Source organism: Psittacula echo (assembly GCF_963264785.1).
Source record: "Psittacula echo genome assembly, chromosome: 11".
Lineage (NCBI taxonomy): Eukaryota > Metazoa > Chordata > Aves > Psittaciformes > Psittacidae > Psittacula > Psittacula echo.
In genome coordinates, this window is record NC_137746.1 from 1,643,032 (window position 1) to 1,846,801 (window position 203,770).

At 48.8% G+C, this 203,770-nt stretch overlaps 6 protein-coding genes across 10 annotated transcripts; 4 read left to right on the plus strand and 2 right to left on the minus strand.

Annotated features, from left to right (window-relative positions):
* Positions 1–21,706: 21,706 nt before the first annotated feature.
* On the plus strand, positions 21,707–30,745 carry SHROOM1 (shroom family member 1; the record flags this gene model as incomplete). The annotated part of the gene is given in 8 exon segments (XM_080627350.1): positions 21,707–24,424; positions 25,188–25,246; positions 26,401–26,973; positions 27,321–27,468; positions 28,380–28,385; positions 28,387–28,434; positions 28,643–28,915; positions 30,491–30,745. Coding segments are annotated over 8 exon segments (4,080 nt in total).
* Positions 30,746–40,207: 9,462 nt separating this feature from the next.
* SOWAHA (sosondowah ankyrin repeat domain family member A) lies at positions 40,208–41,539 on the minus strand (the record flags this gene model as incomplete). Its single annotated transcript, XM_080627366.1, has 1 exon — positions 40,208–41,539. The coding sequence occupies one exon, from the start codon at positions 41,537–41,539 to the stop codon at positions 40,208–40,210; it is 1,332 nt and encodes a 443-aa protein (XP_080483492.1).
* A 6,669-nt stretch (positions 41,540–48,208) lies between these two features.
* Positions 48,209–84,995, plus strand: SEPTIN8 (septin 8; the record flags this gene model as incomplete). 3 transcript variants are annotated; one of them, XM_080627264.1, is made up of 10 exons in its annotated part: positions 48,209–48,238; positions 63,699–63,813; positions 65,590–65,785; positions 66,415–66,601; positions 70,944–71,105; positions 72,495–72,591; positions 72,944–73,112; positions 73,362–73,494; positions 74,210–74,400; positions 84,830–84,995. In XM_080627264.1, the coding sequence occupies 10 exons, from the start codon at positions 48,209–48,211 to the stop codon at positions 84,993–84,995; spliced, it is 1,446 nt and encodes a 481-aa protein (XP_080483390.1). The 3 variants fall into 3 exon arrangements, with proteins under 3 accessions (XP_080483390.1, XP_080483391.1, XP_080483392.1); XM_080627265.1 differs by lacking the exon at positions 84,830–84,995 and adding an exon at positions 81,202–81,256; XM_080627266.1 differs by lacking the exon at positions 84,830–84,995 and having other exon boundaries at positions 66,421–66,601; positions 74,210–74,404.
* Positions 84,996–90,571: 5,576 nt separating this feature from the next.
* KIF3A (kinesin family member 3A) lies at positions 90,572–111,442 on the plus strand. Of its 2 annotated transcripts, XR_013957780.1 has the most exons (19): positions 90,572–90,616; positions 91,991–92,273; positions 93,849–93,993; positions 94,235–94,319; positions 94,455–94,560; positions 95,275–95,414; positions 96,288–96,485; positions 96,842–97,016; positions 97,932–98,033; positions 102,656–102,812; positions 103,377–103,557; positions 103,849–103,959; positions 104,701–104,826; positions 105,442–105,495; positions 105,637–105,705; positions 105,897–106,021; positions 106,531–106,611; positions 110,232–110,312; positions 111,394–111,442. XR_013957780.1 is itself a non-coding variant. In XM_080626884.1 (17 exons), the coding sequence occupies exons 1-17, from the start codon at positions 90,611–90,613 to the stop codon at positions 106,577–106,579; spliced, it is 2,112 nt and encodes a 703-aa protein (XP_080483010.1). In that variant the 5' UTR covers positions 90,572–90,610; the 3' UTR covers positions 106,580–109,426. The 2 variants fall into 2 exon arrangements, 1 of the variants encoding a protein (XP_080483010.1); XM_080626884.1 differs by lacking the exons at positions 110,232–110,312; positions 111,394–111,442 and having other exon boundaries at positions 106,531–109,426.
* A 13,943-nt stretch (positions 111,443–125,385) lies between these two features.
* RAD50 (RAD50 double strand break repair protein) lies at positions 125,386–144,883 on the minus strand. The gene is made up of 25 exons (XM_080627248.1): positions 144,750–144,883; positions 144,270–144,353; positions 143,879–144,030; positions 143,063–143,248; positions 142,712–142,916; positions 142,113–142,241; positions 141,097–141,262; positions 140,750–140,943; positions 139,990–140,196; positions 139,343–139,525; positions 138,982–139,139; positions 137,978–138,153; positions 137,343–137,580; positions 135,829–136,018; positions 134,848–134,974; positions 134,482–134,675; positions 134,093–134,203; positions 133,444–133,536; positions 133,250–133,363; positions 132,414–132,541; positions 131,366–131,590; positions 128,490–128,575; positions 127,932–128,074; positions 126,253–126,386; positions 125,386–125,831 (listed from the first exon to the last, which is right to left on the minus strand). Exons 1-25 carry the CDS (start codon positions 144,876–144,878, stop codon positions 125,645–125,647), a joined length of 3,939 nt encoding a protein of 1,312 aa, XP_080483374.1. The 5' UTR covers positions 144,879–144,883; the 3' UTR covers positions 125,386–125,644.
* Positions 144,463–174,686, plus strand: IRF1 (interferon regulatory factor 1). 2 transcript variants are annotated; one of them, XM_080627250.1, is made up of 11 exons: positions 144,463–144,467; positions 168,360–168,453; positions 169,484–169,575; positions 170,427–170,526; positions 170,719–170,895; positions 171,359–171,408; positions 171,534–171,669; positions 171,847–171,972; positions 172,469–172,512; positions 173,066–173,201; positions 173,664–174,686. In XM_080627250.1, the coding sequence occupies exons 3-11, from the start codon at positions 169,489–169,491 to the stop codon at positions 173,768–173,770; spliced, it is 963 nt and encodes a 320-aa protein (XP_080483376.1). In that variant the 5' UTR covers positions 144,463–144,467; positions 168,360–168,453; positions 169,484–169,488; the 3' UTR covers positions 173,771–174,686. The 2 variants fall into 2 exon arrangements, with proteins under 2 accessions (XP_080483376.1, XP_080483375.1); XM_080627249.1 differs by lacking the exon at positions 144,463–144,467 and having other exon boundaries at positions 168,299–168,453.
* The last annotated feature ends 29,084 nt before the right edge of the window (positions 174,687–203,770 follow it).

Below are 203,770 nucleotides of genomic sequence, written 5' to 3' on the forward strand. Positions count from 1 at the left end.
TTCAGTGTCAGTATCTGTGGAGTGTGCTCCAAATAGAGCAATGTTGGTTGTATCAGAAATCCTCATAGACTCTTATAGCTGAGCATAACTAAAAGGATGGCTTCAGTTTTATTTCGTTAGGAATGTGTTTTCATGGCAGTTGTTTTTGATTAGAGCTCTGCTTTCAGTGGTCTCGTGAAATGGCACTCATCATCCAGCTTTCACTTGCTAAGGCTCCTGAGCTGGTTTGAGAGTGTTGTGGCTTAGTCCCGCTTTGTGTTAGTTTCAAACAAGTGTATTTCTGCTGTTCCACGGCAGTTTAAGCTGCCCCCTCACCCTGCCCTTTTCCACACATGCCTTCCTGCTCTCTCCTTTGCACTGAGTTTTGATGTTATTAGATCCCGTGGCGGCTCCAGCCAGGGAGCTGAAATGGTAGGGAAATAATCCAACAAAAAGCAAGTATTTGCTTTACCTTGCTGAAACCACTGGACAAGCTGAGAACAATTAAGCCTATCTTGAAGGATTCAGGGCTCAACAAGACAGGAGTGGTACTTGTGGGTGGATGCTAAAGGCATAGCAAATCCTGAGCTAGTATTCAGTGTGGTGAGTGCCGGAACAGCCTTAGATATTTCTGTATCCACACTGTATTGAAGAGGCAATTGTTAAACATGTAGCTTTTGAAAATGAAGTAGGCTGATAAGTTCATGAGAGGACACAATTTAACTGTAGACTTAAACCCAGCCCTGACCGAGATATCCCTGCATAGTCTAGTGGCCTGGTCATAAAACTCATCCGCATTTATTAGCCGTCTTGTTGGAAACCTAAGCAGAGAAGTCAAAGTCCAAACACTTCCAGCTTGGGCCAATCTATCACGCACCTTTCCCAGCTGTAATGATAGGGAGAAACCAAACACATACTGTGTCATGCTCTGTTGGCCAGGGCTGGGAGCTGCTGTGGTGATGGCTGGGGACCACCAACACAACTGCTCCTCATCTCATTGTCAAGCATAGGGCTTCTTAGTTTATTTTCCCTCATCCTTTTGTCTGACTGGGTTAGATGCTGGAGGGGCTTTCAAAGGATGTTATGGGTAAGGTTTAGTTGGTTGGTCTGGACCTGGGGAAGTGGATCTAGTTGATTTGATTCTGGCGTGTGGGCTGCTCGACCCTTTAGAAAATGGGATCATTTTCAGGGTATAAATAGGAACTGAAATGCTCTGAGAATGGCTGTAGAAACGCGGGGTTTCTCAATGTTAGTAAAGGCTTAAAATCTTCCCATGGATGTATTTGTATTCTTGAGCAGCTTCTAATAAATCAGACTTGCTTTGCTCTGCAGCAGCCTGTAACAGAGAGGGAGAAAGCTGGACTTTATGCTGCCATTGATTGTCTTCCTCTGAAGCCCAGTTCTCCTGGACAGATTTACTGATCCAACACAGCCACAACAACCCCTGTGTGCAGAACTGAAGCCTTGTGACTTGCAGGGGAGCTGGGGAGGGAATGAAGGAGGAAAGAGAGAGCCCTTTAAGCCACAGTCACTGCCAAAGCCAGTTTATCACCCTAACTGTGCCTTTTTACTGGCCTTCAGGTTCCTTGGTGCTTGGACACATTTGCTGGAGAGTTATAAATAGCAGCTATGTTTGAGTGAGGTTCTGGCATACCTACACGTGCCAGATGCATGTGCACAAGCATTTCAGATACTAAAGACCTGTTCAGTAAAACACAATGTCCAAGGAGATTAGTAGATTCATTTCATCAACCTCTTCAAAATCCAGACCATTAAGAGATTGTTTGATAGTCTCATGTTTTAGTTCTCGTAAATATTCATCATTAATCATCAGGTCGTTGCAGTAGAAACTGTTTTTTTCCCTGGGGAAACACTGAGTTTCAAACGAACGCTGATTTTTACACTGCTATAAAGCAGAGGTGAAGAATGTGTAGCTTTGCCCTTAGCTAGCTAATGACATCTGTTTGTTTCCACGAGGCAGCAGGAGCATTAATCACAGCTATAGCTGTTATGCCCCGATAAACACAGTGGTTTCTTTTTGGCCGCTGAGCTGATTCAGTGGACTTTGAAATACCAGAAGCATCAGGTGCTCTCTGCAGGGCCCATTAATAATGGGGCAGAAACTTCACTAACTGCCCATGCAGAGCACGGCTGAGCTGCCTGTCTGCTCCACACATGTGAGCTGGAGCCGTCTCTAGCAGCTTAAGAAGAAGGAATACTTCTGATAGCTTCTTCCTGCCAGAAACCTGAAAGATCCAACACGTATATACATATGTCATTGTTTGACAGGACAGGATCAGAGCCAAAAAACTACCTACCATTGATTTTTATGACTACAGTGTAAAACAGAGATATTTTTTATCACTGACAATAGCAGCCTGTGCTCAAGTCAGCCCATATTTATCTCGTTGGTGATAACATCATCGATACCTTAAACTGATGAGAGCCAGAAGATCAGGCTCTATTTGCACCTCTGTTCCTAACCACTGCCTTCTACCTGTGATTACAGCAGCCTCCGCAGCCTGTGCTGTCCCACTGGCCATTTGAGCTGTTTTCCACAGACACAGGAGATGGGATTCATTCCGATTTATCACACTTGTAATTGTCCCAGGGAAGACTCGCTTTCCAGGCTTAAATGTCAGCCTTCTGGAAGAGCTTGGCAAGGAACTGAAATGTCCTAGACACAGACACAAGCTGGGGCACCGAGGGATGGCTTGTGAATTCCCCTTTTCTTGCAGACTGCTTCTCCCGCTACCCAGGCAGTTTTGCATGTATCACTTCTTTTCCTTATGCTGTAATTTACCATCACTTTATTATCGTTATTTATAGAACCTATAAATTCCCCTGATGGACCACGAGCCCATTTTCCTGTGTGCCGCATAAACGCAGACTAAACTGCCCAGAGAGTCTGTAATCTACACAGAGGACAAGAGAAGGGATTTAGCACACAAACAGTTATCTTTGACAGCGTGATAGAAGAGTAGAGTTTTAGGGACTTAAAGAAGATTACAGGAGATCATTACTGCTGTAGCATTAGGGGCAGCAAGGAGATGATGCTTGCAAATGTAACAGGTTAACAGTGGAAGCTGTGCCCATGAGAAGGGGGAGTACATTGGTATTTCCCCTGTTGTGAAAACAACTGATTAACTGAGAGGCCCACTTGGCCATGGAAAACAAGCCTGGGTTTCCTTGCTGCCAGGCTGCTGGTGGCCATCGGGTATCTTCATCAAACCTCTTCAGTGTTACTGTCAGGATGGTACTTGCTTCTGGAGTGCTTTTTAGAGCTCTCCTGTATCAAGAGTTTAATTTACAACTCATTCATGTGTCACTTTTCATTGTCCATGTGAAGACTGGGGAGGAAGGTAGATATTCAGTGCACTCAATTTCAGCTGCTAAGCAGATACCACCTGGAAAACTAGAAGGTTTCTCCTTGTAATCAGGTATTCCTGAAGAAAATAGAGATAACGAAAAATAACCACCACTGTGGGTGGCAGAGCAAGCCCCTTCCACAGAGCACCCCTCCATTTATTTGGTTTAGGTGGTCCAGCATCTAGTGGCTGTATGGAAAGCTATCCGGGTTAAGGTTTTGGTAGGCACTGTCTACAGATCTGTGCCACTGACTTATTTCATGTAGGTCTTTTAAAAGCCATTAACAGGGCAGGTTTTGTGCAGACTTCCAAATACAATTGCCCGTGTGGAGCCTTGATGAAGTAGTCCTTTAATAGAGTTAATATTTTATGGAAATAAACCCACTGAGGTTAATGGACAGAGCTGTCATTTCTTTGCTGTTGCTGTTACAGGGAGGTGCTGTGGGTGTACATCTGTAAACCATAGCTTTCAGGTCAAATTTGTGACTACATTTAATCCAGGCTGATGGGTGCTGCTGTCAGGGCAGGGCTTTGTCATTCCCTCCTTGCCTTTTGGCCTTTCTCCACGTGTGGGTGAATAGTTTTCACCTGCTCTGTGATGTGATGATCCATTCCCCAGCTGCATGCTCTATATAAAGTGTGGGGCAGCCTGGTTTATGTTCTTTGCTAAGGGGAAAGGCTGGAGGTGGTGACCTGCTGCTTTGAGAACATCTTATAGTTTGCTTCATTTAGGTGCAAGGTGAAGTTATGCATTCCTGCAGTCAGGTATGTATTAGATGCTGCAGGTATCTAGGAAGGCCCAGTGAGAAAATAGGAGTTGGTAGAAATTAGGTGGGCTTTTTGTGTTGGTTGATTTATTCCTCCCACTTTATGACCATGCAGGCAGGATTGTGGTTCTCTCCCTCCTCTTTCATCCAGAAAGGCAGAAAGAATGTATTTGGAACAAAGTGTATTCAAACCAGGAAACTGGGATCTCATACTGGATATTGTGTCTCTTGCTGTGATGTGCTGCTGGGGAGTGGAGTTTGCTAAGCTGCTTGTTATCCTTTCCAGCTTCCCTGGTGCTTTCTCCTGCCTGGGGAGCTCTTGTGTGCAAGCTGGAGAGCAAAGAAAGCCCTGAAGAATCATAACAGTGAGCAACAGAGCCCCTGCTGCTGTTCCCTCAGCTCAGGTAAGGTGCTGCCTGCTGCCTGTGATTCCTTGTTTTACAGAGGTGTTCTGATTGCTCCTAAATCAAATACCAGTTCTGGCTGTTGTCACAGTGTCTCTGCTGTGGGGCTCCATTAGGGCTGGGAAATGATGGTTTTTGGCTTGGGGGTCTTGTTTATTCTATGACTGTCAGCCAGGGTTAAAATGTGAGTCCTTATGTGACCCTGAGTGAGAGAAGTGCTGAAGTACAATTTAGCTTCTTAAAACTGCAGGAAAATAAATCCCAGGATTATATTCTTTTTCCAGTCTCTCTGCTCTTATGCTTCCTATGTGGATGTGCTCCTGGTATGCGGCTGTGTTGAGTTAAAGGTGATGCTCTTAAGGGTTTTTTCCAACTGAAGTGGCTCTGTACTGGGAATAGATCCTGTGCCCTGAAGGCCTTGGCCAGCAGTGAAATCCCATCCAGTCTGTGAGGTGTGGTGAGCTGGGCTGGGATTCCTTTTACTTGGTCCAACAAAACCAGTGGAATGGTGGGTTATGTCTACAAGGGTATTGCCAGCAGAGATAAAGATGTCATTGTCAGGCCACAACTGAAATGTGTGTGCAGTTTTGGTCCTTACTGTGCAAAAAAGATGTGGATGGGCTGAAGTCATGTGGCAAAGATGGGGGTGATGGGCACAAGTTATTCCTGGGGAGATTCCGGTTGGACGTAAGAGGAAATTTCTTCCTAATGAGAACAATCAGCCACGGGGATAATCTCCCGGGGGAACTGGTGAACTCCCCAGCTGGACACTGAAGATCTGGCTGGACAGGGTGCTGGGACATCTCCTCTAGATCGTGCTTTGACTGGGAAAGTTGGACCAGATGGGCTTAGAGGTCCCTTCCAGCGGATGGTTCTGGGATCCTTGCGGGGCTTTTCCCCGCTTCCCCCAGCGCGGGCGCTGGGTTCAGGTTCATTATCCTGACCCCTCCTCCGTGCCTCCCCCTGGGCAGGGCCCTGCCCAGCGCCGTCCCCGGCCACCGGCGGGCTCTGTCCGGGCCACGCTCGGGGACGCGGCGGCGGCTGCGGAGCGCCGGGGAACGCGCACGGTAAGAACGGGGATGAGGGGGATGCTCGGGGCCGGGCAGAGGGAGCTGCAGCCTGGAGCGATGGGATCAGTCCGTGCCTGGTGCTAATGACTGGAAACGGGAGCCTGGGGTGGGGGTTTTGCTCTTAGGTCCCGTGCTTCCAACCTCCTGCACGGCGCGGGAGCGACCGCTGCCTGCCGGGAACAGGGGAGTTTAAAGTGGTTTAATCAGCCCCGATGCATGTTTCAGTGGTTCTTTCGTAGTTCACAATCTGTGGAGCTCCAGAGCCAAGCTCTGTGCTGCGGAACAATGCCCCTTATTTAGGCTGCCTTCAGCAGGAGGGGCTTTAATCTGCCTGGTAAAGACCTCAGCTGCATAATTATTTCCTGCTAAACATCCCGGGGCAGTAACTGCCCAGACCCCTCTTTCCCTGGTGTGCGGAGACCTGTTAACAGGATTCTTCTCTCACAACGAGAGGTCTCCTTAGCAGCGTTTAACGTCAAGAATGAGGCAGCGTCAGGTAGGAACTGAGTGTATTTCAATGGAGAAACGTACTCTAAAGAATTCCAAACTCGAGTGCTCAGAGTTCTGCAAAATATTTGTGATGTACTTAAAAAACAGAAACATCTCCGATGGTGTGCAGGTAGTGGGAAAGTTAATGAGAAAATAGTAAAGTTACAACTGCAAGCAGCCTGAGTGCGTGTTTAGAAGATAGAAATCCAGGTTGAATAAATAGGGGAGGTGACAGAAAGCAAAGGGGTTTTAAGTGTGTGTGGGAGGGAACCACAAAAGCCTTCCCAGCTGTTTACAAACGGAGCGAGAACATGCAAATGGGTTTGGTTATGAGTTTGCCTGGGCGGGTTTGTAGTTTTGTACCTCTGCTGCTGTCTCTCGTGGGGCTTTATGCAGTGCTGAGGTGCAGGTCCCGACGTGCAGAGGGCCCGATTTGTGTGAGTGGGGCTGGGGCTGCCCATGGCAAACTGCATCCAGGCATCCTGAGAACGAGCCTGCAGGAGGTGGCTGGAGATGGGCTGGGACAGGGGTGGCTGCGCTGCCCATCCCAGTGACCTGGGCTGCCCCATCCCTGGCAGTGTTCAAGGCCAGGTTGGACACAGGGGCTTGGAGCAAGCTGCTCCAGTGGAAGGGGTCCCTGCCTGTGGCAGGGGTTGGAACTGGAGGAGCTCTAAAGTCCCTTCAACCCGAACCATTTCATTATTCTATAACTTATACTTTGGGACTGGCACAGACTCAGTCCAACCACAGCTGAGAGCTCCTGAATGTTCCGGTTGAAGACAGAATCTTCAAAATCTAAGCTGCTTAAAAAAAAAAAAAAAAAATCAAAGCATTTTCCAGGCTCATTAATTTCCCAGACTTGGGAAGAATTTGAGAGGGAGCAACAAAGAGCACATCCTGATGCAAATTCATGCAAACCAGAACTGAATTCCCTTCTCCAAGGCGTGGGAAACAAAGTCCTTCAGTGCCAGCTCAGAAGTATTGAAATGAGGCAAGGCATCAGTTTTTCCCTAAGCTGCTGCTTAGGAATATGGGATTCAGTGCATTTTCCGCAAAATTCTGGGCAAATGAGAGTGATGCTTCTGCTGATTCAGCAGGTTTCCTGTCCTATGGTTGTACAATGCACATCAAGCCAGAATGAGAACCAGGCCCAACTAGTCCTGAGAACCACCACAAGTGATGCAGTTCCCAGTCTGGGCTCTGTGGGTGTGCATGGCTGTACACTCTATGGCTCAGAATGAATCTTGAGACCTTTTTTGTATGTAAATTACAGGAGGGCCTGAACTTGCTCTTGTAGAGCTGCATCGTCCTATAAATGTAATGGGGTTTGGGTGCCTTTTTTGGTACCTCCCAGTTTCCTTTCCTGGCTCCTTGCTAGGACACCCTGCTCCCTCATTTCCCCTCTGGCCTCTCAGCCCAGCCTCAACATGCTTTTACTCCTCTATAGGCACCTGAGTCTAACTCTTCACTGAATTTGGTGGTTCCTTTGCTCCACCTGACTGATCTGAGCAGCACAGCAATGGGAGCAGAGCCTGGAGGTTTCCCCAGCTGTGGGTGATGCTGAGCTTCCCAAAGAAATTCCAGGAATAGCCTTGTAAGCTATGGATTGACTGCATGGAAACTTTAATACCCCACGTCTCTACTGAACTGATGCAGAGTGATTGTCCAGGGATTTAAATTCAGCCCCAAATTCAGATCCCTTTGATTTCACAGTGATTCAAAACCAAGTGCTTGGCTGTTCCCTGCCAGGTTTTCAGTGTAAACTCGAATGGACAAGCACTACTGGCTCATAAAGGATTGTCAGAATCTTTTTGAACTTGAGAATAGGATGTGTTACCCTGAGACTTGTCTTTAAACAGCTGGAACACTTCATCCGGCAACCTGAAAAGAGAGCCCCCACATCCCATGAGCAGAGCTCCAGCTCGAATGTTCCAGTCAAATGGATGAGCATTTGTTGCAACAAGTACCTAGAGCAGGAGATGGGAGCACTGCTGATAGGTGTAGGGCCTTTCTAGAACACAAACCTGCCTGGTTTTCGTCCTGAATATGAAATGACATCTCTCTTCTGTGGGAGTTCATCCTTGGTGCAGCATTCCATGCATGGAGCTGTATGAGATTGTTTCTTGGATCATGGGCTTCCTTGCACCTGTCTCTGTTACTGCAGAGGCTTCTGCTTCAGGAATGGGGAAGGAATGTGACTGGAATTTGAGAAGAACGTCTTTTTGCTATTAATCTGTCCAGGAGTAATTGTGCCTTGGGCCTGAGCCTGTGTTTAATGAAACCTCAATCCTGGTTTGAAAGCTTTTAGAGCTGGAAGGGACCTCAAAGCTCCTCCAGCTCCAACCCCTGCCACGGGCAGGGACCCCTTCCACTGGAGCAGCTTGCTCCAAGCCCCTGTGTCCAACCTGGCCTTGAACACTGCCAGGGATGGGGCAGCCACAAGAGAGCTTCCTTTTCTTTTTATGATAATAAACATAAATCAGCAAGAGTTTTGTCTGCTTTTTCTGAAGAAAGTTACTAATCTGAAGTTACAACTAAGTGTGTATTTAAAAATTGTCAACAATCTTCCCACAAGTTGTAAACCAGACGGTTGAGGTGGTAAATTTGCTCTTTGAGCTGAGTTTTGTGGTAACCTTAGAGCCTATAAAACATCAAGGTTTGACGCAAGGGTCTGTTGTACTTCTGTAACCGGTCACTGTAAAGCTAATCTAGGATTTTACTGGTCTGCCTTTTGAGATGCTGTACAGGTTACACTCTGTTCAGTGCCTGCTGACCATGGCCACGCTTTGGGGGTTCTTTGGTGGTTTTGCATGGCCCAAGTACCTTGAAATACGTTGTTTAATTCTGGGTGAAATTGGAACAGTGCATTTGGCACAAACCAACAGCTTTTAAGGGTTTTGTAGACAAGCTGAAGGCGTGATTTTGATGTGAACTGAAGCAATTCAGTTGTCAAACTGAAGATATCTGTGATGGGGCAATGGCAGGAGGCTGCTCCTGGCGCATCTCTGTGGCAAGGATCACGTCTCTGACACTTCTACCCATGTGAAGCTGAGTTTCCAGCCCTAGCCTCATGAGAATTCCCTGCAAACCCTTGGCTGAAATAAGTTGAAATAAGAGAAGAATACGGTTCCCTCCGTAAGCAGCATCTGTTCCTGGGGAAGCTGAGCTTCTGCTCCTGCCATGTGGCGTTTCCCAGCGAGGGCTGCAGAGCCCCGCGTATCAGACAGGTGCCAAACCATATCCGAGCTTAGAATTCCATGGGTGGGAGCGACTCTGGGATGTGTCAGTCCCTCCCTGACCTTCCTTTCATACCAGCTGCTCTCCTTTTCCCTGTGGCAGATCTCATGGGCTAATGTAGAGGAGACGCATAAATCCCTGTTAAGGCCCATGGTAAGTGATGTGGTTTGTAGAATGGCTTCTGTGGTGTTTCAGAGGTGTTTGGGTGGTGGTTCAGGAGGGTCAGTAGAACCAATTCTGGCGTATTTATGAGCTTGCACATGTACTCTTGGGTGCCTTGGGATTAAGGAGCTGAGGCCACAACCTGAACTCACCTCTGAAAATGCACCCACAACGCTTGGCCGATGTGTGGTTATCCAACATGGGAAACCTGGTCCGGTCAGTAGAGTAAGGAACTGGAAAGCAGATTTGTTCTCTTTCCACTTCAGCCATTAACTTACTGCATGAGTGTGGCTAAATTGCTGTGTAGCCCTAAATCTCTCCATTGAATAGCTTCAGTCAGCTCTGCCTGAGAAGTGTTGAGTTCAAAGCCCATCTCTATATCTATATAGGTATGTATTGTAAGTAATTTTGCCCAGATTACATGAAACGGACTGGTAAACCAAGAAAGATTTGCCCATGTTAAAGAAGCCCTTTCCAGGTTTGTGGTATTTGAGCTGTCAGGCGTTAGAACAGGATTTCATGTTGTGTGTCTGAGGAAATGGCTTCTTTTACTAGTTAAAATCAAATTTAAAAAGCCGAGATGAATGGCAGCATCTTGTCTAACCACTTACAGCAATTTCCACAACAGACACCTTCTGTGCTGCCTGTTCTCTGTTAATAACGCCTTACAGCTTTACCACATTAAAGCATCTTGATGTTTGCTCCTGAGCTTTTTCCATAGTGGAAACTCTTGTGATGTGTCCATTGTGCACAGCTTGCAGAATACAGTCCTTATTAGCAGAAGTGGCTCATGGAAAGGAAAACGTGTACTGCTTAACATCCTAATCTTAAACATAAATGGATTTATATGTTATTCTAATGTCCCAATGCCTTCTGAAGTCCAGGGAGGCTCCAAAACTGAAATGATTGACTGGCATTTCCAGACTATAGGCCAAATGAGTGCTTACCAAATGGGATGAATGAGCCAGGTTTGCTTGGAGGCCTCTGAAACTTTTTACTGTTTGGTTATCAGAATAATACTGCTTTTACTTGTGAAAATGTGTGCACAAGTCACCCTGTGAGACAGACTGGGGGTTTTTCAGAAGACATTAGTTCGGTCCTGCTGGGTTTATGCATTTATAAGCTCCATGACAGCAAACAAAGGCATACAAGAAAGACATACCTGTTGCCAGTCATTATTGTGAGCTGAACTGTGCTTAATGCCCAGACTTTTGTGGTCTGTATCTGTTGATCCTGTGTAATTTTTCCCTTACCCCTCACACTGCAGGACCAGGCTGCTGGCAGAGTCCATGGCTTTCCTTGCTGTACATTGGTTTATTTGGGAGCGTAATAATCCTGCTCTGGATCTGGAATTTAATCGTGTAAGGCTCCTTTTCCTTATGACACCTAATGGCTACATTATTTATTTAGCCCCCCAGAACGAAGAACCGGTTGTACTCGAGTGTTGTGAGGGGGAGCAGGGAGCCTTTGCTGTGTAACTGGATCGATGCACCAGCAGGAGCACTCGCTGTGTATGTAAGTGCAGAGAGGGGAGCTCACACTGATGACAGATGCAGGCAGCAGCTGGCACTTTGCTCCTCAGCCTGGTCCCGGGGGAACCATCGCATCCCTCTCTTCTTACTTTACTCACATTTTACAGTGCTTAAACAAATAGATCGCAGTTTCTTTGGGAGTTGTTTATTGCCATCCTGTGCTGCTCTTTAACGCGTAGCTACAAGTGTGATTCCTCAAGTGAAGTGCAGTGATGAGTTGCATTTCAATTCTGTTTTTGTAATTATTTGTGGAAGAAGGCACAGGAGTGACACATTCCTGACACAGAACACCCTGCTTTGTTTTTGAATGCCCTTTCATTTAGCCAGTATAAAGAAAGAGTTTTGCCGTGGATACCCGTGGAATCAGGGTCAGACTCCAAGTGAGTTTCTTGTGAGCCTGTGTTTGCAGGTTGAGTGATAGATGCACCTTCATACTTCGGGCCCTAAAGCTGCTTGTGTTTCACACCCGGACTCAGTTTCATATCGAAGGGAGCTTGGCACAGCCCTAGCACTGACCTGGTTTGGGATGAATTCCTGGGTCACAGCTCGAGCTGTGGTGTGCTGAGACGCCGTGTCCTGCCCAGCAGCACGCTCCGCTCCCCTGGCATCGACTCGGTGTTCACCCTGTTCCTCTGTGAGCTCTTCCAGCTCGATAACCCCTGAACAGCTGCTGCCATGTTAGCAAACGGAATCAAGTCAGCGGAGTCCAGCAGGTACCAGAGTCTCAGCAAGGCCGGTGTTGGGGATGGGAAAGAAGGAAGTGAGAAGGGGAGATGGCAATCACTCCAGTCAGCAGCAACACTGACTCAGCTGCATTTCCATTTAAATGCTTTGAGCAGATTCCATCCCGAGGCCCAGGGGTCACTGATAACCCATGAGCAACACAAAATGAAGTTCAGCTGGTTCAAGAAACAATATTAAACAGTAAAATTAACCCCACTTATCCAGGCTGGTACAACCCCTTGATCCCAAAGCTAAAATGTCTCAGTATTGTGAGATATGGTATCGCCTAAGGATGCTTCTCTGGGTTTGAAGAGCCCAGACCATGGTGGTCTAGATTGAAATGTGCTTACAGCATGGCAGCAGCCGGAACCTTGTTTGGCTGAATGCTGTTTTACTTGTCTAAATGAGGTTTTCAAGTAGTATTTGATTGTTCTCACCTATATATGTAAAGACCATTGTATATTTTACCAGGGACAAACCCTGTAACCTTACTCAGTGAAAGCTCGCGGTGAAGCTTTACAGGACTAACAGCATGGCTGTGCTGCCTGGCAGTGGCACCACTCTCAGGGAATTCTTGGCAGCTGAGCTTTCCCCATCACAGAGCACTTGCCACTGCCCCACACTGCAGCAGAAAATCCTGCTCCTTGCAGCTTCTTATATGGCTGTGCATGGGAAATCCTCCTCCAGAGGAGCATAAGCAGAGGAAAGGTGTGTAAGTGCCTTTGGGTGCAGAAGGTTTTGTACCAAGCAGGGACTGAAGGAACACGGGGACCTGTCTTTGATACCTGCTACATAGGTATGACTTAGAACAATAGTAGTGGCTTTGTGTTGCCTTTCTTCTAGAAATTATTACTAAACAATTAACTATTGAGAAATGATGAAAACCATGAAGTTTGCTGCAATATCGTGCAGAAGGATTTCCTGCTGTAGGAATGACTGGATTCTAGTGACAAAGCAGCGAATGTGTGTCTGTCTCAGGGCTCTGCCCTGCTAGCTGATTGGGTTACTGGGTAGAGCAGCCACATCTGTGAAGCCTGGGGTTGATGGGGAGGTCTCAGAGATGTTATTTTGTCTGTTAGGCTGCTGTTACTTGGTTTTGGTGGGTAAACCCCAGGATGTTTGCTTTATATCTGTGCTCCCATTGACCTAGTTTTGAAAGCCAGTAACCCCGAGCAGCCATCTGTATCCCAGCTGATGCCAAGACATGACAGTAACATCAAAAGGTAACAGCCCACTGGGTGATTGGAGGGGTTTATGGCCAACATTTGTTGTTTGTGTTGCTTCCCCTTTGGGATTTCACTCCCTAACCCCTTGCAGCGTTCAGAAACAACAGGGGTATTGATGGTAACTACTGACATCTTTATCACGAGTGTCATGAGACTTCATGCATCTCTGAAAGCATTGGCTGTAGAGGTTCAAGGCTTCCCTGAAAGCCTTAGCTCTCACTTAGGGGATCTACAGTATATAGCAATATTTCTGGTGGTGAAGAGTTTGCAAACATGATGTAAATGCACTCAAACATTCAGGAACCCAGGGACAAATGAGATGAGCCTCGGCTCTGTTGTTTTTACAAAGCCCTTTGACTGTTTTTCCTCTTGGCCCTGTTTATTGTTGTTACCATGTAAGTTTATAGCTGCCAAACCTAGGCAGCTTTTCCAGGACTTGGACATCTCCTGAGGATACCCTGGCTATTTCCTAGTGATGCTGAATGAATGGCTGCTGTGCTCATGCCTGATATGAGAGTAAGGTTCTGCCTTGGTGCAATCACGTTCTCTGACTCTAGTGTATTGTGGTGGTTTGAATTGCCACAAGCAGCTGTAAATTCTCTCTTTTGGGATCTCTCCATCACATCTCCTTCAGTCCTTACTAGTCCTCAAGCATATTACTGTGGTTCAGCTGGGGCAGGGCCGTGGTTACCCCCATCTCTCAGGGGGTACCTGTTCTGAGCTTGACTCTGGGGATGAAGCAAAGGGCAATTACTCAGCCTGAATCCACAGCGCTTCATGCAAAGGCAGTGGGAAGGTTTGGTTGTTGATGTTTGTATAACATGGATCTCCTGTGGCAGTCAGGACCCCCAGGGAGCTGTCCTGGCTCCCTGTTGGCTCTGCCAGTGTCTCACAGGCTTGTGGTCTCCCCAGGTGAATGTGGCTGTGGTCCTCCCCGAAGGCAGTGCTGCTGGGTCCAGCCTTGGCCCAATTCGCTGTTGTGAGGTACAGATCATTAGAGCTGCAGACCACATGTAACATGTAATAACTTTACAAGGCAACTGGTTTGTAGTTTAGGAGTAGCATCATAGAATGCATAGAACCATAGAATCCCAGCCTGGTTTGTGTTGGGAGGGACCTTAAAGCTCCTCCAGCTCCAACCCCTGCCACGGGCAGGGACCCCTTCCACTGGAGCAGCTTGCTCCAAGCCCCTGTGTCCAACCTGGCCTTGAGCACTGCCAGGGATGGGGCAGCCACAGCTTCTCTGGGCACCCTGTGCCAGCGCCTCAGCACCCTCACAGGCAATGCACGAAGCTCCTGCACAGGGAGGGCACAACCAGCGTTGTGTCACCAGCTCTGTCCCCAAGTGAGAGCCTTGCTCATGGCCTGGCAGGAGGAGCTGCTCAGGTTTGTGCTCTTCCTTCCAAGCTGGTATCACACAGTGTGAGGTATTTTACTTCTCATTTCTCAGGCCTCTGGGAATGATGCCTCTGCCTCCTGCTGCAGAACACTTGGCTCCATCAGATACCAAGTTGCTGCTTTGTGAAAACAGTGTTTAATGGAATGACTCAACACGGAGCTGGTTACTGAGTAACTTCCCGGGAGCCCTTCTCCATACTCGGGCGTTACTGGTCACATCATGTGCTGGAAAGTAAGTTAGGCTTGGGGATGCCCTGTTTGGTACAGGATGGTGAGGAGGAGCTGGGTGTTTGCAGAAGAACCGCAAACATGGGCTGAATGAACCATCAGTGAGCTGTATTCCAGAGGCTCCCGTGTTCCCCCCATGCACAGGGTATGTGGAGTTGAGCTTTTCCCAACAGAATTATCCCCATCCTCTCCTCCTTCCGTGCAGTAAACCAGGGATGGGTTTGGAGCTCTGTGATGGCTTCAGTAGTGCCCGGCTGGGGACCGTGGTGAAGCCAGGCAAGAAGCAGAAGCTGAATCTGTGTCCCAGCATCCCACCATGTACAAACTGCACGTGCCACAAGCGAGCAGGTTACTTTTGCAGGAAATGCGGACAGAATCCCCAGTTTTCCCTTGAGAGATGATGCATAAGAAGAAATCAGAAGCTGTTGCCTGCATGGTGTTATCCAGTTGGGAGCTCAGATTGAGGGGGAAAAATACAGTGGCATAAAATCAGCTTACTTTTTTAATCCCAGCTGGAAGCTAGTGGGAATTCATCTCCCCACGTTAAGGGTCTTAGTATCAGGCTCTATTGCATACAGTTGGAGGCAGGAAATGCTTGGGGATGCTTGAGTTGATTCAGGGTGGCACAGGAGAGATGAAAGCCTCAATCTCTGTGCCTTCTGTGCTGTCTTATGAACAGGACACTTGATAAACCCCACCACAAAGCCTGCAGCACATAAAGCCCAGCTCCAGTGTTTCCTTGGACTGTAACTTTTATGGTACTCTCCTTTTGCTCTCCCCCTCTGAAAGTAGAACTTAGTTTTGTAAAGAGAGCCAAATCTAGTGACTTTGTTGGAGTTAATTTTAGTTGGATTTCATTAGTAGCAATGGTTCTTGGCTGCCTCAGAGCCAGAGCTGGGGGCAGTGAAGGCCGAGGTGCGGCGGAGCAAAGGATGCTGTTCTGGCCATGCTGTCCTGGTGGGACCCATGGGAGGGAGTGTGTTGGGTGCTGGGGGCCTCAGCAGCATCTTTGTGGAGTTTCTGAGTTGTGCCAAATGGGAGTCCTGGCCGCTGCCAACAGCTTGGGCACAAAAAGCACCATTGTTAATAATTGACTGGTGCAACAGTGAAACGGCCGAGCCCGTGGTTTGCTTCCCTCCCTGTGCACTGCAGCACTGGGCACGGCACGGGGCAGTTTCCAGCAGCGAGGCAGAGGGGTGTATATGGAAGTCACTGGTGCAGCTTGATGCTGGTGCTGGGCATGGAGCTGCTTGGACACATCCCTATGATGTGATGGACCAGGTGAGACACGGGAAAAACCACCTCTGAATCTACGTGAGGTGCACTGAAAACACTTCAGGTTCTGGTGTTTGGAAGATCTGTCCTGCAGCCGTGCCTGGAATGTGGAGCCAAAGCATCAGCTTTTGTTTTCTAGAAGGAAAACTGGAGGTAGAAAACTTGTTCCAGCTGTACTGCCCATGGATATGCCTTCAGGTGTCTAGAGGTAACTAACCCAAGCATCATTTCAGAGTGAGTGTGTATATTTGAGATGGCTGTATCTGGTCTATATATTGTCTCTCTGTAATTCAGTAGTTGCTATGATGCCTATCTGGATATTTGCTTTATGCAAGAAAAGAGTGCACATTCTGGTTACTCAGTGTTGCTTGTATCATACTTGCTGTCAGTCTGGTGGGAAGGTGAATCTGCTGGTCCATAGTCTAAGCCACTGCTCCTTCATCTCTGCGTAAGTGTGTGTTTGGGGAGGGAGAGCAGCTCCATGAAACCCTGAGTGCAGACCTCTGAGGGCCACAGTGTCTGTGTCCATGCTGCAGTTCACGTGGTCTCTCCACGCGAGCAAATTTCCCTTCATCTGGGCAGTGGCCATGTCCCAGAGCAGCTGGAGGATCACACCGGTCCTCGCACCAAACAGGGCCACAAAGGCGATGGGACCATTAGGGATGTATTGCAAGAGCACATCCTGACCCAGGCGTGAGCTAGTGGAGGTGGCAGGAGGGAAAGTGTAATGTTGGAAAACAAAGCGTGGACATGTTGTGTCTTCTATTGATCCTTTCTCCCCAGCAAGGGCTCTTGGGTTTCTTCCAGAGCATCTGCTGCCAAAGTCCATCTGCTCCCATCCCTTCTGTAAAGTCAGCAGGAAAACAGATGAAGGAGCAGGATACAGCTTGGAAAATATTAAAACCGCATTTGAAATGTTTAACCTGGGGTCGAAAGCAGCTTTATGCATAGGAGTTCTCTAGGATACAGGATGGTGTATAGCTGATTCTAAAAGCAGCAGTGTCATCAGGCTTTTTCTTTCTGGAGTTTTGACTTTTGAAGCCTGTAATTCTTTAATACTCTTGACTATTTCTGGGTCTGTTCTTGCAGCAGTGTGGATGGTAAATTTATAGCATTAAAGGAACTTGATTAGTCTCTAAAAAGGGAGAAAAATTGTGCTGAAGTAAGAAGGGATGAAATGGAAATGATTGGAGAGGAACGTGCGCACTTGGGCAGAAGCTGTGATTTGGGGCAAAAGTGTGTTTTGAGGCGTGCTTTCAGAGATAGAAACCTAAACAAGTGCTTGGTGCTCAGCAGATGAGGGAGTGATGACGATAGAAGCCAAGAGCAATTTCTGAGGCTGAATAAGGGAAGTCAGGGAATTCAAGGACAATGGGAAGTATGTGGCGGGTGACTGCTCTCGTTAAAAGGTCAGACTCTGCTGATGCTCAGAAAAGGCCTCTCGCAGGGCTGTGATGGATTGCCAAGCCTCATCTTCCTCATTAAACCCTTGGCCAGAGGCAGGACCATGGATCTCTGGTCCAAAAGCTTTACATCGGCCAAGTTTGCGTGTTACTGAAATGCCAACATTCAAGTCCAGCAGTGAGTTGTCATCACTGGGTGGGAAGTGACTCTGGGGAAGGTGGAGATGGACCCATACTGGCACTGTGGCTCAAGCAGAGCTCCTGCACTCGTCAGTAGGAGTCTCTTCCTTCTGTGGAGAGCAAGGCATAGCTGGGTAAGGATATTTAGGAAGATTTATGCCCCCACTGCCACCTTCCCCGCTAGGAAAAGGGGATATTGAGATGCGTTATTATTTTCATCGTCCTTTAAATTACTCAAGACACTTCCATTGCTCCAGAGACCCTCACGTCTGTATCTGTGGCTTTTACTGGAGCAGTTTACATTCCTCAAACTGTGCTGAGATTTACTTCTGTGCACATAAGGCTTAAACCTCATCTAAATCCCATTTAGGGTCTGTTTTGAGAATGTCTGATACTGTGACTTTCCCTGGCTCCTAGTAGCAGGGTAAGTTTCCCACTGGGCCTGTGTAAGCCAAACTTGAAAGCTTGTCTTTGGGTTTAGATGTATGATACCCTTGGCAAGCATTGGCTACTGCATGATAGTGCTGGAAATAGATGAGAAATCTGGGGGTTTGAGTCCTCAGAAATCTTTGCAAGGAAAATGCAGAGCAGCAGAATGTGTTTTCCAGTCATCTGAAGGGGATGTCATCTGATATGTTTGCCTGCCTCTTTGAAACCTGAAGCTGGAAGCCCTAGGAGATAAAATGGTTGATTATAGGCTAGAAAAAACAGTAATAAAGGGAAAAAGAGAGAAACAGGCTTTCAGTCACTGAGCACAGGGATGATGAGCTGCCACGCTTTCCTGGATGTGGTATCCTCACATTTCAGTCATGTGAAAGTGATGGAATTTAAGGACTTCAGACGTTTGTCTGGAATTTCTGGATATTTCATAGTCTGGTCAAAAGAGCAGCTCTTATATCCAGACATCTCGCGTCTCGGAGTCACTGAGAATGCATCCATATGGATGGTCGGGGACTGGAGCACCTCCTGTATGAAGACAGGCTGAGGAAGTTGGGGCTGTTCAGCCTGGAGAAGAGAAGGCTGCGTGGAGACCTCAGAGCAGCCTTCCAGTATCTGAAGGGGGCCTACAAGGATGCTGGGGAGGGACTCTTCATCAGGGACTGTAGTGACAGGACAAGGGGTAACGGGTTCAAACTGAAACAGGGGAAGTTTACATTGGATCTAAGGAAGAAATTCTTTACTGAGAGGGTGGTGAGGCACTGGAATGGGTTGCCCAGGGAGGTTGTGAATGCTCCATCCCTGGTGATGTTCAAGGCCAGGTTGGACAGAGCCTTGGGTGCCATGGTTTAGTGTGAGCTGTCCCTGCCCATGGCAGGGGGTTGGAACTGGATGATCTTGGGGTCCTTTCCAACCCAAACTGTTCTGTGATTCTATATTGTGCATGTGCACAGCTTGATCACCAGCAGATGATTCCATAGGCTCTGCACTTTCTTTCCCAGGATTTCAGACTCTCGAGGCTTCCCGAGGATGGCCTGAGGCTCAGAGGTGATGCTTTGGTAGCGGTTACATCTGCTGGGCTGTGAAGCAGGTGGGTTGGGTGCTCTGGACTGTGCAACTGATTGGAATCTGAGGAATTCTGGCTAATATTTACATCAGGTGTTTGCTCTCTGATAACAAACAGGTCACTCGCAAGCATGTACATGACATAATATGGGGAGGTTGGTCACGGTGTTTGCTTTGCGTTTCACATACCGGCCGCACTCGTTGCTTGGGGAACAGTTGCGTATTGTAGTCGGATGCAGATGAATAGCTGTGGGCTTCCCCTTTAGTTCCAGGGACCCACTTGTTTAAAAATGGCAGTTTTACAGAAATAGGCTAGAAATAGGCAGTGTTGGTGAAGAAAGCTTGGCCTTAAAAGGCAGGTAACTTGGAACTGCAGCTTGGAGTCACAGAGTTTTCTCTGTACGGAGTTAATTTGCCAGAGACTTGAGGCTTTGAACCTACTGAGTTGGTTGCAAGGAATTCAGGGTTGTGCAATACAAACCACCTTTCCCTGCAGCGAGGCGGCTGAGGTGGTGACTGCTCTTGTAACAGCAGTCTGTGAGGGGCTGGAGGCTTCGGCAGGTCACAACATTCATATGTTTCTCTTACCTGACCAAGTTCTCACGTAGCTCTTTAAACACATCGAGATCAACAGTTCTGCTTCCAGGGTTTAGGAAGCATCTTCTCCAAAAGAAATATGTCAGTTTTCCCTTAAGATGTGGTTCAGAACCATCTATTTGCATTTTAGCAGAGGTGTCTGGAGGACGGCTGCTCAGCTGCTGACCTCCCTGTGCGTCACAAAGAGATAGCTTGAAATAAAGGAGGAAAAGAGATGTTGGGGAGCAGCGGTGTAGGAAACCAAGAGAGTACTTTCATTGGCATACCTAAACCAAACCACAACTGTTATGTAGATTCTGTACCTAGCTGTGAAAAGTTAGAGCCAAATTCTCACTGTAAATCTGAGTGGCTCCAGTAACTTGGTGGAACTGTGCCAGCGTATCCCAGACGAAGACTTGGCTCAGTCTATTAATAGCAGCAGAGCAATAGAGCTGCTTGGAGTGGTTCCACTGTAGGAAAATTCAGAGTTAGAAAATGGAGATAAGAACGACCGAGGAATCTGCCTCCTGGCTCTCCTGTGGAATGTGGCTCCCATGGGGTTTGATCCTGTGCGTTCCCAGTATCCTCAAGTACCCTGAGCTCGCACTCACTGTGGTGGTCCAGGCTCGCAGGTGCAGGCTGGTCACTGAGATAACATAGCAGTGTGATAGCAACTGTGGTACAGCCTGATTCTGCATTTGGTGTCCTGCAATCGTTCTCTCTGCTGCTTTTCTGTCTCTGTAGCTTCAGAAAACCCAAGGTTTTCCTTTCCCCTTCATCTAAGGTTTTTATTTCTTTGAATTCTCCACTAGAGACCCTGATGAGAAGGATGCGGATATCGTCATGAGCTGGCGATGCCTCCCGTTCCCTCTGTCACCCTATCATTCAGGGGTAGACAATGACATTTCACAGCTGCCTTTTAGATCATCTCTAAAGAACTTCTCCAGGGCTCCTTGAGTCAGTTGCTTACTGAAATGTCCAAAAAAGCCCAGCAGAAATTCCTTCTGTTTTCCTTTCCCAGAAACCAGTTAAGTTATCTACTGTGTCCCACCAGGCCGAGTTTCCTTTATAGATTAACTTGTGCAGTTTGGCTCCTGTCCATCTCTTCCTTTGGCTCAACATGAATGGTACCAGGACTGTCTTTGAAACAAGGCAGGAATGTGAGGTTTCTGATTAAACAGCAGCATCACCCCTCAAACCTCTCTTTCTGCCAGCTTTGAGGCCCTGCTGCAGAGGTGCAGGTTGGGAATGGGGGGTTCAGGTCTGGTGAGATCAACCTTTTTGGGGAAATCAGATGTGTGTTATCCTGGTAGGATTTGGAGACAGTTCTGTCTCCTCAGGAGCGTGTTACCGGGGCAGTTTGTCACTGAAGGGTTTCAAGGCTTTGCTTTCTTTTTGATCACAGAATCACAGCTGTGTTTGGGTTGGGAGGGACCTTAAAGCTCATCCAGTCCAACCGTGTTTTGATTCTGTCCCTTGGTGTTTGGCAGCCATAATGAGAGGGCATCTCCCAATTGTATGTATAGTCTTTTAGACTTAATAAAGGCCTGGAGAGCTCATGTCATTAGAATCATAGAATAGTTAGGATTGGAAAGGTCCTTAAGATCATCCAGTTCCAACCCCCCTGCCATGGGCAGGGACACCTCAGACTAAACCATGGCACCCAAGGCCTCATCCAACCTGGCCTTGAACACCGCCAGGGATGGAGCATTCACAACCTCCCTGGGCAACCCATTCCAGTGCCTCACCACCCTCTCAGTAAAGAATTTCTTCCTTAGATCCAATCTAAACTTCCCCTGTTTCAGTTTGAACCCATTACCCCTTGTCCTGTCACTACAGCCTCTGATGAGTAGTCCCTCCCCAGCATCCTTGTAGGCCATTGAAGACTTGGTTGCTCCATTTGTGATACAGGAAATGATTATTCCAAGATCCTGGTAATTACTGAAGCCAGAAATATAACTGCTACTCTAAATGCTATTTCCAAGCTCTCATCTGGAGCATGTGTGTGGTGCTGTCTCTGATGTCCCCAGGTGCAACTAGAATCCTCCCACTCAGGTTTTCACATGTTTCTCTTTCTTTTTAGGATCCTCTAGGTATTATTGGAATGTGGATACAGAGGAAAATGTGCTTCTGTGATAACTGTTGTGGATGTTTAACCAGACGTTGATTTCTGGAAATGCTACAACATGACTTCATCTGGGAATGAGATCGAAAGGTGGCCTCAGAGGCAGCGTGGCAGAACTGGAGAGCTGGTAGAGCCTCTGACCTCTCCTGAAAGCAGCCATGGTCTTTCAGCAGTGAAGTCGGTCAGCAGTGCAGAGCATCTCCTGCAGCTCCCTGGAAGAGTGGACTCTGCTTACAGCTCTTTCTCAGGGGGATCAAATGCTCCAGAGTATCCCACCCCATCGTGCTATGGTGAAAACTGCTGTTGGCCTCCGGAGCAGGCACCTTACATGGACTCGGAATATGTAAGAGGTATTTATAATCTCAGTGCAGCAAACTCTGACCACGGGTGCCTGCATCCCTGCAGAGCACCAGACCTGAGCAGCCATAACTCTCACAGCACCGGTCCCACTGAGCGCTCTGGAAGCACTCCTACCCGAGCGACTTCACATCAGGGACCTCCTCCTCCAGCAGCACCTCCACCTTCTCCTCCCTTGCGACTCGATAGCTATAAAGTCACCAGACACTTGGAAAACTCAAGAGGAAGACACAGCTCTGGAAGTCATGGTGACCGTAGTGTGCAGCCAGCTCCTTGCATGCAGGACAGGCAGCTGGTGGATAGGGATGTACCACGGGGCTGGCACAGGGATGAAGTTACGGAGCAAGATATGGTGGCTGCTAAGGAAAAGACTCTGGAAAACAGGGGCCTTGCCTCTGATTCTGCAAATGAGTTATCCATCTCAAAAATTCAGGGGTTAAAGGTGGAGGAAAATGGAGAGTGGAGCCCATCCCAGCAGCCTGTGAGGAGAAGCAATCCACATGTTTTCAGCAGACCTTCTTCTTTCATTTTTCAGGAATATTTAAAGACTGACTCTGTGGCCAATATCCCCAAAATACTTTCTGCTTACAATTCAGTTCATGCTTGTGAAGATCCTGAAGAGAAGAGTTCCAAGTCCTGTCACCCAGTGCATACCCACCCTAACACTGTTAATGATACACAAGAAGACAAACAGTGTCCCTGCAGTGTACGCCAGCTGGCTCTCAGAGGAAGTGTGCAGAGCACAGTGCCAGAGCCCAGCCAAGGAAGAGGATCCTTGCCCTGCCCTCAATGCCCGCTCCATGCCGAGCTGTGTTCAGATGTGGATCAAGGAGGGTTTGAGGACAGTTGTGGCTTAAAGTATATGGAGAATGCTTCCAGGAAGCTGAATGGTTGTAGAGGCAAAAATCAGTGCTGTGCCTCTGAAGGGACACTTGGAAGTGATATCAGGGAACCACTGAATGAGCAAACCAAAATGCAGAGGTCAGCACTGTCCTGCAGTTATGGTCCTGCTGAAGCGGAGCCTCCGCGCTGTGAGGAGTGGGATCAGGGAGATAGGCACTGCCATGGTAATAATGGCCAAATGTCTTTGATCAGACCAAAGGAAGAGCCCACATCTCATTTTTCACATGAAGCCAAGAAAGAAAAAGGGGTCAATACCAGCAGTGCTGACCTCAGCATACAGCTGGCGCAAGAGGAACCTCCTGTTCAGCCTGAATTTCAAAAGCAGCTCTTGAGGCAGCCTTGGGATGATCTTGCTGGTGAGCAAATAACCAGGCAGACAACTCCCATGCTTTACTATCTGTCTGGGGGGAGACCCACCGATATCCTGAGCCACAACGAGCTCACCCACTGTAAAGAGGACTTGAGGACCTCACTGAAGGAATCTCCAGCAAGCAGCTACTCAGCACGGTGTCAAGAGCTGCGAAGGGAAAGCAGCCAAAGGACCAACCACCACCATCAGTGCAGCAATGACCTGCTTGAGACTGAAGATCTCATTCTCATGGATGAGAGTTTCAAGAATGACTATAGAGAGAAACTTAAAGTGGCTCAGAAGAAGGTTCTGAGAGAAACCTCCTTTAAAAGGAAGGACTTGCAGATGAGTTTGCCAGTTAGACTGAGGCATAAACCCTCTAAAAGGCCATCAATTGAACACCTTAGGTCCTTCTCATTATCCAGTTCAAGTGAGGATGCCAAAGCTGTTCCTTGTTCCCCTTCTCATCTAGAATCCTTGGAATGTTTCAATAGAGATGAAGAAATTAAGAAGCCACAAACAGGTCGAATGGGGGGAAGGAAAAGGGTCACCAAAGAGCAGAAGAACCTGTGTTATTCTGAACCTGAGAAACTCAATCAGCTAGCAGATAAGGAAGTGTTGTGGAGTCAAGTCAGGGATGAAATCACTGAGGAAGGTACAGGAGCAGCAAGGGGGAAGACTCTGGAGAGCAGGGGGAGGGCACTTTCCAGTTCAGGGATCTCCAGGACAGAGCTGAAACAGATCCAGCACACTGCACTTATCCAGTACATGGAACGGAAGATTAACCAGAGACCAGGTAGTTCACAGCACCTCCCGCTGCATAAGCCCCCCCTGCAGAAGAGGCTGTCACATCCCAAATGGCCTCCTAGCAAGACTTCCAGTGCCAATGGGAGCAGGAAGATGCAAAATGATGAGCTTTTCTGCCAAGTTCTCTCTAAAGAGAAATCACCGGGCGTTGTTCCTCGTTTGGCCTCTGTTCCCCCGCTGAGTATGAGCAGCAGGTACCATCCCAGCTCTGCTGGTACTGAGACCTCAAAGCTCAGCCCATTGCCCAATGAAGCAGGCAGGGACTACCCCAGCAAATGTGCATTGTCTGAGAGCCTCCCGCAGGAGGGTAATCCAGCTGGGAGAGCTCAGGAGAGGCCAAAATCCACTCCTCCTTCCACACAGGTGAGACAGATGTTAACATAGTCATTATTGTTTGGGAATAAGTTAGGAGCATCCACCTGGTTTAGAGAGCTGTGGGACTACTCACATGAAAAGCTGCTGAACATCATGGAGAAGTGCAGAGGTGAGGGCAGGGGAGATGCACCACATGTCTCTTGAAGGGACGAGGTGTGCATGGGGTCTGGCACTTGACACACGTGTGTGCTGTGTGCGGTTTGATTCTGGTTGTGTTTCAGCTGTCACTGTTGTAACTACGGCAGCTTCATTAGAACAGTGTCCCAGGAAAGGCTTTTATAGAGAGATTTTTATCAATGACCAACCATTCTGGCTCCTGAATTTGAAGGACAGTAGCTGCCAGTGTTGTTGTCAAGGAGAATAAAAAAGATAAAGGGTCAGGAAATAATCTAATGTACTACTCAAATTAGCCAGCTGAAGAGGCTGACAAACTAACCCCAGTTCTGCCTTTTGAACTTTCTGAATTGTTATGGGAGTAGAGCGTATATTTTGTTGCCAGATGTTCTTTGGTTTTCTAGGTAGAAAAGGTGGATGCTACATGGGGAGAGCATAATAGCAATTTCATCAATAAAATCAGATAGACACAACAAAACCCCAAAAAGCCCCATACAAACAGGCACAAAACCTTGGTGAACCTACTCAGAGATCTAGTGTAGGCTTTTGTTCTGGGGATGGCAAACATGGGGGTGAAAGGGAGCAGCTGCCTAGTGTGAAGATGCTCGTTGTCCCAGTGTGTTGTTTTTGCTTCCAGGACACTCATGGACAAGTGGCACCTTCTCGGCGCTGCGAGAGCTCTCTTGGCACCCCCAGGTAAGGCTGTGAAGGCTCTGCCTGGGTAGAGCCCCTGTGCAAGACACAGGAACTCCAGCAGCAGCTGTGGTTGTCTGCTGCTGTCCTTGGGTCTTGGGACCCTACGCGGTCCAAATGGGAATACTCATCCGCTGCACTGTTTGTTTCACTTCGGGACAGTCTTTACAATCATTTCTGCTGTGTGCAGCGAGATGGAGCAGGCAGCCGAGTACCTGAGCTGCGCTCCTGCGGCAGCCACTCGCCTGCACACGCCTGAGATCACAGCTCCCTCATCTGAGCCCCGGCAAACACAGCATCTCCAGTGTGCGAGGCTGGAAAATGTGTGATCAGAGCAGTGTGTGACAGTGGAAAATGTGTGATCAGAGCAGTGTGTGACAGTGGAAAATGTGTGATCAGAGCAGTGTGTGACAGTGGAAAATGTGTGATCAGAGCAGTGTGTGACAGGGGCCTGGAGGGGGGGTTCAAAGGGGAAAAATCCTATGCTGTTTCCACACAGCTGACTCAGGTGGTGTGTGTGTGTGTGTTAACTCTCCATGTTTGTCTTGCTGCTTTGAGCATCAGGAAAGAAAAATATCTGAGCTCCATCTCAACGAGGCAGTGATGCTGATGCTTGTGTAGTCATAGAATTTCCACTGTTTCAGTCATTCAGCAAGATGCTGATGGTTTCTGGAGGCTTGATTATCTTGGAAAAATAGTTGTATTTTCAGTGAGATTTTGAGGTTTATCTTAGATTTCCCAGTTTAGCCGTGAGGCTCAGCGGGTCAGCATGGATGTAACTGAAGTTCTGGACAGAATAGTAACATCAAAACACATTTGATCATAGCTCTGTAATACGCACTAAGTAGATTAAAAGAGAAATTCAGAGTTGGTTTCATCAGTCAGTAATTTAGATTCTTCTCTCTGGGACAGAGCTGGCATTTTTTACCATGAGTTTATTTCAGAAAACATATGTGTCAGAAAACAGGGATTCAAACAGCATAGGCTGGTGCAGTAGACTTGCTTTTTTTGACAAGAAAAATGAATAGGTGATCTGGACTCTGAATTCAAGAGGAAGCTGTAAAGATAATGGCAATTATCCTGTAGCTGCTTAAACGGGCTGCAAAATATCTGTGATAGAGGAAGTGTCTCAAAAGGAAATGTCTTCTTTCTTCTAGATTCCATGATCTTGAGAAAGATGGACCTGAGAACTGTGAACATAGAGACAATGACATAAGTGGAAGTCTGTGTTGTCAGGGTACCAAGGAGCTGACTCCTGAAGCCTCTATTCCCATACCAAGGAGCAGAAGCAAGGGAGATGCTCAAGCAGAGGAGGAATGCAGAACTGAGTCTCTGAGCAGCAGTGCTTTAACAAAATGTCCAGAGCAGCAGCCTGCAGCTTCTCCAGAGCAAGTAATTTGCTGCCACACAGTGTTAGCTCAGCCCCACCACAGGGACAGGAATACAGCTGAAGGTTTATTTGCAAAGGAGACATCCACGTACAACAGCCAAAGTGATGCTCACCTCAAGGGAGAGGCGAAAAGGAGACTGCAGTCTCCTGAAGACCAGCGATACGAAGAACTTGCTATGGAGATCATTGCCAAAGACAGTTCTCTGGTGGATATCCTCATGCCTCACCCTGATAGAAGAACTGCTTTAGACCTGATGGAGGGTCTGTTTCCTGTTAACATTTCCATGCTGGGTAAATCACACAGGAAAAAACGAGATGTACAGCACATGCAGGAGAATGAGTGAGTAGACAAATGATCTAGTATTTTAAGCTAATATCACATGTATATATGAATATCACATGTACTGGTAGTAAGGTGATCTGAGCATATTGCTTTATTTTGGTTTCATTAGCAAATGATTTAGGTATCAAGAAACGTCTGAGGCTATGGGTGTATGACAAGAAATGTGGTTCAATGATACCTTATTACAGGGGGCTGTGACAAATCTAGACAGGAAATCTGCTTTAGATCTTTTAAGAACTTAGAAACATTGATTCTGAAGTCAGGATGGATAAAACCGTGAATGCAGTGTTTGAGACTTAAACTCCTAAGTGCTTGCTATGGGTATTTATTTTCTGTTCCAATAGCAGAAGTAGCAGAGATGCACCAGCAGAATGTCCTGAACCTGAACACGATGCCAAGCAAAAGCGTGAAGATCCTGCCTCTCAGGGAAGCCAAGTCCTGAACAGGAGCAGAGGCAGCACAAATGACCTAGATGACATCACTTCTAAGAAAGTATGTACATGACCACCAGGGAACCCTGTTTATTCACCATGACAAATAAGTTGTTATTAATGTCAAGTATTTCACTGTGGGCATTTGTATTCATGACTTTTTTCCCAGTAATAATGTTTCACAGATAACTTTGAATCCATTTTTGCCAGTAAATGGAGTCCTGGCAAATTGGTATATTGATCATAAATGGTGGTATTTAAGTCCTGGTTTGATTCATATCTCTCCCCCACATACTTCTCCTGAGCAGGTCTCCGGGGATGGGTTGTACCTGGAACAAGCACATAGGGTGGGTTATACCTTTCCTTGCAAGACCAGCTCCTGCACAGCAGCTGAATCTCAATTTAACACTCAAATCTGGTCTCAGAAACTTCAAAATTCGTTACAACTGGCAGCCTGAATAAGAAATGTTTTTCACTCAGAGAACTGGCAGTTCTTACTTCATACAGTACGTATGGAGTGTGATAGAACTATGGCAGCTTGGAAGGGCAATCTGTAGCTTCAAAGAATTAGCTGGTTTTTATCCCTTGTAGAAACCTGGCCATGCTCCATCTCAGGTAATGGCAATCTGCCTTCCTGAAACTCCTCCTGCTATGCACATGGTGATACTCCTCATCACTCACTGTCTAATTGCTGCTCCTGCTCACGGTGGCATCAGATGACTTCAAAAATAGCTGATGGGGTTCTTCTGCTCTGGTCTCAGGGCCTTTTTCCATATCAACATTTCCCTATCCAACAGCCTCTTGCTTCACTACCCAGGCACTGCAGCTTGCTTGAATCACCCCAGGAACTGACTTTGTGTGCATATTATAAATGAAATTCCAGTCCTTGTAAAGCTTGGTAATAGAGCTGTGATTTGATGCTCATGTCTTGGAGCATAACCGCATGTAACCATGTTGTAATCCTTATTGCAGCTGACTTGTGACTGATGGGAAGATCTCTGAGCTAGGGATTATATCACCAGTTAAGGTGATTACCAGTGATTTGCTTTTCAGAGTTTGACAATTAAGTACAGCTTAGAAAAATACTCATTTTTAACTCCTTTCCTCGAGCTTAGAATCATTTTAAAAGTCAAAAATCTGCCAAAGACGATGCGAGGAAAATCCATCCTCTAGAAATGATCGGGATCCTCTTTGGCAATAACAGCTTCCTAGGATTATCTTTCAACCCTTTGCAGCTGGAACTCATGTCCAGGCTCCGATCCAAGCTGCAGACCCTGTATGGGGAAAGGGAGCTCATCCTCTCCGAAGCCCGGGTGTGCGCCGTGCGAGGCACAGAGCTGGAGGCACTGGTGCAGGAGCTCTGCAGGCACAATGAGTTTGAGCGCTACATGATGTTCATCGGTGACCTGGAGAAGGTGGTGAGCCTCCTGCTCTGCTTGTCCAGCCGCCTGGCCCGAGTCCAGAATGCCATGAGGAGGATCGATGGCAACATGGATGCTGAGGAGAAGGTGAGTGACAAGTGAATGGGGGGGGGTTATTTGTTTGGGTCACTCCTTCCCAGGTGGGGCTGATCCTGCCTCATTGTCTGATAGCTCTAAACAGCAGTTGTAGGTTACCCGTGAATCCCAGCTGCTGTTATAAGGAGATAAAATTATACAGGAAACTAAATTATACATGACACCAGCTGCTGTCCCTGCAGTGTTAGTGCCACACAAGGAGGTGGTCTGTGCTGGGGGTGGCCTTTGAACCCTGGGGGTAGCTCCAAGCCTGGGTTTCAGAGGGCTGTTTGCCCTTTGGGGGTTTTCCCCTGGTCGTTTCAATGTGGTAATTGCTGCCTTTGAATTTCTGCTTCACTTAATGGGCTTGTAGGGAGCAGGAAGATGTGGTCGTAACCTGAGATGAAATTCCCTGCAGTTTAACTCAACTAGCCAGTTTAGCTGGAAAATTAGGAATTGTCTCATGTCACCAGGAAATCCTTTCAAGTCTGAAAAGTCTCCTTTTTGCTAGAGAAGACGAGCCAAGTTTATCCCAGGAATGATGCGGTCCTGCTGCTCTTGTTGCTTTTAGACGTGTTTTTTTAGCCATGCAATACCTGCTGGTCTCTCTCATATGGAAACACAAAAAGCACAGAGTTGGGAAAACTGGGATTTCCTGGAGCTGGGCTGCCAAGAGGTTTATCATAGCTCTCGTGCAGGACAGCACTGAAAGGGTCCTGCCATGCAGTGTGACATGGAGATCAGGATCTGCCCACTCCAGAATGTCACTCACATTAACAGGAGTAACTTTGAGCTGTATTTCACGCTGACTTTGGCTTTGTGGTGGGCGCTTCTCTAGTGTTATGTTTATGCTCTTCATAGTAAATGTGTTAAAACATTCAAGCATTTGAATAACATAATAAAGACTTGGTTATGTGCCAGCATCTTCACAGCCACCTCCCAGTGGCTGCCATTGCCCCAGTGTCAGCACAACCGGCAGTCTGGATCTGACTCTATCTTGAGGGTGCTGCTGGTGAGCACTGCTCTGTGCTGGACACTGTCCTGGAACTGGACACTTCCCAGCAGTGCTCTCCCTGTGAGCATCATCACAGCTGGAAGAGAGTGAGCTAAAATGTGAAAGTGTTAAAATCCTGGAGAACAGGCAAGGCTTGATTCTGGTGGGTTTGTTAAAGAGAAGCCTTTGCACAGTTACCATCTGCAATGTGTAGAAGCTTTAATAGAAGATGTCTTTTTAATGTGACATTGGTACTGTGGCCGCACACAACATACGAAGGTATGTGTCTGAAAGAGCTTCTAATTGAATGAAGATGGATACAGGATACTTTAAAATTTGCAGCATGTTAAATGTATTGATTTTTCTCCTGAGGGCAGCATGGAGGAAGTGAGCCCTGATGGGCTTCACTGGGTGTCTTTACCTTACAAGCCACAAGAATGAGTAATTCAGTCGAGCAAAATCTCATGTGGAACACAAAGCCCACAAGAGGAAGTAATTAAACTAAATTGACTGTGGCTTCCAAATGAAGATGTAGAGTCTGCCAGGAATGATGGGTTTTCATAGTGTGCTGCTTTGTTCTTTCATTCTATCAGCAATCGCTCCATGAACGGCACAAGCTCTTGTCTAGACAGCGGGAAGACGCAAAAGACCTGAAAGAGAACCTGGATCGCAGGGAGAGGGTGGTCTCTGGCATCCTTGCCAAGTACCTGAGTGCCCAGCAGCTCCAGGACTACCGGTGCTTTGTTCAGGACAAGACCTCTTTGCTCATTGAGCAGAAAGACCTTGAAGAGCAGATTAGGTTTTTTGAAGAGCAATTAGAAAGTCTGGAGAGAAGCATCCGACTGTAGCACCCACCAACAGCCCACCCGCTGCAACACCCTGGTTTGGGACCTACCCCTGCAATTCCACAGGCTGGGTTGGGTGGATTCTTGCAATCCTGGTAGTGCCGTGGTGTTGACAAGTGCTTAGATGCTGCAGGGATGCTCTGGGCACGCACTGGATGTGCCTTCCCCTTGGACAGGCCAACTGCCGGCAGCGTACAGCACGTCGCATTGGAAATGACTGATAGGATGTTTGCTCCTGTTCACTTGGCGTGTATTTCCCCTTCTTGTTGTCTGTCCATCTGCTTCCAGATTGACATAACCTCAATAAAAGAACGGTACAAATATTTTCCTGCTGTGGGTGGGTTGAGTGTTTAAAATGAAAAATGCTGTGGGTGTTTCAGATTTGGACTGGGGAAGGCACGAAGCCATAGGGAACATTATGGACCATTTCAGTAAAGCTCCTGCACTCATTTCTGCTGTTTATGACACAGTGAAAATACACTGTAATGGAAGAAAATAATGATTTCCTTTCTTGGCAGCTGCCATCCATGTGTCTTTCCTGGCTCTATATAACCCTGGTAGGCTGTTCAGTCTTAGGAAGGGTCCTCACGAGCATCAAAAAGAAGCCGCTCAGTGTTGAAGCCAGCTTAAATGAGCACTTTGGGGAGTGATAAACTCTGACCTTGGTCCTGCACAGCCATTTGCCGAGTCCTTGTTATGCTTTCAAAATGTTTGTTTTTCAAGCAGCACCTTCAGGGGCTTGGTTTTAGGTAGTTTTCAATCGTCAGCATGAATGAGAAGCACTGAATGTGGGAAAGCTGCTGCTGTGAGGTAGGTGGGACGGGTGGAGGAGATTATTCTGTTTCAGTGAGGCTTTATATAAATCCCTTGGCAAAAATCTTTTAAAGCAGTGCTGTGTGTTGAGTCAAACCAGTGATGTTGCTGTATTTAAAAGCTGAGTGTGGTTTCTTGTTTGTTTCTAAGTATTCAGTGAGGGGATTATTGTGTCTGAGCTACATACTGAGACCATGAGTAAGGCGGCTACTAATGGAACTCAGGTTTCTTCCACAGACAGAAGAGATGCTCATTGTTCCATGATGTTAGGCTTTACCAAGAAACGTTTTGCCAGTGGCGTGGGATGACCACTGACAGAAGCTGTCCTGGTCCTGAGGCATCTTCTCCTTTGGGAGAGCTTTCAGTAAACACCCGGAATGGGGAGTTGATGTAAGTTTAAACGGATGGCTTGTGCTCATTTTACCTCAGGTGATGTTCTTTATCTGAGCTTACCCACTGGGCAACAGGAATGGACTGATTAACAAACCACAATGTATGAAAAGAGAGCACTGTATGTGTTCTGCACAAGCAGTGTTTGTTAAGGATAACTCGCCAATGCTCTGCCTGCTGGAGGAGGGCACCAGAGAGAGCGGAGTGTGCTGCATCTACCCATGAGCACATCCAGACGCGGCCCGGGAGTTCCATGCCAGTGCAATAAGGCACAAACAGCTTGCCAGGCTCCCAGGTTGTCAGCTGCTCTCTGTCTTCAAACTAAAGGAACAAAGGAGAGGCTCATCAGGTGCTGCCCACAATCAAACAAGGAAGCATCGTTCTGTTCTAAGGCTGTATGTTTATGCAGAAGGACTCGTGTCTACAGCCCCGCTCTCATTTCAAGAGAAACAAGAGAGTACCCTGAGTGAAGGTGCGAGGACCTGCTGTCAACTGTGTTATTCTGATGTGCACCAAGGATCACTAAACCTCTTTGCTGACAGCAGCAGCTGCCTTCCCAAAGCACCAGCAGGTCTGCATTGTCAGGTGAGTCTTGATTCTGATACTGATCATTTGTTGTCAATGTTTCACCAGGGCCAAGCCCAAAGTAATGGTGGTATCTCCCACTGGACCTAAGGCCTATGAAGTGTTCCCTTGCACACTGACATGCTGAGATGTGGGCTTTTAAAATCACAGTCTGATGTGTAAATGCAAGTAAAATCATTACTTGGATTAAATCATGATTAAATCATGATTAAATCATAATTAAATCTGATTACCCAGATTAAATTTAATTAAATCAGGTTAAACCATAATCTGGTCCTAGAGGTGAGGAGCAGCCCTGGGTACCTCTGGGACTGGTGAAAGACTCTTGGGTTGCTCAGAATTGCAGCTGTTATGTGCAGGAGAATGAGGAAGAGATACTGCTCTTAGAGGTGGGCTTGAATGTGCTTTCTGATCAGAGGAGAACCATAGGATGGTTTGGGTTGAAGGGACCTTAAAGCTCCTCCAGCTCCAACCCCTGCCACAGGCAGGGACCCCTTCCACTGGAGCAGCTTGCTCCAAGCCCCTGTGTCCAACCTGGCCTTGAGCACTGCCAGGGATGGGGCAGCCACAGCTTCCCAACTGCTGCCCAGGGCCCTGAAAAGCTGTTGGCTTCCGGGGCCTTGGCATTTCACCAGTGCTGAGACCTGCTGAGCGCTGCTTAAGGGAAATCAGGTGTGTGCTGGGGGAATGCAAGGAATGAGGGAGCTCCTGGTACCTGGCCTCTGGGAGAGCAGGCAGGAAACCCCCGGCACTGCCCAGCCTCAAGCAATGGAACCTTTCCTCCTGTTGCAGCCTGCAAGCCTAACGCCTTCTTATCACCCCAGGTAGAAGGTAATGTGACCCTCCCACCACGAGAGGACTGCTATCAGAGACCTGCAGGAGCTGCCTGTGTGCATTAATTACTGCTACACCCAGGAGAATGCAGAGGAGTGCGAGGAGGAGGTGAAAGAGGCACAATGCAAGAGCCTGGATCTCCCCTGTGGGGTACCAGTGGGAGGCTGTTGGGACTCCAGGAACAGTCTCTGTAACTCATGTGGCCATCCACGCACCAGCAGTGCGGGGGAAGATGCTGCAGTAGCTTATGTTCTGCTAAGGAAAAGCTGGTGGGCCTGACTGCAGGATTCAAAGACCCCTTTTATGGCCTTGAGCCAGGGCGATGAGCAAGTGTTACCGGTGTGGGTCAGGGGAAGCAGGCAGTGCATCACGGCTGGCAGTGCCTTGGCAGTGATTGTGGGGATTTTGGACATGGCGGCTCATTTACAATTTACCACCCACTGCAATGTGTGGGAGTCGCTGCTGCGTCAGGAGCTGCTCTTCCAGCCTCAGGCACTAAATTGAAGGATTCTGATCACTTTTTGTTAAACCCTACTCTCATTTTCCTTCACCGGGGCGTTATCCTGTGGGACTTCTCATGTGGAGCTAAGTAAGGAATGGAGGAGTTAATGTAAATGTACTTTGCCAAAGCTCTATCTGGTGGCTAAGAGAGCTGCATGTAATAAGTGCGAGGATGTTCTCTGCTCCGGGGATTCATGGCAACCATCTGAATCAAACTTTAAAAATAAACTGTGAGCAGCACTGCAGAGCAGATCTGTGCCTGGGGAGCCCACGTGGGCACCGAGGAATCATCAGGCTCTAGGAATCATGCAACCTCTGGGTTTCACAAAACGCGCTCAAGAAGCAGCACATGAATTTCACAGCTGAATCAAGAGGCATTAAAGGTTATCAGAGGGACTCTAAAATACCGCATGAGCCTTGGAGCTGAGTCATCTCATAGATAAATCCATGGAGAGAAAATATGGGCTGAACTGATAGTCTTGATTTAGAGAATAGGATGTGCAGGGGCAGCCAGAGATCTTCCTAATGGCCTTGAGCCCATGACACATGAACAAGAGCATCCCCAAAGGGAAGCCTGAGCAGTTCTTGCTGATGGGCAGAAGTCTGTAGGTGAGTGCAGAGCACGTGAGCAGATGGCCACTTAGGGAGGAGTGAGCTGGTCCAGCCCTGAGCCTGGAGCCAGAGCTGTTGTGCTTTGCTGCAAAGGGGGAGAGTGCTACAGGAGAGTGGTGGGAGGACATGTAACACAAAAGCACGGTGAGAAAGTCTGTGTGTACCAGGGTGGTTTGTCATCGTGACCGTATGCATGGTGACCGTATGCATGGTGCCCAGAGAAGCTGTGGCTGCCCCATTCCTGGCAGCATTCAAGGCCAGGTTGGACACAGGGGCTTGGAGCAAGCTGCTCTAGTGGAAGGGGTCCCTGCCTGTGGAAGGGGGTTGGAAGTGCATGAGCTTTAAGGTCCCTTCCAACACAAACCATTCTATCACTTTACCAGTGTAACTCTACCTGAGGCAACACAGAGCAGAACTCCTACTTAGGAAAGGAAGCTGAGAGCTGTCAGCATCACTTTAGTTGTGCTCATCCAGCATTTTTCCTTCACAGAAAGGGAAGAAGAGATACTGAAGCTGCACTAATATTAACAGGAGGGGTCTGGTTTGCCTAGGCTCAAAGGCAAATCATTGTTGTAATGTAAGATCAGAGCTTTTTTTCATCGTCTGAGCGGTTGGTTGGGTACGGCTCTGTGTGTACTGTGTGGTTTCAGAGCAGTCACCAAGGCTGGGGCTGGCTCAGGGGGTGTTACTGGCAGAGCTGCTGCAGTAAATCCTGCCCTAGCCCTGACTGGGTAGATGGGTTGGCCAGATCTGTTTTGCTGCTATACTTCATGCCCCTTGAGGGAACAGTGCGAGTTCTGCACGAACAGTTTTCCCCTTATCTGTATGATCCGCATTGCTACCAGAAGAGTTTGTTGATACAGGTTTACCCCAAAGTGCTTTGTGGTGCACTTGGATCCATCAAGTTTCAGGGCAGCCAGTAGGACCAGGCTGCTTCCGATGGGGCTGCACCATGTGCTTCTGCAGCAGCTCTGTTCTAGAAATCCCTGCAGGTCTAATGGTGTTGATCAGTGGAATGAGTGGGGCAGAGCACTTTGTCTCTCTCTAAACGCCTTTTTTGACCTGCTCTAGGTTATCTGGCACAGACGCTGTTGCTGCAGGCAGCCACATCACCATGAGAAAGTGTCTCCTGATGGGACTTCCCTGGCAATGCACACCGAAAGGACCAGTAGGTACCCAGCCGCTGGCGATGCTTCGTTCAGGGCTGCACACGTGGTGGAGGGGTGAGATGGGAACAGTTATTTGCTTTCTGTTACAAATCAGTGAACTAAACCTTGGAACTGGGTTAGGAAATGAATGTTCCTCATTACAATGCAGAGCTTTTGATCTGTGTTGACCTGCTGTGCCCCTGTTCTCCTCCTCCAACAACCACCCACTGCGCTGTTGGTGCCTGTGCTGTGTGCTGGCCAAGTCCCTGTTAACAACCTCTGAATCTGGGGGGTCCCACATGAGTCCAAATGACTCAAAAGCTGCCACGTTGCCATTTTATTCAGATTAATATGCAAATCAGGAGGCAAATGCATCCAAGGAATGTAGGTCACAGTGGAAGTGTGCGGAAGAGGAGAAGGGACAAGCAATGGGGAGTTAGGAGACTCTCAAAACGCCTCCTCTACCTTGAGCTGGTGGCTGGAACTCCCATGGGTCCGGTGGAGTTATTCAGTGACTCTTCTGCTGCACCTTGGTTTTGTGATGAAGCCAGAACCTTGTGGAGGGCTCCATGGCAGTGCAGGAGTGGTGTGTCCCGGGGCTTTCACAGACCAGGGGCTTCTGTGTGGCACTCACAAGGGAATGGAGATACCCAAGACATCTGTTTGAGCCTGTCCATCACTGCATGACCTCGTGCTGCTCCAGCAGCCGCAGCCAAGAGGACAAAGTCTGTTGTGTAGAAACATGGCTTGAAGCTTGTTTGCAGCCCTCCTCAGCACAGGTTTATGAGCTGATATCCCTCAGAACAAACAGTGCCGAGGAATGGATGAGCTGAGTTATCTTTAGCAAGGCCTGAGCCAGGGTCAGACAAACATCAGCTTTGCTGATCTCCGATGCTGCTGAGCTACAATCCCAGCCAGTTTTGTTTGTGTAGGCACTCCCCTGAGTGTGCAGCATTCACATCTTGCAGGTGCTGCTGGTGCTGCCTCCAGGTCTGAAAACACTATCTTGATTTTGACATGGAATATCAGTACTGCGTACTTTAAAGAAGTGACCAAAGTGATTGTATTTTATAGCAGGAAAACTGAGATGTGGCAAGCAGGCAGGCTAGTAACCAAGTAAAATCACAGAATCATGGAATGGTTTGGGTTGAAAGGACCTTAAAGCTCCTCCAGCTCCAACCCCTGCCACAGGCAGGGACCCCTTCCACTGGAGCAGCTTGCTCCAAGCCCCTGTGTCCAACCTGGCCTTGAACACTGCCAGGGATGGGGCAGCCACAGCTTCTCTGGGCACCCTGGGCCAGCGCCTCAGCACCCTCACAGGGAAGAGCTTCTGCCTAAGAGCTCATCTCAGTCTCCCCTCGGGCAGGTTAAAGCCATTCCCCTTTGGCCTGAAAATACAACTCCAAACTCCTGAGTCCTGGCCTGTGCCTTATCTGTAGCTTCCATCTGCAGCTCCCAGCCTTCCCCCACCACACAAGCCATGTCCATGGGGCAGGCTTGGAGGATTTTGGGGTTTTCCCTTTCCTGCAAGCAGCTGTGATGACACAGAAGGCAGGTTCCAGCTCTGGCCTGTGCCAGAGGTTCAGAAGGCTGCTTGCCCAGCCATGGCACTCGCTGTGGCACAGCCCCTGCCCCGGGCCAGCATGGCTGGGAGCTGCAGTTCTAAGCTCTGGTGCTCGTTGAAAGCACAGCTCATTCATGCACATGAAAGTCGTCCCGTGTCCAGCCAGATCTGGGCTTGACACAGTGAAATTAATGAGGACCCACCATTAAACCAGTCACAGCCTTAGTCTCTGCCAGCAAAACGCTCCCACGATCGTCCTTCAATGTCCCCTCTGGAGCCTAAATGCAACATCGCAACCCGAACCTCGAAAGCCGAGGGACCGGTTCAACCTCTAACCAAAGGTAAGGTGTACTTTCTGAGATTGCAGCCCTGTTCTCTGTACCTCTCGGTATGTGTTTGCCCCTGAGGTTGTACAGCACGGGGTACACTCATCCCAGCCTGCCTAAACACTCTCTTATCCCCGGTCTGCTCAACAAGGAGGAGGCAGGAGCTGAGTCACTGCACAAGCGTGTTGGCAGAGCTGGGTGCACCCCATCGCAGCACCGACCTTGCCAGCTCCACACCTTGGTGTTGCAACCTTCCTGCCAAGCCCCTGAGCACTGCCTGGGAATGCTGCAGGACAGGGCTGGTGTTGCTGGATCTCTCTATCACAGCACCTTATCTCTTCCGTGCCTCCCAGGAAGGAGTAGCACAGAGTTTCCCTGATGCTACCTGTTGCAATGAAGTCTTGTCTCGGCTGTGATTTCTTGCTTTTCCTTTGACACAACAATACAGGCGCAACGTAACCTTCTCCCTCATTTCCTTATGGTGAAGTCACAGCCGTGCTTTACAGGTTACTTGGTTGGTTTTTAACCAGGAAACCCTCCATCCTTGAACCTCACCTCTGACGCAAGCAGGCTGTGCTCTGAATTAGCACTAAAATCTCAGCTATTTGAACAGGTACCAAGCTCAGAGCCACAACTAATGGGCAGACTTCCCCATGAGGCTGAGTCAAACTGGGGAATGTTTCAGTTCATGCAGAAACACAATGATTTTACCAGTCCTGCTGGTGCCTCAGAGGCAATGTGAACCCCCCCCCCAACATACACACTGCTGTGGTTTCAGAAAATACAGGGGAAAAAGGGGTTTAATGCCAGCAAACTTGGAAAGCCTTTCCCCCCCTGGAAGTCTGTGAGCTGCCACAGTGCAGCACAAATCCAGGTTTCAAATGACCACGCTAGGCCCTGGTCACAGCGACAGCTATGGAGCAAATAGGATTTTATTTCTCTTTAAACCCTACTCCAGATATAGAGGTCAGGAGGTGCTGGAGCACCGGCGTTCACTTGGCAGCTTAAGCAGTTCAACACGGAAGCAGAGCAGTGCAGTGGAATCCAGGCTCCTGTGGGAGCAGGTGGAGCAGCCCCTCTGCAGTCATGGGTAGGCTCCAAACCATGTCACCCACTCCAATGTCACCAGCTTCAGGGAGACCATTGTAAAGTAAAAGAGGGCAGTGCTCCCCTCAGCACTGTCCTACAGCATTCCTTGCTGTAGGAGCATTCAGGAGAAGCCAATTACAGCCAATTAGAACAACGATGCTTAATTCAAGGCTGAAAAAACAAACGTTCCTGAAGTCACTGGCTTGGAAAGAAAGGCAAAGCATGCAACCAAGTGTTTCAGTATGGGAACTGGAGCACCTGATGGGGCTGAAAAGCAAAGCAAGTGTAGTACTGCCATCTCCTTCATCACCTCTGAAATACAGAGGGGTTTCAGCTGCATGTTTAGGTGATGGTGTGGCAGGCTGGCCCCAGGAGCTGGGCAGTTTCTGTTCTTAGCTCTGCCCCTTTGCATTACCTTTACCCAAACAGCAATTAAAAGAATAACTACCTCACTGCAGTGTATTAACCTGCAGTTAGCATGCTTTGGGGACCTACATGGAGCTCTATAGATGGAACAATTCTGTTTCTAATATAAGAGTTAGGTTTAGATCCATGATTCATGCTGCTGAGACAAACGCTGCTTTACGAGGTCATGCAGACACTGCATCATGAAACACCTAACATAACATAAAGCCCAAATTTTACAAACATTTATTTTAAGTAGGTCAAAATCAAAGGCCAAGCTTTAAATAAGAAGACTCGGACACAGGAGCCTTTGTTTCCAGTTGGCTACTCAGAAACTGCAGGATCCAATTCCCAGTTTTTCAGTTCAGTTTTTCACGATCAAGTACCAACAAGGGTTTTATTCAGATTAAGTGACTGAACTCCAGTCAAGTTTAAGCATTCACAGTATCATCAAAGACATGTGGTTAGTACCACCCGGTCAGAAAGTCTTTCAGGAGGAGGAAAAGCCACAATTCCAATGCTAACCTTGCTTCCAGGCTGAGGTAGACAGGTCATGGTGCTGATGGTGGGGTTTTAGTTTTGTAAAGTAGTTCATCTACTAAAACACCTTAGGCAATAACTGAGATTGTTGTGTTAGCATTTGTGATAGTGAGAAACTTTGCTTTGAAAAAGTACACAATTTGTTTCTAAATAGAAATATTCCTCTTCTGTTACCAAAATAGTCAGAAACATCATAGAAAACTATGCATCTTTCCTCTAAGAATTTAAGCCTGTGTAACAAGCCATATTCAAGTAGCCAGCTACCAGCTTGCTGTTCACAGTGTAAAATCTGCAATCCTTTACCTTACTTTTGCTCTCCAGCCGAGGAGCACAGATCAGGAAGGCTGTACCTTGAGCATTTTAACCTGTCTACACACACAGACGTTGAGGTTTTCAACCATTAAGTATAAAGTTGGCAGTCTCCACCGGCACATCAGCAGGACGGCACACACAGCGTCTGCAGTGCTCCCGGGGTAGCTCCCTCTCCATGGGGGGCTGTGAGTTAGGTTTCAGCCAGTGGCCTCTGGGGCCCCTATCACTGGTGTAGTCCAACATCTGAAAAGGCAGACAGGAGAGAAGAAATCCAAGCTGCTTCTGAGAGACAAAATTGAGGCCCTGGTCACGTTATTAAACAATTTGGATCCCAGGAAGGCAGCGGCTAGTGGCCAAAGAACAGCTCAGAAACAGGTCTGCGCTTCACAACGACCTCCTCTTCCTCCTCCTCCATTACCTCGGAGAGGGAGGAATATGAAGGGAAGCCCCCTCTGGTCTTTGGCTTCCTCCTTGGGCCCGTAGTGGCAGCCAGGAGCTTGTTTAAAGACGAAGGCTTCCTTAAACCTTTGGTGAGATCGTAGAAAGCCATGTCATCGGATATCACCCCCAGGAAAGTGCTCGTGGAGCTCAAGATGGAAGCTGCGAGCTTTGTGCTCTTCTTGATGGGCACAGAGGGCTCTGTGCTGTGGGGAAGGCTGGGGTCCCCCAGCAAGCGCCTGACCACAGAGGACGCCCCTTCCTTTAAGTACTGATGCGGCTTCTTCCCGCTGTAGTCCCGCAGGTCGGTCTTGGCGTGGTAGCTGTACACCAGCATGGTGATGACCTTCTCCTGGCCATGGATGGCAGCCAGGTGAAGGGCTGTGTAGCCACCGTGCGACCTGGCATCCACGTTGACGCGGGTCCCCCCCTTCTCGGCCGCTCTGATGATGTTTGTCACCATGTCGCAGTTGCCGCTCTTGGCGGCCCAGTGCAGGGCGGTGAACCCCGAGATGAAGTCCCTCCTGTCCGCCAAGCTGGCGTCGCCCAGCAGCAGCCCGTGGAGCTGCTGCGTCCACTGCCCGTCCGCAGCCATCACCAGCCACTGGTGCTCGGCCTGCTCCAGGGGCACCGCCGACGTCTCCTCGCTGGCCCGATGGTTCTTGGGCGCCCGCCGCAGGTAAGGCGAGCGGGACCCGGTCTCCACCTCCGGGGGTGACAAAGGGGACCCCAGCGCCTCCGGCAGCCCCGGCGCGGCGGCGGGGGCCGGCACGCAGCGCACCGGCAGCATGCAGGGCTTGGGGAGCGGCTCCCGCCGGGCCCCCGCAGCGCCGCCGGGCAGCGGCACCCCGCCACCGCCGCCCTGGAACAGACCCCGCAGCTCGGACACTGCCCGCGGCCCCGGCAGCTCCTCGGGGGGCGCCGGCGACAGCCGCCCGCTGGGGACGGGGTCCGGGCTGGGGTCGGCGCCGCCGCCATCGCCCCCAGGAGCCAGCGCGGCCCCCGGTGGAGGGTCCCGGCGCAGCTCCCTCCGCAGAACCACGAACTTGGTGCCGTCGCGCTCCTTCACCACGGCCACGGCGTTCACCGCCGCCTTGAACCGCTCCCGCCGCTCCGCCGCGTCCCCGCCGGCCTCCAGCAGCGGCCGGAAGGCGCTCACCAGCTCGGTGTTGCGCACCCGCCCGCCGCGCTCCCGCAGGAAGCCCAGCACGGCCGCGGCGCTGAGGTCCAGCTCCTCCATCCCGCCGCTACAGGTGGTGGTGATGGAGCCGCCGCCGTCCCGCCCCGCAGCGCGCGGAGCCCCGGAGCTGAGCCCGGCCTCGGGGCTGGCCGCGATCCACAGCAGGAGGCACCTGCGGCGGCGGCAGCGAGCGCGTCCCCCGCGGAGGTGATGGGATCGGATCGGGCCGCTCCGCCCCGCCCTGCCCTCGCCGCCGCCTCCCCGAGGGAGCGGAGCGGCACCGGCGCCGGTCTCCACCCGCGGGGCGGTGCTGCGGGAGGGACGTGCCCGGACCAGGCACCTGCCCCGCGGCTCCGGGGAGCAGGGAGCGCGCCCGCCTGACCCCGTCCCGCCGCGCTGATGCCTCCTCCCTCAGGGGGCTGAGCGTCGGTCAAGGCACCATTAAATCCGCGCTCGGAGCCTCCGCTGGCAGCGGCAATCGCTGCATTGATTTACCCCTCTGACGGCTTCCTAAAGCGATTGTGTGTTTGTTTCAATAGCGAATAAGTGGTAGCGAATGAGGTTTAGGTGGAAATCGTTCTGTGAAGTCAGGTGTCCGTTCTCTGAGAAGCCTCTTCAGAATCACAGAATCAGCTGGGTTGGACAAGACCTTTAAGCTCATCCAGTCCAACCCTTACCCCAGCACTGCCAAGGGCACCACTAACCCATGGCACTGAGGCCTCATCTCCACGGTGTGTGAACACTTGCAGGGACGGTGACTGCAGCCCTGCCCTGGGCAGCCTGTTCCAATGCCTGAGCACCCTTTGGGGAAGGGATTGCTCCTCAGCTCCATCTAAACCTGCCCTGGTGCAGCCTGAGGCCGTTTCCTCTTGTCCTGCCCCATATTACTATGTTCTGCAGAAGGTGTGATTCTATTACCTACATTTACCTATATATTTATTACCTATATTGTATCTACGATGTACATACGTGTATCTATATAGATGATTAACAACATCCCTGCATCCGTTCATGTACACCTGAAGAACAGAGAGCTTCACTGTTAAAAAGAGAGAAGCTGTCTCTGCTGCCATATCAATTACTTCTGCTTAAGCACTCAATATGATTATTGTTCTCTCTTCTACAGGGAATAAAAAGAAATCCCAGACAAATGCCTTTCCCGAGGCGGAGGAGCGGGGCTGAGGACCTCTCTGAGGGATGACGTTCAGCCTGCAAACTTGTGCTCTCCTACACAGAGTGTTGCAGCTGAGATCACTACATTGATTCCTGAGTGGCTGAACAGCTTGTCTAGGAAAACAGCGAGAGAGACTGAGTGCAGAATGAACATCAGTGTGGTATGAAGGCAGATAAAAGTGGCTGTCAGTACAAGGGTGGGTTAAGAAACCAGAAAACAGATTCGTTTTCAGTTTCACTCTCTCAGAACTCGAATAAAATGGACTATCAGCCTGTGCCCAATCTCCATTTTGAAGGCAATTGGAGGCACATCAATCCCCATGCAGTGCATCTCCCTCCTCGCTGATGCTGACCTCCCTTCTGCCCCCTCACACCTCGTACTGGTGGTGGAAGAGCCTCTTCCCACACACTGCTCAGAGCGATCCTTTAGAGGCCCTTCCCCTTCTCTCTCCATCTTTGTGCAAACCTCTGAAAAGCCATTTTATCTCTTGCTAACAGCCTGGTGCTGAGCCAGTTCCTCAAAACCACTTTGCTGCTGTAATGTTCTGTCAGATAATAGTGTGTAATCTTCATGCTGCGTGTAGCCATTCAGTATTTCTATGGATTTCTACACCTCTTATTACTGCCTTTTGACATGCATATGCAGCAGCCTCACCCTCTGCTCAGGCACCCGCTGGTGGCGAGTGTTCTGTGCTAGCAACGCTTTCTTGCTCGTGGCATCACCATGGTTCTGCCTGGCCTGCTGTAGAGAGCTAACGCAGAGCATCCAAACATTAATTGCTATGCTTTGGTTTTGCTGTTGATTTCTTTTCCTTACTGGAATCCATTGCAGGCTTAAGAGAATCTCAGCAGTCTGTGATTGTTGCACTGCAAACTTTTGACTGTACCCTAGGATTATAGTTTGTGTCTGCAAATGAGTGAGAGGAGGAGGGAAACAGAAGAATAGGCTCTTATAGAAAATGTTTTCTTGTGTTACAAATGTTAAGGGACAAGTTTCTCCTGTTGCTTGAGTTGGTTCAAGCACAGCAGGGTATGTGCTTGGGCTCACCGCTACGCTGAGGGTGTTCCTGTGGGCGCTTGTGGAGAGATGCTGTGCTCCCTCCCTGCCTGCATGGGCATCCCATCACCCCTCCAAGAGCTTGTGCTGGGTCAGGAACCCAAAGTGGGGGTGTTACTGACACTGTTCCCCACTGCTGGTCCTGGTGTTCCTTGTGGCCACAAAGCAGAAGGACACAGGCCTGGGAGGCCATAGGAGAGGAGACAGGATGTCTGCACGTGCTCCTCATGCTGTGCCAACCACAAACTGGTTGCTCTCGTTTTACTGCCTGACCAAGGAGCTCTTTCCCCACCCGCCTGTCCCACGTGCACTCACTTCATCCTTTGTGTGCAGCCCGTGCCATGTGGTTGTGCTCCTCTGCGCAGTCTTGCTGTCAGTGGGTGCTAGGTTAGGCCTGTACTTTCTGTAATTAGCTAAAAGCACCATTGCGGCTAATCCTCCAGCGTGTCCTGTTTGCCAGCCTTTCCCTTTGTTAATCATAGGATCATAGAATGGTTCGTGTTGGAAAGGACCTTAAGATCATGCAGTTCCAACCCCCCTGCCATGAACAGGGACACCATACACTAGACCATGAATGGTAGAATTGATGCCTTTTGGTTGCCTACCTTTCAGCCGAGTGCCAAGCACGGAGGGACCAGACCCCAGTGAGCTCTTTTCAGTTTACTGAGCATTGGTCGCATTCTGATCAGATTGTGCAGCAGAAATGAAGCTGTTTGAATGGATTTTACTAACATAGACAACAAAAGCCTGGAGCATCCTGGGTGCGATGCTCATTCGTCATCTGAGATTTCCAGCCTGAGAATGCAGAAGTTTTTCTGTGTCACCAAAACCTACAAAGTATTTCTTGTCGCGCTATTTGCAGAACGCTGTGGGCTGCTTCGGGGGAGATTTCAAGCCAACTGCCTTGGTATTTTTAATCTCCTGGCTGGGGCACAAACAATGCGCAGAAGCCCGTGATTGAATTCATTTACTACTATGGTTTTGAACACAAATCTTGCAGGGTGCTGGCTCTGCGTCACAGGCTGCGGGGAGCTGCAGGGCCCCTATTTATAGCCGTGGCACTGGGGAGAGTTGGTTTTCTGGTGAAGAAGTTCCACAGACTTGCAGGCTATCCACATCCCAGTGTAGTAAACGGCGCGGAGCCTGCAGCCTTCTCCCACCCCCTCAGGGAGGGAGGTAAAGGTTAAATGAGTAATTATTCACAGCACACACAACCAGGAAACAAAGTGGAAGCTCAAGGAAAGCATCCAGTCAGAGCAGAGAAGTTTCTAGTGGCACTTTCAGAACTGAAGGAGATGGTAGCCGAGGTCCTGCTCCTTCCCGTGTGATATTCCCTGAGCCACAGGGAAGGTGAGGTGCCAGGATGGGAGCAATGGAGGAAGAAAAGGGAATAGTCTCGGTCACTTGGGGTGTTTCTGCTCTGCAGAAAGGTGAAGCTTAGGCGCTATTGACTACAGAGCATTTGTTCCTGAAGGAAAACTTATTTTCCTCCAAACTGAAATCAGGGTTCCCAGAATAAATAGGATGACAAAGCCCAGGATTTTCCACTTTCCTTGTTGATATTTTCATGTGAAACAAAGGGCAGGCATTGTGAAGGAAAATAGCTCTTCCTTTGTTCCACGGAGGAATGCAGTAACCTTCCATAGAGAAACAATCGAGCAAGTCTGAGAAGGGGCAGGGAGGGGGGGAAGGTTATTTGCAGATAAGAGGCATTTCTCATACATGAGCAAGGTTCAGCTCTGACTCAAGGACCTCAGTAAGTGGCTCGGACGACGTTCCTCAACAGCAACCACTCAGCTGCAGTTTCTCACGTGTCTCAGACTCTGTACTTAATAAATCCTGCTCGTTCCACACGGATGAGACAAGGACCCATCCCAAGCATCCCCTGGTTTTCAGTGGTGCCTGCAAACTTGATGGGGTTCTAGCAGGACGGTGCAAACCTGGCATGAGGTACAGTGTGGTGATGCTGCCCCTTAGCATTAGGAAGCAGGGAAGTTCAGAGCCTGTTTCCAGCCATCCCACTTACACTCACTAGGAAGCTCAGTGTGCACAGGGAAGATGGACCCACAGCTCCTATTGAATTGCAGTTCTTCTGTAGAAACACCTTTAGGTCCCATATATTGTCAGTATAACCAATGAAAGTTTAATAAGGTGCTTGGTGGGAGGGTGCTGGGTGGGAGGGCTGCTGAAAGAGCAGCTATGAAACCATTTGATCACCATTTGATTGCGAATAATCCGCAGGAGGACACATTGCAAGAAATGAATAGTTACCAACAAGCTCCTTCCTCCAGCCTGCGCTGAAAACATGAAGGGATTCTGTTGATCTGCACTACCTGGGTTTGAAGATCAAGGATTCTGCTCAGCCCTGAAGGATGCAGTGGCTTCACAAGGCCCTGGGCTTGATGCGGCATTCAGGTGGCAGATACGGCAATCACTCAATCCCTGTGGCTGTGTGTGAAGTAAGAGGGGCTGTGAGAACCTTTATTTCTCTCTACCTTCATTGCCTGTACCCAGGGTCACAATATGAAGGGGTAAAGCTGATCTCCCCATCATCACAACTACTGCAATGCTACACAGCAAGGGGCATTTTCCTTTCTTTCCTCAGGACAAAGAGGTTCCAGGGGCACATTTTTGCCTCTCCAATCCTTTGTACTCTGCCCAGCTCTTTACCTATAGCAACTTCTCAGTTTATCCTACATTCACTGTGCATTTAGCAGGTTAAATATTCCACAGTGTTAAAATCCTTGCAGGAGCATCCATCACTGGAATACATGTCTATTACACTGAGCCATTAGGAATAATTTCCATAACAACTGATGCCTTAGCAGTTAAAGGAGCCACCAAATCAAATTCTCTCCGCTGGAAGCAACTGTTTCGATGCAAGTGAAGCTTTTGAAAGTGTCAGGTTCCTCTTGAATTTGCATTAGCATTGTGCTTTCTGAATTAAGGAGGTGTCTGAAGATACCTGCAAGCTTCTACACAGTCCAGTCCTGCCCCGTGCTGGGAGACACAGGGAGGAGAAGCTCTCAGCAGCACAGCTCAGCCCAGCCAGGGGCATCAATGCTGGCCTTCGATCCTTTGCAATGGCTCAGAATCCCCGTTATGCCATGGATCTTCGCATCTGCTCCCAGAAGCCAGTAGCTGCCTGGGAATCAGCTCTGTGAGCCTCCTGCCGTTACATTCTGCACTTCATTGGCAGGAAAAGAGCTTTTAATGAGTATAAGTCAATCACTTCTCCCAAAGCACCTGCCTAATGGCATTTAAACGTGTGTTAAACAAGGCTTTTACATTGTCTTCAATCAGGACTCCCAAGCTTGCCTGTAAAGAAACGAGGGAAAAAATAGCACAGAGAGCAGGGACTGTGACAGGAAGAAGGTTGGGGAGGTTTGGTCATTTCTGGTGGCCTAAGGAAATAAATGAAGAGATGGTGTTCAGCAATGGCCTGTTTATAGAAATGCGATATTTTTGCAACCTGTCCCTGGGCAGAACTAATACATGCATTGGCAGAATTAACCTGGTTATAGGCTGTCAGCTCAGGGAGGACAGAAAAACACCTCTTGTGACCTGCAGTGTGGATCTGTCACTGAACGAAGCAGATCACTTGGATAACACCTTCTCAGAAAATGCCTTGGAACTGCTTAAAGGGAGGATACAGCCTTCTTCCTAACCTCTGATCCACCAAAGCACTTGCATTTGCAGGGCAGGGGATGGATGTGGGCTGTGGGTTTGCTCTAGTGACTCAGCTGTGTGCCCGAAAGGAGAGCGGCTCTGAAGAGCTGTTCATTCATAGATGCACTGCAGCAGAGGGCACCAGAAAGCAAGAGAAACTTTGCGCTAGCAGCTGCTAAATACCAGCGTCTTTGTGGGTGCTGGTGCTGGGATTGGCTTTGTGCTTTACGTGGGAAGCGATGATGAAGAAAGACTCGACGGTCCTCTGCTGCGTGTTTTAGCTTACACAGCCAGCGTGATGGCTGCAAGCTGTTGGCACCCAGGCTCAAACCCACACCGTGGCTGCAACTTCGGTGTAACCCTCGTGTGTGACAGGCGCTGCTGGTGTCTCTCGGCCTCCCAGCCTGCCGAACGCCTGGGAAGACGGAGAAACGGGTCCCCGCATCCCTGCGCGCATCCCCCGCGCCCAGCCGAGGATGCTCCCGGCGCTTCCATGGCCCCACTCGCGTTCCCCCGGCCGCGGGCCGCGCTCAGCGCGATGCCCTCGTCCCCGCACTCGCCGCCCGCAGCGGACCCTGCCGCGGGCACGGAGGGGACCTCCGAGACCTTCCCCCGCCCGGCTCCGGGGCTGGGCTCGGGCTGCCCCCGCCCCTTCCCGCCCCCGGCCGGTGCCGGTGTCCGGCCCCCGGTTCCCCCCGGTCCCGTCGGGCGGCGCCTGTGGCGGGCGGAGGGGAGTTTCCAGGAAGTGGCCATATTGGATCCATTCAGCCGCATCCACCCGCGGCGGGGACAGCCGCGCTCCCGCCGCCGGAGCCGCGCCAGCCCCGGCCATGGCCGCCACCGACCTGGAGCGCTTCTCGGTGAGCAGCGGCGGGGCCCGGCCCCGCTCGCACGGACTCGGGGGGGTTTCTCCTTTGGGGGTGCTGGGGAATAACCCGGCCGATGGCGGGGCCGGGGCAGCCGGGGGGATGCGCTGGGCGCCGGACCTGTGTGCGCGGCCGCTGCCCGCCAGCGCCCGGAGTCACGGACCCGGCTGCGGATGGAGGAACCCAGACCCGGCTGCGGGATGTCGGGACCCGGACCCGGCTGCAGGAGGCTCTCGGGAGCGGGGCGCAGCCGGTGCCCTCGGCCGGCTGCGGGGAGGGTCCTGCGGGAAGGAGCGCTGGAGGGTACATGGGAAGAGAGGCTCCGAGGCCTCGGTGCTCGCTCTGATGCTGCAGCCGGTACCGAAAGCCTGTGGCGAGTTCGTCCTGGATGCCCAGGATGCTCGGGAGGGGTATCCGATACCCGTGTTGTCTGCAGGCATGGAGCACCCCGCAAAGCGGGGCGGGAAGAAATGGGGTCAGAGCTTCCTCAATTAGAATTATTTACATACCGCCGGTATGCAAACACTCTGGAACAGGGAGTAACTTAACGGGGTGTGTGTATGTATAATACTGCAAGGGACACGGCGGTTCAGACACGGGTAAAGCAAACTCTTGAGGCGAGCTGCTCTCTGAGCCGGTGTATGAAGAAGGCTGTACAGCAAACATGGAGCGTGACCCCTGCACCGCCGCCTCTGCAGCTCACATGTTGTATAACTGCTGTCGGAAGTCAATCTGCCCAAAATCTGTGTCGGCTCAAAACTATTCTTTGTCTATGGCTTAGTTGGTTTGTTGTTGTTGGAGGGGCTGTTGTAATTAAACAGCTCAGAGATGCATCCTGCAGCCTTTCGGAGCTAAAAGCGTTTCCCCACATTGAACAGCGTAGCTCTCAGAAGTCAGAAATGTCTGATGTGATATTGCTGAATAAACTGGGCACAGCAGCACTGTGTCTGGGTTATGGACGTGCCACTGGAGCACAAACAAGCCCTTGCTACTGTTTTCTCTGTAAACTACTTTTTGCCAAGAATCTCAAACTCTGCTTCATTTCTTTGAATCCTGGCCCAAAAGTTTCCAGCTCGAGAATGAATTTGCAAGGCTGTGACTGACTTAGAGCTTGCAGAAAGGAAAATTGATTGGGGGCTCTTATTTAGGAAAGTGAAAGCAAACGCTTCCAGGCTCTGGGAGAGGGGATCGAGGGGAAGCCTCCATGGCAGGGAATAGGATCTGCCTCACTGCAATTCTCTGCATTTACATCATGTATAATAAATAGTTCTAGTGTTGGTTTGGGGTGTGTGCAGTGCCCGTGCGGGCTTTCAGAGGTGTTGAGGAACCTAAAATACTGCTATGCCCTAGGAGAAACTTCAACCTGATCTTCTGTTCTTTGGTGTGGACTTGAGTGCTTGCTGTGCTTGTGTCAGTGCTCTATCGCTTTAGTTACAACAGAAGGGAGGAGGGCAGTTCCCGAAGGTGCTTGGCTCTCATTTGGGCACCAGAGTGAAGTGGCCGGGCTCCAACGTGACTTTAGTGCCCAACTCCATTAGGAGAAAATCTGCTTGCTTTGTGCAGGAGCTGGGTGAGTTCATAGGGACCTGCAGGGCCAGGGGATGTGCTGATCGGCTCATGGAACCTGGGATCTGGCAGAGGCAGGTGGGAGAGCAGCAGCTCGATTCCATTTGATCTGGAATCAGGATGGTCCCAGCTCCTGCCTCCTTTATCCTTGGTGCATGTCTCTGCTCTGATGCTGTTCCTCCATCATGGAACCTCATGATTCAGGTGTTCTGGGTTGCTCTCTGCAGGGCGCACAGCTCCCTTGGTGCCACTTCATGTCACCGTGCCTCAGTTTCCTGTGTGGGAACAGCTCGATGCTGCCAACAAGAGGTGATGAGAAACTGATTTATTTTTACCAGCTGATTGTATCTACAGTAGGAAGCAGTGATGAAACAGCCTCCGAAGGAGGGCTCTGGCACACAATAGGTCATGCTGTTCAGATGGGTGAAGCTATTTTAAGTGTCCAGCTGACACTGACATCCTGGATTGTGATGACCCTTAGGTTTGGATAATGTGTTTTCAGAACTCCCCAGATGCATGCTCCCCTCGTGCAGTCCTCCAGAATGCCTCTGTCTCCAGCACAAAGCAGTTCCCTTGAAGCGCTGCTGTTGGAAATGACCAACAAAGGCAAACGAAAGGAATCTCACCCATAGAAAGCTTTCTCTAAGGCAGCAAAATCACACCCGAACCTGTGTTTTTGTGAACGTAGTGCTTATGAGAGACCCTGGAGACTGAAGGTTTCTGCTGCTCTGCACTGAGAACCTGGCTCACCAGTGCCGTGTTCAGGGCTCGGTCTGCAAGTATTGCTTCTAGACCCCCCAGGCCAGTTGTTGTCATCACAGTTACAATCGGAGTGGAAGGAAGGCATTGGCCTTCTTCAGTTATGAAGTTATGTTATGAAGTACTTCAATCTGTCATCAAACACGGAGCTTCTCCGTGGCGTGGTCTGGCTGGTGCTGAGCTGGCACATGTGGTTCTGTGCTGGAGGAGATGCTGGCAGCAGTAGCTGGGTGTTGGTATGCTGAGCGGGAACCAGCCCAACCAACGCGTGCAAGAGGAAGGCAGAAAGTGCATGAAATGCATCAGGGAAATGCAGAAGCTCTGGTGGGAGCTGGAAGGGCTGAAGGAGAAGTGACCAGAGGTGTGCAGCTGAATAAATGGGATCAGATGTGAGACTGAGACTCTAAAACTGTTTTGCTTTTGAGAAGGTTTTTCAACCCCCCCGAGGTCAATTCCTTTCTCTTCTTAGGTAAACCCCATTGACCTCCTGCTTAACTGTCTGCATTAACACACTGAGGGGCTTTGCAGAAGGGCCTGTGGGGACAGGACAAGAGGAATGGCTTTAACCTGCCCGAGGGGAGACTGAGATGAGCTCTTAGGCAGAAGCTCTTCCCTGTGAGGGTGCTGAGGCGCTGGCACAGGGTGCCCAGAGAAGCTGTGGCTGCCCCATCCCTGGCAGTGTTCAAGGCCAGGTTGGACACAGGGGCTTGGAGCAAGCTGCTCTAGTGGAAGGGGTCCCTGCCTGTGGCAGGGGTTGGAGCTGGAGGAGCTTGAAGGTCCTTTCTACCCACACCAGGCTGGGATTGTCTGACTTGGAGGTGCAAAGGCAGTTGCTGGGGCTCTTAGTCCCATGCCTATGGGGAAGAGCTTCAGTCCTCAGCCTGAAGGTTGGGCTGAAATAAGAACTCAACATGATGCTGTATTGTGAAGGTGCTGTGGCTAATTGCTTTGTGCTCACACAGTGACTGTGAGCAGGGACAGCAACTTGTGAAGCAGGTGCTGGATGCACACATGTAGCTGAGTGTGAGCTGTGGTTGCGAGTGGTTGTCTACACACAGCCCTGAGAAGACATCCCTTTGTGTCAGTGATTGACAGCTAGGCTTTTACTGGTAGTGTTGCTGTAAATTAGTGCTCCTTAGCAGATCTTGCCAGAAAAGCACCACTATGCACAGAGAAAGCTGAACCCCATCTTCCTCACCGGGAACAGACAGTGCTATGGTTCTTTGTGAGCTGCTGAGCTGGGAGGGCCTGGCCACTTTGCAGCTTGGGGTGAGCGTTACCTTTCTCACACTGCTGCCTTCCTATGGCCTGTTCCTAGCCCTGTGGGAGCAGAGGGACCTTTGGACCCTGTTCCTGCTATAGCTGCAGGGCTCTGATAAACTCCATGCGTTTCTGCTGCTGTTTGCTGTGAGCTCGTGTGCAGCCTAAATCTGCTCCTCTGTGTGAAGGGGCCGTGTTACACCTTGATCCATGAAAGGTGGGCACGAGGAGCGGGCTGAGAGCAGCTCTGTGAACCAAAGCTATTGCAGAAGACTCACACTTAGCACAGGCTTACATTTTCTTTCAATCAAACTCTGAAGGAAAACATTTCCATGGCTCAGTTCCAGTGGAAGCTGAGGTTTGTTTGGATCCAGCCATCCGCCTGCCCCGTTCTCTCTTTCCCAGCCAGTGGCACCATTCGGAAGCTCCAGGGTTAAATTTCCTTGCCTGCTTTTGCCATTCAGTTATTCTACCTTAGCCTGGAAAACCCGGCGATGCCCCATGCCGCGTGGAACAGAAGTGACAGATTTTTCCCCAAGCTGGTCACAGGCTCAGGAAGCGAGCCCAGCGGGAGCAGCCCTTTCCCTCTGCCCCGGCCGCCTCCTGCCTGTAGCGCCTGCTTTTCTGGGACGGAGGAGTGGGGAAAACGCTCTTCCACGGGAGGAGACCAATTGGTGGTTGCCTCTCCGAGCCCTGCAATCCCTCCCCGGGAGGCTCGAGCAGGAAGCCGGCTCTGCCTGTTTCGACCGCAGCAGCAATGAGCACAACCGCAGTCCATCGCGGCTCAGCGCTCCTCTCGCTGTACGCGCCGGGAGCAGGCGCTGCCCAGAAATAGATGGGTTTGTTTTGGGGCTGCGCCCCGCGGTGCCGGTGAATCCCATGGCAGCAGGGATGCAACGCGGTGCTGTGCGTGGGAGCCTGGGCGCTGCTCCCGCCCGCGCGGAGCGGCAGCGGTGGGTGCAAGGATGGGAGCTGGCGAGCGCTGCGTGCCCTCGGCAGCGGCAAAGCAAAGCAGTGCCTCGGGAGCAGCTCCCTCCCTGGAGCCAGCCATGGCAGGGCTGTGCGGGCAGCTCCCGGCCCCGGCCCCAGACCCAGCCCTCTGGGCTGTTTGTGCTCCTTGCGCTCCCTTGGCTCGCAGCTCGGGAGGGGAGGCAGCGCGATGCTGAATGAGCTCTTCTTGGGTTGTGCAATTAGGAGGAATCTGGGAGGCAACAGGGCAGAGGGAGACGTGCAGGGTGTGGGCAGTGCTGCTTCCACCCGCCCGCTTGGGGCAGGGGCACATTTATGTGATTAACTGTGATTACTCAGTACATGTCCCGAGCACATTGAGGCTGTGGAGGGGAGAAGCTGCCCTGCTTGGTTCAGATTTGCTGCTACCCTTAGAAATGTTGTCCTGTCCCGTGCTGTGTTTTGACGAGGTGGGGCCTGTGTGTTCATGCACTGTCTGCTTGTTTCTCCCCTTCTCCACATCCACATGGCTGGAGCGAGTTCTGGGTTTATATATGAAGCTTTGCATTTGTATTCATGGAACATAGATGTGTGGTAAGAGATCCCATCTCTGCTCCCAGAGCAGCTCAAGCGAGGGAAGAATTCTGAAGGTGCTACTTCTCCTCGGTCCCAGCCATGTCCTTTCCTTCCAGAGCATCTTCTCTGGTGTAAGCACTTGTGCTCGCCTCCAACTTGTGACATTTGGGTACGAAAGGTGGAGCCAGTTGGAATTGGCCCCATCCGCAGTGGGGTGCCAGTGGGGATTTTCAGAGGGCTGGGGCAGAAGAGTATCAATGAGAGCTGCAGGCTCCTTGGGTGCATCCCCAGTCACGGCTCTGCTTGCTGGCTGAGCAGGGCCCGCGGGATCAGCCCTGTGGAGGCACCGCTCTGTTTGGACGTTCAGATTCCTTTGTGAAGCCAGGAAGTGTCTGTCTCCCACACACATGGAATTCCAGAGATGTCAGAGCCGGAGAAGGTTCCCATGGAGCGCGCTGCCTCGGGGCTCTTGCCCCCTCCGGCTGCCGCAGCCTCCAACCCAGATGGTTGTGGAGCGAGAGAGCCTGGATGGATTTCCTGGAGGGACCTGGGGCTGCTCCCATCCTATGCAGGAGGTGCTGCCATGAGCCCGTCACCGCTGCCTGACGTGTGCAGGGAAACACGTGGGGAATGCACCCGGAGCCCTCCGCAGGCACCGCGCGTTCCGGCTGGTTCTGGCTGTGACAGCAGGGCAGGACACAGCCCTCAGCCCCTGTGGGGCACTGCACGGGCACGTCTGCAGCTGCTGCTGGTGGGAAGCATGTGCCCAGGGATCCTGGGGCTCATCGGGAAGTTGAACATTCCCGCAGCAGCATCCAGGGCTGCGCCGGCCGGTCGGTGGGAGAGGAGACCCACAACGCTGTGTTAGGTATCATGTGTGGTCCTCCTGGTGCCCAGGCTCTGTGAGGTTGTAATCCCGGGGCAGAGGGGCATTGCTGGGCCTCCGGTCCAGTCCCTGCTTCCAAGAGGCTGCAGGCTTTGGATCCTGATCCAATTGATCCCAGCTTTCAGCTCTGCCACAGTGGAAGAGCTGCCAGCGCCAGCCTCCCCGTAATGCTCTCCTTCCCCCATCTTCTGCAAAGGTGTTTCCAGCTCCTGTTTGTGAACATAGACTTATTCTGTATTTTCTTACAGAATGAAGAGCCCTTTCAGTTTATCTCTCTGCTGTGTGTTTCTCAGATAGAGGTTTTCTTCTTTCTTTCTATTGCCTCAAGTCTTCACATTAAAGCTGTTCTGCGCTAATACACTGTGAGGCTTTCTGGAGGCATGCGGGTACATAGCAATCAGCTTATTAGCACGATGGCTCTGCTTTAGCTCCTGGAGCTGGGTGGCTGTAGTGTCTAAAGCTTCTCTTTCTGATGTCTCCCAGGCAGTAGCACAGGGAGACTTGTCCAGGAGCTGGAAGAGCTCTTTGTGGAGATGCTTATGGCATAAGGCAAACTGGGGAGAGCAGCAGTGGCGACCAGAACTCTTGGGTTCCCACTACATCCCTGCTCCCTCATCTAAAAATACCCTGACTAATAGCATGTATTGTAATCAGGCAATAAATTCTGGACACGTTTGTGGGAATTAGCCATGTTTATTTTAAGTGGTAACTAAAACAAGCAATCTTGGTGGCTGGTGTCCAGCACGGCTCCTTCGGCACGGTGGGGATCCAGGCCCTTCTTCAGTGCTTCTTTCCAACTGCCCCTACCCTTTTCCATGCCACTCCTGAGGGGCAGGCACTGAGCTTCCCTCTCGGCTTCGTCCCACAGAAGTTGGCCTTGCCAAGTGTCTCCTCCTCTTCCTCATGGTAGCATGGGGATGGGAAGGGATCCACTGATAAGATCAGTGGAGTGCAAGCTGGGAAGCATCTGCTGCCTTGGGTGAACTTGGGAAAGTCTCTTGCTTATCTTAAGGTGATAAGATTCATCCTGTCGGGGTTCATTGGGAAGTTCCATTAAATCAAAAGCCTCAGCACCTTCTGAATAAATAACTTAGCGAAGAACGGGGCTCGGGCGCTCTGGTGCGATGGGGTTTGTCTGCGCTTTGGGTTCCTTTGGAACAGACTGCAGGAAAAGTTGTGTTTGTGTTTTGGGCTTTGCTTTCTTGGTTTTGAAGAGCTTCTGGGGGCTGGAATTCTTGGGCTGACGAAAAGCTGAACTTTCTCATCCTTTGAGGTCAGTTTGGAGGAAATGTCTCTCATTTTTGGTTCCAGAGTTTTCTCTGTTTTAACCAACTTCCCTTATTCTCAAAGGCAACATTCATGTTTGCAAAACACTCTGTGCATAACGCCCGGCAAATCCTGCTTTGCTCCTTTGTGAGCTCTCCTCCAGGACTTGTGAGCGGGACAAAATGCATCCTTTCTTAATGGAGAAAGACCTCGCTATTAATTAATTAGGCTCCATAAATGTTATAGGGAAATCACTAAATAATAGCTTCGGGGAAGGAAGCCTGTGGGAATTCTGCTTTCACTGTAGAAAGAGTGGAATTGAAGCCAGAAACAGTTTGCTTGCAGAACACTAAAACTGATGTTGCATTCACAGGTTGTGAATGTATCATCTTGGATGCATGTTGTATAGGAAGTGATGAGAGGCTTTACTCTCCCATCAGCCTCGGCTCGGAACATCACCAGAACCTCCTGTTTCAAGCCTGTGCCAGTCACTGGGTGCTGGAGACGTGTGTAGGATGCTGTTCCATGGGTTGTTGTTTTGGTTTTGAAGGAGGGAAGGCTGAAGTAAAGCTGAAGGCAGTCCCTGAGGTTCAGCCCTACACTCACAGAGGCTGCAGTGAGCAGGCTGGTGCAGAGGGGGAATACGTCCAGTGTGCACATCCCTGCTCCGGGGAGCATCCTACGTCCAGTGCATTGCTGGGCTATCAGTCCAGGGTGTGCTGCAGGAATCGAGCCCCACTTTGGCACCAGCAGATCCAGCTCAGGGAAGCAGTTAAGGAGTTTGCCCAAGGAGTTTCTCCCTTCAAAGGAGTTTCTCACGTGAATCCCTGAACACCTTCCTATGGGCAGGTGACTGCAGTGCGTGTTTAGGATGTTTGCAGGTCTGCCCCAAAGCAATTGCACTGGGCATGTGGGATGTTGGTTTGTTTTCCCAGGATGGTGAGCGTTGCTCTTCTCAGTGCCCTCGCTGCTCTTGGGCTTTATGAATTGCTCTTAAAGACGGGTCCAAAAGCCCTCAAGAAAAGCATCGCTTCAGGCAACATAACCTTTAGTTAGCCCCAAAGGGGAGAACCTCAGCTTTGAGTCCTCTCGCCTCTGCAGTGTAAAGAGGCTTTCATTTGTATTTGGTGTTGTCTTGCTGGTGACTCCATATCTGGTTTCTTCAGCGATGTTTCTGCCTGCCTGGAGTGCAGCTGGGAGCTGGAGGGATGTGAATAAAGGCTCGAGTGTCTGGGAAAATTCCTGGCATTCTTAGGAGAGCGGTTTAAAGGGGGGCTGGGAATTGTGTTGGTTCAGTGTGAGGTTTTTGTTGGGGGATGTCAGTGTGGGCTGGGAGCTTGTTGGGAGCATGCAGCAACTGGAGATGAGGGGGTGATGTGGAGGGATGCGCTCCGGTGGGCTGTGCTGGAGAAGGGAAGGAGGTGAATGAAGGCCACTGGGGCTCTGCTATGCTGTTGCGGGGGGGAAGAGCAGTGTTAGGCATCACGGTGTCACCATTTACAGTTCTTCAGGGCTGCCACAGCAGGGAAAACACCATTGCCCTCCCTGCATAGCAATAGCAGAGGGGCTCACACCATCTCAGATGTGTGGGACCGGCCGTGTACCACCACAGCAGGTTGCTGTTGTAGGACAAGTGGTAAATCAGCATAAACCCCACTGCTAAGATTTCCTCCATGGCCTTAGTTTCACTCCCTCTCTCCTTCCCCCAGCCTGTTATTAAATGCTCCACAATGGGGATGGGGAGTTTTAAGCACATGCTTAAGATTAGCTGAAACCTTTAGCTGAATATGTGCCTGCACTGGGGAATCTGCTTGAGATTGGGTGGCGTTTAGATGTGACAGCTTTGGCCTGAGAGGTGCTGAGATCTCCACTGGCCAGCCCCAGCTCAGTGTGCTTCCCTTCATCTCCAGTGCCAGAGGCACCCATGAGGACAGGCTTACTATGCCTAAGCAATCTGCTAAGACTTCTTATGCTCAGCATCCCCTGGCTGTTGTCAGACAACCTCAAATCTGGTCTCATTTCCTCTCTTGGGCCACCTCTTTCTGCTGTGTAGACTGCAAAGTGCAAGCTCAGCCACTGACGCTGTCATACATCTAATAACCCTCTTTGTGTGTGTACAAGAGAGCGTTTTGCTGTGTGCTAGTGGCTGCTTTGAACGTTGCCAGCACCACGAAGGTGCCTTTCAGGCTCCAGAGGAGGTGTTGCTGTTACAGTCCCTCAGCTGCAGAGCTTGACAAGAGGAAGGTTTCCTTCAAGGAAACTTGAGTCCGTTCTTGCTGCTGGTCCCTTGCAGATGTCAAGTGCCATTTGTTGAGCTGGTGTTCGGAGCTGGGGTGGGATCTGCTGGGAGAGGTGACTCGCCAGAGCATTCTGCATTGATCCAGAAACTGGGCCAAGCCCCAGGGAGTGCCGCCTTGGACAAAGAAGCTGGATTTGGCTTCCAACACTGTTTGCCCAAAGGTCTCTAGGCAAGTACTCAACTGCTCCATGACTCAGTTTACTTGTGAAATGACAGCGAAACCACCAGCGCCTCTGTAAGGAATCCTGCAGTGATGGGTGTTTGGGTGCCCTCAGCACCCACAGTTGTGTGGTTGGGGTTGGTACCCTGTGTGTGCTGTACCCCAAACAGCCCTCTCTGTCCATGGTCTGTGGGCAGTTTGTCTTGCCCTGTTGCCTGAACTGCCCGCTCTGAGGGGTCAGGCAATGCCTCACATACCAGCATGCGTGAGCCCTGACATGGGACCAGCTTGCTCCGCTTGGGTTTAACAGCCAGATCTCATTCAGTCCTTTCTCTGCTCAGTTACAAATGAAACTCCTTGCATCCAGACCGAACAATCCCCCGATTCCGTGTGTTTCCATTCGGGAGCCAAGGGAAGAGCATCCCACAAGCGCCGCTGGGACATGTGTTAATCTCTGCGTTGCTCGCACTGCTGTGACTGCGGACGGGCAGTCAAGAAGGTGAAGTCATTGTTTGTGAGCAGCAGCAGTCCCCAGCGGTGCCGGGTGCCGAGCTGGCCCCTGCAGAGCCCAGGCTGCTCCATCCCACCACGGGAGCGCGGCCAACGGCACGTGGGGCCCATGGGAGCCTTCCCTGCCCTTCCTCGTGCTGCTCCCTGAGTCACGCCGAGCGGGAGCTGCAGCCTGGCCGTGAGCACTGGCTTCTGTCTGTGTTTGGTTTGATTGTGAACTGGAGGGGAGGGGATCTCTGTGCTCTGCACTTCACAGGGAGCCTGGCACAGTGCGCCCTGACTCCCCGGCTGCCTGCGCCACTGCAGTGCAAAGTGGTGCGCCCGTGGTGTGTCCAGGCATTGGTGGGGAGGTAGCGGACTGTTCCCAGGTTGGAATGGGATTCACACTGCAAAGTCCTGGAGGATTTGGTATTCAAGGTCAAGATGTCATCTAGGATTGAGGAATTTATATACAGAAGTGTGCCTCAGTAGTGGGAATATGGGAGAGTGCTGTGCACAGGTTGTGTTGTTGCCTCTTGCTCTCTTGTAAGTGTGTGTGTAAAACATTATGGAAGAAGCTCAGGAAAGTGAAGCTGAGGTTGTCTGGAGCACAAGCACATGTCAGCAGGAGCATTTCTTGTGGAGCTCAGTTGGAAGATGGCACTTCCCAATGTCTTTATTTGAACAACTGATGTCACGGTCTGTTCATGCTGCTCCTGGTGCGAGAGGAGGGAGGACAACACGGGCAGCTTGTCTAAGAGCAGAGCGAGCTGCTTCGCTCTGCACCAGGAGCCCCAGGCAGGCCAGAGCTAGAGCTGGGTATGGCGCTGGTGTCCTCGCTGCCGCCATCCCCCATGGCTTGCACAAGTGACAGAGCCACTTCTGCAGGGAGAAGTTGCTGAAAATGTAATGACGCAAAGTGAAACCGATGCTAATTTAGAGGTGAGGCATGAAGAGAAGCTGTGATCAGACTGCTGGCTTTTAAAGGATCGTAGGCACAGTGCTCAATGCTGCAGCCTCACAGGGTTCTTTAATCCTTCTGTCTACTAGGAAGAGCCCAATGAATGTGTGAATACCGTGTTGCCTCTCTTATAGGGGTCTGGATTTGGTGTCTCTCTTTCTCTGATGCCTTTTCTCGTCCCGCTTGCAATAAGGGACCAAATAACACATAATCTTCTATGGATACGGTTTGTGGCCGGCTGCCTGCAGCGATGCTGCTTCTGCTTCCTCCCACCCCACGGTCCCACTGCACAGCGCGGTCTGTGGGACCCTGCTGTGGATGGGCTTAGGAAGCTGGTGTGAGCTTGAAGTGCTGGTTTTGGTTCCCTGAGTGTCTTCGTGCTGGTGTGGCCACAGGAATGGACCAGATGACGTTGTGCATCCCAAATGCATCCCAGCCTCGGGCGGAGCGTGTCCCGGAGCCGGGGTGGCTGCTGCCTCGAAGCAGGTTTGCAGCACTGTGTTTGGAGGTTTCTCCTTGGTTTCGTGGTGCTCAGCTGTGTGTGGCCATCTGTGCCTGCAAGGGCACGGCTGCGGCTCCGCTGCGTGCCAGGAGAAGGGTCCTGTGACGTGGCTGTCAAACAGAGCCAAAGATCGATTTCCCTCTGGGATGGCGGCTGTTCCCGTGGCCGTGCCATTTGTGTGCCTGTTGCCTTCACAGCCTCTGCTTCTCGACCCAGAGCATCAGTGCAATGGTTGAAGGGACTTTGCATTTGGAACTTAACAAATTCTGCTCTGGCCTTTGGAAGAATCTTCGGTTTCCCCATGAAATTCCAGGTTCAAAATACAAATTATCCCCTTCTCTCTCTGCCTCAAGCCCTGAAGGTCAGCTCAAGGCACTGAAGATCTTCAAAGAGCATGTACAAAGCCTCCCTGTGAAGTGATACCCTGCTAGCTGCCCATCATATGGTGATCGTTAGGGACCCAAGAAGTGATGTTCAGGGCTGCAGTGGCTGTTTATGGTGGGAGCTGGCACTCGGAGCCATCACAAGCTCCTAATTACCATGCTGGGAGATAATTGAATGGGCTTCGTGGAAGCTTGGCTGCCTCGTGGCTGTTTGCAGCCCCAGGATGGGGTCTTGCTGGGGGAGAAGCAGAAGATTCCCCTCTCCAGGCTGTGAGAGACCTGAATCTCATTGGGCATTGTGGGAGCGGGGCAGAGACCAGTGCAACTGGAAAGGGCAGGGCTGTGTTTGTGCTCTCGCCATGGCTGATGCCATCCAGCTCTGCCACGTACCTGCCTGTTCCTGTCCTGCAGGACACCAGACAGGGAAGAGTCCTGCTGAAATTCTTTGTCTAAACCATGCCCTACACGGCTGCATTATTGCTGCCCTCATGTGTTGCAGCATCTGTGTTCGGGCTTGATTGTTCATGCTGAGCGTTGCAGCCTGGCTGCTGCTGCAAGGAGTTCAGTTTTGAGTGTGACCTTGATGTCTTCAGTAGCACGTGAACCATGTCAAGCTGTCCTGGAGCTACTCTAAAGGGTTGGTCATTGGGGGTGAGACTCAGATTGGCTGCAGTTGGGTGCAGGGATAAGTGCCACCAGGATGGTGGGGAGGTTCCTCTCCAAGAAAGCACCAAAGAGCACAAGGGAGCAGAAGCATTGGTTGTATTCACAGGGCTGCCCAGTCTGTGAGCTCGATGGATTGGAGAGAATGAACAAACCAGCAAAACCTGGGTTTTAGGGCTTCTTTTGTTGGCTTTGCTCTTTCCCAGCAGTTGTTTGTCCTAACACAGCAACAATAGCAAAATCCTTTGGAGCTGAGTGGCAGCTGAAGGCACTGCAAGCACAGCAACTGCTTCTCTGCTTCGGTATCGGCAGCGTCTTGAACTTGAACCAGGTCATTATTGCTGCTCATAGAAATAAAAGGCAACTGCATTTCAAGGTCACTCTCAAAGCCTGTCCCTGGAGCTGCCTGGTTGCCTCGGCAGCTCTAAGAGCAGCGGAGCCGTTTGGAGTTCAGGGCATTCTTGTCCTGAGCGAACAGTGGCCAAACGCCAGAAGAGAGGAGAAAAGCGAGCCCTGTGTGAACACATTTGGGTTTCCTCCGGCCGAGGCATGACTGAGTTCTCAATGCAGCCCTGCCGAGCTGGAGCCTATTTTAAACTGCGGAGCAGTGGTGCTGCCTGTTGCCTGGAAACCTCCTCCCAGCCTCGGGCTCTCGCAGCCTAATCATAGCCACCGGCAGCCTTGATTTATTTCCCATCCAGAATGTCATCGCGGGCTCTCCGCTTGGGTTTTGTTTGCTTGGGTTTGTTTGTTATTTACAGTGAAAAGACACAAAAGTGTCACTGTCAAACTCGGTGGCTTTCTGTGCGAACAGCTTGGCTGTCCCTGTGCCACGATGCTGGGAACCGGTGCGCTGAGCTCCCCATGTGGTGGCTTGGAGAGGGGAGAGGAGGACAAGTGGGGGCTGAGGAAGCCCCCCCAGCCCTGCAGTGGCTCCTCCTAAAAGGCAAAGCAAACCTGAACAATGCTGAGCCCCCGTGAGTCCTAATTCCCCATCCCCGTGCGGCTGCACCGTCCTGTGCTGGATCCATGGTCCAGCATTGGGCTGCCTGGATCAGCACAGGCTCGTCCTGCCCTTGGGTTCCGTCCCTGCAGAGGCGTCAGTCTGAGCTGTAACATCTCCACGTGGTGACAGATGAATGGGAGAAAGCTTAACTTTGAGGTCTCCCTGTCCTCGGGGCCCCTTTTAATTCACCTCAACTCTTGGCCACCATAAAACCTTACTTGATGCCACCTCTCTCATAGGATAACTTTAAATGATTGTGATTTCCTCTTAGCGCGATCGATCCTGATGGGATGAAGCGGAATTGATTGTAGGAACCCAGCTGGGATTGGGTTGTGTTTGTGTCCAGGGAGCCCCTTGGGGGAGCACAGGGCTGGAATCAGCTGGAAGCTGGTAACAAATGCTAACCAGGGAGGTTTGTGCATGGGTCCTCGGAGCTGCCTCAGCTGCTCACGTGTTGTCCTTGTGATTTAAGTGGTTTATTTTACAGAGCTGACAATATTTGCTCTCCCAGTGGCAGAGCTAAGGCAGGCTTTGACTGCAGATGCAGATGAACAAAGGTTTGTGTTTTGTTGAGCTTCTTGCTGCAGGCATAGAGCGATGCACAAGGCTTATCATGGCCTGACTTTTATTTCCCTCTCAAATTGAAGTTTGGCAGCCAGCTTAGGCTCTTGTCTCGCAGTCTTTAAGTGCAAATTGTCAGGGACAAAGAGAAGAACCAAAGCCAGGCAAGGGGCAGACACTTTTCCCATCCCCATCTTCCGCTGTGTGCTGGGGATTAGGAAAAAAAAAGAGTCATTTACCAAGGAATCTGTGCAGGTGACTGAACTGTGCTCTGAAATCCCATATCTGTGCCTCACTGTGGAAGGATGGGAGTGCTTGAGAGGCTGCACCCCTGAGGTGTTGCTGTGCTTTGTAGAGAGGTGGCAATGTCTGTTGAAATCCAAACTCCCCTGTTCTTAACCAGTAGAAGCAGAAATTGCCCTTCTGTGAGCTCCTCTTTTCTGCACTTTGCAGCTGACCTGGTCTGCTTTTCTGTACAGCACAGGGCACAGACCTGTTATTGTCTCCTCAGATGTTTATTGTCTTGGTTTCCAAGCAAAGCTTCCTACAGGTGATCCGCTTCCTCTGCGGGAGGGAGGAGACAGAAGGAAGAATCAAGTGCATGGGGGGAGACAGGAAGAGGAACAGCAGAGGAAAGGTGGAAAGCTGCGGTCACAGATGGCAAAGCAAGAGGGTTCCTTGTCCTGCCTGTGCGAGCAGCACCCCTGAATGCCCGAGCGAACAGCCCCACACTGCTCATGGCAATAGCAAAGGGAAATGATCAAGCACTTAGGGGAATGCAGAGTCTGTGGAGCTGAGCTCAGTGCTGGGGGTTTAAGAAAACACAAGTCAAAAGGAGGGGAAGAAATGAGTGCTCAGACACAGGGTGGTGGGGTTTCCTTTGCTAATCTCTCCCAGCTGCACGCAGTTGGAGCTCATGCCCTTGTGTTTTCTTTCCTCTGTAGCCTGTTAGCTCAGCTCTCCCAGCTCCCTGCTAGGATCAGTATTTCCCCTCTCTCCTCTTTGTTGGTGGCTGTCGGGGTTTGTCCTGTGCCAAAACACAAGCCCTTGCAGGCAGCACCAGGGTTTGTGCACAGGAGGTGGGTGCTTCTTGGCCTTGGTGGTCCCTCTCTCCGGTCTGGTTTCCCATCCCGGTGCACTTCACTAACCCGGCTTCTTCTCCCTCCCAGAATGAAGAGAAGAGGAACCTTTCCCTGGGGGGCCATGTCGGCTTCGACAGTCTCCCGGATCAGCTGGTCAGCAAGTCCGTCACACAGGGCTTCAGCTTCAACATCCTCTGCGTGGGTGAGCGCTGGCCTCTGCGCACAGACACGGGCTGGGACCGGGGTTTGTTCCCTGTGCTGTGCCACAGCCTCGCCGCTGACTTCGAGCAAAGCCAAAATGCCCAAGTCTTTAAAAATGGGGTTTAATTGCAGTGGACTTGAGCTCTTTGGAGCTTGGTGCTTCTGAGCTGGGACTTTCACACGTGGCTGTTGGAGACCCATTGCCCAAAATCAGGGAGAATATGGGGAAAAGCTTAAACACATCAACTTTGTGCTTTGGTGAGGAAGTTGGGGGGGAAACGGCTGTGGGGCCATCCGGATCTGCATTGAGCTGAGCTGCTGGTGCAGAAGCTGCAGGGTGGCGAGGTCCAATGGCTGAGCCTTGAAACCAGAAGAGTCCCGTCATCAGCGGGGTGCTGCTCATCTCCTCTGCTGCAGCAGCTCTGCAATAGGAAGGATTAAGAGAAATAGCAAGTTAAGTGTTTGCACACTGGGGTGGCTGGCACGAGGCTTGTGCCTGGCTGATGCTTTCCCAGGTGAGTCAACGGCCTGGAAGCATGACCCCCCCCATGCTAGGAAAGGGAGAGGGAGTGTTCCTGCTTTTATTGATTGTAAAGTATTTGTCTGGATGCTTGAGAGCAGTTGTGAGAAGAAATAACCTCATTATGTGCTTGGTTTTTAACTCCAGTATTGACGTGAGCAGGCGATGCTGCTGGAGCGCTAGGAACCGATTCCTTCCAGAGATGAGATGAGCATTAGTTTTACTTTGGCTGGTTCTTGTGTATGAATCTGCAGTATTGTAACCTGCTGGAACAGCAGAAATGCATCCAGAGACAGCAGCTCCCTGCCTGGCCCGCAATCTGCCCAAAGAGAATATGGCTCTGGAGAATGTGGCTTATGTCAGTAGTGAGCTCTCCATGACTCCTTCCAGCTCTGTCTGGAGCACCAGGCTGCTTTATTGCCCTGCACTACTCTTGCCCACAGCGGGTAGGGCACAGCGCGTGCCTCTGCCCTGTTGTGAGCACCATGAGGTGTTTATTCTGCAGTGGAGAGCAGAATCTAGTGCTTGGAGAAGCAAAAAGCCCCAGCCCCTTGGCAGCAGGCACGGCACCTCCCTTGAGCAGATGCTTGCTCACCCTCCTGCTCTGCCACGTGCACCTTAGGGCTCCTCGCAGGTTCAGGGAGCAGTGGCTGTCTGTGCTGAAGGTGTAGCACAAGAGACTGCCTGGGAATGAGCAAGGAGGAGGTTATTGCCTTGGATTTTGTCTCTTTTCCCTCCCTTGGCCAATAGGGCTGTGTGTAGTGAATGAGGAGTTTAAATGTAGCCTCTTGTGGGCCAATCTGGAAGATATCAGTCTAGTTTAGTTACCAGGAGCAGCAGTTCAAAGCCTTTCTGCATCACAGATGACTTGGAGCCAAATATTCTGGGATAGAGCCCGGTTTGTGATGCATCCCAGGTGTCCTTCAGTGGCTGTTGGAACAGGGGGGCTGCGGATGGTAAACTTGTCCTGATCGTGCCCTCACTGGTTCTCCAAGGAGCATTTTCTCCAAAGGAAAACAGTGTTTTGCTGTGCTGTGTGATGCTCGCTGGGGAGATGAGGGCAGAGTGCTCTGTGTCACCTTGGCATTAAGCATGGGAGGCCTTCAAGGATGCAGTTACCGGTGTGAGAATTATATGTCCATGCACAGCAATTTGTAGTAACCTCTCAGTGTAATTAATGCTGCTCTGTAATTAACGTCCTTTGAAGTACCTGTGACAGGCTCATGCTGCAGTGAGCTGACGGTTTCTCCCTCCCAGGTGAGACCGGCATTGGGAAATCCACACTAATGAACACCCTCTTCAACACCACCTTCGAGACGGAGGAGGCCAGTCACTACGAGAGCACAGTCCGCCTGCGGCCACGCACCTATGACCTGCAGGAGAGCAACGTGCACCTGAAGCTGACGATCGTGGATGCCGTCGGCTTCGGGGACCAGATAAATAAGGATGAAAGGCAGGTCCCGCGCCATCTGCTTGGCTTCCCTGGGCTGGCCTCTGGTGCTTAGACACAAAGTGCCTGCAGCCCTGCGTGTCCATGTTTCTGTTAATGCAGTAGCTCCCTGCAGTGGCTCTGGTGCTGGGGACTGAGTGTAGAGTGAATTGGGTGACGAGCCAAAAAGAGAGGTCATAGGAGGTCTGTCCAGCAGAGAATGGTGTCCTCAGGAGCTGTCCTCAGTGCAGGCTTGGGGATGATCTGTTCTGACAGTGACCGGTGTCGCTGGATCTGTCCCATTTAATTACACAGACATCTTGTTCGAACCCGAGGTGAAGGCATTCTGGGACTCCAAGGTCTCTCCTTGGTCACGCTGCATGGCTGCAGCCGGGTGGCTCAGCCCTGAGACCTGGGCAGAGTTAGATCTGGGGAGGGAGTTGTCTTTCCGTGCTCCAGTGTCCTTATTTTCCAGTGCAGCCTCAGGAGGCTCCAGTAACCTTTGGATTACAAGGTCTGTGTGTAAATGCCACTCTCCTCCTGTTGTGAGGCTACAGCGTTTGAGTCTCCTGATTGCCTTTACAGTGGTAGGACCCCCGAAGCCTTCGCAGTGCCTGTGCCCCAGGCCTGGCTTGCTAATGGTCTGGTTTTAGTTACAGGCCGATAGTTGAGTACATTGATACGCAGTTTGAAAATTACTTACAAGAGGAGCTGAAGATCCGGCGCTCCCTCTTCAACTACCACGACACCAGGATCCACGTCTGCCTCTACTTCATCACCCCCACCGGACACTCCCTCAAGTCCCTGGACCTGGTCACGATGAAGAAGCTCGACAGCAAGGTGAGGGGTTGGACACCGAAGTCCATCTTCCTGGAAGCGTTCATTGCTTCCGTGTCAGTGCTGGACCCCTTCCTGCCTGCTAGCTGGGGCATTTATAGGACTCTGGTGGTTGCTGAGGTCTTGTGCTTGTGTTCTCACTGCCTTTCCTGAAGAATAGCAGGTGCAAAACCTGTTTCCAGCCATCTGGAGTTTCCCTTGCTATAAGAATCTTACCCAGGTTAGCTCATATTTACCAAAGCCATCAGCTGCAACTTCATTCCCTGCTCTTTACGCATGTGCAGGTAGCGATGTGTTCTGAGTGCCGGGTGCTCCTCACAGGAGATCACGGTATCTCCTGAAGATGTCAGCATGGTGAGAGATCCTCAAGGTCATAGAATCGGAAAAGTGGGTCATGAGAGGGTCTGCCCTGGGGCTGTTTCTCTGTGCACAGGCTGTTCTGCCTAAGGCTGCAGTGGGTTACTTAACTGGCTACCACTGATGCTGCTGCAGCTCGGAGGAGGTTTCTGACACACTTCTGGCTTCCAGGGAGCTGCAGGAGGCTTCAAAGGTCACAAGTGGCAGCAGCATCTCCTCTTTGCAAGCATTTCCTATCTTTCAGAGCAGTGTTTTAGCAGCAAGGGGGGCAGATGCTGAGGAGCCTGCAGAGGTGACAGGCAAGGACCCTGCAGTAAGAGGGGGGCCCTGGGTAGAGTCCCCCTTGCAGGGTCCCTGCTGTTTGCCCTTCCACCCAGGGCTGCTGGCCTGCTTTCCCTTGGCTCCACTGCAGAGCAGGCACTGCCCTCCATTGCAGTGGCTGTTGTAACCCTGGTAGCTGTTACACTGACTTCATCAGGCATCCAGAAACTTTCCCTCAATAAACTCTTGTCTCCTGGTGTGCTGCCAGCATTACACATCCCCAGAAATATGCTTGGAGGAAAGCTTTAGCACGATTCCCCTTGGTGCTGGTGGTCCCACAAAGCTCTTCCCTTCCCCTCCTTCTGCATTCCCTGCTTTTCACATCTCCCTGTGGCTGCCTTTCATGTGGTCCTTGGGTAGTACCAAAATAAATCCTTTGTACTTGTGCAGAGATGAGGACTTTGTGTGCACGCAGGCTTTTGATATTTCTAAACTTCCACTTAAATTGTCCTCTCTGGAGTCCTTTTATCCCTTTGCTCTCATTTCCCTTCTTACCACAGTGTGAGAACATCTTGGGTTTGGTGGTGTGGTGGCTTTGCACAAGGAGGCACATGGACATGAACAAGCAACCCGAAACCATGGATGTTTCCTGGGTGTCAGGGATTTATGTTGCGTTTCTGCATCAGTGTCATCCCAGGCCATCAAGGTGCTTTCCAGGCACTCCAGGATTTGTGCATGGCCGTGCTGAGCCCGCTTCCCAGTGCACCTGAATGGTTGTGCATGGGGCAGAGTGCAGTGCTCTGCCCCGTGTCTGCAGCCCTGGCAGCACACCTGAACCTGGCTTTCCCCTTGGGAAGCTGTGGGTGGCTGGTGGAGAATGGAGCCCATGGGGACAAAAGGTGCATCAGAGGCAGGGCTTTGTGGTGTGCTCTGCTGACTCAGCTTCTGGGACTAGTTTAACAAGGGCTTTGAGGCTTGGTTCCACCTTTGCTCCAGCACACCGTGGCACGGCACCAGGTGCTGGGCAGGCCTCTGAATCTGGGTGATGATTTCAATAACAAATCTTGCCTTTAGTGTAAAGTTTACAAAGTCCCTTCTGAGTAAAGCTGGTTTGTAAACAGAACCTTCCATTGTGCTGTGATACATCATCTGTTTGGCTGAGCTCATGGCCAGCTGCTCTTAGGGTATTCAGTTACAGCCAGAGAGCTAGAAGCATCTTCAGAAGCGGTTCTGGGTAGATGGAATGGCTGCTGGGTGGGAAGCACGTAGGACCTGGCAGGGGTTGGCTTTCCATTGGGTTTAACCTGGGCAAAGGAGATAGGTGAAGCTGCCCCTGTATCAGATGAGGAGGTGATGTATTGATGTGAGACAGCCCTGCTCTGGGAAGTGGTGCCCAGCCGCGTACTGCTGTGGGCATCCCGGGGCTCCCTGTTGCTGTCCTGGATGGTTTCCAGTGCTGTTTATGAGCCGTAGATAATTGCCTGCCCTTCGTGCCTCGAGAAAGGGGTGGGTTTTATGGGTGTGCATTTGAGTTCTCTGGCTTGTCTGAAGCACAGATTTCCTCGGGTCATAATTCCAGGCCAAGGGCAATGGCTTTAACCTGCCAGAGGGGAGACTGAGATGAGCTCTTAGGCAGAAGCTCTTCCCTGTGAGGGTGCTGAGGCGCTGGCACAGGGTGCCCAGAGAAGCTGTGCTCTTAGCAGGTCGGTGAGGCACCCAGCTGTGGTCATGGCCCTTTTTGCGTTGGTAATGAGGACACTGACCTGCTGAGGAGCAAGAGACCTCGCTCTGTGTGGGTTTGTGGCCCTTGGTAAAGAGGCCAGGTCAGTGGCTGAGAAGAAGAAGGAATTTCTCCCCTCGGATGTATCTGCAATGAGCAAATTAAGATGATTTTCTTTTGGAGCAAGTAAATGCTCTTGTTTTTAGTGGGTGCTAAACCAGAGGGAGGAGAGAGGAACATGAAATATGGAGAAAACACTGAGCCACAAAGAGAACTTGAGCTGGGAAAGCAAGGTTATTTATATGAATGGCACCCACTGGTGCCCAAATGGCTGCTCTGAATTTGTGCTCTGTAGGACAAAAAGCCTTGGCTGTTGGGAACTGTGAAATGGCAAAACAGACTTTCCCCTCGTTTGCCTCAGTTCTTGTGTGTCGCTGCTATGACTTTGGCTGCTGTTCAGACAGAGGAGTTGTGGTGGTGGTTGTTTAAGCGGTGGTTTGCAGTGTGGCACTTGGCTTCTCTGGGCATCACAACATAATCTAATAGAGGTTCCTGTGACAATCCTGCCCTGCTGCAGCTCCCTCAACCGTGAGGCCACACAGTGAACCACATCCATCCTGAAGCATGGGGGATGTGGCCCTTGTCTGCTCTTGACCTTGATGGGTACCAAGCACGGTGGGGACCGCCCCACGCTGCAGCTTGTGGGTGGCTTTGAACCCTGGGTTGATGAAGCTCTATGGGGTGTTGTGCTGGTCAGTGCTGCCAACCGTATCCTGGGCTGCATCAAGAGGAGCGTGACCAGCAGGGCGAAGGAGGTGATCCTGCCCCTCTGCTCTGCTCTCGTGAGACCTCACTTGGAGCACTGTGTGCAATTCTGGTGTCCTCAACATAAAAAGGACATGGAACTGTTGGAACAAGTCCAGAGGAGGGCCACGAGGATGGTCAGGGGACTGAAGCACCTCCCGTATGGAGACAGGCTGAGAAAGTTTGGGCTGTTCAGCCTGGAGAAGAGAAGGCTGCATGGAGACCTCATAGCAGCCTTCCAGTATCTAAAGGGGGCCTACAAGGATGCTGGGGATGGACTCTTCATCAGGGACTGTAGTGACAGGACAAGGGGTAACGGGTTCAAACTGAAACAGGGGAAGTTTAGATTGGATCTAAGGAAGAAATTCTTTACTGAGAGGGTGGTGAGGCACTGGAATGGGTTGCCCAGGGAGGTTGTGAATGCTCCATCCCTGGCGGTGTTCAAGGCCAGGTTGGACAGAGCCTTGGGTGCCATGGTTTAGTGTGGGGTGTCCCTGCCCGTGGCAGGGGGGTCGGAACTGGATGATCTTAAGGTCCTTTCCAACCCAAACTGTTCTATGATTCTATGTGAAACCAAAGCTGAGCAACAGCAGCAAGACCCCAAACCTCCTGTGTGCTGCACCCTGCACATCTCCCAGGGGGTCTGTGTCATCCACACAGCATGCGCGACTTGTGATCCACATGGAGAGGCTCGGGGGGTCCTTGGAAAGGTTCTGTAGCTGCTGTAAAAGCATCTGAGGAGCCTCTGCTCCTCCTGCTGAGGCATGGGAAGGGCTCCACCAGCTCACTGCAGCGTTGTCATCCTTGTGCTTGTCTTCTAAACCACCTTGTCAGCACAGCCAGAAGCGATAGGTGATAACTGCAGATGTGACAGTTACGCTGCCTCTTGCCTCCCTCGAAGCGTGTAACAACAAAATGCATAGGCACGAGCAGAGGCTTTGATCTGCTCCTTGTGTATTTATTGCAGGATGTTTGTCTTTGCTTTATCTGGAATCTCGTAGCCAAATCAGGCCTGGAAAACTCTTCCCTCTAGTGTTCAGCTGGGTTCGTGCTGCAGCGCACGCAAAGCACAGCACCTCTGTGGCTGTGTGAAAGGCAAAGCAGCCACCGGGCTAGGACCTGGGTCACCCCATGGGCACCATGGAGCTGCTCACCCCACTGCTGCTCACCTGGCTTGTTTCTCCTCCCTTCCTCCTGCTGCAGGTGAACATCATCCCCATCATTGCCAAAGCAGACACCATTTCCAAGAGCGAGTTGCACAAGTTCAAGATCAAGGTGATGAGCGAGCTGGTCAGCAATGGGGTGCAGATCTACCAGTTCCCCACGGACGATGAAGCGGTCGCTGAGATCAACTCGGTGATGAACGTGAGTACTGGTTCCGGTCACACTGATGGCTGTGACAGATTGAACTGCTGCACAAAACTGTATTTAAAAGGCAAGTTCCACCGGGATTGTCCGGGCACTGAATCTGTTTGCGAGTTGAGCTGAGGATGCGAGAGGTGCTCAGGGCTGTTGTGTGCGGAGTTAATCACAGCGTGGCTCTGATTGAATGTGTGGGCTCTCTGGAGAAACTGCTCCGAAATTTGTTTTATTGACTGTTTGAAGAATACTTTCGTTAAAATTCATTCTCTCTGCCTTTGAGGCTGCCCCTCACATGAGGAGGGGGAAAGTGGGAATGAAACTTACAGTTAAGATGCATGTTATTCATCACTTAAAGCTGAGCAGGGAAACCCTGGTTTAAACTAAAGAAGAAAAATGATTCGACTCTATTTTGTCTTTTTGGGATTCAAAGATAAACTTCAGAACAAGTGCAAAACACCTTCAGGTTTCCCATCTCCCAGACCACAGTGTAGCTATTGCAGTCGGAACAGCTGAGATGCCTCCATGTTGATTTTTTAGCTAAAAAGCAGCTTTTTCATCACAACGAGCATCTTCCTGCATGGCTGTTTCTGATTAAATGCTTTGTCTTTTATCCCTCCTCCGCCTTTCAAATTTACTTTAAATCTCAATAGCCAATTGATTTCTGGGTCAAGTAGATGGGTGTTTTCACCAGAATAGCTCTTTTTTTGCTGAATTCATAAGAAATTGGAGGCTACAACAATCTTTCTAAAGCGATTGCAAGCTGTGTGCGCTGGGGATTGAAGGGGGAATCGGGACTGCTTGGTCCATGCCCCAGTGAAAATATTCTTGACCACTTCTCTACCCATTCCACACTTGTGGATCCCTTTCTTCCTAAACGTGAAGGGTTTTGTCAGCCTCATCCCACTGAAGCGCCAGCTCCGTGGCTCCTGCGGCGCTGAGGGCAGTGCCCTGTTCCCTCGCTGTGCTCCGTGCTTTGCAGGCACATGTTGTATCCTGCTCACGTCCCTTCCAGTGCCCACACACAAACTGCTCTGCCAAGGCCTGTTTACGGATGTCTCTGCTTGTGCTTTCTGCAAGGCAGGGAGTGCCCCGCTCTTGGCGTGGGGAAAGAGCTGCGAGAACAACCTGACAAATGGATACAGGGACATCAGTGATGATCATGGTGTTCCTACAATATTTCCCCATCCAGTCCAGCCAGCAGTGCCAATAAGCTGTGCTGCAGCCTTATGGTGCTCTCTGTTGCAGTGTCCCAGTTCATAGTAGAGGCTGCTCCGAGTATTGGAGGTTAGATTCAGAGGAGGGACTTTTTGGAGTAGATCCTGGGTGAGGGGATCCAGTGGTCGGGCTGATCTCTGGGCTCAGGCACTCAGTCTCTCCTTGGCTCTGTTTCAGGCTCATCTGCCCTTTGCTGTGGTCGGCAGCACGGAGGAGGTGAAGGTTGGGAACAAGCTGGTGAGAGCTCGGCAGTACCCATGGGGAGTGGTGCAAGGTAAGGTGCTGCCTGCCAGGCGCCCACCGCAGACCTGCCTTGTGTGTGCAGGGCACCCTCTTCATCCAGCTCTGCCCTCGCCAGCACATGTGTGTGGAGGTGCCCTGGGCTGAGCACTGCAGAAACGTCCTGTGCAGCCTTTTGTGGGTTGGCCAATCTTCCCTTTGCATTCCCATTCCATTCCTACCAGCAGGCAGTAATGGTCAATGGGAATCCCTGCATCCAAGGGGCTGTGTTGTGCTCTGTGTGGGACAACAGCTGGAAGTCCTCGGGAGGGGAGTGCCTGGAGTCAATCTGCATTTGGGCTCTGCTGTGTGTGCGGTTTGCTGAGTCCTCCCTTTGCCTCCATCAGTTGAGAACGAAAGTCACTGCGACTTCGTGAAGCTGCGGGAGATGCTGATCCGGGTCAACATGGAGGATCTCCGGGAGCAGACTCACACCCGCCACTATGAGCTCTACAGGAGGTGCAAACTGGAGGAGATGGGTTTCAAGGACACCGATCCTGACAGCCAGCCCTTCAGGTGAGCGCCCTTCATGGCTGTAGCATCCACACAGAGCAGTAGTTTGCTACTGACACTCCAAACAGGCAGGTTTGTAGGTAATATCCTCAGTGCTGCGCTGGCAGGAGCTAGCACTGGGGTTGAACTTTGCAGCTGGCTTGAGCGTTCCCTCCCCTGTTTGTCTTCAGGCAATGCAGGCAGGTGGGCATTTCCCCATCCCTAACTCCCCGGTGTCCAGAGAGTCTGGATTTTGTTTCCTTTCTTCCCCAGCCTCCAAGAAACGTACGAGACCAAAAGGAAAGAGTTCTTGGGAGAGCTCCAGAGGAAAGAGGAAGAAATGAGGCAAATGTTTGTTAACAAAGTCAAGGAGACGGAGGCAGAGCTGAAGGAGAAGGAGAGAGAGGTGGGTGTGCCGAAAACCCGTGAGAGGAGCCCAAAACGCAGCCAGCACAGGAGCTGGGGCTGGGCAATGTGAATCCTGGAGAGCACGTGCAGCTCTGGAGCAGAGCAGCCAAAGCGCGCACACACACACACGTCCCCCCACTCGGAGAAGGGGACACGGGGTAATGTTTTCAGAGCAGCATCCCTGGTTGAAGTGCCTCAGAAACAGCAGCTCTCCCCACCCTGTGCTGTGTGTAGGAGACTCGGGTGCTGCTTGGTGGCTGAAGGGCGGTGCAGGATGGTTTGGTGAGCATCCGTGTCGGATGGCTCACTGGGCAGCAGAGGAAAGGGGGGAGCCGGAACCCCCAGGTCAGTGTTGTGAGGCCATGGGCAGCCATCGGGACTGGGGAGGAGATAAATGGACCATCTGCGAAACCAGTGAGGAATAAAGAGCCCACAGTGTCCACAGAGCAGGGATCCTCAGTGCACATACCAGGGCCCACGCTCTCTCCTGGTTTGATGTATGTGATATATTCAGCTCACAGCAGACCCAGATTCATTGTGTCTTCACTGCTTTTGGTGAAGGTCAGCTCTGCTGGGGGCTGTCACGGTGCAAGGGCACCGCTGGGCCCCACCATCCAGCCGGTCTCTGTGGGGTGGTGGGGTGAAGCAGGGCAGGGGGTCACAGCCCCGTGGCTGTGCTGGGTGCGACGCTCAGAGGGTTTGTCTCCCCTCAGCTGCATGAGAAGTTTGAGCACTTAAAGAGGATACACCAGGAGGAGAAACGGAAGGTGGAGGAGAAGAGGAGGGAGCTGGAGGAGGAGATGAACGCCTTCAACCGGAGGAAAGTAGCGGTGGAAACCTTGCAGTCCCAATCCTTGCAGGCTACCTCACAGCAGCCGCTGAAGAAGGACAAAGACAAGAAAAAGTAAGTGACTGAGCTCGAGTCTTTCTCCTCTGCTGCCGGGAAGGTCAGCGTCTGCTGGGGTGCTTTAGTGTTGGTCAATGCTTTAGGCAGCAAACGGAAAAGGGGGTTTTGGAATCCTAATTCCTGCTGTTCTGACTGCTTCAAGAGACGGGCTCCTGGGGAAGTGGTGGCTGCAGCGAGAGGGATTTGCACTTTGGGGCCATTCTCTAAAGGCTGAGAGTCCCGGAGGGTTTGCTCTCGCCTCTGGGGCAGGCAGCTCCTCTGCTCCTGGGGACCAGCACAAGCTGCATCTTCTCTGCAGCGTGGGATGATCTTGGCATGGTTGTAATGTCTCTCAGATGTGGTCCCCATCATCTGTAGGCTTGGGGCCCTCTGCAGAGTTGTTTTTAGAAGCAGAGTTGTAAAGAAGGAAGCAGCGGCTTAGAGAGAAGATACATTGGGAATTCATGAGGGCTCCGTGTGAAACAGGGCTCCAGGACACAGCTCTGCTCACCAGAAAGATCTTTTCCCCTACAGGCAGAATTCTTATCTCAGCTTGCTGCAAGTTAATACACATTGCTGGAGCCTGCAGGAGTGTGGAGGAGGGCATGTAAATAATGCTCCTTCAGGCACCTGAAGGTGTAAAGATAGAGCAGGAATGGGCTAACAGGGTTAAAAAGAAAAGGGGTGTGTGTGATCCTGCTTCCATTCAAGCCAGTCTTCAAGGAACACTGGCCAGGGAGTAAAATGAGAAGCACCATCACACAAGCTGGCAATTCTGTTACTCCAGCATCTTTTGTTACTTCCTCTTGTGTGAAGGAGCTTAAGAGTCTGAGCTGCATCCTATCAAACCCAGCACGGGCTGGTGGCAGTGCTCCTGAGCCTTCTAGTGATGGAAACTAAAACAAGACCATCAAGAGTGGCAACACTCGAGGTGCTCTTGGCAGCACAACGTTCAGCTTCGCCTTGCTGATGAGATCTTGTGCTCTGATACTTCTGAACTGCAGCACTAGAGGAGCTCATTCTGGGCACTGACATGCTGGTAAATTGCCTCATCCCATGAAAGATGAGTGTGTATTCTTTAACCTATTTCCTTGGGAATGTGTGTTGGTGTTAGAACGACACAAACCCTCTCTTTTCTGCAGACCTCTCAGCATCCTTTGGCCATGTCCCATCTCACATGTAGAATTCAAAACAGTTTGTAAAATATGTTGCTGAAAACAGGGTTTAATCCAGCTGAACTCACACATGAATTAGGGGTTGAACCCTGGGCCAGGCTGAGGCTGGGTCTGCTTTGAAAGAGGCGAGCACGCTGAGCTGCACACTGGTACCTTGAGAGAGTGATGCCGGTGCTGGGATGCTCTGAGGATGCTGTGCTGTGCGCTGGCCAGGCTGGAACACTGCAGCTTCCCCTCTGCTCCATCTGCCTGTGACAGGAATGGGTTTCCTGGGCTTTGCTGGCTTTATCCTGCCTGAGATGCGAGTCTGGACACCTTCTTCTGGTGGTGAATAGGAGCCGGCCATGGTCAGGAGCGGGGCTGGGAGAAGGCAGCTCAGGGGGTGTACAGAAGACCAAGGGGCACCCACAGCATGGTGGGACCCTGCTTGGTGCTGGGGCTCTCTTCTGCTTCAGAGCATGGCTGGAGGGGGTGCACCATCACCAGGAATAAAACTGGTAACTTAGGGAGATATGGTTTTAATGGGGTTTGGGTTATTTGGGTTTTTAGCTTTTTTGGGTGGGTGTTTTTTTTGGCTTCATCTGGGAGGCATCTAAAGGAGCAGGGGGTCCTGTGGAGCCTGTGAGGCTTCAGCCGGCTGAGCGCACGGTGCGGGCTGTGCTGTGTTTTTGTGCAGTGAGTTTCTGATGCTGTATGGATGTGATGGAGCTGGAGGAGTATCCTGGGTTTATGGGCAAGACGTTGGGAGCTTGCAGGAGCTGGGAGTATATCAGGAGTTTGGAGAGGGGGTGGGTTTGTTTCTATGTTCAGGAGAGCTGGTCAAAGCTTTTATCATCTCCTGTTTCAACACAGTGCTTTTAGTGGCTTTAATAAGTGAGAAATGAAGATGAATTGCAGGTGTCAAGGGGAAATGCAAGTGTTTGTGCTGAGGCTCTCCACTCGTGCTTCCCTGTGCCAGGCAGGTTGCGCTCCAGTGTGGAATTTGCTCTCCCCCATTGGTCTTCAGGTGCCCGAGCAGCCTTTGCCCTTCCTTTCCCTTGTTTTGTTTTTAACATATTTCGTTACATTTTGCTTTTTGTTTCGTTTTCATAACTTTAATTTATGCTTTTGTTTTTTATGCTTTGTTTCTTTCAGTTAATCACACACAGACTTTCAGGCCAAGAGTGGACTTGGTGCTTTCATGTATTAAGTTGCTTGAGTTTCCCACCCTGTGACCCTTCTCATAACATTGTGTGAGTGGACCAAAGTGAAAGAGAAAATGAGCATCTTCGGTGCTGGCGGTGTAAGGACTCCCTGTTATCCGTGCAGAGTGTGGCAGGAGGCTTGGAGGAAGTAACCATGCACATTTTGTTAAACAAAGGCAACTAATCCGTAAAATAAGATGTTTTGTTCTAAACCCAGTGGTCGAGCAGCCGGGTGTACAGCGACCGTAACTGTTTGTCTGACCTCACCATACCCACCAGCTAAATCATTGCTTTCTAGCTTTGATTTTCCTTTGTAATTCACTTGGTGACTGCCGGAGGCTCATCGGCCTCCGCCTGTACGGGCACAAACGGGAGGAGTGGTGTGAAGGATGCTCAAACCTTTGTTTTTCTAACAAAGTTCTCCATTTGAGTCAGTTCAAACACAGCGCTCAGACTTTCTGCCCTGGGAGCCCTGCTCAGAGTAACCCTCATTCCAGTAGTTCTGTATTTTACTCCTGAATTAATCTAAACGCTTTCTACATCATTTATAAGAAATATCTATCTATCTATCTATATATAAGGAGAGTGGTTATAAAATTCATGGGACAATGTTTTGAGTTTACTGCTAAAGTAGAACATTTATAGAGAAAGATTTTTCATAAGAGTGTGTTGTATAAATGTGGAGCTGCAGGATTTGTGCAGCTTCCCAGTTGTCATTTACCAATGTACTTTACTGTGTGGCAAAGCTATTTAAGCAGTCATCTTTACTCTTTAACCTTAAACTTATTATGTGCCTAATAAGGAAACTCCCCTAATCTTGAGCTATGCACCCTATTTATATGGATAGGCGTTATTCCTCTTGGAAGGTGCTTCCCTTAACACTCCTCGTGCCTGGAAATCACGGCCTGGTTTTCGTGGGCAGCTCAGCTCAGAGGAATAATTAGGATCAATGTTAGTTTTTTCCACGCAAACCGTTCTGTGATCAGGCAGGACAATAGCTGAAGAGAGGCTTTTACTGGCTCTCTTGTCATGGAATAATAGTTGGACCCAATTCCATCCATCCAACAGGTAACAGGCTAAAAGAAAGCAAATACGTTATATTAACCCCCACATAGTGTCTTTAGGGTTTATGAGAGCACTGGCTGGCTGACTGTTAGTTGTGAAGGTGTACGTTTTCATCTAGTTATCCATGTTACAGGGCTTTCCTAATGCTTTCTTCCTTAAAGGCTTGTCTTTAAGCTGTCAGCAAATTCCTTCTTTGAGGTACAGAACGGCCTTGCGCCTTGGCTGTTATGGCCTGTGTGAGGGCAGCCCTTGCTGGATTCTAAGATGAGGTTCTCTAACTTGCATATCCCAGTACAGCAGGGGTTTGTTTCTGGTTCATATTGCTTTCCCAATACATGCTCAGGTGTTAAACTCTTCTCGTATGGCCTTTCATTTGGATGTGCTGCGAAGCAGTGTTACTGGGTGCTGGTGAGAAAGAACCTCACAAAGATCTCGCGGGTACCCTCCGGAACAGGCTGCTTGTCAAAGAGGAATTGCTGTGTGTGCTCATTAGGAGTCTGCTGAAAGCTGAGCATTAATGTCTAAGGCTGTGCCTCTGGGTGGATGTTTTAAAGAGCCAAATATAGGAGGGTTCATGTCTTGTTCTCAGAGAAACGAACGAGGAACCCAACCTGTTGTTACATGCAAGGAGACAATTCCAGCTCATGCTGACCACAGTCCAACCACGTAGTGAATGATGGGCAGGACGCTGGTGTTCCGCTGGTGAGAGAAGCTCTGGTGCAGTAATTGCAGGAGGGAGCAGCACTGTTTGGTTTACTGTTAGTTTTACTTCTCAAGGTGGCTGCTGCTGTGCAGGCCAGGATAAAAGCACATCCGATGGTCCTGGGTGTGCAAAGAGCCTTTTCCAGTCGATTGTTCTCTCCCGATCTCCTGCTGCAGCCAGCAAGATCTATGCAAACGATTTTAACTGCCCTGGCTCATCAGAGATCGATTCTTTTGTCCTAGAGTTAGGAAATCAGGTTATGAAGAGCAATAATGAAAGAGTAAAACCCTTCAAATCCATGGGCATTGTGGAGAAATTCCCAGCTTTTTCTGATGAAGACATTCAGAATGTATGTAACAATATTTTAATGATGATGATTATTATATTACTTTGACTTTATGTTGTGACAGACATCCCTTTTCCTTGTAGTTACTTGTTCTTAGAGCACTCAACACCATAATCTCCCCAATGGGACTCAGTCATGCTTTTTCCTCTAGTACTTGGTTTTCCCTTTGGCTGAGACAAGGTCTCACGATGTGGTATGTAGGGTTTTTATTTAACAACTTACAAATACAAGATGATGCTAATCTCAATCCAGTCCCAAGACTTACATCTTGTAGGCTAATAGAAGTGAAAGAAAACCCCTTCAGAACTGACCGGAACTGTTCAGTTAAGCATCTTGCAGTTGGTTTATATATTTATCTGTAAAAGGTTGGTATTAATGGGAAAAACTATCCATTGTTTTTTATCATTTAACCATTTACCATCATGTATGTTGTCTGCTTTCTAATTTAAAACATGTTTTGTGGGGCTCTGAGCTCTGTAGGCTTCATGTCTGGCTTTGGTGGATGGCCCAGGGTGGAGCTGGAGAGGTTGGCTCAGAGCCGTGGGGACCTGCAGCATCCCTTCCCTTTGCCATCCGAACACGGGGGTTGTTGGTTGGTTTTGGGGTGTTTTTTTGACTTTCATTTCTTTCCGCTGGCTTTGTACGTTGTTTTCTTTGATTAAATCTCACGTGTATTTTGAGTTCTTGTGGTGTCGTTTATTTAGTGGCGCATTTCCTGTGGGTCTCTGTTGAAATGACAACGTGGTGTGATTGGAAGCGTTACCAGGCACAGGATGTCTTGTGACTCTTGGGAGCATTCCAAACTGAAATTAGCCAGCTCATTAACAATTAGTTAATCATGCAGCGTGCGGAAAGGCGCCTCATCTGGAACTGGGGAGAGATTTGATGCTATTAATTCAAATGCCATCCCTAATTGGGCAAAAGGAGCCTTGAAGCTCATTGGCACGTCTCCTGTGGGATCTGGTGACTGGGTAGATGGGAGATCTGGGTACCCTAGATGTACCAGCAGGTTGGCTGATGTGATGCTGCCCAAAGAGGTGGTTTAAGGGTGGGATGAAAGGGGAGAGAGGTGGAGGGTTTCCCAGTGCCACTTCCAAGGCTGGATGCTTTTTCCATGTAGTACACTTAGGTTAAAGCCAAAACTAAGCACAGCTTTAGGCTGGGGCTCCTTTTCAGAGTGCTGCTGCTGAAGCTTTACCCTAAGGCCTGTCCCTGGAGTCTGTTCTGTGTTATCACTTCATATGAAGTTATTTTGGGGTAATTTAGGGTCTCTGGGTTTTATTTGTTATTGGACTGAGATCAATGCCGCAGTTCAGACCAAGCCAACAAGTGGAGTTGGCTGATGCAGTGTTTGCTGAAGGGCTGCTTCTGATGGAGCGTTTTCTGCAGCCCCGGTTCCAAGCGCAAAAGCAAGCCAGTGATCTTGGCTGGATCCTGGCTGCTTCCAAGATCATCTTAGGAACGTGCAGGTGGACTGTGCTGTTGCTGCAGGAATTGGCCGGTGTGAGAGACCTCTGCTGTCTGTATTTAATACGCAGCTTGCTTTGAAGGCATCGGGCAGTTCTGAATGTCCTGTGTGCTGCCTGTTGGAATCCCGCCTTTGTACTGGGCCAGGCTGGTGCCCAGCTCTGGTACTGAGGTGACCAGAAGCGGTGGCTGGAGCTGGTGGGACATTGCCTGTAGCCATCACTGACTCAGTGAATCAGTTGGGGAATAAAGGTGGTAGAGACCAGTCATTTTAAAGCTGAGCCACCTGGTGAAACAGGATGATGGGCATTGGCAAGTGATCTTCCATAGGAGCAATGTTAAGGTTATTCATTAATATCTATGCAAAGCCCCTAGAGATGCTTGCAACAGAGTGAGGAATGCAGAGGGCTTTAAGCTCAGCAGTGAGGTAGGTCCTGACCATGCTTTGCAGCTGCAGAGCCGAAGCCCAGTGACCAAGACCCCAGGACATGTCAGTGCTTTCCCTTCAGGAGACAACCCAAACCCAACCTGGTCTCCCTGTCCTTGGCTGTTCTATGGGACAAGCACAAAGCCACTGGCCCAGGCTGTGTGTCCTGGCCAGGCTGGGACAGCTCTGTCCTTCTCCCACCCCATCACAGCACGCAGCTCCTCAGACATTCACTCCAGCAGCCATTCCTCATTCCAGCTTCCAGTCAATCCTCTGGTCACTGGCTCCAAACAAGGTCTTGGCAGCTGTGAGAGCTCCTCTGGGTTGTGATGGTTTAAATTCAGACGCCTGCACCCAGCCCCACACGTTAGATCCGTACATTGACCCTTCATGCTGTCTTAATGTAAGTAACTGAAACTCAAACACTGATTCTCTTCTTGTTCTTTCTGTAGCTTTTTTAGTCTGCCCAGTGCGTGCTCCATTGCATCAGGAAGATATGTTAATTAGAAGATTTATTAAGGCCAAAACATCTCATGCAGAAGAAATTAATTGGTGCTTTCACCTTTAAGCTTGCACTATATTGCCCTGAAGAGATTATATAGCAAGGACTAAGATGCACCGTGCCTTCTGATTGGGAACAGTTTGCTCCATCAGGTTTCTTGATAAAGTTGAAATCTAAGATAACTTGCCCAAAGATAAACCTGCTAAGGGAGGCTGCTGCATGGCTTGCACTAAACCCACAGCCCTGATCTGCGGGTGAGGTCACAGAGCAGTTAACACTGACCCAGCTTCCATGGGGACGGGGGACAAGGCGGGATAGTGCAAGGGGAGCATTCGGCTTTGCTGCTGCTGCTGCAGTGGGGGCTCTGTGTGTCCTCCCTCGCTCTGGTTTGGGGATGGACCTGGAGAACCTCCTAACGTCCCTTTCCGCTGCATTCTCACGTTTCTTGGCAATAACTCTTCCGTGTAGCTTTTCTCCTTGGACTCACAGGTTTATAACCAAAGCAGCCTTTGTCCTAGGGCCGCAGAGCTGTGCCTCACACCTTAACCCTGCCCACCTCCCTCCGCTGCTTCGGGACGGGTAACACTGGCGGGATGTGGTGGGTGAGAAGGGAACTGTTTTAAAGGACAACTAAAGGTTCTATGTTAACAGAGGGGAAATGGTTTAAAGCTGGAGACTGGGTGTTCCTGGCTGTGAGCTGGGTCTGTAACAGACTGACTTCCCCTTACACACATACTTGTTTAAAAACCCCAACAGGTTAAACTGAAGCGTGACGTCTGTGCCCCAGTCTGACTCCACACAGAGCAGGGAGATGCCCCAGTTTCTCTTTGTCTTAAACCAAACCTTGTAAATGAATCTCAGGAATGACCTGCTTGTACCAAAGTTGGGTTTAATAAAAACAAAACTGACTTGTTTAACAAATACCTGTTAAAACCATGTTTTGTACATCAGTTACAGTCCCTGCAACAGCAGAGTGCTGTGGCCAAATTCACCACCCTCAAAGTTACTCCAGATTCCCTCTGTTGTAACCCCCTTGCCCTGCGTATCTGATTGCAGTGTGATGTCCCCTGTGCAGCCCCACACATCTGGGGCCAGCAGCCTTTTTCCCCTTCTCCAGCTGCTCCTGCCTTGGACCAGCAGAAAACCAGTCCTTAGTAGGAGGCTTGAGGGCAGCTTGCACCCTGTGCCCCTGCCCTGTGTGGGACAGGGTGACAGAAGCAGGATGGGGTAACTGGAGCGGGCTGCACCAGGACCCCCACGAGGTTCCCTCCTGAGCAGGAGTGAGCTGGGATGGAGAGGATGGTGTCGGGGCACTGACAGCCACAGGCACTGAGCTCTTGTCCCCTGGGTGCGTTGCACGTGGCAGTCACCGAAACCTCTGGATGCCCTCGACATAGACTAGAACTGGGAAATATATCTCAGCATCAAACAGGTACGTGGGGTGAAATAACCAAACTGGGCACGTGGGGATGTTCCGGAGACTCCCAGCCCTTGCAGGCAGCAGGGACTGAACCCCACGTTGAGCACATTCACTGCACATCACTCATCCCTGCAGTGGGTGAGGAAGGCTGCAGTGGAAGCAGGACCAGGTGAGAAGCAGCCAGGGCCTGGCCGGGCTGGGTCTGAGGGGCTGTGGGTTCTGACCAAAGACTTTTTGTATTGTGTGGTAAAGCGGAATGGCTCTAACAATCCCTGAGCAGCAAGTGCTGGTTGGTGAGGGCCCAACGGAACAGTGCTTGTGGACAAGAAACAATTCCCATACCTTGTAGGAACCGGGACTGGGTCTTTAATGGCTTAACCAGGAAGGGGCACAGACCTCAGAGCCCTGGATTCCAGGAGAAGCCTTAAGGAAAAGGGGAGGTTTGATTCTCAGCCTTCTCGCTACTGAATGAAAACCTTGGCTCCACCTGAGAACTGCTCTTAGAGCAGCACTGGGAGCTCCCCCTTCCTCGAAAGCAGCTGCTGTGGCTCTCCCATGGGGCAAGTGAGATTAGCTCTCATAAGAGAACAATGCAGTGAGCTGGATGAAGGGCTCAGCCTGGCACACTTCATCACAGCTACTTCCAAAACAGTCTCTGGTCCGTTTGATTCTCTCTGGTGCAGTTCTCAGCCTTCTGCCAACTTGATCCCTGAGGTGCAGGATTGTGACCAAGTCCCTCCCCCAGCTCTCTGAATTTATGTGATGTTAAAACCAAGAGGCAGTACACACTGCTCAGGAAGGACGTAAGAAATAGAGAGGCAACACCAACGTGTCATTATCCTCTGAGAAACAGCAGCACTTCCACCGTGTTGTGTTGTCTGCTCTGTTCTCTGGGACAGGTTCTGCAGTTGCTGCTTCCAAGGCAGTAACTCCCCACTGGTCCCTCTCAGGGGAGGATGTGGGGAGCTTCCTCCCAGCCCTCAGCTGAGGCACCAGCCACCCATGTGCACCCACCCACTGCTTTCTCCCACATCCTCACTGTGCAGGGGTCTGAATCCATCACAGCATTCATCGGTCCCTGTGGTGTCATCAGGAATTTGGGCTGTAGGAGGTGTGCAAGGCGCTAAACCTGGGTGGTTTACAGCAACCCTCAGCCTTGCTTGATGGGAATTCTTCAGTCCAGAAGGGTTGTGGTGCAGTGGCCTTGCCTTGGGATGGCCCTGGGTGGCTTGGCTGATGGGGTAGAAAACGCAAACAGCGTTGGGTGGCTGCAGGCACATGAGCTCTTGATCCACACGCTCTTTGCAGCTGATGAATTCAGTGCTGTTAACCTGTAAGGAAAGATGCAGATTGTATGGAAGTTCAGGCTGTCTCCTGGCTGCTGCTCCTGTAACTCTGTAATGGGGTTTATTTATTATGGGGTTATGGGGAGGGTAGGGACAGGCTGCATTGATGCCCCATATCAGCAATATGCATATTGACCCTGATGCAAGCCACGTAACCAGGAGCTCCTGAAGCACTACGCAGAAGGTGGGTAAGCTCTCCCTCCTTTTAGGAGGTGCCATTGGTCAGGAGGGCAGCAGGAGGCTGGGTTACTTCAGGCAAATTCAAGAGCACAAATGGGTGGATATAAACCCGACAGCCTGGGTCTCCAGCCTTCGAGGTACGGTGCCTCAACAGGCACGTGTCTGATGTACCTGGAGAACAGCTTGAAAAGAACAAAGCCCAGAGGTTGCCTCTAATGTGGATCAACAGAAGCCAAACTGATTGTATTGTGAAAGCCATGTAACTGTACTTAGGGGTTTCTGCAGTGCTCAGTGGGAGGCTGGGACCTGGTGGGCAGCTTTGTAGGTGCTCTCAGACACTTCCACTGCAGGAGAATGGGAGTCAGGGGCTACCTGTGGCCAAACAGTTTGGAAGCCTCCCTTCTCTACCCAAGGGAGGGCCCTCTCCCATTCCCACCCCTTAACTGCGGTTTCATTCCACCTTTTGTTAGCACTGGTGAGGTCTGCAGCAACAGAACATGAACACATGATGCTCAGGAGGCTGTTAAAGTGCAATGTTGGTTGTAAATACACCTGTGCTTTAATTTATCAGTGGCCCGGCCTCAAGATTTGTGACCAAAGGCCATTTTGATTCCTACCTGTGCTTTCTTTAGCAGATCAGTAATAACAGGAAGCCAATCAGGAGTCTGCCTCTCCAGCTCCAAGGTGATGATCACCAAGGCCAATGTGGAGCCCTTAAACTGCAATAGCTGGTGGCACGCCATACAGTGCTGTAGCTGTCTGGTCAAGAGCGCGACGTGGAGGGAAGGATTTCTCTGAGGCAGCCCATGTAGTAGATGGGGCCAGTTGGACATCACCATGGCATGGAACTGGAGAGAAGAGAAAGTATATATATTAACCCCCCCTGAGGTCAGTGGACTTTCTATGTTTTCCTATGTTATCAATCAGAAGTACAGACTAATTTCATTTCATATCAGGAAACCCAAAGGGTTCCCCCCACACCTTACTTTTTTGGGTGTTTTGTGTTTGTACTTGCCAACCATTGAACTGGGTTTTTTTGAGCTTAAAATGAATGTACAAGGTCTGTGTTTCCTAACGATTTCTGAAGTGTCTGCGTTCTCCAGATTGCTATCCAGAAGATAAATTCAGGCCAGCAGATATGAATAGAAGCAGATATAGAACCTATAAGTGACTGCACTCTGAATTTACCAAGGAAACAAGCACCTAAAAAGGCAGTTTTCACAATCAGCAGCCTAAGATGGCTTAATATTTGCACATAACCTTAAGAAAAGGGATCCAGGATGTGTTTGTATCACATAATTTTTGCCTTACTAGCACATGATCATTTCTTGAAGACAAAATTCAATTGTTTCTAACAAATGTTTAGTAACTGCAATGTGAACTAAGTGCCAGATTGGGGTAGTCTCATTGCCTGAACCAGGGGTGGATCATTAGCGGGATGAAAAGGAAAATGGTTTAAGAAAAACTTGTGTGTGAAATGTAGCAAAACTCTGACAGCTTTCTATGTACAGTATTAATAGAGGGAAATAGGTAGAAATATTTTTGCAGTGTGTATTTAAGAAAATAAAAATGGCATATAGTGGTGCATATGAGAATCTTTTTAATGTCCGTTTTAGTTGTCCTTTAAAGAAGGAAGAAGTTCTTTATAAGGGAGAAGTTCTTCCCTGTGAGGGTGGTGAGGCACTGGAACAGGTTGCACAAAGAAGTGGTAAATGCCCCATCCCTGGCAGTGTTCAAGGCCAGGCTGGACTTGGGCAACATGGTCTAGTGTTAAGGAGTCCCTGCCCGTGGCAGGGGGTTGGAACTTGCTGATCTTAAGGTCTTTTCCAACCCAAATCATGCTGTGATTCTATGAAGGGAGTAATTTTCTGAGTAGAATTAAAGGTTTTAAATAGTATAAACTTTTAAATATAAATTAAGGAAATAAACCTCACTGTACCATTCTTCAAAAGGCTTGCAGATAGCTAAGGACAGGGAGCTTGCGGAGCACCATGGGGTGGATGTGTGGGGTGTGTATGTGTGTGCCTCTGTGTTTTCTAGTCTTCTTTGACAAGGAGCTGTTTCTTTGGAGAAAACCAATTTGCAAACCTTAGTGCTTACAATGTGTAAGAAATCCATTGGTGTTGCTGTGTAAAGGTCCCAGTGAAGCTTACCTAGTATAACTCTTTCCATTCGCAAGATCTCAGCTGGAGAGCATTTGCAAGCACTCTGCACCGCGAGCATCTTCACCGATGGTATTATCTGTAAAAAGAAATCATTACAAATAATAAAGAAGCCAGTGTCCTCCATCTGTGTGGTTCTCTGTATCTTGACAAATTTATACACCTCCAGAGTGCTAAGCTCAGTCAACATTTCCTAGGTAACTCCTGTCCTAAATGAGGGCCACTGATGCTCGCCATGAACCATGCACATCACCCCACAGGCGATGGCTTACCCCACGAGCTCCCTTAACACTGCATCAGTGAGGCACGGTCCCTGCTACCAGTGTCATTGGGTTTGCTCCTCTGACAAGCCAGGAGGAGGCTTCCTGCTGGCCTGTTCCATGGGCCCTTGGTGCTTGTCTTGTTTCCTGTGGTCACTGACACAGCTGAGAGGAAGAGCAACCTCAGCAAGACACGTCTTGAGAAAGGCTCTGAGGAGCATTTCAGCTTGGCCGTGGTTTGAAGACATGCATGTCTGACACTAACCCCTGGGTTTCCTGTTCTTTTTTGAAAGAGAATGAATAGAAATGCAGTCTGAAATGCTTGTGGCTAGGGGTTGTAACTGAAGGAGTCTGTCAGTGCACTTCTGCCATGAGAGGTTAGCCTGTGTAATCTCACACTTACAGGGCTAGGTGCTGATTTTACGTGCTCACCTCGAGGCGCAGACCTGAGTCATTTCCTCCCTAGGTTCAGAAACTAGTTTTGACTCCGAGTAAACTCATCTATCTTAAGCTTCCTCTGAAGAACCTCTGTTCTGTTGTGCCTACCTTACCCTCCAGGACCTAGAGCAACAGAATTACAGCCCTCTCATGTTGTGCACACAAAGCAGTGCATCTACATCCTGACTGTTCTCCCCAGACGAAGCCTTACTGTGAGCATTCTGAAGAGCAGGGAGAGCTTTAAGGGCAGGAGGAGGGAAACACATCCATTATAAAAGCAAACACAAGTCCCTCATCCCTAAAGGTCACAATTCTTCCAAACAGTGATGAAACAGGCCTGAAAATGTTACTGTCAGCCCTTAAGGACTACTTGGGGTAAACAACACTTCATTATGCCCAAGCTGTTGAAAGACCTGGAAACATGAACACATTGAACGCAAGAGATGAGGTTAGTGTGCTTAAAACTGAACATACAGACCTCATCTTCTTCACTGGTTTTTGCTGCAAGGACAAGGCAGGAAATTGCAGTGCACTGAAGATATTTTAATTGGGCCTGAAGGGAGAAGAAGAAAACACTGACTAAGGAAGGTGACAGTGTTGGGGAAGTGACTATCATTCTACAATAGATGCACAGGTTTCAAACCTTCATTTCAGTTACAGTTGCTTCTGAATTAGTTTAGCTGCAGAAAGCTTCATTAGAAACTGGAGACAGAGCAAAGAAATCCAAGGTGAAACAAAACAAGTCCTCTTCTTGGTGCAAGTTTTATTCATGTATCTCACAGTTTGTAGACTATGCAGTGCCACAGTGCTTACACTGCAGTGTTGCTCCTCAGCTGAGATGCTAATTGATATGCTATTAACATTCGGTATTGATCTGAATAGAACTGAGAGCTGCAAGGCTCAGCTCAACTCCTAACTTGGCTGTTGTTTCAATGGCAGGAAAAGTTGGCCTCATTGGTTAAAAATAGTGGTTTCCAAACTAAAACACTGAAAGTGATGATGCAAATGTTTTCTGTTGAGCAGAGGCAGCCAGAGGAGGGCTCTTTGTGCTTAGCCCAGCGTTCAGACTGCACTTCACACAAACACTCCTACCGAGGACTGCACATCAGTGAAACCTCATTAAACACTCAGTTCATATATAAATATACATGCTTCAAAGCCTGCCCGGCAAAGCCCCTGCCTGCTCCCTAAATCTGCTGCCAAACATAGCGCTTGCTTTGTGTATAAACCGATTACGTGCTCCTTACATCCCCACTCAGTAACTCAGGGAAAAGGGGACAGGGATTCTCTACCTTTACTGATGCTGCCAGGAACCGGTTGAAGATGCTGGTAGCCAAGGCAAAGGTTTCAGGGTAGAAGTGGAACTGAGAGCTCATTTCTGCAATCCACGGAACTGCTTTCCTGCACCATGCCAGAGAGATATCTGTGCCCTGAGAGGGAGAAGAAGTCAGCAGGGAAACACAGTTAGTGCTTTGATGATTTTGTTAACAAATCTCCCAAGGAAGGCTCAGCTCATTCCAAGTGCTCTAATTACCAGTTCAGATGTCTGCAGGCTTGGAATGAAGAAAGCTGTTGGCTGTGTCTACAGAGTGAGGGCAAGGGCAAGGTCTGGAGCAGCTCAGCACGCTCGGTGGTGTTGCCCACCCAGTCAGGCTCTAGCTGTGCTCACGGGGGCTTGGTGCTGGGCTGTACAGGAGCACTGAATGGGGAAGCACCCAGCCCTCCCCCTGCACAGAGCACGTGCACCCCCAAACTGAGCTCTTACAAAGTGCTGAGGGTGCTTGTTATTTTCCCCTCCAGAAGGCTCCTGGAGTCAGGAGCAGGTTTTGATTGAACGGCCCTTCAATTCCATTCAAGCACAATTAATAACATGTCATAGTTACGTATTTACCATTGATTTGCTGTTCTTACGTGCCCCACCACATCTCCCAAACCTACCTGAGTCAAACAGAAACATAAAGCACCTGGTTTATATAGAGCATTACAAAGATGTAAAGCAGGACAAACACAGACCCTTCTCCTCTCCACTCCTTAAGCTTAGGCCATGGAAGGATGACTTTTGCTTTCAGGTGGTCGGGACGGCAGGTTCAGCACTGCATCCCTGCAGTCCCTTAGGGACTTCCAAAAGGACAGGGAGATACCTTCAGGGTGAGAGCCTCCGGCTCTCTGGTGGTCCAGGGCGTTTCACAGCAGCTCCCTGAGCCAGCTTCCCTGGTGGCAGCCGCTGTCAAACCAAGAGACCGATAAAGCAATGTGCAGCTCCTCGTACTCAGTGTGATTTCCTCTCATGATGCCCTTTCAGCCCCGAGAGCTAAGTCAAGAGCAGCCACAGACGTGTTTGCCGCAGACAGAGCGATCCTGACCCCCGTTTTCCCCGAGGGGCAGCTCATGATGAAAGCCATCCCATTGCTACACACGGTGCAGCCCGGCTTTTCCCTCCCAGCCTGTCCGAGGTCTTGCTTGGGGCGAGCAGTACCTGTTGCTGTTTATCTCGTTCCGCACGCTCAGCTCTCCATTTGCAGAGCTGTTAAACTGCAATTTGTTATCACCTCATTGCCAGTTTCTGGCAAGCAGAGGTCTATTGTTTCTGCACAACAGCTCAGAGATGATTGTTCTTAGGAGGTTTATTAATTCCTATTCACAGTTCTCCTTAAAGCAGTTCAATCTTTCTATCAAAGGCATAAAACAGCATTGGAAATGCCACTCTCCAGACTAGGCAGGTGTTTGTATGAAATAACCATCTCAAATAATACCCTGTAAGAGCCACACAGCGAGACCATCTCAGCCTGAAACAGATCATTTCAATGCTTATGTTTTGGTGTCTCTAACAGCAGAAAGAAGACATTATAGCTATAAAATGTCTGCTTCTCTCTGTAAGCAGTGATGGATGTGGGCTCCGCATCAGTGCTTTCTGGAGGCTCACACCATTATCTCCCTTAAAAACCCCAGCGCAGCATGAACCCTCTGGAAACTGCTCTAAAGCTGAAACTCTGGGATGTGCGTGTTCCGCGCATGACTTTGGCTTTTGCTGCCACTGGATGTCAGAGCATCCAAACCCCACTTCCCAGGGCATTTGGGCAAAGAAAGAGCCGGAAACGATTCATCTGCTCAGTTTGATGCGGTGCAAAGCGCCACTGGAGCCGTGTCAGAGCCATTGGAGCCGTGTCAGAGGCACTGGAGCCCCCGTCAGCCCCACGGGCTCCAGTCGCTACCGGAACCCCACGGCCGACACCGCCCGTCCCCGCCCCGAGCGGCGCCATCACGCCGCAGTGACTCCAGCCCCGCCCCTCGCCCTCCGCCGTTCCCATGGCGACGCCCCGCCCACCCCCGCCGCTCCGCCCCGGTCATTGGCTGCGCTCTGCCACCAATGGCCGCGAGGGGCAGGCCGGGCCCCTCCTTTCCTCGCCAGGCATTGGGTGCGCGGCCTCCGCAGCGCGCGGGGATTGGTTGCGGGCCGCGGCGGCGCGGGGCGGGCGCAGGCGCGGTGCTGTTATTGTCCCGTTGTGCCGCACGGCGGGTGCTTGCGCCGGGTGCCGCCGCTGTTGCTGTCGCCATGCCGGTGAGCCCCGGGGCTGCGGGAGGGGAGGGAAGGGAGTTGCTGTCCGGTGCCGCCCGGTCGCTGCGTTCCTCGGCCCGTCGCTGACGGGAGCCGCGCGGTTCGCAGGCCCCACCGATCATGTTCCGGGCTCGGGCGTGCGCCGTCCTGTCAGGCTGGGTGGGGCGAGGGGTGCGGGTGGGGCGAGGCGAGCCCCCGGCTGAGGCAGCGAGGGGCGGTGGCTGGCCCGGCCCCAGCTCCCCGCAGAGCGCAGGCGGGCGGCGGGGCGGGTGACCCGGGTGGGAAGCGGAGGCTGCGGTGACTGAGCGGTGGCGGGCGGCTCATCCTGACTCCCCCATCCCGGGGGTTCTCCACCGCGGAGGTGGAGCAGGGGTGCAGCAGGATCCCGCCTCCGCCAGGCTGAGACAAACCAGCCCCTGCTTCCAGCACAGCAACAGAAGCGTTCCTGGCCTCTGCCAAGGCCTGGGAGGAGTCCAGGCGGATGGCAGCTGGTGGGAGAGGCGCTTGGAAACACGGTTTGTTTCCTGTGGGCACCCAAGCTGGCTGCTCTGGAAGGAGTTAGATACTCAACTACAGCATCTATCGCCAGTAGTGTCTTAGACTGCGCTAGATCATATGGGTTTCGGGTTTATTTAATCAGGAGAAGCATGTGACACCCTTACTGTGAGGGTGAGGCGCTGGCACAGGGTGCCCAGAGCAGCTGTGGCTGCCCCATCCCTGGCAGTGTTCAAGGCCAGGTTGGACACAGGGGCTTGGAGCAAGCTGCTCCAGTGGAAGGGGTCCCTGCCCGTGGCAGGGGTTGGAGCTGGCTGACCATAAGGTCCCTTCCAACACAAACAGTTGTAGGGTGAAATTACTCAGTGGTGCTTCAAAATTTGTAACTACTTCATGAAAGCGAAGGTTTGTGAGCAGATTCAGCAGGTACACTGAAGCTTGTAACTTAAATTAATTCCCTTCAGGCAGTGCTCACTGATATGTGCTCATGCCATTTGTGAAGTTTGGGACTTGTGTGCTCCAGTGGGAGAGCGCAGTCAGCGTTAATGTCAGAGAATGGCATGGCTGCACTTGACTTCCAGCAAAGTGCTTGCCCATTGTTTGCAAGCATGAAATTGTTCCTTGAAGAAAATCCTAAGTTATACTGAATATGAAATTCTCAAGTTTTACTCAATCATTTTCCATGTGAGGAAGCAGAAGAGGGTTGCACTGGCTTTATTCTCTTAGCTTTAATTATAAACCAGTTCTGGTTTTAAGTCCCCAGGTTCATGATCCTAAGGAGATGTATGCATCTACTCAAGCGCAAACGCTGTTGAATCACACAGGTATGTTAACAGCAGTGTTACAGCCTGTGTATTTCCTTTTCTCTTTTAATAATTACAGATCAACAAGCCTGAGAAGCTGGACAAGCCAGAGAGCTGCGATAATGTCAAGGTTGTGGTTCGGTGCCGGCCTCTTAATGAACGAGAGAAAGCTACAGGCTACAAAATGGCAGTGAACGTGGATGAAATGAGAGGAACTATAACTGTTCATAAAACAGACTCATCCAATGAGCCTCCCAAGACATTTACATTTGACACAGTGTTTGGACCAGAGAGTAAACAGCTGGATGTCTACAATTTAACTGCAAGACCTATAATTGACTTTGTCCTAGAAGGATATAATGGTAAGTCCCTTGTTGTCAAGGATCCCACCTGCTATTCTCTGCATTGTTAGAGTTCCTGCTGATCTTTTTTTAATGGAGTTTCACCTCCTGAGGGCTATAGCCCTTCGTTGTTTCTGTTGTTGCCTCTAACTTAAAATAGCCTGAAGGTACTCGCTGTTCTGAGTACTCAGCCATTGTGCCTACTATGATCATTTAACAGTGGGAGTTCGATGATGACCAAGATTCAGCTGATGTCAGGTAGCTCTGTGGTTTTATTCTGTGTCTTCTGTTTGCAAAGGATCTGCACTTTATCTCATTATCAGAATTCTCAGCGGTTCTTCACTGTACAGTTTCAGTCCCCAGGCAGCTGCCACGGTCCTGCGGTGACTAGGTATGCATATCAGGCTTGTGCACATAACTGCTGCCTCTTCTCCTCTGAACTTTGCTGTTCTAAACTAAGATGACTAGTAAAACACATCTGCTCTACGCACAGGTAGTCTTTTGCTTCCTAGAGCTGGGAAGAATATGTGTGTGTGTTGTTATGCATGTAAATGTAGTATGTAAAGGAAAGCAAATGCTAGTAAGGAAGCAAATTACTGCTTTCCATAACAGTATACTATAAACAACAACACATTACAAAGTTCTTAAAGGTCTGTGAAATGCCTAATAAGCTCTTGTGCTAACACACCCGGGTTTCAGCTGATGAAAATTCATGGCTCCAAATTTCATGGTTCAAAGCTGCACCAGGGGAGGTTTACAGTAGACATCAGGAAGTATTTCTTTATGAGAGGGTGGTTAAACACTGGCACAGGCTTCTTAGAGAGGTGGTTGATGCCCCAAACCTGCCAGTATTTAAGAGGCGTTTGAACGATGCCCTTAAAAACATGTTTTAACTTCTGGTCAGCTCTGAACTGGTCAAGCAGTTGGACTGGAGATGTGTTGTAGGTCTCTTCCAACTGAACTAATCCATGCAGCTTTTGTGAACTGCAGCGTCAGTAGCTTGACAATGAAAACTGGAGTTTTCAGCAGGGCTAGGCTGAACTTAAGATCCAGTGTATTTCTGCAGAGGCTGGGATCTCAGGAAGGTTTCTGTCTGTCTTCCCATGCAGGCTGATTCTCTAGTCCAAGTTATAGCTGCATTTGTAGGTTCAGAACTGGGCTTGAGCTGTGGCCTGTGCTGAAGAAGCCTTGTGCTGTTTCTGCTGTGGCTAAGATGCTAGCAATAGTTGGGTTTGCAGTTGGTATATAGTGATCTTCCTCTAATTGACCATGTTATTAATAGGGCTTGCCTTAATTACTTGTATGTGAGACCTAAGAGGACTGGCACTCCATGCTCTAATAACTTTGCAGAGTTAAACCAAGCTGACTTTTTCTCGTGTGTCTTGCAGACTCTATAGGCCAGTGGCTCAGCCCTGTTTGTGGTGGTTGGCCAGCACTTGTTTTGCTCCTGGCCTTGTACAGCATCTACTGGAGTTGGTGGAAAACTTCAACTCCGTAACAACAGAGGTTTTAGTGCTATCAGGCTGAGAAGGAATGGAGTAAAACTGGAGTTAGCAACTTCTTAAGAGTTTGTTTGTATATCTTCTTATCCTTCAGGTACTATTTTTGCATATGGGCAGACTGGAACAGGCAAAACCTTCACCATGGAAGGGGTCCGAGCAGTTCCTGAGCTTCGAGGCATCATTCCCAATTCCTTTGCCCATATATTTGGTCACATTGCCAAGGCAGAGGGGGATACAAGGTAAGCAGATTCTCTTCACTGCTTCAGTCTTGTGTGTCTGTCTATAGCAGGAGCCTGACCTTAACAATGGCAACTGAAATGGTACCTCTGACCCTAACTGGAAGACTGCTACTTAGGCTGTTCTCGATGGGGAAGTAGGGTTGTGGCTTATATCACTGCATTTTCTTTGCATTCTGTGATTGTGTTTGTTGGACTTTAGCAACCGTCTCACTAAGAAAGCTGCTCAACTCTTTGTCCTCAGGTTTTTAGTTCGTGTCTCTTACCTGGAAATTTACAATGAAGAAGTGAGAGACCTGCTAGGAAAAGACCAGACACAGAGATTAGAGGTGAGCTGTAGTTCTGAGTGTGATGTCAGTTTTCAGTCACTGAGCATAATTAACTTAATTAATTAACCATTAACCATGGGAAACTGCTGTTGGGGATCTCTGAAGCATGCTCAGTCTAAACTGTTTCTCTCTTAGGTTAAAGAGAGACCTGATGTGGGAGTTTATATCAAAGACCTTTCAGCTTATGTCGTAAACAATGCAGATGATATGGACAGAATCATGACTCTGGGCCACAAGAACCGTACGTAGCCTTGCTGTGAGCAGGTTTATAGCTCGGGCAGAATGAAGTCTGGTTATGAGACTGCAGTAAGAAATCTGAGTCCTAATGCTTGAAAGCTTGGTCAGCTGAGCACAGCAAAAAGAACATCTCCCCCCAAAACTCTTTCATGCAGGGGCAGGTAAAGAGGGCTGTGCCTCTCACATTGGCCAGTGGCAGTGGCAAAAGGGAGGGTGCAGCAAGGGCAGGCAGTGATATCAGGATTGCTAGTGTGTGTCCTGGTCCTTTATCCCCTTCAGTTCTGGTCAGGATGAACTATCACTGTGCTGTCAGTAGGAGGTGGTTTATGTTTTCTGGAAGACTTCTTAATTAGGCTCAGATCCTTCTACGACCTAGTTCTGACTACTGTTGCTCTTGGCATGGATTCCTGTGTTCTTATTGTTCAGGGATCAGCTGTGAGTACCTTTAGGCTGCTGATCTTTGTAGCCTTAAAGAAACAGATGAGAACTACTGCTGCTCTTGGGATGGGAGTCTGTAGTGGGTGTAGAGTTACAGCAGGCTGTAACATTTCTGCTAGTCCAGATTGGAGATGTGCCCAAGAATATTGTTTGCTGCTGAGTCTGAGCATCCCTCTTATGAAAAACCAGGGTGGAGATAAGTCTCCTTTGAGAGCAGGAAGTGTTCCAGGAGCATGTGATTAATTCTGAAGGCGTCATTGCTGTTTCTCTCTGTTGAAAGGTTCTGTTGGTGCCACAAACATGAATGAGCACAGCTCTCGCTCACATGCCATCTTCACTATCACAATCGAGTGCAGTGAGAAGGGGGTCGATGGTAACATGCACGTGCGCATGGGCAAGCTGCACCTTGTGGACCTCGCTGTGAGTAGGACCAGCCGGGTCTGCCATGATGTGTGGTGGGTATGGCTGCTCATGTGTGCCTTGCTGAAGGCACAGGAAAGGATTCACGGCTGAAGCCCAACTTGTTTGATGCTCGACTTCTGTGAAGATTCATTTGAGGTCTTAAATTATAGGTGTACCAGGAAGAGTCTCTAGTGTAGCTGAAGCCTGTCTCAGTAGAAGGATTCTCTTGCTTCTATAAATGAATCATTGAATGGATAAACTACATTAGAAATTGCTCTGGGCAGCAGAGCTGGGGCTTTGCAAGAGTGAGGGTTTCCTTGTAAGAGGGTTGTGAGTATGCAGTTCATCACTTGTGGGTTCCTTCCCTCTGCCACTCACTTTGAACCAGTGTGATTGTGCTGGTACAATATGTCTTTAGCCCCAGCTTTATACTGGAGTATTTTCCATTGGAGAAGATGCAGAAAGTGAAGGCTAAAGGCATTCAATGTCTACATATTAACCTTATTTACATAGTGTATATTTAGGTTGCTTTAGGAAACTCGCCAGAAATAATTGCAGTATGTCTTTTCTCCCTTGATCTGCTGTTAAAGTCTGGAGGTAGTGCCTGGCAGCTCCACCTGAGGTGCCTCATAACTGCTGCCTTGCTTCTCATAATGTTTCTGTTCATGGAGACAAAATCTGCATTAATTTGAGCAATCCAGAATTTTCTGGTGCTGAGGTTTCATTTAAGATCTGTTTCATTTAAGATCTTGTCTCTTTAACAATGTGTGAGGTGCTTAGCCAGGTCCTCTGATAATGGAGGAGGTGGTTAGTGACATGGCTGCTGGCAACACTTCAGGTGTAGTTGATCCTATTTGGAGGGAAATGATCTGCTTCCTGTTCCCTTTCCAGGGTTCTGAAAGACAGGCAAAAACTGGAGCCACAGGGCAGCGCCTGAAGGAAGCTACTAAGATCAACCTCTCTCTTTCCACACTGGGGAATGTTATCTCTGCACTGGTAGATGGCAAGAGCACCCACGTGCCCTACCGTAACTCCAAACTTACACGGCTCCTTCAGGATTCTCTGGGTGGCAACTCCAAAACCATGATGGTAAGCTGAGAGGTGCAAGTTGTACAGGGATAGCATAGTGACTTTGCCATGAGGACAGCATGGCATTTACCTCTTGATTTAGAGCTGGGTTCAGCTTAGAGATCATTCTGTGCATCCTATCCTATTTTTTCTCTTTGCTTCTGTACAGACGAGGTTCAAACCACAGTGCAAATGTGCACGTGTTTGTAAGATCTAATAGAAGCTGTGCTTGGGTAGCCAAAAGCAGCTTTGATGTAGGAAAGCTTGGGGAAGAGTAGCAGTGTGAGGTTGGCAGGGTTGGGGATAGGTCCCTGAAATTACCTGTTCTGGGCTCTGCCACTCTGCCCTCTCGTAACTCAGTCTTCCCTGTGTCACAGTGTGCAAATATTGGACCAGCTGACTACAACTATGATGAGACCATCAGCACTCTCAGGTATGCAAACCGAGCCAAGAACATCAAGAACAAAGCCAGGATCAATGAGGATCCTAAGGATGCTCTGCTTCGCCAGTTTCAGAAAGAAATCGAAGAGCTTAAGAGGAAACTGGAGGAAGGTGAGTTTCTCCTTCCTCCTGGTGTATCTCTCCATGGCGGTGCTCATTCTGCTTGAGTGTGAACATTCTCTGCTGGTGGAAGATACGTCACAGGAGTTTGGTAGCTGGTGCAGGACAGTGTTCTGGTTCTGTTGGCCCTGCTGGGTTCCTGGCAAAGAAGGGTGTCACATAGACCTAGCTAGATCAAATGGGTTTCAGGTTTAAGACACTACCCTTGGTGACAGATGCTGTAGCTGAGCATATAACTAACATTTCCAGAGCAGCTATCTTGAGTGCCCACAAGGCAGTGTTCAAGGCCAGGTTCAATGGGGCTTGGAGTAACCTGCTCTAGTGGAAGGCATCCCTGCCTGTGGCAGGTGTTGGAACTGGATGAGCTTTAAGGTCCCTTCCAACCCAAACCAGTCTGGCATCCTATGATGTTAAATATTGGATTCTATTCAGTTTGGTTTCCGGACTCAGCCTGAAATATCTGAACATCATGTTTGCAATGGCAACAGTGACAAACATTTGTGAACTGGGTGTTTTTCTCAGTTAACAGCCACTGAACTTCATGTGTACAAGTGTCTGATTAAGTTGTAGGTCTGTGTTAACTTTGTTACCCTGAATGTTTTCCCTTTCATCTCAGGTATGGGGAGATCCTGCTAGAAAGAATTTGTGGCTTAACACTTTAGCAGTGCAAATATTATTTATTTCCTATAAAAAACACCCACTTGAGCTCTAACATATACACATTGACTGCTTATCTTGATTTTTTTCCTGAAGTTCCTGAGCTGTAGCAAGCTGTCTGTGTTCAACAGTGAATGACTTCTGCAGGTGATACTGGGCACTGTTGGCTTTGGACAGATGCTGCTGTCACAGTAACAAGCTGAATGAGGTGAAGGAAAGCACATCAAAAAGCACCTTCTTCTCTTCTAGGGGAAGAGATATCTGGTTCTGAGAGCAGTGACTCTGAAGAGGAGGATGAAGATGATGAAGGGGAGATTGGAGAGGATGGGGAGAAGCGGAAGAAACGGCGGGGTAAGGCAGTAGAGATTCCTGTCAGTGTCACCAGCACTGTCTAGGAGCTGGTGTCAGGAACTGTAGCTGGAGCCAGGTGGGGAAGAGTGGAGGTATAAAGCTGCCCTACTGCCGCTGCAATTATCATGCCTCTCCTAGAAACCAAGCTGTTTGATGCCGTCTCTGTAGATGGACAGCTCTGGACCTGTATAGAATCTGCTTCCACTTGGGTAGCTGTGCTTGTGGTAACATCTCCTTTGTGGTGGCTCCTTGGTTGCCGCAAGGTGGCTGTGTATTGCTTGTGATTGGTGGTGTGGAACTTCCCCTGCTCATGGAGGTGGGAGGAAGAAGGCCCCAAACATCAGTGGTAGGCAGATGTGGCTTTTATAACCAAGGGAATGGTTGAAGGGGAATTTTGGCTGTGGCTTAGGCAAAGGATTCATCTGTCTTATGGATGTTCGGTAACTGACTCTTCTGGTGTCCTGTTTTATGTTGATAGAGGAAAAACCTGACCTTTGGGTATCTCTGCAAGCTGAAAAGCTGAATGGGAACTGTGCATCCCTTGTTTGGGAGCACTTTGGAAATCCCATGGTGAAGTGCACTTTGTCCTGCATCAGTGCTGAACTACTGTGTAACATCTGAACCCCAGGGGATATTGCTGAACTTAGAACCGCAGGTCACTGTGTCCCATGGGATGCTGTGGCTTCCAGGGAGCTTGCTATGCCCCTAGAACCTCCACAGGAAATAGAGAAGTCCAGTGCTACACCTCAATTTACAGCTTCTCTAGTAAACTAATCCTGACATTCAAACTGCCTTCCTGTCCTGAAGCACTTGCATCTCTTAAATAGCTGCTGTTAAAGCATTCCTGTTTCAGATGCACTGTCTTCATTTTGGTGTCTGCCCAAGTAGAGTTGTAAATGCCCTTTGCTATTTTGGTGTTAGTTGTAACAACTTGTACTTCATTTTTCACCTTTTGGTAACTTCTAGAAACAAAAAGATGGATCACTGTCTCCATCAAGAACCAAACCCTGCCCAAATCTCCTCCCAGGAGGAGAACACCTTCAAAATCCTGCTTGGATTAGCAGGACTAGAGGACAAATAACTGACTTCCAAACAAGCTGCTCTAGTTAAGTTCCCTAAGTAAGGGTGCTGCTTAGAAGAACGCACACTAGCTGTCCCTGTGTAAGCTGATTCTGCCTTCTAGAGGGAAACATGCACATTGCCATGTACATAAGACTGGAAAGGACTCCTGGTCACACAGTCCTCTGCTGCTGCAGATAATCCACAGCCTTCTCCACTGTGATCTGGTTTTCTGTGCTGTTGTTGCCTGAGATGGAAGCTGCCTTGGCATGTTGATTCAAGCTGTAGGCTGGTTAAGATGGGTTTTAACTGAAGTGTCTTTCTGAGCATGCTATTTTGTGCTGGGAAGTGGTGGCTTTGCAAGCTGAATCTGGGAGGGATCCTAGCAAATGCTTCCTAATGGGAACTTGTGCTTTTCTGAACTAGGTTGCTGGCCCTTCTGGGTTTCTTTCCTTTAGAACTAACTTCCATCTGCATGTTTCTTCCTCTCTGGGTCTTTCTGTGGGATGCATTTCTGTTTTCCAGGCAGTAGCAGCAGCAGTAGTTCAGACTCCACATGCTCTGTCATAGAGAAACCTCTGGATAAGTCCTTCACTAGTGAGTGGGAGCTCTTAAGTCCTTTAAGCTTTGGCCTCTTCATAATCTGCACACTCCATTTCGCAATGCTGCGTGCTTCCTGCTGTGTATGTTGGAAAGATGAACCTGAACCTTCAGCTCTGCTAAAGCATGCCTTTCCTTTGCTGCTTCCATGCTTGAAACAGTTGTTCATTGTTAGCCAGCTATGTGAGAGAATAGGAAGCAATTGGGTACAGTGCTTGAGCAAGATCTAAAGAAAATGAAGAAATAAGAGGTTAAAAAAAAAACCCTAGTTTGCAACTTGTGTTAAATGATCCTTCTAAAATATCAGGAAAGTCTGAGCTAACTTTATGGGAGCTGCTCCAATATGAGTTCATTAAAATGACAGCTAGGCAGGTGACATGGGTTGTGCTATATCATATTGCACTGTGCCTGCTCAAATTCAGTTTCTGAGAAGGCAAATAGAGCTGTGAACAAACAACATGAGGTTTAGGTTTATACTTGCAAAGAAAACATCTAATGCTTGAAGGGGGCCTACAAGGGTGCTGGGGATGGACTCTTCATCAGGGACTGTAGTGACAGGACAAGGGGTAACGGGTTCAAACTGAAACAGGGGAAGTTTAGATTGGATCTAAGGAAGAAATTCTTTACTGTGAGGGTGGTGAGGCACTGGAATGGGTTGCACAGGGAGGTTGTGAGTGCTCCATCCTTGGTGGTGTTCAAGGCCAGGTTGGATGAGGCCTTGGGTGGCATGGTTTAGTGTGAGGTGTCCCTGCCCATGGCAGGGGGGTTGGAACAGGATGATCTTAAGGTCCTTTCCAACCCTAACTATTCTATGATTGTATGATTGGCTTGGTGGTGGTTGGAGTTTAACTGCCCCACGGCATTAAGTTATTGGTCACTGTGGAACTTAGTTTAGAGGAACAAGGTTCTACATTTTGACCTAGAAGTGAGGCAAGTCTGGTCTGCTCCTGGCCAGAGAGAGGGCTCTGTGCCTTTAAAACCCTTACAGTCAGTGATGGCTGGGAAAATAAATCACATCTTAGGACTCTGCTTGTAGAGACTTCACCCACTTCTGTTGTTATCCTGAATAGATGCAGTCCCTTCGTCCTGCTGTGTGGAGAGTCTGGAAAGTATTGCTGCATAATTCAAGCACACTTACCTTAGTTATGTTAGTGGAAAGCATCAGCTCAGAGAAAGTATGGTAGCAGGTTAGGAAAGATCACAACCTAAGGGAGACCCTTGGTGGGTCTGCAGTGGTTGGCTTGGAATCTGCTTGCTTCAAACTTGCTATTTCAAAGCTTGCTTGAAACCCAAGTATTTTACTTGGATGAGGACAGTTAATAGCAAACTGCTGCTGTGGCAGTGGATGGATGAGTCCATCTCCTGCAGATTTGGAGAGAGCTTTGTTGTGGAGGTTGCGCTGGGCTTTTGGTGTTTAGGATAAGTGTGGCTATATGTGGTTTGGGATATTAACTGTCCTCTGGTGTGACCCCTTTGCATGTGGTGTTTTTCACTATCCTCTTCCTGTCCTGCCTTTTTTTGCCGTACTTGCTTGAATAACCAAACCTGCCTATATACCTCTATGGAAGCATCAGTTACTGCAAATTAACCTACTAATACCCTGTGTAATTAAATGGAGAAATCTTGTGCTGAGACTCCCTATGTGCAGCTGTCATGTATCTTGCAAAGAATTGGCTTGAAACCTTGGTTAAATCTTTGAAGGTGTCTGCTGAGTGCTAATATTTTACAGGTAATATAACAGAATTGGCTGTCTTGAGTTGGAGGGAAAGCATTAAGTCTCTTGTTGAAGAAATCCACCCTCTGTTTCTTAGGGCATGATCTTTGCGGCAGGCTCCTAATGTTACACTTAGATTCTGCATTGCATTGAATGGGCAGGAGAATGCAAGAGTGAGCTGAAGATTATCCTGGATATGCAAAGCACTCTGAAGTATAGAAACTTTCTCTGCTTTAGCATAAAATCACGATGCATTCATGTTGGCTCTAATAGAGTTCTTTAAAGTGATTATTATCCTGTGTTTTCTACTCTAGAAACATGCATAAACAAATGATGTTTGTTCTGATGCTGATGCTCTCTGTCCGGAATGATCAAAGCAGTAATATATTTTCTTTCCTCCTCTTTTTATGGTATGCTGCCTCTCCACGATTTGCTTTCTACTTCCTCTTAATGCAAGATCAAGCAGGTTGGTGTAATGGATTTCCACCTCCTCAGAATACCCTTGTAGAGCTTGGGAAAGTGTCTTACAGCTTGGTTTTCAGCTTGGATTTCAGAGAAACCTGTGGATTTGAGGAAGCGCGTGTAGGCTGAGTCTTGGTGTTCCCCTGGGATTACAATGAAAGCTGACCAAGGACTTGCAGAGTAACTTCCAAGAGCAGCCTCACACTTCGTTTCTAAATGAGGTGTTTGCGACCAGCCCTTCAGGCCGATGGGCTCAATGAGCTGCTCTGGCCACTTCCTTTGTAACCCTTCATGAAATATACCTGGTTTGCTGTAGTAGTGGAGTAGTAGTAATGTTGCAAAGACACAGTTGATAAATCTGAGCAAACCTTCCTGCGGTGGGGATGCCAATCTGAAACTTGAGTATGTAACTCTTGATAGCTTGGCTCTATAGCTGTAGGTCAAGGCAGCTTTTGGTTTTCCTTTATTCAGCCTAATCTACACAGTTAGAACATGTGAGTTTCCAGCTCAGACTCTGGGCAGTGGTCCTTCTCCAAGTGTTCTGTGTTGTCTATTTTGAGGTCATTATGTTTTAGTTATGCAGCATTCCTTCTCTGTAGGAACTGGTGACAACTGGTCAATGTTAAAATGGGATTTGAAAGACTGAGTTGTGCCTGGCTTGGAGCTGACATCTAATTAAATATGTTAAATGCAAGTATTGAATCTGAACCTGAAAAAAAAATGCCATGCTATATAAACTGTCTTATTTTTCTGTGAACTGATTTGCTTTCCCTGTCTCTTTCCAAAGGCAAAAAGAAAGTTTCCCCTGATAAGATGGTAGAGATGCAAGCAAAGATTGAAGAGGAGAGAAAAGCTCTTGAAACTAAGCTTGATATGGAAGAAGAAGAAAGAAATAAAGCCAGAGCTGAACTGGAGAAGAGAGAAAAAGACTTGCTTAAAGCTCAGTGAGTATCCCTCTCTGAGCAGTTTGGGTTTTTCCTTCTTTAACCTACAGCTCAGTTCTGGATATCTGGAAATGCCTGGTGAGGGGCCTTTGTCTAAACTGAACAGCTGAAAAGCCGCTGAGATCACAGTGGCCCATGCAGATAGGGCAGTCCTGCTGCCAGAGGCTGCTCTGCCAGCAGCCAGCATTCCTGGTTGGCATCTCAGCTGCCCTGCCTTGATCGTTCGCTTCCATTCTGCAGCTGCCTCTGGGCACTGCTGTGCTGGCAGGGCCCTTGGGGAGGGGGTGCCTTGGGCATCCAGGCAATGTCACTGTGGACTCACAGCCCCTCATAGGGGGGACTTTAGCTAGAGAGACTTCTCTGCTGACGTGGTTTGCTTGTGGGAAAGCTGGGGCTCAGGGAACTCCCTTGCATTCACTTGCACTGCCTCACCCCCACTTAAACCCTTGACAGCAAGACAAGTTTTTCCAGCCCTGCAAATGCTGTCTGGGCTGTAAAACTGAGCTGGACCTGCTGCCTTGTGAGCACTGTGGGATAGAAGGCTTTACACTTACCTGTCTCTAGACAAGAGCACCAGTCCCTCTTGGAGAAACTGTCTGCGCTGGAGAAGAAAGTGATTGTAGGAGGAGTGGACTTGCTGGCAAAAGCAGAGGAGCAAGAGAAGCTTCTAGAAGAATCAAATATGGAACTGGAAGAACGAAGGAAGAGAGCAGAACAGCTTCGCAAGGAGCTTGAGGAGAAGGAGGTGAGGTTATATGCTGTAGCTGTCTGAAAACAGCAGTGGCAGGACACAGTGTTGTGCTTTGGCATTGCTCCTGTGCATGAAATGTGGCTCTGCTCTGAAAAGTGTGGCAGAAGTGAATTGCTTCAGAGGCCACACAATGGCACTGCAATCACTGTGGGGCATAGCCAGGGCTCCAGGCCCTTGGCAACTGCTTTCCTTTGTTCAAGTAGTTTCTCCTCTTGTTCATAGTATTGCAGATAGTTTCTTTGGTTATGTTAATGTATGGATGTCTGTGTTGAATCTTGCACACAGCAAGAACGCTTGGACATCGAGGAGAAGTACACCAGCCTGCAGGAAGAAGCACAGGGGAAAACCAAAAAGCTGAAGAAAGTCTGGACCATGCTTATGGCTGCAAAATCAGAGGTTAGTGTCTGAGGTTCTCAGCCTGAGATCATGTGAGGGACCACAGCTGGGAGAGGGGTAAGCCATTAGCTTTGTAACATGAAGATCTAATGAAGTCTGGTGTCAGAGCTTCACAGGGGCATGTTGCAGAGCATTCCCCAACCCAGGCTGAAACGAACGATGTGTGAAACAGATACACACTGTATGTGTGTATATCTGTATGTATTACAGAGGAAGAAACACCGGGTATTTTGTTTGGGCTGCCAGCCAACAGCTTTCCAAATCTCCTGCTTTGCAGCAGCCGGTGCTCCTCTGCTCTTAGCTGTCTGTCTATTCTCCCTGTTGCCCTTGTTATCTCTTGCTCAGTCATTATGAATGTGTCCTTTGGCTGGTATCTTGAGCTCCTGTTTCACAAAATTGCATTTTTGTCTTTGGGATCAGAGGTTTTCCTTGATATCATGCCAGGGATATAACTTGGCTCACATTCTTCATCTGCTCTTAGCTGGTGCAGAGCTTGGGTTGGCAGAAAGTCAGTCTCAGTTTTATGAAGCTGAGAACTTAATCTTGCTCTCAGCCATATCTGAGCTGGAATGTTCCAGACGGTTTATTCTTCAGAGATAAAATATTCTAGTACTTATAACCAGAGTTTGCTTTTGTTTCCTGAAGTTTTCATATAGGCTGAAGACTCTTCTGTTTTAGGCTTTTACCATGTCTTAAGCTAGCTCTGATCCTCTCAAATGCTCTCATCTGGTTTATTTTCAGATGGCAGATCTCCAGCAAGAGCATCAGAGAGAGATTGAAGGATTACTAGAGAATATTCGGCAGCTGAGCAGGGAACTTCGTCTTCAGATGCTTATCATAGACAACTTCATTCCTCAGGACTACCAGGTAAAGACAGAGAACCAAAGCCTGTGACATAAGATTGTGCTGTGCATGCTGAGCCCTCCAGCTTTTATTCTGTCCACTGAATGGAATTAGTTGGTTCTTGTCTCTTTATGAGGCATTCACAGTGCACTGATGGACACTTGTCTGTTAGGTTGTGGCACAGGTGACTTGATGTATGTTGCTGTGAGCTTTCCTTTGCTGTGGCTCAGCTAAGCAACTTGGTGTCATTCATGTGTTGGTGTCATTGTCTGGGTTGTTAGAACCAGGTGATGCTGAAGTAAGAAAAGATGCTGCTGACAAGTGACTCTTGTAACCTGGTGGGCTTCCAAGTGAAGTTCATTACTATCCTGATGGCACTGGCTTAATGGGAAGCCCATGCTTTAGTGTGAACTCCCAATGCATACAATTTGGGAGTGGTGTTTTTCCTTTCTGTAGGCTTTAAAGTATAAATAGGTGTGTTTGAACAGGATATGGCTGTCTTGATTAAAGACAGCTTGCAATGGTCAAAACTGTTGTTAAGCAGCTTGTCCAGTGCTTTAGAGTTTTATGTTCTGGAGAATGCATCTGAAGGTTGGATTGTGCCAGTCTAGAACAATTACTGTTCTAATTTCTTTCTAGGAAATGATTGAAAACTATGTTCACTGGAATGAAGACATTGGAGAATGGCAGCTGGTAAGTTTGCTGGCTATAGAAGCCAGTGTTAGCATGAGCTTCTAAGGAGTTTAACTGAGCCCAGAAGTAAACTGCTAAAGCATTAGTCACTTTTACTGTGCACAGCAGGCTCTACTAACAGACCTTCTTTCTTTCTTTAAGAAATGTGTTGCATATACAGGGAACAACATGAGGAAACAGACTCCTGTCCTGGATAAGAAAGAAAAAGATGTGAGTGACTCTTTCTAAGCATGTGTTAAACTGTGTGTGGCCAAGTTCTGCTACCTGTGCCTGTGTATTGATAAACTGCCCAATTTCTTCTCTTTTGAAGAGAGGAGTCTTCCTAGTGTTAGAAAAGCACTGTGAATCAGGGCATAAAATGATTCTGATGTTCCTGTTTTGTGGGTGTTTTGCCTTTTTAGCCCTTTGAAGTGGACCTTTCCCATGTTTACTTAGCCTACACCGAAGAAAGCTTGAGGCAATCGCTGATGAAGCTGGAGAGGCCAAGGACTTCAAAAGGAAGATCCAGGCCCAAGACGGGTAGAAGGTGAAGAACTTTGGAGTATCTATATGGGGGATTTACCCAGGGGAAGGCTTAAGTCTGTGCATGCAAACTGACCATAGATCTTCAAACGGTTGCTTAGTGAGAAGACACAATGCTAACATTTGCGCGGTATGAAGTTTATCTGTGCTGAGTATGACAGAACCAAGCTGAAATCTCTTTACCACAGCAGAATCTTGTCCAGAAAGACTTGTCTGGGTATTTTTCTGATGCCCTTTTGCTGTATTCCCCTCTTCTGGCTCCTTGCTTTATTTTACTGTGTCCTGTGGTTCAGTTTAACACCTGACTCATTGACTGATGCTACTGGAAAGTTACGTGCTGTTGGGGGAGATTTCAGCATGGGTTTCCTTGGTTTTTTTTGGTTTTGACAAATACTTGGAAGAGTAACATTGTGTAGTTTTAACTTGAGACGTGGCTGGTCCCTGTCTTTCCTAGACAGCATCATGATGTGTGTATGGTGCTATTTTTCCCTTTCCTTTCTGCTCTCCAAACAGAAAACGTTCGGCAAAGCCAGGAGCTGTCATTGACTCTCTGCTGCAGTAGGTGTGACCTGTTCAGAATTGCCGTATAAATCAGTGAGTGTATAAGATTGGGCCAGAATATGGAGTTCAAGAGATGGCACAGCTTGGCTATAAAATCCATACCTTGCTGGTATGGAGCTTTATTTTAAAGAAATGTATTTTTCCTTAGTTGCCCGTATATTGTATGTTATATTAACATAATATTAAACTGGTATATATGATGGTTGTGAAATTCCATGTGTTAACGTGTTGTGCAGGGAAACTGTTGTTGGCAGTCCTTGTTGAGATACAGAAAATAAGGGTTCTAGATGTGTGTTTAGGTGCTGTAGACGTGTTAGCTCAAAACACTTGATGAAATCCTACAGTTAGAGGCAGGTAAATCTGATTTATGCCCTGCTTTGCACATAACTGGCAGCTTTCACTCTTGTCCTCTGTTGCACTGATCTGTGTTTGAACGTGGTTGCTGCAAACCTTTAGGAGCATCAAACCCTTTTATTTAAATACCCCTCACTGTGGCTATTAACCTGATTGTGTTGTGTGTGGAATACACAGTCCTTTTCCCTTCCTTTGCTGTCTTGCTGTACAAAGAAAGTAGTTGCATAGGGGAAACATGAACTACAAAAGTCTGAGGCTCTGGGAAGGGACCATGCTCTGTTTAAGTGCAACAGAAAACAAATGTGTCTAAGTAGTGCTTTTATTTTTGTCTGTATGGCCGTGATCTGGCACTGTGGGGAATGGGGCCTCTGATGCAAAGGCAAAAGAGCTCTCTTGGGTTTACTCTCCTGTTAAGGCTGTGTGGCAGCGTTGCTTTGGCTGCTTTTTTATGCTGTTGATCTGGAATTTTTTACATGTATGTGAATTGTTTTGGAATCTCAGCAGCAGAGATTATATAAGGGGAATGCTGTGACACTAGGACTTGGCTTCAGCCATGGGACTGAGCATTATGGCTCCATTCTCCCATCCCTGGCTCCAAGGGTACTAGACCAGTGCTCTGCACTGAGGGTGAATTTGACTCTCCTGTATTAAAACAGGCCTGAATTACCCAGAACAGTAGCATCCCCTGAAGTAGCTGATGCTGTTTGTGTTCCTGTATCATCTCTGGTTCCTGGTTATGCTCTGATGAGAGGAAGCAAATCCTGGTCTCTGATAACAACCATTTCTTTGTGGTGGCTGCTCTTTTCTTTGATATTTATGCTGCTAACAGACACATATCACTTTAATACGTTGTTTTTGTGTCACAGAAAAGGCATTCTGAGCTGCAGGCACTGGAACAGCTCCTGTGCCAGAGTGGGGATGGTCAGCTGTAATTTCTTGTGATCTTCATGTTACCTAGAGATTTAGAGAGCTGCGATCACTAATAGGAGAGAGTCCTCAAGCATGCCAGAAAGCACAAGACAGCTCTTTAGGTGTCCTAAGTTCTTGCATAGCCACGTTTGCAATTACCAGAGTGTTCTTGTGAAGTACTTAGAGTAGGTAAAAGTCAATAGCCCTTTCTTGTGGTCATGATGCTTAACTGGATGTGTGGCTCTGACAGGTCTGTAGCAGGATCTGTACTAGTTAAAACTGGTCTTGTAAGGGCACATTTTGCTCTAGAGATATATTCAGTCCTATTCTAAATGAGTTGTAAGTTCTTCCCTGTTATTTTTTAGCTCTGTGTTTGAGGATGATGACCTAGAACTGCCCTGTTTTGGGAGGCAGTGTCACCAAAGTTCATACAACATCTGGCTTTGTTGCCTGAATTCATACAAGTTACACATACAAACCCTGGCATTTTTCTCTAGCCTAGGACTGAAAGAGGTAAATACTCACAAGTTTTGTGGATTTCAGCTGTATTTGGCTTTGCTCTTGAAGAGCTGACCTTACTTTGAGAGTGCTTGGATACACTTGGGTTCTCATGTAACACACTTCCCATCAAACAGCTTAAATGCTGTTTTGTCTTAGGCTTTGTGTCAGTTCTGAGTCCAAGCAGACAGATGTGTGGTTTGGGCCTGTACTAGTTCTCAGAACCAGGGCTAATTGTTGTATTCCCCTTGTGTTACATCTTGCTGTGCTAAGCTTTAAGTGATCTGTTTATAAGGGAGTTTCTGCTGAACTGTGCTTTCAAAAGGACCAGTAAGAAGTCTTTTACCTAACAGACATCAGTGGCTTAAAGATGCCGCTGTGAACCATGGCACTGCAGTTGAAATATTTAGAACTTAGCTATAAAGGCCTATGCTATACAGTTTAATCGAGTTACAGTCCTGCTGCTGAGAACAATAGTATTCGACATAGCTAAGTGAGCCTTGGGCCAGAGAATACAATAACTGCTTGCACACCTTTAATTGGCAGAAACTGATTGTAATCTCCTGTTACAGGGGCTTGGAGAGCAGATTGTAGAATCATCGAATAGTTAGGGTTGGAAAGGACCTTAAGATCATTATCTGTTCTTACAAGAGGAGTTTATTTAAAGTGGAACTCTATCGCAGTTAGGGTCTATCAGCTTGGCTCACCTTTAACTGGTGTGACCTGTTGCAGTTCTGGGCACTTTTGAAACCAGGGAGTCTGGTTTGCAGCGTTAGCACATGAGCCCTCTCTAGCCTTGGGCAGTCTGTGAATGTCTAATGGGTCCATGATGGGTTTTAATGCAGAAGGAGTTTGGTTTGTGTGGGGTTTTCTAAGAGCTTCATGCAGCCTTTCTCATCCCAGGTCAGTACCTGCTCTAGAGTATTTATCAAAAACCAGATTACCATAATATATACAGTGTGTGCTCATCCTTGCATCTTGCTACCAGAAGATTCCCCTCATTCCTGACCATTGACCTTAACATTGGGGGTTTTGGTGCATTATGTTGTTTAATGTTGTGTAAATGAATTCTTTTGTGTTTAACTTGTTCCTGATCCTTTCTTTAAGAGGAGGGGAAGATGGTCCTTAGTGCCTTTCACTGACTACACTGTCTGCACGTGTCCAGCTTTCACCTTCTCAACGGTTCTGCTTCCCCAGTCCTGTATATAGGATAAAATCCTAGTTTGTCTGTATGATTTGTCTTCTTATTTATTGGTTTTCTAACTCTGTTTATTTCTGGTTATTCTTTGGTTTATGATTAAACTTCATTCATTACACTGTATATATCAGTATTGTGTTCCTGGAGCATGTCCATGCCATGAAATAAAACTCTGGATTCCTAGTTGCACCTCTGTGCATGTTTCTCAAATACCTTTACCCATACAGCAACTTTCTAGGTCAGAAGATGCACCAGGAAGGGTAAACTCACTGTACTCACTGGAGAAGCTGGAGAAGGAGCTTGGGTGTGGGGACCCTGTTGCGAAGCCCTGTGGCAGTGGGCAGCCAGCTCTTGTTGAAGGGGTGGACAGGGCAGAACTAGGGGATGCTTTGCAAGACTCTGGAGAAGATCTGTGGGACGAGGCCAGTCTGCAGGGCAGGCGATGTGCCCCAAGGAATTGCTGAGCCCCTGTTCAAGCCCATCCTCTCCTGAGGAAGAGGAGAACCTACCTGAGCCAGAGCACTGCAGGAGTAGTGGCTTGACCACTGGAATATGGATGCTGCCTGTGTTCTGCCTCTTCCTGCACACATACATGGCATAGGTGATACTGCTGATGCAGAGATGCTTTTCACACTGTTCTGCCTCAAAGTGTCTTTGTGTTACACTCTAAGCCTGTCACCCTGGATTCCTGCAGATGCTCTGAATTCACCTGCAGTCACTGGAAATGTTCAGCTCGGTTTCCTCTGGAAGACCCTCCAGCCTGCTCGTGCACTAGGTAATAAGTTGGTGTGCTCTGGTAATGCTGCAGCTCCCCTGAGTAGTGACTTGGCCCAAAGCAAACCCTGCACTGTCCTGGGGCTTTCCCAAGTGCCAAAGGAAGTTACAAAACAGTGGACGTCATAGCTATAAACCCCCTTACTTGTAAAGTCCCAGTTCCATCTAGTGTGCTGCCCCTCCTGGCCCTTGTTGCCCCTTTCTAACATCATGAATAGAAAATACCCATTCTTCCCTGCTCTGCCATTCTCCTCTGTCCTAGCCATAGCCTCTCCTTGTGTCCCTCGGCATCTCTGCTGGGATTGATATCACCAGGAGCAGGGGGGGCCTCCATGCTCTGCCTGGCACCTTCAAGCTCTCAAGCATGCTGCTGAGCTCTCCAGTTTCTAGCCAAGAAGCAGCTTACACAATGCCAGGAAGTTTAGTGCAAAAATACATTTATTTCAAGAAGGTATTATAAATAATCTCTGACAAATACAGCATTATAGTTACAAACATAAACCAAAGTGGTGTTCACTTCAAGCTCTGCCCTTTTACCAGTCGTTGGAGGACTCTGTGCAAGTCCAATAGGAAGTCACTCAGGGAGGTAGTGCTGCCTCCTGCCACGGGGCACGGGGCCTGGAAGAGAGCAAACGGGTCATTAGGGTGTTTGCTAAGGGGGGATCTGCTTCTGCAGCGTGGTCCTGGCTGCAGGGGGTGAAGGGGTGAAAGCAGGAGCGGTGACTGAGGGAGAAGCTGAGGCCATGAGCAGGGAGGGGAGGCCCTTGTGTACCTTGTAGACTCTGCTCTTGGTTCGCACCAGGCTGAGCAGGTTGAGGTAGATGCCCTCCAGGTGCCTATGGCAGCTCCGGCCTTCCCAGGCAACTGCGGTGGCTTTGCATAAGGTCTCCAGGTCATTGTCTTGCTGGAAAGAGATGTGTGGTTTTTGAGGCACCCTTGTGTGCAGTCACGGCTTCATCCACAGCAGATTAAACCAGAGCAAGTAAGAACCACAGCCTGGTTTGGATTGAAGGGACCTTAAAGCTCATTCAGTCCCAGTCCCCTGCCACAGGCAGGGACAATAACACCTTTCTGTTCCTAAGGGCAGGTACAAGGTACAGCGGGAGATGTCAAAGCCCCCCTGAAGCTCCCCAGTCTGCCGTGATGGTGAGAAGTCCTGGCAGAGCTCGGCACAGCGGTGAGCACCCTCATGCTTAGAGCATCTTGCTTCTGTTGCAGGCACGAACGTGGGACCTGGTGCTCAGGGAGCTGCTCCCTGTGGATTCCATGGGAATGGAGCTGATTTTGGGGGGGCAGAGGCTCTTTGGGAATTACAAAAGCCCCTGGGAGGAGGAGACGTTGCCTCCAGCAGGTGCTTTGAGGGGATAAAGCCTCATAGCAGAGACACTTGGAAGATGAGGAGCTGGTAAATGAAATGCTGGTAATAAGAAAACTCTTCAGCTGTCGTCCCTGGGGGATGTTCCCCGTCTAGAGAAGTTCACCGAGCTCTGCCTGCTCAGATCTCCTCAGCTTTAAACCAAGTGACACCACCAAATAAGTGACCACCCTGTCCCCATGAGCACAGGTCTGCACGTGCTGGGTCACCCTGAGCACCTCTCCTTGCCCCCAGGGCCCTTCCCTATGGCAGGAAGGTGCAGGGACCCCCGGGGGATGCTCAGCCCCCCGAGGGAGGCTGCTGCAGCCCTGGGCTGGTGCCTGTTGGTGCAGCTCGGTGCGAGGGCATCGGCTTTCTGTGAAAACAGGAACTCTGGGGCCGGGGAGCTCAGCTTAGGCAGCATTTTCAGAGCAGAACTAGGCTTCACTATCTGCTATTAAATCTGCTAAGTGAGGAGCCTTCCCCAGATAAGGGCTAAAGAGGGATAGTGTGTGTAACCAGCATGTGCGATAGGCGCGTGTGGGTGTCTCTGAGGTGGTGGCACGCTGCTCCAAGGCAAGGGAAGAAGTTCCCCTCCTTTCTGAAAAGCTTGAGAACCCCTGAGTGCTGCTCAGACGCATGCTGCCCATTCCTGCCCGTCCCTCCGGCCTCCTCTGTGCCTCCGGGATGGCCAGGAGCCGCCGCTGCTGCTTCGGATGGACATGGAGATGGATGAGAGCACCAGTGATGCACTGCTGGGCCACTTACTCCCATGTAGTGCTGCAGGACTCCCAGGGCTTCACACCTCCCTCCTGGCCACCCCGTGCTCTCCTCTGCCCCAGCGTCCTCTCCTGGTGCCCATCGTAGCCATATGATTGTTTTCAAACAAGGACAAGTTCCTCTTTTTCTCTCTTACCTTATCGCCTGCAAAAACATTTGTCACGTTCATCTTGTCACAGGAAACCTTTATGAAGACAGAAAGGAGAGGAGAGCAGAGATCAGGCCAGAGAAAGGGCTAACACGGATCCATCCATCCATCCATGCCCCCAGTGCACTGTGAACCGCTCGCTCTGAGATTGCCTCTGCCTCAGCATCGCTCTCACCCAGCCCAATGCAACAAGCCATCCCTAAAGCTGATCCATGAGGACGAGCCCTACCTTCGCCTCCAGGAGCTCATCCAGCAGCCTGATGCTCTCCTTCAGGAAGTTGGAGGTGTGCAGCAGAACAGCCGTGTGGCAGCCTGACAGCACCAGCAAGGTGAGCAGCAGGGGCACGAGGATGCTCATGGCCTGTGTGCACTGAACCCTGTGCTGCAGGTTCTGGATATTTTGGTGCTCGATACCTGGGTGTGCTTTTCTGGAAGAACCATCTCAATTTATGGCTGTGAAATTGCTGAACCTGTAGGAAAAATCTCATTTTTCTCTGACCTGCACTTTCCAAGGTTGCTCCCATCCAATTAGGACAACAGGTCTTTGGTGTAAAAGTCAAGCTTTTCTTCTGATCTTGCATTACGTTTCAACGTAGGAAATTTCCACCCTAAGATAACGCTGGTAGGAGTCAGGTCACGTACGAGACAAGTGTGTAACCTCTCAGGTTTGGGGATTCTTCATTTCTAGGTATCCCAACACTTTCTACGCCGTGAGGTGAAAGCAGCCAAACCGAATCTGACCACGCTCCGATAGCGGAGCTTTGCCTTTTCTTTCTCTCTATCCATCCTGTGAGCTCTTCCACCTTGTGTTTCATTTGAATATCTCCAGATCATGCAAAGCATCCTTCATCTGCGTGTGATTTTCTGTCTCTGCTTATCTTACCTTGCGCTGGGGAGAAACAGAAAGCGCAGCAGAGGCTGCAGGGGCCCGGGGCACAAACACCTCCTGGGTAGGAGCAGGGCATCGCTGGGGCTGAGGGTTATAGAGAGCTGGGGGCCCTCCTGGCCAAATGGGACCCCGAAACAGCGTGATGCTGCATGGGACAATGTGGTGATGGGCAGGGAGCTGGGGCACCGTGGTCCTGTGGCACTGATGCTGCTGCTCACGTGGGAAAACGGCTTTTGTGCCTCTACTCCAGCACCCGGCGTCTCTGTGAGCTGCAGCATCACTCCATGGCCTAAACCTCATTCCCCATCATCCCGTCCTGCCCCGCTTGGGAGCGAGGTTCAGGCCATGGGCTCTGCTTCACCATCGACCAGCACCACTGCAGGAAATCATGCTGAGACACGAGCTGAGCTGGGAAACTTCGGAGTTTTGTAATAACTAATAGGTATTTTTGTAACTCAAATAGCAACTTGCCATCAGATGCTTGATAAGAGGCTGCGAGTGCTCAATTGATCCGGGAGCAGCCAGACTGAGTGATTGTGTTTGTCTAACTGCAAAATGCCCCTGATGGAGTTGGTGCCACTGACTCAGAAAGACCTTTGTGAGGGATTTGCCGGTGGAGGGCTGGCGTTTCCTACCTGCACCATCTCGATGGACAGCAGATAAGCACCGGAGGTGGTGGCCTCAGTGGATGGTGGCCATGGGGCCGGGCTCCCTGCTGGGATGCCCGGAGCAGCCCCACTGCTCTGGGATGGGTGGTGGTGGGAGGCTCCCTGGTGGATGCTGGAAGAGGGGATGGATGTGTGGTCCCATCCCGCAGGCAGAGTGATTTCCCCAGTGATCGTGGCGTAAAGCTCTAAAACTGGAGTAGATGAACAGAAAATGCTAAATTAACAGAAAAAAATAACCTTTGAGCTACTCGGGCTGAATCATGGTGGAAAACCACATCACTGGTGATGGGAAAGCCACCAGTTGGGTTGGGTTTGTGTGGCAAGGGTTTGGTGCCAGAGGGGCTACAGGAGTGGCTTCTGCGAGAAGCTGCTTGAAGTGTCCCCCATATCCAGCAGTGCTAAAGCCAGCAGCTCTAAGATGGACCCGCAGCTGAGCCCATCAGCGATGGTGGCAGCACCTCTGGGGTAACAGTAAGAAAGGGGGGAAACAACGTCTGTGGAGCAGCAGCCAAAGGGAGGACTGAGAATATGTGAGAGCAGGAGCCCTGCAGACCTCAAGGTCAGTGTAGAAGGAGGGGAGGAGGGAGTGAAGTTGAGCCCGGGCAGCAGGGAGGGGTGGGGGAAAGGGGTTTTAAGATTTGGGTTTATTTCTCATTATCCTGCTGTGATTTGATGGTAATAAACTGATTTCCCCAAGTCATGTTTTCCCTGTGATGGTAACTGCTGGGTGATCTCTCCCTGCCCTTATCTTGACCCACCAGTCTTTTGCTGTGTTTTCTCTTCCCTGTTCAGTTGAAGAGGGCAGTGATGGAGCAGCCTTCTCTTCCCGCATCCTTTCCCGAGGGTGGGATGCAGCTGACGCAGCAATGGCTCCATTGCTGGCAGGGGCGATGGCCCCAGCTCCATGTGGTCCGTGTGGGATGGGAGGGATGCTTCTAGAGCCCCGGCTTTGCCTTCCTCCCAGCCATCCTTCATAGATGAAGCTGCTGCCATTTCCCCTGCTAAAGGAAGGTGCTTGTTGCAGAAACGTGTTCTCCGTTTTCCTCCTCCCTTTCGTGCTCTGTGGATTGAAGCATCTCCCATCTCACAGGATCCTGCCGGCGTCCCTGCAGCCACCGACCCTGGGCTCCACTGAAAGCTCCCACCACCAGCTCAGTGTTCCATGTCCAGACCTGGAGCATCCCAGGGCAGGCACTGTGAGCGGGCATCACTTGTGCCCAGGTAAGTTTGGGCTGCAGGGGCCGGGATGTGCCACTGGTTTCGTACCTTTCTGTTGCCCACCATGCGTGGCGCTGGTGCTGATAGGGCTCAGGGGCATCCAGAGCAAATCCAAAGGCTGTGATTAACACCCCATCACGTGCATTTATTGCGGTTTCCTGCATTTATAATGCTTTCCAGCAGCTGTTTTGCCTGTTTATTTTCTACCCCTGTACCTGCCGCAGCTCATCCCCTCTCCTCCAGCCCTTCCTTTCTCCCCTTGTTTTCCTACACCACAAAACAGGTGGGTTCATTGGTGCCTTTTGCTTTCTTGAAAACTTGCTTTCAGTGGCAAACAGGGTCGATTTGCTGTTTATCACCCCAAAACCTGGACGGGGCTTGGAGCAAGCTGCTCTAGTGGAAGGTGTCCCTCCCAGTGATAGGGGTTGGAACTGGATGAGCTTTAAGGTCCCTTCAACCCAAGCCCGCCTGCGATTCTATGATCCTATGAAAAATGCAGCCTTTCCCACCCCATTTCCACCCCGTGCCAACCGAACAAGGAGGCAGCACCCCATGATGCTCTCCATTAAGTGCTGAGGGTAAGAAGAGGGGAATGAACAGCATAAAGCAGGAGCTTGTTTGTCAGTAGTTTATTGCTTAAGCCCTGAGACACTTTAATAACATCAGTGCAAGGTTGAAATGAAGCATCCAAATACGTGTAATTTGAATATATTAACTCTGTCATAATACAAATACTTTAAATAGAGGGAAGAACAATAAATTAGGAATCACTCGTCATGGAAAGGCAATCGGGCAGTGAGAGTTCCCTAAGGATGAGGTAGCAGTATTTCAAATACAACTATTCCACAGACCTGCTTTTGTATAACTTAAACGACCTGAAGAGAGGCTTTTCCTTTACGGTGTGGGTCCCAGGTGAAGAACAGCTTTCACCAGCCAGGACTTTTCTGGCCTTTAATCTTCAGATTATGCAGTATAAAAATAAGTTATTTAAATAAAATAGAACAATAAATAAACCCCAGAAGTGTGATGCCAATGAGCACCCGGTAGGTCCAGAGCTGTCCCACAGCCTCTCCCAGCCTTCACTTGTAATAACTTCAAACTCTGTGATCCTAAATGCCCACTAGCGATGTAGAAGACCCATTCAAGGATGAGTGCACAGCCCTGGCAGCCCCCTCCCTCTGCTGGTCCCCTCTTGGCCCTTGCTCTCGGATGCTGCCCTTCCCCAGCTCTGCTCCCACAAGGAGCCACCCCCCTGCGTGCTGTAGTAACTTGTTAGTGAAAAATGCACCATTTCAGCCTTAGATTTCAATCTCTTTAGGAAGAGAGGGTGATTGTGAAGAACCTCCCTTCATTAGGAGGAACAGGAAGCAGATAACCTGGTTTTGGTTTTGGTAGCAGCTGCAGGAGAAGGTGAACGAATTAGAAGCTCAGCCTCCTCTGATGCCCCATCCAGGCGTGATGCTCAGCTCCCCCTGAATGGGCAAAGCCTTCCCAGGGGAGTCTTATCACTCCCAGGGAATGGGAGCCCTCCCGAGGGGTCTCATCCCTCCTGGTGCCAGCAGGAAGAGCCGCAGGGCTGCGAAGGGAGCACCAAGGGCAGCCTTATCCAGACAAGACCTCTCCTGCAGAGCTTCAGCAAGGTCTAACACACAGGACTGGGTGGAAAGCTTAGGAGATGCCCAGCGCCTGCCCGGAAGGGAACATTTCCCACCAGAGCTGTGTGATCCCGGGTCCCTGGCATTGCCGCTGGGACTTGCTGTTAGGATTGCATTGGGCTTAGGAGGGCTGGGGCAGAGCTGAGGAAGCGCATGCAGTGAGGAGCAAAAACCTCTGCAAACCCTATTTCAGAGCTACCAGCAGCACGGTCCCTGTGCGCGGGGCTGGCAGCGGTGGTCTCCTGTATCACGGTGCAGACAACGTGGCCAGGTGCCTGTACATCCCCTGGGTGAAGTTGCCCAGCTCCGGTAAGAAGTTGCGCAGGTAGATCTCGTTCTCATCGCTCAGGGAGCAGCGCTGGGGAGGGAAAAGAGTCACTGCAGAGCTGCCAGCAGGATTTAGCAGCTCAGCCAGGCTGCTGGCCCATGCGCATGGTTTGTTTCCAATGCCTCTGCCTCTATATGAACAATGCAACAAATAATACAGAACTGTGGAGACAGAACCCCGGTTTGGGTTGGAAGAGACCTTAAAGCTCCTCCAGCTCCAACCCCTGCCACGGGCAGGGACCCCTTCCACTGGAGCAGCTTGCTCCAAGCCCCTGTGTCCAACCTGGCCTTGAACACTGCCAGGGATGGGGCAGCCACAGCTTCTCTGGGCACCCTGGGCCAGCGCCTCAGCACCCTCACAGGGAAGAACTTGTTCTTTATATCTAACCTCCATCTCCCCTGTTTCAGTTTGAACCCATCACCCCTTGTTCTATCACTATAGTCCCTGATGAAGAGTCCTCCTCCAGCATCCTTGTAGCCCCCTTCAGATACTGGAAGCTGCTTTGAGATACTAGGAGATGCTGCCCAAGGAGGCTGGGAATTTGTCCTTCACTCAGGACAAGTGCCTGGCCCCTGTGCTCAGCATTTGACCCCCATGGTCACTGGTGTGGGGACGGCCAGAGCTGGTGGGGGCATTCACCCTCTTCCCATGGAGGCAAATTACCCTGCAGCATTGCAATTGCCAAGTCTGGCCCCATGATAGATAATCATTATGGGCTTGATCAGTCCTGGGGTGCATATGGGGGCTGGCACTGAACTGGGGCTGTGTGGGGTGAAGGGGGACGGGGGCACCCGGGGCTGGGGGCTGCAGGTCCTGCTTACCGTGTCTCCATGCAGGCTCTGCAGGTTGGTGATGAGCGGCTCATAGTCATTCCTGCACCGCGTGATGCTGGTGAGCGCCGCGGCAGCCTGGCACAGCAGCTCCTGCTCCGACAGCTGTAAACCAGGGGCAATCATTAGCACCGTGCAGTTCAGTTAAGTCAATGCCACTGACTGGTGTCCACGACCGCGGGGAGGTCTCGCAGTGATTCCCTAGGCTCTTTCATTATATGGCTGCAATCACAGCCCTGGGGGGTGACTCGGGCCCAAAGGGGGGAGCTGGGAACAGAGACAGGTCCTGGGGTGCAGCCGGCATCACCCCCAGTGTCTGCACTTGAGCAGCTCTTGCTCAGTGACTAAAACAAGCACCTCTGCTACGTGGGCTGTGCACCGCGGTGAGGATGGTGCTGGCTACGTCTGTGTTTATCACAGCTGCGTTTTCCACCTCTCCAGCATCTTTTACCTTTCGGTCCGTGAAGGCGACCTGTGCCACTCGGGTGTCATTGCAGGGGACCTGGGGAGGCAGCACAAGGGAAAGCCATCATTAAGAGACTGTCATTAGGAGGCCATCATTACAAGACCATCATTACGAGATCACCATTATGAGACCATCCCTGAGGAGCTGTGCCCTGCACCAGAAGAGGTACCATGTCCCCATCCCTCTCTGCAGGACACGGTGTGGATACACCCTGGGTGCTGCCACCACTGAGATGCATCATGCATCAAGTTGTCTCAAAGCAGGCTCCTGGGAAGGTGGGACCTGGGTTTGCTCAGCATTTGCAAGCACTTAAAGTGGAAGGGCAGGAGGGTGCCTGGGTGCTCAGTGGGTGCTGTGGACCAGAGCAGAGCAGGGCCCCCCCAGCAGCTCACATTGCACCAGGACGCCATGTCCCTGTCACTGTCACCCTCATACACTCTGCATCAGCAGCCTCTTGTACCACCAAGTCAAGGGCTGAGCACACAAAGTCCAGGCCGAAACCAGTGCCCAAAGCTGGAGGTGGGATGCAGCAGACTGAGCCAGGGGTGGGCACTGGTCCCTGTGGTGGCAGCGCCTTGGGCACCAAGGAACATCACTGTTATCATGGTCAATAATGTTCCTCTGCTCTGTAAGCAAAGAAAAGCCAGGAGGCGTAGCAGCATTTACCTGCACTCCGGAGTTGAGCAGTTGGATGCGCTGGGTGATCTCTGAGAGCTTGAGCTTGGGAGAGGTATTCATCAGTGGTCTGGAAGAAACGAGCTGGAGCAGGGAGAGGACAGCGAGAGCAGCCTTCAGCCAGGGGAGCATCCTGCTGCTGTGTGCTGGGCTGGCCGGGGCCCCTCTGCCTCGCTGCTGGGCACAGCATGGGTTTTATAGAGCGGAGAAGGACCAGCATCTCCATGGGCTGCCAAATATAGGTGTCTTCCTGTGCTGATGGGGCGAGACGGTGGGAAGTGCCCTTGCCCCAAAGAAGGGCATTATGTAATGATGGCAGAGGCTTCTCGCCCTTCACCAGCGCTGTGTCAGCGACCATGCAGATCTTAATCACCTAATTGATAGATGGAGAGATACCGGGATGAGAAGTTGAGAACTGCTCTTTGATGTTTGAGGATCTATTTACTATTGAGTGTTTGTAACGTGCTGCATGCGGAAAGCCATGAATGTGCACGACTCAACCGTGCACATTGCATGAGCAAAGCCAAGCCATGAGCAGATGAATGTGTGCAAAGCTTTCCTTGTCTCCACAATGGAAAAGACAAGCAGTTAGGCAGAAGGACTGGCCTTGGGATGTGTGTGGCTGGATGCCTGCTGGGCTCCTGCCCTGGATGTCAATGACTTGTAGGGGATGACATGACCCCATGGTTGAGTTTGGAGCCAAGCACTGGCGGCCAGACCAGCCTTGTCATCCAGGTGGGTCCGTGTCCGGCGGCTGTACCTCAGGGATCACGCTCAGGTTAGAAACCCAGGGGAAGAAGTGACACCGAAGCAGATATTTGCTTTTGCACCTGAATGTGCACTGCCCTGGGGGTTCCACCATCAGGGGATGGAGGTAGGAGCACCCTGGTGCTGCTTTCCAGGGCACCCCAACCACCTCCTGATCTGCAGGACCTCTCCTCCCTTGTCGCTCCTTCTCCTCAGGGGCACGACAGGACCACAGTGCCCTGTGCTCAGGTGGGAAAGGGCATCCCGGGTGATGGCAGCACTCTGGGGAAGGAGCAGGCTGCTGCTGGAGGGGAGCAGCAGAACTCTGCACTGTTTGGCCATAGGAGCAGCAGCTCCGGTGAGCTCCGGCCGCCAAAGTCAGACCCGAGAGAAAAGAAAAACCTCAAAACTTTTATCAAGATCCTCAACATCTGCAGAGACAAGAAAAAAAAACCTCTTGCATGTAAAGGAAGAAGCGGCTGAGGGGGTTTTCTGCCGTGTGGGTGTGTGGGTTTAGCTAGGACTTGCTCAGCTCTGTAGCACATATCCCAGCCTGTGGGGACGACTCCTGCAGCACCTGGCTCGGTGTCGCGCCTTCCAGCCCCACGCAGGGCTGTGCCCGTGGGCCATGGCATCCCACGCTGTCCCCTTGCCATCCCATTCAGTCCCACGCTGTCCCCTTGCCATCCCATTCAGTCCCATTCAGTCCCACGCTGTCCCCTTGCCATCCCATTCAGTCCCATTCAGTCCCATGCTGTCCCCTTGCCATCCCATGCTGTCCCCTTGCCATCCCATACTGTCCCATCCTGTTCCATGTCATCCCATGCTGTACCATCCTGTCCCATGCTGTTCCATGTTATCCCGTACTGTCCCATGCTGTTCCATGTCATCCCATGCAGTCCCATTCAGTCCCACACTGTCCCCTTGCCATCCCATAATGTCCCACCCTGTTCCACGCCATCCCATGCTGTTCCATGTCATCCCATGCTGTCCCACATGTTGAACCATGACAGAGGACATCAGAAAACCAGCAATAACCACCTCATCCTTGAGCAGACGATTATCACCATGGCTCGAGTGTGTTATTAGTGGGAATTCTGTGGGGAAAAGGTTGACTTTCTAAAATAGCTCATTTCTCCCCCCAGTTCCTAAAAGCCTTTTCCAAGCACTGCTGCAAGCAGAGGTGACACTGCTTGGGGCACCCCATGGCTCCGCTCACACCAACACCCCACAGGGCTGCCCTGGCTCGGGCAAGCTGAGCCCCAGACCTCACCCTGTACCCCTTTAGAGGCTTGTAAATAGCTGTGAACGCTAAATTCCTTTAGAAAATGTAGAAAGTTGAATTTTAACCTTTTTTAAACTGTTATTTCTAATTCTCAGTGACGTCAATGCGTTGCACAGCCCCAGGGAGAACTGAACTGCACATTTCTGAGCCCAAAGCCATGGCTTTTTCCTCTTTGTTTCCTCCTTTCCCAGCAGTGTGCCAAGGTTGGTTGCCCACAGGCACCACACACAAAGGGAAGAGCAACGGAACAGGCTGGAGCCATGGCCATCACAGGATGGCACCGGTGGACATGGATGGAATCAATGGAAACAGGTATGGCCGATGGCTATAATCAGGGAATGGTTTGGGTTGGAAGGGACCTTAAAGATCACCAGTTCCACCCCCGTGGCATGGGATAGATGATTGCCATAACTCAGACTTACAGGGGCTGCAGTGTCTGTGGCAGCGTTCCCTTCTCTTTCCTGGCTCTGGAGGAAAGGGGAACCATGGTCTCTGCTTCCAGATGGGCTGAATTTGTGCCTTCCCAAGTACACAGGTGACAGCTCTGCCTCAGCGCCATTGCGGAGGCAGGCAGGAGGAGCGGAAGGTTCCCACCGAGCTGCATTCATCCACCCCTGGCACCATGTACCCCATGGTAAACCCAATGGTACACCCCATGGTACACCCCACGGTACACCCCACGGTACACCCAATGGTAAACCCAATAGTACACCCCATGGTACACCTAATGGTAAGCCCAATGGTACACCCCATGGTACACCCCATCATACACCCCATGGTATACTCCATGGTACACCCAATGGTAAACCCAATGGTACACCCCATGGTACACCCCATGGTACACCCAATGGTAAGCCCAATGGTACACTCCATGGTACACCCCATGGTACACCCAATGGTAAACCCAATGGTATACCCCATGGTACACCCCACGGTATACCCCATGGTACACCCCATGATACACCCCATGGTACACCCCATGGTATACCCAATGGTACACCCCATGGTACACCCCATGGTATACCCCATGGTATACCCCATGGTACACCCAATGGTACACCCCATGGTATACCCAATCTTCTGGGTGATTCCCAGCTCACGGCTGACTTTCCTTCTCCCACGGTTCCCTACCGCACTCAGCATGCCTTGTCCTGGCAACGGAAGGCCAAGTTCACCCCTATGGCAGTCCTGGCTGCACCGAGCCATAGGTTTTGTGGAGGAGAGAATGGGATCATGACATTAAGAACCAGTGTCAGAACTCACATGGTCCAGTGGACGCTTTAATTGTGGTGATACAAACACCTCCAGGTCTCTCCCATCAGTTTTGAGGGCCTAAGTTTCAACAACCCCCGTTTTCTTCTTTCCAGTCCTATTCCAGCTTTGCCTTGTACAAAATCCTCATCAAGAAGCCACAACACAACGTTCAGAAGATGGTGAAGTTAAACACAGCATTTTCTAACATGAAAAAAACCCAAATGTGGGTCACTGTGCAGTGCCTACAGCAATGTGGTATCTCTTGAATCAGTGGCTGACTTTGCAGACTCATGCTTCAGCACCAGGACATGGAGCCAGCGCTGCAGCGACAGCCAAGGGGTTTTGTTCTGCAGAAACCAGATTACAAGAAGTAGGAGGAAGGTGATGGAGGAGAACTGGAAATCGCATCCCACTTCCCGAAGGTGTAAGCTTGCAGTAAGCAGACAGTAAGCGCTGGCTCCTGGCAGTGTCGCTGGGGTAGGGGAGTAAACAAACTGTCATAGTGAAATAGATTAGAAATGATATTTAATGTGACATTTAAATGCTATCAAAGTGAAATGATGAAGCTTTTGGAAGCATCGTCTCTGTTTACTGGCTTGGTTTGTGATGGTTATTTGCAGATAACTGCATTTGTATCTTTAGTTGTCACTTTTAGGGCATGCAAGAGCTGTTGTTGCCTAAAAGGTGGCCTGCAGGAGCACCACTGGAAGCTGGACAGAGGTTGCTCCAGGGAGTAGCAAGTTACGTGTTCTGTAACTCACTCCATTTACTTCAAGCAGGTCAGAAAGCAGTTTCGGTTGGGAAAAGAAGGTTACAAATTCATCTTTCCAGAAGCTTTAAGTACCTGAAGTGCTTTGGGCCATGTTTGTCTTTGCAGCAGGCAGCAAGCAGGCAGCAGTGCTGTGCTGCACAAGTAATAGTGAAAGAAACATCAGCAAATCAAAGTGTTCGTTTTCCACTAACTGTAAATATACATTTAATTTAAATAGCATCAATTCCACTTAGAAACGAGACTGCTCAGACAGGGGTGTCCTGAAGCTTCTTTTTGTTCTAGTGAAAGCAGCTGCCAACTTGCTAAGTGCAGATAAACCAAAAATGTGATGTTAGTGAAGAAATCCATGCTGTAGTGGCTGGAAGTCACCCAGAGTGGTGCATTGGTGCATGCTGCAGCCCTCCAGATGCTGCAGATCCCTGGCTCTGAGAGTATTGGCCACATCTGAGGCTGCATCAGCCCCGCATCCTTTGGAAGGGATTTATACCCAACCAACCCTTCCCTGTCAACATTTGTCCATGCAGACGGGTGCAGGGTGCCTCCCTGGCTCTGAAATCACCGTGCCAGGTTGGACTCCTGGCTCCTGGGCCTGCTGCAATTGTACGCAGTGATGCTCCTGTGATGGCATGCAAAGGTTTTAGTTGGTACTTTTGGCTCTTAAACTGTGGTATATCTGAGCTGTGTCTGCCTGCAGCTGTGCCCTCCCTCCTTGTGAAGGTGTGTGCCCATGCTGTACAGTGTTGTGGCTGCCCATCCCTGGCAGTGTTCAAGGCCAGGCTGGATGGGGCTTGGAGCAACCTGCTCTAGTGGAAGGTGTCCCTGCTCATGGCAGGGGATTGGAACTGAGTGAGGTTTAAGGTCCCTTCCAACACAAACGAGTCTGACATTTTATGATGCTTTTATGTGGAGAACAGAGCCACTCCTGTGCCGGGGTTTCTCTGCTGGAAATCCAGCCAAACCACAAGGGCAAGTGCAGAGCCAGTTTCTTCACCACTTTGCCACCTGCACGACGAGTTACCGCAATAAATCTGTGCCTCGCTTGCCTTAAAACACCCCTGCTTGGTTCCGCACTACAAACAGCATTGAACTTTGTGCAGCAGCATCACATAAGGGCAACAACCCCTTCTCCCTGACAGTCTGCTCCTCTTGCCCCCTCACCTTCAGTCCTTTACCTGCAGGACAAGGCTGGAGGAGACCGAGCCGGGAGCGCAGGCAGCTGCTGCAGCAGCCGTCACTGTGCGCTGAGGCAGGAAGCGTGGTGGTGGAGCAGGGATCCCCCTGACGTCGTGCTGGGGGTGGCTGACTCTGCCCGTCCGCAGCCCAGCTTCCTGTGGCTCAAACTACTTTATGGAAGGATTGCCAGCCATGGCTTTAACCTGGGGCCAGGGGGAAAAGGCACGGAATTCACAAAGGTTGAGGAGTTGCTTCTGAGGCTGATGCGATGCTCGTGAGCTGGGATGTATGTGTCATGCTAAAACAAACTGGTAGGACAGGAAAAATTGAAAATTCAAAGTTGTTTTTTTTTTCCTGTTGATTGTATCTGTAAGAAAATTCCCCTTCAGGAAGTAGTGCTAGAGTCAGTGAAGATTCTTAGTTAAAACTGCATCTGTAATGCATGGTGTAGCATTTTCCTCTGCCTTCTCCTCCCCCTCCTCCTGGTCTGGTGTTAATTGCTTTATCAGGGGACTGGTGAAAGAGCGTAATTACTAGGAAGTCCCATTCATTTGCTTACCTGAGTGGTTTCCCAGCTACGGGGCCACCCTGGTTCTAGTGACTTGCAGTTTCAGAAAATGCAGGTGGAAATCATCCTTAGTTCAAGTGCTCAGTTTGTATCATCACCCTTTAAGGCACCTTTCCCCAGGTCCACCTAACTCTCCGGCCACAGAGGCACTGAAAAACATCACCTATATTGAGATGCAGAATCAGACCTCTGCTGTTGTTGGGTTTTGCATCTTTTGGTGCAGATGCCCAGACCCTTTAGGTGTTGCTGATGGTATTATGAAAGTGAGGGGCTCAGCACAGGCTGGTCCTGGGGCTGCCTCTGTCCGTGGTGCTTAACGGGTTCAGATTGTGGGGATCCTTAAAACTCAGACACAGATTTATGCAAAGGCTTAGAAGTTCCATAGTTTTTGGTTTTAGCTAAAATTGTTACAAACCCTCAAATAACATATAATACGAAGGAACTATAGTTTCAGGTGCCTTCATCTGACCCCTTATAGAGTCAGGCAGCCAAGCCAGTCTGTAACAGGTAATTACTTAAATTCCTAATGAACGTACGAGCCCAGGGAGCTGGCGTTGCATTTTATGATCTCAGAGCACTGGTCCACGCTCTTCCTTATCCTGTAGAAAGCTTCCACGTATTCAGAACGGACCAGAAGTTCAACAAAGTCCTCATCATGAGTTATCACCAGGAGCTGAAAGTTACGCTGTTGGGAGCGGCTTTTTATTATCCTACAAAGAGATATTGTTTAGTATTTTATTTAAATCCCATTACCAGTGATTAGTTGCTAGTGATTAATTAGGTACTAGTGATTAATTACTAGTCCTAGCTTTAGAGGACTTGTAAAAACAGAACGAAAGTATTTAACTATTGATAAAAATATCTCGCTATTGATCAAAATGTTTAACTATTGATGATGAATGACATGGACCATCGAGCAAGTTTTTTACCCACATAAAACTCCTTAAGTTATTTAAGAAACCCTTTTTCCTTCCCCGATAAAGGAGAGGGAATCTAAACCCAGTGCTTTGCATGTATATTTGCAGATGCTAACAGAGGTAACATCAGCTTAAACTGTAATTAACTTCTGCCAACTGCCATTGACGTTTAAAAAATACCCATCTTTAATGTTCTCAAGAAGAGGTCACTTACTCTGTGAGGGCATGGGCAAGAGACTCGATGTTTTCTCGATCAAGGTTGGTAGTAGGCTCATCAAGTGCCAATATGCCGCAGTTGAGGCAGAATGTTTCTGCCAGAGCAAGACGGATAATAAGAGAAGCAAGCACCTAAGGGGAAAAAAATCAACACCAAATCAACATCAAAATCTCACTCTTCAAAGAGTCTGCAGAGGATCTACATGGAACATGCTCTTCTTAATGCCATTACAAACCACGAGTAAAGTTTCCATAACAATGTGCTGATAGTTCACAAAATGTCAATAATTAGTGACTGAAAAACTACATTAAAACTTCAAGTTTGAACTGAAAGATCTGTTCTGCAAAGTGATGCTGGAAAAAACACCGGAGCAGTCAAATACTCAAAACTGGAGAGATACTGGAAGTAAGGATTCCAACCTGAGGAAACGATGCCACGTCACCACCTTGCTCTGTTCAAGCCCCACCAAAACACATCAGGGGCAGTGGAAATTTGTACGGGTGTCACTAGGTCTGAGTTACTGACCTGACGACGTCCTAAACCTGAACACAGGAGGATTTACCACCTTACACATTAGCTTTGTGTTATCATACCTAATCACACTGCTATGAGATCTCCTGAACTAGTGAAAACTAGAGAACCCTCGATGGAAACTGTGCTCTCAAAAATACTTTCCAATGATCACAACTGCTGGCATCACACTTCACGATCAAAGAATTCTCAGAATATAAGCTAAGAAACTGTGAACAAGTTTCACTCTCATTTACATAGGACTCTAACGTAACATCCTAGAGTACCTTAGGAGAGGACACTTTTTTTGCCTATAGTGCTGTTTTAGAAGATTTGGATTTCCCCTAGAATTTGTATGGAATTTTCAAACCCAAGTTAAGTACCTACACTCATGTGGGATTTAATTTGACAGCATTTTTCATATGCAAGCAACAATACATTATTCACCTTCTGATGAAACATCCTTTCAGACTCTACTGCTGTATGCACTTAAAGGTACTGTGTATAATTTTGCTTCATTCCTTGATTTCGTTTTCTACTACCGCCTGTACCATCTGGTCATGGAAAAGGCCTGGCTCCCAAGAAACAGACTGGGCAGAGAACAAATGGAGAGCAGACTAAGGAAGAAGACTTGGGGATGTTGGCTGATGAGGAGCTTAACATGACCCAACAGTGAGCATGGTGTGGTAGTTGGTGACATGAACTGAAAGGTTATGTTGAGCAGCAAGGGACGGCAGCAGAACTTGGAGAAAAACAGGTTTTTCCACCCTTAGAGGTAGATGCAGTTGTGAGAAGACCAAGGGCAGCCCTCAGGAAGGAAAAAATAAAGGAGCAAGTCAACAGACCTAAAGCTGTGGGAACCTCAGTGGTAACTAGCAAGAGACAGACTGGGAGGATTTGAGCTTGAGGAGAGGGAAGTTGAATTCTTCACTGCTGCAGGACTTAGACCGCTCCTCAACTGAAACAACAGATTCTGGCACCCCTTAATAGGGTTCAGAGGTTCAGACTCATATATTGCGTAGTCAGTAAAATCCAGGTGAAGGGAAGCTGTACAGAACTGTAAGTTAGAGTTGGAGCCACTTGTTCTCCAGGGTCACTCAGAACACATTCCTCTCCTCCATCCACCTGCAAGTTTTTACTTCATATTCAAAGGCAAAGGCTGTTACCTTCTGCCCAGCACTACATCTCCCTCGCATATCCAGCGCTGTACCTCCCTTTACCATTACCACTCTGTAATTGTAACTTCTTCTTTTATCAGAGGCTGAGACATTCTCATCTGCATCAGAACGAATTTCTATGTACTCGATATCTGAAAACGGAAAGGAGACAGTTTTTACATTATTAAAAATACCACAGGTTACCAGGAGGAGAGAGCTCCAATATGCAGCAACCACAAAAGTTCGATTCAGAACTCCCACCAATAGCTCCATCTCTGAAAGGAGTTTTTCCTAAATTGAAAGAATGAACTTGGGCAGTTCCTCTGCTTCAATGAAACTTTACCTTTAGAAAACATGGAAAAGGGAAAATCAATGCTATTTATCCTCTAACTTACATATGTGTAATAAAAAGATTATAGTGGTGAACAACAGATGCAGCCTTTAGAATGAAACCAACTGGTTTTAGATCCTGGATTTCCCATGTTTTGAAAACTTTCTTCCACCTGCAGTGCTCAGTATCAAACAGACACCTATGGGCAAAGCTAACACGGTCAGAATCGCACATACCTTGTCCTCTGTAGGTGCTTCGCCAAAGTTCACGAATGATTTTGTTGATTTCTTCCATCTTCATGCTATGAAATGTCATTATTGCTCTAAAACAACAACAACAAATGCAAACTGTTAAAGGTGTGACCATGGACTGCCAGGGACTGGAGGCGCTTTAAGGAGGGCAGCAGCTCCCTTTCCAATCCCTAAATACTTGTACTAAAAATACAATAAATACGAGACCAATTTGAATGCAGAAGTATCTAGAGACTAACACACGACTGCATAAATAACTACTCTCACAAACAGCTCAGTCTCAAGAAGCAGCACAGTCACGAAGACAAAAAGATTTGCAGTCACTCAACAGAGAGCAGCTTTACCTGGATTTCCAAGAAATCATTTATGTGAGGTATGTTTAAGGCTGACACCAGGAAGATGAATCTGATGTTAAGGCTTCCAAAACAGCAGTACTGTTACTGCTTGGTGCAGTCTCCCAACAATGCAAGCAACTGGGTCTCCATAGGAAAGGAGAGCGGAGAATTCTTCTTGAGACTATAACTTATAATCACCCAGAGAGACATCCTGACTAGAGCTGCCTTTCTCTTCGGCAGCAAGAGGAACATAGGATGTCACTATTACCAATTTAATTCCCCTGCTTAATGTATCAACATGACTTTAGTTCAATAGTAGCTAAACTCCTTATGAAAGCATTCAATAAAGCACAGGATGCCACATTCCTAACTTGGCTTTTTAAAGCAAAAAGTATTCTGTAATGAAACAATATGGTGGAAACAAAATATCCTTCTGAAATGGACTTTTATATAGGCTTTTCCTACTTCCCCTCTTACAGGAACTATTTCTACCTCTTCTGGGGAATACTGAAGAATCAACTCTAATAGGATTTGTGAAGTCCGGAGAAAGAAGACCGTGTTTTCAACTGTTTACTTTGTTACACCCAAGAATGCATTCCTCATCAATATTTACCATAAACCTCTAAATATTAAGTCAATAAAGATGATCAAGTGATAGCACAGAACACCCAAAAAGTCAGTTTTCCCAGCTACAGAGACAGCTTTCAATCTCTGGCCATTAGAGTTAACATTTCGTCTCACCGATCTTTCAGACGATTACCAATAAGTGATGCTTATCTATTCTTCTTGAAATTACCAGACTGGTTTCCTGTTTTGCCTTAAATAGGAACAATAGATGATGTGATACCATACAGAAAGATTCTGAATTCTAAAAGGGAAGTTCTTGGAGTGCATTTCCATTTAAGCTGAAAGGGAAGAATTATGCAAGCTCTGAACAATTTAGATCTTCACAAAATACATTATGGCTTAGCTTACACTTTAATTCTATGTTTAATTTTATCTAATCATTTAAACTGCTTAAACCAGAATTCCCTAGACCATCTTTTCAACTTGGAAAGTTCTCATCTGCTTAGCTTCTCTTCTTCATCATGCTGTATGCTCAACCACACTCCTGCTCTTCCATGCTTCTTTTTCCAGACCCTTTTTAATGCAGGAGACCAAAATTCCATACTCTGTTCATGACAAGGGTGTGCTGGGAATTCACACAGTGCCCAAATGCCTCTTTCTTTTTTTTCTCTTTTTTGTTCCTAATATTGAATTCATCTTTCTGTCACTGAGAAGCTAAAACTGTCCTAAAACGTATCCACTGACTCCAAGATCCTTCCCCATCGCCCACCAAGCTGCAGCACCTCACTGCAATTCCATTGTAATTGAACATTGAGGGGGTTTTAGGGAGCCGTATCTTTTACTTTGTATATGTTTACAGCTGATGAGTTGCTATTTTTAGCCACTCAGCCCAAGACTAGAAACAATCACAAAGTTGACTACACTTTCCATCAAATGCAAGACACGCTGCTTTTGATCTTGCCTTCTTTAATATAAGCACAAAACCACCCACAGTGGAAACAGGGGAAAGCCACCTCTATATTGTAATATTCTTTCATGCAAACACAATTGTTTACCTCAGAAGATCACGGGGAACAAAAAAAAAATCTACCTGGTGTATCTGATTTGTGTTAAGATACGACCAGAAGATGCTAAAATATACTGCTATAGAAATGGAAGAGTATGAGAGACTATGCAAGAAAGACACGGGTTAATAATGAAGGATTTAAACCCAGACTCCACCTTGCCTTAACTCGTACTGTGGAGCATTTTGAGATAACATGAGAAAGACCTTTAAGAACACATTCTCCCTATTAGCCATCACAAATCCTGTAATACTTTACTTCCCTCACAACCAAAAACCCACCAAAAGCACAGGCACAAAGGAAAACCACCAGCAATTCTGGGAGACACACAAAAGCATCCTAAAAATGCCTTCAAAAAGCTACAGAGGAATAGGGACAGAGGAACAGCCTCCGGCTCCACTGACTCTTCCATGTGTCCTCATATGAAAACTGAAGCTGAATGTGTTTGTTGTCTGGATGCTCTCTAACCATCACTCAAATATGAGTCCTAACACGTACAGCCATAACCCAAAACAGGTCCTACAGAGAACTGAGAATAAATTCATAATGATCACTAGACTTATCTATGACTATTACACTCGAACTATTGACATCAACACATTTACTATATATGTACATTAGATACATTAGCTTACAAATTTCCTGCATCCTACCAATGCTGTGCAGTTTGTAGCATATTTTCATTAATTTGCTTTAAAAGTTGTACCGTGTTACGTTAATATTTAAATGCCAGATTTTATAAAGAGAAATGATTAAATATCTCCAAGACTTCTATCGATTTCCTGTTTCTAAGTTACCCCTGGAAGCCTGAAACTGAAGCTGCTTTTGGATCAAGGTTATCAGTAGTAACAAAGATTAAAACATTGAAGAACCGCCCTCAGATGACAACACTTACTTATCAAGAGCCTTGTAATAAAGGTCCAGGTCTTTGTTCACTAGCTCTGTTGTTCTCATGACAATCATCATGTCCCTGTATTTTTCCTCTGCATCTTTGAATTGTGGCTCTCGAAGTTCCTTTTTAAACCGGACAATCTCCTCCTCAAATCCACGTTGTCGACCAAGGGCAACATGATGGTTTCTTTTCAGAGATTCTATTTTCTCCTCTAGATGTTTCTGTTCACTGTGAAACCATAACTGACACGTAAGTCTTTTTGCAATGAGTGTTTCACAATTTATCAATCAGGGTTCTAGTTCGGAGTTGATGCGGGTGGCTCATTTTATTGTATCTATAAAGCCCGTAACAGTTAAAATTATAGTACTGATGTCGCTGAAATGAAGACATTATTGAAATAAAAGCATTTTTAACTTTGGGAAGGACATACTCAAATCTCTATTGTGAGTGGGAGAAGCAAGTTACGAAGTTCGGATGCCGAAGCGCTGTACGTGGAAACGTATAAATAATTCATTTCAGAGGTGGAAGTAAATTAGGATGCTGAGCAAAATAAGATGAATTAATTGAGTAACCCCTAGAAAGCTAAATAAATAGATCACATGTAAGCACCAGCATAGGGCTAATTCCTTTTCAAAAGTGTTTATTATCAAAGCAATTAGTATTAAACTACTGAAGTAAATACAAGATTTTCTGCTGAGACCTACATAAGCAGGCTGTAAATGACAACTAAATATTCTGATCCGGAGACAGGAGTTATTTTTACATGTGGATTTAGCAATCGAATTCATTAAAAAGATGGCTTAGATTGGAACAGGTATGGACACACGTGCACGTGTGTGTATTGCTAGCCAGAAGCACTATGTAATTCACTGTCTCATTTATGTTGTCATCATGGGGATATTACACAAACGTGAATTTGAAGGAGGAACTGGTCTACATGAATGGGGAGAGAAGTGGACCAGGAAACCCACTAAAAACCCAGTGAATATCACATTCAGACACCCAGTGAATTCTTGTGCAGAACACGCCTTGCTGTTTTGAAGACACTTACTTTTTCATTTCCGGGACTTTCATTTCTCCCATCTCCCTCACAAGTTGCTTTATATTGTCTTCAACATCTTTGAGCTCTTCATTCCGTTTCCTCAAAGTAAGATTATCCTGCAGCCACCTTTCCTGTATCTGTCTCCACAGAAAGCAAGAAGTTGTATAATGCTTCAGTATATTGATTCTCAATTACACAATATGAGCTCTGCACAACTCTAAAACATGCTGCAAGCCTAGAATAACCGGTGACAACAAAAATTGTCAGAGTGAGAACTCATCTTGTGCTGGAAATAGGGTATAATGGAAACTAGAAGTATTATTTCATATTTCAATCTGAAATAACAGTATTTAGTGTCACAGGTGAACAGATCTACTGTCACAGAGTGATCCTGCGTGTGACTATTACTCAATGTTTCAAATGGGGCAGTAATTTAGTCCCCCATGTCAGTTCTGTTAAGTTAGACAGTAAGAGGTGGGGTAGAACAGGGAAAGACATCTTTCCTATAAAGAATGTAAACAGCATTTGAAATACATACACAAGAATTGAAAGTACATCACAAAACCTGCAGGAAGCAGCTTGTGGTACCTGCACCCTGGTACCTCACTTCAGAGGGCAGGTATCCTCCACACCAAGGCTCTTAAAATGCATCTACTTTTGCATACACAAATCTCAAGGCTTTTTCCAGCCTAATGCACACAGAGCAGCTATTCTGACTAACATCTGATTAAGTAAATCAAAAGAAGACAAACTTGGCACCATTACAGACCTAGGCAGACTTAAACCAAACCCAGAAATCAGTTCAAACTATGCAAAATTCATTTACTCTAAACCAACGCACCTACCTTTTGAGTGTCAATATCCTGTCGAATCGTTTCCATCTCTTTACTTATCTTTTCCTTTTGTTTCTCACAGTCGGCTAGCTGAGAATTCACTTCATTGAGTTCAGACTCCTTTTGCTAAAGAAATAAAACAGCAGACAGTTGAAACACAGAAGTATTTCTGATGTCAACTCTTCATTGACGGGGTTTTAGGTTACCTTTTTATAGTCATCTCTGCCTTTTTGAATATAGTTTTCGATTTCTTTCACGTACTTGTTGATATCTTTAACTTTCTCATTTATGCCATTCATCTGCAGGGAAAAGATTTCAAATGAAATGCAGTCTTTTGTTCAAGAACAGATATCCCCTGTATCAAATATTAGATACTGCATAACTCTACCGTCAAAATACAATTCCTTATCATAATTACCTTTAATTTACTTATAAAACCTTCAGCTTCTGAAACCCAGATGCTCCTTATCACCATGCAAATGTCTTCCAAAACAAAATCATTCACTTGAGCTTATACAAGAGCCACTTCACCCAGGAAAAACATGTCTGTCTCTTAGCAAGGACAGGTTAGGATCATCTTTCCTATTCCTCTTAGGTGTATGAGGAAGGGCTTTTTAATATGACCAGTCACTAAATATGGGCAAATGTCCCTTTGACAAGACAGCCAAAGGTTAATTACAATTGAGTTCATCTCCTGACCTAGTTATGCTCCTTTTCTTCCCCAAAATCTCCACCAATCTAAAGCACTGGCTAAAGTTACTGTTTCCTAAAAGCAAATTCGTTACCACAGCTTCCATCCATGCCTGAAAACCAACATATAACCTTATCTTCCAGCTAAGCCAAGAGCAAACAAACCTTATCCTGTGTTTCTTTATTACTCGTAGTCCTTTTATTCACTAGATCCTCCTTCTCCTGCTGCAGCTTTTCTAAAGTGGCATCCAAGGGAAATACCTGTTCTTTTGCGTCCTGCAAAGTAGTTGGAGAAAATCCTTTTAATTTTCTCATTCTATTAAAGATCCATAATTTTTCCAAGTGGTAAAAAAGTCATGTGGTTACCAAGTTCTTCTTGTGTATGTTACAATAAATGTGAAAATATGTATTCATAAATTCTGGACATTCCCAAAGATACGCAATAGCAGCACATTAAAATCTTACTTTCTAGGGCTACAATGTTAAATATAACACGATTCTAAGTGTTCTCCCAGAACAACACCACTAAGGGTTAAATGATGAGTATTTCCTACCTTGATCTCTCTGCATAAGGCCTGAACCTCAGTGCTTAATTCCGCTGTTTGCTCCTCCAGCTGGCGACGATGCTGCATGCTGCTGAAAATCTGAAGCTTCTCTGCTTTAAGCTCATTAACGGTGCTCTTCAGCTGCTGGATCTGATTTTGTTGGTCTTGCTTCAGCTTCTGGTTTAATTCAATTTTACCAGTAACTGCAGATGAAAACAAACGCCGAACGAAACACTCTCTTACAAACACTATCTTCCTCACCAAAAGCCGAGTCTACATTAAGCCAAAGCAATCATTAAACTAAAATGTTAATTGCAGGAAGCTTAGAACGTTCTTTTCAATGCAAAAATAAAATACCAGTCTTGTAGGACCTACCTGTATCCCACAAGTGCTTTTTCTCCTGTTTTTCTTGGCTTACTTGTAGAACAGTTCTACTTAAATCGACCCCTACCAGCTTAGCCTCCTGCTGAGCAATTTTACGTCCAACATCCCTAATATCAGTCTGAAAGTATGAGGAAAAGCACTATTACTATTGTAGTAGTGTTTAACAGTGTATTTTTCATCTCTGGCACACAACAACATGATTGGGGTGTGAGGCACACATGACTCAAGGCGTTCACATTTATCCCTGCTGCTGGAGCAATATCACATCATTATCAGGAAGGTTACTTCAGCCACAGGCTGCTGGAATCTGGAATTCCTATTTGTGAGAGGAAAACAAGCCAGTGTGGATGGACAGGCTTTAGACACCCCATGTCCACCTCAGAACAGTTGCATGGGCCGCCCATCCCTGTGACAACAGAGCCATTGGAGCCTCAGGAGGTGCTGCCACTCATGAAGTGCTGTTAGTCCTTTGCCTGGCTCCAGGCTCTCTCATGGTTCTTGGTCAAGCCAAGATTTTGCGTTGGTAATACAGGCAGGTAGACTGCCAGAATAGTGACAGTGTAGGATTAGCCATTCCCCTTCACCATACGGCACGGAACGAGGAAGATGTGACAAGATTTCAGAAAGTACATAGAGTAAAAGCTGAGAATACACTGAACTATAATGACTGCGAGGACTCAAATACACTTTGGTGTACTTCCAGTCATGCTCCAGTTCTGGATTATGCCTTTCTTCCCAGTTACCATAGCACAGAATTGAATTGGAACTCAAGGGACTCTGTGGTGCTCAGAGGAAAAAATCACTGCATAAAGCTTGAAGCTTTATTAATACCAAGCTCACCTCTCCTATGCTGTCTTTGAAAGTACTTTTACTTTGCTTCAAAAGTCTCAAGACCTCCAGGTTTTGTCATATTACTGAATAACTACATTAGCGAATATCATTTTATATATTAAAAGAAATTGCCAAACATACCTGGTACCTTTCCATTAGAGTTATATCCTGTAAACATGCCTTGGCACCTTCCTCCTCAGACAAAGCTGTCTGCAAGAGTGATTCCTGCTCTTCTATCTCACCCTTCAGGCCTGTCAAATCCCTGTCTGCATTCTGTATCTTGTTCCTCAGGTCCGGTATGTCCCTCGCTTGGAGTTCAACCACAGTTTGCCTTGAATAAAACACAAATCCTTAAAGTTTCCTTTGTCAAAACAGCAGCATAAGTTCAAGACACTCAAGATCACAAAGTCTGTGATAGGATTTAACAGTGGAGGACTAAATTTAGCCAATATAATACCCTTAACCTTGCCCGTATTTGATGAAGCTGATGTTATACACCCAGCTAAGGAAAACATCCCTTGTTTTAGACAAGTGAGGTGAAACAAGCAAACAAAATCTCTTGGTTTTCAACTTAACTGCAGCAAGGGCTCAAGAGAGGGATGAAATCCCCTATGCAAGGGTGCCCTCTTGTGAAGGAAAAGACTCATGGAGGCTGGAGCCTCCTCACCTCCAGGCAGGAGACCTGCACACTCTGCCCTTACTCTGAATGCTATCTGTATGCTAAGAGAAGAGAAAACCAGGACTCCGACCAAAACTCTTTAGGCCAAGTGTTATTTGTCAATGCTTTGGAGCCTGTCAGTATTTTCATAGTTTTAAAAATACAGACTAATTCAGCCTGGAAACTGGGAAATACCGCAGGCACCCTTCCTGCATGTGTTATGTTACCTACACTTTGTGTTACCCTGTGTGTTCAAAACACCCCCCACAAAACAACCCGAACATCCAAACACACCACAAAAAGGTTAAGTAACTACAATAACAGAATTCACTCCAATCTATGGATTGTCTGTATCAGAGGCAGAGATTCATTCCCAAATAATGGAGCCGCAGCTGAGTGAACCTCAAGGAAATGGCATTTATGTTTTAATGGTGTTAGGGAAATCTGCTATAAAATCCAGAGATGCCTTTCTAAAACAGGATAGTTCATATAAAACTGCCAGCAATAAAAACTACTGTTAAGGGAGCTCTGAATCAAGGTATTATTCAAGGGTGTTTAATACAGGTTCAGCTCCCATTCTGGCTCTACAAACTTCCACTTCAGCTTTGTTAAGGCACATATTTAAGGTGACGTGGTATAAAAAACATTTCAGTAATGACAAAACCAGTCTCTCCATTTCAAATTACAAGGACAAGTAACAAGGAGGGGAACTGTGCCTCTATAGTGTAAATAATCAGTAGAAAATGAGCATAGAACCACTTTTCCTGTCTAACTCTCATGAGAAGCCCCAAACGACCAGAAATACCGGGAATATAAAACAGTTTAACATTGAAGTCCAAATGAGCAGAGAATAAATGCTAGGAAGATACTCTTCTTAACAACTGGGAGTTTCTGATGAATTAACAAGCACTACAATCCATCCTCCTCGATGTCTGCGTTACCTTTAATAATAAAACCCAAGGATTTGAAAGAAAACAGCTTGCACCGAGGACTTTACCTCAGTGGTTTCAGACTCATCATTTCATCGCGTTTCTTCTCTTTTCTTTTAAGCTCAGACTCTGTTGACTTCAGTTTGTCTGGAGCCAGGCGCAGCTTAGACTGCAGATCACTGATGACATCTTGCAGCTCGGCCTCTGTTTCAAACCCTCTCTGGCAAACCGGACAACACGACTGGTTCTCCTCTGTCAGCTGCGTGATGAACTGGGAATAAACGGCAGTGGCTCCCGCAAGCACGGCTGCGTTAAAAAGGAAAGACTTTAGGTTGACTAAACAGGGCATAATCAGATCTAATCTGTACTTACCATAAAAGAAGTCAACATTATAACCCATAAATCACACAGGTAGGGAACTGAAATGGCTCTAAGCGACCTGGTTGGAATTCAGCGCTGCCCCTGCTTTCAGCAGGCTATCCTGAATCACCTCAAGTCCTTGTCAACCTGAATTCTTCTATGAGTGTTTTATTAAACCATGCTCATCCCTCTGTAATCAACAGAAGTGACTTAGGAAAAGCCACTCAGACACAGTAAAACTCTCTCTCCAGTCAGTTTCTGTGCCTACCGTTTGCCCTGCACAAGCAACAGATCATCTCCGTATCCATGGCTTACACTTAAAACAAGCTATATACAGAGGTACCTCGCTGCTTTGAGCTTTTCTCAATTTCATCCTGAAGCTTGCTCAGATCGCTGTCGAAGTCTTGGCTTCCACACACATCGGAGAGTTTTGCTTCATGAAGGGCCAACTGCTCTTCTTTGTTTCGCAGCTCACTTCTGACGTAAGTTTTGTGATACTCTACTGACACCAGTCGCTTGCTGAAACATCAATCAATGCACAAATGCTTTTGTTACAAAACCCCACAGCTTTCAAACTGCTTAAGCCAAAACGAAGACATGGGAAGTTGATCTGAAATTGATACTACAGAGCTGTTCACCGGCTCTTCTTTAATGACGCTTCAGGGGATCCATAGCATCAATGTTTTATTGATGGAAGTACAGCATGAAGTGCTTCATTTTAATTCCCTTTTGTTTTATTGCTGCTTACTGATGAGAAGCTCATTTCTAGCAACAAAGCTATACAAAACTTTACAGAGTAATACAATATCAACTTTTCCCCCCTACAACAATTACTGCTTATGAGATATTACTGAACCTCTTAAGCAAAGAATGCTAGCGCCCTTCTACTCATGTTCCACACTTCTGAACCATGCAATATTCTTGTTCTTAAAATCTTGGGTGTTTTGTTTCATGGAAGTGTAATGTGCATCATTACACACTGTGGTGATCTTACCTATTCTTTCTATCAAACTCCTCTATATAACCAAATGAAATCAGGACAACGTAATCACACATGAACTTGTCATACAGTCACCAAGTACTGTGACTTACAAGGTCAGAAGATCAGCAGTCTTCACTATCTGCTTTTAGTGCTGCCTCTGACATGCTACACATGTTGTGATTTATTAACTAGCACAAACTGCAGCAGCCCTACACTGCACAAATTCTGCAGGATGCTTTCTCTGATTTCTGCAGATAGCTAAATGAGCAATCATAAAGTAACAAGTATATTAAGCATATTAAACTTCCCAACATTTAAATTCATATAAATACTTACAGACCACAATCAATTAAACTAATACCTACTTAAGGCTGGCAAGGTTATCCCTCGTCTCATTAATCTTCCTATTTTTACTATGAAGCCAGTCTTCAAGTTGGTTTTTATTTGGGAAGTATCCCAGCAGCGATGTCAGTTCATCAGAATGTCTTGCTTTTACTTTCCTGATCTGCTCTTCTTTATCTACCTGGGGAAATGAAGCATTTTGCGTTAGTTTTCTCGTATCTTCCAGCTCATGTTACTCAATGTGTTCATGCAGTTATTGGCTTCTCTGCAGTCAGACAGAAGCTTTACTTATGATTGTTGATAAACACCTGAAAAACACACAAATCTTGAGGCATTGCATTCATTTTATGTCCCTGTCTCATGAGATCATGATAGAAAAATTACTTTGTCTTTCTTCAGCATCTCCATTTGGGTAATAGTTGTGGTATGTAGATTCAACTGTTCCATCTCCTGATCCAGCTTCCTAAGAGCTTTGTCCAGGTTTATTTTCTCATCCTGCAGAGTCCTTACTTCCAGTTCCAGTTTCTCTACATTGCTGCTCCTCTCAGTCTTCTCCAGCTCCTTTTCCTAAACAAAAGCCCAGAAGACTTACATAGGCAATAAAGTCCTAACTAAAGGTAACAGAAGAGAGCTCTCAAGCTGCCTGGCAGCAGTGTCATTTGCTATTACAGGAATGACACAAGATTTGTAAAGAATAGATGAAAAACGACAAAGGCTGTGATGCTGGCATATTTTTCTGGCCCAATAATTTAAGACTGGCTAATCTTATGATATTCCCCAGCTGTGGCTATTACCCTACTTATACCAAGCAACATCACTAAATCCTACGCATGCAGTAGAGAAAAATGGAGTAGTGAACAGTCCCTGTCCCAGACAGCACACCATCTAAATAGACAAAGCGTAAGAGAGGGGTTAAAAGGGCAAGAAAGCAGCAGATGGAGTAAGCATCAAGAGGTTTTTGTTTGTTTTAATGATAAAGCCAAAAGGTTTGACTTCAAACTGCTCTAAATGTTTCAGACTGATGAACTTACTGTCCTGGCAATCTCCTGCTCCAGCTCCCGAATTCTGTCTGAAAACCCCTCCAACTGCTGCAATTCGTATTTCGCATTCTTCAGCTCAACTTGTTTCTTATCTTTAATGCCTGATTTCAGGTCAATGGTTTTTTCTAATCCAGTTTTCTGGTCTCTTATTTCATCTATCTCCTTCTGTTTCATTGCTTCTTTTCGTGTAAATTCTCTCTGAAAGAAGTCAGCAACAATATACTCATTTTTTTCACAAAGGGAAACAGCATTTAAATACACTCCTTCACACAAGCTTGTGAACAGTCACCACTGTAATACAAGACATTGAAATACATAGACAACTAGAACTTGTCAGGGATTTTCTGCTGAAATGTCTCGATAGGAAGGTGCAGATGCATCGCACTGGAGTGTTCTATGAGAGAAACTCCATTCTAAGGATGACTTCAACAAACAGTTGCTTGTTTTTAAACCAGTTCCCCACTGTAATTCATCCTCAGGCTTTTTAGCTTGTCAGCGACCCACCTGCCTGAGAGGGCTGCTAAGAAAAACCTATGCGAAGAACTGCCATCAGCTCACTGGATGACCACACTGAGTTCCAAGACTCATTTCCAAGGAAAGATTCAGGCAACCCATAACAAAGAATTCTAGAAGGAAAACCAGCTTCATTTCCCTCCCAATACTCTTCCTCCCAGCCCCATGAAGACACCTACGGACCAATATCACGCTGCTAACCACTACTAACTCCACTATAAACCAACAAAACTCTCACCACCAAATGCTGCGCAGCTTCTGTATCTCTTCTCTGTCTGTCCTTCAACAACGTGTGAAAACTGGTAATGTGCCATTCATTAAAAGGGGTCTGCTCAAAACCATCTAATTCCAGCTGTGCTGCCAAGGTCTGAATTAATGAATCCCTCATGGAGATGTGCTCTTGGTGACGATCTGCTTCCAGCTGAAGACGACCTTCACAAGACAACATGCCATAAATGCCCAAAAACCGAGGCAGAAGAGGTACGTTGAGGATTTAAAGTCAGTTGTGACTCATTTTCTGTGAGCTTTTGAAACTGGAGTATGTTTTAGACAACACAAAAAGGTTAGAGATGAAGTCTAAAATACCTCGTTCAATCAGGAGCTCTGATTTCTCACTGTTAAACCTCTGGCACTCTTTAGTGGCTCGATCTAATTCCCGCTTACAGTCTAATAATCTCTTCTCCTTCTCCTTCACTGTCCTCTGGTGGCTCTGGTACCTATCCCTTAGTTGTTCATCTGTTCCTTGAAACACCTGTACAACAAACACAAAAAGTTAACTTGATTCTCTATTAACTACATTTATAAGCCAATTATTGATGTTTTAGAAGACCTGTTGTTTTTACCATAACACAAGTCAAGAAATCAGAAATAAACACCTCCCATCCAGAAGTTCCATATGAAGACATACACTGGGAAAACCTGAATGTGCTACAAGCAAAACTGGGAAAAGAAAGTCCATTTTTCTTAGGCTGATAAAACAAATTCATCTAAATTCTTACCACCGAAGGATTTCTTCCCATTTACCCAAGTGGTTCTAAATGCCCCGGCACAATCCCAGCAGAAGACTGACCATTGTTTCTTATTTTAAGAGAAAGAAAGAAAAAATCTCCAGGGAAATGAGCAATATTCATGTCAGGAGACATCCCATAGTGGTCAGTCTGGCTGTCATCAACATATTGTGAGAGACAAACACGCTGTTATACACCACGGGGCATTGTTACCAATGATCACCACTTTTATGAAAACCTGTTGGTATTTCCCTTCCTGACAAGCCAGATGATGAAGGAGGGAAAAGTTACAAAAAGCCATTTAACCCAGATGACACAGACACCAATACAGCTTTACTGAGCCGTATTTGCAGTATCTGATAGTATCAAGTGAGTTACACGGGCTATGGAAATACTCTTCACCAACATCTGATGCGTAACAGAACATACACTTAAAGTGAGGCATCCCTGCCCATGGCAGGAGGGTTTGAACTAGATCACCTGAAGGTCCTTTCCAACCCACACCATTCTATGATTCTACTTAGTTCACTGGGTAGCAAAAGACAGACTGACTGTACAGCAGAAGGGATGACAGCACAGAATTTAAGAGGCAACCTTCTCCATCTTCTGTTGCAAATCCTGATTATCCTTCTCCATCTGCCGCCTCCTGCTCTCCAGGGCCTTGACATCATTGTCTATCCTCATGACCTTGGTGAGATTCTGTTCCACTGTTGCCAGAGAACTCTGCAAAGAGACGAATGCTGCAAGTAAAACATCTCACAGCTGATGAATCCCACAGTCTGTTGTTCTACACAGCAGTCTACGTGAGAAACTTTCACCTTATGAAGTACTTTTAAGAGCAGCAGGTTTAAGTTTTAGTTTAGTTTTCATTTTAGTTTTAGCTTATCATGGTTTTAATTACCAGCTAAATCTGAGACAGAGAGGTTTTAAATTAAGCTGTAAAACCCCAACGCTGCTACAGGAATTTCCCAAAGGATGCTCTTAAACCTCCACTGACTGTTTAGAGACTAGACCAGCATCTGCCAGGGCTGTTGAGGTATGCTCGATTCTGCCTCAGAGCAAAGGATTAGATAACGCAATATAAAGGACTAAGATCTCAATCAAGAAATTCATCGAGCTTTCCCACTTTTCTGTGTTCTTTAGTACTTACGTGCTGCTTTGTATCAAAGTCTTAACGTAATCATGCAAATTACCTTGAGAGGATCAAGCTGACTCTCAATTGCTTTTATGTTCTCCTTAGAAGCAGCCAGCTGAGCCTCTCTGTTGCTCAGATGATCCTGGATTTCCTGTGCTTTCTCTTTATTCTGTTTCAGGTATTTCAGCTCTGTCTGACACTCCTTTACTTTCAAGCTTTGTTTCTGCCGGACCTGACGGAGAGTTTCGAGTGCTTTAATATACCTGTAAAGCAGACAACATCTCAGATCCTATGGGCCATACAGTAACAAGGTACAAACCACCACCTTCGGCATCTTCATCAACAGCTACATTATTAGGGAAGACAATTTCTTACTTCGGTGTTATTTAGTTACAGTAAAGAGAAAAACCTTGTTGCTGAGAAGATCTCATCAAACTTCTGCTTCAGGGCCTTCCCTTCACTTAATGGCCAGTTGGATTCTTCTTGGTGGCAGAAAATGACATTGTTGATCACTGATTTGGAAACACCAAGGGCACTGATCATCTCTCGATCGATTTCAGCACACTTGGAGCTCAGACTGACCTTCTCCCCGTGCCTGTGTAGCACAGGTAAAGAAAACCCCCAAAGTAGTTACTAGCAAGTTCTTGTAAAAGCAGTGAAGTGCATTTTAAACAGTGTAATCTCATTGCAATGTACTGATTAAAAAACTTAACAAGCCACCATTTTTAAGCATGTAATTACCATTTTCAGCCCATGCATTTAACACTGTCGGAGTCTGCATCCAAGGCTATCATTACACATTTTATGGCTATGCAGAACCACCAGAGGGAATAAAAAAGATCTTGAATGCAGTGAACACACTTGTCAAAGAGTGGAGAGCGGAGTTAAACGTGGGTCCACAATGATCTGAAACTGAAAATGGCGCTGAAGGAAGCAAAGCCTACATATTGCACCCAATGCTGCTTCCAAGCTGGAACATTATTAATAATGACCATTATTAATATAATTCTCAAAGAAATGCAAGTGAGCAGATAAGTATTTCATAAAGTAGTGGCTATCAAATGGAGGAATTTCTTAATCAACTAATAAAGGGATATAACTACATCTAGGAGCACTGGGGGCTACTTCAATGAATACATTATTAAGTTTTCTCTTATACATAAAAATACACAAACCCCAAACTGATCTCCACGCCAAAGTAAGGAAGCAAACCTTGACAACTTACTTTGTTCTAGTAATGACAGATTCAAGGGTTTTAAATTCTGGTTTCTTGCCTTTCTGGGAACAAACCATGGATCGCTGGACAGCCACGAGCTCTCCATTTACATCTCGAAACTGCAATCGAATCTGAGCTCGAACATCTGTTTCATTGGCAACCTTCAGTAGAAACAAAATCCTGAGTAAGGGGAATTCTTCTCAATGCCTACATGCAAATGGACATTCCAGCTGTGGATAATGTTCTGATATCCCCCAGCTCCCTGTTTTTCCTGAAGCAACACAGTCAGCTCATGTCTGCTTAGAACTTGAGCATCCCTGTTTTCATCACAAACCTGAGTGCAGTAAAGTATTTTACATAGCAATATACACACATTCAATCTAACCACTGTGACTTTTACCTTTGGATCGTGAACAAATGAGCTTCCTTTGGTGCCAGGAGGAAAATCTCCAGTGGATATGTATTTAAGACATTCAATGATAGTCTGTGAAAACAGAAATAAGTGTAGAGTTATAAGGGCAATTTAGAGTGAACAAGATGGGACTGCAGGCAAAAAAACCCAAAGTATTTACAAACGGGTTAAATATGCGAGGAGAGAGAAATATGAAACAACATTCTATTTCTTGAGTATCATGAGAATACGGTCCTTTGTAAACTTGGTTTTAACTAGGATCTGGGTCAATTTCTTGTGAAAATATCAACCAGCGTCTGCAAAACCCAGGCACGAAAGCAAATCTCTAATAATGCTAAACACAGTATTTCCAGTGAACAGCAAGATTTTTGCAGTATCATTAATAACTTTCTGTAAAGATCACTATTTGCATTTTGAGGCCTTTTAGACCTATTTACAGTTCAAACCCATACATACACTAAGCCTTACCGTTTTCCCTGCACCATTTGGTCCCACTAAAATAGTTAATGGATTAAAAAAGCTGATAATTTGTTTGTCCTTATCCTCCACACCAAAACTCCTCACTCCAAGGATACTCATTTTCTCAATCCGTGACATTTCGATGGCGCTTCCTCTCCTCCAGGGTGAATGCTAAAAATCCTGCAAAATAAAACGTTGTGAGAAGTGCGGAAGGCAAAAATCACAGCGCCTCACTGAAAGCAGACAAGGCATCTACGCAAGCATGAAATATTGACTGTCTTTAAAATCACAGCTAAGACTCTTCACTAATGGCTCAAGTAACAGAACAGATAAGGCAAAACTCCTGGTTTTTAACCAGAGAAGCTGTGGCTGCCCCATCCCTGGCAGTGTTCAAGGCCAGGCTGGACATGGCTTGGAGCAAGCTGCTCTATTGAAAGGTGTCCCTGCCCGTGGCAGGCGCTGGAGCTGGATGAGCTTTAAGCTCCCTTCCAACACAAACGAGGCTGAGATCCTGTGATTTGTTTTAACCCGGGAAGCTAACCAACTCCAAGCTATGAGCAGTGCCATGCTATTTATCACTAAATCAAGAACAGTGGCCAAAAATACGCCTTTATTCCACATCACAAAAGCCTCACACGTGCTTTCAGAATGCCCCAAATACAACAGAGGCCCCACTATTTATTCTCTTTAAAACTCCACTGTAGCACTGCAATACTGCGAGCGCTTCACTACAGCCGCTGCTCCCCACCGGGCCGCATTCAAACTCTCATGGGACACCCAGATTACCTCTGTCCCGACACGGAGGGGGTAAGATAAAGAACAGGAGACCGCACAGCCACCGCTGGAGGGGCGGGCACGACCCACGGGTGGGGGGAGCTGATGGAGCCAACTCCCACCCTAAAGCCGCCCCGACCACGGCGCACACGTGCATTCCAAGCCCGCCTTCACGGGCATTGCGATGCGCTCCCAAAGGCCGAAGGAGCGCGGCTCGGCGCCCACGCTGCGCCCCGACGGCTCCCCCCGTCCCCGCCGCCTCCCGAGCCCCCGCCAGGCCACGGCTGCGGTCGGAGGCACCGGGCGGAAACGGGCATTTCCTGGAGCCCGCGGCGGGCAGAGGCGGCAGCGGGGGTTCCCCGCCCGGAGCCCGCTGCAGCGCCGGGGGGGGGGGAACGGGACGTTCCCCAGGGAGCGGCGACGGCACCGCCGCGGCGGGAGCGACCTCTCCCCACCACGAACCCTTTAATACCCCCCTGAAGCCCCCAGCCCGGTCACCTCCGCTCCCCGCCGCTGTCCCGCGCTCCCCAGCAGCCACCGCGGCCGCCGCTGCTCCGCCCCGGCTCGGGACCGCCCCTCGCTGCGGGTGTCGCGGCCGCGATCCCCGGCGCGTTCGTTTTCGCTTCTGTGTGCGACGCGTGCGGAGAGCGGAGATTGAGGAAGGATGGAGAAACCTCGCTGCTGCTCGGGCCTTCCGCTCCTAGAATCACAGCGTGGTTCGGGCTGACGGGACCTTAAAGCTCCTCCAGCTCCAACCCCTGCCACGGGCAGGGACCCCTTCCACTGGAGCAGCTTGCTCCAAGCCCCTGTGTCCAACCTGGCCTTGAACACTGCCAGGGATGGGGCAGCCACAGCTTCTCTGGGCACCCTGGGCCAGCGCCTCAGCACCCTCACAGGGAAGAGCTTCTGCCTAAGAGCTCAGCTCAGTCTCCCCTCTGGCAGGTTAAAGCCATTCCCCTTGTCCTGTCCCTACAGGCCCTTGTCCAAAGCCCCTCTCCAGGTTCCCTGCAGCCCCTTTAGGCGCTGGAGCTGCTCTAAGGTCTCCCCTTCAGGAGCCTTCTCTTCTCCAGGCTGCCCCAGCCCAGCTCTCTCAGCCTGGCTCCAGAGCAGAGCTGCTCCAGCCCTTGCAGGATCTCCATGGCCTCCTCTGGACTCACTCCAGCAGGAAGCACTTCTATTAAAACCACAAAACAATTATAAAATTATCATTCCAGAGGATTTAAACCCAATGTTTTCAGGCTGCTGCTGTGGCTCCGTGTTCCTGCAGTGCAGGTACGGCAGCTGTGGCACTGGAAAACTCCAGCTGGCTTCAGCTCCAGCAGACAGGTTACCTGCTGGGAGACAAATTCCATGGCCCCATCGTCAATCAGAGCCGAATGACAGTGGATTGTCTCCCAGACAAGGCCTCTTGTTCCAACAGGCTGATTAAGGCACGAAGAGACCTGGCAGCAACTGGGTTGTGGGGAGCATGAGGCTGTACCACTGAGCCCTGCTTTCAAGGCAAATCTGTAGATCCCCACAGGAATCCAGCTCACTGCTTCTGCCTCAGAAACCACATTTCCGATGCTGGCTTTGATGTCCACTCATTCTGCCCATTGTGCACTGAATCAGAGCCAGAACGGGACTGATGACCAGCATGCAAAACAGTGACACAGCATCATCAGAGCTGCCACAGCTACCTGGTGGGCTCTGGCAATGCCAGCGCTGTTGGCAGCGGTGTGTGCTCTAGTTTTTCCAGCAATAGGATGAGTCCCTGGGGCTGTGGGTTAACAGTGGTTCACCATGACGCTGTTGGTAGTGTAAGTGTGATACATCCCTCTCGCAGTGACAGATGAGAGTCAGGAAATGGTTTACAAATCTGAGGTGCTTTTTGATCTGGTAATTCACCTTCCTCGGTAGGAAATCTACAACCCAAACTGCAGAAATTCCACATCAGTCTCAGTGCAGGAAGAGAATGTAGTCATGTATCTGTATGATTCCTCCACTCAGGTTTAATTTGAGGGGAACTTTCCCTTTAATCCATATGAAAAATAGGGAAAGAATGACTAACTAAGTGGTATAAGGTGTCTTTGAATAGCAGGACTCAAGAAGTGCTGTTAGAATACCTGAGATGTGTGAGGACCCTCTGCCACATCCCCCTCGCAGCGGTTGTGAGGCATTGTACTTCAGCTTCCTATTGTAGCAATTAACATGGGCCGTTGTGATCATCAAATACCATTCTGATGCATGGAGTATCCAACCCAGGCATGTGGCCTCCCACCAAGTAGAAACGTTTTACTTCGTGGCATACAGTATTCTTTTCCATGTTTTCCACCTGCCTGCAAAGGTTGTTGGAAACGGAATGTAAGCTGTTTGGAAAGAAACAGTATTGCCTTCTTTTCATTTGCTCTGACAATGTCTCTTGTGGGCTGAGAGTTGCCATGCACAAAGGGGAATGGTGTTGGACTTATACCCAAACGTGAAAATAAATCACAGCAGCTTTTCACATGAAAGGCAAACAGCTTCCGTTGTTCCACAGGTGGCTCAGTGGCAGCTGACCAAAGCCACTGCATGCTTCTAGGTGAGCGATCCCAGCAATTGCTGCAAGCTGGAAAAGAAGCCAAAGAAAAACTCAGTTTCCTGATTAAATTAGAACAAAATTAGAAAGCATTCAGAAATGCCTCCTGTGTGCGTTTGAAGGGAGACTGCTAAATAATAGAGTTGAAATTCTGTGTCTGACGGACAAGAAACTTGCACTCATCTGGGAGATGAAACCTTACATACCGATCTCATTTGTCTCTGCTGCAGTCGGGTGCATGCCATTGTACTGGGAGTCACTTATCCTATGTTCCCTTCATGCTTTTTTTCCATTCTACTCCCATGTGCCTCCCATAATGTCACAGCTCTTTCTGTATTCGAATTCGGCCAGACTCGTCAGCAGTGTCATACAAAGAACCGCCATGGCTCTACCCATGGGTGATGGATGGAAGTCTTCCGTTATTAGGAATCATATGCCTCTTGCTTTTCTCCCAGGTCATGCCAAGTGATGTCACCATGGGTGTGACTGGTTTGGGGCAAAATCTGTCATTATTTCAAAACTGGGTGAGACAGTGTTGCTGATTCACTGCTGGTAAGAGCCCTGGGAGATTGGATTATCTGCCAATAGAGCAAGAAAGATTTGCTCCTTCAGTTCTTGTTAAATAGAACAACATATAAACTCTATTGGAATATCATGCGATATGAACTAGATACGAGATAAACTAATGTCTATACTACTTTGTAATAAAACTTCCACTGTTTGTGAAATGTAACAAAATGCTTGCTATGAAACGTGGCAATGCTTGTTTGGCTATAAAACAAGCATTTACTATGTGGGAAGGGGAAACCTTTCAGAAGACCTGCGTTTCTTCGGCCTGGTTTATCACAGGTGCTTTTTATCCCTCTCCATACATGGTCAGGCTAAAGTTGCTCTTACTCAGCATCCTGTCACTAAGAGTAGTCGGGCGCTGATTTCTATGGAGGAATGCCAGTTTGTGTTGTGTCATTCCTTGTGCTCTTCCAGTATGCAAATGTTTTCAGCCAGGGGCCTCTTGTGTTTCTCTGGATATGCTCTGACAAGAGATGCTCTATGAGCCCAGTGTTAAAAGCTTTTTTCAGGGGCTTTTTCAGTTAGAATCAAAAGATTCTAACTAATGGTTCAATAAAAATAAGGTTTTCTTAACTTGTAGGCATTCTCCTCTGGTTGAATTTTAGGACAAGAATAGGTATTTGAATAGTAAAGGAATATCTGACTGTTTAGCAGTGGTTTTAACAAGACTGGTAGGGATCTGTTCATAAAATTACGTACTGAGCAATGAATTATTTGATTGCATAAGGTTATTTGCAACATTTTGCAGCCGATAGCACAAGGTCTCCTGTGTTTCTTGATTCTCAGGCAGATGGCTATGGAAAACCAGATGATGACTCTTCTCACCCTGTTGAATCTGATTTTGCTGGAAAATTATAACCTTTTAATGAACAACCGTTGCCTTCTCACAAGCCCTTTCCTGGCCTCCGAAGGGAGTTTTTAACCATTTATAAGCACTTCAGTATTTTTCAGTAGATATCTTCCGCTGATGTTAAAGGACAAGTCTGGATACCAGGACTGCTAATTTCTGCCATTAGTGCCCATCATGCTTTTGCTATTTGGGTGTGACTAGTTAAACCCATGTTTCCCTCAGCTTTATATTATATACTGAATTTCACAGAAGAGTGAGGGTGAAGGAGGAAGGCTAAAGGAGTCAAACTGGTTAAGTGGTGTTAGGGTCTGTGGTACCTAAGAGCTTGCTATTACTTTTTGCTATACCTAGAACCACAGTTTATGTTAGAAAATCCTTTGAACAAAGGATGTCCTATTACTGAGCGGAATGTAAGAATTATTTAGGTTTCCAGACCTCCATCTACCTGATTGTGTGATGCAGAAATAAGAATAGAACCACATAAGGATGTGTGTTATAGAAGGAATGCTTCTATTTCCTGTGATGAGCTTTTGATACGGTGTAAAAAAATTACATCTCTTATCTACAAAGGTATTTTCCCTTATTTGATGTCAGAGGGAAGGAAACCCCCAACCTGTCCCCACTGAGGCATCCATCCCACAGTGCCTGTAGTAATTCACACTCTGTTCTTGTGCCTTTTCCTATATGAGAAAACTTTCCCATTGATTTGATGTTCAAGGTGTGCATGGGTATATATAGGCACCTTGTGGCGTTAAGCTGGCATAAATCAAACCTATCTTTCCTGGAAGCGAAAATGCTGTTGCTCTGTATCTTCTTCTTGAGTGGCTGCTTCTCTGGCTCAATGGGAAGTGCAACAGAAGAATTTCTAGAGAACTTCAAGGATTTAGTGGCTCTGGCAGACAAGAAGGTGGGTCGTTGCCTTTTCTTCTCCATTTTCTACTGTGTTTTTAATGGAAGCCTAAAATCAAGCCTGGGCTAGTTTCAGCTTAGGTTGCGTGTCCTGTTTTGTTTGTTTGACTTGAGATGCTGAAGGCACTGCGTGTCAGCCTCTCCTCGGAAGCTGGTGCTGCAATTTTTTCCCCAAAGGAAGTTCAGAAATAGAAAACCTGATGGAGACGATATGTAGTTAGGTAGAGATGCTTAACAATGCAGCAGTCACCTCAAAGAGTATTACCTTCTAACACTGTTTTCTGCTTGAAAATTTTAGAACTTTCTTCCAGTACCTGACAAGAAATTTCAGGTAAGACTTTCAAAGCTTCTTTATTACTTTTGTTGTTAATCCTGTGGAAAATGGTGATGCTTTGCAGAACTTGAGAGCAGGAATGAGTTAGGCTACTAAAAGAGACCGAATCTCACAACAAGGGAATACACGTGCTAAGAGTATTTTCATCAGTATATTCATCATTCTGCCAAATTCAGTGAATTTCCTTGTATGTAAAAAGTTATGTGGATAAATAACCAATTCTGGGACTTGGTCAAGCTCCTACTGAAGGCAATCTCAGGAGCTCTTGCAGAGAGCTTTATACTGAGGCTGTTCTTGACATTACTATATGAGGTGAAGACCCCGAGGATGACCTGCTGTCATTTAGAACAAAGTGAATATGGTTGGTGCTGCAGGCACTGACATGTCCTTACCTCCCAGCAAACAGCCAAGTTGAGTGTTATAGAACATCGTGGAGTTTGAAGGAAGCAATCTGAGGGCAAGTTATCACACACAGCCCTCTTGATCAGTGGGTTTCAGCCTGTGGTCTGCAGATTTCTCAGGCTCTGTGAAGTGAGAAAGAGTTCATGAAAAATAATGAAGAACAAGCACTCTGTTGTTGGGAGGCTTTATCTTTAGAGGAATAATTAAAGTTTGCAGCTTTAAAGAGGGTGAAGAACAAACTTTAGAGACTGAAGAGTACAGAGTCTCTGTGCTGCATGGAGACAGTAGCTGTGAAAGGCAATTAGCAGATGTAATCTTTTCAGGCTACTCAGCGTGATTTTGATGAATCACTGCAACCCCAATGGATTTTAGTACTCTTTTGCAACTCTTTGCCCTGTTTTTCCTTTGTTGTTGGGGGTGGTTTTTTGATGCTATATGCATTTTTCTCTCCTGCTATAGAATTTTTATCAAATTCCAGAAAACACAGGAGATCAGAGAAATCATAGAATCAGACTGGTTTGGGTTGGAAGGGGCTTAAAGCTCATCCAGTTCCACTCCCTACCATGGGCAGGGACACATTCCACTAGAACAGGTTGCTTCAAGTACCGTTTTCCCTAATTGTTCAGAACTAGAGTAGGCACTGAGTAATTGCTGTTTCTGCTGTCCATGCAGTCAGTTATTGAACTGAATGAAAGATAAAATCTAACTCATCTGCTTCTGCAAATAATTTTGCTTGGTATATTTGTTTTTTAGTGCAACGACGTTCCCTGTCACCTTAACAGAACCATGAAACAGCTGAAGCATTACGTTAATAATGATCAAATGAGAACATACTTTTCTCTGATGGAGAAAAACAAGGAGACCATAATATCAGCTTTAAGTAAATCACATGCAGTAAGTTCCTTGTCTGTTATTTATAGTAATTAAATAGGTAAAAATCTGACGTTATCATGAATGAACAGCTTATTCATTTTCAAAACATGAAATTAAGCGACTCAGCAGCCTGGTCAACTAAAGCCAACAGCAAAATCATGATGCTGTTTCCATATGCTCTTCATTTTGCAATGGTTTTATAGAAAACACTTGCCTGTATAGAGTCTGGATGGAAGTTACAGGTTTCTAAAAGATGCATTTTTCAGCAAATCCCAACTTGTCATTAGCCAGGAGATGAGTAAGAAAAGGCCTGAAGCCACATCTCGGTAAGCAGAGTCAGCCAGGAAGCGGCATTCCCACTACTCAAAAGTCTTCTCTCTGTTCATTCATGAAGATCTCTCGTTCCTTCTGATTAAATAGCACCTAGCTGTGCTTGAATAATACAGCCACAGCTCCGCAGCAATATGCTCTTTTTTAATCTCTCCTTTATTACCACTATTACCTGTTGGTATTATTATTCTTCTAGAAACTCGAGAGGGTCGGTGACTGTGCGATAAAAGAGGTGATCCTGAACAAAGCCCTGCGGCACTACAGGAGGTTCTTAGAGAGGTTTCACGAGCACTGCTAGAAGCCCTGCTGATGGGTGATGCCATCCCAGCAGGTCCGAGATGCCTCTTACCCAACACTAGAGCCAGTTCTGCTGGAATCCTGCAAAGCTGCCACTGAGCACTGACGGCCCAACGTCAGTGTGAATGTTTTATGTGTGTCTCATCAGCTATTTATGTCTTGTTGCAGGTGTTAATGTATTTATTTAATTTATAGAGAGCTTTTGTATTTGCACAGAGCTCGAATGTTCAAACTGACCATTAATAAAAGAACTTCAAATTACTCCATTGTGGGTTTTGTGCACTATAGTGATTAGAGCATATGTCAAGGCTTGAATAAAACTATGTGAGTGAAATGGAAAAGTACGGATTGGAAGGCAGGTCCATTGCTGTGCTCTCCTGCAGACGTTTAGGAGATTGGCAGAATCTTCATTTTCTGAAGGTAGGGGGGAAAAAAGAGATAAAAGCTTTTTAAATATGAGCAGAATTAAGCCTGAAATCAGGGTGTTTTCCTGCAGTTCTGTGGCATAGCTGCAGCAGTGCCTGCCTGAGATGCACTATTTATGTATATGATATCAAGATTAAATAGCTAAGATAAAAAGATTAAATATCTATTTAATCTATCTTGATATCATATTTATGATCTAAGATTAAATACCTTTATCTATTTAGAACTTTTTATTTAGAACTTGCTGCTAAGAGCTCATCTCAGTCTCCCCTCTGGCAGGTTAAAGCCATTCCTCTTGTCTTGTCCCTACAGGCCCTTGTCCAAAGCCCCTCTCCAGCTTTCCTTTAGGCACTGGAGCTGCTCTAAGGTCTCCCCTTAAGAAGCCTTCTCTTCTGCAGGCTGACCCAGCCCAGCTCTCCCAGCCTGTGTAAACCACATTACAAGTGTCTGCAATAATATGATGTACCTATGGGTGGCGTGGATATTGCTCCTCCGTGGCAAGCTAAGCCTCAGGAGGTGAGCAGAGGCAAATGCTGCTGTCTGCTGAAGAGACCACGCTGGAGCTGAATTAACTAATTACAGCATATTTAAATGCAGCCTTGTGTAAGCTCAACTCACATCTACAAGTGTATTCTTTCACTATTCCTTTGGATGCCCCATCCCTGGCAGTGTTCAAGGCCAGGTTGGACACAGGGGCTTGGAGCAAGCTGCTCCAGTGGAAGGGGTCCCTGCCCGTGGCAGGGGTTGGAGCTGGAGGAGCTTTAAGGTTTAACCCAAACCATCCTGTGATTCTCTGATTACCTGGCAGTGGGTCCATCCCTGCAGGGCAGAGCACAGGGAAGTCGGGTTTCTTTCAGTTTTGCTCTTCTGGAAGCATGTTACTTTCTGCATTAGTACAGGTTAGCAGAGTTTGGAGCACCTGTAATTCTCATTTCATGCTATCAGCTCCTCAGGAGGACTAGTGCCAGGATTGTAAGACAATTTAGAGTCCTTGGGAGCATTTGAAAACACCCTGAGTGGGAGAAATGAGTTCTTGATGTGCTGCCAATGCGGTGCATCATGTTTGCCATCTGACCAACCTAGGGAAAAGTCATTTCAGAAGAGAAAGGAAAGGTGCTGTGCCAAACCAGAGTCATCAAGGCACGTGAGTGAGGTTCTTAGGAGTGCTGGGAGGGAGGAAAAGGCTGCACATCTAAGGGCAGAGGAAGTTATGAGGCTGGCAGTGCAAGCTTCTATTTGTACTGGAATAGAAACAAGGGCTGGTGGCTCCATCAAGTCACCCGCATGTCTCCGGGCACTGGGCCGGATCCAGCTCAGGAGGAAGCAGGCCCAGCAGTCCTGAGCAGCTCTGCTTTCCCAGGAGCAGAGGGAAGAGCCGGTGAGGAGGGGTTCCCACACACCGTGGGTGCAGCTTTTTATGTGGCCAAGTATGTGGCATCTGCTGCAGCTGAGATGCTGGTGCTCAGATGGGACATTGCAGCCACTTCAGAGGTGCTCAGGAAACACTTATGGTTAATGGGATGTAACGTTTACTGCTGATGTTAACTGATGACATGGAGTTTCCATGTGTGAGCTTGCTTTAGTCAAAAGCTGCCCATTTATTAAGGAGGATTAAAAACCAAGATACGGTCTCCAAAGCCGCATGATCTCCTCGTACATCTACCCTGCCCTTTCAGATAAGGGAGGAAAAAGACGCAAATGTCACTCTGCCTTAGGGCTGAATTTACCCCCCACCCCTCCATTTACCACCAAAACACCCACACACTGTTTCATGTGTTTCCCCTCAACAACACCCATAGGCTGCACACCCTGGTCAGCAGCGCTGGGGCACCAGAGGATTCCCCTCAGACCCTCATCAGACCTCCCCTTTGACATGTTTTGGACCCCTTCTTGCTCCTTAGACCTCAGAACAGAGAGGGAAAGGGGTTGGGATCACAGAGGGCTCCTCGCCCTGCAGCACCCCAGTGTTACCTGCTCCCCGCAGTGTGGCTCTGGATGAGTCCTTCACCTCCCCTGGGAGCTGCCCCAGCGGAGGGGCACAGGCAGCTCCGAGCTGTCTGCAGGGATAAGACAGTCTGGGAAACGCAGCCTGTTCCCTGATTTCCAGAAATGCCCGTTTTCTTGCTCCTGGCAGCTGCAGAGGCACAAGCTACTGCACCACATCCATGCTGCACCTCGTACTGGCACCGGTGAAGAAACCTTATCTGGCCATCAGAACTTCATTCTTACCTAGACGAAGGAGCAAAACCAGCTACTGCAAACTGTTGTAGCTTCCAGCTAATGATGCCAGCAAACAGATACGAAGGCAGCAGTAGCAAACGATAGCTCACTGGTTCCTGTGGGCTACTTCAGGTCACCTCCTCTGGGCACCACAGTGCTTTCAGCCGCTGTGGTTTATGCAGGGGCTTCATGGCACTGCAACAGCCGGGGATCAATGCTGTGCTGGGCAGGAAGCACTGAGCAGCTCCCACAGCTTCCCTAGTGCTGGCCATGGAGGTCTGCAGCGATGGGGTCACACCTCAGCCTGGCTTGGCAGGTACAGCCCAGGGGCGAGCCAAAGGGGAGAGGAAGCTTTGCTGGAGAGTCAATATGAGTTTGTAGGAGACTGAAAGACACAAGCAGTAAAACACCAACCCCACAGTGGGCTGAGAAGGGAGCATAATATTTTCAGCTGCATGGCTTGGAGCAACCTGCTCTGGTGGAAGGTGTCCCTGCCCATGGCAGGGGGTTGGAACTGGGTGAGCTTGAAGGTCTCTTCCAACACAAACCATTCCATGACTCTATGATGATGCTGACTTACAAATTCAGCCTGAGGGTGCCAGGCAGGTTCTCTGCAGGCTCCCAGCAACGCATTGATGCAGAGTCAGTGTTCCTGCAAGGATACGATCCTTGCAGGTACCACACGATAAGAGACGTCTGCAGATAAGCATGCAGTGTAAAACAGACCCCTATTCCTGTTAGGGATGACAAATGCATATGGTGAAGGGGGCAGCAATCAGCTTTCAGGTTAGCTTGAGCTAAGCCACACAACCTCTACTGACTTTTGACTGCCCTAATTCAAAGCTTTGAGATATTGAGGAGCTTACTCACCACTGCTGTGGCTCTGTGGGGCACCGAGCCATGCAGAGTGGAGCCAGTGGATCCGCTCCTTCCCAGGAGAAACAGGGCTGGATTCCTTGCTGCCCTCACAGGAACCCACCAGCAGAAAGCCAGGATAGTGCTTTTTGGTCAGGGACACTATTCTCCTTGAAAAGACATCAGAAAGAACTTCTTCCAGCTTCCAGGGAGGAGGGAAACTTGAGTCACTGAGTTAGCTAATTTGGTCAGATAACATCGTAACACTTTGGATGAATAAAGATCTTAGATGTGACCCCTGTGAACCCGATGGGCTTCCCCCTTAGTACTGTAAAATCAACACCCTGGCCCCTGCTGTGCCCACGGGATCCGGGCTGACACACTCGTGGCATCCTGCATCCCCCTCCTTCACCCTCAAAAGGAGCCCCTTCACCATGCCCGTCACCAGGGCCACCCTCCCACTCCAGCACATGCTCCAGGGCACTAGGTTATCCTGCTGAAAATGAATTAATTCTTATGCACTACGTGCATTTTGACCACACTTTGACACAAGTGTTGCATAAACATCATATTCCCTTTCTAGGCAGTGGTCCACATGTTCTCCGTGGAGTACTTACCCCACAGCCTTTTTTCCTATTGCCTATCAGAAGATCAGATACTGTTACCAGAGAAACTCTGAGTTCTAGAGAAGTGCCGTGGAGGTGACAAGTGCTTGGTCACGCTTGGGGTCTTTCTATATATTAGTGTTTGAAAATGGAAAGGCCACATCCTTATATGTTTATTACCTCCTTCCGTGGAAAAGCTGATTGGATAAGAAGCGTGCCCCAAGGCTAAACCCCAAATTTACTGTAACCTGCCTCTTCCAGAAAATCTCAACAAATGGCCTTTTCCCTATCAGCTTCAAAAATCAACCAGAACCGTTATCTCCCTGTAGAGAGACCATAAAATGGGAGAAGAGTGGTCCAGAGCCACTTCAGGGTTCTCTGAGCGCATCAGGATGAAGACCCATCTCTACCTTCTTCTGCTGGCTTCAGGCATCTCTGCTGCTCCCCACATGAGCAGCACGGCTGAATTACTGACATCATTGCAGCAAATGCATGAGTCGATGGCTAAGGACAGTCAGGTGGGTTCAATGTCCAGGATTCTCATCTCAAATCTGACAAACTGAACCCTCCTGTTCTTGAGTAGCTAACCTTTTTGGGAGTCTATTGCTATGACATTTTGGTTATGCTTGTGTAATGAAGATGATATTTAAAAGGCTTCATTAATATGTTCTTTTTCAGAATCTGAGGATTGAAACTCCAGATGACATAAATGTAAGCAAACCTCCTTTTTTCTTTTAAAGAAAATTAACTTTTTCATAAATTTAAATTCCAATTTCATTGGAAATTGAGATAGTTTTAAAATTGCTACCTCCATATTATACCTAAAATACTTTGTATTTAAGAGCAATGACTTTAAATGCATATGCAAACAGCATCGTGCCATGATGTTCTCGACCAATGCACGATGCTGTGTTTCCTCCCATCTTCACTGATTAGCTTTTCATCTTTCACCACTTTGCTCTCCCATTACACTGCATTCTGCTCCTGCCACTGATGGTTGTGTCTTCTCCTTTTTGCCTTCTTCATGAATTTAACTGATCTCTTCCAAAGCAGCCCCACACTGTCAAATGTGACCATCATCACTCTTTGCTCTGCTTCTGTTCTGTGTCCTTCAAGCTCTTTTTGTCACCTTGCCCAGACCCTGAGGTCTCAGAGACAAATGCTAGAAGAAGACCAGGATTCCTGAGGCATGGCCATGCTTGGGATGGGACAAGGCAAACAGGGCTGTGAAATGAGAGTGTGGCCATTGTCCCCATCTCTCCCAGCAAGCAGATGTTGCAGAGGCTGATGCCTGGAGTAGCTTCAGGTTCAGTTGTTTTCTTTCTCTCCTGTTCAGACAGCTCCAGCTCCTGAGGCAGAAAGCATCTTGCATCCAAACTGGACACATAAGCCAGAATTATCTGCTGACATGAGCAGATGTGAGAAATCAAACTGGTCCTCAGATGGCTGCAGAGGAGATAGGACAAAGTCTTTAGATAATTACATGGTTCATGTGGGCATTACCCTCACAGAACTATTATTTGCCATGTGTCTGCCTGCAGAGTAAATACATGTGCACATCAGTCAAGCTTGTTTGCAAATACAAGTCCAGAAGTCAGTAACAATTTATTTGCCCCCAGGCAGCTGGATGAAACTTGTAATGATTTCTAATAGACTTACTGTGGGTGATGGTTACAAATCCTTGTGTCTCAGCTTTGCTGTTTCTTCCATCTCAGGATGTGAACTGCATCAGCATCATCTTTGAGGGAACAGAGCAGCTAAAAACTGATCCAGCCATGAAGAAGTTCAGTGGGTTTTTCCAGAAGTTTGAAAGACTGAAGCAGTCACTCACACCAAGCCTGGGAACAGAGGTAGGAACTTGCTTCTTATTCCCTTCCCCTGTTCTAGTCCACCTCTAAAATAAGGACTCCCATGCATGATCAGTGTATTTAAGGTTTAAAGAAAACCATATCATTTATAAAAGTATTTCAAAATGCAAAAGCTCCAGATCATGGTGAAATACTAAATGAAATCATCTTCTTGATCAACTTTTCAGGAGAAATGCGATACGGAAAGGAAGAGTGCAACAGTGTTCATGGGGAAGCTGATGACGTTCATCCGAAAAGCAGCATTAAGAAATGCAAGAGCATAGAATTACAGGTTTCTGGAATTGCTGTAAATTTAGACAGGCAGTTAAATGGTTATTTGGTTTAAAAGCACTCCTCCTTCATGTTAAAAATGAGGCAGAGCACGTCTTTGGTTTCAGTGGTGCTCTGCTGGTTAGTGTTTAACGTGTAATCTCCAAAAGCATCAATGGTGAAGTGTCATTTGTATTTCTAGATGGAAATTTAAATGCTTGATAAAGCAGATTGTGCAGGGGGTATGGAAGGACCTAGGCACAAAACCTTCGGGTTTCTCATGAAGAGGTCACGTTAATTTCTGAACAGTCACAAGAATCATGAATCAGATGATACCTTGGTGGATGCTTTGCACTCTGCCCAAAATCTTCCGCAAGCACTGAGAAGCACTGATTTCACTCTACCTGCAGTTCCGGTGGACCAGTGGAAATCCGGCAGCTAAAGATCTGTGAGGATCTGAGTGTGTGCCACTTAGAGAATTAATGGGTCTTCTAAAGCTAATGATAACTACAGGAGTGTTTAGATACATATGAATTTATTTCTATGGTGTCATTTAAATTATAGTAGATTTTATAGATATATATTTTTGAGAAAATATTTATTCTGTATTTTTACTCATTTTAATAAAGTGAATAAATGTCTCTGCCTTGCCTTCTCTTCCCATGAATTTCTTCCAAGCTATTCCCACACTTAAGCAAATCTAGTTATTGTAAAATCTCTAGTTATTGTAAAATCAAAGGAATTAGATCCTTGAGGTGAGAAGTGTATTGCTGGAAGCTATTTCCAATGATGCACAAACTAAAAACCAGAGATCACTGAGGCGCACATCCCTGTGATGGAGCTGAGCTGGGACATTAACAGAGCTGTTGGGGAGCCCCTGCTGGAACATGGGGCCATGGAGACTCAAGGGGCTGCTCATAGAAAAGCTTACTGGTTTCTCTCCCTCTTTTTCAACAGTTAAAATAGAAGTGGAGAGAATCCAAGTATCACAGTGTTCCCAAGCATCTGATTTCCCTTGTTCTGAATGCCTGGGCATGACATGTCCTGGTAAGGACCATTCCTAGTCCATTTTCAGGTGCATCTCAGAGACTCTCACTGAAGCACGGGTGAGAATCCCATGCTTCCGAAACACATATGCAGGAGTAAAACGCTTCCTTGCCACATCAGTACTGATTTCCCCAGTGTTTTCAAGAGTTAACATCTAACTTTTATGAAGGAAAAATAGTTTTTCACAGTACAGCTCCATCAGATGGTGGTCGGGGAATGGGCAGATGCTGGTGAAAAAAGGGTTAATCAGCAAAGTTATTTGTGCAGACCACGATAACCAAATAACCAAAGTTATTTGTGCAGACATTGATCTGTAAGACTTTTGGCTCTGCCTGCACCAGCCAGAGCATCCTCCCATAGCGGAACGGGAGGAAGGCTGACAGCAGGTGGCAATAAGAGACCAGCGATACACGATACGCACCCTGAAACCCTCTCCCTCGCTGCTTCTTGGAAGTCAGCCTTTTCCTTCAGACAGGCTTGGAACTCCAAACTGGGTGAGCCTTTTGCCTCAGGTGTAATTGGAGCAGGAAGGAGTCATTGACTGGGAAACAAGCAGCCATTAGCATAATGAGCATAACCCGTGGGTAAAATCACAGCGTGACAGCTAAATACAGGCTCGGGAACACTTACTGTAAATGTCCCAGCTCAGATTTCATGGGTTCAGTGCCTGCACTTCCAAAGGGCCCAAAGGTGGAGAATAGGCAGGGTCTGAGCAGTGCCAGTGGGACAAGGCTATGGAGAACACCACAGGGATGGCAATGAGAAATGGCCGAGGAACCGAAAGGGTTGTGCTAAACTTGCCTGTGATGGAGAAAACAACCCCCTGTCCACCACCTCCGTAAATCAAAGCAGGACCAGTTCAGTGCCACCAAAAATAAAGGAACTTTTCAATGTTAATGCTGCCTGGCAGTCACTGTGCCTCTCGTGCCCCCCAGCTATGAGCCCCCCAAACCACTTGGGTTTGTCTTCCTGGGACCCTGCTCCAGCACTGGCTGAAGGCTTCACGGTGATTCAAACGGTGATTTCATGTTGTGAAGCAAAGACCGGGGTTCACAGCCTGGTTTGTGTTGAAAGGACCTTAAAGCTCCTCCAGCTCCGACCCCTGCCACGGGCAGGGACACCTTCCACTAGAGCAGCTTGCTCCAAGCCCCTGTGTCCAACCTGGCCTTGAACACTGCCAGGGATGGGGCAGCCACAGCTTCTCTGGGCACCCTGTGCCGGTGCCCCGCCACCCTCACAGCCTGCTGCCGGTTTTGGGTTGGTTTGGGGTGGTTTTGGCTCTCCACGTGTCCCGGAGGGGATGGGGAGCTCCCCCTCGCGGCCGCGGCCGGCACTGCGGATTCCCGGAAGCGTCTCAAACCGCCCGCGCCGCTCCTTCTGCGGGAAACCGAAACCAGGCGGCGGGACGTGAGGTGTGAACAGAGCCCGAACGAGGGGGGGGAAGGGAAGGAAAATTGGGGGAAAAGCAGGAAAAAAAGGAAGGGAAAAAAGAAGGAATGAATAAAAACGTGAGGAAAAAAAGGAAAAAAGAGAGTGGGAAGAAAAAAGGTGGGAAAAAGGGCGGAAAAAGGGTGGAAAAAGGGGAAAGAAATAATAATAAAAAATAAAGTAAAGAAAAAGGGAAAAAGATTTCCCAAGCCCTTGGCTCTTGCTGATGTAAGTTATTATTGTTATGAAGCCAGGCTGCTGGGCTCGCTTCTTTTGGGCTGTGTCTGCACAGAGGTGGCTGCAGCTGCATCAAGGTTAATGGCCAATAAATAACAATAAAGCCTAGGGAATAAGACTGGGCTGGTTTGGCATCTGTTGCTTGCAGCACATCATTGGCACTATTGCTGTTGCCATTGTATGAGGTATTTGGGACCCACCTGGTCCCCCCCAGAACCTGGAACAGCACAGCCACAGCTCCCATCCCTGCCTTGGTCAGTTGGTGGGACACCAAGCTGCCTTCCCAGCACATCCCACCTGTGCTGTCCCATCCCTCGGCTCTTAATGGTACTATCGTGACAAGCCCAACAACGCTTTGCAGCATCTGTAAGAGCTTCCTTTTTGGCAGTCCCGTTGCACGAGGATGGGATGGAGCATTCCAAACAAAGCAGGGCTATTGATGTTCTTCCTGAGGTGGAGCGGAGGTGAAACACTCCCAGATCACCTTTTCCTGGGGAACTATAGTATTTCCCGCAAGGTCTCCCTGCTTCCATGCTCCAAGTACTCTGGTCTGCTGGAGCTGCCAGGTTTGCCTGGTGCAGGGTGCAGGCAGGAGCTACGTGCAGGCAGAGACATGCAGAAGCCTCATTGACCTCCAGCCTGGGCAAGCTGGATCTTGCTGAAGGCTCAGCACCACGCTGCCATGGGCAGCCCCTGTTCTTCCCCTGGCATTTTCAGCACCTTTTCCCATCAGTCCAGAATCCCACCCAGCAAGGAGCCAGACATGAGGCACAACCAGCCTTCCTGCAGGCTGCAGCTCCCCTCAGTTTAATGCCTGCTCTTCAGGTGGCTGGTTGGGCAAGTGCGTTCATGGAGACCTTCAGAGGGGTACTCTGAAGGCATGTAAATGTATATAAACTTTTAATACACAACTCACCTTTCTTGTACTGATGTGAGCCCCAGCTGCAGTGGTGGGGCGTCAGCGCTGGAAAATGAATGGCCTCCTCATTCAACCTCACATGGGTTCATTGCAGGGACGCCAGGATCCTGGGACACCATGGGTCAGCATGGCCCCACTGGGACAGGAGGAAGAGGAGGAGGACTATGATGTAACCACTGGCTCCCATGCCCCCCACAAGCTCTCAGGAATGACTGAGTCTCTCTGACCTTTACCAGGAGGCTCAGGCTGCTGCACGGCTGCACCCTCATCAGGCAAACTCCCCACAGCTGCCCGGTGCCTGCAGCTCACAAGGTTTTCCTTGGCAAACAGCTTAGGAAAGCTCTATGTCCTCCTGCAAGGCTGAGAGAGCAGTGAGGGGCTGGGGAATTCCAGGGACACAAGTCGAGTTCTTGGGATTTCCTTTCTTTCCCACCAAACCAAGCACAAAACCTCGTTTGGGTTCAGTCTAAACCCGCACCGTGCCATCAGTGGGGAGGGCTGCGTTGATCTGAGGTCCTGAGATAGGTCCTTCCAATTCCAGGAAACTGTAAGCAGCCCATCCCAGGATGTATTTATTGTAGCCTGCGGATCAGAGCGCTTGCTGCTATTACATCATGCTGTCTGGGCAGGCTTTCAACATCTCTGGCATTACTTATTCCCTTGCATGTGCTTCATCCAAGCTTCCTTTTTCTAACAGAGGCATTTATAAGAAATGGAAAGAGCTTGCAGCAAGTCCTGCTGCGAGCCCCGTGCTCTCGGGGTCACTCACTGAGGAGCAGCCAGTTTGTGTTTGCCAATGCAGGTTTAGGGCTGACACTTCACCCCTGCTCCTTCAACGTCTGCTCTGCATTAACCCCTCTCATGCTGCTTGCTCGGAGCTGACGTGGGGCATGATACCATGACCGTCCCTTAGCAGGGAACCGGGGCATTCTTCAGGTGATGGTGAAGGCTCTGGCATCCCTGGTGGTGTTTGAGGCCGGGTTGGACAGCACTTTGGTCAACATGGTCTAGTGCTAAGGAGTACCCATGTCGGGTGTTGGAACTGCATGATCTTAAGGTCCTTTCCACCCCAAACCATGATTCTATAAGGCTCCACACTCCTTTTGTGTGCTCCATTTAGCAGCTCCAAGGAATTGTTTCCGAGTTTGACAGGGAAAAGGGAGGAAGGCAAGTGAGGGAAATAAGAATGAATTTACATCAGAGCAGGTTTCTGTTAGAACAGGTAGAAAGGAGGAACAGCCCCCGCAGAGGGGGTTTGAGAGGACATTTGGGGGCTGGTGGGCATGAGGAAGCATGGTGCCATGCAGCGATGGGAGGAAGCAGCCAGGGCCATGAGGAAGCAGATAAGAGGCTCTCTCTTGCCATGCTCCCACTCTTCCCCTCCATGAGCCCCTCCTGCATCCTGTGTTTCTTCACTCCCTGCACCCAAATACCACCTGGGCATGCAGAGCTTGGGCTCTGCTCCCTCCTGGGGCTCGCTGCCAGTCCCCAGAGCAGCTTCCTGTGGCAATCCCTGTTCCCATCTCTCCGTGTCTCCATCTTCCCATCCCCACCTCTCCCATTCTCCCCATTGCCAGAGCAGGGATTTCCCACTAAAGAGCTTCTCCCTTGGCTGGATTCAGAGCCTTGGGAAGGGAGAATCTTCAAAGCAGAGATTGCCATCCACACAAGGTGAAATACTCAAGGTCTTTCTCCCCATGGCACCTTAAGGATTTAACACCCGAGGGACATCTGCCCCATCTGCACCTCATGTATAGCACTGAGAGAGCACAGGGCCAGTGCACTGACTGCTGCATGGTACCTGCACTAAACAGGGTACTATGGGGTAGCCCTGTCCTGCTGCACACACGGGGGCTCCTGCAGCATCACCTTCCATGAGGAAAGGTGACGAGCTTGGAAGGGAGCCTGGGATGGGCAGTTATCAGAAAGCTGATGGACTTCTACACCACTGCTCTGCTTACCTGGAGGTCAATGTGGCTCTGGAGTGTGTCCCGACTCCTGCAGCTGTGTGCATGCTGGAGTGTGCTCATTTCCTCCCCTTCACCCCCCAGCATCTCAAAACATGTTTCTGGATGTTCAGAGCCTGCTGGGTTTGGTTGGGGGAAAGCATGGTGGGGGTCTCATCCCCACTGAGGGTAATCTCAGAAGGGTGGAAGAGCAGAAATAAGGTAGGAAAGATGCTTGTTTTGCACTGCTGGAAAACCAGCATGCTCCAGGCAGCTCCACACCAGGCTGGGTGCCAATGGGTGAGAAATCTGTGCCACTTATCCCTAGGGAAGAGGGAGCCAGGCTGTGCTCTGAAGATGGCAGGTTTGGGAGGCTGGTGCACAGTGCTGCTGGCTGGGACCTGGCCATTCCACAGGCCATGGGGTTCAACATTAACCACTGTGCATATAGCTCAGGAATGAAGTCATCCTGAGCTGCTTAACCAAGCAAAGCGGGGAACAAAGGATGATCTTAGAGCCCATATACCTGATTCATCACTCTCCTTCTTTCAGACTACCCCAGGAGCTCTGGGGTTGATGCCACATAGTTTGTGGGTTTTAGCATTACCTGAAATACAGTCTTCCTAGGAGCAGCTTGTTTCACAGCACTGCTGACCAAGACAGAGAGGTACCCATTGTAGGATAAAAAATACCACTTGCTGGAGTTGCATCAGTTGGGGATTTGATTTAGTCTTAGATAAGAATATCATCAAATATTTCCTCTGCATTGGAAAAACAATCCCAGACATGGGATCTCCCTGGATTGGGTAAACGTGATGGAATAGTTCAGCAATCTGTTTCTCTGCATCTCTGTTTACCATTGAAACAAGAGCACTGGCAAATATGAAGAAGGGGGAATGCCAGAGGGTGTTCAGAGCCAAAGGGCCAGGTGGGTGTCTGAGATAAGAATGATGTGAAGTAGAGCTGGAGTGGGGCTGCAGCTCTGCAGCGAATCAGAGATATGACAGTGCCAGGTTAATGGTTGGACTCAATGGTCATAAAGGTGTTTTTCAACCTAAATGACTCTGTGTTGTACAGAAATTCTTGCTGAGTGATAAATGGGGTGGAGCAGGAGGGTTTTGTGACCAATCATTTATTGACTCCTGGTGGTGCAGGTATTACCCCTTGGTCACACTTTTACACATGCATGTGTCAAGTCCAAGAGCACGTTCTTGCTACGTTAAGCAAGCTGCTGAGAGGATTGTTAGAGTAGTGGTGCGCATGGGAGAAGGAGTTGGTTTTGTGAGGAGAAAGCTTTGTAATGCAGTGCAAGGACATCCTGACACACAGTAACATCAGGAGAGACAAGTTGTTACTTCCTTGTTTCAGCTGAGAGATAACAAGGCAGCAAACCAACGTAAGGCATCCCAGCTTGGGCAGGTTGTGCTCCGTGGAGGCTTGTCATGCAGATACGGGAGAGAGCACAGATAGAAAGGTCAAGTTCAGTTCCACTGAGTAGGATCTGTACGGGCTTAAAGCAGAGAAAGGGGAGATTTAAGGCTGGGACCATTAACCTTCCTTCATGCATTTCTATTCCTGCTCTATTTGGTGCCCGGTGCCAGCTCCTGATGAGACAGACTAAAAATAGACAGTAAGGATCATAACAGCACCAAAGTCATGTATGAGACAAGTCACTCTTCGATATCCATTCAACTATGTGAGCTACACTGAGTGTGTGCACACATTAACCTTCAGAACAGGGAGCTCAGGATTCTGTTTTCTTAGAGCTGCCTGAGGGGTGAAAACAAACCATTGGAAAGAAAGGACAGCATGATCTTTATCACCAGTATTTAGGTTTTATAATGTTGTGTATAATGTTAGGTTGTATAGTGCTGTGACTACTTTTGTAGATGATACCTGCACTGGAACCTCAGATACCTTCCGTCCTCTCTTTTTCAGGGTACTTTCTATTACCTCTAGATCTCCAGATGTCTTATGGTAAGGAGTGAACCTGCACCCTCTCACAGACCATAAACTGTAGACATCTCAGTGCCACACACCTTGTCTATGCACCACTGCCCTGCTTTGATTATTTAGTTTACGCAACATGCTGTATCTTCACCTATGAGGAAGACTCACTGGTGCCTCACCCAGCACAAAGACTCAACCAAGGATCCTATCACAAGGTGAAAAAGTCAAGCAGAGAAAAACAAATCAGTTTAGGGAAGCAGGACACACCTACAGGGTGTTTTTCTGCACTTAAACCCAGGTCTGGGCTCTTCCACTGGAGCAGCTTGCTCCAAGCCCCTGTGTCCAACCTGGCCTTGAACACTGCCAGGGATGGGGCAGCCACAGCTTCTCTGGGCACCCTGTGCCAGCGCCTCAGCACCCTCACAGGGAAGAGCTTCTGCCTAAGAGCTCAGCTCAGTCTCCCCTCTGCCAGGTTAAAGCCGTTCCCTTGGCCTGTCCCTACAGGCCCTTGTCAGAAGTCCATCTTCTCCTACTGTGGAGGCTTTGAAACCAATGACAGAGCAGCTCCAGGCAGGGTCTGTAGTACAGCTTCTCACTGGAACTTTGGTCTGCTGAGGCCAGGCAGGGAATCATGCCCTACACCGGCCCCCTGGCTTAGATGCACCTTGATGTGAGCCAGAATGACCCTGGTGGCTCCATGGACCTGTTTTATTGAGCTGTGCATTTAATGAGCGTGCAACACTGGAATGCAGCAGCACATTCCTGTCGCTCTCCCTGCATCACTGGACTGACTTACGCTGACACTGGACAGCTCATTTCATGCTGTCTGCTACATGCCAGGAAAGCATGAATGAGGAAGAGACAGCTCAAAGCATCTCTCACAATCTTCACGTATTTTCCTTTGCGATTGCCCTACCTATCTACAACCACAATTGTTCTCATTACTCCAGGCCCTACCGCATCCCTTCTGCAGCTTGCTAACACTGAGTAACAAAACCTGTATGTGGTTTCAGCCCTCCTTTTTCATTACTCCTGCTGTCAATAGCAAAAGAGTATCTCATGAAGCCAGTGCCAACTCAGAGTCCTGCGACGGTGTGCAAGGAACTGGTCTGCTCAGAGCCAGCACCGGGGCCAGTTCCTTGGCACTTCACAGCAAGTTGTTCGGGAGACGGCTGGACCAGCTTCCACCCAGCGACGGCCTCATCCAAACCTGGCATTTCATCTGTTTCCTTTCCTAATCTATGAAGGTTGCTGTGGGCTGATGGCAAGTCTGCGTGTCTAAGCATTGGGATTTCTGTGCCATCTCCAGCTGCAGGGGATGCACATGAAAAGCAGCCACACAGACAGAGAATGGGCTGGGGCTGGATCTGTTGGGGAGATGGGGGCTGGATCCCTTGGGAGACTGCAGCTGGATTCCTTATTGGGGATGGGGATGGGTATGTCAGAGGGACAAGGGCTGGATTCTAGGGATGGGGTTTGGATATCTTGGGAACACAGGGGTTGGATACTTCAGTAGGGACCAGGACTATACCCATCCCTGGGACAGGGACTGGATCCCTGCACTGGATGGGGTCTGGGTCTCTTGGTGGGGACAGGAGCCGGATCCCTATGTGGGAGGGGGGCTGGATCCCTCGGTGGGGACGGGGACTGGATCCCTCCATGGGACAGAGGCAGTGTCTCTCGTTGTGCACCGGGGCTGGATCCCATGGGGACCTCGACCCCCGTCGGGCCGCGGCTGTTGTGGGGGGGGGCTGCCCCCGCGCCGCTAGTGCTACAACGGCGTGATTTCCCCGAAGTGATGCCGAGCAGCGGGACCCAATGGGAGGCGCGGCCGCCCCCTACGGCGGAGCTGATTGGCCGGTAAGCGGCCGAGCCCGGGGCGGCGGGGAATCCCGGACGCCGTCGCGTTATACCCGAGGGCGCGCCCCGCAGGCGGCAGAGGCGGGTCGGGCGGTGCGCGAGGAGAGATCGGCTCGGCTCGGCTCGGACCAGCACAGCTCAGCTCAGCTCGCTTCACTTCATCTCTTGCACAGGCTTGCACGGCTCGGCACCGCACGGCACAACGAGGTAGGTCGCGGTGCTCCCCATCCCGTCGCTAGCCCGCCGCTTTGCACGGCACTAGGGCTCAAGGCGAAGTCCGTAGGAGCGGCCCCGGGGGCACGGATCGGCTCGGCTCGGCGGATCAGGGCCGGGCTCTGCCATGCGGAAGCTGTTTCGGGGCACTGGGCATCTCTCCGGCGGGCAGCGACTCCTTACACGGCCCCACGGGACGCGGCGGGTTGGACGGGGCGGGATGTCCCCCCCGCGCCTGCGGGGCCGGGCATGTCCGGACTCGGCTGCGGCTTTGCGGGCTCAGCCGGAGGCTCCGCTTCGCTGCTGAAAGGGTGCCAGCGCCGCGGCCCGAGCCCCGCTCCCCGCGGGGCAGCTCCGGCAGCCTCCATCCGCCCCGGGGCCGGCGCTCTGCAGGCCCGTGTCCCGCCGGGCAAGCTGGAGGCGCGTTGTTTTGTGCTGTTTGGGAAGTTTTGCCCCGTGTGTCTTGAACAAACACCGCCAACAGGAAACCATTTCTGCAGAGGGAGGGAGGGCCCTGCCGCCCGCCCAGGCTGCGCCGCTGGAGCGCGGGTGCAGTTCTCCGGGGGCTGTCGCCGTTACCACCGCGGAATCCCCCGCAGCAGGGTTCCCCCCCGCCTCCCCCGGGGCGCAGCTTAACTAATAACAAGCTTTTTAAACTACGACCGTGCAGTTGGTGCCTGTCGGGGAACGCGGAGGGAGGTCCCGTCCCTGTCCGCGCACTCGCTGCCGGTGGGCTCCCTCCCGGGGCCGGGGCTCTTTGCCCCCGGGCTCCCCTCTTGCAGCACCCACCGCTCCAACCAATCGCGTTCACGGCTTGGGGACCTTGGGTGCGTTTCCGGCGCTCGACGGCGGGGGCAGCGGCCGGCCAGGGGGTGCTGGGTACCGGGTACCGAGGAGGAGCTGAGACTCGAGAAGCAGCTTGGGTTCCATTCATGGCGGTACAAAGAGTACGGGGTGGGGGGGTGACACTGCAGAATGTCCCAAACAGCGGGGGGACTTTGCTGACCTGTTACTTCTTCCTCAGGCAAGATGCCGGTGTCAAGAATGCGCATGAGGCCCTGGTTGGAAATGCAGATTAATTCCAATAAAATACCAGGACTGATATGGATTAACAAGGTGAGGGTGGTTTACTACTATTATCGGTATTATTTCTGTGTCATTAGCCATCCTTGTTCTTAGATGATGCTAAATGGGAGTCAAGATCATAAAGGAGAGAAAAACGTGGAGAAAATTTGCATCATGTTTAAAACCCAACTACCTTTGTTTGCAGAAGATGTAGCTCTGGTTGGTACATGGGTTGGTAGCTCCATTTTTCCTGGGAAAACTCCTAGGAGGGAAAGGATAAATTACAATAAAAGCAGGCTGAATATGGTGGAGAACCAAGACAACTCCAAGATCTCTTGTAACACCTCCTGCCCCAGCTCAGGACCTTCTCTTAGGCTGCCAGGTTTAAGATTTGGCCTGAAGGAAATGCTGTATATTTTGGTCCAAAGCCACATCCCTGTACCTGTAGCAGAGCGCTTATGGAGCCAGGTCTCGTTCTCTGAAGTCTCCATATCCATCCCAAGGTGATCTCTAAGCTGGGATTCCTGCAGGATATTATGGGCAACTTTAAAAAGGGACTTTCTACCAAGGTGTGCATCGAAAATATACTGTAGCTCATGACATACTAATAGGTTAGGTGCAATATAAGTGAATTTTGGATGTATTTAAATGATCATGTGATAAATTTAACAGTATTGCTTACTTCTACTGTACCACACATGGGGTTTTCCCCAGTTTTAGAAGCCATTAAAAGCCTTAAATTCCTTGAACAACATAGATGGAAGGATGGATGTTTAATTAAGATACGGAGCAGAGGGTTTATAAAATTTCTGAGCTTCTACTGGGAATTCTTGGATTAAATCCATTGCTCCAAACTAGCACTTGACACTTTTTAATTCAAATCTCTATGGGTTTCCCTTCAGGACAAGATGATGTTTCAGATCCCATGGAAACATGCAGCTAAGCATGGCTGGGACATGGAGAAGGATGCCTGCCTCTTCCGGAGCTGGGCCATTCATACAGGTGTGTGCTGGCTTTACATGCCCCTCAGTCACATCCGTAGCTCAGGGCATTTTTTGTCTTGAGTTGCACCTCAGGTAGTTATAATTTATAATTACTACTGTGTGTGTCAGAAAATAGAGAAGTAATTTGGTTTTGTGGTGGGAAGAGCTAGCACTGAGAAGTATGAACACTCCCCCCATCTCTTATTTATAGGAAGATACAAAGTAGGTGAAAAAGACCCTGATCCGAAAACCTGGAAGGCAAATTTCCGCTGCGCTATGAATTCACTGCCTGACATCGAAGAAGTGAAGGATAAAAGCATCAACAAAGGCTCCAGTGCTGTCAGGGTCTACAGGATGCTGCCACCCTTGACAAAGGATCAGAAGAAAGGTAAGTCCTCAGCAATCCAGCTGCTGCTGGTACCGCTGGTGTTTGGCGCTGGTTATTGCCAATGGTAACAGGTCATAGAATCCTAGAACACCAGGTTGGAAGGGACCCCAAGGATCATCTGGTCCCACCTTTCTTGGCAAAGCCTGGCCTAGACAAGGTATCCCCAGCACCCTGTCCAGCTGAATCTCAACAGGGCCCAGTGTTGGGGATTCCACCTCTCCCCCGAGGAGATTATTCCAGTGGCTGATTGTTCTCACTGTGAAGTTTTCCTCTTGTGTCCAGTTTGTACATACATTTTATCCCAGATTCTTTGAACAAGCCTAAAGGCATCATCAGGAGGTGATCAGGACTCGCTGCTGACAGCAGCGGCAGAGCTTGCTAAGCAGGGCTCAAAGGTGCAAGAGCTCAGCACTCACCTAAAATACCAGCCCTTTCTCATGTTCATCTTGTTTTTCCTTAACAGAAAGGAAGTCAAAGTCTTCAAGAGAAGGCAGAAACAGGAGCAAGAGAAAGGTATGTGTCTGTGGAGGCTGCTGAAGAAGCTAGAGGTTTTGGTGGTTTTCATGCTTTTTTTTTGTTCATATAGGAACTCGCACGTTCTCAGGCAAGTTTTTCATGCTCTGCCCTTATTTCTGTAGTCCTATGAAGATACGAGGACGGAGGAGTCAGCAGAAAGGCTAACCAACACTGCTCCGGCAGATGACCACAGCGGCTACACCGTCCATGACTACATGAGGCAGGAAGTGGAGGCTGAGAGCACATCCATCACCTTAGGTGAGACTCAACTTTTAGCTCTCTGAGCAGAGTGGGAAGTGCCGTTCGTGCGTAACCCATAATCTGTGTACCAAAAGACAAAGACGACTCTTGGGGCTGGGCCATCAGATGGGCAGGGAGGAAATAGAGGTGGTCGTGTCTCTGCTGAGTGCCAACTCCTCCTGGTGCATCCCACAGACCTCTCCCCGTGCGACGTGAGCGGCTCCCTGACCGACTGGAGGTCACCGATGGAGGTCACCATGGCTGACAGCACCAATGACATCTACCAGCTCCAGGTGTCTCCCCTGGCTTCATCCTCAGAAGGTAGGTGCTTCTTTTTTCCTTACCCGTCTTTCCTGGTCTACTGAAGACAGATTTGGAAGCGAGGCAGTGGGATGAAGGAGTGGGTATCAGGAGAAACAAGAGTTGGGTACAGTAGTAACAGTAGAGGTAACCATGCTTCCCAATAGGGAAAACCATCATAGATATGGATGTACCAGAGTGGTTCTTCACTCAGGGTGCAAACCATCTTCCCTCCTGCCTACCAAGCCGGTTCTGCTTTGGCGAGTCTCGGATTGTTGAAGAGCATTTGAGATGAAGAGCTGTGCGGATGGAGGTGCGGATGGGCCACTGTACCTCAAACCTAGGAGAGCCTCTCCTCAATGATATCCCTGGGGGGGAAGTAAAAGGTTGTGGTGATGTGTGACAAGAGAATATGAAGTGGGTTGTGTGGTGAAGAAGCAGAAGTGCAAGGGATAACATGCAAAAAGTTGACATCTCTGTCTGTTTTCTTCTCTTTTTTTATGTACTTACAAAACAGTCACAGACGAAGATGAGGAGGAAATGAATTCGGATATTTTTAAGGTAAAACCAGCCTGTCTGGTCAGAATAAAATTGGCCGGAATTGTTGTTTGCACCAAGAGAGGAAGGGAAGGAGCTATCTGATCAGTCTTAAGAGAGCTGGATGTGTAACCCAGGACCCTTGTTTAATGAGGGAGCCTGAAAAAGTAAATACAAAAAGAAGGCGGCTTTGCAAACATGGAGAGAACACATCCACGGAACTATTTACTCTGATGTGAAAGTCAGAGGAAGCTCTGCTCGAAGTGTAGGTTGCTGTATTAGAGTCTGCAGAAGTCCTCAAGACTTTATCTTGCTCTTCCCTCCACCTCTGACACACATGGAGCTTAATCTGTGTTTCCAGATGTGTCACGTTCATCCCACTGATAACATGGGGGTTCCTCACTGGTTTGCATTAGCTTTTTTTGGGGGGCTGGGAGTAAACCAAATTTCATATAACTTAGCACAAGGAGATACACTGTGATCTCTTTTGCTGCCCTGTCTCCTACTTAAGGGAAAGAAATAGAGCATTGCACCCACGGGAAGAAGTGGGTTTTACCATCTCCTTCCTCCCTTACAGCTGTTCGAACCAGCCCAAGACTGGCACACCACCAGCGTTGGGGGGAAAGGCTTCCTCACCAACGAGCTGGGCACACAGACCATGTGCAACACTTACAGCTACAAGGAGCAGGATGGGGAGATCGACACGACTTCAGGTACAGACTCCTCTGTTATCACCAAAGGGCAAGGCCATGGGATGATGCAGAGCAGGGTTTTCATGCCAGGCACTAATTGGGAGGGAGCATTGCAGATGGAGGAGTCCACACATCCCTGTGTTGTGAGATTTCCAAGGAGCCTGTTGGAAGGCTGTAAGGAATTTGTTGGTAAAAAGAAAACTGCCTCTAGTAGGAGTATTCTACAGCTTTGTCTTAGGGTTATACGTAGGTTGTGCCAGCTTTCAGGAACTCCTTGCAATGTAACTGAAGTATTTCCACTGAGCTGAAATGGGGCAGTTCAGTGGAGAGTGTTTGGAGTATTGTAGCAAAACATCAGTCTAAGGTATTTCCTCACATTAGAGCAACCTTTCCATTTTAGATACATTTATGTATACACACACATGCACTGTTTTGCTCTTGCTGCGTGCGAGTCAGTACTCACCTGTGTTTGGTTTCTTCTAGGAGAGCTGGAGTTCAGGCTCTTTGACTCAAAAAACAGCCTCGAGTTGTTGTCTCCCTGGCTGGAGACAGTGAGAACTCCCATGCAAGTCATTCCCTGTGGCTTGTAAACCCCTGGCTTCCTCTGACCACAAACTGCTCTTGGGTAGAAACTTGGACAAGCCTGAAGAGAATGGAAGAAATTGTTTGTTACTGACTGAAGAAAGTAGCTTTTCTATTCCGTTTAACTTTTAGGCCTGAAAAGGTTAGCAAGGAAAACTCCATTATTGATTAGAAAGGGGAAAGGAATCCCATCACTAGCAGGACTCCTGGCTCCAAAGATGCTCAGCAGCAGTACACACCTTGTCGTTGCTTTGGAGGTGAAGCTTCTGCTGATGGATGTGACCTGGTGGGGTACCACTGAGTGTGCTGGAGGTCTGGGGAGGAGACACTGCCTCCCTGTGCGAGATGCAATGAACACTTTACCCACGGAGTGCTTAGAAGACACGCTGCAAATGAGTCTCTGACCTGTTAGTTTTGGTTGCTGCTTACCTGTGCAACACTGGTGACATTGGGCTTAACGACTGTCATACACTTAGTCAGGAAAATTGCACTAATTGGCTCTCTTCTTTGATTTACTCCATCACACAGTTCATCTTTCAGCTGCGTAAATAAAATGTGAAAATCCAGTTTAGGCTTTGCTTCACATAGTACGCTTACCCAGGTCCACTCATAGGATGTTATGTGCTCGTAGACATGCCATATGTACTTCCACATAGTAGTTGAAGAGCTGCTGCATGACAACTTTTGCACTGATAGGGGCAGAGCTCTTTATTTATTCCATGTCTTTCTGGGATCCCTTCTAGCGGAGCACCCGCAGCCCCTGCGCCCGCACGAGCAGGGGAGCGTGGCTGGGAGAGGTTCCAGTGTGTGTGTTATACCTAGGAATCGAATCACTAAGCTGTAATGATCTATTTTCTTGTACATTTTATTTTTGTATATAAAGTGCTGTATATTTGTTTTAATAAAGAGGTTTTATATACGGTATGTTTACTTTTTCTCACGGGAGAGCTCCAAGAATGAATTCCAGATTCCTTTAAAAATACTCAAGCAGCCGTGCTGTTGACAGGGACAGTCAGAGGGGGTTTTTCATGAGTCATGGAAGCACAGGGAATTCACTAGTTTGATCCCATTCTCCACTCCCCCTCATCCCAGTGCAGCTGATGGGTGGAATCCTGCTTGTCCTGAGTCCTGTACACATATGGGGTAGTTGATTTTTATCTGCCAACATCTGCAAGTCAGAGCTGGGTGACAGGTTCTGCTATTAATCAAACCTACACACCAAGTCCCTGCTGTGGATGTCATCAGTGACGCCATCACCTTCTATGATAAGATCAGCAGAGAAGACCTTGACTAAATAACTCACGTTTGCCTAAAAAGAAAGCACATGCACAACAACACAAGGCAAGGGGAAAAGCAACTGGTTTTCCCCTGCATATTTCACTCATTTGCCATACTTCCAGGCTGGAAAGGCTTGACATGATATTGCATCATTGGGGGTGGGAGGCAAGAGCCCGGTGTGGCTGAGGCAGCTCGTCTCCAGCTGCAGCCACCAGCATCTGACACTGCCTGGAAAACCCCTGTGCTGAACAAAGCTGTGCCATGCTGGCCTCTGGGGAATAGCTTCATTCCCTGAGCAGGAGCAACAGTGGGCTGAGGAGAACACCAGGCTCCCGGAGAGGAAGATCCATCCCCAAAGGGCTGGAACAAGCACAGGCTCTGCTGTGACTCAACCTGCAGGCACACAGGGACAGATGTGGGGTTTACCCAGGGAAGAAGGGGAAAAACACATGTCATAGGGAGCAGGTGGTGGTGGGTCTCAAACCCAGCACAGCAAGGTGGATGGGCAGGGAGCGGCTGGGCAGGGTTGTGCAGCACCAGTTAGTCATTAACTGGCCTTGTCCGAGACAACCCAAAGCAGGCAGCCGCAGCCAGAGAGCAGCTTCCTATGGCCTCATCCCAGCTCCACAGGGCCATGGCCTGGAGGGTGATGACCTGGCTGTCTTCACACCACAGTGTCTGGCTCAAAGGTCCCCCTCCCAGGGAGGGATCCATCCACGCAGGAACCCCTTGGGTACCAAGGCTGCTGCCTTCGGTCACCACCACCTCAAACCCTGCACCACTGCCCAGCACAGGTCTAGGGGCAAAGAGGTGATCCAAGAGATCAGACCTGTGCCACAGCCAGGGAGAGCACATGGGGCTGCTGGACCCGGAGCCACCTCTGTGCTCCCAGGAAGGGGCGTCATTTGGGTGGCATCCACACAACCACAGGAAGTTGGTTTTGTCTAGAAACCACTGCAAGTTTGTTACACAAGGGAGGAGGTGTGGGAGAGAGAAGGGAAACTTTCTACGACGCGAACAGTGCTAAAAATAAGGTAGAGATTAATTTGCCCATTCATGCATCGAAAGGAGCAAGATTTTCAGTTATGCCCAGACACAGAAAACCCAGCACTTCAGTTTTCACAGGTTAAAGGTTTGACCAAGATTTGAGGACAGAAGAAAACAGCAGCCAGCGCCTCACATTGAACCCGCAGACACGCTGCAAGGACAGAGGAGATGCGTTCCCTCATGCCAAGGTACCTGTGTGACCAACAGCACATCAGGTATTTCACCAGTGATGGGGTGGAATTTATCCATCCGGTTGCTTCACTGGCTGAATAACTGCCAAACTCAAAGTGTTTCACTGTAGGTTTTGTTGGTTTGAACTCTCTGGGAGGGGATAAAAAGCGAAGTCATGTTCTGCAGCTCAGGAGGGGTAGGACATGCTCAGACTTGGAGGCTCCGGTGCTATCAATGCCAGGCTGGCTCCTTTGTCACCTCCAGGTGATTTGTAGAACCCACATTTCTCCACCCAGTGCACACTAAGGAGACCTTTAGGCTGCTTGCACCAGAGGAGCACCATGAGGGCTTCAGGATAACCTCCTGCATAGGCTATGAGATGAAAACAGTTTTAATACCTTGACATTGGATTCTCCGGAACTTGCCTATCCTAACCAAGCTCTTCATAAACCCAGCAAACCTCAGCTGGCTTTCCTGTTTTCACCTTTACTGTGCTCACAGCTACATTCAGCTGGGAAGCAATCACATACCAGGAGAGCAGGTCACTGGAGAGAGCTCATCCCTGCCAATCCCAGGCAAAGCAACAAAAGGAAAGCTTTCATGGCTAGGGCTTTAAGAGCAAGCGGCTCTTTCTTGTGCTATGAATCTTGCATGATGGAGAGAAAGATCTACGGGCAATGCAGCTGTTATAAAAGTAAAGAGAACTCATCTTTCTGAGCTGGAAAACCAAGAGGAGTCCTTGCATAATCAGTAGTAATTTGGGAAATGAATGGGGCTAATGCTGCAGGCTCCAAAGGCTGCCTGAGCAGAGGCTCTCCACCACTTACACCACACTTCAACCATCACTGGTTGCAGCTTACTTGCAAACCTTTGAAGTGTTTAAAAACACCCCAAATCCTCCTTACTTTGTTTTAGAACCTTAGGACATCAACAGGACAAAACCTCCTGAAAGTAACACAACCATCTCAGAAACAGCCCCACAACCTGAACCTGGGAAAGCCCTTCAGTGACTCAGGCACTGATTTGGCTGCTGCAGCATCCTGCATCAAACACAGGTTGGACACCGGAGCCTGGAGCAAGCTGCTCTAGTGGAAGGTGTCCCTGCCTGTTGCAGGGGTTGGAGCTGGATGAGCTTAAAGGTCCCTTCAACCCAAACCTTTCTGTGAATCCATGAAGGTGGCAGAAGACCTTGGTTCCTGCCAATAGGATTTCAGTGCTGCAGAGGGAAGGATATCATTCATCTGTTAACTGCAGCTCTTCTTTGACCTATAAGTAAAGAGTTGTTGCTTTTCCCCTGATCTTTGTCCAAATGGATTGTTAAAATGCCCTTCCACAATTAGAGGGGAACACAACTTCCTATGCTGTCCACTTAGCACATTGCTCATCATTTAATCACTCATTAGCAACAACCTGGGAGCACTTCCTGAAGGAGCCTTTAGCTCCTGGTTGCCTGGAGTGATGGCACCTTGCGTGAGCTTTTCTTGCCAGCAGCAGAGCCTGCAATTATGGTTTCACCTTTATTTGCTGAGGTGATTGAATCCTGATAACGGGACACATTTCCAGGCAGTCACAGGGTTTACAGTATCACACCTATAAAGGGGAGCAGGCTTCAGACCAAAGGTATGAATTTATAACTGCAGAAAGTAGTGGGATATTTGTTTGCGGTACAAAGGCAAACTGCTGCTTAGATTGCAACTGAGTGTCTTGGGCTGCAAACATGATTACTCTGCTGTTGTGCTGGATCATTCCTCCTCTCCAGTTCCCCAAGGGTCCATTTTCCCCCCTTCATGTTTGTACACCTAGCACAAGGAGGACAAAGTTCTGCAGGGCAGAAACCTCTCCCTTGGGAATGCCAAGGAGAGAAATATTGTGTGTAGAAAAGCCAGGTTTAGAGCTTAGATGGGGAAAAAAGCTTCACTAGAAAGAGACAAAGGGAGGCAACTCACATTATAATGTACAGTTTCTAAGTTGTGTTTTCCCCTACACCGAGTCCTTCAGACCACTTCCTGCAGTGCTGCACTTCAGAGCTCCTTTTCCTCCCACATTTTTCCATCCCCTTCACTTTATGTCTCCTGTTAAATTCACCCCATCCCTCCCCATCCTTCCCATGGGCAAAAGAAACAAGGCAATAATAAAAGCACGTTTGAGCAGGCAGCACAGCACATGTTGCTCAAGCTGTTTGCACACTATGTCATTCCCCTCTAAACTTTGGTCTTCACTGTTCTGTTCACGTCAGGATGCAGATCAGAGCTGTCCCCTGCAACATCAGGCTGTGTGCGGCCAAATCACAGCACAACAGGAGTGACAAGGAGGATGAGGTACCCAGGAGGATCTATAGCCACGAGTGTGGAAGACAGCAAAGAGGGCAGATCTCATCTCAATCACCAAAAACCCAGTGGGGAGGAGAAGGCTGAGCTGGTGGCACATCCAGTTGCTGGCAGCCCTTCCTTGGAAAGCAGCACCAGCTCTTGGTCCAGAACAGCAGCAGTGCGCATTGCTCACACAACACGGGCATCCCAAACGATGATGTGACTGCCTGGCATGGAGGATGCTTGGCTATCGCAGATGAACTCATCGTCTATTTTGGGATAGGAAATTTCACACTTCAAATAAGCGCCTGCCTGTTGTGCACTGCTCCCCCTGCATGGTGAGACACGCTACGCTGCAGGCATGTGACCACAGCACCAACGCACTGAGATGCTGAGGCAAGTGGAGATGCTGCTGCAGCAACTTCTGGGGATCTTCCAGGGGAATTCAGCCTCCGCAGCTCCGCACGAATGCCTGAGCAGAAGTGGCCGCCCCTGGCAAAGGGAAGGACTTTGATTGCATGCAGAAGTGATTAAAAATACAAAAGCAAGGGAGTGGTTAAGGGGCAGGTTTCACTGGGAGGAGGATGGGGTAAAGGAGCTCTGGGCAACTGGAAAGTAGCGGAGGTCTTGTTCCTTTCAAAGCATGTGGTGGTGCAGCAGGGATAGCACAGGGGATGAGGATGGAAAACAGCATAAAGATGCTGGCCCTAATTCAAAATGAACCCAGCACAAGCATTACACATTAGCTATTTGCAAGCAGGGCTATTAAATAAAGAGACCCAGACTAACCACAGGCACCAACACTGAACATGCCCAGTTCTGATATCTGCATTACAAGAATATGTTTCACAGAGTTTGTCATGAACTAAAACCAATAAACATTTCACCAACAGTCTTTAGGCAGAAGAAATTCATTGTCGAGCCAAGTCCAGACAGGCAGGACTTTGTTTTCACCAGCATCATTGCTGCAGGAAGCAGAGGGAGCAGGGAGTGGAGCATGGATTACGCTGGCTTGATCCCAGGCTTATGGCTGGGTTTTGGGATATTATTAAATATCTGGAGGGAGATGGCATAGGTAACCTGGGGCATCATTTGAATGAATTAAGTGAACCACGTTAGCACATACACGTTACACACAAATAATAACTGAGTGCTGTATCCAGCAGCTGCCAGTCCTGCCCAGAGCCATTCTTCTCCATCACCTTTGGAAGAGCCCCACCTGGGCTTCTCCCGCTCCGCATGCAGCACCCTCTCTGGTCCTTCTTTTAAAGGCATCTTCTGTGCATGCATGCTTCTGGAAGCCCACAATAGACTTTCCCAGGGATGTACCAGGGTGACTGAATGATTCACGGCATCATTTCCTCTGTCCCATAGCTCCACATACTCCATAGGGAGGTCTCAGCTGACCCAGTGCAGGCTGGCTCCACAGCAAAGCTGTACTTCATCTGCCTCATGTTCATGGAACAGCTGTATCATCTCAGGCTGCATGCCAAAAATCCCAGCATAAGCTGCATCACATCAAGAGATCTCATGCAGTTTATATCTACTAACATGCAGCATCCGTCAAGCTCACACCGACAATCAGCAGCTGCATCTGAGCCATACCAAAAGCATCCTAGATGTTGCCTACAGAATGATTGGAACGACAAGGGTTGCAGCTGCTTCCCAGCTGCTGTACTTAATGCTACCCAGCTAGACAAGGGGAATGGTCCAGACCAGCACAGCTCACTGATGCTACATGCACAGTCCATGCATGGGAGATCAGTCTCTCTCACTGACACTGATTTTTCTCCAGGAGCCAGGGAGATGAAAGCTATCATTGAGAAGAGGAAGAGGACTTAAAAACCCCACAGGAATTACAAGTTGTGTTCTTGAACCTATTTTTAATTAACATCTTGTGACTGACCATATTGCAGGTTGGGGTGTGTTTAATTCAGGCGCTATTATTAAACTGCCCTTTCCTAGCTGATTTAATGTTATCTTCCCTTACAGTTAAAGGCAACAAATTTTTCCCACTGATTTGAAAAGGCTTGGATCCACCTAGGTAATACCCTGACTGAGCCATACCAGAGCTGACTGATTTTTGGGCCTTAATTCCCAGATCCTGTTTGCTGCTGGATTCATCCCAGCACTCCAGTTACTCTGCTCTGATGTGAGCAGCAGCACATGAAAGCCACGAGCATGTGCTGGTAGCAAAGCTTGAAGGCAATTCCTACCTTCAGGAGATTTTCCCTCTCTCAAAACAAGAATTCCTCATGGAGAGGTGTGAAGACCTTTGCTGGAAGCACAGGCTGAGCCTGCTCATCCCCATCCCTGACAAACAGCTCCGCAAGGGAACGATCCCAGCTAAGCAGTGGGTCAACCTTCTTAAAGTCAAGAGGATGGAGCAGGAAACCCACTGCTGCCTTCCCACCTATGGGATGGGCACAGCATCCGCTTGGTGCAGCCCTGCCCTCTTGGTAAGGGGCTGGAAGGGACTTTCAACACTCTTCACACAGTAACAACCCAGGTGTGGCTGCAGCCACTTCAGTGGCAGTTTTACAGTGACCGCCCTGCATTCAGCAGACCCGAAGCACGTTGTGATGGAGGAACAGGAACCTTGAGGTCTGCAGGATGCGAGCCCAGCCCTGCAGGAAAACCAACTCACTACGGTGTCAAAACCCAACAGAACACTCCAGAGCTTGCACTCAGGACATGCCCTGTGCTGCATGTGTCACCAGTGCCCTCCTGCTCTGAAACCAACCCAGTGAATGGAGAGCAGCTATGAGAAAGACTCATGTTATACCTGATAACAACTCGCTGCCTCCCACACCTCTGCTGAGCAAACCACTATTTCCTGAACAGAGGTGTCAGGCATGACATACTGCACATGCTGGAGCAACCGTCACCGCCTGCAAAGTGACAAACAGAACCAGAGCCTTTCCTGGTATTTGGTGCATAAATCAGGGTGCGTCCTGTGAGGCTGCTTGAGCTCCTGCAGCTGAGAACTCCCTGGTTTCACTTGGGGTGGTGGCTGTAGAAGTGCCTCTCTAGACAGGGTGGGTTTAGTCTAAGCCGCTTTCTATCAAAGCATTTCTATAGCATGCCTAGCTGGAGAGTGCAGCCTGGTGCTGCTGTAGCAGTGTTGCCAGAAGCTCCTGTGGGCATCAGGTAAGGCCATACCTGAAGGACTAAGGACTTGCTTCCTGGTTTACTGTCTTTTCCCTGCAGCTAATATGGATTTATCCTTTCCTTCCACTCCACATCTCACCAATGGGGTGGGAAGTGACTCTATCATTACTCATGACCCTGAAGGTCTGGCAGGCTGATTGCTGTATAAACATCTGGCTTTGCTCTTATCCCTGCAGCTATTCATTAATCATCCTACCAGGTCCATACCCAACAAGTGCCCAGCAGACAGCGTTGCCTGCAGGTAAGATTCTAATCTGAGGGTAACAGGGAATTAAACCCAAGAATGACTGTAGCCCTTTTAAGCCACGCATAGATCCAACAACAATATGAAAGCTTCCTTAGATGTGTTTCTAAGGCATTAGACACCCCAGATCGAGAGTTATTAAACCCCAGACCCTGCAGTTTACCTGCCCTTCTCATCCTATTGCCCCAGTGCATTAGCTGAAGGTTTTCTCCCTAACCCAAACACATCCCCACCAGCAAGACTGCACTCCTAGTTTATGTCAAGCACTTCTATCCTTGGGTAACAAGCAATAAAACCATCAAACAATATCAAAGTACCTGGTGCAAGGAGGAGGTGATGCAATGCAGCTCCCAACCTGGCTCTGCTGCACATCACTTTGTAGAGCTGCTCCTGCCACCCCAGGAGCTCTGCTTTCAGATAAACAGACCCACTGGCTCCTTTCCTTCCCCCCCTGTGCTAAAAGACATCACTACAAAGCCCTTACTAAGAAGCAGGATACAGCCACTGAGACATGCCCCTGGCTAAGCTGCTCCATGGAAAACCCAGAGCGTGGCAGGGAGCTGAGCTCAGGCAAAGAGCTGCAGGTGCTGGTCACAATATTTAAATGCAAATGACAACAAAACCCACTCACAAGATAAACAGCAACACATGGGAGCACACCAGAACCCATACAAAAATGCATTGCAGCAGCTCTACTTCCTATTTCCTTTTCCTTAGAGCTCTGAAAATAATAGCTGCAAAGGTCAGGGGCTTTGGGGACATTTGATTGCAAACAGGCAGCAAAGCACACTCAGGAGCCAGGTCCCAAACCCCCACCATTTCCAATCTGATCCTTCCTACTGATTTCCTACCTGGAGTACCATCAGGTGCAAAGCACTGCAGTGCAGAAGGTGATTTATGAGAGCAGCTTTTGTGACAGCAACCCTTTGGTGGTGGGATTTAGGGATGCCTGGAGCAGGAGGGACCAGCTCAGTGGTGCAGCATGGGGCTACCAGAGCCCAAAGGCAGCTTTGGGTCTGAATCGGCTCTTTTCTGGTGATGCCTGATGGAGTGCCTCTTGGAAACAACCAAATCCCAACTGATTTTTTTATGTTGAAGCAGCACCAAGGCTCCTGGCCAAAATCAGCATTGAACTGTGAGAGTTTCTGCACAGATAATGAGGTGTGCTTGGTCTAACAGCCTAGGGGAAAGGACACACAAAGCAGGAGTAGCAGTTATCACCCAGACCCTGAGTGTGTGTTGCACCATCACCAGAACCACCTTCCTCCCCCTCCTCACCATTGTGCACTGTGATCCCCAAATGGCAGCACCATCTCTGGTGTCAAATGAGGCTGCTGGGCACTGTGGTGGGACCAGCACTAGTTACACACCCCAAAAAGACACAAACAGCAAAGCAGGGCTGAGCTGGTGGGAGTGTGACTGCAGGTATCACTTGGCCAGCTCCGTCCTGATTCCTTGCAAGGATCCCAGCAACTTTCTAATGGTCTGACACACATTATACAGGGTATTTGGGGTACCAGTTGGTGTCCATTTAATGTTAAAGGTCAGGGAAGTGGCCCAAGGTTTGGTGAAAGAGAAAAGAAAGAAGGGTCTAGCTAAAAAGAGTGGGGAAAGTCAGGTGAGAAGGAGAGATTATCCCTATGGCCAGACAGCATGGTGTAAGTATTTTACTCTAGCTTGTATTGCTTGTAGTCATAAAAATACAGATGGGATGATAAATGCCCTTTTGATGACAAAATGCAATAGGAATGGCAAGGACTTAATTTGAAACAGCTAAAGTATGTCTTGGTCCAAGGCTGAGAGATCCTTGGCAAGCGAGTGGTGAAAAGGGCTTGAAGTCGATGAAAGAGGCAGAATTAGGAAATGGGAACTGAAGCAATATCTACTGGTGGGAAAAGAGAAGTGGCCGGGATATTTCTCAGCTGGTTTCACATCCAGGCACCTCCTTCCACGCACAGTCACTCCGTCTTTATAGTGAGTGGGAAAGTGAGAGGTCTGAGCCAGGCTCTGTATCACCAGGGGTATAAGGATGCCAATGGAAACACACCATTGGGTGGGAATGATTCATGGAGCACTTCATATTTAAGACACCATTTTTCTTCTCATGCAAAAGCTGCAATAGGGAGAATAACCCCTCAGTCACAAAGTCGGGCTTCCTGCTGGCATACTTGATTATTTGTTTTCTACCCAGAGGAGAAAATATTAAAACCAAAAGGATCATTACTTATGCTTGGTATTAAGGACTATTTTGGCATAGTAAATGAATGTGTAAGTGATAGGAGTCATGCAGAGTAAAGAGCATTGCAGAGGATACACTGCAGTTTGGTACTCAAATGTGGATGGATGCCAGGAAGAGTTACAGAAGTGCTGATGCAAATTAGCACTAAGCTCCTATCCAGCAGCAGAACTCCCTGGCTGAAGCACCGAAAGTTGTTTTGGGATATGGATTCATATTGGTCTCATACATGGGGATCACAAGGCACCCACAGAATAAAGTAACCCCTGACTCGTGCCCATGGGGACAGCAAAGGCCAGCACAGAAGGCTGCGAGTAGGGACATTTGCACTTGTTCTGGCTGCAGCATCTGCATCACCTCCCTCCAGATCTGTAGTTGTGTGGGTTTATTTTAGAAGACCCAAGTACAGGGGCAGGTTTATGTTTCTGCTTACTTATATTTACATCATAAAACACATAAATATATCCCAGCACCTCAGCAACAGACCGTACAAGCCTTCCTTGGCGGTACTCAGAGACTGGGCTTGGTTGAATTCCAAACATAACTCTGCCAAACAGGGACTTCCTGCTTCTTCCTATTGTAACTCAGGGTGATGTACACCGTCTAAAAACACATTTGGAGAGGCTGTTTTACTGCAGGTGTTTCTTCAGTACCAGTTTGTAACTTACATTCTCACCTATCAGCTGCTTCATCTCAATCTGCTTTGGAATTTGGCAGTGAAGTTTAATGAGGTTAAAGTAAAACCTCTCAAAGATTAAGAAGGAAAAAGCTGTTTGTATTCTGGAGAGGGATTTAAAGAGTGGGTGCCCAGATAACAGCAGTGAGAAAGTGAAGTGTTGCTCAGGATTTCTCTGTTCACATCACTTGAATGCTTGCAGCTGATGGGGGTCCTGTGCACAGTGGCTGCGGCTTCCACCCCAAGCAGCTCTTTACCTTCCATCAAAGAGAAATCCGGTGTCTCCACCACCGCTACCTAATGCAGGATTTCTAGTGTGCATGATTTCTAGTGTGTTCCAACCTGCGTGGCTGGAACCACGGGGTAATGCAGTTAATTCAGAGCAGAATGCAGGGGGTTTGCACCTACCACAGGCTGCAGGGATGGAGGAGGGCAAGGAATGAGTGCGACCCGGACACACGGGTTCTGTGTTGTGTCCCCATCTTAAAACGCATAACAAGGATGATGCAGTTTACTACAGGTCTATTTTTCACCATCTTTTATCAAAGTCATTTAGAAACACCAGCAGGGACCGGTGAAGCAGCAATACAATGACTGAACTTACACTCACCTCTAAGCAGCCTGAGAAACAGTAACCACAAGCTTGAAGTGAATATATCCAAAGCCACAGGGGTTTTGCCTCTTTTTCTTCTCTCCCCTCCACCCCCTGACTTTTTAGCTCATCAGCCACGATACTTTAAAATACATTTGTAATACATCAAAAAAGAAGAACTGAAAATTCCAGAGGTGCATTTTATGCAGTATGAAATGTGGTCATCTCCAGTTTCATATCTTAAATCTGGCTTTTGCTGTATTCCAGTATAATGCTCAGCTTGAAAGGAGCTGTATAATGGCCTATATGAACAAATGTTACATATACAAAGGAGAAATGAATCCTGCCAGCATCCTTGAGGAAATCTGCATCTGAAATCTGAACTAAAATGCGGATCTTCAAAGATGTTTTTTTCCCAAAACCGGTTTTATTAAACTCCTCTTTAACATCCTTATTTAATTTTCAGCGCAGATGATGCTACTTATCAAAAACTTTCTGAATAATATCTGAGTAGGGTATAGCACTATATTTTAGGATAAGAAACCTACATATAGTTGCGTAGTTACTGAAGTCCCTCTTTCAAGCCTCCTTCAAATAGCCTGACAACCCCAGAAGGCTAGATTGTACAGATACAATATACACATTCATTCCACCGTGTCCCCATGTGCCTGTGGGAATATGAGCTTTACATTCCTGATACATTCAAAAGCCAATTTCTAATGAACCAAGTAGTTCCAGGAAGGCAAAGAGTGCTCCCGAAGAGAGGGATTGAAGTGGGATGAGTTAGTTCAGCTGAGGTTGGTCTTTGTTTTGCATTAGGCAGGGGAAGCCCTTGCTGCGATCCCTGGTTTTGGTCATTTGGCCACTGAAATCCAGAGATAACCTGATAACGACCCTGGTAGGGTCAGAGCCTGAACGTCAGTGAAGGTAAATCCAGCAGTAACAGACACAAACAAGATCAAAACCTCTGACAGCGACACGATGTAAGGTGGGAGCTGTCCTTCATTCCCTCACAACACGGCTGCCTGCCAAAGAATCGGCTCGTTCCATCAGAATGAATCCACTTCTCTGGAAGTGACCTAAAACCACACAGCGGGAATGCCAGCATTCCCAAAGCTCCCACGAAGAGCAGGCACGGGCTGTGTTCTGGCTGCAGAACGCATAAGAAATGCCAGAATTAAGATCTTAATCTTTCCCAGTTGCAAAGCACGTGGCTGAGAGCCTGCATGCAGGATCAGGATTGACTCATCCGACTTTCTTCCGCTTTTCCCTGCGGTGTCCCCTTGTCACAACAGCCACCCAACAGCCGCTGCATAGTGAAAGCTTCCCAATGGCCATGTCCAGCATCTGGGTGTGCAGCCCATCAGCTACGGCTCCATGAGCATCCACATCCCTGCTTCCAGTGGCGAGGTTTCCCAGCTCTGGCTTCATCCCATACCTCTTCTGGCTATACACCATGTATCAGGAGCTGTAAAGAAAGGGACAATGTTAACATATTGAATATTACTGTATTCCTAGATCAGCCGATAAAAAGTATTCTTTCTTTGCCTAAATGTATTGATTTCTTTACATGCTGATATCCGTTCACCCTGCAAGTTTTATATATATATATACACACACACACACATTTTTACCACACTGGTACCAAACCAGCTGACAGTGCTGCCTTCAGAGAACAGCAGGGTCTGCCCTGCAGAAGGCATCACCACGGCAAGACGTGAAGATGGAGAGCTGCACTTTCTAATGCTCCTACCCTGAGGTCACTTCCAAGACAAAGATTCTCTCCTCACAGTCCAGCTGGAAGGTGAAAACCTAAACCGGGGAGCCTGAAACTTCTGTAACCCTCCACCAAGAGCTGTGGGTGTCCTCGCAGGGCCTCTGCTTCCCCAGAGTTTACCCATTTCTGCCTACCCAGTTCACTGTGAAAAACAGTTTCACATATTCCTCACATCCTGTGCTGTCTAAAGGTGCTTTTACTGTCTTAGATCTGCTTTCTGCATGACCCCAGATAATGCTTAAACACTTGGATGTGACATTGTCCAGCTTGTAACAAGAGCGAGCCGGAGGTGTCTGGCCATGCTGGGGCTTGCAGGCTTTCCATGCCTTGTCCTGTGCATCACAATGACTAATGCAGTGCTTGCTGCTGGCTAGGAATAGAGCAAGGAGGTATATGAAGCTCTGGAGTTTATGGCTACCCAAGCAATGAAACTCAAGCACATTGCTTATAATGAGAAATGTGAACCAAGACAGGGAATTCTGCGCTGCTGAAGACCCAAGAGATGGCTCTGGCATGGGGATAATCTCCAGCCTTCAGCTTTATTTCCATCACTTTCAGCTTCTGGAAAAGGGAATGTAAAGAAGTAGTAAATCAGGTTGTTCTGGTGCTCTAAAACATGGTATTTGGTGTGCATTTCAGATTATTTTCTTTCATACATGCAAAGGCACTGCTTAATGCTTTCCTGTCAGCAGCCAGCTCTAACCTGAAACAGTCCCACTGGATGATGGAAAATTCCTTGAACAATATTAATAAGCAACAACCATCAGCCACTCAAAAGAAGGTTGGAAATAGCTGATGTAAACCCCAGGACAAGCCCTTTGCAGAAGCTTCATCACTTCTCAGCCATTTCTATTCAGGTAGGATGGACTCAGGCACCATCCTGGGAAGCAGCTGTGGTTGTATCCTGCATTTATGGGGCTTCCGACCACATTTAGGCTGAATTTCCCTGCACAACAGCGAGGGGTGGTGGCAGTTCTACTTATTTATGGAGTCAGTGGAAGCCACTTGAACTGGCATCACTCCCACAGCATCCGTCACCTGCGCCTTGTACACAGCCAGCACTGGTTAGCAATAAAAAGCACATGAACATAAAGCGATGACTCAGCTACATCATGAAACAAGATGAAATCAAATACTTTAATGTGCAGAGCATTGTTTGTCTCAAGCAACTAAAACCAATGTTGAAATCTGAGTTGTTTGGAGCTTGCTCATCACTGCGCTTTTGTCTCAGGAAACGTGATTTAGATCAAAAGGGAATTTCCTACCAGCATAAATCACCCCATACAAATATAAAATCAAAATAAAGTGTTTCAGTTGTGTTTATTATAACAAGAAACCCCACCAAGAACAGCTGCCTTGTGGAAATGAGCTGAAATGCTTGGGGTTTTCTCAGCCTCTGACCTGTGTCCACCTGAGCCACCATCAACCCATGAAGTTTCCAAGGAACTTCTGCACCTCCTGACCTCATTTCTGTGGTCAGAGTCCTCAGCCAACCCGCACCACTCGCAACACAACGTATTTAACCTTTAACTTAACCTTGGTGCTATCCCATGGATGTTCATGACCACAAACAAGACTGTTCCCAGGGGATGCAGCCCTGTTTCCTGATGCACCCTGCCCTGTTTTGATACTAAGGAGCACCACAGTGGGTGACTGCTCCCAGAGAGGGGCTCACCGAAGACCCTTCCGATGCTGTGTTTAGAAAGGGTGACTGAAGAACCTGACAATATGGATTTTCAGCTTCATACCTGACAAATTCTTTTATCTCCATTAACACCCATTAACACACTGACAAGTAGAAAGCATCAAGACCAACTTACATAATACTGCTAATATCAATAGGTTGAGTCACAGAACTTATGTCAAAGTTTCCTGTAGAGACTGTTTCATTTGCTTACGGCTTTTCTTTGCCAAGCTCAAGCAAAGACCTTTTGAGGCCATTTAAAACCAAGCCAAGAAATGCAAGTTTGAAGTTGACCTTCAAACGTGCGAGATGATAAAGGAGGCAACTTCACCAAAACAGAACGAGCCCTCGCCATGAGCTGCAGCATCACCTTCCTCCTCTCACCCTGCTCCTCACGCTTCAGCAGAAGCCACAGCTCTCTGAAGCTCTGCTCACCACGGCTCAGCCTGGTTTGTGCAGCTATTTCCAGCACTGCCGCTGTACAGCGGCCAAGGTCACAGACTTATTTATGTGATTTTTCAGAACTTCCTCCAAGTGTCTCTTTTTTTTTCCATACTCAATGTTTTTGCTCTTCCCAGGTCACCAAAAGGCATCTTTGCCTTGGCGTCGTGCCTATCTGCGTGCTCCAGTCGCTGCAGTTCTTATGGTGGGTGTCAGCTAGCAGGGTGGGTGGAAAAGGCTGGGCAGGGGGGACCCCATTTATTTACTAGAGCCCATCAAAAACTATGTCTGTAGAGCAGATCCAGCCCCTTCAGAGCTAAATGGTAAGGATTTGAGTGCTTCCCCATGGGAAGGCAGTTCCCAGGCAGCTTCCCGCTGGGTACATGCTTTGCAGACTGAAGGCAGTGCTGCTTTAATTCCATTTTTATGCCCACTGTGGGGCCTGCATTGAGTTCCTCATCCTGCTGAGGACTTCACTGAGTGCTGTTATGTGCCAAGGCTCTGAGTTATTGCTCTGCTTGAAGGCAGAAAGGAAAGCAGAGGAAATGACACTGGCGGGGTATAAGTGCAGAAGCGCCATGAGCAGACACACGCTCCAATGGATGCTAACAACATCCTGCCAAGGGCAGAAGCTCTATTTTCTGTCAGATCCCCAAATGCAACCCTGTGGTACACAAGGTCCATGCGAGACTCTTGGATGCACATCAAGCGAGTGCAAATGCGAAGCTCGCACATGCCAGTTTACAACAGCAGAGGATTGACCTCTTTAATCCCCTGCTCTCATCTGTTAATAAAGCACAGAAAGTAGGTTTGGAGGTGCTGGGTTCTGCTGAACTCAGGCTCCAAAACCAGCTCCAGGTCTCAACAGCCACAGATGAGAAGCTGCTCCTGGGGCTTTGCTCATTCACCCTCTTGGGTCCAGAGCTTCCCCAAGCTCTGGGAGGGCTGCAGCTCCCCGCATGCAGAGCTCAACGTGTAGTTATGAATACAACACACCACGGGAGGAGGGAGTGAGCATACTTGTGTGATGGAAGCCACCAGGCTGAAACATTCAGAGCATCAAAAACCAGAGGACATTCAATCCTAGAATCCCAGGTTGGAAGCAACCTCAAAGATCATCTGCTCCAACCTTTCTAGGCAAAGCAAGACCTAGACTAGTTGTCCCATTCGATGTACTCAAGTGTTTTTCTTCCTTTTATCAATCGCTGCTTTGATTCTTCAACTCTTTTTCTGCTTGACATGCAAATGCTCCCTCAAGCTCTTCCTGTTCTCACGTCAGGTGAATGCAGTCGGCTTTCTCACAGCAAAATCACCCAAAAGCTTTGAAACCTGAAAGACACAGGATTGCCAAGGAGAGACTCCATACGCAACCTCAGCTCCTGATCCAACCTGGCCCAGCCTCTGGTGCAGCAGCAGAGGTGTGGATGAGGCATGAGCATAGACCATGCCTCAGCTCATCCTGCAGCACTCAGCTCCTCCCTCATCCATGTCAATCAGGCATCACCCACCTGCGAGTGCAAGAGGCAGGGCAGGGCTGCAGGAGGGCCGGGGCGCTGCTGGCAGCTATTGCAGCCCTGAGAAACAGCCGAGTCAGCCTCATACAGGATAAACTGTTGACTCATCTTTTCAGTTCCTGATGGTTTCAATCAAAATGCATCTGTTGGGAATTCACGGGATTCCAGGCTTCCCTGTGAGCCCCTCTCCCTTATTCCCTCATTCCCTTAAAATGTTCACTGCAGCATTTCTCAATGGTAAATGCAATTCCTAAGGCTCCCAAGAGCCCAGATACCTGGTGAGGATACGACGTCAATGAGGATGAGCTAAAGCCATCGCTCACAGCTCTGGCAGACAGAGCACCCCGCAAGAAGGGAGACCTCAGCCCTGCACTCCTGCGTGCACAGAAAGCAGGAGGCAATTCAAAGGCAATTAATTGAGAACAATAAATCAGAGGTGGGAAATAGCACATGCCAAGGGAGGTAACCACAGGAACATGCCTTTGGAGCTACCTGCCAGGACTGCAAGCGCCAGAGGGAGAGCTGGAAAATCAGTGCGTGGGCAACGGCTCATTCCTGAAGGAAGAATGCTTCATCTCGGGAACACCCGAACGTCTCCTTCTGCTTCTGTCACCTTAATCAAGCCTTAATTCATTCTAGCAATTAAATTAAAGCAAGAAAGCAAACACAGGAGTATGGAAAACCTAAGCTGCCTGCCTGCCTAGATAAGTAACTCTGATAATTTCATTCACCTTAATCATGTGAACCAACGCTATAATGAAGGTCATGGTGGGAACTCTCTACATCAACAGGAAGCATGAAGCAACGCTTGAAGCTGAAGATTAGCATCAGGAAACCTGCTGCTATTTGCTTTTCCTCTCTATTCTGTACTTTCATCATCTATAAAACAGGAATACCGACACTCTTGCTAACCTAGTGATGCATACTAAAACAATCCATTAATGTTTATGGGGCAATCAGAGAGGTTCAGATGAAAAGGGCTGAAGATATGAAACCGCAAAAGGCTGCAAATGCTTCACATGTGCCTGTGTCCCAGGGCTGCAGGATTGCTCAGCAAGGACCAAACCAGGGCAAGGCAGTGCTCTGGAAACAAAGGAGACAAGGCTAGAAGCTATGGCTAAGGACCTTGGGAAGCATCCCAACTGAATATTCCTTTTCAAATCTATTATGTTGCAAGGCTGTCAGAGATCCATAATGGGAAGGCTTTATTTCCCCCTCACCGCCCAAAAGTCAGACTGACTTGGGCCATTTCTTCCTGTTGCTGGATGAGAAAAGATGCTTCCCATGGCAGCTGGAAGGGTTATTTCAGGGTGAACCTCACAAGCCTGAAATGAAACTGAATTACATAAATAAGTCTAGGAAATGCTGGTTGTAACACAACTCCAAACTGCTAGCTGCATTTGTTACACAGTCCTGATTAAACAAAGACATCTCCGTCAGCAACTTGTGATGCTGCAGAGCAGGATTAATTTAGCAAGAGGGTTCAAATTCGTTATGAGTGCATTTTACAATACCTGGACATGAGAGCAGATTTCTGCGTACAGCCCAGCAGCCAAAATTACCACTGCTATTAGGCTGCAGCTAACAGGGTATGAAGCACTCTGCCCACTTCACTGCATAAGCCCGAGTATGAGACAAACCTGTTCTGTCAATCCGCTTGTTTTGACAAAGCACTTTGCTTGCAGCCATGATGTGATTTCCAAGGAAGTTCCCTCAGTGATGCTTTTAATTTCCAGTAGGTTAAAATGCTCTTGCAGCATTCCATGAGAGAATCATCACCATAGAACCCCAGGCTGGTTTGGGTTGAAGGGACCTTAAAGCTCCTCCAGCTCCAACCCCTGCCACGGGCAGGGACCCCTTCCACTGGAGCAGCTTGCTCCAAGCTCCATCCAAAAAAGCCAGGATAGTTTTGCTTTGCCAGTTTTCTGGCAAGAGGGTTTGCACCAGTACCCCACCATGTGCTTAGCTGCTCTCTTTGTCCAGACCAACCCAAAACAGCCTCTGCCGGGCTGCTTGCTGCTCAGCTCCGCTTCACTCTGATTTACAAGAAGCAGTGTTTCCCATCCTGGTGACTCAAGGCTCGTGCAGTACATCACAACTTCTCATTTATGGCATAGTGACCCTTCACCTGGCTCCAACGGTAGCTGGCACTACCTACCCCGCCAGGTTTAAAGCAACCATGGACACTCCTCACCACAGGAACCCTGATCCTCGTGACTGGGTTTGTTCCTTCAAACCACAGGATTTGCTCTCAGGGTGTCTGGTTCCTGCTAATTCAGCCTCTCCCACCTGTGACCAGGGCAGTGTGGGGTTGTGCCAACCCACTGTGATAGAGGCACTCAAGAGGCACCCCTGTGAGGGTGCTGAGGCACTGGCACAGGGTGCCCAGAGAAGCTGTGGCTGCCCCATCCCTGGCAGTGTTCAAGGCCAGGTTGGACACAGGGGCTTGGAGCAAGCTGCTCCAGTGGAAGGGGTCCCTGCCTGTGGCAGGGGTTGGAGCTGGAGGAGCAGGGTGTTCTTTCCAACATTATACTGGCAACAGAGGAAAGCTCCTGCTAGCATGGCCTCAGCCATCAGGGCTGTTTCTGCACTGCCATGCACCCTGCTCTCAGAAATGGCAGTGCCAAGAGGAAACCAGACACGTACACAAAACCACATCCAAATCAAACACGGCAACGTTGCAAGCCCTAACAAACAAAAAGCTCACTTGGAAGCTACAACCCTTCCTGCTCAAGGCCGTAACACAGTCATGGGGCTCGCCAGAACACAGCCACTTTCTTGGGTTCACCTTCGTCGGGCTCAAAATACCGCGCAAGACCCCAGCTCACCGCAGCCAGCACCAGCCTGGCTCCTGTGATGGGGCCATGGGCACATAAGGAAGGCAAAACTCCTCCTGGGGCAAGCAGAGGGTCAGAAACACGGCTGCATGGTCTGCAGTCAGCCAGCCTTTGAGTTCAGGGTATTTATAAGGCGGGCTGGAAAGCCTGGCTCTGCTTCTCCAACTGCCTCTGTTTGGATGAAGACCTGGATGCTCCAGTCCAGCCCAAATGCCCTCTGATGGAAAGCAGGGCATGAGGAGAAGGGGGACAGGGCAGCGATGCACATCTCCGCCTTGGTGTGTACCTAACACCACAAGCAGAGTATACAGCAAGCAGCAGCTACAGACATGACTCCCAGGGCAGCAGCTTGTCCACATTCCAGCTGTATTACTTCAATAAGAAAATAGTGGCAGCCACAAGGGATACGTTTTTCTTTTCCCCATCATGTTTCGGAGGCAAAAGAACAGACGTTCTCAAGCAGGTTTGCTACTATAATAGTGAAAATCGTATCACTGGACACACACAGAGGCTTTTTTTTGTCCGTTTGCTCCGTGTCTGCTCTTGGTTCTAAACAAAGGAGTGCAGACAAGATAAATTGAAGAGTAAGAAGTACTTCAACAAATAGATATACTTTCCCCCCCCCTAAAACTGTCTCAGTTCTGTTTATGCTGGCTGGGAGACAGCATCCTCCATTCCTCTCAAACGTACCAAACAAAACCCGAGCTAATGGCGTGAGTCCTGTACTCAAGGTCACAAGCCTGGGTTTGCTGGTGTGCAGCCGAGCATTATACCCAGGGCAGGACTCATTTAAACTTCATTTAAAATGGGCTGAATATCAAAAAACTGCAAGAATTTGCTTATTGGGAGGAAAAGTGCTTTGGGAATGCTTTCCTCTCCAGAGAAAAGAGCAAAGTTGGAAAGCTTGAGGGTCCTCTTGAGTACTGCATCTAAAGGAAGCTGCAGGGTGAGCTGTGGTCTGCTGAAGTCAATGGCAAAGCTCCTCTCCATCTGGGGCTATACCCAACTAGGGAGGAGGGTAGTTCGAAAAGAGGAGGGAGGGCTCCCTGCAAATAAAAGAGTCATTTCCCAGCTGAGAAACTCACCTGGGGCATCAGTGCCTTAAAATAGCAGCGATGACTCCACCATGGCAAACAGCAGCCGCTCCCTGTACACAAGGGATGCACACTATGGCAAACAGAGGGCTCTCTCTAAACAAGGAAATCAGCATAAGGAGGACTTGCAGACTGGGTTGTTGACACAAGAAAACCTGCTTCAGCTCATAAGTCTGTTGTTTGCTTGATAGAGAAGAAACCAAATTGGCTTTGAACTGAGTGCTGGCAATAAGGCTCAGCAGCTCAGGCGGGACAGCTCGGGATGTGGATGGAGAGGAATGGGAGTTTGCACTACAGCTGCTTGGAAAACAGAGAATCCCAGACTGGTTTGGGTTGGAAAGGACCTTAAAGCTCCTCCAGTTCCAAGCCCTGCCACGGGCAGGGATCCCTTCCACTGGAGCAGCTTGCTCCAAGCCCCATCCAATATGTGCCAGCTGGAGAGGGATGCCCGGGGCTGTCAGGAGCTTTTAGGGAAGGCAGAGAGGAAGAGCTTTTCTGCAGATGATTCCAGCTTAAAGTACCTGTGGAACACTGTCACACTATTACAGTGCACTGTTCTTCATCTATTGGAACTAATACAACCAGTTACAGCGGAGGGTAATACAAGTTAAAGCTCTTTTACAGGCAGCTCTTCCAGAGCACCTTCATGTGCGGTATAATACAGGACCTCCTGTATTTATGCTGTTATGGGCAGGTTGTCACACACTCGACTTTTATTAACCACAATACTTGTGCAGAGGAAGGTGACGCAACGGCTACATGGGAAGTGTCAGCTATTTCATACAATGCTGTTTATTGTGCCAGAAAAGCCTCTCAAAATGGAGCGGTTGCTGCTGTGGCTCCTGACCTCCTCAAAAGGCTTTTGGCTGTGCCTTTTCCTCCTGAAAGGGAGGCAAAAATGTCAGGATGCAAAAATTAACGCATGTAAGTGAGGAAGAGAAATGGAGCAGCAGCAGCACTGTCCCTGACCCATGATCCTCCTCCCTGCACCCGCTCTGGCTTCTCCTGGGGGCTGAACTCCAAGGGTTGAATGGATAAAACAATCCTTTCTCTCTATCTAATCTCTTCTCTGCCGCATTATCTCAGCACAAACACATGTTGGTTTCTCCACCGCTCAGTTAAACCCTCTCAGGAGCAGCAGCCGTGGCACTGCCAGGGCTGCAAAGGGGGCTGGGGGAGCTGCTCCGTCCTTGACAAGGAGCAGAGGTGGCATTGCTCCCCCAGGAAAGGCTCACAGAAGGGAACCTTGATCCATGCAAATACCACGCATGGAATTCAAATGCCTGCCTGTTTTATGTTGCTTTCAGTCACCCTTCTCTCATAAGGGGCATAAAATCAGTTCAGCTTCACAAGCTCCAGCCATCTCCATCATCACTAACCTCACAAGAGCCTGCTGCATCCAGGCATGTTACATCATCCATCAGCAACAAAAAGACTTAAACCACAGCATAATACATTGACAAAACCAGACATAGGTGATAAATAGCAACTTATCAACGTGCATTAAAAGTAGATGGGTATCACAGAGTCACAGACCGGTTTGTTTTGGAAGGGACCTTAAAGCTCATTTGGTTCCAAGCTGCTGCCACGGGCAGGGACACCTTCCACTAGAGCAGGTTGCTCCAAGCCCTGTCCAACCCTGAACACTTCCAGTTCCATCTTGCTGCTGCACATCTACTGGATCTAACACGTCCATAATAACAGATCACTAGAAGCAAAATCACATCAGGCAACCTGCAATGGGGCTGCTCCACAAAGCCACTTCCTCAGCAGCAGAAAGTTGGGGGCTGAGGCAAGCAGGGAGCAGAAAGCAGCGGCTGCATAAAGGAGCCAGCACACACTGCTGCTGCTTTAGTGACAGTAAATAGTCCCTAATGCAACCTTTTCACTGTGCAGCCCATCTGGGAGCCAATATCCTCTGGAAATCATTAACTCCAAAAGTCTACACAGACAGGAATGTGATAAATGGAGATCGATAAAACTCAATTTTCTCCAGATTAAAACTGAATTCTGTTTTCAGGCTTCTGGTGTACTCTCACTCTCAAGAGCCCGATGGTGTGGTTGCCTTTCATCCACCAGCTGCTTGGCAACCCCTAAACTGTGGGACCTGCCTGTGGGCACAGTGGGACATGGACACATTCCTGCAGCATCTCCCAGGGGTTTGGTCCAGACGCACAAGGGTGGCCGGATTTCCCTGCTCTGCACCTTCCACCATCGGATGAGGCAAAAGCTGTTTCATCTGTAGAGTCAGGAGCAAAGCTGCTGATTCACATCGAGGTGCCAGCAGGCACCTCTGGCTGACACAGTGAAGTCAAGAGAGTGTCTACCATAAATGAGATGAACCGGTTCCCGTAAACGAGTGGCAGAACTGGTTTTGCAGCCCTTGGGTCGTGCCAATTTGCTGATAGAAAACAAGGTACTTGTAAGGGAAAGCAAGCGAGCTTGCTTCAGCTTAATCACTGGGTTAATGAACTGTGTACCAGAGGAACACACTTTAAGTTGTGTAACTTGTGTCAAACCTCCTTCAGTAGGGTTCATTTAAAACAAGAGCATCTCACCCATGAAACCATTGCCTTCAACAGAAGGAGACTGATCCTCCCAGCAGCGGTAAAGAAGAGAGCAGAAGCTGCCCTGAGGCTTTTCTCTGGACCACTAAGGTCAGTAAAGTCACAGAAGGCATTCCCCTTCCTCCAGGGGCACAGTCTTAACTGGTAGAGACTTATTTGGGCTCTTAAACCTAGCAGCACAAGGATAAGTTGTGGATATACTTTGCTAAAGTCCTAGAATGGTTTGGGTTGGAAGGGACCTGCGCAAGGATGGCATTGCTGGAGGAGGAATAGACAATACATCGATGAATTAGTGGGGATTGACAGGCTCATGAGCAGAGCAAGTTACTGCACTCATGACAGCAACTTCTGTCCTTCACAGCACCAACTGGCCTGCGAAATGTGGTTACAGGAGTTCTGCATCGGGATAAACTCATCTCATGTGTAAACAGAGGTTCCTTTGGGTGCCCTCAGATACCGACCCAGCAGGGAGACACAGGAGGTGATCCCACAGCAGCAGGCACTGGCTCCGCTGGCCCTCTGCAAGGCACAACAGCTCCAGGCAAGTAATAGCACAGTATCAAAAGGGGCTGATCGTTACTAATCCGCTAAAGAATGACTGCAGGGTGAGTGTAGCTGAGCTCGAGAGGGAAAGAACCTGCTCTTCCCTCCCTCAACCACAGCCTAGCGAGGGCAGAGTGCTCTGACATCACCTCTGCTTCTTTCTTCAGTCGAACCCACCCATGCTTTCCCCACTTGACCTGGCCCACTTCTGCAAACCTCCCTTCTCCATCTCCTATACACACAACTGCCCTTCCAGGCTTCCTCCTGTCTCGCAGCTCTGCATTTGGCACCCAGCGGTTCCTACCACAGCACCTTCCACTGAAAAGCCTGGAGCATTTAGTAGGAAAAACTCCCTTTGGTTTATTTGAAGCTGTTGTAGCTGAGCTGGCCCAGGCTGGGGCTGTGTTTGGCACATGTCCACAGCTGCTGTGCAGCGATAAGTGTGGCTGTTACAGCAGCTCGAGATGAGACAGGAAAGGGTGGGATGGGTGTCAGCTCTTGAACAAGCCGTGACAAACATGGGGCAGGAGGCTGAAACTCCTGACCTACCACACGTGATGAAAAGGCAACCACAGACCCGCCGGGTCACCAAGGAAAGGAAGCTCCATGATGCTGTCGACACATTATGGGGACAAGAGTGGCACAGAACCAAAGCCAGTTGTATTTTCATGTGTTTCCAAGCTGCAGCCTACGTTAAAGCTCTTTGCTCTCACATCACAGCAGCACCTGGCAAGTAGCAGCACGGTATCAAGCTGGACTAATCTTTATTAACCCACTGAAGAGTGACTGCAGCGCTGGTGTACCTGAGCTCTAGAGAGAAGAACCTGCTCTTCCTTTCCTCAACCTGAACTTGACCTCTAGCCCTGGGGATAAACCCAACACAGGGGTGAAGCCAATGGGCTCTGTGCAAAGGTCCCAGGACAAGGAAGAGATGTGGCTCCCACCCAGTGTCTCAAAGCCACTGCCTAAGGCTGTCTTTGGCTTCCAGAGGGAAAAGAAATGGGCAGGAACAACAAGGATCAGTGCCCAGGCTTTGTGGGCTGAGTGCTGGCACTGGAGATCTGGGCCCCAAGGGTAAGACAGTCACTGTGAGCACAAGCTTGGCAAGGGCTATGTGTCACACAGCACAGCTATTGGGTACAGCCAGCACTGGGCTTAAGCAAGAACAGAGGAACAGCCCATCGAGGAAAAGGGGCAAGTGCAAGCTGCACTTCCTGCAGGCGAGGGAAAAGGAGCCGAGTGAAATGAAGTGCGGAGGAAGGCAAAGAGGCTGGACATAAACCACGCACGCTTCCAAGTGCTCAAGGCAATGCTCTGGCACAAGGCTTAGATCAGACTGGTGAAACTGAACTCAGTGCATTCGTTTCTTCCTGACCGCTGCAATAGGACCCGCAGCCCCATATCCCCAACCTGAGCTGCTCCTCAAAGACCTCTCAGAGCTGCTGCTCTTCTTCCAGGACTCCTCAGGACCTGGAAGCTCTTCAGAGTGTCCAAGTGCCCCCCGCAGGGTGCTCTGCAGCCTTTTTAATTCACACCAAGGCAGAAGTGCACTGCACTTGGCTCACATCATCTTTCGAGCAGTGCTGAGCCTGATCGAGGTTGCTTTGCATTGCTGGACAGCTGCCATCAGGGCAGTATAAGGGAAGCATCACGGTGGGTGTTATAGAATCATAGAATCCCAGCCTGGTTTGTGTTGGAAGGGACCTTAAATCTCTTCCAGCTCCAACCCCTGCCACAGGCAGGGACCCCTTCCACTGGAGCAGCTTGCTCCAAGTCCCTGTGTCCAACCTGGCCTTGAACACTGCCAGGGATGGGGCAGCCACAGCTTCTCTGGGCACCCTGTGCCAGCGCCTCAGCACCCTCAATTTTGTCTTGTCTTGAACGGACATTCCCAATGCCATGGCCAGGCAGTGGCAGCACAGAGGACACCAGGACAGCCCCCGACAGCCACCAGCACACACAATAACCTGCAGAGACCTCCCTTGGAGCAAGGCAGCCCCAGTGAGGGCCGCAGTGACCCACGCTGCTGCCCAGGGCTCTCCCCAGCCGATAAGCGCTGCTCTAGGGCAGTTCCTGCAGCAGCACCCTGGGCCACGGGTGTCTTGCGGGTGCCACTGCCCTCTGCAGTCCCCAGAGGAAGGCACCAGAGCTACAATCGTTACTTGACCTGACATAGAAGGAAATAAAGCTCACAGTTTGTTATAGAATGTGAAAATCATCTTATACTTGGGCAACAAATCTGTTCTCCCTTCCCAAAGGCACATTCCTTGCTCGGAGCAGAGGAAAGCTGTGCAGGCAGCGCTGCTCCAAGGACAGGTCACCACCACCACGGCCACCTGAGACACAAGGGTCAGCCCTTGCCTCCCTCTTGGCTGGACTAGAATCAATAGATACAGCAATGGAAGCCAAGCTGAGGCGCACATCCAGGACGGAACATTTTCAGCTCAATAGCAGAGTTATAAGCAACTGGAAACTCAAACCCAGGAACCTGGAATGGGATGAACCAAACCTCCCTGAGCACCGGGCAGCAGTGCCCTGCTCCCTGCAGCCCTGTTAGCTCCGGGGGCACGTACAGGAAGGATAACTCCAGAACCCAGGAGCCCCGGCCCCCGGTAGCCCCGGGCAGAGCAGCGGGCAGGGATGGAGAAAGCGTTAGCACCGCCTGACCAGCAGAAACAGCGCTGATTTCACCCGCACTCACACTCACCCGCGGCGCGGGAGGAGGAGGGAACCGCGGAGCCACGACGGGAACCGGGGCCGCATCTCCCCTGGCCCCGCAGCCCGGCGCCCGCTCACGCATCCAGCTCCGTTCGCGATGCTCCCGCAGCCCGGTCCCGCCGCCCCTCGCAGCGCGGCTTGTGCGGGGTCCGCCGCTTACCTCCCGCTGCCCGGCCCCGCTCCGCAGCGGCCCCGCGCTCCTTTCGCTTTCCCTTTCCCTGCGCAGAGGGGCCGGGCCCGGCCAAGGCCGCCCTCAGGGGAAGGGGCTGCGGGCGGCTCGGCTCGGGGCGGGACGGAACCCGGAGCGGCGGCACCGCGATGGGCGCTGGGTCAGAGCCTCCCCTCGCCCGCATGGCACCGACCGAGGCCGCTGCTTCCCGGTGCTCGCCGTGACCCGCAGCAGGCAGAGGGACCGCAGCCCTGGAGCCCTCGAGATGCGAAAGAGCCAGCCCCTGAGGGTGAGGGGGTTGATGCGGGACCTGGAGATGGGGTGCTTGGGATGTGGGGAGCAGCTTCCTTCATGACAAAACAGTGGCCTCCCAATAGGAGAACTCCTTCTAACCAGCCCTGTCTGTGTCAGCAGGAGCTGTAAGAACTCTGGGAGCTTGGAGAGAACTATCTGGGTTGTAAGATTTCTGATGGCTGAGGACAATTAATGGATAAATCAAAAGGGAATCAACTTGATTCACCCCAGAGTCAAAGAACCCTCCAGATGGTCACAATTAAGATGCCTCAGAAGCAGGGAGCCAACAGTGAAAGAGCTTCCCCATCCAACACAGCTGGGGAGAAGAGCAATCAGCAGGAACAAGGAGCCTCCTCCCCAGATGTTCTGCTCTAGTCTTGCACGCTCCAGGGAACGACTGCATGCTTCAGAGCTGGTTTCTCCAGGAATGTAATCACTCATCTTGGCATTTCCTGCTTATCACTCCTGTCATTTACCTTGCCTCCAAGTAAAGCTGTGCCCAAGGAGCCAGCAGCAGGTAGCGCAGGGGGTTCTGAGCACAGCCCCTGTTTTGGGGTGTTTTCCCACTGGACACGAGGGAAATTCTACACAGTGAGAACAATCAGCCACGGGAATAATCCCCTCAGGGAAGTGGTGGATTCCCCAGCGTTGCACACTGTTAAGATTTGTCTGCACATGGCGCTGGGACGTCTCGTCTAGGTTGTGCTTTGCCGGGAAAGGTTGGACCAGATGATCCCTAAGGTCCCTTCCAACCTGGGATTCCATGGTTCTCTTCACAGCAGCACCCGTTTCCGCACAGGGCTGTGCAGAATACAGCTCACAGCCCGCACACAGAACAATGACCCCAAATCCAAGCAGCCCCACAGCACACAGGCTGCTGGAGGCCGCAGGGATGTCACATTCTTGGGTTGGTTTGCAAGGAGAAGAACAAGGGGGGGGCTCAGCCCTGGATCCCAGCGGCCGGCCAGGATTGCACAAGCGCTGCTGACAGCTCTCCATGGGGCTGCTCTTCTCCAGGCTGCCCCAGCCCAGCTCTCTCAGCCTGGCTCCAGAGCAGAGCTGCTCCAGCCCTCGCAGCATCTCCATGGCCTCCTCTGGCCTCGCTCCAACAGCTCCACGTCCCTCTTGTGCTGCTGCCCCAGAGCTGGACCAGGACTGCAGGGGGGGTCTTACAGGGTGCAGCAGAGGGGGAGAATCCCCAGGTTGTTTCTTAAACCTCCAATGTACCAAACTGAGCTGACCGTGCTGGTGGCACTTCTGCTTCTCCACGAGCACACAGCTGAATGTCATATGTGGAGGGGAACCCCCCAGGCTGAATGGAGCAGTGATGTTTGCAGAGCTTGTGTGCTCGTTTCATCTGGGATAACAGAACCATAGCATGGTCAGGGCTGGAAAGGACCTTAAGATAGAGCAAATTTTCTTCCCAGTATCTGGTGCAGTGCTGTGTTTTGGCTTCAGTCTGAGAACAATGCTGATAACGCACCCATGGTTTAGTTGTTGCTAAGTAGCTCCTACCCTGATCAAGGTCTTCCAGTTCCTCATAGAATGGTTTGGGTTAGAAAGGACCTTAAGAGCATTCAGTTCCAACCCCTTGCCATGGGCAAGGACACCTCACACTAGACCATGTCACCCAAGGCTCTGTCCCGCCTGGCCTTGAACACTGCCAGTGAGGAGGGGGGCACAAGAAGCCAGGAGGGAGCAGAGCCAGGACCCCTGACCTGAGCCAGCCAAAGGGGTATCCCGCACTAGACGATGTTATTTGAATTATTAAACTGACCTTACCTCAACCCACAGGTTTTACCTTTTCCCTGATTCCTCCCCCCATCCCACTGTGGGGGCAATGAGGCAGTGACTATGTGGGGCTTTGTCACCAGCTGGGTTATCTCAGGCCATCGCTTTGCTTGGAGAAGTATTCAACAAAAGAATGATGGAAAACAGTCATTATAAATCATACAAGGTCAAGGGAGGTAAAGCCTGCAAGATCACCAAAAATGAAGGAGCTCCACTACACAAAATGTCCTAAGACATGAAGATGTAAAACACCCCAAAAAGATGAAGATGTAAAAAAACCCATATGAGAACGCTCCATTTTGAAATAATTCCAGAGGATTTCATTCTGAGTTTTACAAATAACAATCTTTTTTTTATTACTAAAACCTCAAGAGTCAATCTAGTTACAGGTAGGAATATTTACATACTTAAAGACATTTCTACATCTTTCTATACACAAGGCTGTGGCTGTCACTAAACTATAAAGTACCCCAAGGGCATTTGTAAGTAAGGCATTGCGACGCCTGAGCCCATTCTAGGCTTTAATAAGCCATTTACAACTCCTAGGATTAAGGTTCTGTTCTACAAATCCTGAAATAGGTATTTATTTCACAGAGCATCAGTGTCCTCACGTGCTTACTGGGCTCAGGGCCCTGGAGAGCATTAAAGGGAAGAGTCTCCGTGGTGAGCCTATGAAGCAGAACTCCCTTCCTCCACAGTACCGGCAGCTCATAGACTTATCACAACGCCTCTTGCAAAGGTAAATCCTGTCCCTTTCCCCTTACAAGGCATCTCTCACTGCTTCTTCGAGGATAACAGCAGCAAAAGCACTGACTTCCCCAGAGAGCAGCCCCTCTGCCACAGCCAGCACGTGCC

Excerpts from the sequence above, each read along its gene's own strand:
- KIF3A (XM_080626884.1), top strand. Across the intron at positions 94,561-95,274 it reads GACTCTGGGCCACAAGAACC|GTTCTGTTGGTGCCACAAAC; the intron begins GTACGTAGCCTT and ends CTCTGTTGAAAG. Across the intron at positions 103,960-104,700 it reads TTATGGCTGCAAAATCAGAG|ATGGCAGATCTCCAGCAAGA; the intron begins GTTAGTGTCTGA and ends GTTTATTTTCAG.
- RAD50 (XM_080627248.1), bottom strand. The coding sequence starts at position 144,878 with ATGTCACGGATTGAGAAAATGAGTATCCTTGGAGTGAGGAGTTTTGGT. Across the intron at positions 137,581-137,977 it reads GAAAAGCTCAAAGCAGCGAG|CCGTGCTTGCGGGAGCCACT; the intron begins GTACCTCTGTAT and ends TTTTTAACGCAG. Across the intron at positions 136,019-137,342 it reads ATGAGTCTGAAACCACTGAG|GCAAACTGTGGTTGAACTCC; the intron begins GTAAAGTCCTCG and ends GTTTTATTCAAG.
- IRF1 (XM_080627250.1), top strand. The coding sequence starts at position 169,489 with ATGCCGGTGTCAAGAATGCGCATGAGGCCCTGGTTGGAAATGCAGATT. Across the intron at positions 170,527-170,718 it reads GAGCTGGGCCATTCATACAG|GAAGATACAAAGTAGGTGAA; the intron begins GTGTGTGCTGGC and ends TCTTATTTATAG. Across the intron at positions 172,513-173,065 it reads TGAATTCGGATATTTTTAAG|CTGTTCGAACCAGCCCAAGA; the intron begins GTAAAACCAGCC and ends CCTCCCTTACAG.